This window comes from Betta splendens, chromosome 13 (genome assembly GCF_900634795.4).
Source record: "Betta splendens chromosome 13, fBetSpl5.4, whole genome shotgun sequence".
Lineage (NCBI taxonomy): Eukaryota > Metazoa > Chordata > Actinopteri > Anabantiformes > Osphronemidae > Betta > Betta splendens.
In genome coordinates this window covers 8,067,326-8,303,235 of record NC_040893.2, presented here as the reverse complement: position 1 = coordinate 8,303,235, position 235,910 = coordinate 8,067,326, and the positions used below count along the sequence as shown (strand labels likewise).

The following is a 235,910-nucleotide window of genomic DNA, read 5'->3' as shown; positions in this document are numbered from 1 at the left end:
TACTGCATCCATGTGTTTGTGAGGCGTGAGGACTCCTTTGCCAGCTACTAAACATTTTGAAAACTCTGAGATGTGCTGATATTGGAACATTTCATGTTTCGCTTTACTGAAGGATTTCCTCACTCTGCCAGGTTATGGTGGAATATCTTGTTACGAGTTTTGATGCTATGTTCTATGAAATGCTGTGACAAATCTGTATCAGCCTGAGGGAACGATTGTAATGTTTCACGAAATGAGGCAGAGCAAATGAAAAGCTCAGTAAAAATGACAAAGAACAGGAAATTACTGCAAAGTATTTTTCTCTTTAAGCTTCATTGGAAGCCAAATGGTCACTCTCTGAACTTCTCCTCAGCTTTCATTTAAGAGCTAGCAGGAAATGTGGGGCTTTTAAAGATCACATGCAAATCAATTCATTTTTGTGTTCATTAACAAACCAGGATTAAAAGAACGGACTCCATCAGTGCAGAAGATGTGAAGAAGAAGAAGGAATCTTTTATTTGTCATTATGTCGCTTGTCACAACAAACAACAAATTTGCTCCTGGGGGAGCAGTGGTCTGCCACGCAGGGCGCCCCGGGAGCTAGCCTGATGTGTCTTGGACACACCTGATGCAAGGCAGGGATCGAACCGCTTTCACTTCCAAGGCCGACGCTCTGCCAACTGACCTACCAGGCCTCAGTCCCATAGCATTAACATCAAAACATGTGTAGGCGATATTTATCACACTAAAAGTACCTAGAAGCTGTTTGACACTGCTTCGTGGTGCAAGGTGTGCACACTTTTAAGCTTTTTTCTGGAGCGTACTGAGCTTTGATGAAGTGAAATCCACAAGAGGGCAATATTGTCAGGGGGAATGCCTCATGGCTAACTGTTGGGATGTTGGAGGTTTACTGGCCTGTGCCTGTAGGATGCTCTTATGATGCTTCTGTGTTCATCTGTGTCACCTACAGGCGTGTGGATAATGTACTGTATATTGATATTTGTCGCCATTAATAATATCTAATGCATTGCAGTGGTATTCATTATTGTTAAATATACAGTATGGACCATGATTCTGGATATAATGCTACAGAAAGTGAAATGTTTAGTTTGGAAGGACTTGATTGATCCATTGGTGAACTGTTGTGGATTCTGCTAATCAAAGCACTGCTGCTTGGGGTTCAGTGGCATTTTAAACATGTGGCTAGAGGCAGCCGATATTGATCCGCCAAGCCTGTGGTTTTGTGAAAAACCTGCTCTTCCAGCTGAGTCATACCTGCCCGAAGGTAAATGGATGATTCTTTTCACACAGGTGAAAGGTCATCTCTTGTCTTTATTTCGGTTACTGTATTGCCATATAACACCAAGGACGTTGTCGTATATGTGAAGGCTGGTGGTTGGGTTTCAAGTCAAGTCAGGAAGTGCTGTGTGTGATATATTTAGATTTCTTACTAAATGTGCTAAATGTACAGGAAGACATAAACGTGCTTTAACAGGTCTCAGTTTACACAAACATCACGCAGACCACAACCTCAACCATCTCATGCAAACTCATGCAGTTCTTACACATGGAAATAGAGAAACATAAATCCATCTATCTGATGACTCTTACTGTTGTAGCTCAGCGGAATTTAAATAAAAGTGGTATCTAATTAATGCGCTATGACTATAAGGGTTGTAGGGATAAAGAAGTAAATAAGTTTCAGCTGAGTAAAGATTCATCATCGTATATACTGTACTTTGACAAAGGTCAAGAGTCAAAAAGGTGTTATCATTCAAAACGCACAAATCCAATGTCTGTTTCCTGTTGCCATTAGATTGTGACGGTTCAGATAACAGGCAATAAAGCCTTTCTAACGGCCAATAAACTGGCTCATTGTTAGAAGCCAGCTGAAGCGAGAGGAGAGTTATTAAGGGAGGAAACCGCTCAAAGGTAGGTAATGAGGTGATGGTAAATCAAACACATAATACAGAATACTAATAAAATATTCTATGTTGACTAAAATGTTTGGCCAAAAGCATTCTGCCCACAACATAACTGAGAATTACCACAAGATAGTAAGTCGTTGTGCAGAGAATGTTCATGATGTGTGTGTGTGTGTTTGTGTTTCAACACCTGTGTCCAAAAAAATCCCCTTAAACTGAACCATTTATTTATATTTCTTGCCTGCGGCAATTTCTTCGAGTTATATTTAAAACTGAAATTTCAGCCTAGACTTCAATAGTGCGGCAAAATGCTTTTTAGATGACGCGGAGCAAAGCTGAGAGCAAAAGCTGTAAACAAAAGGTGCAGGTGATTCAACAAGAGTCAATCTCAAATGCCGGCTTTTATAATTAAATCAGAGTACGTACTGTACAGAACAGCGTTCAACAGCTGGAGAGGATGGAATAGCTCTAATTAAGCACCCAAAACACTACAAAGGCTGTGTGGAACTGAAAGCAGGACCACCATGTTTTACGGTCACTATTGGCATTTTGCATGTTTTATTTCAACGATATTTAGTGTGATTAAAAAAAAATACATTATGTCATTAGTTTTTAAATCATCTTGTGTAAGTCATTTCAAAACAGTGATGAAATAAATATCCATATATTTATTAGAATTTAGGACATATATCCATATAGAGTAATAGTAGAGTTCATGCTCCCTCCAGTAGAATGAACCCTGAGAATTTTTGAATACGAGGGAACATCAGTTGGCAGGAAGTCTGTGGCTTCTGACAGGATTCGGGAACTTCCAGAAAAATAAAACAAGAAAAGATAAGTGAGAGACTAAAAGGAAGTGCAAACACTTGAACTCAAGTGTCCCTGAAATTCATTTGAATCTCACAAACATTTTTATTCAGGGCAGGTTTTGTACTTTCCAGATACGATCATCGAAACTAAGCTGCAGTAGGGGCCAAGTGTGTGTGTGTGTTTTTTGTCACTTTGATGTGACAGGCAGATTATCTGTGGTTGAGCCACATATATAGTGGTAGTATTGTAGATACTGGAGAAAGTAGCTGAGTAGGAGACTAACAAGGCACACACACACACACACACACACACACACACACACACACACACACACACACACACACACACACACACACACACACACACACACACACCCTAAAAATAGGTGACATTGACACTGAAGACAGAAAACTGCTTGTGTACAGTATATTTATGGTTTTGCACATCCATAAATGTACTGAACTGTTTATTACTATTACTTCATTTAAAGCATAAATCTAGGATCAGTGCTCTGCTCGGGAATGATACAGAATCTCTGCTACTCCATGTGTCAATGGTTTAAAAAAGGGTTTTGAGTTAGAAACTAAAGTCCTGTTCTCCATCACTTTGACACCTCAAATTGGTTCAAAGCCACATCGATTTCAGGTCACATTTCTTTTAAAGGTGTGTGCAGCTCTGACAGGTTTTCACCCTGACTCCAGCAAATATCCAGCTAACAACTGTCACCACACATTAGCTGCGATACACAGCTTAACCTTTCTCGGTTGGCACGTGGGCGTGAATAGACAGACTAGTTACACAACGGCTTGTATAAACTGTGCCATACAGCGCCAGGTATTCAGTACAACCAGTTGTGTTTCACACTGAAATGAAATAAATAAAGCAGTTGCCTCAGAGGTTAAATACTCTGCTTAGCCAAAAACACATTTTTCTGAAAGGTGTGAGTAGTATATAGAGTCTGTGTAGGAGCTAGGCACAATAACCAGAAACACATTTACGGTATATGAGTCAGCATATTTCAGTATACAATAAATACACAATACAATACTATATTACGAAGACATCAAAAGACAAACAGAAATTACATCTGGAAAAGCATGAGTCAAGACAGTGGGGTTCCCCAAATTAAAGGTTCTTTATTAAATTCCATTTTGAGTGCAGTGTCTGTGTCACTGCTTTCTTTATGATGTCACAAAGAGGCGACTTCCTGTGAAAGTGTCATGATCCCTGGGCCGGCCGTTCCGTCTCTCTCTCACCTCACCATGTTTCTGCCCTCTCTCCCTCAGTAAACTCCCTGCAACCGGGACAATTCCACACACCTGGATCTTCCCCTCTGCCTCCATTCAAATACAGTCCCAGCCCTGCAGTCAGTGCTGGGTCGTAACTGACATCTCCATTACCACCATCATGGACACTGGCTAAGGGACTGGCTTTGCTCATGTTAGTCAAGCATTGCCAGGGTTGTAAGACGTGCAGTGGTGCTTCCCTTTACCTTGCTTTTGTTCAGCCATGCTAACTTCGTTCACGCTCCGCTCTAGCACTTGTTTATGTTTATCGTCACACGCTTGGTTCTTGCTTTTTGTAAATCACACAGTGTTTATTTAAGACGTATAAGGGAGTCGAGTAGCGCTAGCCGCTAAGCATTTGTATGCAAGCTGTTCCTCTTATGCCCAGCTTCTGTTTAGCCTTGTTCGTGCCATGCAAGCCTTTCTTTAGTGGTATTAATTAGTTTAATTAATTAATTTCATCGTTCTCTTTATTGAGTGTTTATTTTTGTGGGAGTGTTTTTGGTTCTTGTGATTTTTCTGGTTTTGTTTAATAAAGTAACTTCAACCTTGACCCCCACTCTTCGTGGCTCTAACTTGGGTCCTAATGGACTTCCATAGACTCGATCCACCATCTTAGATGGTGAATTCTGAGGAAAAGAGGGTTTGAAACTTTCAAACTCGGTGTCTGTCTAGAATCACCTCAAGCCACAAAACTATAGAAAATGGCTAAAAAAGGGATTTACGCATACAATAATCTACTGTACAGAGCATCAAGTAGTCCAAGTAGTCCGGCCGTGTTAAAACTGGACACTTTCCACACATTACAGCTGCAGGACGTGTTTTAAAGGTCAGAACGCGATTCAATAGCTGCAGTTTGACTAGAAGATGACAGCAAACACACGCCGGCAGTAATCCCGCTCAGTGTGACATGTATCGGAGTCGACACACGCCACGGTAGCCCTCAAACCACTGTTTATCCTGCTAATGCTGTTGGCAGGTTACAGCTCATTCTGTCCTCAGCTGGCGCCAGCGCCGACTTGTTGAACAAAACTGAGCAGCAGGCGGCAGCGTTAATTTAGGGTCGATAGCCATCAGCGAAGATAATGATAGGTAAACATTCTCATTTGCCACAGCCGAGCCACACGAGGGCATAACGAGAGGTTATCTGCAAAGATACACAGGCAATTATTTTAAATATGAATATGTGAAATGCCATTAAATGTGTTACTGGACATTTACGGTGTGTTCAAGTTAAAATCCTGCGTTTGTTGGCCAGTTTCTCAGGAGGTGTGACCCCTCACATTGTCGTACATACAGTAGTTTAAAGCTCTAGTAGAGTTAAAATGTGTTTGATGGGGCAAGAAAGAAGAGGCAAACTACAGCTTGTGTCACTGCTGAGCTGATTTAATGATGAGTGCGGCACTGAAGCGTGAAATCACAATAAGCTGCCAGAATGTAGCTTTCCGATAGCTGATTATTTGTAATCACAATTTAACATGTGTTGGGTTTTTTTCTGCCTGTCCCTGCTCTCGTCCTTGATTTATATCATTATCGTCTCATTATTTTCAACAAAACCACTTGGATTTTGAGGTCTAACTGTCTCTTAAGCTCATCTCTTTGGTTTGAGCTTGGAGCTGTTCTCTATTCACTATGCCGTCGGTCTCTCGGCTTCCACTTCACAAACTCTCGACTTGGTGAAGTCAGTCTTCTGTCAGCCTCATCTCCCTCTCAGCTTCCATCTTTAAGTTTGACTTCTGGAGGGCGGGTCATGTATACACAGACACGTGGGAGGTGAAGCTGAGCTGATGTGCTGAGGCGCTGCACTGCTTTGCTCTTCTTACCTCAGTGATAAGCAAAATCAAACATTTAATACAATGTAAGTGCTGGAAAATGGAAACATTCGTCTTCCACAGAAAATACAGCCACACTTATGCAGCATTTACACAACATGCTCATTCCAACGCATACAATCTACACTCACAATACTCTGTTTGTTTTTCCTCTATGTTTGGGCTCCACCAGCACCCAAGGGAAGAGGCTGCCTCATTAACTGCAGAATACACAAGTACAGTATATGTTCACCAGCTCTTCTCACGTTGTCATTATGTCCTCACTTTGGCAGGAAAACACGCTTTTTGGTTATCACTTTGACTCAAGTACACACACACACACACACACACACACACACACACACACACACACACACACACACACACACACACACACACACACACACACACACACACATACACCTTCACTTGACTCAGCCCGTGTCCCACTGCACTGCCTAAAGCAAACACAGCTGGCTGTAAGTTAAATTAGCACAAGGTTGAAACACTTTCATGTAGGAGATTGAACAAAGTGAAAGCTTTGAACGGTGTCTGACTTTCTGCCGCGAGGACATGACTATTACACAGAGCCAGTGGATACCATGGAAACTTAATCTGTTTCTAGACAGGGCGGAATAGTTCAGTGTGTCTACAAGTAGTTCCAAAGTTTGGACCAGCATTAGAATTACCGCGTGAAACACTCGTTACTGCCACAGCAGAGCCTGATATCTGCAGTGATTGCGTTGACGTCTTTGTTATTCACTTATAACCGCACTTCTTCTACGGCGGCGGTGGGTCGTCACTGGCACATGTTTTATTAATTAGAAATCCCCCGATGTCCTTATGGCAAAATAATTATAGGGATTCATAATAAGTTCACAGTTTACACAGACACTGTCAAGCAATTAATACAGCCCTGCAAAAAAGACTCGCAGTAATTTCGCAGACAGTCAATCAGGCAATAGCTGTGACACGCCGATAACAAGGTTCAATAAATGTCTGCTCACAGCTCGCTGCCCGAACGCTGGCTTAGTCACACATCTGCATAAAACGCATGCTAGTGTAATTATTCTTCAGTGTTTACAGGCGGTTATTTCAGATCATAATGCACACGCGCGTCGCAAGCATCAAACATTTAGCGGCTGGAGAAACTAAAAATGGGGGGGGGGGGGGGGTTATCCTTGTCACACAGTCAAACCTCTATTTATGCACTCGTGTTTATTTTTGCAGGTTATCTTTAAAATCCTGCGGCTGAGAGCCTCTTGAATACCTTTGGGTGTTTTTTTTCACAGAGGCGAGACAAACCAATCAAACAGTTAGTTTTCTCTCAGGCTCCTACTAAAAGATCTGTCACACAGGGTTCCTCTGAAATCCAGTAATCCATATCTACTGCCTTGCCCTTTCTGCCACCTTTAACTCCTAAGGTTTTGCCAGGATAGTGGGTTCTGTTGAGAGGCCCGTCATGTATTGAGCCGCCCTCCAATTGATTTGCTTGGAAAACGGCTGGAAAAAAACAGAGGAGCCGATTCCTGAGCTCAAGTGTCAGGACCTCACCGCGCGTTCGACAACAGTGACAGTACAGAGCGGCTTCTACCAGAAAGAAGAGAAAGAAGACGAGGAATTAAGAGCCGAGGGAGGAAAAAGCGGTCCGAGTGTTATTTTGATGCGGCTTTCGCTGATGCTGGAGTCATTTTGTCAGCAGGCGTTCGGAGCGTCTCAAAGGGCAGCGCAGAGGGATGAATTGACTCGGAGTCAGAGAACACGCAGTAGACGAACACACAGCCTCACACGCTGCTGGGAACGGCACCAACCTTTGTCTGTGGAACGTGTGCTGGAGACTGATTTAATCTGGAGCAAATTGAATTAAATATGATGTGGGCTAAAAAACAGGTTTATTCGACTTTCCTGCAGTGATAACTGGACATTCCCCACATCCTCCAAACTGACTGACAGGTAAACATGACCGGCTCCCCTTTCTTCTGCGCTGCTGCTCCTTTTCTCTCCCATTCATCCTTCGGGCGTGGGAGAATCTGCGGGCAATCGCGGCTTTCGCACAGCAAATAAAGGGGAAGGGAACAGGAGCCCTCTCCCCCGAGGGCAAATGACCGGCTGCAGCGCGGGCCAGCGCGGCGCGCAGCGAGGGATCCATTCAGACGCGTGTGCGGCCGCGGAGCGCGCGCGTGCGGGGGGGGGGGGCGCAGCTGATGAGGATTTGAGGGAGCGCGGCGGCGCGGGTCCCTCCGCTCTCTCCCTCCGTCACTCTCACTAAGTGCAGAGTGAGACAACGCCGTCGACCACCGCCGGCTCCTGTGAGATGCAGCAGAAGCGTGTCCCACTTCAGGTGTGATATGTGTGAGTAGGAAGAAAAGTAGTGAAGAGGGAGGCAACGGGGACGCGCAGGAGAAAATACACTCGGCTGCTGAGCTGAGGAGGCGACGGGGGATTCTCCCACTATCTCTGATTTGAAACATTGGCGCAGGTAAGACTTTCTTTGTTCACTGATTCCCTGAGATTTACAGACACACGCACACAAACACAACATTTTTCCACACATTTTTTGTGCTTGGCTGTTTTGCAATATTACACAATTACCCATAATTAAACATCACAATTAAATTTAAGGTCTAATTTGCGTAATTATCTCATTAGAAGTTTTATTTTTAATTCCAGGCTGCTCATTCACAGACGTTAACCGGCTTCATATACCAACACCTGATGGCAAAAAAAAAACTTAAAGAACTTAATTGCAATTACGCACGCTTTGACTGAAGTGAATGCAAATGAGTGTTTGTGTGAGCGTTCGTCAGCCTTGACAGGCAATCAGCGCTCTGGCATGTTTCATATCAGCGTCAGTCGGAGCCGCAAAAAAGCACCGAGGCGCCTGTGAGCAGGCGGCAGCGTCGCACTGATCGCCCCTCACAGCCACTAAAAACACGCGGGGTTCCCACATGTCTGTGCTGCGATGCGCCACAATTTGCTTCGTGCCGCACTTCAGAAACGCACGGCGCACCACAGGTTGTTGTGCGTGCGGCTGCGTCACAACTCCCCGTGCAAAAGCAACGCGACCACCCGGTGCATTTATGCATCGATCGGCGCGCAGACTCACTTTACTCAGTAACTCAATGAAAGGAATGAGTCACAAGAAACCAAATATGATTAATATGGTTGACAGACTGTGTGACAAACGAAACAGCAGTTGCAGACTGACCTCCGACACGGGTGGAACAGTGAATCACGGAGCCGTGAGTGACATGTGACCAAACCCAGCAGCTCATTTCTTTCCTTTCAGATGTTTCCATGCAGCTTATTATAATCTTCTGGGTTAGTCTTTGTGTGTCACTATTTCCTGACTTCAATCCAAAAGCGGGTGTTTTTTTCTATCTGTAATTTTAGGCACGTTCCTGTTGCTGTAGCCGATTCATTACCACAGGCTTTATTTTAGTACCATTCCCCAGGCACTGAACACACCTCTCTGGTTGTGTGTGGCACCTGTGGCACAAACCATCTGTTTGCACGCGGAAGACTGAATGCTGCATGAGCCCATTCTTTGGGAGACTAAGATGATAAACTGCTCCTCGAATTAATTAAGGCCCACAAAGCTGGTCCGGCGAGTAAACAAGCGGGGTGGGCCGTGTCAGGCCGGACACCGGTCCAGTCAGCGCCGGCTGGAACCCACGCAGATGCATCTGAACCTCTTAAACTGCGATGAGGTGTTCCTTAGTGCGACCAATGCTATTAGAGCGGCTTTGACCTCTCTAATTGAAAGGGTCAGCGGGAGATAATAACATTTAGCCAACAGTTGCCCTGCAGACGAGGAACGATGTGAGTGCAGAGGGAAACCTCAGTGTGCTGACGTGAACCCATTGACTGGAGCCTTTTTTCTAACGATGTAATCCACACTGGACAGTGACAGACATGTTGCATTAAAAGTTAAGGAAAGGCCAAACTTTTTTAACTAATGCTAAAAGCATTTTACATCTGGTAATAATGCACATTTCTCATATAAGCCAGACACCACTGAGCTGCTTATTAGAATGGCATATAATAAATCTTGACCTTCTTTGTGTCATGTTTGTCCAACCTTTCCATCTGGCTCCGGCTCTGACTGGAATCCTCAACAGCCTGTGATTGACAGGAAAGCAAGACTTTATTTAAAGCAAATGTTACCACAGTCAGAGAGAGCGCGGGAGTCGATGTAATGAAATATAGCAAGAGACAACGGACACGAGCGGGCGAGAGAAGGCATAATCAGGAGTCGTCCTTCCTCTTTTGCATTTTGAGGGTTCTCAATTCTCATCACGCCTCACAAATTAGCTGCAGGGTCTGGATGCTTTCCACAAAGGCCATGGCAACAGCGTTACTAAGCAAGGGTGGGTTACCTCCGAGCTGTCAAATAAGGTAGGCAGCATGGGACCAGATGGGATCAGAAAATGCATTCCTGCTGCTGATCACACACACGTGCATAACAAATAGGATATTAGCGGCGCGCTGGAGTCTGGCACCGACTGCCTCTGAAGTGGGAAAGTACTGTAACAGTTACTAACAGTTTTTGAGTTGGGCACAGAAAACACGTCCTTCGGCTGATTGCGTTGGATGTCGTACTGGATCACTGGAGTGGATCCATCTGCTAAAGGGTCTTTGCTGATTCTTTCTCTCACACGGTGGTGGAAATGCTCAAGATCGATTCACAGGACCCGCTGTGTGCTGGTGGCTTTCAGAACTTCATTACATGCACTCCAGCTGATCAGGAAGACCCTGAACTGAGGACCGGAATAGGGTCAGAGATTGAAAATGGAAAAATACGATCTGCACTGTGCAAATCTTGAAAATATTTGTTTAAGTCTATGGAAATGAGATAAGTGAAATTTTTTAATAACCAATAAAATGTCGGCCCCATTTAAACTTGAAATATGTTTTACTGAAACTTTGATGAGGTAAATACATTTCTTCAACATTGCTACAATAATACATTGCATTTGTATAGTTTAATGTACCATTTATGTGTCTGAATTAAAGGTCAGGTTAATGAGGAGGTGTCATGATTCATAGCAGCTGAGGCCCAACTCGTTCTGTTTTTATGAATTTCTGTGTCAAGATGACTACTCCGGCTTTCACTTTCACATTTAAGCTTTTCATTTACATGTTACTCTCCACACTCGACAAAACCAGATGGCTCCCTCCTAATGCGGTACCCTACAAACATCTGAATTCATTACCGCCTGTCCTCCTGTGCCGCATATTAACTGGCTCTTGGCCACTGATGGTCCGTTAGCGCGCCACGGCGGCGTAGCCTGAACTGGGAGAAAAATGGCTGGTTGGGCTGAGACCATGTTTGCATGCAAGCGTGCGACACTATGATGCTATGGGGCATTTATGGGGCAGATGCGGGTGGAAACTTTGGTGCTTTCCCTCTTTCACTTAGCGACGTCTGTGCTGTTGGTTTTTTGCTTTTAGAGTAAATTTGAAATAGCACTGTCAATGTTAATGAAAAATGGAAAAAACTGCAAAATCTCTCTGAACAAGACACTAGATAGCTTCCTTTATTACAGCATTACATTCACTATTCTTCAAAAGAGTGGAGTCAGTGTCTAATCAATAAAAATACATCTTTCAATCAATATTTGCTTTCAGCTTCATTTCCAAAGAGACCTTTAAAAATAAATCAGATTGCCCACCTGAATAAATTCTATATGTGGGGAAAAACAGATAACTCATAGATAAAGGTCAGATTCTGTTCTTCAGTGAAAGTGAAGTTGACATTACCACAAAGATTAAAAGACATTAGAAAAGCCTTTGAAGTGCAGACTTAGCGAGAGGCTGGAGTGTTTTCACTGTTAACTGCCAGAGTAAAAAGGCCACACGGTGATGGGGAACAGAGGCATCGAAGCACCTGCATGAGAATGTGGACGGAGCAGCTCTCTGAGCCGGTTTTGGAGCCTGTGTGGATCCCCAGGATCCAGTTTAAGCTGTTCCTCAACTGTTATTGAGTCATATCTGCACAAAATGTGACAGTTTTTACTTATCTTTATTAGCATATACTGGCAGCAGGTCCTACTTTGGATGTCTTGGTTTTTTTAAAGCTTTTATTGCAGAGTAGAACTTCAAGCGGTTAAATGCCGGCAGGATTTAAAACTTCGACCTATTAGGTATCAGTGCAACCTTATCAATTACTCTGCAGCAGGCTCAAAAGAATGAACTCACAGTGAGGCGGCGGAAACCTTTTTCGCTGTAAATCACAAAATGAGAAGTGATGTGTACGGTGGGCTGGAAAAAACAATTCCATCTGAATTACCTTCAAAATCGGTTGTGTCAGCTTGGGTTGTCTGCTCTCTGTTCTAATGTGCGATAAGCTGAAAGCAGCGACTTGAAACAGATAGTTTTACATATTCAAATGAAGCCGTGACAAGATTCACCTGAATAAGATTGAGACTTTATTCTAACTGAATAAGTTAAAGACGTAAATAAACAGCAGCCAGGATTAGTATTGGGAGCTAAGGGCGCCAGTGGAGATAATGTTCCAGCGCGTAGTACATCCAAATCCATCACGGATGAGTCTCTGGATACAACCATAGAACCTTTGGAGTATTTCTCATGAGAGATCATTTATTCTCAATCACAGCTCATTTGTGATTTCACATGACAAACTGCCTGTCGGTGGTGATTTGCCTCTTCACTGAACATTTAAGGAAAATTACTACATACAGATGAGGCCTGCCGCTTTGAAACAAGTTGAAATAAACTTTGCTGAAATGTGAGTCTGTTATGTTCCTGCAGCGATGAGGTGAAGTGGAGGTGTGAGTCACAGTCTAAGCAGGTTTCGGTGCATCTTACTGGCTGATTCACAAACTGCAGTGAGGTATAATATTCTCAATCACGCTCCTTCTTTTTAGATCGGTCTCCTGGATATTATGGATTTCTTTTTGGATAAAGGCTTTGGCGTGACTGGCAACACCAGCCACGAGGCCGGACGAGAGCGACTAGAGGCCATCAAACCCCCGGGGATGAACCACAGCGACCCTCTGGACATGTTCGTGGGCATGGAGCTCCTGCTGCGCTTCAAGCCCCTCTTCATGCCCCTCTACTGCGCCGTGGTGATGGTGGCGGGCGTGGGGAACTCCTTCCTGCTGGCCTGCATCCTGGCCGACAAGAAGCTCCACAACGCCACCAACTTCTTCATCGGCAACTTGGCGGCCGGAGACCTGCTCATGTGCCTGAGCTGCGTTCCCCTGACGGCGTCGTACGCCTTCGACAGCCGCGGCTGGGCCTTCGGGAGGCCGCTGTGCCACCTGGTGCCTCTGCTGCAGTGCGCCACCGTGTTCGCGTCGGTGCTGTCGCTCACCGCCATCGCGGCCGACCGCTACGTTGTTGTGGGTGAGCGACCTCGCTTTCGCCGATCTTATCACGTTTGCCAATGTGTGTGGGAGCGTGAGGGTTGCCCTTGTTCTGTTGCAGCTCACCCGGTGCGGCGGAGGATCTCGGTGTGGGGCTGCGGCGCAGTCACTCTGGGCGTGTGGCTCATATCGCTGGCCCTGGCGGCGCCTCCTTCCTTCTACACGCGCTACTTGGACCTGCGGCCCAGCGGCATCGACCTGGTGGTGTGCGAGGAGTTCTGGCCTAACAGCGGCAACCTGAGGCTGCTCTACTCCTGCTTCATCCTCATAGCCTCCTACATGATCCCGCTGCTGTCGGTCAGCGTGTCCTACTGCGCCATCACCGTGAGCCTGAAGCGCTACTCGGTCCCCGGGGAGCCGTCCGACAGCCAGCAGCGCTGGAGCCAGAGGAGGAAGAAGACCTTCTCTCTGCTGGTGGCCTCGGTGCTGGCCTTTGCCCTGTGCTGGCTGCCGCTGCAGGTAGGAGCGTGTTACCGCATCAACACTTTTCTCCCGGTGTCTGATACCGAATCATAAACTCGAGAGCAGCTCAGTGATGAAAAAAAGGGCACGATTACAAAGAATGCATCATTAACCCGCAGCTCGTTTTCAAGTACCATCCACAATGAGCCATGCAGAAGCCAAACAGATTAGGATTTCATCATTTTTTTAATGGAGGGAAAGGGAACAGTGTTACAAATCTAGGCCCATTTACACAAACGCAGGCGCGGCTCGTATGTAGATGTCAAGATGTGGCAGCGTCATACGTATCTCGCAGCTGATTGACAAATGCATGCAAATTATAGTTGCAGTTGGTTTAACGCGCACGAGCAGGAGTCACATGTGTTGACCAGAACCATCACAACATCTCAGCGCAAGCTAACAATTACGCCACAATAATTAGCAAATGGCACGTTTCACATTCGGTGAACCTGGTGTCTGACACGTTTAATTTGCTGCTAGATCACAGGTTAAATGCAATTACAAGCGCCGCCATGTTCCGTGCAGGTGCTGAACCTGCTGCTGGACTTGGACCCCGACTTTCACTTCGTGGGGAAGCGCTACATAAACATCCTGCAGGTCTGCTGCCATTTGGTGGCCATGAGCTCGGCGTGCTACAACCCCTTCATCTACGCCTCGCTGCACAGCAAGGTGCGCATGCACCTGAAGGGCTACCTCTGCCCCTGCCGCCATCGCCAGAGGGCCATGGTGGAGCGAGCAGCATCCCGGAGCTGATCTCCTACGCCATCGCCAGCCGGAAACACTCCACGTCTCATCTCACATTGACTCTGTGGCTTCTTTACAGCGTCACCAGACAAAACAAGGGAAGGAGACTCAGACCAGACTGTAGTTTTATTTGGTGATGAAGGAAATAAAGCCACCCTCTGGAATGCATGGGTTGTGGATCACTGAGCTGCTGTTGGGTCAGTCGGAGCCTAGACGGACCTTAAAGGCTGAAGGGGCCCGGTTAAACATATAGTACTGTGATTAAACACTCTACCGCTTTAGTGAGGTGCCAAAAATCATCTGAGCTATGGACTCTGAACATCAAGATGAGAATGTGAACTAAAGACATAGAGATTGTTAATAATTGTTCCCTTGGGACTGAATGTCTATGCTTCAAAACCTTCTGCTCTATCAAATGATGTCTGTGTATTTTCCACATTAGAGTATATTTGGTTTATTATGGTGAAGTGCTCTTTGCCTGCTGTGTATAGTGAACATGTAGTGCTAATGCTCTATGATTTGACTCTGTGTATTGTTTGTGTGTGACGGTGCACGGACCGCGTGTGTGGACGCGGGTTGGAAAAGATCAATGTGTGCGAGACCAAACCTGACGCTTATATGACACCTTCGAATCTAGTTTGTGCAATTTAATCAATAGGTGATAAACAAAACCTTAATGCTTCGCCTGCATCTGGAAAGCACGACCGGCACAATGATGGAATTAAAATTCAGTGCATGAAAAATAAAGTCGCCCCTGAGCATCTCTGTGCTGACGCCAACGAGTGTAATTAACAGTTTCTTTGTTTGCCCTTGCCTGGGTGTCAGGTCATGTTTGAACACCGGAGAACTGGCTAATGTGACCGGGACGACACTCACTCACTCAATGGGGTGTGTTTCTGTGCACAGGCGCTCTGAGGCTCCTCTAACGTCGTAAGATGTGATTTCATTTCCTGCACGAGCTGCTATGTGGACCTATAGAAGCTATGGGCACCCATACGGCAGCATATAGTGTATGGTGCAATGGTGCAGTCAACATCTGTAACATCTGTGACGGTAAATAGTGTTGACTGATATATGCAGGTTGACAAACACATGCTGCCATCCAGACATTTCCTTTAGGAAGGTTTGGTTTATTTCATTAGGACGAGGCACAGTTCATGCTACGACAAACAGGAGCGTGACTTCAGGCCCAGTAAAATACACCACCTTCCATTCATCCTCCGTAGTGCTGTTCTCCTTGTTTACTCTATAAACAGCCTCATCCTCTAAACAGCATCGTCACAATCTCACTTCATTTACGTTACCTTATCAATGTGCTGCATGGAACTTCTGTCACTTGCTTAGTCTCTACTAATCTAGTATTACTCTGCCTGAGTCTCATACACCCAGCACTGTTTATTAATTATTGCAGGTTTGTACTTTTTGTGAGGCGATTCATGCCCACACTTCCTGCTCTGTCTCTGTTTACAGTATATAAGGTCTGCTGCATCTGTTTCTTCCTTAAGGCTTTGTTGTTATTCTTCCATATGCAAATTAAGTCATATTCCAAAATATTTAATTCCGTGAAGGGACTGAACTGTGCCTGTCAATACACTATATAGATAAATCTATAAATCAAACACCCTCTTTACCGAGTTGCTAACGAAACATCAAGTCTGAAGACAAATGGCTTTGGGTTATGTGATCCAGATGTGCGTCAGGTGTTGGACAATCTGCCTGTTAAGACCTACACTTTCATTAAAGACTCCCTTCATAACACAGCAGCAGGATACTGTACCGACCGTGCAATATTAATAGGAACGAATCACTGCTGACTGCTCATTATGGAGCTGGACAGAGGAAGTATGTATGTGCGAGGAATTCTTCCTGTTCCTACATAAGTAGTGTAAGACTCAGTAAGAACAGTTTTTCTATATGATACACTCATACACAGATGATGTGTGAACTCTGGCTATGAGTCAGAGCAGCCAATCAATGACACCGTATTGATTTCCCAAGAAGTCTGGCAACAGTCTGAGTTAGCTCATTAAAAGCCGAGTCTACTGAGAATGGATTTATAATAGGGTTGTAATGCCACAGGTTGATGGACGGCTGCGTTCAGGTCATTTCGCTGTGTTTTAACACTTGCATATATGGAAATAAATGTGTGAGGAGCTCATTTACTTTAGGGAAAACCTGTGCTGCTTCCGTGCTAGGATTTATGATCAGGAGGAAGTTGTCGAGTGTAGATTAATCTAGCGGCTTGCTTTCATTTCCTGTTTTGTCCTTCTTCTAACAAACAACTGGTTCTAAACCAGCAATCTCTCGACACTTCGCGGCTTCCTGAATTCTGTTTGTGTGTGACGCTTGACAAGTCATTACTGTACTTAGACCCACTGAGCTTTCCTGGTAACGTCACTCATATGGGAAAAGAAATCATTAAGACGCATGATGTTCCAGTGAGTGTTTCAGCCAGCAGGGAGGGGTCATGAGAATAAACTGCCCATGTTCATCACAATGAGGGAACATGTAACTCAGGGCAACCGTGTGGCTCAGCGACGCCCTTTAAATAGCTCCAGGACAAAGCGGAGGTCCAGCGAACAGATGAATCAGTGATCTCAGACTCAACGGACTCGAACAAATTCAGTGTGTTTTGGATTTCCACAGCTGAGGCTTGTAAACGGAGACAAATCTGCGTAGGACCCCCAATCGCCCCTGGTTTCTACTGGTTACACGTAATAGAAAAGCAGGCAAAAAGCTTGAATTCATTTTAATTTTTTTTAGTTATTCTTCTACATTGACTTGGGTTCATGCAAGGACATGTTATTACCTCAGAATAAACATGGCACAAAGCAATTTAGCTGAAAGACAAAGCATCCACTGCTCCTCCACTCAGTGCAGCTCACCCGAACAAATAAATAAGTCTTTGTCTTTCTTATGTTTTGTATTAGTATTTATTAGGTTTCACAGAAAAAAACAACTTCAAATGTGACCGCGCTCCCTTTATCCCCGGTCCTTTCTTCTCTCACAAACACCTGAACAAACAAAGACGGAGGCCACAGCTGCTGCACACGTTTACCTGTACACTGTAACCACTGTAACTGAGCAACACCTGTTCAAGTCACTTGCTTATTTTTATTTACATTTCACTGGTGTCATGCTAATATATGCTTTGCAGACGCATGCAGTGGAGGCGATACTTTGAGCTATGCCGCGGTCACACAATCACAATCACAGCATCCTTGTATAGATTGGAGGAAAAAAAAAAGACAAGGGCTCTTGAACGCCAGCAATATTAATCCACAAACCAGAAGTGGCTGCAGTGGAGAACTCTTTGGAAAGCAGAACCTGGGACTACCATGCAATTACAGTGATCTGCTAGTCAGTCCTCTCTACTTTGTGCATATTAGGGAGAAAAATAAGAAAAAAGGTTGGAAGTGTCGGACTGTCTTTCCACAGGGAGGTGAGAGGGAGGGTTGATTAGGAAATGTAAATATTCCTATGAGTCAGAACCTCTGGAGATGAACTCATGAGTTACAAAAGTATGCATAATCGTGTATATGTATGCACACACACACACACACACACACACACACACACACACACACACACACACACACACACACACACACACACACACACACACACACACACACACACACACACACACACACAAAGGTGCACTAGTCCGCCCACACACGTCTTACTTTTCATATTAAATTATTATTATTAGGCGCATTTCCTCTATTGTTTGCAGATACAACAGTGCTGTGGGTCATTGTCTTTTGGCCTCTCCTGAAGAATAGCTTCACGTCCTCCTGGACCCCGTTACTGACCATAACGTACAGCACGGGGTCCACCACGCAGTTCAGACTGGACAGCGCCAGCGTGCACGAGAACAACAGGTGCATGCTCTGCTCGAACTGGCAGTAGCCGCCCCGGGGCTCCGTGCTGTCGCTGCGGTAGAAGACCAGCGAGCGCGCCAGCAGCAGCACGTGGTAGGGAGCGAAGCAGACGGAGAAGATCCCGATCACGCCGAAGGACAGCAGGCGCACCTTACGCTTGACCTGGGCCGTCAGGCCGGGGCTCTGGCCCACGGTGGCCAGCACCTTCCAGTAGCTCACCGCCAACACCAGCAGCGGCAGGAAGAAGCCCAGGCCCACGCGGAGCATGTTGAACAGAGCCACGGGCCGCTCCATGGGGTAGGTCTCGTAGCAGCGGTCGCTGTTGTTCACCTCGTCGTGCGCGCCGGTGAGATTATCGTTGAACAACACGATGACGTGCAGCAGCATCACGAGGACGTACACCGCGGCGCACTGCGCCCACGCGTAGCACGACGTGCGGTGGGCCTTGGAGCGGAGCGGCCGCGTGATCACCAGGCACCGGTCCACGGAGATGCAGCACAGCAGGAAGATGCTGATGTACATGTTGGAGTAGTAGAAGAAGCCCACCACGTTGCAGGACCCGCTGCCCAGCTTCCACCGGTGGTTCTGCCAGTAGTAGTTGATCCAGAGCGGCATGGTGAAGATGAAGCACATGTCGGAGACGGACAGGCACAGCAGGAAGATGCCCAGGACGTTTTGCCTGCGGACCTGCTGCCAGATGGGGCCCAGGGTGAGCACGTTGAAGATCAGGCCCAGTACGAAAGTCAGGATGTAGACGTAGGCCAGGAAGTCGCTGGAGCTCTTGTGGATTTCCACGCAGAGTGGAGTGGAGTTTGTGCCGACGGTGCTGTTCATGGTTCCGCGCGTCGCCTGACACCAGTTAGAGAGTCTCCTGCAAGAGCAACAGGAAGAGTTTTACCTCAGCGGCCCCAGACAAGCTGAGTGCGTCTGAAGCTGAGTCCAAAAGAAACAGGCTCCGTCACGTTGACGGATGATGACAGTTTGCATCCCGCCCTCAGCTGCAACGTGTCGGGAACGTCACAAAAGCAATACCTCGCACGATTATTTCATGTTATTGCATATTTGTGATAAATTGCTTCGTGCGACAGGCAGGAGCCCTGCATTTTACAATGAGGGATGCTGAATGCACCTAGTCCACTTATTTGTAGGGTGATTTGTTATTGTGTGGAGGCAAACGGCTCAGTTACTGTCTAATGTATCAGCCGGCAGCAGAGCAGGGATTTAAACGTTTACATGGTAGTAGGTTTGAATTAATCAATTCATTATTTCCCTAATTTGCACTGTACAGACCCGGTCCGTGACAGAGCTGCGGGCCTAAATCCTAGAGATTACTAGAGAGTTCCCTCCTGATCCAAATCTCCCAGCGATGAAATGGCACAGAAAGGCCAAAAAAAAAGAAACACTGCTAAATGTCACCAGAAAATGAGAAATAACATTCACTCACTGTCTGATGTAACTCTGTGAGTCGTTACAGTACGAATCGGGCTGAGCTGCTATGATCGCGTAGAATCACAAGGACCCCGACCGCTTCCTTCATGAAGAAGACGCCCGCTGCTCAGTGAATAAACAAGCCTCAACAACAGCAGCGCGCGCCATCGGCTCCTTGAAATGTTCTTATTGGTTGATGCTATCCCCTCAATATCCTTCACATCTTTCTGTCTATCTGAGATTTCACTGGCAGGAAATTAAACCTTTGTTCAGGACGTCGGAGGCATCTTCGCTGTCGCTTTGCTCCGTCGCTCGGGCTCGTCCTCCGCGTGTTTACGGGCTCAGGAAGCGTCTAATGCCATTAATGTCTGCAGCGAGAGACAGGCCGTCCCATCGAAAACCCAATAATAGAGCAGGCATTTAGAGCGGGGCCGTCTGCAGTGAATGATAATGCGCCTGCGCTGCGTGTGTGCGTGTGTAGAACCTGTGTTACGTGTGTGTGTCGGTGGGGAACTACACTGTGGTGATGGGAACTTTTTCTCAGTAATGCCTTCTGTAGTTGCTGCCGAGTCATTGTTCTGCTTGTGTCACGTAGAGTTTTCCCCCCCTGCGTTGTGTGTAACGCGACTGTGACGAGTTTACAGTACATTCGCTGCTCACTGTCAGCGTGGGCTCCGTCCGGGTTTCCCTCTCGTTTGTGCTTTTCCTGTGAAAGCATTCGGACGCAACCCCGTCCCGAGCTGCAGCGCATCCCGTCTCCTCCGAGCCAATAAAGGGTTTGTCAGCGTTTGAGTGCGGCGCAGACGTGGGGCCTCAAGGGGAGGAATGTGCTGCACTCCTTATCGTTTTGTAATATATCTGATAGTAGCTTTTACTGCTCGCCTCCCTGAGGGTGTGCTCCGCGGGTGTCAGAGTCAAAGCCGAGCGTGTTTTACTCTCCCCCTCCTCCTCCACCGCCGCTCTCGTCAGCCTGTTGCTGTGGCCACGGCTGCATGAACCGCAGCGCGCGTCCAGCCCCGCAGAGAATCGGCGTTTCCGCACAAACTGTGGTGGAACACGGGCTCGTACACGCGCAGCACGTGCCTCTCCCTCGACAACCGTCCGTTTAGAGCAACACAAACAACAAAGAAGCGAGTGGGGCTTTCAAATAAATGACCGCTTTCAAGCCCCCAGACTTCCAACCAGCAGTGTTTCTTGAAGCCTCAGACTCTAGTTTCTTGAGAGCAACCACGGCAGTAATTAGCGGTGACCTCACCTCTTGCAGCAGACGCATTCCGGAGCTGGTGCCGCGGGGTCAGAGGGTGCGGGTCGGAGGAGGCTCGCTTCACTGCCGCCGACAGGCAGCACAGCCACTGCGGTCCCACATGGCTCCCGCCGATGACAATCACTGTAGTATCTCCTTTCCGGGTCCTCTCTGATTCCCCTCTGCTCTGTTTTGAGGCGATTTGCCGATGACAGCCAGGGTTGAACTGTCAGCGAGGAGCGTTGACGAAGTTGAGGGGGGAAGAGTCACATAGCTCACGTACAGCGAGGGAGGTTTCTCTGTGCACACGTGCGAGGAGGAAGTAGGCTTCAGGGGTGGAGGGAGAACATCTCACTGTGGCAGCGCATGCATTTATAGTCTGTGGGCAGACGACCACATTACGTAACTCAGCACCGACTTCTGCATTTAACTTTCTCCGTGAGAATGAGACGCGCTTTGTAGCACATGGGTGTAAATGCCACGGTTCTCCTTCCATTGGAACCCCTTTCAATCACATCATTCTTTCCCAGTCTGAACCCCCGGTGCCGAGTCTGAGAGAGAGTTACACCTACAGAACTATCAGAGGATCAAAAACAGGAAATGCCAAACAAAACGAAAAAATCAACCACATCATCAAAAAGGAGCCTTCTCGCGTCGCTAACCTTGTGCCTCTACGCATGAAGGCAAAGCGAGTGTTACAGTGCGCGTTGTGGTGACTCAGTCGTGATGCATGATGAATGTGGTGACGGGTGTTATTAAATGTTTGCAGGTGCGTATTTTACTTTAGTGAACACTTTGGTTTCAGCCGGTTTGAGGAGAGCGGAAACATTAGTCACTGCAATTTTAAGTATTTGTAAAGTTCCCAGCAGTAAAATATTGTCAGAACCAGTCGTAACTGAAAACTGTGTATATTTCAGCAAACAAACAAGCGTGTGTGGAAGAAGCTGGAAACTCACACAGACACGCTGCTCATAAGATGTGAACATGAAGCCTTACCGCTGAAAGTGATCAGCAGGTGCAGCGAAGCTCGTTTGGTGCCGTGGCTTCCTGGCACCGCACAAGCTGCACTTTCAGCAGTTTGCATGGAGGAAGGTTTGGTGTTTCCCAGCACAGTCTAAAGTCTGAGCCTGATAATGAAATAAACCAATTAATGTTTGACCATGAACACGTCAGTCACCCAATCTGAAAAAAAGAAACTGAAAATAATAAATTTTTATCTATGTTTATTGCATACACGCTCATGTAATTTATACTGTTTCCAGGAGTTAATGGATGACTTTACATGTGATAAATCTCTTGGCACCTGCTTCTCATGTATAAATACTACACCTCTACATTTGTTCACAATTCACAAGAAGATTTGTGCCACCGCAGAACAAGGAAAAGATTTTCTCCTTTAGTGTCATTTTAAAAAAAACAAAAAAACACAAGCGAGACAAACATGAATGATTGAATGATTTTTTTTATGACCCCAACTGTGCAATATGACAAATGTGGAAATAATAACTGTTTAATGTTCAAATGTACTTAGAAGATTTCCCTTAAATAAAAACCAAAGCTTGTGATTAAACATGTCACTAATCGTTATAACCTCTTCGGGATTTTTTTTCCCAGAGTCGGGTCTTGCAGGGACACGTGTGCCTTGTGCGTTTGCATCTGTCTGACAACCGCAATTGCTGAGCAATTTTCTGTAATTTAGCAAATTGTTTTACACAGTTCAGTTGCTCACTTTGGAAATGCATTATGTCTGAGTGCAAGGGCAAGGTCCGCAGCATGCATCGCCTTTTAATGTACTTAATGGCCAAACGGCGGGTCGTTGGTTCTGCAGCCACGACAGCTGAAGAGGAAAAGTGGAATCAAAAACTGCGATCATGTTACACGATTACAGACTAAACGTTCCCAGAACCAATGAAATTCAGTTTTTTTATTACAACAAGTCCAATTAAAATGCTCTTCTGCAATTTGTCCTGTAAATAAAAACTTAACGCAATAATATTACATAGTTCCAATTACAGAATTTATAGGATGAATTTTGGGGCAGGAAAGAACTAAAGTATTGGAGCACAGTAAACATTTAAGTATATTCATATCGGGGGGCTCGTGTTACATCACTCTGTGATGTTAAGGATTCATAAGATCACTGCCTGATAACCTCTGGAGCATATAGCCTATTGAAATTTGGTTAATACCTTCATAAAATCCATTTAACAGAGCACTTCTCAACCACCCCAAGACAAATTGAATTGCTCCTGCTGACTAAATCAATTGAAGCAGTGAGCCTGTGTTTGTCCTCTCGTCCCCGGCAAGAAATGAACACTGGGATGTCTCCGAGGTTTAAATAACACAACACTGGCTACGGGAAGATAATTAGTAACATTAGAGCTGTCTGCTTGGCTTATTTAATAGGACGTAGTTAAAGCAAACATAAGATGAACCTGCTGAGGAGCTACTAAAAGACGCAGTACAAAAACCAACGGACTCATTGGCAGAAATGATGAGATCACAGTATGTGTATGTGTCACAGTATGTGGTGATGAGGATTCAAATTATAGGAGCACTAAAGTAGTCAGATTAATGGATGTTCCTGGTCGCCTGATGCTGCGCCACGCTGCATGGTACAGTTCAGTACTCCGGCCTGTTGGGGGCACCACTGTTTGGGTTTCACCTTTGTGAATCAGAGCGTTTGCATTAGGAGTCTGCATTACTTTGTCACAATATTACCGCATTCAGAGTGGAAAAAAAGTGAGTGAGGAAAAAGTGAGGAGTTTTTATTCCAGTCATGTAATAAATGACTTAGAGTTAACATCAGGGACCTGGAGGCTCTCGTGCTGAGCTGTGAATTAGCAGATTTTGCTCCCAGCAACGATGGAAACTTAAACTTTTTTTTCTCTTATGCAAGTTAGAAGTGAGACCGTTGTCTCGGTATGTGAGTGGGAGTGGTGCAAAGGGGCTGTAATTCAGCCACAGGCTGCCGAGAGATCTACGTCATTTACGGTCGCTAGTTCGTTCAAAAGATAATGCTTTTACAACTCACAGTTCTCTTTTTCATAAGCATTGGATGACTTAAAGAAGTCTTTAGCCAAGCATTGCAAACAGACACAGGTTAAGCAGACAGCGCCTTCATTAGGTTGTGTTGTGTCTGAATTTACATCCTAATTTACCATAATCAAACCTACAAAACACTGCACTGGTAAAAAAAAATGATATAAACTAAGGTTCAAGCACTAATCCACATGCAAGCTCTGAGGAAGAGCTTATTCAACACTGGTAGAAGCATTGCTGCACGGGTCAGAAAAAGATAAATGAAGGTCTTTACCTTCCCAAAGACTCCCTGAACTTTATAGTTATTATCTTGTACTGAGCCTTGAAGTATGGCAAAGGAAATGGGATGCGTATGATGTAGAGTTATGCTGTGGCCATCTTCCAAAAGGATCCTTAGTGATGATGTCAGACTATTCAGACATAAATTATCAGCTCATTCCTGACGCGTGTGGACGCCTAAGGCGACTTGCTGAAAGCAAAATGTAAGTCTGGTAGAGCATGACTAAAGAGGAGACCCAGCTGGATGATATCCAATGCAATGCGAAGGGTCTACAAGAAATTATTGTCTATTTCATTCTGGACTATGTTATTTCATCCGACGCTTTCGAACATTTAAGATATTTCTTACATGTTCTTCTTTCATTTCTGACAGGTAGCTGCTTTTTTGTTGTTTATTACTATAGATACTAAGATACTTATCTCAGTCTTTCTTTGCTTAGTTCCCTGCGCTGAGGTTGGGCCAGTGTCAATGAACATCAAATGCAAACTACGGTACCATATGTAGTTATGGGGTTGAGTCCTAAAAAGGTATATCTAAAATGTAAATGTGTTTGGGGGGTGTAAAAAAGCCATACTGTAGGTCAAAAAGCAACACTTTAAATTTCAATTTAAAACTGAACTGAAATGCGGCATTTCCATGAACTTGTGTCTTTTCATTGTGTATTCTCCCCACTGTGAGCAAAAAGGGGGGAAAAACTAGCTTAAACATTTTGTCATTGACAAATGCTTATATATATTTATTGCATATTTATTGAAACTTTTTCTGTAATATACTCTACTAAGGCATGTCTTTGATGGCGTACTTATTATTATACAATATAATGATTTTCTTTCATCACATTCTATACTATGACACATAATATGAGACTTTTGTCACCACATACTACAGGATGAATAGGGTCCTACAAAACCATTTTCAGAAAATGTGGTTATTTAGAGTTGACTTTTAATTGAAAACCTAAAGCCAGATTCAAAACTATTTGTTACTACAGCTAAAGGCTCAGGGTATTGCTCAGACGAGACCTACAGTGGGTATTTCTGTATATTGCAGCTTTCAGTAGTTATGCTCCTTTTCTGGTCCATTATTGTTATTCACTGTTGATTGCGTAACATTACGTAGAGGCCTGTTGCTTGTGCCGTGGACCATTGTCTCAGAGGTTTGGGACTGTTTGTTGTGTGCTCACTAAATGAAAGGCCTCCTCTGTCACTTAGCAGTGCAAAGACATTAGCCCTGAGAAGGCTACCTGATTGGATAGTGACAAACCCTACCACACTTAAAAGAAACAAGTGTCTCATTTAGCACGATTTGACAATGATAATGCAGTGAGTGGGGAACGAAAGTGCACTTTCACCAGAGTAGCAGACTGAAGTGCGCTCGTCACAGAATGGAACACAATGTACTCTTCGCCTCCATGGCCACAAGGTCTTCTTAAGTGCCACTTACTCTGTGATGTGTATTGTACGTGTGGTAGTCCGCCGCAACACTGTTCACATTATTGTTTTATTTGACATGCATTCCAGTTAGAAATGAGCATTTGCGCATTTGAACCAGCATAGCAAGGGTTTGTGCATATCTGCAGCAAGAGTTTACATATAGTTAAGCGATGCACGTCACAGCAAGGTCATTTTTGATGCAGCGTTTCAAAGTAAATGTCATTGAATCTATTGCTATGTACCATACGCAGTATATCACAGCAGGAGGATCCTGGTCTCCTCCAGGTTCTCCGGATTCCTCCCACAGTCAAAAAACGTACAATTAGGTTGATTGGAGTTCGTAGCTGTGAATGAGTGGGTGGTGCCTATTTTAAAAATATGAAAGGTAAATTGTAGCTTTTGTTAGCTGCTTATTGTAGTCTGTTAAAACCTTCTACAAAGTCCGTGAAGCTTAGCCTTTAAGGTGTATCAGCCGCTAAATGCATGTCTAATGGGCTACATGAATGCAGCGTAAACAGCAATTCAGACAAGCAGTCAATATTATCGACCAGTCAAATGGGATCATGAAGCTCAGCAGTGTCCCCCTCCCATCGGCCATGCTACAGTATGATGCATGACAGAGACTTGCTGTTTCACTGTAACCGGCATTCGCTGCTGCAGGTTTCACAGCATAATCTGCAGCCATCGGACAATACGAAGGTCTAATGAGATTTCTGTTCTCATTGGATTATTCTGGCAATTCATTAAAGTAAACAACTTTGGCGTTGAGCTCCTTGAAAGGGCTCATTCAGTTAAGGTGTTATCTGTCTCGAAAATGTGTGTGCACCGCTGAGGACCAGTTGATTTTTCTGTTGTGTATTAATTGGGAACTTGTCAGTGTTTTGTATTATCCAGTGGGTAAAGAGTACAGTAATCAGCCGGCTCCAGGATTAGTGCCACAGAAACAAGGAGAGCGAGGGAACAATGTGCAGCTACTGCTGCGGCTCAGCAGGGATCAGGTCAGGTGTGTGTACAGCAATGGCATCATACAGTGACTTTATATTATAATGCAATGTGGCAAAATGTTGAGCGATTTCTCCAAGACCACTACCATTTATGAGCATAACCCATATTGGTATGTCTAGTATTTATGGTCCAATATGCACTTTAATGAGAACTGTGTGTAGGTGCGTAGGGGCTGTATACTTTTTATTTTTAAATTACATTCTCCCCTAGTCAGTCATATCTATGTATCTATATTAAGTGTCCCTGAAAATTGGGCATTGGTGGAATAGTCTCCTCTTATTCAGAGCGAGGAAAATAAGTCTGTCAGGCTGCGAGTAGAAAAGTAATTTACTGCCGCAGTGCAAGAGGGCCTCTCCTTTTGTTTGTCTTTGTCTGAGGTTTCCTGGCTTCTGCTGTCGAAATTCTGAAGCACTGTAATTGTGCTTGATTCGCAGTTTGAAGAAGCAAATTGTCCGTGTATGACTGACAAGTATCTGAGTATTGAATGCTCAACACGTATCACGGGCTGCTTGTCTTTTTTGTGTCTGACCGTCGGCACACATCGATTATACAACAAATGAAAATTCCGAGACGGGTAGAATATTGTTGGGCTTGTATTGTCTGTTACAAAGCTAAGATCATCCTCCACACACGTTACACACAGTCTACACACGGTATTTGACAACTATATAAACTTCAGGTTACACAAGTGTCTTATAAACCATCATAAGTATAGTTTATATCATCAAAATAAGGGGTATTTCACAAAGACATGCAACATATTGACACGACAGGTTGTCAACAAATGGACTACATACACTCTTCAGAAACTAATTAAGTAAACAAAGCCGGTCGGTCCATCCTAGGGAGAGGGCGCATCTCACTTAAAACATGTCCATTCACCACTTATCACTGATACAGTAGCATATCGAAATTCTATACAGGCGAATGCGAGGAGAGATTTTTCACCTTATATTAAGAGTAAGGATGGTTTACTGGAGGGAGTTATTTCACCAGATCAATACTTTAAGAGGAAATGTTCATGAGAATGCATTTGTGAATGCAGATGGGTTTGAGGCAGTGCCCACATGGGTAATTACCAGCAGAGAAGGTCTTTTGTCACTCTGGAGATGTGAAAGTGTGAGTGTGATTCCAGGCAGGCCAATTATATGACACAAAAGCAGCACTAACTCTCTAAGATGTGGCTTATTTTTTTTAAAAATAGCCCCCTGAACCGACGCGTTGGCGCGAGACGCCGTTTCCTGCTTCGCTTCTGTGCCGACGTGAGGGAGACGCGCCGTTTCTGCCGCGCCGCTGCCACTTCCAAGTTGGAAGCTTTACTCCAGTTTTGCCTGTAACAAGTCTCCCGCTGGGACGAGAAATAGAATCGGCCGAGCCTCCGTCGCGGAACAATTCGACAAAAGACGAAAGAGCACCAGCAGCAGCGGAGGTAAATGACGAGACGGGGGTTTCGCTGGGAGCTGGGATCGCTGCTGCGAGACCGAGGGCCGGCACCGGTCTTCACAGCCGGACTCCTACGCGAGCTCCAGTCCCCGCTCGCCGCTCGCTCAGAGGATGCTGACCCTCTCGGTGAGGCCCTGCACGTCCGAGTCCTCCGCCCCGCCCTCGTCGTCCGAGCCCGGCGCGGGCGCGGGCGGCACCAGGTGAGCGGGGTAGGGCAGCGTGCGGTCGCGGGCGAACGCCTGCCAGCGGCTGTCGTCGCTCTCGTGGGTGATGTAGCGCTCGCCCAGTTTGGTCTCCAGCTCCCGCAGATCCAGCCACGTCTGGTAGTCCTGAAAAATGAGCCATGGGAACAAACGGGGGGGTGGAATTTCAGTTTCAGGAGTCTTGAAATGAGATCCGAGTTAAAAGGCCTCTAATGTGTTTATAGCGCATCGTCAAGCACTAGCGTGTGTGTTAGTGTGCAATACAGTAAGTGTGTGTGAGACCTCAAATAACCTCGAGCGTCTCTGGCTTCTCACTGAGGTAATTAAGAAATTACAGTTCTGCCTTCTGTGACACTGAAGGTTAATGAATGAGAGAACATTCTTGTAGGAACGACGGCAGCAGCAACAGCAGGAGGTTCAGACCTTCGGAGAAATCCGCTCGCTTTGCTGAACAAATTGTTTTGAAGAAAACATCCAAGCAGTCAGTGAATGGAAAAGCTCATTTGTAGTAGTAACGTTCCAGAACATCATGGCTTATTGAGTAAAGGCTCCTTCTATTTATATCGGCCTTTCTCAGTGGTGGAGCTAAAATAATAGTCGTATTTATTGAAGCTTTTGCAAAAGTCTATATACGAAGGAGAACCATTTGTGTTTTCATATCTGCTTGAAATTAAAGCAAGGATTAAAACATGTTGTTACTATTAAATAGTGCATGTTCTGTACTCTGTGCTCCTGTACCTGTAAGTATGAATGGCTGAGACTCTTGTCCACACTGTAGCGTTTCCTCATCTTAACCTGCAGCAGGTTGTTGATCAAGTCGATTGCTGTAAACACACAAGTGCAAATACAGTGTGTACTCCACACCACAGCCATGGTAGAAATACAGAGTGAGGAACCATGATCGGCTGGATCACTCGTCTTACCATCACCAGAGATCTGCTTCCAGGGGTTGGGGGGGTACATGAACGCCGCGTTGTGGATCTGGTCGTTGATGTCTTCGTCCTCGTTGAAGGGAAACGTCCCGCTCAAGCTCACGTACATGATGACGCCCACGGACCACATGTCCAGCGAGCGGTTGTAGCCCTGGTTCAGAAGCACCTCTGGAGCCAGGTAGGCGGGCGTGCCCACCACGGAGCGGCGGAACGACTTCTCGCCGATGATGCGGGCGAAGCCGAAGTCGCACAACTTCACCTGGGGGAAAGTAAACGAGCAGTGGAATTATGGGGGAGCTGTTGATGTTGTGTGTGTGTGTGTGTGTGCACGTGTGTGCGCGTGCGTACCTGCGGGAAAGGATCGGCCGAGGCGAGCAGCACGTTTTCAGGCTTCAAATCACAGTGAACAATGTTCTTAAAGTGCAGATGCCTCAGAGCTGCGAGAATCTGTGCAAGCACGCGCCAGACACACACACACGCAAACAGGAAACGGGTGAGTCAAACGAAACCGTGAAGCCGCACACACTGTGACGCTCAGACCGGCTGACCACAGGCACCAAGCGGCAATGAGACGTCACTGTCTGTAATAATAGGTTGTTATTGAAGCAATACACACAGCAGTGGTTTCAGCGCTCACACACCTGTGTGATGAGGAACTTGGTGAGCCTCTCGGGCAGCCTGCCCTTCTCGCTGGAGAGGATCATCTCCAGCATGTCCCCGTGCAGCTTCTCCATCACCACGAACACCTTCTCCGGGGTCTCAAACATGCACTCCAGGTTCACGATGCCCAGGTGACGTAGACTCTGGAGCGGGCGAGGAGGAGGAGCAGGAGGTTTGTATTTTAAACCGGCGTAGGGAGGGGGGCGGTGGAGCATTGACAGGGATGGCACGAATATAAAGGGCAGATTACAGCGCGACAGGCGGGAACAGCGTGACGGAGCGAGAGGTGAAAGTGAGAAGAATGAGCGACAGAGGCGGAAAGTGTCAGCAAGCCACGGGGGATGAATGTGAAACACAGCAGGGGAAGAAAAAAAAAAAAAAACAGCGTATGATTAGCCAGTCATTGATGAGAAATGCCAGGAGCCGGGTTTACACTCGTATTGACACAATCAGACGAGGATCACTTTTAAAACGCATTTCACTCCACAACCTGCTGATTGTGGCAGTGCCTCTTTAGCCTGAAAGGCCCAGTGAGCGACTGCAGAGCTGCCGGGGAAGTGAGACGCTGTAGTGCCACTTGTTGACAAGTCGGCCACAAATAACCCGGTCCACAGTCACTCTGTCTCCACCTGCTGGCGCACGCTCTGCTCAAATCAAGCGTCCTCCTGGTTACTGGTTAAATGGGGCACACTGGTGTTTATTACTGTATGTGCAACGGATTAATATTGACTGTTGTGAAATGACATGCTGGTATTTGTGTGATTACTTCATTGTGACTCATCACTGGATACTCTTATCAGGCATCTGATATATGATGCAAGCAGTCGCTCTGCGTCCTGCTGTTAAACTACACAACTCACGCTCATGTTTTCCGGACTGAGAGAAACCCTGCGGATTTTCAAAACCCTGCGGATTTTGGGTGGATTTATTTCCCGTTCCACTGCAGCTACAGAAATCATAGGCTGCTTTGTTCAGGCCTTGAACAATCTGTTTCCATCAGGTAACCCCAGAAAGTGTTAAGCACATTCCAGCCAACTTCTCCCATTCCTTTAGTCGTTGAACGTGCGCAGGTACAAATAAACTCCAGACTTACAAACAAATTGTTCTCAACCAAATGATTGCAGGTTACAGTTCAAATAATTACAGGGTGTCGCGTGTCAACAGCGAACTCTCATTTAGTTGCGGTACACTTGTGGCTACATTAAGTTTGGTCTGATCACGATGTTTTATGTGAAAATGTACAACATGGACGCTTGGGTGGTGTAATTACGGAGGGAGGGGTGTATTTGTTTGGCTGAACAGCACAATCCAGTTTATAACCGAGTGTTCATCAGCGTGTGCTGTGTGTACGGATGACACCCACGGTGTGTTTACCTGCAGTATGGCCACCTCATTCCTCAGCTGACTCTCTTGCTTCGTGGGGAAGCGAAGCTTGTCGATGACCTTGACGGCCACGTCCCTCCCCGTCTTCCTGTGCTTTCCTGGCGACGAGGAGTCAGAAACAGGCGTGTTTGCTAGCTGAACCCCACACGAATGCACACGTCACTGGAGGCCTGCTGTACGTACCTCCATACACCACTCCAAACTGGCCGGAGCCCAGCACCTCGTCAGCAAATATCTGGTACACTGTACCAATATCCTGCAGGAATTGATATGTCATTAAAGCATCATCCACATCAAAGGAATAGAAAATAATGTCTCAGACAGAAAGGTTCCACATACCACATTCTCCTGGATCTGACTGTTGGACACCGATATGCTGATTGAGGCTTGCCCTGAAATAAGTATAACGTATGTAATAGGTTTCAGTCCTCAACATACAGTACACATAGTCAGGTGAAATAATTATTATTAAGTGATAATTGAAATAATTGCTACCTATAACCTTATAACAGGCCAATGCAGCTCAAGCTTTATTGGACCAGATGTTAAATAAGCTCTGTCCACGCTCTGTGACTGGCTCCTCTCCACTTACTGTGAGGCGTGTGACCCTCCGCTGGCGGCGCGTCCTGAAAGATGACTGGCATGAGGGCCTGGCGGACGGCGCTCTCCCACGCCTTGGCCACCTCGCGCCCGATGCCACTGTTGGGCGCCACTTGACTGGGCGACGGAGGGGTTTGTGGTTGGGTCTGGGGGTGGCTGGGGGTCAAAGAGGGGAGGGTGTTGGGGTCCTCCCCCACAAAGTAGCACATGTTTCTTGTGATGAGCTCGAAGCAGTGGGGGTTTGTGCCCGGGGGAACGAGGGTGAAATTGCCAGCGGGACGCACCTCCAGTATCTCAGAGAGGGGGATCTCCTGCAAGCAGGTGGATCCATTATGCAATGAATGAAAACGTGACACACTTCAGACGAACGAATGGCGCGTTCACTCATAGTTACCTTGTAGTATTTGTTGGTGGTGTTGTTCTGGAAAAGGATGATGCACTTACAGTCCAGACGCCAGTAGTGCCTCTTTCTCTGTAGAGGTTCGGTCGGATGGGGTGACAACAAATAAATGGTTGGACATTGAAGGGTGGGGGGGGGGGACAGAAAGAGGGAGGGGGGCATGAATTGGTGGGTAAAGTTCAAGGCGCACTTTAAATTCTGAGGTCACGTCAAGAAGAAGAGAATCACGGCCACGTGAGGAGAATGACGAGCAGCTACAGGATTTAACAGAAAGTGGAGAGAAAGAGAAAAGACACAAAACGAAAGAGAGAAGGAGAGCGTTAGTGCAGATGCAGAGGAAAATGACAAAAAGACTGAGGACTGCAAAGTTGATTCAAGGTCAAATACAGAGATCAGAGCAGGAGGAGGCAGAAAATGGGCTTTTAGCTTGAAGTCAGCACATATCTACTGAGTGCTCTTGTTTTGGGCTTCATGAGACTGAGCCCCATCATCAATCTTCAAGCACACATGCGCACGCACGCACAAAGATGCACAAATAAGAGGAAATGGAAGGAGTAAAGTGCATAAAGGCAGAGACCTAATGACGAAGGCAGAAGCGGTTATGAGAGGACGGAGATAATAAATGTCTCCAAGTAAATTGCATCTAAACACAAGCTTCCTACGATAAATCATGGAAAAGTGAGCAAGTGCGTGCATCTGGAGCAAACTCACTCATGCTGTATCTGTTTTTTTAAATACCACAACAATGACAAAAATACTCCAGACTGGTAAAAAGACCCTGAGAGGAGGTAGAATGAGAGTAACGGTGGTACCAATGTGTCCTTGTTGCTGTAGTGAACCATCCATCCCTCTTTAATGGCCGTGCTGGATCGACGGGTCGTCTGCCTCACCGACTGGACCACCCTCATTAGCGGAATGTTAATGACACTGGGAGGAAGAAATGTGTCTGAGTTCCTGGTGGCCCTATAACATTTAAGGATGTGTTTGTACTGTTTTGTGTGTTTTGCTCTCACCTCTGGTCTCCACTGGTTCCGTCCTGGTTATTGTCAGGGGAAAAGGACCCAGGGATGCTGCAGGCCTCGTCCGAGTCGTCCATCGAAGACTTGTCTGACGTGTCGTACTCTGTGCTATAGTCCATTGGCACTTCAGGGTCTGTACTGGGACTTAACATATCTGAGGCAATCAAGGAGGGAGAGAAGGGGTTAAACACAGAAGAATTTAAGAAATTTAGTTGTTATTGACTAGTTGTTATGACGACTATCAAGACATTATTAGGAAAGAAATTATTTATATATGTTTAAAGCTAATAGGCACCTCAAAGTGCTTCACACAATCCACATGCATTAGCACCCCATCAAAGCTAAATAATACAAAATGAAAAACTGCAAACAAAAGCATGAAGATCAAACACACGGAACAGAATGAGACGATGTAGAAAGGACAGAGGAAAACACGAATAACAAAATGTCCCAGAGAAGCAATGGACTATAATAAAAATGCCATTCTGACTATAAACATGTGTTTAGTTTTGGACACATGTGTAATCAGCTCCTCTGGCAGTTTATTCCATATTTGAGCAGCGCACAAGCCAAAGGCTGCTTCACCATGTTTAGTATCAGCTCTCGGGAACAAGCAGAACCCTCCCGTCGAGTCAGCAGACCTGTTAAGCATCTACTGTGGGACAAAGGTGCTTTGAATAAACGAACGCGGCTCCACATGCATCAGTGCACAGACACTTACCAGAGTTACTTCTGTTGTCTGAGAAGATAAAAACATTAGTGACGGTTAGTGACAGTCTGGTTAGATTAAGTCAAACATAGACAGATGACAAGATAATAAAAAGGATGAAAGCTTCAGTGAGTCAGTGCAGCATTTATGATCTGTTGATGGAACAAAAACTGCCTTTAAAGGACTCTAAGAGCACGCGGACAAAGCTTTCTGTGTCATTTTCCTTCTTTCATGACCACAAATGAAATATTTTGGCCACCGCTTTATGTTCAGCAAACACCAGACGCTGATTCACAGCTACTTAAAAACAGAGACAAGGAGACTGATCGCAATTGGCAGAAGCATGATTGCAGCCGCATACAAGTCCTTGAAGAGCCACTCCTGAGCGAATAGCACCACAGAGCGCGATGACGGGTCACGTGCTGCACCCTGTGCTCGACTGAGACGTAGTAAAAAGACCTAAATTTCATAAGGTCGATGAAGATGGCGGCTCACAGACACCACCTGGACAGGCTGATGGAGCCTGGTTGGAGTCTAGAGGCGTGGGGCAGGGAATATCCCAGAATGCACCAGCCGTGGATGACAAACAGACAAGCGTCGCTAGATGCCAGGTTGGGTTTAATATGCATGCAGGGCTAAGAGGGGAAAATGCATTAATAAGGAGGTGTGTTTATATTCCCCTCACCTCCGATGGTCTCCCCGAGGCAGTCGTTAGGAACCTTGTACGCACAGCGCTTGTGGCAGTTGAATTTGCAGTCTGAGGAGAATAAGAGGCACGGGTCAGGTCACGTGTACGGCGGCCGCAATAAGAATAATATATAATATCAGAATGGAGGCGTTTCCCTCGTTTCACCTTTACACTGCAGGCCCTGCCTGAACAGCCCCCGGAGCAGCCTCTTGCAGTACTGGCACACGGTCGGCCGCGTGTACGAGTGCACGGCGAACGTGTGAGGCACCTTCACCTTGCTCATCAGCATCTTGTCCAGGTGGACCGGTCGGCCCGTGTAGAAGCGCCTGGCATCGCTGGGCGTGCGCGGCTAGCAAAGCGTGAAGGACAAGGACTATTAGTGAAATAGACAGACATAAGCGAAAAACCAAGCATTTCATTATCAACATCTTTAAAACTAAGATTATGTAAATTAATATGTATATGTGTATCACTGTGCACATGGACGCGCCCGTACCATTTGTGTGTGTGAGCGGATGAGAGCGGCATCTTCTGAGCAGGTGGAGGACACCCCCACGCTGTACACCGACTCCGTGGTGGACAGGCGCAGCGACTGGCTGCTGCTCAGGGACGTGGTGGACAGGCGCCGCTTGCGGGCTCCGCTGCAGTTGTTGGGGATGCTGAAGGCACAGCGCTTGTGGTAGTTCAGCCCGCAGCCTGCAGGGGGCGACGCAGATCAGGGAACCAGGGAGCAGAAGCAGCACACTTAGTCCTCGTTATCAGCTCACATCCCAGTGACATTCAAGGACCCCGTCCGCAGTGTCTCGTTCCCATGGTTTTCTTACCATCGCACTTTAGCCCTTGTCTGACCAGACCAAACAGCATCTCCCCGCAGTGATCACAGAAGGCTGGAGCCCGGTAGGAGTGCACGTTGAGCGCATGGGGACGAATCTGGAAATCTTCAAATGTGGCGGCGGCTAAAACAGGAAGCATATGATCATACTGTAGTAACATGCAGAATAGAAGATGAAGGGATGGACACAATGAAAGAAGGATGGAAAAAGTGATGGCAGGTCACATTATGGGAGATTAGATAAAGCCATTGGAAGATAATAAGCAAAATCAGCAGATAAGAACTGATTTTAGAGGTATCATCAGTAATGAATAATGAGTATCACATTACATTACATTGCTATGAAGGCTGTAATGGCTGAGAGGACAGAGACAGTCACTTACCAGACAGCACCACCTCCACCAGGTCTCCCTCCTGAATGTCAACGGTAGATTTAACTAATTGCAGGATGTTGTTGGTGGATCTGTCATGCTTGAAGAGCAAAATCTTGTCATAAATGCCGTAGAAGCCGCACTCCGGGAACTGCAGGGCACAGAGTCAGAATTGAAACGTTGGTTAACAGGGTTGTCATTAACAAGGTCAGTTAAATTACTAACAGGCTTTTCTAGCATTTGCTTAGGTCCGGAACGACAGCATGTTTGTGAAAGAGGAGTCCACGTGTTAGCTGTCAGTCAAACCTAAAGCAAATACTGAATTAGAACCAGTCGGCTGTAACACCAACAAAATAAGGAACTGGATGAAACTCAACAGACGCACTAACTGTTCTGTCAATTTTAAATAAAACGTAAATTAATGGTCACCACATATTTAAATAGCTTAGTTAAAGGACAAAACAGAACTAACAGTTTTGCTGGAAATGATTGTTTATGGTTGCTTTTTTCGAGTGGGTTATATCAGGTAGTTAAGTATAAACCACTATAGTCCACAAAAAAACTCTACAATCCACCAATTACGCAAACTGGTCTGTGTGGAAAGGAAGACAAAGGAGGAACCTGATCAGATCTTCCTATCAGTCATACACTAGCACATACGCAAACACACACACATTGTTCCGCTTACATCAAAGTGGGGCCCCACATAATGCCTTCCCTAGCCCCTTATACCTAACCCTAACCATCACAACTAAAGGCAGATGTCCAACCTTTGCTCTAATCCGAACCAAAACTCAATTCTAACCTTAGCCCTAAAATCACACCTTGACCCTCAAAAAGGCCTTTAAGGCCAAAGGGCCCCACAAGCTGCCTTAGCGCCCCACAATGGTAGAAAAACAAGGATTTTGGGTCCCTCTTTGATTAGGCGCACACACACACACACACACACACACACACACACACACACACACACACACACACACACACACACACACACACACACACACACACACACAAAGGTGTTTCCATGAAGCTGCTCCAGAGATATGAGAAGATATGAGAGATGAGCGTGTCGGTCCGGAGTCAGCAGAGCGAAGGAGGCTGTCATGGGAAAACCCTGATCCCCTGAATAATTAATACAGTCTGCTTTGTTTCAGTGACCACAGCAACACAGGCTGCCACAAGCACACAGAGGCAGAGAATAAGACATTCACTGATCCTGTAAGACGGACCCGATCGGGACCCGGGGGCAGACGTTTGGCTCTGATGGCGCTCTTATTTTTGTTTTCCCATCTGGCTCCAACAACTTACAGGAAATGGAACCCTGGTCTCCACCTTGGACCAACAATAACACAACCCTCTTACCGGCAGACGTGCCCTCGTGACGAGCGGCGACGCGCGCTTATTTCTGCGCCGAAACGTACGTTGTGTCCTCGCAGACACACATCCGCACAGCGTCCCTGCTACGGCCCCAGCACACGCACCACATCCAGGCCTTGAACTGCAGCCAAGCTACACAGTGAGTCCACCACGCCCCAGCAGCGGGCCACTGCTGCTGACCACACAGTCAACAAGAGCGCACAAAAAAAGCACAAAGTGGCTCCCAACAGGAACCCTAACGCAACTGACAGCCACATACCGGTGATATAAAGATAGCAGCAGCAGCTAAATGTACTGCGTCTTTCTGTTTCTGGGAAGACATGTTGGTCTTCAGCGGATTCACATAATAGTGAATCTAAAACAGCTCCCAGACTTACGGTAAAAGCCACGGGTGCTGCGACAGGCGTGGATCATGCACGCATCAGTACCTGGAATGGCCACAAATGAGAGTAACCGCTGTAATTACGAACACCCACAGATCCCAGATCCCAGGACACGCTCGGCTCTGTTTGATTCCAGCCTCTGTGCTGTTAAAGCCTGCTGTCGGCGTCATATTATCCCGCCGCCAGTCTCCAAAACACACACAGGGCTCCGACCGCGACTGCACTCGCCGCGTCTCAGCCGACCGCTGGACTTTACAGCTCCTCGAAGCCGCGCGGCCCTCGGGGAAAACGAGCGTTTTCGCCTCTCTCTCGCTCCCACGGCTGCAGTCGCGAACGTCGGCGGGGGTGAGAAAGGAATATGTGAAACGCTGACTTGAGGCTGCACAATCATTTCTATATGTTTGTGTGCGCGCTGAGGCTGGGGCTGGCATGTGTTTGCACACCGTCTGCAGACAAAGGCCCTGCTGCATTATCGGGCTCCGCGGTTTGCCTGGAGACAGGGCTGTGTCTCTGCTGTAGCCTTTTTCCGCTGGTTTCCAGGGATCAGGTTGCCAAACGTTGCCTATTCCTTCAGGCCGTCGAGCCAATGGAGCCATTATGAGTGCAATCAATTTTAGACTAGTCTTTCTTTAACCCCACTCTGCCCCTGGTTTTCCATAACTCTATTATTTCTATTCAGTGCTTGTTTGTCAGCTTCTCCCTGGTTTTCTTGACCAAAGGACAAACGCATGCATGAAGGACAGTTCTGTCACTCTCTCGCTTCCAAGCTGATATAGTGGTAGAGTTGTTCACTAAGGCCTTACTGTAACTAACCTAGTTTGTTCAGAAGTAATTCTACTGTTCTGGCCATAGAGAGATGGTGTTAATTGATACAAGGCAAGCAACTGCAACCTTCTACTTCCACTAGAAAATAAAGGCGATAATATTAAAGAGGAAATAAATGGTTGATATTTCAAGGTTCCTCGGCTCATTAACTGACGGAAATGCTACAAACTACAGCACCGTGAAGAAACGATAACACAACCACATCTGGGTCCCCAGTCTCATTGGCCGTATCATTACATAGAGAAGCTTATTTCTAGTGTTTTTGTGGTAACTAATAATAACACAAATATGCAACGACGCTAATCGGCTCGCGTCCACCTCTAATTTAAACCGAAGGCGTTCAACCCGTGAAGAGCTGCGTCGACGTTCACCGCAGCCTTCATCACATTTCCCCCCAACGTTGGCCGAACTGACGCGTTCTGTTGCCGTGGGAGCTGCTGCCACGAGCGTCACACCGTCGCCCTCAGCCGTGGTTACGAGCGCACGCTGACATCTGACCTCGCGCTGCGCGTGTACCGAGCTAGCGCGCGCGCGCACGGACCCGTCTGCCCGTGTCGGCGTGATGTCATGGAACCAGGCTTTCTGCGGCGGAAACCGGAGCTGAAAAACATTGTATTCAAACACGCACGCACGCGCTCGCTCGATGCCCGGGAAATGGCTGCCATTTCCTCTCCATTGTAATTCTACTCCGGCGGGTGAGTTCCTCGCCGACCGCCGCTGCCGCGGGTCACGTGACGCAGGTTGCAGCCGGCGAGGCAGTGGTCGACAGGTGTGAGAAGTGCAGCAGGAGCAGATGCACTGGAGGCAGTAAATCCTCCTGTGACGTCATGTCTGTGCAGATTGGTGCAGATTACAGAGGCGTTGAACTAACTTGCAGCTTGTGTTTTCACAGGACATTGGCTCCTTGTACGTTAACCATCGCTGATGTCCAGCCGCTGTCAAACTGATGTCGAGCTGCGCTTCTAAATATAGACCTGCCTTATATAAAGCATGTGTGAAGAACGCAGACGCTTTCATGTCCTGCTGAGAAAGCCACTTGCTTCTGCTTTCATCCTCCCCATCACTTCCCCTCCTGCAGCACAGCATGAGCCACCTTCGACCACCAAGTCACACACACACACACACACACACACACACACACACACACACACACACACACACACACACGCACACACACACACACGCACACACACGCACACACACGCACGTGGGCAACACAGTCTCGCTAATGAGGCAGCTGCACTCGCATTCAGTCAAATCCGCAGTCGTTTGACACCAAGCCTGTATTTTGTTTGACCGGCAGAACCTCCTGGATGTAATCTGCATCAGTGTGAGCTCTTCATTCACTCTCATTCACTCGTGCTTTGTTTTGACTCAGTTGTCACACTTTGAATTAGGAAGCCCTGGATATGAGTTTTATTTCGCCACCTGTTGTCTGACCCATTACAGGCTGTTGCTGGTGGTTTAGCCGTCATCAACACGTTGAACCGTTGTTCCCACATAGAACCAAACTTGCAGCATCAAACTGGTATTAGTAATTGTGTGAGTGAGGTAATCTGCACCCTGAGTCACACTCTTTATATAGAAAGTTTAGTTGCATGTTTTGACAGATTGACAGAATCCCTACTAATAATATAACTAATACAAAGTTATTATCACAGTATCACAATTGGATACTGGAATATTTTTGAAATCTGTAGAATTAAACTCCAGAGAAAGTGACCTACTATAAACTCCACCTGAACCACCGTAAAGACTTTATTGCAGTATGCGTTTTATAATCCAGGGAAAACCAACAGGAGGCCTGAGTCATTTTAGATAAACAGAAGCGGATTCGTGTTTACACAGCCCTGCAGCTCTGCACAAGCATTTAGGGCCCGACGATGACACCCGAAGATCAACAGCGGCGAGCGAGCGCGGACAGAACCCAAGGCTTGTGCACGGGTGACCTTTATAGCCTTACATGGTCTTCTGCTACAGAAGCTGGTTATCACAACAGGAACCTCATGTAGCCATTTTAAAGTCAAGAGGAAACATGCTACATCCCTTCAAACGGCAGACATTGTTTAAACATCCACGTCACGCTGTGCAACAAATCATACGCCCCCGTGTGCACGTTCACCCACGAACGCGTACAGTGCGGCTGCTGAGAAGCCGGACCATCACAGGGTCCTGCACAACTCCTAGATGACGATGATGGGACTGGGACTGCTGTGCAAACTGGTCCATTCACAGAATAACCCAGTTTCCCTTTAAGACACAGGTCCCCGTCGTTAGAAAACAACTCTTTCTATCCTCGTTAACATGTCGGGCACGAGACGCAGAAAGACAAACCCCACCTTTCAGAAAGTGATGAGGTGTTTAATGAGGGGTTGCCCCGGCAACGGCCAAGTAAAGACGTCAATGATCTGCCCTCATTAGCTCCTGACAAGAACTTGGCACCTCACAGGAATTTTTCCTTTTGTGCTGAAAATGTTGGTGCTCAGACGTCAAGCGTTCATTCGATGACATCACAGCTGAGCCTCATCACCTGTAGAGTCCACGCTGCAAGTGAACACGAGCTCTGGCGTGCGATGTGACTGACAGCTCGTGAACAAGGAATAGCCATGACGTCAGCTGGCTGCCGGGCTTGGCAGGAACAAAGAAGCAAAGCATCACCAAAGGAAACAACAAAGAAGTGTGTACACAAGCGAGCGACACCTGAAAAGCGGCGTGACGTAAAGCTGTTCCATCCCCTCGTGATGCCGCTCCACTGAACGTTACCCGCGACCTCATTGTCTCTGAGCGTCACGCTTTATGAATGAGCAGCGCCACGCCTCTCCAAGCTGATTAAAAGCTGCTAACTGTCACAAGGGTTTTATCTGCGGATCAGCGAGAGGTGGCTCACGTAAGACAGACACACACACCGAAGTACAGGATGTGGTTTATCAGTGGGAGGGAGCATATTAGTATGATATCCGCCTTCGTGAAGATGCATTAAGGGATCAAATGTCAAACTTAACTCCCCTCAGAGGAAAACATGGAGGCTGTAGTCCTCACAGTTTTCTAGATCTGCAAGTTACACAGATGGACAAACAGTCTCAGGAGCTACTGGAACAATTTGCAACTGTTGTCGTTTGCAACAGATATGAATTTATACTGATATAGTGGATGTGCTTTTCGTGATTCAGTTTGTGTGCGCAGAGGCAAAATCAGGTTCACATTCCTGACTCACTAGTTTTTACATACCAGAGATGACTGTGTGCAAACCTGAGAGACCAGTGAGGGAGTAGATTCTACACTCTCTCTCACTCTCTCTCTCACACACACACACACACACACACACACACACACACACACACACACACACACACACACACACACACACACACACACACACACACACACACACATACACACTGTGTCTAAACACAAAACAGACCATATCAATGTGCACCCAATAATTTCCTACACACATAACACAACCCACAAATTTCTGGGTTTTTGGGTAAAACACACGTTGTATTCAACCCGTTACCTGCACGCAACAAAGAAGCTTTGTGACAAATGGACAAATGTTCATACTGTAAGAACGAACAGGCCGAAGGCAGAGCAGAGGTCAAGCAAACACAAATGTGTCCATCATAGACCTGAGCAAAAGGAAATACAGAGCATGCTCAGTGGCTTGAGCGTGTTTGTCTATGCGCACGCAGCCAGCGAATGGAAGAAGCTGAGCCTGGAGCAGGAGAGGGGCACAAAGCATCTCATTCTGCTCCGAGCGTGGAGGAGGACGGGGAGGTAACACGAGAGCCGTGACCAGGCATGAGAGCGGGATGCGGGGATAAAGGGAGACACGCACTCTTCTGAAGCAGCCTTTGTTGGTAGCGGCTCCTGTCGCCATTAACCCCCGCCGTTCCCCCTCCTCCCCCTCCCTCCTCCTCCCCCCCGTCCTTCCTTGGCCTGGTTCTGGCCAGGTAAGTTGAGACGAACCTCGGATTCAATCCGCTGTGCGTGCAATGAATTCATTGACTCGTGACAAGCAGAGAGAGAAAACAGGCCTTTACCCGGTGTTCGAGGAAATGTCACGTCTCACACGTCTTTGCGCTGTATTAGCTTTCAGACAATCTAATAATTTCACCTGTGTCATTAAATAATAATAACCTGTTACTCAAAATACAAATTATCAAGTATTATTTGTACAGAGCAGCTGCACAATTTACTAAGAATATCTCCATTATGTCAGACAAGAAAAGAAAGTAAAGTAATGTGTTTAAATAGGCCACTGTTCACAAAACATTACGAGCAAGATTTCATCAACGTCAATCAGTGACTAATAGTTCCATGACTCGTCGAATTCCATAGCTGCTTCTGTGGTGAAGGCATAAGCCGTTTGCTGGTCACATGGTTACTGTGTTGTCCCACCTGTAGCATCACGTCAGCTGCTACAGGTGCTGCCTTCAATACAGGATGTATATTAAAAGAAGAAGAGTTTAGTCAGTTCCCATTCATCCCATCATGTGATGTTTACTGGTCAGTTTTCACTGTGCAGAGGTCCAAACTGCAAGAAGAAGAAGTGGACGGAGCTGCACTCCCTGAAACAAACAACCTGTTTCTAACCATCGGCAACACAAACCAGTTTGGCGTGTTGTTATGTGCAACATGATTAATATATTGTCTATACCAAAATGGGAATTCATGTGGAACCGCGCGGAAGCCCGGACAATGTAACTGCACTGCGTCGCTCGTGAGCGTCACGAGCAGGAAAAAAGTCCTCGATCTGAAGGAATGTTTGAAGCAATTATCAAATGGGAGATAATGAGAGAAAGGCAGATGCTGAGTGGAAGGTCTGGTTACGGCTTTCAGGAAGCTCTCGAGGACGTGAAATGGATCTGTTTATGTGTGCAACATGCCCCGTCTCTCAGCCAACAAGCGCATAAAACATCTAGTCATTCTTCTGCAAACCTTTACACAGGCTCCTCCACAATAACCCTAAAGAACAAGGAAAGTCCCACACACACGCTGAGCACATTCTTCATGCGCCAAGTGCCATGGACACACCGGCGCTAGAAAAGCTGCCTGCTGAGGGCCACAATGGGCCCATTACTGCCCCGTGAGTCATCCCCTCTGCCTTTACGCCCCGCTAGACTCTAATTGGAAGAAAGGGAGCCACAAAACACAGAGGGCTTTACACTGAACACCAGCCATGTGACAAATGTGCTCGCATTTACGGAGCAGGGCTGCTGTCGCTACAACGCTGGAAACAGATTAAAACCATATTACGTCTCTTCTCCATTTCTTTGTATTGGCCGTATGCAGCCATGTGAAGAAAGATCCATTTGAAGATATACTTTTGTTGTACCTTCCCTAATTTGTGTCTGTCATACACTATGTTGTGTTGATAATATACTCTCACAACATTCATGCCTTGTAAGCAGCAGTTAGGTTGATTTACCCACTGAGGGGTGGACTTACGTACTACTATATTTCTTTCCCTCTATCAATGCTAATGGTATTTGCACAAAGTGACTACAGCTATAACAATAATTGCTAATATTTGTTATTCTGACAGAAATCACATCACCAATAAACACGTTAGCGGCCACACCGCACATGTTGCTGATGCTGTGAAGGGGTTTTTGACTTGTGGTCTCCAGGCCTTTAGATGTCGTTGAGCTCTCGAGTGCTTTCTTTTTCATCAACTCCTCTGATTTCTCCTTCATTTGATATGACTCATTGTGTGTTTTCATCTGTGCTGTCGTAGCTTCAGTCAAAATTACCGACTCGGTACCTGATGTTTGCTCCAGAGCTTTGACCTGTTTCAGTCGTCGTATACATGGTGTCCGTCTACCCATGAGCACTGGTCTGCCCTGATCTGACCTCTCTCTGACATAAGAACAAATGCCCCTTAATCGACTGGTACCAACGCTCCGCAGGGCTACATGCTAGCAAATACCACTGAGCTCTGTGGTATCCAATTGGATTACGGCGCAAAATCGTTTTCACCGATGTTAATCGCTGGATTAGTATCAGAAGGTTTCCTTTTCTCAACGCAGGAGAAGGAATGCAGGGGGCTCAGGACCTAAAATGAACCAAGAAACACGTGATCCAAGAAACAGATGAGACGCGTAAACGCTGACGGACGCCATCGGCTTGGTACTGGTTCTGATCAGCCTTGGCACCACATTTGGCACTTCTTCCATAGTAACTGATTATAATGATGAATCTTTTAAATCTTTAAGTTAAAGGTGGCATTACTGCAAATACCCAGAATGCATTGTGATGCCGATAACAATGGCGATTTACTAGAAGCAGCAAATGTGACATTCGAGATTGAAAACGAGCGGACCCAAAACACGCACGAGTCGTGTCACATTACACAGAAACAGCGTGGGTGTGGCGACGTACGATAGGTCAGAGGGAGTAGCTGCTTTAGCGACAGCAATATTCAAAGGTTTCCTTTATCCTTTGTTTGTCTCCCAGAAATATTAAACATAGTCCTGAGCTGGTCATGATCAAGCATCATCAGGTCACACAGTAAATACTGGAAGCGCAGAGAGGCAACGTAAGGATTTGAGAAATGGGCCTTGACAAGCAAAGAGTCCCAGTCAGACTTGCAGGACTTGTATTGCAGAATGTCATGGTAATTTTTGTGTATGTTGTTGTTTCAGCGCCACATTTCAAGCGCTCATTATCACGCCCGTCTTTCTGCCCCCTCCTGTTAAACGTCCCCGGTAGTAACGTGTGCTTTGAATAGTCAAATGCCCCCGCTGAGGCCGAGCCGGTCCAGTAGCGCAGCGCCGACGGCCAGGGGACACCAGGCGCGGCCGCTCATGCAAAGCTGCTCCGCTACCATGCAAATCACGACGGCGGGCGAGAGAGAGGGAGAGAGAGAGAGAGGCAGCCGCAAATATTGTGGAAAGGGAAGCGAGAGAGAACGGTCTCAGCTCGAAGGTTCAATGAAACGAATCCCCTGCGGCCGCTGTGAAGTCGTCAGTGCTGTTGTCCTCATCAGGCGCTGAGGTGTTCATTCACCTGCACGTTCACCCGCCGGCGTCTCCGATTGACCACCGTGCATTCACTGACCAACAATGGCCAGGGGTCGATAAGCAGAGTGTATTTGCCCAGCAGCTCTGACACGTGGGTTACACAGGAGCTTTTAAAAATCTAGCAACTGGACAAAACCCTTCCATATATTTTACAGCACTTGAGTCATTTAGGCCTCACTGAGTCGCCTGCAGCCACACTTTAAACAGAATGACACACGCAGTGAGCCTTTATCTGGGAAGTCATGGATGAAATGTTATAGTACTGACAGTGTGTGTGTGTGTGTGTGCGTGTGTGTGTGTGTGTGTGTGTGTGTGTGTGTGTGTGTGTGTGTGTGTGTGTGTGTGTGTGTGTGTGTGTGTGTGTGTGTGTGTGTGTGTGTGTGCGTGTGTGTGTGTGTAGGGAGTGAGGTAAACAGGAGGTGGTGAGTATTATCCCATTCCCAGGGCCAAACTGCTTCTCCAGGGACAGAGATAAAGAAGGAGCTCCTTCCAAAACGGAGGTGGAAACAATGGCCAGGGCAGCAGGGCGTGTGTGTAACTGCTAATGCATTTGTACAAACGCACAACATCTCTCCACATTCTGGGTGTTTGGTGCAGTGTTCGCTCACTATCCAGCACCCGTCACGCGACAACTATCGATCTTATTTTTTAAAAGGAGCTTGATTCCAAGCAGCTTATCACAGACATGTTCGACAACCCAGTAATGTGAGTATGACAGGGGTCAGCGAGTTGTGGCTCGCATCGCACACTGACACATGCATGCACACGCACAGCGTACTGGAGCACACCCACTGACGTCAACACAAGCCGCTCGCATCCTGTGACGAAACGCGAGTTGAGCTGACACACCTTTTGGAAAACTGGGTGAAGGGGGGGAGTCTCAGGCGTGGACGACACTCCCTTATGTGTTCTGCCTGCTTGTAAAACTGTGACTTTCCAATAATGGAGAAGTGCCCCTGAATGCAGGGACAGGACAGAGGAGGCAGAAGAAGGGAGGAAGGAAGGCTGGATGCAAGGAGGACAAGGAGACGAGATGAGGAGCATTAGATTTAAATAGGTGATAGAGAGGGAAAGAATGAAGAGTAGGAGGTATTTGTTCTTGTAGCAGTGACAGGATACAGACGTCATAACATGTAGGAGGAAAGGAAAGGAAAGGAAAGGAAAGGAAAGGAAAGGAAAGGAAAGGAAAGGAAAGGAAAGGAAAGGAAAGGAAAGGAAAGGAAAGGAAAGGAATAAACATATACTTAAAGATAATAACAGCATAATGCAGAGAACAGTTGGTTCTATCCAACAAAACGGTCCACATTAGTAATTCTTGTTCCATCAGGATGCTGAGGTGGTTTAAGCATCTGGAGGTAAGTGTGATGAGTATCACCAGGTACAGAGCCAGGCTGTTTTCAAAGGTGTGGAAGGGTCATATTTTTGGCCTCAGTGAGAGATAATCAATGGCCGTAGAAGAGTGCTACAGTATACGGCCATTAACGCAGGCTGGTGTTGAAAGCCGAGGCCGAGGGGTGACGAGGGGGGTGGGGGGGTGCTCCTCCGCAGAGAAGTGAATGGAAAAACATGTCAGTGGAACACAAGGAGGGAGCCTGTGAATAAACAGAGCCGGTGACTCACCCTTTCTGGGATGGGAGCAGTGATTATGGGCAGGGGTGCGGGGTACCGAACTGCCTCCACTGCACACAGCAGTGTAGGTATTCATGCATACACAAACAGTCCAACTCATGTGTCGCAGACCAGGACAAGCTGTCTATTGTCCAAAATGTCCCACCTACAGCAGGCCAGGAGCTTTGTGCTTAGGGGATTTGGGGGATTCCTGTGTGTGTGTGTGTGTGTGTGTGTGTGTGTGTGTGTGTGTGTGTGTGTGTGTGTGTGTGTGTGTGTGTGTGTGTGTGTGTGTGTGTGTGTGTGTGTGACATTTTCGTCATAGAAATGAAGGAATTTTAAGACTGTTTAAAAATTGCAAACAATAAACAACACTTAACAAAAACACTTTCATTTTCATATTGAATTAAAAACTATATGCAGATAATATCATATCCCATTTATATATCACATAATATGCCCCTGGGTGTGTGTTTTTACATGCCAGTTAGGCTGGCAGCCAAATTTCCATAGAGCAGCTTTTTAAATGCTACACAATCGCAAATGTTCCAGGAAATACTGGTAGCCATCCACAGCCAGATTACCCACACTGCTAATCTGTCTTCGAGCACAACAGCCTTTGTTTTCTGGCTCCCTGAAACCGCGTTCCCCGTTATGTGCATGAAGCTAATGGGAGATCTGATGGGAGACCTGTAGGATCAGGAGCTCAGTCTTCATAATATGAGAAGAGACACGTTGAAGGAAAGGTTGTTCACCATCAAACAACAACCAGCAGCTACAGTACCTACAGTTGTCTGTTGTTTGTAATTCAGTTGGCATGTTTGTGGTTTTAATCAAATCTCCTCCTTCCTGTAAAACGCACATACGCCACAGAATTGTCTAAACGAGTGCAGGGTGAGTCGATGGGTTTATCAAGCAGCGCTTCACCTGTGTGACTCAACATTAACTGCAGCCGCCTGAGAGTGGAGAGGACCGGCGGCCTTTTATTAAAAGCCCCCCGCAGCCGCCTCAGTGCTCGACGCCAGCAGCAGAGTGAAGATGGAAATGTCAGCAGGGGACCCGGCGGCTGGAAGGCAAAGCGGCCGACAGCAGGAATGAGCTCCTCTCCATGACTAACAGGAAGAGCAGCTGCTGTGATAAGCGTTACTGGAGAAGCCGGTATGACATAAGACGCCTTCAACAGGTTCCGAGTGAATATCGGCACTCGCTGGTCAGCGTGCGGTCGGAGTTTGAAAGGAAGGTCCTGCACATCATCACACAGAGCGTATGACACGGCTGCGACCGCCCCGATCGGACAGTGTCAGTATTTTTAGACCGAGAAAGGAATGTGGAATAAACTTTCAGAAATATAAATACACACTGGGAACTTGTGGTTCTTGTTCCACAGCATATACTTCCTGAGGCCTAAAGATCCGAAAGGTTCTAAAGACCTAAGGAAGGTAAAGTTGTGAACCCTTTGCTGCCTGTGTGCGGATGCATACTGTACATAGTGATGGCAGTTCTCATATAAAAACCCTATTTCCCATAGCACTTATTGCTTCCTGTTAGTGTCCTGCAAAGAGGATGTCACTACTTCTCCCTCCACCCTGTATGTTTAACACACAATTGCTCAAACCTATGTCCATAATTAATGTTGATCCATATTGATGAAGTAAAAAAACCACCATTTTAAATGTTTTTCAGTGTCGTTGGGCAAGTCTGTGGATTCATCTGTGGTCTACTTCAGTCAGACAGATGTAACCGTCTCAGACCTCATGGGAAAAGTAGCAGCAACACAACGAAAAGCACTGAAGCGCTCAGCGAAGACGCTAAAATTGACCTAATCTGTCCCTTTGGTCCTGAAATGCAAAATCTCTGATCTTCTTAGAGGAGAAGTGAAAGAAAGCACACGCTGAGCCAGACCGGTTGCAGGGTGGGCCCGAAGCACAAAGATTACAGGCCGATCCCACCTGATCTGTAACAGGAGCGTCCTCATGACTATTCATCTCAATTCAATTACGACGAGTAGATTAAGGTCCTGGACGCTGGATTATCTGCACACAGTGGACATGTGTTTTCTCTAATGATGCCGAATGAAAGTTAGAATAACACAAGAAATAAAACTGCTGATGTATATTTCCTGTTCAAACCAGTGGTTCGTGTCTAACCCACGTGCCACCAAACACACAAAGGTGAATTTGTTCAGTAATGAATGTGAAGTCCATCAAAGGTCCGCTGTGCTAGATGTGGCAGCGCTCCGCTCCAGCTGTGCCGGGGGGGAAAATGCTAATTGCCGTAATTACACAGGAGCAAATCTGTGACATTTCGTTCACTCTGAGCGGGTCTGTGTCACCGTGTCAGAGCGTAAACAAAGGGAGGACCGACAAGAACGCAGAAGTCAAACCAGTCACCTGACAAGCACTTTTAAAACGGCTTTCCAACAGCAGAAGGCATACGCCCAGTTTTACCTGACATGCCGGCCTCAATACACAAACACACACCGACACACACTTCCTACCTTGGTGTCAACAATAGAGCAGGCGATTTGTTTCACGTAGCCCAGTTCAGCATTCTGGGGCATCAGCACCGATTCCCTGGTCAGTCCGATCTGGATGATGAAGGACACCCCCGGTGGGACGGGGGGCAGTGAAGGCACCGCGGCCCCACCGGAGCCCTGCACCGGTGTCAGGTCCATCACAGAAAAGCCCCCGTGTTCAGCCAGGGAGGCCATAGACAGAGTCCCCTGCTGCATCACAGCCGCGCCCGGGGGCGAGGAGCCCGCGGGGGGGAAGAAGACCTGGGCCATGGCCCCCGAGGGCATGCACGGGCTAGCGTTAGCCATCCAGAGCCGTGTCTGCTGCTGCTGCTGCTGCTGGGCCCAGGCGCTCCGCGGACACGCATACGCAGGAAGGCACGCGCACCCAGCTGCAGTCAGTGGGTCTGAGAAAAGCCAGAGGGGCCCCGCTCATTCAGGAGCTCTGGGTGGAGACGAGGGGGACGCGCGCCCTGAGGAGAGAGTCCCCGGTTCCACCGTGTCCCGCGCCCACCCCCTCCCAGCGGATCAAGGAAGGGGTCCTTATCCAGGAAGCTGCGGCCTTCCCTCCCTTCTGCCGCTCTTGTTGCCCTGTCTCGTCCTCAGGCCGCTATGGTGGAGTCATGACAAGCGTGAGCGCCGTCTGCGCTGGAGGCTCATAAAAGGCAGATCCGCTGAGGGTGAAGAGTGTCCCCCCCCCCCCTCACCGCCCTCCTCCCTGCTGCTCTGCCCCCTCCGCCCTCTTCCCCTCCTCCCGCGGCTCCAGTCCAAAGACGTCGCCGTGCAGGAGAGAAAGTCCACAAAGTTGATTGAGAAACTCCTCGGCCGTGGGAGGGGGAAAAACAACAACAGTGCCAAAGTTTCGCCGTGCGCTTCCTCGGGTTACAAAATGGCCTCCTTCGACAGGAAACTGTGAGAATGAGGGAGAGCTGAGTGGCTGCGCTCCTTTTACGAGTCTTGCCCTGTTTCAGTTTCAGCCCCAGTTCAGTGTTTTCTGTGAAAAAGCAGAGACGGAGCTGCGCGAGGGTGCCTCCCTCTCCCCCTCCCTCCTGCCCTCTCCTCTGTGAGTTTGTCACAGACAAGGAGGAAGTGAAATGACTGACACAACCTGGAGCCAATAGGCTGTCAGGCAGCCCTGCCCTTTGACTTCCTACTCCCAGGTTTCTCCCTCCTCCCTTTCCTCTCTCTCACTCCCTTCCTTGGCCTGGAGTTATTCCTGTTGTTTGCTCTAAAGAGCGGAGGCCAGCACGGATCACCTTACATCGGCCCGAGGGCGGCCCCATGCTGAATAACCGTCCCATCTAATCCCCCGCCACTGCATTTGCCCTGTCCTGCTCCTCTGCGACCATGCATTTCCCGCCACACAGTGCAAAGAGGTGTCGTGCACGGTGCAGAGTTGTTCAGATGATTTCACTTTAAGTGAAACTGGGAACTTTGGTGTCAGGGTACTGAAGCTGCACATAAGAAAACGCAGCGAGATTAGTTACCACAATAAACATCAGAGCAGTGGTTCTGCACTACTAACGGTGCAGATGTGCTGCCATGTTCCATATTTGGTTGTTTAAAAAAGTCCCCAGAAGGCAATGCTGAAACTCTCTAACCACATAAGGTTCCTCAACTACATTTTTTGCAGAACCCTTATGTTGTGATTTACCCGGTGCAGGTAGATTGCATTTGTTGAAACTGAGACAGTGAAGGCCCGTTCCGCTGCAAAGTACATCTGCAGGGATTCTAGTTTCCACCACAAGAGGGCAAGGTTGACTCCACAACCGATACTGATACTTTGATACTGTATATGAATTTGAATTCGCAAGCATTTCACAATGGTATGAATGTGTGATCAAAGAGATCACACGATAAATGTTTTAAAGCCTTAAATAACAAGAAGCTCAATTAAAACATATATTGAAGTACTGTGCAAATTAGTCTAATTCCATTTTGTAATGCTCTACTGTTTACACAGCTGCTGTTTTACCATTAGACATTAGTTTTTTAGATTTACATACATTATGCATGATGATTATAATGTGTATCATACACCCTAATTTAAAAAGAGAGTGAAGAAAATATGAAGACAAAATCAGCTGGAAAATGAACCTGGATTATAATATTTTTGATTAGGGTGTTTAAGTATATTTTGACTGCATACTTTACACACTGAGGACCTACTACTGCTACCGTGTTGAGTCAGGGGCGTAGGAGTGTGCAGGATACAAACAAAGCTCAGCATCTATGTCTCTGCTGCAGCTATTTTCATAATCCTCATTTTTAGCAAACTCTCATACTTCACTGAAGCAAAATTCATACAAATGCCAATAAAAGATCCAAGCCAAAATATTACTTGCCTAAGGGCTAAAAGCATATTAAATACTGAGGAGTTGATGAGCATACCAGTCAGCATTAACAAGGCTTTATGTAATGTTACATAAAGTGGTGTGTCTCTAAAACAGCCTGAAGCCATGTGCACCACAGAAAAAGAAGTATATGAAGGAGGAAATCATCGTGCTTGGATGAATGTACTGAATATCCATTTTCTTAACCGCTTACTCCCTAGTGCGGGGTCACGGGGGTGCTGGAGCCTATCCCAGCTGGCTACGGGCAAGAGGCAGGGTACACCCTGGACGGGTCGCCAGTCCATCGCAGGGCAACACATAGACAGACAACCATTCACTCACACACTCACACCTACGGGCAATGGAGAGAGGCCAATCAACCTAATGCACGTCTTTGGACTGTGGGAGGAAGCCGGAGAACCCGGAGAGAACCCACGCAAACACGGGGAGAACATGCAAACTCCACACAGAAAGGCACGAGGTCCGCCTCCAGGAATCGAACCCAGAACCTTCTTGCTGTGAGGCGACAGTGCTACCCACCGCACCACCGAATATGCAGCATACTCTTTACCCATGTAAGCAAAAATGACAAAACAAAATTCACTGTACAAAATCTTCATTTTTTTTCTTCCTTAATGGCATACAACAGGGGACCCTTAAACAAAAAGAGAAGGTCATTTGATACAAGCTAGAATGCAGTTCAAAAATATATAATAAAACAAAATTAATAAAAAGCAGGTCTCTTATCCCTTGTACTTAGAGGAAATAGTTTGAATACAGCTTAATATGATGTACAAAATATCACACAGTGATAAATTGCTAATAAAAAAATAAAAACACAAAGAATGAGAGTCCTTTATCTTGGCCTCTGACTGGCAACCGACATTTTTTTTGTTCAACATATTTTCTTTTTTTTTCCTCTCGCTTTTTAATGTTTTTTGGTTTTTTTACAAGTTATACATTGCCATTATCAATCACAAGCAAATTCTATGCCTAGCAAGGAAGAATGATTCACTTATGATACTAGAGTATTCTTACATCTTAATAATCATATTCATAGTCAAAGAAATGTGAGAGAAAGAAAACCAGGAAATGAGGGACATTTACAGCACATAATGGCATCTCGAGTCATCATTTACAACCTCTGTTTCTCAGTTGGCTTTTCGTACTGATTTGTCGTTATTGTCAAAAGTCGGGCAGAATGAAAACGACCCTCTTGATTACTCCCGATTGTAGAAGAAAAACATCATCTTGGACCCTGTCTGTTCCCGACCACTCCCAATTAACAGCATCTACTATTAGTTGTTGTGCAAAGTGGCACCAAAAAGTAATTTAATTACAGGGCTTCATGCACAGCAGCAGAAAAATGGCTGTAAAACACACACAGTGGAATATCTTACCAGACAACCCTGTTTGAGAAAACTGTGAATGTTTCCAGTGATTGGGAGAGGAGTGTTCACCTCTGGGCTACTTGGAACACTGCTGACCTCTAGTGTGACCCTGTAAACATGCGTTGCAAACGTTTCTGCATTTTTCATTTCCAAATGTTGCTGGAATTTTAGTGGACTTTGTCTGTTTTGTGCTGCTGAGCATCTGATGCACATGAAAAAAGGATCTTTAGGTTTTCCGGAAATTGAACTCTCAGGGACTGCGAGAGGCCACGGAGACAATCTAAAGTCTGATCTGCGGACACGTTTCCGTAATACACAGTAATACAATGACCATGAGTTCTGTACAAAGCCAGCAGTATTCATTCCCCTCCGCTAAGATATTACAACAGTGAGCATTTATTTTGAAATCTGGCCACAAAAAATGATTCATTAAAAAAGTCACTCACATTTATAGCCCAATGAGTGAGAAGGTATCACACACACACACACACACACACACACACACAGGTCCCTGATTCTGACTCAAGACTGACGAGGTCTTTCATAGCACCGTGATTAAACTAGTGCAGATACGTACACACGCACACACTCTTCTGTACAGTATAAAGCACCAAACGACACAATCTGTGTCATTTGTTGACTGGCCTCACACCCCTGCAGTCTGTAGTGTTGACTCATACCCCCATGATATCTGCACTCAGCTCTTTAGAGAGGTGCGAGAGCACAGAGAACAGTATGAGGAGTCAGGTTCAAACTGTACAACTGTACAGGTGACTGTGGAAGTATGGTAATTTATGTGGTACAGCAAAATCACAGCTAGTCTCACACACACACACACACACACACACACACACACACACACACACACACACACACACACACACACACACACACACACACACACACACACACACACACACACAAACACACACGAAGTAGAGGCAGAATCATGGAGGTGTTGTGATAACGAGACAAACAATCAGAGGTGGTGTTTTGGTGATAACGTTGAAATTAAAGCTATTTGTTTAACACTGGCTAGCAACCGTCTACTGCCGTCTCACATCACATGTGCACAACATGTCACAAAGCACACTATCTCTACCCCTGGAGTCTTTGGAATGTAATTCACTGGTTCCCAGTGCAGAGGTCGGTCAGGTGTTCTCTACCAACATCGGGTACATTTTCTTTTTAAAGTCACGTCTACATGGATGTTAGTTAAAAGGTAAAATGAGGTGGTGTGTGTGTGTTGTGTAACTGTTTGATGGATCTCTATTAAAATGTGCAGTGTGTCAGCAGTTCAAGGTCACACACACACACACACACACACACACACACACACACACACACACACACACACACACACACACACACACACACACACACACACACACACACACACACACACACACACACACACACACACACGCAGTGCAGTGCTTTGTAATAACCGTTGGCAGACTAAAAACAAAAAGCACAAAAGAGAATTGTAGTGTAAAAAAGTGTTAATCCAAACGTGATTATTTGAAAACAGAGCAGCCAAGTTATAAAAAAAGCAGTGATTAGTATTACAAGAAGTCACTGAGGCATTGGAGGACGGTGAGGGTCTGAGGGGAGGCGACATCCTGGGGGGTGCAGGACAAGAGTTTGTGTGTGTGTGTGTGTGTGTGTGTGTGTGTGTGTGTGTGTGTGTGTGTGTGAGAGAGAGAGAGAGGGGGAGAGGGGTGAGTTCTGTAGTCTTCGGTCTCTTTTGGCCCATTTGTAGTTGAGGACTCTAAGAACAGAAAAAAAACACAGAGTTAGAGATTGGGGTTTACATGTTAGGATATATGCAACTGCTTGGGGCTTTAATCTGAGCTAAGAGTCGCACCAAGCAATTAAAGCAAACACCCTTCTTTCCCCCGTCCCCTCACCAGAATGATGATAGTGATGTCAGACAAAGATCTTGGCAAGTGCATCGGCGCCAGCGCTGGCGATGAAGGGCTGGGAAGAGTGGAAGGCCACGTCATGAATGGCCTCGTCGTGCTTCTTCCTGTGGGCCGTGATCTCCTGCACGCACGTCCTGTTGTCCAGCATCCACAGGCGCACTGAGCAGTCGTGGCCTGCAGGGGGCAGAAGGGGAGAGACAGGGTCACTGGAGAGCACTGCTTCACGCAAGCTGAGCTTACTGTACAGCCTACAAATGCTGCAGGGATTGTGTGTATAAGTCATGGTTTTCATTTAAAGACATGTGTCCCATAACATAAATTACTTGCAGTAAAATATCTCTTACTGACTGTAAGAGTGCATGGTACTCACTGCCAGAGATGAGGTAAGTGCCTTTAGGATCTGTAGTAAGACAGGTGACTGCATCCAGGTGAGCCACCATCGAGTGGACCACCTTACCTGTAAAACAAAACAAAGCTCATTTAGTATGATGATCCATTGATCTAATTGGATCCCCTAAAAACCAAACAGACAACCAGTGTAAATAAAACTCCTCCTGTGGATACCTGTCTTGTTGTCTAGGAAGCGGATGGTGCGGTTCTCATGTGCAGTGATGGAGACGGGCTCAGAGGGATGACTGACCACACGGTTGATCAGCTCACTGCCTGCAAATGAAGACAAACCACAAATTCTTTATCTGATACAATTATTAATCCTAATATAGCTCTCAACAGGTGTTACTGCTCGTCAGAATGATGACATACCATCCTTGGTCTGCGTCTCTAGAGCAGTGAGGCTCTGCTCTGTGTTGAGGTCGTAGAGAAGGGTCTCACCACTGTCGAATGACACCACCACCTGGTTTGGGTCGGTGGCCACGAAGGCCACAGAGGTGGGTGTTCCGTGTTCTGGGGGGACAGGAGATGATGAAGTTCTAGGACACAGACGTGAAGAGATGCAGGAACAAAGCTGACATTCAAACAGAAGCCCACCTCTCTCCTTATTGAAGACAGACAGACACGGCGCTGAGTTCTGAGGGTCCCAGATGCGAACGGTGCCGTCGGCTGAGCACGAGGCGAGACGATGGTGAACTGAGGAGTAGGTGAGACCCCACACGCTGTCTTCGTGTCCTGCAAGCACACTGCTCTCGATGCCGGGATCTGCATGGACAAACACAGATAAACACCACAGACAATAGAACACAGAACCGTGCTGTTATTATGGTCTTCAGCTGAGAGTAAACTAACCATAGTTATCGTAAGGGTCCACGTTGAGGTCTGGCATCTTCCAGCACCTGACGGTTCCATCCAAACCACCACTGTAGCATGATTCTCCATCGTCGTTCATGGTCAGTGACAGAACAGCTCCACTGGACAAAAAACAAAGAGGGTCCTCTTTGACTGCACTGTGTCTGAGTTTGACACACAGTGTCAAGTTTTATTCGTACATGTCGACTCACCTGTGTGCTCTAAACGTATAGATGGGCTCAACATCTAAAGCTGCGTTTCTGTGGAGGGACACGGCCTTTTAAAATCGGTTTTGCACTTTCGTTTAGTTTCATTTGACATATGAACATTATCTGTTCTGCTGCTGCTATGAATGAAACCTTACTTTTTAGAGTGCATGGTCTTGCTGAGGTTCCACAGTTTTAGTGTTCCGTCCTCAGAGGCTGTGAGCAGCACCACTTGGCTGGGGTGAAAGGTCAAAGCGCGGATGGCGTCGAAGTGGCTGCGTAGTGTGAAACGAGGGTTCCATGTCTTCTTGAACTCCTCTCTGTTATCCTGCATCTGACAGGACACATGTTTCAAAATCAGCGAACACGTGTAGATTGTATAGTATAATAATGTATAATAAGTCAGTAATGTGTCATTACATCCATAGAGAGATCATTGTCATTGGCAACTGTAAGATCAGCCAGTTCACCCAGGTTCATATCTCCTCCTCCAACAGCATCCATAATGAAAACATCAGAGGAGAATCCCAGGGCGCCGCCTGCAGGACGGAGGTGGAACAACACAAAACTTACTGCTGCACTAACAAAACATATCTGCACATCAACAATAATTCCTAGATCAAACAAATTTTATTTATCCTGTTTCTTTACTCCATCACTGTGCAGCGCAGGTACACAAGATTAAAATTTAAACAAATTTTGGTAGGTGGGGGAAGCTTACCTTCACCTGAGCGAGCCTGTCCTGATACAGAGGGGGACGGGGTAGGTTTAGGGGGGAAGTCCGACATCATGCCTTGTAACTTGTTCCTGCGGTTCTCTGAACCCGGCAAGAGCAGAGACACAAAACATCCAGTCACGTAGAGAGGTAGAAGAGCGGACGGAGGGGCCGATGCACGGACAGATGAGAAACAGGTGGAGGTTGACAGAGGCAAAAATGTAACTTTAAATCCATCATACACTCAAAAGTATTTTATAAAACTGTGGTTTTGGAAGGATGACACAGTAAAAGCACAGTGGAAATGTGGCGCCAAGAATGAAATGTGGGCGTGCCGAAAGAGAAGGCAGCATGCGTGATAACCTCTGAAACGACCACAGGGGAAAAAAAACAGCAACAAAGATGACAGCTACATAGCTATAAACGCTCACAGACAGCATGTGAAACAGGACAGAGAGACATGTGGTTGGGAAAAGAGGTTCGGTTTATTGACAAGCAAAGGTTCTAGACACAATGAGAAGTAAAAGATAAAAAGGTGAGCAAGGAGGAGAGGAAGTAGGGGGAAAATAAGACAGATACACTGGTGGCAGTGATTCTGGCAATGCTGGTGCTAATGATGTTGCTATAGCAACAGCGTACCTAACTCCCGTCCGTCCCCCGAGATCCGAGCCTCTCCCGCCCCCTCCCCATCCTCCCCAGATCCCAGGAAGTCAAATTCGCCGAGCGCGTCTTCCGAGTCGTCTTCGTCTTCCTCGTCCTCCGGGTCCAAATCTGTGGTCATAGGTTCCGAACCCATCTGGACAGAAGAACAGAGGCAAGAAGGCACTTAGCATCTCTTAAGGTATCAGTGTGGTTATATACTTTATATACTAGTCAGTCTAGTCTTTGAGCACACCTTTACGCGTGACTTTTTGCTCTTGCGCGGTCCAACGATGCCATCAGTGGCCATGCCTTGGAAGTCATCTTCCTCGTCGCTGTCTTCATCATCATCTTCACAGCCATGCAGGAAGGGGATCTTGTCCAGGACCGAGCCACCCAATCGTTCCTTAGAGCTTTCCTTGCTGGCGTTCCTGCATTACCGTATTACATGGGGATAGACAGGATTACCTCAATTTTATTTAATAATACTATAAAATAAGTGAAACATCTGAGTTAGAAATGGAGCATGAGTCTTTTATTTCTTACTATGAAGCTCTAATGACAGTTTCTTCTAGGTCATCAAAACTGTCATGCTTAACACAAAAATATCATCCACAATATCATCCAAAACATCCACTTTCATACCGTTTGATGCATATGATGAAGTACTTCCATTCTTTCTGTCACACTGGGTATGTACAGCAGGGAGAACGGCTCACCTTTTGATTTGTTCCTCAATCTGTCTGACCAACATAGACTCGCCAGCTGACCGAGGTTCGGCCTCTGGGCAGGTTTCACTGGGAGGAGGTCCATTGGACTCGGGGCTGCTTCGGCCCAGCAGGGAGCGAACGCGTTTGGACCGCATGTCTAGGATGGTGTCTGAGTAACCCACTTCTTCGAGATATCTAAAAAGAACATCGCAAAATCACAAGTGTGATTCACAGCTAGGGACAGTTTAGTGGCATGGTTTAAAAAAATAAATAAAAAATGAGATGATGGAGGGGCCTTACTTGCGTAGTAGCTGACGTCCCTCCTTCCAGGACATCTGATTGGCTGGCTCAGAGTCTGACTCAGCTGGCCCATTGGGAACTACAGAAAATAGATGTGTCAATAGTGATGCAACAGCACGGCATACAGAAAAAAAGGAAGCAGAAGCTATGAGTTTAGCAACAGCTAATGGAGTGATTTTAAATGACAGGGTGAACATACGAATGTCTGCCTCAGTCTCTGGTTTCTTGTCTCCAGGACTCTGATCATTTCCTGCCTTCAGCTTCTGGTGCTTAGCCCTGGAACCACATAAGAAAAAAAGTGTTAGTGTTAATAAACCTTTGATTAAACGGGGCAAAGACAAAAAGCTCTGTCTCACCTCTCCTGTTTGAGGGCATACTCCAGCATTTTGATCCGCCTCACCAGATCCTGTTTCATGTTCTCCTGCCCTTTCCTCTCACCTTGTAGGAATGCCACCTGAGCCTGTATCACACACACAAACACAGGATGTTGAGGAGGAGTAAACAGCAGCCACATGCACATACATACATAAAAAACATGGGAAAATTATTTAATGCATTTAAAATGAATTCAATTCAACTAAAGCAGTGAGAATAAGAAACTTGATATCTGATCTCAGACGGTGATGGAAAAACCAGGGTTTTATGTGGTGAACACAGCAAACATGAGTTCAGAAAAGCCAGAGCCGTAAGTAGAGGGCTGTGGTCGTAGGGATCCTATTTCTGACTTCATTGCGCAACTGAAGACGAGGACAGAGAAGAGACACTTTTTCTATATTCGTATACCTGTTTTCCAGACACATCCTTCCTGTGTGTGTGTGTGTGTGTGTGTGTGTGTGTGTGTGTGTGTGTGTGTGTGTGTGTGTGTGTGTGTGTGTGTGTGTGTGTGTGTGTGTCACATCCTCCCTCATTTCCTTCCTCCATTTCCTTTCCGGATAAAATTTGTGCTTTGAGGACACATATTTGCTGCTCATTCATGGCACTTCATAAACAATTCAAAGAATTTAAAAGGGGTGCGTGATGATGAAAGAGTGTCGACACTGACGACCATCATTCTGCAGCATCTTCCTTTGGTGAAGACATTATATGGGAGAACTGCTGGTTAGTTTTGATGCCCTCTATTGGCTGGAGTAGCAAACTCCTCACATGTCAGGAAAAAGAAATCAAAAACTAAACTGAACAGAAAGGGCCTGACCCTGTTTCTGCTCTCAGGACTACATGCAGGTGATGGAGGTGTATGCACACTGGCTTTCCAGTGTCTCTCTCCTTTCTCCTCGTGTGCCAAGTAGAGCTGAAGCGTTAATGCTGCTCGTTTCACAGTCCACTTCTCCCCTGCACGTTCCTGTCTGTGTCCACGAGTCTGCTCCCACACGCGTGCACGGCTCTGTGAAACTAGAACAGCCTAAAAACACCATCTCATGGGGCAGGAACTGTATACTTGAGAGAGCAGTCAATCACCCAGGAAAGCGCACACATCCAGAAATACACAGTCACGTAACCAGCCAGCAGGGCCAGCGGAACACGGGATAATCTGCCAAGCAAACCTCACCACCGCTGCTCCTGCCGCTGAGTAATCCTGATTACGGAAATGTGATTTGATATGCCTGTTTGAGAATGCTGGCGATAACGTCCAGAGCTTGCACGTTCACACTGCAGGTATCACCTGAGAGGCTTCATGTAGTTACTTAATGCTAAACGTTGCAGGAGGAGCAGCAGGGTCTACACAGAAAGCACAATAACTTGTTTATGTATGAAGCCTTGGATTCATCCAAGACGCTAGAAAGAGCAGAGAAGCATGTAAATAAGATCTCATTTATCGTGGTTATGTGGTTGATGGAGGCGAATTGGTTGAGCATTCCCAGCCGCAGTCAAGTAGTAATTGTAAATTCATAAGGCAGAAATGCCTAATGTCTAAAGCTCATGTCAAAATGCAACAACAAAAAAAATTTCCAGTTCATGCTGAAATACAGGAAAGTGCAACTGGACAGTTCTGAGTGTGGCAGAGCCCAGGAACAGTCCAGTTCTCATAGGATGGGCTCGTGCTTAACAGAAACCTTGGCATGGTGAGTGTCAGTGAGTAATGAGTGGCTTTTTATTGGATAGTGTAAAAAGTGGTGCAATATACATCCTTATTCTTCCTTTGAACGTGTGCACACCCTTCACAGGTAGGGCACACACTTCTACTCCCACTCACACAGACACAGACAAGCTACAACCTGCTCACAAGCAGATAGGCATCGCACCCCTGTGCTCCGGCATCATGCCGCTCTCCCACAAGAACAAGTTCCTGCTAGCGCCCAGGACCTCGAATCCCCGACACAGCGGTCGGATAGCAACACATATGATCAGGACTATGCTCAAGGTCAAAACGCTTTGGGAGCACGCATGATGTAGAAAGCGCGAGCATACCAACATGAAATCATCATCCTCCTAACAGCGAACAGCGGCAGGGGCAGCCAGGCCCGGTGCTTTTACTGGGTAGCTTCATCGTCAAAGGGGAAAAAGCGCAGAAAGTCCGCAGGTTTATCAAGTTAATGTTACAAGACAAAAAGTGAAAGAGGCTGCGTGCGAGCTGCAGATCAGCAACCGTTAGGTGCTGCAAACTGCAAAGCATAATGGGATGTGAGGTCCCCAAAACGATCATTATAGATATACTAACAAAAAAGTATGCACTGGGTTTAAATCAGATTACTGCATCAGGCTAAGACGATTAATTAAGGAGACAGAGGTGCACATTCGTATTGTTTCCAGCTTCCACTGGCTGCTGTTAATCTGCCCTTTGCCTGGTTCAGCCTGGGACATGCTTGTTTTTACTTGTGTGCGGGACCAAGGCCAAAGTCTGAGACAAGGCTGTCCATTCACTGGAAACCCAAGGTGTTCGTCAAGTGCTGGCCCTTCAAAATTAAAGCCAAACAAGATGAGATGATCACTACAACACTGTACTTGTAAGGGAAGTAAACTGCACATAAAATAGAAGTCCTCTTCAGAAGAAGCAAAGCCAACGCTGGAAGTCAGTGAGTTTGCTGGATGTCATTGAGGCCAGTAAATTCTAACAGTGCGGCTACCTTTTGTGTATTAAGCTAACAAATGAACAAAGCCTAAAGTACAAAGGCATATTGTTGTGAGCAGACCTGCTGTGCCATCTCAGCTCTCCTTCCTGTGGGTTGGTTTTCCTTCCATATGGTCCACCGCGCTGACCTTTCCACCATTTGTCAGCGCTTGGAGAGCAGACATATTCGGCCTATTCTATCAGTGGAGCTGCAGAACGGGGTCAAGGGCAGCTTTCCTCCTTCCACTGGCCACCCTCCATCTTCTCATCCCTTCATCCCCATGAGCCAACAAGTAGAGCAACTTTTCTGGGACAGTGTGGTTTCACGGTGTGTGTATATTAGAGTGTGGTACTTAGTCAGACAATGACACCCTAAATAGCTGGGCCTGCTGCCCAACTGTGATTGGAAGATACTTAACAGTCATTAGAAAGACAGAATAATGCTGTGTCATGATTGTGTTTAAATAAGGAGAGAAAACATTCCAGGAAAAAAATTGAATTAAATGAAATGAGCAGTTACAGAAAAACAGAGGTAAAAGACTGTCTGTAACCAGATTACACAAGTGTGCGTGCGCAGAAGGCTCCACTAATATTGCACTACATATGGATGTCACGTGTGTCATGGCTGAGAGCACACTGCTATTAATTAGAGATGTGTCCACAGGGGCCTTTTAGGCCACCCTCAACAGGAAGTGATGTCATCTGGGTCACCGTAATCCAACCCACAACCACTAACACTGCTAATGCAAGAAATATCTGACCATGGGACTTATGCAACAGGGGCAGATAGAATAAATACAGCCACTACATAGACTGTTTGGCTTCTACCACAAGCAAAGTGGTAGAGGTTTGTTCAGACACAGAGCACACAGTGGTGTGATCTGATACATTACACACCGGGAAAAGCTTCTTATCCGTCTAAAAACCACCGCCACCTGTCCCGAAGCCGTGCTGGGACGTCCCACCTGGCCCCGAGCGGGGAGGCCTCCCATTCCCGGACTGTCACTGGAGATGCGGCGCCACAGGTGGCCCATTCACACAGACAACACACTCGAAGTCGGCGCATGTGCTCCGGTCTCACTGGCATGTGCTGTTCTACAAACACAGACACGCACGCGGCCGATTTGGAAGGCGATAGTGTTAATCGCTGTTGAATCGCGGTGGTGCTTTTCCTGACGCGTTACGATTCGTTATAAGCCCTGCGTACTCCATTAAAAACGCTAGATAGCATGCAGAGTTGGAGTGCGAGCAGACATTACTATGGATACGTGTAAAGCATGCCGCCAACTGTGCAGCACATGGTTCGGGGGCACGTTTACCGGCATGTTAGGAGTCCGCTGGCAACAAAAGCCAGGGGCCTGTGGCCGGTGGGTGTTAAAATGAAAGCTAGGTCAATTTTCCAGCCTAACACTTTAATGGGCCTCTGTGTCCCTCAGCACAGGACACGGCACTAATTGTACCAGAGTGTGTGCAGCAAATAGATACGTGCAAACAAAGTTCAGGACCGATCTCTAATAGCGCCGTGGAAATGCCAGCGCTACGCTCCTGCTTTCAATCCCCTCTTTGGCCACACATGCCCACGAAGGCACGGAGCGCGGCACTCTTGTTATTGTTCATCCATATTTTATCGTGGTTCTATTTATAACTGCGTAGGTTTGACTCGGGGGCAAAGTGACAGAAGCGAGGAGCTGACATGTTATTTTCTGCGGTTCTGTGGCGCTCGTGACCTCCGGAAGAAAGTTAAATTCAAATTAAAAGCAAACCGTGGCTCCAGGAGGAAGGCCACATATGGGTTTAGGAACGAAAAAGGCCAACAGTTCGTTCATTCTAAACTCACCCGAAGAAAACATGTTGGTGTGTGTGTATATGTGTTTTTGCAAACTTCTTCATTCCTGGAACAATTTGATGAGTAAGCACAATTTTGCTCTCACAGCACAATCTCTGTTTGCTGCCGTTGGCCTCTGAATACATGGGGGCAACAGGGGACTCGAGCTTTGCTAAAGGGCATTTCTATGGCACCGACTCACACATTCACACCATTACACAAACCTTACCCTAAAACCTCTGACCTAAAGCCAGACAGCACATTATTGGTTGTGTTTGTTTTTTGTGGCAATTTTTTCCGTGTTTGTAATTTAATGCTATATTTATTTATCAAAGCACTAGTTTATTAGGAGACAGGACGGTGCATGACTAACACTGACATCACATACTTATCTGTTTATCAAGCTTTAATTTCAAAACTCTGATTTCCTCTCAATGCACCATTGAGACCTCACTACAAATAAAGATGTCAAGATGTAGCACACTATCTTCAAGGTGTCTGGTATGCGAATAAAGAAAACGTATATTCTATGTTTTCAGTTGGTTTCTAAAGGGAACTGCCATCACCTTCCAATCACATCACAGTCACACATCACTAGATCCGTCCACGTAATCGCATTGTCTGTTTAAAATCTGTTTCCATGTAAATAACAAAACACAGCTTGGCTGAAAAGAGGAGCGCTGTCTTATCTTTGATGTGGACCTGCATTAATATCAGGTGAGCAGCCACACCTTCACTCTGTTTACCCATCTCTTTTATTTGCAGTATAACTTGCTTGGGTTTGTTAGTTAAAGCAGTTGGACCTCTACTGTCTGAGTTGGTGCTAAATATCTTTGTGGAGTGAGCTATATGAGGATTTAAAGGCCAACGGGCAGAGGTTAAAGCTTTCTGGAAATGCTTTTAATTTCATGTGTAATCCCACTTGTGTCTGATGGGCTTTTTTCACCATCAGCTGGAGATCAGAGGGTTTGTCCGTGTGTGTTTACTATCCAGTAATAACACGTCCTGCTCAGTACAATGAGCCCGTTAGCCCGTTAGCATTGTGGCATCCTCAAACCGACTGCTCGTAGGGCATGTGTGCTGTCACAAAGCTCTAGCTGTGTCACTTCTGGCCTTCTTTTGTGTTCACGCTGCAAACCGGAGCTTAACGACAAACAATGTTACCCTGAGTTCGTCTCTCTCAGCCTCCCAGCGGTATTTCTCGGCCTGGAAGCGTCCCCACTCAAACTGGATGAAGTGCAGGATCCCGGGAAGCGTCATGCCCGAGTCCCCATCCTGCGGCTCCCGAGGCAGCGACGAGCCCGACATGGCTCCCGCGGCAGCCGCTGCCGTCGCCGCCGCCGCCGCTGCCGCCGCCGCCATCGCCCCGGTCGCCGCAGCTGATGTCGCCTGGCTCGGTGCTGCTTTGGGCCCGTTTGGGTTGCGCCCCGCTCCGCCGCCGCCGCCGGAGTTCGGGCTTGTTCCTCCACCGGATCTGTCCGCCTCCATTTTAACCGTTCAACCTTTCGCCAGGATAAAAAGCTGGAAATGGGTGAACAGGAATAACACAAAAGTATCTGGTGCCCTTCTTCCAGCCTAGCCGCACTCCACTAGTGGATACCCTCCTTTCTTCCTTCTCTCACACGCACAGAGCAAACCACTATTTAGTTGGTAAAAGTACATTTCCGGTTCTATCCCTTCAACGTAAACCGAGGCAAGCCACACATTTAAGCACGGTGGCCTGTTTATTTACCTATAAATTCAAAAGAATGAATAACCTATTAATTCTAATCAAATCTTTAATATGTTTAATCTTACTACAAATACTGTTGAAAAACATGTATGTCCTAAAAGGCTTACAAACATTATGTAGGATACTTTTATTTTGTAAACGCCGGATGTGCTTTCAGCTCCTTGTCTTTGCCGTTGTAAGTGTCCGTGTGTGACAAATAAAGGACTGCGTTCCTCACAACACAACGAACGGGTCGCGAGAGTAAAGCATTTCCTGCCATTTTACGAGCGCTGGCTTTTAAGTTGCGTAAAGATAGCCAAAAGTAATGACAGCCCCGTTTCCGGTTTGAGTTTTCATTAACATAAATTTCCGCAGCACAGATATACCGTGATTTTTGATTGCCATGTGCTGTTTACCGAGTGGCTGCTTTGTTCACTTGCAGAACTCTGATGATCTATTTAACAGCAATGAACCATAAAATAAAATACAGAAATCTAAAAAAAATAAATGCCTAGTTTTTCCGTCCCAAAATCACAATCGCAATGTGTGTGGCTCTGAAAAAGCAGTTAAATAGTAGCTTAAGTATAATGTTGAGCCGACAGTTTTAGACAAATAAAAATCCACCTTTATTGTGGAGGGTATCAGCCGGAAGTGTTCCCGAAGGACCTGGTGGTCATGGACGACCGGAATGATGGCACTCGTACGCTAAGATTTCCCTATCGAGCTTATGTTATGCTACATAGTAACATTCCAATTCTCTAAATTGTAGTTTTCCTGTTCCATCTTATGAATTCAAACACAACCGCACATCTGTTGCCTCACGATGAAGGCTGGTCTGTTTGTGTGCCGCTGGCCACCTAGCCGGCTGTGCCGCTGCTAGCAGAGCTGCAGCTCAAAACCAAATGTGGATGCAACAAGCTCACTGGACTTAACGTTGCTACACTGTAAAGCGCCCGACAACATGACACGTGCACGATCCTGGACTGCGAGTTGTTAAGAGGAAAATCCATCCAAACTAAGGTGAGTTGCGATTGATGTCACCAGCCTGCTTTTATTGATTGTTAATGCAGTTAGCTATCAACGATCAAATTGTACTATGCAAATAAGATATGAATGTAGAAGCTTCTGGACATGAAATCATTAATCAATCATCAGCGTTGTTTTTGTTTCTTTCATTCACAGCCTGTCTTCTACTGCCAATCCTCTACTCTTACACTAATGGGAACCTAGCTTTCTTTTTTGAACCTCAATTTCTCCCCCTGGTAGAGCAGTAAAGTAATCAGCTGCCATGCGTATCAGTTTCTGTCAGGGCCTGTTAACTGGTGCCATCATCCTCAATCTCCTTATACTCTACTACGTGTCCCGAGCCCAGCAGCAAATGATGGACAAGAGGAAGGAGCTTGGCAGAGGCACAAGGAAGGTTGCCTCACCAGGTTCCAGTCTGGGAGGAGGACTCGGGTTATTCATAGGAGCCGGAGGCGAGACTGGAGTGGCTGGAGTGGAGGGACACGGTCGAAGCCCGCGTGTGACTGTTGTTCTTCGAGAGTTCGAGGACTTTGAGAACTACGTGGGGGATGTGGCTACTTCCTTCCTCCACCAAAGACCCGAGCTCCCTTTCTTGGCTGTGGCCGACGCGCTGCCGTACCCTCCCCTGGTGCTCCCAGAGGGTGCTCGGCTCCTGGTGCTCACCCCCAGCCCCGAGCAGCCGCCGCAAGCCCACAGGCCGGAGTTCCACGTCCAGACAGAGTTTGTGCTCCTGGTGCCTGATGGGGCGGAGCTGGAGCAACCTCGGGCTGTCGAGAGGCTGATCCGAGAGTTGGAAGGAGAGGGCGGGGGGCCCGTCAGGCTGGTAGCTGCACCCATGCTGACCCGATCGGCCGTGCAGTGCCTTCACCTGCGGGTGAACCTCAGAGAGTGGACGGCCACATACTCACCGGCCGCATCTGGGAGCAGCGGGAGCGTGTGCACGGCTCTACAAGGAGATGCAGTCGTCCTAATCCGTACCGAGGACCTTTTCAACCTCTCTGTCCCTTTGGGACGGCCACTCTTCTCCTCGCTCTTTGTCCAGACAGCTTTGAGGGGCTGGAAGGTCAAGCTGCTGGAGAGCCCCTGCTTCTCCGCGACCCACCGTCCCCTCTTCAGCTCCGCACACAACCAGTGGAAGGCCGACACCCGGCTGAAGGAGGCCACGGGGAAGCTCATGAAGAGCTTTGGTCTGAAGCGTCTGCTGCTTCCTGATGGCAAGGATCAGTGGTACGGCTGCAGCAAAGAGACGCCGCGCTGCTTTGGCACTGTGCAGGACGACACACCGGACTACCTTTATTTAGACCGATGGACGCCTCCCTGCTGTTTGCGAGCACTCAGGGAAACAACCAAGTATGTCGTTAACATCCTGGAAAGTTCAGGCGTACGCTACTGGCTAGAGGGCGGCACCCTGCTGGGCGCCGTCCGCCACCAGGACATCATCCCGTGGGATTATGATGTGGACCTGGGCATTTACTTAGAAGATGTACTCAACTGTGATCAGCTGAAGAACTTGGACTCAGGTTCCCTGGTCGACGCCAACGGCTACGTATGGGAGCGGGCGGTGGAGGGAGACTTCTACAGAGTCCAGTACAGCGAGGCCAACCACCTGCACGTCGACCTGTGGCCGTTCTATCCGCGGAACGGCGTCATGACCAAAGACACGTGGACGGAGCACAAGCAAGACGTGGAGTTCCCAGAGCACTTCCTGCAGCCGCTGGTGCCCATGCCCTTTGCTGGCATCACCGCCTACGGGCCCAACAATCACAGAGCCTTCCTGGAGCTTAAATTTGGGGAAGGGGTGATTGAGAACCCCCAGTACCCGAACCCTGCTAAGAAGAGGCTGGACAGAAGCAGATTGTGAACCGTATGTGGAAGAACCGATTTGGTTCCAAAGTGGCTGAATTTGCTGTTACTACAGTGTACCAGAAGAATACAGTAAATGTATTATCTTCCAGTAATCAGTGCTCAGATGTAGCCGCTGGTACACTGTATTTCACAGTACTGCACTAGTAGCCAGGTTTACTGACTCTGTTCGTGATGTACAGTGCACCATCATTGTGACTGTTGTTTAAATTATATTGACGTTAGTGTCTTTGTGAAAGCTACAGTGTGGATCATTTTAAACAGGTTTAGGTTTTGTTAAGTGTGGTTCTGCACTGCCCTCAGTTTTGCACATTTAATGAATGAATGTTACGTAACGTGCGGACTAGCTATAGAGGGTGAAGTGAGGCGAGCTCTGCTCCATTATTACCGGACTGAATTTGGAAGTGCATAACAACCCTCGACCTCGTGTTACTGCTGAGCACTCGTGCCAAATAAAGAAATGTCAGTTGGCCAGATAAACATCACAAGGCGTCGCACACCAGCACTTGTGTTGTTACTCGTGTATTTATGTATAAAGCGTCACTGCATTTCATGCTGGTGAAGCAAATAAAAGCTTTTCTGTGAGCTTTTTGTTCTCTGGTGCTATAGCTTTTGTGAGGTGTAGTGTTTGCGTTTGAACACTAGGTTGCAGTGCACACAAGAGTAACGTATTGTCTCCGGTCATAATGCAAATCTGGCCGAATCTGGCATTCATTTTTACTTTTTTAATCAAACGTTTGATTGAAGTTGTCGCTGTCAAAAAAAGCAATAATTCTACTGATGTTTGTTACTGGCAAACATGGTGGCAAAAAATTAAAGCTCCAGGTATAAAACTAGCAAAAAGTAGACCTTTAAGTTAACAATTAAGAAATTCTAACCTTGTAAAGGTTAATTATAAAGCTGCTGTATTAGATTAAATTGGACTATACAGGTGTACCTAATAAAGTGGCCTGTGTCCAGTTATGCAGGCCTGTGAGGTGGAAGAAGAGTGAATCAATAACCTCAAAGCTCAGTTTTCTTTTCTGTCACAGTCTGGTTGCGATTTCTGAATTCTAGTCAAGCAAAGAGGAATTTGTTACAACTAAAATAGTTGTAACAAATAAGTTACTGCAAATACTGTATCCTTGTGTTTACATTCCTTGTTGATTATGGAAAACGTGACTCATGTGGTAATTACATTATACCACTGGGAGGGTATGTGCAGTTATTTTTGGATGCAGTACCATAAAAACCTGCCTCACAACAGTGAGACATCTAGACTTAGGTAATATGTTTGTAAGTTCAAATATTTGTAATATAAAAAAAGCAATTAATTTACAAAACTTAGTTTATTGTTACATGTGCCACTCTGCATAAAGGCTGCATGGATCCCACAGACGCCTCTGCACGTTCTCCAAAGACTACAAAGGGTCAATTCAAACTCGTGAGTATTCTTTGAAACATAGGCCCGTTACAACGCAGTCATTCCATATACTATGTGCATACTCAGTCACTCACTGAGCGAGAAACATGGTTAATAATCTCATGAAGGAATGACAACAACCTTGTACCAAAAAAAGCAACTAAGAACAAGAGGTCCGAGGCCACGAGTAGCACCCAGGTAGAGACTGCACTAGATAACGTGAAAAAGCATCATACAAATGCAGCTGATGCAGAAAACAGACTAACCTGGGAAAAGAAACACGTTTGTATAAATTAGTGGGGTTGGATGTGATGAAAGAGCCTGCTCTGTGGTTAAAGCAGATTAGCTCATCCCGTTACTGCCACATCATGTTCTCCAACATCACGTCCTGAACTTTACTGAATGCAGAGTACATTTGAGAGAAGCGTCAGATGGAAGCACCTTACTCACAAAAAACCTTCTTTGGATTTTGAGAGCTTGAGAAATAAATATATACATAACTAATCAACCATCAACAGGGTCTCAAGGAGGTTCGAACAACTTCATGTTTATGGTCAGATCTGTTCAATTTGAGGTCCGCCTCCTGCAGGTTTAACAGTCCACTACTGCTTTTCTAGTAGCTTTGTAGTACAGGGAATTTTTTACAGTTTTTTTCCCACAATAATAAAAAAAATGTCCGCAACACACACATGCACACTGTGCTTCAAAACCATTTGTGCTTTAAAATGCTGGGACCTACAAAAAGAAACAGCAGTAATAAAATATTGGCTAGAACAATAATGATTTTTTTTTAAAAAAAAGCATACATCCCTGGAAATGTCTATAAGTGTCGTCTGGAGTCTCCTTCCCGTTTGCTGGATGGGTGTGTGATTTTTGGTCTCGGAGTGTTGTGGAGCAGCTGGAGGAGAGTCTTCAAGCTAAAGGTGAACCTGAGATTGTGTCGACCTGCTACAGCACTAAATGTCCACGTGAAGGGGCAAAGAGGCCCCCGGCCTTATGGCGCCGTGGACAGGGTTTCATTTGGTGTGCCTGTGGGAACATACATGAAGGAGCAGCTTTTCCAACAGCAGCCACTTCAAGGAGTCATTAAAATCAGACTGTAAAAGATGTCGGCCACCTGAAAAAGTTTCTGCAGTTTTAGCAAAAGCAAATTTGCATGTTACAATGTATTATTGTTTGTATAATGTAAGTAAAATCTATAGATTATGGTCAGTGTATAGAAGTAGTGATTCATATACAAAAGGCATAATTAAAATATACCGTTAAATGAAACTGGCCATAAAGACATGCAGTAAAACTCTTTAAAGCTAATTATTGATTGTCTGGGTTTTTTCAGATCTCACTTCTCAGAAGATTTTAACCAAACCAATCATCTGATCCTGGAAATCTCGGAATTGGATTGTTCCACATTTCCCTACATACAAGGTCCTGTTTGACTCTATTCATGTAACTTCCATTCCTCCATCATTAACACACGCAACAGTTAGAAGTCATTTCTCAGTTTGAACTCGTCCACTGTGTCTCGCAGGGGGACTCGCTGGTCTGGCCTCTAAACACCTCAGTGGACACAAACGTTGGTCACATACTAAACTCCTGACTTTAGAATTTAAAGTCGTGCAAAGTTAGCCTCCAGACAGCAGCCAGACTAACACGGGACAACGTCCCTCAAAAGAAAAGAAAAGTCTTTGCATAATTCGGAGTTTGAATTTCTCCTATAACGTTTTAGGTTTCCCCGGCGAAAGGTGTGGAGGACAGTTTTTATGTTCGTGTCCAGTCTCTCTCCAAACACCTTTTGTTTCAGGGCTAGAAAAAAAAAAGAAAAAAAAAAAAAAAAAGAACAGAAGGCTTCGAACCCCAGTGTTCATCTGGAGTGGAGTGAGTCCAAGGGCTCGGCGCCGTGAGCTGCCTCACATGACCGACTCCTTTTCACTGGACGGCGCCGCCTTGGTGCCGTTGCCGCCTCGCCTCTCGATGAGCGGCGAGTGCTCGGGCGCGGCGGCCGGCGCCTCCCCCTCCGCCCGGATCTCGCTCAGCTCTGCCCCCTCCTCCTTCTTGGCCTGGCGGTCCACGAGGTGCTGCAGGAGCCCGGCGCCGAAGGCGTCGCCCTCCACGTTCAGCACCGTGCAGGTACGATCGCTGCGGTGGAAACGAGACGGGAACTTAGCGGGCGAAAACACGGGGGGTGTACGAGGAGCACGCGGAGGCCGGGTACTCACACAAGCCAGTCCACGGCCAAGATGAGGGAAATGTCTTTGGTCTGAAGCCCGACGGCCTCCAGGATGATCGCGAGGGTCAGCACCCCGCCAGCAGGGATGCCCGCCGCGCCCACACTGGACGCTGTGGCCGTCACACTGACAGAGAGAGGGAAGGCGGCGCAGTTAGACACGGCGAGAGCAACTACTTCCTGATCCGCGAGCCAACCACAGCCCGTCTTTCCAGCCACGTGACCGCGGGCCACTTACAGGATGGTGACGACTTGGACGAAGTCCAGCGAGACCTTGTTGAGCTGAGCGATGAAGACGGCGGCCACGCACTGGAAGAGCGCCGCCCCGTCCATGTTGACCGTGGCGCCGATGGGCAGGATGAAGCGGCTGATGTGCTTGGACACGCCGTTGTTCTCCTCCACGCACTTCATCATCAGGGGCAGCGTGGCGGAGCTGGGGAGGGAGGCGGACACGGAGACGGTGAAGCAGCGGCGCCGCCTGTCTGTGAAGGCGTCAGGGGAGAGTGAGCACGGTTGTTACCTGGAGCTGGTCCCAAACGCGGTCGCCAGAGCTGTGAAGATGCCCCAGAGGAAGGTGTATGGGTTCTTCCTGGTGATGATGAAGTAGATGCCGGGCAGCACTAGCAGGCCGTGGATGGCGTGTCCGATGATGCAGCAGGCGATGTATTTGCCCAGGCTGGCGAACAACGTGCCCACGTCCTCCATCTCCACGATCTTGCCGGCGACGAGGAACATGATACCGAGAGGAGCGTACCTGGGCACAGGAAGGGCCAAATATGGGCTTAGCGCTCAGCGCCGACGTGTGCAGAGAGCAAGAACGAAAACGCGCAAGTGGCCCGTACCACATGATCCAGGAGACCAGAACCATGGTGGCCTCGTTGAAGGAGTTGAAGAACTTGATGAGGATCTCGCCCTCCTCCCCCAGCTTGCGCAAAGCCACGCCGAACACAATGGCGAACACCACCAGGCCCAGGATGTTCATGCCGTCCTGGTCGGTTCCAAACGGCACCTGGAGACGCGCACGCGTGCAAATGAGACACACAATCCACAGTCACAGGTCACTGGTCAGATGCACGGTACTAGTGTTCAGGCGGTGCCAACCTTCTCCACAGTGATGTTGGGGTTTCCATCAGTTCCATTTCTGGTCATCATTTTGTAGCTGGTGGCATACTGGACGAGAAGGAGCGGGTCCCCAGTTTAGCAGCTTATAAATAATCAGTTGTAAATGATGTAGAATTGGGGTCAAACACTCACCGACTGAAAGGCAGCAGACACCAGGTTGGAGGGGAAGATGTTCCTGGGGAGAGGAGACAGTTTATTACACGTCTAGGACAAAGCAAGTGAAGGAGACCTCAGCATAATTAGTGGGAGGAAGCACATGATGGAGACCTCGGGATCACAATAAAAAAGTAGCGCCACAGATCGGTACCAGATGCTGGTTCAGACAGAATCACAAGGTTTTGATCATGTAGGCACAGTTTCCCCCATTAATGCGTTTTCACACAATACCCTCACTTACAACGGATAGCATTCACTCACACTCAGGTGTATCTGCATATTAAATCTCCCTAGAACCCATGAAACGCATGTGCCTCTGATTCTGGATTTAGACTAATAGGGCATTAACTTCTTGAGCTCTTTCCAGCCATTCACTGGATTTCCGTGAGCGTGGCGCGTCAGGATTAGGCGTCATGTGACCGCGTGACGGGACGGCGTGCGGCCGCCGGATCAGTTATGGCTTAGCTACGACAGAAAGACAAAAAGCCCGCGGGGCCTTTCGGTCAACGCTTGAACTATTTGCATATTCAAACACATCCACACACGCGATCGTCTTTAAAAGTGTAGTTCAGCAGTATTCTGGGCTGCGGAGTCGTTGATTTAGCAGCTACGCGTGACGTCTGTTCGGTCAGACAGCATCACGGAGGCTGACAACGTCGTTTGACGCTACACGGCGCAGGTCCGGTGTCGGTTGAGTCGTATGTTACAGGAACCACTTCCTGTTTTTTTTTTATTTATGCCAGCTCGCTGCTGACACAGGTGTGTCACGCCGGCACCCACTTTTTATTTACGACGGCAGGAAAAGGACGAGAATGCTTTGAATGCAGCACCCAGCCAGGCGGGTGCGTTCCTTTTATGACGAGCAGCTGATTGTTTGGGGACAACACCCCTCGAGTTCCACCTAGTGTGTGACATCAGGGCAGTCCTGAAGCGCCTACGTGGATTTGTTTCCTACGCAAGCATAGTTCCGCCTGAGTTACAGGCCACTCATACTAATTAAAGAGCTACTGAAATGTAACAGGACAGGTTTGCGTGTGTGTGTTTCATACAACGTGCTTGTGTGGTAAAACATGTGCAGCCTTAGGCTTTAAAACAAGGAGCGTCCAAAAAGCTACAATACAGATTTAAACTTTCTAGGGACAGTTCACAATATTCAGACAATTATGAGCTAAAAATTAAAAAAAATCCACTGTCTACTCTGCTCCGCAGTCCCCCAGAAGGTAAACACTGTAACTGGTCAATAAATCTACACATGTGAATGGTTTAAAGAGGGAAAGCAAACAAAGGGCAGCAGATAAGAAATGTCAACAAGGATGTTTGACTCCGGTCAGAGTCAAACCTACAGGATGATGTGTGCTTTTAGGCTGACAAGGGTGCGTTTGATGACCAGTTCCTTTTACGCTTTGAGGAGCAGCTCTGTTCTGCCGTAACGAGATGCTGCCTTCAGGTCCATCATTCGACGACAAACTGGACAGGAACCAAAGTCACTGTTCTGTCTGAGGTCACTTTGTTAACAGACTACCGTGTTGCAACCGCGCATGGTTAAGCCAGGCCACACTGTTAATGTGTGAAGGAGTGGATCTGGCCTGCTGTGCGTTTAAATCTGCCTCTGGGCCCCATGACATGTGGCCAGCGGTCACGCTGTGAAAGGAAGGAAGGAGGTACTGTACTTTAAGTACAGGCGTCCGTAATTCATTCACCGGGTTCAGCACTGAACGCTGAGAACACTGAAACAACCCGAACCAAAACTGAGCACCTCAAATGTCTCCTACATCGAACCGAATGATAAGGTGTGAGAATCTTTTGCGTCTCACAACCCATGACGACCAAATCATCCTATATTTAGCTTTGGCACAATTACATTTGTAAAAAATTGTTGGGGTTTTTTTTGCCACAAGAGGGAACAAAGACGGAGTCAGACCACTCATAATTTCTTGGTTTTCTTGTGCAAACATGGCCATTAAAGCTGATTCTGATTTGGTTCGGTCACAACAAAGCAGAAAGCCTCGTAATTGGCTCGACACGGAAATAAAGCGCGTAAAGCATCTTTTTTTAGACCGAGGGGCAGTTCCTACGAGCAGGAAGCGTCCGAGCGGTGCGCCGGTGGGAAACGGGGGGGACGCGACACGAAACTCCACGTGTTGCGCGTGGGGGGTGGTGAAACTGAAGCATCAGGCGCACTGGGTTCCGCGACAGTGGCCGCTGCGCCCCAGGTGGTGCCGGCGCGCAAACAAAGCGCAGATGATGCAACTGCTTCTAGTCGTTACACCGCGGTAACGTCGGCCCAGCGGGCGGCCACGTGCGCGTTTCTATGAGCGCGACCTTACGCGTACGCGTTTCAGTCTCCTTTGCGTAACTAAAAACAAATTCAACAGACTAAACGCGCTACTGAGTGTTTGACTCGGCGCTCCACCGTTGCGACACTAGATACTTAATTCACTGTATTATTCTATACGGAAGCCACACACTCTGTCTCTCTATACATTACAACCACACAACTTTGAATCACAATGTTGTGCGCAGCAGGTGACGTGGCCCACGCGGCTCCACTCACCTGATCAAGTCTAAAAAGGAGTCTATGACTTCTTTGGAGGCGGGCACGCTATCATCCTCCGGACCCTGGTTCCCCGCTTGGATCTCCACCGAGCCGGGTTTTATGATGAATGCCATCACGACCCCGATGGACGAGGCGATCAGAGTGGTGACCAGGAAGAAGAGCATGGCCCAGCCGCCGAGCTTGCCCAGGGCTTTGGGGTCGATGCTGGCCGCCCCGGACACCAGGCTGCACACCACCAGGGGGATGATGATCATCTTCAGCAGCCGGATGAGCAGCTCGCCGGGGAAGCCGATGTAAATGACCTGGGTCCTGGTCAGCGCCACGTTGCGCACGCCGAGTCCGATGAAGACGCCGACGATGACGCCGGCCACGGTGAGGATCACCAGGAGGTTGGCTCTCACGATCCTCTTCACCTTCTCCGGCAGGGACTCGCTGCTCCCCGGGCCGTTCAGCCCGGCGGCCCGGGAGTCAGAGAGGTGCGCGTCGCCGTTGGACGCCTTTCCCCGCTCCATGTCTATCTTCTCAGCCATCGCGCGCTTTAAAGGTTACCTTGAAATTAACCGTAAACGATAAATGCTTGTATTAGTATTTAAGGCTGCTCTTAGTGCTATGGAAGTTCCTACAGATATCCCGAGTCCAAACTACCGGCTTAACCCCAGCACGCGACGGTTCCCCTGCTCGACTTATCTGCGCGCCCAGGCGCCCCGCCCGCACCGTGACGCGCGCCAGAGGGCGTGTTTAAATGGGAAATGCCTGGTCACCGTCGCTCATCTCATCCGTTTAAAATGTTTGATGTCAATAATTCGTTACTGCGTTGGAAAATTGGCTAGAGTGTGAAAAAGCAAAGCTTGTCGTTTCTAAAACAAAATAAGCTACTCTACATAAGAGTATTTAGTGGTATTTAGGAATTGCTTTCACAGCAAGGGTCCTTTTGGTGTGTGAGCTGGATATTTTATTCCAAAACACACGTTAGCTGGTTGAAATCAAAGACGAACTTTATATTAATATTCGGCAGCCTCAGCAGCAGTAGCTGACTTTCACACCTATTTTCTCTTAAGTGACATAAAAGAACTGAGCAGAACATCTGGAATATTATTTGTTGTGGCCCCAACGCAGTCATTTGTTCAGACCACCAGACCCTAATATTAAACCTGTGGGTTCAACAATTTCAACTCATGAAGTGTACCGTAAACAACCACACATACTGTATATTCAGACAGCACACACACTTGAGGATTACTACTGAAATTCTTGACTGCTGTTGCACCATGCACTGAAAAATGCGACTGCAGGAAATTTCATTATGAGCACTGATTATGAAATAAGGAAGCTGTAGAAAGTAGAACAACTAGAAAATCTGCGTTAGTGTAAATTTAACATGAGAAGGTCTCCACAGTTTCATTTTTATTTACACATTTAACCAGACGATTGTAGTTTTAACTGTAATATGACGTAGTCCAAATAATGCAGTCCTACTGGAAGATCTGCCACCACTAATCCTTTGCTACTACTCCCTTCCTATTAGCGTCACACGTGCACCGGCTTGCTTTAGCTGAGGAGTTAACAGTCTATACAGCTGTGCAGGCTGCCACTGGACTTTGATGGGACCTCCCTCCACTCGGTTTATTTGCTCTCCTCTCTAGTACCACTTCAACAAGGAATATCGTTATTGTTACAGTTAAAACATCAAAGAGTAAAGTGTCCCTGTAAAAAGTCCCTGGGGAGGGACACCTGCCGTGTGTGTGTGTGTGTGTGTGTGTGTGTGTGTGTGTGTGTGTGTGTGTGTGTGTGTGTGTGTGTGTGTGTGTGTGTGCGTGTGTCTACATATACACATGTCAGGTGTCCTTTTCCTGTATAAAAATGGAGATTGTGAAGTAAAGTGAGGTTAAAAAAATACAGTCAGAGATGCACAATGTTCAGGAGACATTAAATCCCCGGCAACAGTTTTTGGCAGGACATGGGTCGAACTGTAACAGTAGACGGTCTTTCATTATCTGCGGTACTGAAGCCCATTCTGGCATCCTAAAATGTAGATGCAGGGGTCACAGGCAGCCTGGGGTTAGCTTACAGTCCAACAACAATCCAAGCACTTTTTAAACTGCATCCCACTGGTAGAAATCGGTGGGAAACACACCTTTAGCACCAATAAAGGCCCACGGGACCAGGACCCGGGCCGGTAGGAAGCTGTCCTCTGTGAGCTGGGTTTGTTATCTCAGTCCTGTTCTTTGTTCCCTCTGACGGGGTGAATGATTGGAGGAGTTGCTGTGATTCAGTGAAACAGCGCGTTACTCTGTGAGAAAACACAAGTTCAATGGTGAATCCCGCCGCTGCGAGGGAGTGAAGAGAGTCATTCCAGACTAGGCCCCGTCTAAGAAAACAGGCAGCGCACACGGTGAACAGGCCGCGAGGACGAGCGTTTGCTCAAACCACAGCTGCACATAGCTTCTGGTGCGTTCATGCTCTCATTTGTGTTGCATCACAGCTTGAACAGGTTGAGACACGGGGAAAGTGGGACGCAGCGGAGAGAACGCGCCTGATAAACAAAATGCAGCTTTCTCAGGTATCGTGAGAACAGATGAGAGACAGGGAGACGGACAATGAAGAAGGTGGAAGCGTGGAAACAGAAAGGAAACTCAACACCACACCGTCATGTGCCAAACCAGAACAAGAGGCCTCTCAGTGACTGCAAGCTGTGTTTGCTCCGCTAGGGCACCTAATAAGACTCGGGCAGGGAATCAAGGCATAAGAATGACCGTGCAAAAGCTGCAAAAGAAGAAAAGTGCTGAGTCATTATGAAAACGCAGACCGGGTAGTCCTTCGGGAAGAGTGGAGGCAGTTCACGATTCCTTGGCAGCAAATTCTGCGATTACATTTTTGAACGCGGGTGTTGACGGATCAGGTGAAAACGGCGACCCACAAAAAATACACAAGCGCGTCGTAGCTCCATTCCCACAGACGTTTTCTATGAAGTCTCGACTTCTTTTGCTAAAGAACTGCATGCATTTAATAAGACAATAAGAATAAAGAGATTAAATGTAATGAGAAAAAGAGTCCCAAGCATAGATGAAGCAGGATATTGTCTCGGCCCTAAATCCCACACCCACAAACCCAACCCGACCTGGAGCTTTATTTAGCGATGAGTCTTTGCTGCATTGGGACAGTCAGATTTGAATTATATACAACATTAAACCTGCTAAATCTAAATGATATCACTGCCATAACGTTTATCATGTCATGTTGGGCCCGTTAGTGACTTTATTACGTGGCATTTCCCACAGCTTATCTGGATCCGGGGCCACTGTGCTCCCTGTAGCTCAGCAGTGAGAGCAGTGAGACCCCTAAAGCCCGTCTGATCTCAGCTTGTGTCACCAGGAGGGGCCTCTCGGACCCACTCACGCGTTTACACTGTGTAATCACACTGGCATTCTCTGCCCACATCCATCCTCGCTCTGTCGCAGCCTGTCTTTGATTAAATATAAAACTGGCATCTACTGTAGTAGAGCAGGGCTGTAATTTGATCTCTGGTCAAAGTGTAAAGCCTTGAACCTCACATGACCTTTGCTACAACATGCGATCAAAATCTTGACCTTAAGTGAAACGTCTGAAGCCAAAAGGAACAATCGTTATCATAGTAGTTGTTATATGAATAGTCATTATCACCTTAGAGCATCATAGTATGCAATCTGTAGCCAAAAGTATTCTTACTTGATCCACTCCTGTCCTCAAGCTTTAAATGACTGAATAGTGTTATGTATCTGAGGTTGTAAAGGCTTTATACATGCAGTTGAAGTCTATATGCTGCAAAACAATGTTGCACTGTTTTCACCCTCATAAACAAAGTTATGTGCAAAGCCTCACACTGCCGCACACATTTTTCTCCTCCTCCCGGCTTCACACACACGATCCTGGACCTGGAGTTAATAATTCACACACTGTGTACATCAGCACGAGGGATCCATTTAAGAGAAATGTGTTCAAACTGCGCCACGTGTTGGGAAGCCCACGTTCTACCTTCAGATGCTGAACCCTGCGCAGCGCCGTTTCACGTTTGCATGTGGTTGATGCTGACGGTGAAATGCTGACAGGACGATTTACCCCTATGAATAATGTAGTTTCATTATCTTTAGCTTTAATAATAAAGTAAGGAGGTTCCAGCAGCCAGCAGTGGAAGTATCTGCTACCTGTCATCGTCTAGCCCAGTGAAACACACCCTGTCAAAGACACACGTCAATGTTCCCGCAGTGCTTGTGATAGAAAAGAATACTTAAAAAATACCAAACACTTCACATGAATGCATTTAATTACCACATTGTGTGAAACTGAGCCTGTGTCACTGTTCGTATTTGAAGAATGGGTCCACGTTAGGCTGACGTCACTCACTGCTTTATTACACAGTGAAGTTTTATAAGAGGAGATTTAGATTCGTATACTTTCCATATTCTGAATACTATAAAAATCCAAATATAATCCTGTTTGCGTCTCCTCATACAGCAGGACTAAAGGTGTAATGCAAGGGTGTGACGCTTAGCATTCCTCACACAAAACGGCCTCAGGGACACAAACAATGCATCCATCCCAGGTCGGGTATTGTCACTGTACTTCGCCAGACCACGGAAAACATTCTTCTGAAAGTGAAGCGGACAGAGGAAAAAACAGATGCAGTCCAAGGTTTGCTGAATCACTTCTTCCAGCGCTTTTACTGCATGCATCCATCCAATGTCCCCAATATATATATATATATATATGTATATAATATTATATATATATATATATATATATATATATATAATATATATATAATTTATCTATATATCTCTATATATATATATCTATATATATATATATATATCTATTATATATTAGTATATTTTTTTGTCTAGTAGCTGCAGTAGCAGTAGTAGAGGCGCTACAGGACTAAGGGAGGTCAGAGAGGGCTGTGATAATGTCAAAGAGCAGCTAGATGCTGAGGACAGGGAACGTGTCGACTAAAAACACACAGAACACAATCTTCCCGCAGGTCATCTGTGGAGAACATTCAATCCCAAGCAGTTCAAACTAGCCAGAGCGAGCGAGGGCTGTGATTTGCTGAGACCACCACACCCTTCTCACCACGTCCACCCCCCCTCCCGGCTCCTTTACCCCCGTCCTGCTTTGGAAGTCACACGATACTGCATGGCACCGAGGAGCTCAGAATCTCCTCTTTTCACCGGCCCACACGCTCGCTCGCTCGTCTGCTCTCGTTCTCCTTTTCTGCCTCCTACTCTCTTGCCTCTCACTCGGTTTCTTTGTGTTAATGGGTGACTGTGTGTTATGTCATTTGCCCTTGTCCTGCTACTTTGAAGCCTGACTTGTCAACAGTCTCGTAAAACACGTGTTTGCTCCTCCAGTCCCAACTAGAATGTCCTGCAGCTACTTTATAAACACTTATAATTAGTATGCTTTATTTAGATTGTGCTGCATGGAGACCCCTAAGCTTGTGCTTAATATACTAAAAGCTGCACCTAAGGCACGAGTTAATTGGCTTAGTTCAAGTGATCATAATTTGTAGTACATTGCACCAAATAAGGTCAGTATCTGAATTACACTTGAAGCCACAGCTTTTCTCACTAAGTGTGTACATGCTGCAGGTTGTTAGGAGCCCAGTTTAGTCCTTTTAATCGACAGTGTGCAGTTTACAGAAGTCTATTCTCTGCAAAAAGTATCATCCACAAGACAAGAAATCTGAAACGGCTTCCCCTGGTGAAGACGGGTATTTCAAATAAGGTACAGTTCTACTGTTTTGCTCTGAGCTGTGAAAACACTGAAAACACTGGACGAGACCAGTGTGTCTCCCACTTAGCGTCAGGTTTAACGTATGCGCATGCAGTTGTCTATGTATATTTATAGTTTATGAGAGTTACATGTTCACTGTATGCTATGTGCCTGTTTGCATATTCTACCAGTGCTCTTACTCTGCAAGCCAGTCCTGTACTGAGTAGAGGTCACTTTGATGCGCAGCATATTTACACAAGGTTTCAACATTGGAGGTGTGAACTGTATTGTTTACAGTTTTTATCAAATAGTTTGGTTTGGCTCAAAACCTTTATATGACCCTGACAACAACATTGTTTCATTGTGCAACAAATAGAAATATATAAATGCATGTAAAGATGTAGCTACAGCTGCAGCTACTGAACTATATGTCAATAGCCTCACATACTTTGTGTCTTCCTACTTGTTGTACAGTACTTTGCAGAACAGCTTTTAGCTGAAAAGTGATTTTTGAACTGAAAAGGTTTGAACTGTAGCATTAGAGCAGGTACCTGGAGATTTAGTGAAGAACTGACAGCTTCAAGCTGAGGATGTTCAGCTTTGTCAACACGCGGGGTCTTAAAATCCGGTGGGAAGGCATGAAAACAGGACCTTGATATAAAAATACACTCCTACCAAGTATTCCAACTGATTTAAGAGTACAAACAACTGTGCATTGACCTTGTCCCTCATCAGTCCTGGAAAGTCATCGTCGTCGAATCGTCACTCAGTCTTCCACTTCCTAAGTTAGTACTATTTTAGCACAAGATCAACTTCCTGCAAAAACAAGAAGTAACCACAACGGTGGCTGAAGTTTCGCACCTCTCAATCAAATACCTGACAAATGTCCTTTTATAGCATCAATTACAGGTGTAGCCAACGTAGGCCTTAAATTCACATCTGTCTTTCCTTTTTTCAAAATTTTTAAAATTTGTTCTACTGTGTTTTCTGTGTTGTGTTTTACTGATTGTGGTTTCCTCATCTCGTTTTAAATAGCCATCTTGACGCAAAGCACGTTTCCTCTGGGATTATTTACATTTTTTATGGAACTACAGCGTCATTATGAGAGTCATTATCGAATACTTTTGCCAAAGATGCTCGATATAATTAGTGGAAATAAAAAATACTGTGAACACGCGTGAGAAATGATTGAATGTAGCGTGAGAGCCTCACAAAATGGCTAAATGTGCGTGTCACGCTCAGTGCGTGAGCGGCGGCTCTGTTTATTTTGCTCAAGAGAAGGAGGATTAATGAATTTCAGGAACACTGCACTCAATGAAGTAGGTAGCACAGTGTGCTCACTACCACGAGTGCTCTCGTTTGTGTGAGACGGCCACGGCGGGACGCCATGTTTTAGCACCGTTATAGGTAAATACCTGCTTCGGTGAGGACTTGTTCAAGGAGGCCGTGCAACTGCATTATGCGCCTTTCACCAGGAGGTCTTTGGTTCATCTGTGTTTGTGTTTTTGTGTTAGGATCCATTGTGCATAAACCCTAGTGAACCATTCCATGAGCAAGTCAAGTCAGCCATTAAGTCCATGCCCACGTATACAGTACTTCTCTCCTACATTTAGTTTGATTCATGTAACCTCCCTCCCTAAAACTAAAGATGAACTGATAAAGGCTCAAGACTGAATCATCTTGGAATTCACCATATTGCAAAATTTCAAACATGAGCCATGTGTCTGTAACCTCTCCATATATAAAATGGAACAAAGTCTACAATGAAAAGGAGAAAATTATATCAACAAAATATATCAAAATGCTGCAATAATTCCACTATATGTTACTCAGGCCCCAGTAGAACATGACAGTATCTCATTATTAACTTGTTTAAACTCATTCTTGATTATTGCCTTCATACAGTAATTCCTGATCTTTTCCACTCATATTGTTTTCATGAATATGAAACTCTTTTTTAGTTGTTTTATATTAATAACTAATGGCTACAAACACATCTGCTATAATGTAAACTTGCTACCTGTTATTAAAGGATTCTGTCCAAAATGAAAACGTGGTTGGAGGTTGTTATGCTCACAGGCTGCACAAACAGATGTCATTTTCTTAGCATTACAATGAAAGCTTATTTTAGCTTGGGTGGTGACCAAACAAAATGAAAACATAACCTTTTAATCTCTACCCTTTCAATATCCACAAACATCAGTGTTCATCCTCCCTGTGCGTTTCCCTCCCTCTGATGCCACTACCTCAGAGTGAGTCCACATGGAGGTCTAATCCCCTTAGTGGAGCAGATCAGTCCTGTTGGTCTTACCTGCAGTAGTAGCATAGATGAACTGCAGCAGCATGGCAATTACATACACTGCTGCTGCTCCCGGTGACAGTTTTCTAGCATCACCCAACAAATGTGCCTGATCTGAAAAGGTGATTCCAACACCATCCCGGCCTTCAGATTTAGGCTTTAGGTCGTCGACATGTTCCTCGGCCCAGTGTTGTATTGACCCGATCCTCCTTGTTGGCTCTTCTAAGCCTGTCTTACTCCTATGATCCAGGCCTGTAATAGGAACCTCAATATAAGCTGATGCATCAATGCCGCAGTGGGTGCTTCTTGTGGCCAACACGCATAGATACGCATCCAAACTACTGCCCCAGTTTCCTTTTACACCAAGCATCAATGTAGATCCACTGAAAAGGCAAGAAACTGACTGACAATTCGGAGAAGGGTAGAAACTACATCCAGGAATCAGTTATCCCTCCAGCTATAGTACACAAATAGATAAACATTTCATTAACTGACACTAGCTCTCAAAGGCATCTCAAACAAACTAAGCGACTGAGTTCCTCTATCTGTTGTGGACACCTGCTGTGACCTGATCTTACAGGTTATAGCCTGTTCAGCTCTTTTACCCACTTTGATGTTAACCGATTTGGTTTGGGTTTGTTGGGTTCACTGTATTGCCTGGCTTTCAGAAGTTGGTGCATGTGCAACATAAATATGTCCCCCACCCGCTTTTTCATAAAGCAGACCTGAAAGAATCTTGCCCAAGGTGCTTACACAGACGGGGGCCGGCAGAGGCGAAGCTTGTGGGGCCCGAGGGAGGAGCAGGCGGGGGTCAGACGAAGGGGTCAGACGGTCTAAGCCCCCCGTTGTGTTGAAGATGCCCCTGGGATAGGTGCTCAGACACACCCCACCCCGTGAGAACAGCCCCGCTGCACGGCTCCCCTGAGACGCAGAGACACGCTCCCATCAGTGAATAACTACTGTACACCCAGCATTCTGCACACACACACAGTTTAATATAAGCGGTGGTGCGGGTAAAACATTTCTCTAGTCAGCGCTTATTTGTGTCACATGGACATTAACTATTCAAACAGAAACACATTTACTGCACATGTAAATACAATCTTGGTGGTTTGCAAATATACTGTGTGACCTCCAAACATGCACATATGAACAGAGACAGTTTATTGATTTAACTGGAACGTACTTAGTTCAACATATACATTACAGGAAATTCATCACTATGGCAACTATAGTTGTGATTCAATAGAGGATGTTAAAGTCAATACAAATGTTCTGAAAAAAAATCCTGTTATAATATAAATTTATCACATACATACAATCCCATATTACAGTACAATATTTATACGTGTCCTCTTATTCTGATGTAAGCCTTCCTTTGTATGTTGAATGGAAACCATAATTTTTTTAATTATGTGTTTTCACTTGTTTCAGGCCAAAAGAACACAGAGTTCTTCATGCCAAAGAAAGTCCAGAGGAAAATACAGTGTCACCTACGGTGACGGTACAAGGACAGCTCAAAACGAAACAAAAATAAGAAAATAGAGACTAATGTTTAATGACCGCACATAGAAACCCGAACACAGCACACATGCAGAAATCGTCTGTTACACAGAGTGAAACCTACTACAACCTGTGTCTGACCAGTGATCAAATTAGTAGTCTGATATTAAATTTGTAATCTTATTATCTAAAATTATGAACTAAGGACTAAATGCAATTTTGAAGAGACTTTGGTTTGCCTGTGACACACTGTCTGCCATCGTGCATCCTTAACAAACAATCTCCTTTCTATAGTACTAGCTACTAAATAATCATGGCAACTAAAGACTAAAGAAATAGATAGAAACAAATAAAATAGCTACAATTTGCATATTTATGTTCGTACCTAAAACTACAATACAAGAACCCTTGCTGGACTACAGCCAGCTCTACATCTGCTGTGTCTGCTCTGCACCACACTCATATAAAGGTGAGCTGTAACGCAGCTTTCTGTTGGAGCAATTATAATATAGACTTATAAAAACACAACGTATTCTTCACAGAAATTAGCATCTGTTTCCTTTGGCTTTAAGTAAATGGAGATCAGAGGAGGCTCTGGAAACACTGAGAGTTCATTTTTATTTTGCAGACATATGAATCTGGAGTCTGTGATTGAAGGTGTGTCATCCTTGTGTCTTTTAAACAGCTCTGTCCAGGCCTCAACTGCAAGAACACATCCTGCCTGTGGTCAAAACATTTGCTTGGTCAAGAAGATGGAGAGTGAATCATCAATGTGTCAAAACGAAACAATGTTCCTTGGCGCGTTGGTCCCTAATACTAATGCAAATAGGGAGATTGTTCCATATTTTCTTTTTTCCTTGCAAAGGTCACTGATGTGTAAAAGTGGAACCTAAATGATTGGTGGGTGTTCTGGAATAAGAACAAACTCACACTATGCTGGTGTGCGCAGGTTAATGGCAGCCTGATTAGTCTTCAGGCGTAGATGAACTGATGAAACATTGCAGCTTTGGTTTGCACAAAGACACCATCAAAGAGAAGTTGAAGCCAGACATCAAATTTCCTGAGGTCACGTTTATGACTCCGTATGAGTGCATGGGTTGTTGTAACACTGTATTACAGAAAACATCAGAATGACACTAAGAACATGACTAAAGTGAAGCTGTTCCTCAAGGAATCACCCAACACTCAGTTCAACTGTGTTCACTAATAAGTCTCTCTTATATACAGTGCCAGTCCATTATTCCTTACTTTATCACAAAAAGAAATCTGAATTCTGCTTCTGTAGCAACCCAGAGTAACCTGAGTAACTTTATGACATCTTTATGTTATAAAGCTGAGATGGCACCATTAACATTGGACAACACACAACAGGTGCCCTTTTGCAAGCAGCAAACAGTGTTTTTGTGCTCTTCTCATAGTAATTCTAACCCACCCTCAAATCTATGCCCAGTACTGTACACTGTATGTCCCCAGTAGTTGATTGTTGATTTTGATTTTAAATTCAGGTTCACACTTGCAACAAGCCGAAATTCATTTCTTCCTGGTTGTTTTCTATTCTTTCAAGCTGCAAGTAAATGCCAAGAGCAAGGAGGAGGAGCAAGACCTGAAAAACAGCATGTTGCGCAACACATAAATGTGTCCTTGACTTCCACATGTGCAAACATGGAAGGTGCTGTATGCTGCTGAATATAACATTCCTGATAATCCTAAAAAATGAAAGGAGTAATGCAGTATTACTGACAAAAAAACCTTTAAAACTTCTAATTTCAGATCCAGAGAAAACTGTCCAAATATATAAACTACAGCTCATCACAGTCCAGTCTGACCACATAGAACAGCAAAGATGAACTCAGCAGAGAAAGAGGGACGTGGCAGATACAACGAGCTACGCATGACTTAGAAACTCTCTGAACTGGCCATTGCTCGTGACTTTGCCATTGAGCTGAAGGGTCTTTAATGAACACAATGTTCCCAAAACAAAATCTGGAAATCTTATACATCCATTAAACGGACAGTTATTATGCTGCCTCACTGTGGAGAATACATTGCTCCTTCATCCAACATTTCCAGTGTATCTATCCGTATGAGCAGAGTCGTGTGCTCTAGCCAGTAGGAGACCTGAATCCAGGTGAAGTCAGTGTGTGTAGGTGTGTAAACATAAAAGATCTGAATAAAGACAACAAGAAAGAATAATATAACATAAAACACAAATAGTGAGCTGATTCTAACAAGAGCATTTCACTGCTGACCTCTGCTGGTGACACACGACACTACAGCAAATATTAGACAAACTGTCATGACCGATACAAACCACAAGGTGGAGAAAGATAACTGCAACAACAAAATATTTATCATGAACTTGTTTAACCCTCTGCTGCCACATAGGCTGATGTGCATGTAAAAAGAAGAAGTAATGTGAGACAGTAGCTCGACACTGATCCACAGAAAGATTGTAGTGCACCGGTATGGCTGGTTTATGCATCATGTTTGTAAATACAATAATAATGTATGTCTGCGTCAGCATCACTGTGTTCAGAGGGGCCCATTGACGGGCTACTGGTAGTGATTATATCAATGCAGTGTCACAAGGGTGATGTCTGGAAAAGGTCAGGTTAATATGAACGTTTCTTGTTTCCATAATGTTTGTGCTCCCATGTTTGTACCTGTCTGAGGCTAACAGAGCAGAGTAAAATCTGGACTTATGTTACTCAGCACACCATGTACAAGGGGGTTCTAACAGTGTGGTGATGTTGTTTCAGTGGGAACATAAACACAATATATTAATATCACATCTTTTAGCAGCTAACATAACTCACAGAGCAAAGGTCAGGACCTGCTCTCTCTTACCCCATTTTGGAGTTTTTCCGCCCCTAGTGGCTAAATGTGTCATTGCAGTTTTGATGTGCTCCGTCTTGAGGACTTTTTTTTCCTTGAGAATTTCTGTAGAGCCACAGACTAAGAATGTGCTTATTGATCTAATTACTTACACTATTACATTTAAACCCAGGACATTTACATTGAGTCATAGTGGAAAGTTGATCTTTTTTGTGCTGATAGAACAGTCAAACAGAAGTAAACTGCTACGTGTCTTTGCTGTACAAAATACCTGTCAATCAGACATGGACTCAATCACTGAACACGCACATTTAGCTGCAGAGAGACAGGGAACGATGGCTCCTCCTGCCTGCTCTGCATCACGAACGGTGAGGGTTTAGTTTACGCTGCCTTGGAATTCTTTACTCATGTTACAGTAGAATTTAAAAAAGCTCTTGATGTTTTCTAACCCTTTATTTTTGCCCCTCTCTCATCCAGACAGGCGAGAAAAACTTTTCCTGAATAAATCAATTACAAATTATAAGTGTACAAAACAGACAGCTTTTAATTAAATACTCCAATTAAAAAAGGCAAACAATTTCTATTTGTTCTCATTTTAGTTTCTATTGCATTTGAATCACCATATTATCCACAGCATAAAGGCATTAATCTGCATGTTTAGTCATGTTTACGGTTTCTTTTCCGTTCACACATGGCATTCCAAACAATAAAGTGCTTTTTAAAGAGAGACACAGTATCCCCCTTTAACCAACCTAGCATACAGTGAGACAACACCTGCAGACAGTGGCCTGTGTCACAGTCATGGGCAACATTTACACATTCAAACAGGTGCGTTTCACCCTGAAGTGTACACACACACACACACACACATACACACATCTCTGCTGTGCTTTCTATTAGAATGGTACAACGCAAACAGGTTGAGTGTGGCTTTAATTCTGCTATGTAATGTTTAGTGTCGTCGCACGTCTTTTGAGGGTGTACGATTTTAATCGAGCTCATTCTTTCATGTTGTAATACTGTTGTCCTTTGAGTTAACGGCAGATAAGGGCCAAGCTGAGCCCCACACACACACACACACACACACACACACACACACACACACACCTCTCAAATTCATCAATTCCTATTTTGTCCCCATCGCTGGATAAGTGTGAGCCATGTCCAGCAAACAGACAGGAGTGGAGAAAACCTGTGCACACTGGCTTTTGACTCTAGCTATACAAAGTACTATGCACTTGTTATGTGTTGTCGGTGCATCCCTGAACTATGGCACTTGGAAGCAGTGTTGCCATGATGGGTAGCGTTCACTGGGCCTAATACACAGCCTCCTCTCCTCTCCTCTGGGGACATGTACACACTTGTCCACCTATGACATGAGGGAACCACGCCACAGACAGGGGTAAGCAGGACTTCTAGGGATAACCCCACCGATTCATCCTCCTTGAATTCATTACCCCACAGTCTCTAGACTTATTCATCATTTACACTCCTTGTGTGTGAATTCTAATTACAACAGCAGAGTTTAAACAAAAGAAAATCTCAACACATAACACCACCACTGATTACTAAACAGGCAAAAACTGCCATGTAATAAAATTAGAAAGTCTGTTTTTCTCTTCCCACTTCGTGGTGATTCTGGGAGACCGTGGAAGATCTTCTGCTCCTCCGTCACCTCTGCCGCACAATCCAGGCCGGGCTCGGTCCGTGCCATATCTTTCATCAGCAGCCAGATCACATAGCAGGAAAACATTACATCACAGCCCGTGACGTCAATGTGACGGCCGACAATGCGCCACTGGCGTGAAGCCGCGGCGATGACTGACATTTTGACCGCGTCTCCTTTTATGATGGCAAAGTCCATTAGCGGTTCAGGAAGGCACATAATACGTTCAGAGTGCTCTCCGGCAATTAGGCGACATTTATGTCCTGCCGTTTTGAGTGACAGGCACTTGAACACCTTTCTGTCCCGTTGCTATAGGCACAAGCGACAGAGAAAAGAGAAGATTAGTCGCATACAATATGAGCTTGCAAAAATAGAAGCAGGTTTGATTCAGCACATAAACAAGTTAGGAAAGAAATTTAAGCCTCACCCAGCCTGTATTTCTCCTTAGCCTCTGCTCTCTCTTTTGCATCAAAGTACCAGACTGTGATGGCATAGCTGTAAGACACAAGAAGCAACTCTGTAAGTGCTGCTGAAGAAAAAAAACACACACATCACACACATGCAAAGGTTACAAACACATTCTTATAAAACAGGTTCAAACACTGGACTGGTCAGGTTGGAGAGCGCTCCAGGCAGCAGAGGGTTAATATCCACAGCTTCTAGTCTCTCCTGTGGGGCTGTGTTGTTTATTCCTGTCTCTTATGTCGGTGCCTTTCCAGCACGAGTCTTGCAATTGAACCTTCCTCCCCTCTCCCTCCCAGCAGCCCCCTCAGGAAACACATACTTCCTGCCTCCCCCCCTTTGACCACCACCCCCCGCGGTCGGGAGGAGTGAATTTCTATGTGACATGTGTCCAGAACAAATGTAGATTTTTAATGAGTCTTGTGCAAGTAATTACCAATTAAGAGTCTGTCCATTCCACGTGAGCATCCTAGTTCCTCTACATAATTTCATTTGCAAAGGTGAGGCTAAACTCAGCATTTGTCTCTATTTGACCTGCGAGGCTCATTTAAATAAACTACATTTAAACTACACTTGTTTACTTGTTTACTACTTGTTTATTTAGTGTCCATTTATTACCAGTTTTTATATTATATTATTATTATGAGCCTTTTGCTATGAAAACAGGATGGATATACAAGTGGCAGCATTCAATGTGACATAATCACATCACAACTTTACATGAATTTGCATAGGTGTATTTGGAGCGTGAGCTTCACAAACCGAGTGGCGTAGGCTGGCTTCACTTCGTGTGGGTTTCTGCGGTCGGACCAGAAGATGAGCAGTCTGTCAAACAGTGGTTCGATATTGGCCACCACGTTTTTGCCTTCAGGGTAGATCTGCAGCAATCCTCCTTGCTTCTACGTGAACACACAATACAGTCCCTCGCTTGCATAATGCTGCTTATATCAGTGCAATATGGCTTTTTACAAGAAAGGATCACTGACAGGAAATAATCCTCGCGATAAGTTTCCAGGATTGTATTGATCCATGTATTTATCTCTAATACTGAGTGTAAGATTACCTCAACATCCCAGTTCTTGTTAAGATAGTAGATGCACGTTATGCAGCGTCCATCACTGTTGGGGTTGTCAACATGGCGGACGTATCCTGCTCCGTTACCCGGGTAACAGGCAACCATGGCCTAAAAACAGAAGGAATGGCATCATTAATTCACGTCCACCTTAGACCAGACCTGCAACTCTACACAAGAATATGCAAAAGACTTCATGACTGCTCTCCCTGGGGCCTTTTCTCAATACTCAGCATACATTCCTGCATCTTATTTGTGAAGAGCATATAGACATTAGAATGGAAAAGAGCACTTGAATGTGTCAGAGTTCAGCTGTCGTTCTCAGCTAGCCAACAATCTGCACACAGACTGTCCAGGTTCAAACAATGGTCTGGTGCTGGTATTTCCCCTGCTTGACGTCTTGGAGGCTGCAAAGGAGCCGGGAGTCCGAGGGAACCAGCGAGGGAACTCCGCAGTCGGCGCCAAGGCATGTGACTGATGAGCCTCCACAGGCACAAAGGCAACCTTCACCAGGACGAACGCGAGCCGGGTACAAGGCGCCACCACTCCGAACTGCAGGGCCGTGCTCATGTTTCAGACTGAACCGCTTCCACACCGTCTCCGCCGGGACGGATCTCAGTCGGAGCAGAGTAGACGTCTACAGCTCATTCACTTTGTGCCCAGCGTGAGTCTATGTTGGCAGAAAGAGATCCGAGCGCCGATAGTCGGCACCGAGCAGAGCAATAAGTTCTCCGCTATCTCTCCGGGTCGACTGCAGAGGAAGATGCTGTCACTGTCTTGACTTATGATGTTCAGCATGTAAAGCAAGTTACGAGATTGGATCCGGCTCGGGGGCACTATCGTTTATGACTAACGGGTTCTGCGCCGCTGAAGTATCGATTTTACTCGCCTGACGCTATCGTTTAAGCTCCTCAACTACTACAGTGGGACAACCTGAGCCCAGAGGAAGCGTTCACGTAGATTTCCAAGAGGAACGCATCTGTCCCTGTCCCCGTGTCGCCTGGGGAACCAAAGTGAACGTGACAGTATGGTGGGTAGCAGGGCTCCGGTCAGGGAGCTCGCCGCCCCCCTCCTCCTGGAACTTCCCACCTCATTCACAGCCAAGTGAGTTTGGTTGTATAGTCAGCTCATTACTGGCCGCCACAGTCGGAGCCCATTAACCTCCAAACACTGCAACTGACAGCCAAGTGTCCTGGGGTCAGCCTGAACATATCAGCGTACACAGAAACACATCTGCTTGTGCATCAGTCATCATTAATGTAAATATATAGGTTCTAAACATGAGGGTGCTTATTTGTGTGGGGGTATTTAAAAAGGAGCCAGGTTCCTCCTGAAAAAAATCAAAACGAGCACTTAGTTAGTATGAACTAGTCCAGACACATACACAATGTCTAAACAGGACTGGCGTGTAATCCAGGAGGACACATTACTAGTATCCTCGGTTTTGGGTCTCACACACCCGAAAAATCCCACTGCACGACACACGGCGCCGCGATCGCATCTGTCATCACTGCTGAGATCTAGAACACAGTGGGCTGAAGTCTAATTGGCAGCAGCCGCCCGTCTGCGACGTCACCAGCATCACGGCGGCGCTGCGTACTGTACATACCCGGCCGTCAAGGTAATGCTCAGACAGGCAGAACAAGCTATTCTGGACAGGGACAAAATACAGTGAGCTCCAACGCTCGCACACGTATGCTGATAAGACGGATGGTGGCGCAGCAAGGGGAGAGATAAGGAGAGAGAGAGAGAGAGAGAGAGAGAGAGAGAGAGCGAGCAAGGAGGACATGCATGTACTGATTACAGGCTGGGGGCTCCTGGGTCCATAAAGTGGCCGACGTGGCCCGATATCACAGTGTTGATTGCTCTTTGATGAATTAATGTTTAATGTAATTGCTGTGTCACCCTCCACATTTATCTGTGCTGCCCTTCCTGGTTTACGTCACCGCCCGTTGCTCGGCCGAAATCACTTCAGGGTTGCTGATTTTACACACTGGCTAATGATTCACCGCGACACCGACAACAACACAGGAGCGGGTCGAACGTACGCGGGGCATTGATCTGTGTGTGACAGGGTCCATAAGGCTGGAAGGTATCAGCATCAAGCGAAGCCGGACAAAAACGACGCAAACGGGCCCGTAAACCTGATCAAATATGTTATTACAGGATTTATATTTCAGGGGTGTTTTCATGTAAACAGCAAAGGGCGGAAAAGCAGCTCGGCTGTTATGAGTCAACCCTGCTGTGCACCCGGTGACCTTCACTGAGTCACCGCCGAATATTAGGGTGGAGCGACTAGACAGCCTGCGTGTGTGTGCCTTTCAGTGGGTGTGAGCACATCCGACGGAGCCGAGGACTCGCGTTTTCACTAACGGACGCTGGTTTAAGAAAGCCGACCTGCGCTTCAGAGGTTAATAAAACATAAAGGCGCCCGTGAGGCGTTCCATGAATATTTCAGACCACGCAGAGACGTGCATCCACGTACAACAGCACAACACAATGGACATAAACATTACATCTACGGACATATGTGGTGGAATGATGCTACTCTGGTTATTTGCACTGCTGCGCTCTGAGGGGCGTTTGAGGACACGCCGCTGCAGCATCCTCCTCGCGCCCAGGCTTCCGCGGCGCCGCCATTCCCGCCGTCTTTCCACGCTAACCACCCGGCCCCTCGCTCCCCACCCCCCCCCACGTCATGGATCTCATTCCCCATTCTTGCCGAGCGGGCTCCTCCTCTCCCAGCGTCGCATGGACGGAGCCCCTTTTGTTTTTGCTAACCTGATTATCCGTCGTACTGTACTGTACGTCGTCCGTACGAGCCGGACCCACGACACGAACGCTTCACCCACAGCTGGGGAAGCGTCGGTTTGGGCACTGCTAGCGCCTCTCCTCCGCGCACAATGCGCAGCTCCTTGCCTGTATGGGCCCGTTACCAGGGTAACGGCTGTGTAACATTTTGCCCAAGTGGCAAACAAGGGGGTTGATAAGGCGTGGGAGGAGAGGGAGGGGAGTGCAGGACAGGGGGAAGGAGAGGGGCACCGGAATATTAAAGAACGACATGAAGGAGGTGTTTGATTTCAGGCAGTAACGGTGGTTGGACAAAGAGAAACGAGATGAGAAGGATGTTATGACGTGACTTAAAAACTCCTCCCAGGTTTGATTTCCTACCGCTACATCGTGGACGCTCCGTCGCCTCGTCCGTCACCGTGTGGTCTCCTCCACAGGAACACCCAGACAGGACATTTTGTACAGTACAGGACTAAACCGAGCGAGGGAACAGAGTGTCCTTCACTCCAACACTTTCAGCGACCGTCTAAAACAATGCAAACATGTGTCCTATACATTTCGTGTATGACTAGACAGTGTAATCCCACAGCAACCAGAATCAACTGGGAAACTACTGCTGTGCTCGTCTTCCCCTAAGCCGTTGCCTGACCTCACGCAAACGCCTCTTAAAATGGCAGGGGATGAATTGGGATGGCGGCGCTGACGTGTTATTGATTTTACCAATTACGTCCACTTCATTTACTTGGAGAAGCCGCAGCTCGGCGGTGTCAGGCGATAAGGAGGGTTCCGTGTCTTTTACCTCAAAATGTAAGTAGATAGCATTAAAAAAAGGCTAAAGACGATTAGAAGAAACACAAACAGGCGGAAAGAAAGACGGCCTTTAGCCAGAACCTTTCCTATAGCTTTGCTGATAAACCAAAGGCCCCCAGAAGTGAATTAGGGCCCGTCTGCTTGCAGGGAGCAGCTTTCCCTGATTTCCCCTGGAGAGAGGTTATGTTGCATCTACTTTTCAGATCAGATAAGACATTGTATTCATCAGGAATAAGCCTGGATTTATTTCCCCACATGAGACACAGTTTAACCTGCGCAGCGCAGCCGGACTGACCTTTTTTTGAGAAGCCTAACAATGGTGTTACTTCGCTCCTGCACCGCCGACATCTGCCTTCAGTAGCGTTTCACTAAGCCACGACTCTGCATAGTCTAAACCTTGCATAAACAAGCAGGCGCTGCCAAATCAGAACATGTTGGGAAATAGCCTAGACTGGCACGTAATGGTTAACTCACGGCTGACATGAAGAAAAAAAATGGAAATGCTAAATGGAGGAAAACTCAATGACAAATGTGTTACAGATTAGCAACTAACACAGAGAGAGGTTTGGGGATTTGCTGTGTCTGAATTCTGTTTTTGCAGTCTGGGAAACGTGGAAAATGTTCAAGTGTTCATTGTTCAGGATGTAGAATGAACCAGTGTGCGTACCCAACACCAGACTTCAAGCAGAAACGCTCAAGAAACATGTCCTGAATCAGATAACCCAGGAATGTGTCATTACGGAGAGTAAGAGGGGAGAGGAGGGTGGTGGTGGTACTGGATCCAAAACACCGCTAGGATGAAAAAGGACTCAAACTCGAACAGACGTTTACTGTTCAGAACACTCTTCTACGAAGAGCGGTGGCAAATGAGAATAGAACCTGAATGGCGCTCATGAGCTATCAGACGACATGTCTGTAGGGGTGAGAGTGCGATACCGACGTTCACCTTCAAAGGCTGAGGCTCTGCGATGGCAGAGCAGATGCAGGGCCTGAGCTTATTTTCGTTTGCTGGCCGTGATGGAGGCGCGGCAGGAGCAGGCGGGCAACAGAATCCTGCATCCCGCCTCATCAGGGCCACGCGCTGCATTGTGTCTCCTGCATGTTCTTCACGAAATGCCCCTCTGGCTGAGCTCAACCCACCCCCGCTGCGCCTCTCACCTTGGTGCGTCCGTTGATGACGCAGTCCCCCAGTTGCCCCTTGGCGGCGCTGTGCATGACGGTCTCGTCGATGTGCGCCATCAGCTCCCGGATGCTCTCGCACCCGGGCTCGCGTCCCTCCACCCAGGCGATCTGGTCGCCTCGGATGCTCCGGGAGGGGATGTTCTTCTGGCTCACCAGCTGACCACCCCGGAACTTCCCGCTGTGGTTGAGCACATTCACCTCTTCGAGCACCCGGTCGCCCAGCCGAGGACCTAGGAAGTTGTCCTTCACGCAGATGCCGTAGTACTTCATGCAGGGGATGATGTACTGCTGGGCTATGCGCTCCGCTGACCAGTCGGGCGCCGCGGCGGGCGCTGGGGCCGGCATGCAGTGAGCCTCAACAGGGGAGGCCTGGCTGGGGGCGGCCGGGGCCGCCTTGCGGCCTATGTGCTGGTTAGTGTGAGGGGCGGCGGGGGCCGCGGGAGTCTGGGGGCTGACGCCGTGGGCGTGGTTGATTGTCATGTGGCCGTGGGAGCTGCTGCCGGTGCAGTTGACAGCGTTGGCCGTGAGCGGCGCGACGGCTCTGGCCGCTCTGCAGGGCTCTGGGGATTTGTGAGCGCCACTTCCATCTGGCAGCTTTCGCCGTTTGAAGTCGGCGTCCCCCGAAGTGAAAGCGGGATCCGCAGGGCCCCCTAAATCCGGTGGGACCGCTACCACGCCGTTAAGAGTCTCTGAGCCCAGGTCCCGGTTCTCACCACCCCTTCGTTTTTGTTGCTGGACCTGCCTGGCCTTTAGGTCGCCGTTGACCCTCCTCATCATCAAAGGGCACTTCTCATGAGCCGTCCGCTCCCCGTTTTCCACCAGACAGGCTCTGCTGGTGAGGGAGTACCCGGGACTCCCGTTGGGCACCGCGACCCCCTTCATCTGCGCCGGGTAACCGTTCGGAGTGTGGCTCCCCTCCACGGCGGCGCACGGCGCCGCCCCCCCGCCCGTCTTGGACTGCTTCGTCGGCGTCGTGATCGCCGGCGCGTCGGTCTGAGAAGCCAGGCCGGCCAGCAGCTCCGCCGCCGTCGGACTCCGAACGGGCGGCGACGACGAGCAGAAACCGTTAAGCCCCATGTCCGCCCGGTACGAGCGGTGAGCGTCCGCCGCCACGCGCGCGACCTGCTGGCCGCTCGCCCTCCGCTCCGGCGAGGCTGAAACTGCGACGGATCCGCGTGGGTTTAAAAGGTCCGCGTGTCCCAGGCGCTCCATTTCATGTCGTGTGCTGGATGCGCACGTAGCTCACGTCCGCGCCTCATTTTCTTGCGGAGCCGCTGCCTTCTGTAATCGAGAGGAGCCCCGCGGAAGTTTCATGTCCAAGTCCTCTGGCGGCTTTGATTTCACCCATCAGTCGTGTTTAAGCCTCTGACGCCGCGTGTTTGTGTCCCGTCGTCCTATGAGCATGTCGGGGCGTGTTTAATATCTGTGGGCAGAAAATGATACACTTTAGGCCTATTAATAGTCGGCTACGGGTCTCTGGTCACACTGAGCCCGAGTTCGTGTGGCCTGTGAGCGGTTTAACAGTGGAGCCGACGTCTCCATTAACTGGGCTCCGCGGAAACTGGTTTAAAATGACTGCAGCCTATAAACACGGGATAATTTAGTGTCACAGCGCCGGATTTAAGCGCACGTCATCAGTGCCCGCATCATTAACCGCTGCTGAGTTTTAAAAGCATGTCGATGCGAAACAATGAAGCAAGCAAAAAAATATATCACTTTTACCCAGTTATTTGCGCTAGAAACTCCTAAAAATAAGACACCGGACACATTTCTGTTCATCCACTAGTTTCTACAGTTGTTTTTTTTTGCTTCCGGCGGCCCTGAATTACTGTTTAAATACTACACATATTCCGACCTTATCAGCTATCGATTACCAACTTAACCACCTTCTGCCGATTTAGACATTCCAGTCATCGGCCACTGCGGCGCGTCGGCTCAGATAAAACACGGCCACGGTTTGACTCGCAACGCACAATGTGGTGGAAATGGGCGAGAGAAGCGTATTCCGGCGCCCCGCTTACCTACGGCAGCCTACAGCGATGCAAATCCTCGGCGAGCGTACGTGACGGGCTGAATGTACGCATGCTATTTCCGGGATTGTCTCGGCCGTGCGCTCGCGCCGTCCGAACGTTCGTGCCGGTTCTAGAAGGCGTCCGGGGGGCACGCGGGGCGACGCCGACCGGCGCCGTTGGGCCACGTTCACCCGCACACCGGGGACGGCGGGCGCGGGATGCTCGGAGCCGCACTGGACCCGCGTCAAACGCCGAACACGGTGTGGTGCGTTCGGGCGGAGTGCGGCCCCCGTTTGTGCCCGTCTCCCCTCCTCCCCCTCCCCCTCCCACTGCGCGCTTTCTCCACACTCCCCTCGTCTTTCAGATGCAAACAGGCCATGTGACTGCTCGCTACTACGGCGGAGACCTTCGGCTGCAGAACAGAAACCGCCCATGAGGTTCTGGATAATAAAGCGGATCCGCTAAAAAAAGCATTTACCGGAATGGAGCCTATGTATTAATGAGCGCTACCGCACAGTGATGCGTCAACGCGCTGGTTGGACAGTAAAATTATATTTTTTGTTCGCTACTTTTGCTTTTTGCATTGCATTTATCTTTATGTTTTTGTGTTTTAAATTGATACTAAAGCTGTGAAATGTATGTGGTTGAGTAAAAACCGCGTTTTTAGTTAACAATGAATCGTTTTTACTTTCCTTTCTGAGACGTAGTGGATTAGAAGAACACATTTGCATACAATGGGACTAATGTGCCACTTACTCTAATGTTGTACTTTAGCACCGTACACAGCGTAAGAGGAGCATGGACAGAGCCCTGTCTCAGGATTTGAATACACCTAAACACAAACACAGAAGAACACTTACAGTCAAATTGATTAAAGGAGCCGCCATCAAAGCCTCAGTCTTTGCAAACACAAAGGGGTCACGACTCATCATTTTGTGACTATTCTCAGTCAATTAGACAATTTAGGTGTTATGACATCTACTTCCTGGATTCCTAGACTCTGGAGAAAGTCAGAAACCCACATCGAATGGTTGCTACCCTCCAAATAAAACCCACGAGGTTAACACAACCAGTGCGGATGGAAACACTGCCAACTTCTCTGAGACCAAACTTGTTACAGTTGGACTGAAAGGCAGCGGAGGCATCTTCTGTTTTCAAGTCAACGTTTCAGCTCGTCTTTGGGAAAACAGACGTTGGCTTTTCTGTGCCAAAGCTGAGAAAGACCATCGCGGCTGTTGCCACCTAAAGGTGCAAAATCCATCATCTGTGATGGTATGGGGGTGCGTCACTGCCCACAGCATGGCTGACTCGCATATGTGTGAAGGCACCATCCAAACAGAGGCTCATCTTAGGCTTCTAGACAGACGAGTGCTGCCAATAGGCCAACGTGTACATACATTTAGGGCCTCAGTCTGCGGCTTTATCTCTGACTGGCAATCGATAGCGTCTCGTGAAGACGCCCGAGGATGGAAAGGCATGAAAAGGTTTAAGTGAATCAAAAAGCCTGTAAATTCAATGTTCTAATGACTGATATTGAAATGAACATCAGCCCAGTAGAGGCAGTCTAGCAAAGCACAGCTGGCTGTGACCCAGTGAATTCTGTCATGTTCCCCTGTCTCTGACACCATGATTGTAATGTGTATGTTACAGGACCTGTTGTGTTGTTTATAGCAGTGAGTGTTTGCTGTGTCCTGTTCTGAGGGACATGTAACGGCCATGAGCACTAAGCCTTTGCTTACGTTTGTCACATTACTGGCCAGGACAGGGGTTGGGTTGCTCCTAGCTGCCTCGCCCTGAGGGATTAGGGACAGAGTGTATTGACACAACCCCTGCAGCCTCATGCGCTGAGGTTTTTCACTTGTCGCCACAAGACGCCTGCAGCCGTATGGGATGGAGCCGGGCGAGCAGGTTTGGAGGAAGACGGGGTTAAATGGGTGTTCAGGCTTGGGATCGGTTTGAGTTTCTACACACGCCTGCGGAGCACAGCCAACGCTCCCCAGTCAGAGAGCAGCATAGGATTTAGATTTAGCTGTACCTCTGAGGGCGGCATTTGTGACCTCATAATGACCCCATAAGGGTGCATAGACGTGATTGCGTTTTTTAATTTACAAAAAATCTAAAATAGAAAACAAATACTTGTCACAGTTGCATGAATTTCCACAGAGCAGCTTATAAAGTGATTTCAGATACGGTACATTCCAAGGTCTGACGGGGGATTGCGTCAGCCAGGGTGCCGCTGGTTTCAGCGATGGATCCGGATCTCTGCAGACTATCACTGGCCCACTACTGAGCCCGTCACGCTCAGGGAAGTTACAGGAGCCACAGCCTTACTTAATTCCAGATTCGTTCACGCCCGTCCAGTGGCTCAGTACGAGTGTTGGTCCACACCAGTTCCAGCTGAAGGTCATTCTGGACTTTAATTTAAAGTCCTCCTACATTTTTAGGTTATATTAATGATAATTTTGTGTTCCAAGCTGGATCAAACAGTATGTACTTGTAGTAGTAGGCTGTGTTCTGTCTGTACCTCAGTGTGGTTCAGTGTGTCTGTGTCTGTGACCCACAATGAACGCTCAACCCTGGTTCACCTTTAATCAGTCACTGGCAGCAGCGCAACGTTCTGGTTTTGAGCGGACTCTTCTCCAGATTTACTCAGTGAGTGTTTATGTTATCGCTTAAAAAACACAGTGAATCAGATACATGAAAACCAAACCGATCCGTAAGTTTCAGCAAAATAAACAAAATCAAGCAGATGAACTCAATCGCTGACTTCATTTACTTGTGTTGGAAGAACACACTGTGTTTGTGGACGCAGGGTTTCAAGCGGCACTTTGACTGGTATTTCTGTGGAAAGGAGAAATTCTGCCGTACAGTGTGTGGGCAGTGCATCGTGGTTCTGGTGATCATCTAGTCATGTGTTATCGTTAAAGATGCAGTCACGAGGCTGCTGTGCCAGCGATGGGGTCAGTCTGACATCAGGCCATTCAGGACGCACAACCTTTATATCCTGATGCTGCTGATGTGGGGCTTTCCCCAGTTAACAAGGTAGAATCAGGAAGTTTTGCAAGACTCTGAGGACCCAGCACAGTCGAGCAAAGGTTCTCGCTGAAATAAATAAAAGGTGGCGTCCTTGAGAGTGTAGATACACAAGAGCCCCTCAAGGCCCCACCAAGCAGCCAAGCAGTGATATATCACAGTGGGAATGATGCCATTGTTTTTACAGCAGTTGGGAAGAAACCACGATTGGTTGCCAGGCTTTGATGTGCGTTCCCACAGTGCCCGAGGTGCAATTCAAACACGCGAAACGCGCATTGTCTGGAAAAGGACTTAACTTTCACTGGATCGCAGTAGAGAAAGGCGGGAATAAAGGCATGTGCGTGCAAACCGTTAACCTTCGGCAGGTTCCTCGACACCAGCGCCGGAGCAGGAGAAAACACGCGGCCCCCGAAATGAATCAAACGGAAGGTTGCGCCATAATAAAAGGAAAAAACAAGCGCCGGCGTTCACACACCTGCAACATTAAGTAACACCAGCAGCCCTTCGTCCTGTATCCTGTAGCTTTAGCACCGTATCGTATTTCCTGTCCGAGGATTAAAAATAATTTGACACAATAACACAATTTAGTTGAGAGCAACACTGCAGTGCATCCATGGCAACGTTGGAGTCGACAGACAGGAGCTGACGCACGTGTCAAAACAGTCATTTTTCCCCAAAGCCAGTCAATAATTTGGCTTTTGACTGGTTACCTCCTGCCTCGAACCCTTGTTTGTCCCAGGGACTGAAAAACAGTGCAGTCTTTGCCAAGGTCACGGCTCTGGGTGCAGCTGGCTGAAATCCCCCAGACTGTGTAACACAGATGAGTGCAGCTCTGCACGTATACTTCTCTCTGGCCCTCTCTCTCTCTCTCTCTCTCTCTCTCTCTTTCTCTCTCTCTCTCTCTCTCTCTCTCTCTCTCTCTCTCTCTCTCTCTCTCTCTCTCTCTCACTCTCTTTCCTCTTTTCTGTTGACACTACATAATTCGAGCAGGGCGGACAACAAAGAGTCAACATATATCTGAGGATTATAAGACGCCCGTTGATCCTGCACAACATTACGAACACATGGAGCTTCGTATGTTTGGCTTGTGTCTGCTGGCGAGAGCAAAATGCCCAGCTCTGCTGGATGCACGCGGATGATAAAGGTTATGCCAGTCAGATGACAGCCTTAAAAATAGACGGCGGGACTTCAGTGTCGTAGGCAATTTGTATTTTCTTTGTTGGACAGGAAGTGAAGAGAGAGCGAGGGAGAGAGAGAGCGAGAGATTTGGTTGAAGAAAAAAAAGAACTGCGGAGTGAGTAAAAGCAAAGAGAGGACAGCAGTTGGGCTTAAAGGGAGTAGTCTTTCTAAACTGGTTGATTTGGGAGATTTAAATGTAAAAGATCTCAGAGGTTGGTTTAATTTGTTGTACTCTTTTCCATCCATCCATTATTTATCGCAGCTGTTACTGTGTGAGAGGTGGAGGCCACCCTGGACACGTCAGCAGTCTATGCACAGGGTACAAAAAAGAAAAGGATTAAAAAAAATGTACTGTGAAAAAAGAAAAGTGGGGAGAGGCGAACGTGAGCGCTGGGACAGAAAGTGATGGGGGCCAGTGATGTGATTAAGGCGGGGGAATCTGAGGCTCAACTGTGCTGCTGGCCTGCCTTAAAATAGCAGCGGCAGGTCTCCGTCAGGAGTTAAAATCATCATCTCTACCGTTCTGTCCACGCAGCACGCCCGTGACCCTGGAGACCTCCTGCTTTAGTGGAGATGGAGATCAGATCAACTCTATGGTCCTCTTATGATAAAAGCGAGCGATTTGAAAAGTTTCAGTAAATCCGTTGTGCACCTCCAACTAGACATATAACTATATATATAACTATATATATAACTATATATATATATATATATATATATATATATATATATATATATATATATATATATATATATATATATATATATATATAAATATATATATAACTATATATATAACTATATATATATATATAGTTATATATATAGTTATATATAGTTATATATAGTTATATATATATAGGAGAGTGATTCTAAAAAGTGATCTGATCTTTACCAAAGTCACACAAACACAATACTTGTGATCTGGCGACTGCTGTTAACGGCTCTCCTGGGTCAGTCCACGGCATCTGTGCTGAGCCTGGGCTCGGACCAAAAGACTGATTTAGTTTCTCGGGAGATTTGTGGCAGATCTCCTTTGATGTTTGGGGCCATTGTCCTGCTGCATCAGCCTGTTTCATTCAACCTACATAAAATTCAGGTTCAGAGGCAGCAAATGAGACCAACTCATGAGGCTCCTCCGCTGTAACCCACTGTTCATGTTCATGTTTTCATCTTGGTTCAGAGCTGTTGTGCAAGTTCCATCCCGTTTGGGTTTACTGCTGTGAGAGGTGGCTCAACCTGTTACTTAATGCTGACGCTGCAACTCTGTTATGAATGAAAGATATGAAAGATCATGACTGCTGGTGTCACTGTGATTGTTGACCTTTGTGGGTATTCTTAATGCACTGTTTGAGTAGAAGATTTATGAAAACTAGCAATCATTTGTTCATAAATTTACACATGACTGTTCTAAACTAAGTGTAGGTTTGTGCAGGTGTTCGTTTCTATGTATATACCCAAACTCCAGTCTAGTCTCCTATTGTGTTGGGGAAAGTAGCGTGAGAGTGACTAGAGGTCAGCTGCACATCACATCAAAGATTTGGCTGTTGGTAAAAGACCAAAATGTCGACGCACACACCCACACACACAAATACACACCACCATCTGAGACCTCCGAGCAGCTCGCTGTGCTCCTTACACCGAACAATCAGGCATGACAGGCGTAGTCTGGGTCCCAGCAGGACGAGAAAGACAAAAGAGTCTCAGGAAGAGGCCGTCCACTCATCCTCAGTGAGAACACGCTGGAGCACAGACCTGGCTCTGGTGTTAACACAGGATCATGTGTGGAGGACAAATGGAGAGGGAGAAAATGTAGGTTTACCTAAATTTATCAGTCCAGCAGAAAAGGACTAAAATATAAATTACCGTAGCATCACACGGTTCATTCATCTGCAACACAGCTGCATGAATGTTGACACTTTCATATTCAAGATCATGACAGGAATCATCTGTCCTGTTGAAACAATGCTGCTGCTTTCATACGCCAAAGACAAATGCACTGTTGCCCTGAAAGGACCTGGGGCCCTCACACTGCTCTCCTTTTATACTTTACACTTAACACTTCAACAACATAGTTTCTATTTTTCCACTACTGAATTTAATAATAAATTATTTTTAAGAATAATATATATTTATATATATATAATCTCGGTTTTATGATATTATAATCTTTGTTACTTTAGTTTAAATTAATTTCTTAATCTTCTGACACCATCATGTGGCGAAAATGTGCAATTGCAGTCTATTGTTACGTTTCTTAGACACAAATTGTTCCTAACAATGTCTTTAAAACAATGCTTATGTAAAATGCTCATGTACATAACAATGCCTTTAAAATAGACGCCTGATGATTAACGAATAACATTACTATTTTAAAATAAATGTAAGTAAATATCAGTCCCGACAGTGACGCTGTCTGCCGCATGGGGGCGCTGCTTTCATCCTCCCCTATGCGGAAGTCTCCTTCCGGCCGTCGTTGACTGTGTGAGAGGTCAGCGAGGGGTCGTGTTGTGCTTCTGTCTCGCTGGTGTTCGGCTAAGCGCTCCTACTATGCCATGGCCTCCCTCAGCTTCTACATGAGGAGGCAGGTGCCGCGGGCCGTGTGCCACTTCGTCCGGGCCGTGAAGCTGCTCCGGCCTCCCGCCGCCGGAGCCCCGCTGCGGCGGCTGCACGGCTCGTCCCGGCTGCGGCAGGGCGAGAAGGGACCGTGGGGGAAGAGCCGGGGGCCGGAGCCGCAGCAGCAGCTCACCGACCTGGACAGGGCGGACGCTCTGGTAACCGCCTCCTACGGGCGTCTGCTAATCTGTTTAGTCTCTAGCTTTAACGAGGCGTTTTATGAGGTTAAATACTGGGAGGGACACTCGGTAATGTATTAAAAGCGACTAATAGTCTGTCCTCTTTGTTGCAGATGCTCAGAAAGTCCCACGAAACAGGTACGTCTCATCTGGACATTTGTATAGGCTTTAAAGTCTTCATTAGAAGCTTCCTGTCTGGTGCAAATCATTCTACATACGCTCATATATTAAAGTGCTGCTGCAGGAAGAGAATGTGCTAAGCAGCAAATGCATGTGAGGGATTTCTTTCAGAAGTTATTGATGCCTTCACATTGTCTGGTTATGTCTGAACACACACACACACACACACACACACACACACACACACACACACACACACACACACTGACTACCTGCAGTCACATTCACCTTCCTTTGCAGGGTTCCTCTCCTGGTTCAGGAACGGGCTGCTCGCCACCGGGATCGGAGTCATCGCGTTTGTCCAGAGTGAAATGGGACGAGAAGCAGGATACGGTAACACGTGTCTTAACATATTTTCCACACAGCGAAACTGCAAACACACTGTGTGACTCCAGACTCCGCACACAGATTTGACTATTTTGCATTATTTCAACTTTGAGAAATGTTTTCTTTAGTTTAAACTTTAAAATCAATAATTTCCACAAGGTTTTTGCAGTTGACTAAAATTATCATGAGTAAAAACAAGGCTAAAATCCTTGAAGTTACAGTTGGTGTATGCTTTAATGTTAACATTTCATAAACAGACCTTCACTGAATCATTAACTGTAGTCAGTTTAAGTAGACATAAAGTAGTGATGAGACCAGAAATCAAAGCTTGGCCACGGTTTTAAGACAAGACCTTAACATATTCATAGAATAAAAGCATGTCTACCTGTTAATAACATATATTCTCAATGACAAATCGTGGGCAGAGACTGTATATTCTGTCATAAAATGATTTTTTTAGACCTTAAAATATTACACTTCATGTCAACAAATATGGGAATGAGTAGATTCAACTTGCCTCCCTCCCAGATTTAATTACAGTAGGAAAATTAATTGGATCCCTGCAATAATACCATGTCAATCTGTTTTTCCTCAGCCTTCTTTATCCTGGGAGGTGCATGTGTGTCATTTGGCGGCGCCTCGTACATTGGCAGCCTGTTCGCCCTGCGGCGGCTGATGCTGCTGTCGGTGCCAGCCTTGCTGCTCCAAGGCGCCGCGGTGGGCAGCGTCGCCCTCTTCTGGCTCTGTGCGGTATCCCTGTACATCGGCCGCCTGGAGGTGGAAATAATCCACGAGGAGGACGAGGCGGAGGACGAGGAAGAGTGCCGGGAATGCCGGGAGAGGCGCGAGCTCCGGGGCTACCGCGGCCCCCGGGACAATGAGGACAGTGACGGCAAAGGATCGAACAAGTAGATGGCAAGCGGAGGAGGACGCCTGTGATTCAGAGTTTACCCTTGTTGGTATGTGTGTGTATGCCAGCAGCCTACATGCTCAGATGCAGGCTAAGTGTGAGTTTATATACTGTTCTATTGTTCATTATTATGGTGATGTAAAGATGCTGTACAGGAAAATACAGACTATCAGGCCTTTTGTAAAACGCCAGGAACTGCTGGGGAATAAATCCGACCTTCATCATATTTCCATTAATCAGCAAAGTCAAAGCTGCTTGACATGTCATCAGACAGAAAACTGCGTTGTTCTAAAATATGACCCAATACAGTGAGAGCATCACATATCACAGGTTTACTTCAAAGCACTTTGCATCATTGGATTTTGCAGCCAACTGTCTCCCCACCTCGTTCAGGATCTGTGATCGACTACTTGAAGTTGTCATTAAAGAAATAAAAGAAGCTGGCTGTGATGTGCTGTAGGATCTAGAGGAGGACGCACTTGCACGCATCAGGTGTGTCTCCCTTTTTATTGTGATGAACGAGGGCTTGGAATCATTCTCACTGAGGTTTAAGTTTCTCTGTGCGTTTGTGTTTTTGTTATAGACACTCGTTGAAACAAAGAATATTTTTACAGCTTTTCCTGTCACTATACACTGATTGACCGCTTTAATAGGTACACGTGCAATGAAATGCAACCCTGATCCTTTTGATAATAGTTTTTGTTTATCTGATTAAACGATCAGAAGGTTTATAGAATGTTTTGTAGTTGAGGTCATAGCATTATATTAGCTTTTGTCTTATGTACATACATAACCCTGATTGCATAAGATTGAACAGATGTACCTAATAAAGTGGCCAGTGACTGTATTTAGCTTAGTCTCGTTTATATGTACTGTACGTCTTCACAGCATAAACCATTTGACCTTTGAGGTCACTGTAACTGCTGCTTTTAAGAGTGTGAAAAGCACTGATGTGTTATGGGGTTGGTGTGTGGGAATGGGGTTCGGCATTGTTTACTGTTTGCACCACTTGGAATGCGCCCCGCTCTACATACGGGAATAAAGCGAGAAGACGTTTGTGCTGAAACGCCGCGTGCTTTGTTTTGACTTTTAAATAGTGTAGTAGTGTCTTCGAGCTAGGGAGCACAGTTCATGACCTCGTGTATCAGTAGCTCCTCTACACAAGAAGAGATCCAAAGTTTTCTCAGGGACCTTTTCTTTGATTTATTTCCTACTGAAGCGTAGCTGTCATGTTTCCTTAGTGTTGTTGTTTACGTTATAGTGCATATAAATCATAAATAGACCAATCAGCCACCAGAGAGATACTGTAGAATCTGATTAAAGAACATTTGAATCAATTAAATGATGTTTTTGACCCTGTTGGGGACCTGGAGACATAAAGAAACACAACGTTTACTTGACCTTTAATATAAAGGAATTCAACCTCGGTTCGATTGCGGCATAACATGTTGTTTTTGGCTTATGCAAACAAGGCCCAGTGTAATGTGTAAATACTGTCAGACTCAGTAGTTCCTCCTCTTACGGTGGGAGTCCAAAAACGTAGAAAGTGCCCACACTCGCCGGCTGTACATGAGTAATTTTTATAATGAGCTGTTCGTCTGCGAACGTGGAGGAATGTGTGTGTGTGTGTGTGTGTGTGTGTGTGTGTGTGTGTGTGTGTGTGTGTGTGTGTGTGTGTGTGTGTGTGTGTGTGTGTGTGTGTGTGTGTGTGTGGTGGGGGGGGGGGCATTGTCCGTGATAAGCATCAGTGACTGGGTTAGGGCGAGGGTCTGTGCTATCTCCCAGCCATCGACACACAGTCTTGCTGTGACACTCACCCCAGAATCTCCCCCTGTCTTTTCCTCGCCTCCTCTCTCCTTCCCTCTCTCTCTCCTCCCCTCCGTCGCTCCGCGGGCCGCCTCGGGGGCCGCGGTGTTTCACATGCAGGGCGTGTCCGGGCGGCGGCTGCTGCAGTGTGACCGGCACCCTCGCCGCCTCCCCCCGAGCCCCTCTCCTCTCTCCCTCAGATCCTCCTCTACCCTTTCGCCCTCAAGTCCTTTCTTTCTGGACTCCTCCTCACGTTCGCGTCTCCTCCCCTCCTCGCTCCGCGGCTTCATTTGACTGCACAGGTCTGTTTGGCATGCAGGAGGCTCCTGAGGCCTGGCGCGTCTAAAGGGCAGGGCGCCCAGAGGCAGGAGACGCGCCCTCCCTGACAAACACCATCCACCCCAGACCCCTCGCAGCCAGAGAAAGTACGGCAGCGGCCGCCGCTCCAAGTCCAGGTCTGGCCTCATACATGTCAAACCCGCGCACCCTTAGCCCCCAAAGTGGGAGACGCAACCTCTGCTTATTTTGAGCCCTGATTCCGAGATTGCTGATCTGCTCTGAGGTGTTAAATGCCACGCGTACGGATCAGAGGACGTGCTTTTGGAGGCGCGCGAGGTGCGGACTGGCCTTCTGCTGCCTGAGAGCAGAGCGAGGGGGTTGTTGGGAAACGGTGACAAGGATGAAAATAGTGGAAGCAGTGAAGGAGGAAGAGAGGAGGGAGAGAGCGGAGGAGGTATAGCGAGCCCAGGTCAGGTGGAACCTGTCTCCTTGTCTCCCTCCATCTCTCACTCTATTATTCCCACCCATATTTTCACTCTTTCAAGTGCATTTACATGTGCTAAGGTATTTCCCCCGGGAGCGCGACTCCAATTCAGGGGGTAAGATAAGGCATCAAAGTCAGTGACAGAGAGGGCGTGCGGGTGACTCCCTGACAGGCTGAGTGGGAGACAGTCGGGAGAGCGGCCGGGACTCGTGCACGTCGGCACCGGCGGCGCGCGACGCCTTCACCTGTGAAAAAGCGGCGCCTTCGCCCGGCTTTCGACGGACGCTGGCGAGAGGAAGCACAGACGCTAGAGATGGGATCAGAGGCGGCTTCACGGCGCAGACGCCCGCTCATACAGTACATACGCTTTTGCACGTACAATGGCATTTTCTCCCCAACAACGGCTCTTGTTTAGTATGCGCTTCCTTTGGTCTTGAGGAGGAATGATCCTCACTCTAATGAACTGGGGCCTGCCACTTGAATGTAAAACAGGATTTAACCCGTCTTCAATGTCAGAGCCCCTCCCTGGGGCTGCTTCAGACAACACACACACAGAGGCATACACGCACACACACACACACACACAGACGCACGCACACACACGCATGCACACACACACACACACAGACACACTCGCACCCACACACTAACACAGTGATGCGCTCTTGCATATAGTGTCTCATAAGTGAGACACGCTCCGTGTGCTCTCTCTGTGCTGTTTCGGTGATTTCAGACGAAATTATTTTTAAGTCTTTGCATTTTAAAGCGTTTTATCTTTATTCTTACGCGTGTGTTGCTTAAATACGCCTTTGCATCACACACAGTAATGGGCTGAATACAGATGTTTGTTTAATGCCTAAAATATGGATTTTGTGCTTGGACTGATATTAGGATTAATAACTATAATACATAAAAAATTGACTGTGAAACAAACTTAAAATTATTATTCTAAAATGTGTATCTAATCTTAATGTGAATCAACCTTAATAAACTATACAAACAGAATTATTCTATTTCAGATGAAGGCAAGAAAGAAACAACAAAACCTTGAGTTGTGCTCCTCTACTGGAATATTTTATTGTTAGCGTCTGCATCACTGTATTTCTTTTTACATTTCTTCATTTTATTTTCATGAGTGGGTCGAGTATTCACAAAGATGGGAGGACGACATTAGATTCACAGTGATGGGCGAAGGGTTAGATATTTACTTCAACCAAAAAACAAACAGACAATCACACACAAGCGTTGGGAACAAGCACTCAGTCACACATCAGCTCAGTTAACGCGCGTTCGCAGATGCTCCAGGTACGTTCTGCGTCGCCGTCCGACATTAAAATGCCCTTATTTTCTGTCAGACATCAGAGAATTTCATAAACCGAGCCATCGCGTCAGACAGTTGAACATGATCTCGGTGTTGGAGTGAAAAAAAAATAATTTAGATGTTTGAAATGGTGTTTAATTACTGTTGAACATTTTAAAAAGTTCTATTTCATAATGTGCACTGATGCCAACAGAGAGGGTCACTTTTCAAAACCTTAATTACATTTTGGAAATTCTCAACAGCTTGAGTAGCTTTTATATTGTTTGTGACTCACTTGAGTCCAAATGATTTTTGAACAGCAATTAAAAAATGTTATTTAATTTAAACACACTTTTTAATTATTCAGTATGAAGCAGCTTTTCATGTTTAACACATCATTTCCAGTGGACTGAACTAAAGCCAGCATCAGAACAGCTCTGGTGATTTTTATTGACCCGTGCCGGTCGTGTATTAGCGACCACACGTGGTCTGTTTGCCCACCTCCCAGCATGCACCTCTCCTCCCTCCTCTCCGCTGCCCGGCGGTCAGGACGTGATATTAGACCGGCGCTCTGGCTCTCTTCTCTGTTTTAACAGGCTCACATGAAGTGCTTTGAGTTCGCAGCAGAACACATTTCAGTTAAGTGCTCGGGGAAAACATGTAGATTTGAATGATGAAGCGGCACCTTGGCCGCCCAGCAACTGCCCCACGTCCCAAAACACATTCCCAGATGTTCCTCTTTTGAGGGGAAACCTTGAAGAACCAGTAAAACACTTTTTTTGTCCTGCGTGTGTCCACAGAAAAATAATCTGTTTTGCAACATTTTCATAAATTTTTCACAGCAACCTTACTTTTGTTTTTGTCTGGTTAAAAAAAGAAAAACGAAAACACAAGGATATGGCTTTCATACAAACACAATCTCAGCATCGTACCAAATATACTATATAATACAAATGATTTTTCTATAATCAACAGAAATGTCTGCATTGCATTTTCTTCCCTTATATATACTGGAATGTCTAGGACGACTTTATTCATATTTTGTCCCAACAGTGTGCTTTAGGTATGGCTGACTGATGAATACTTGGAGTTTTTTAAATAATTATTATTTTGAATATTCATACAAAAACACCAGAGGTCTGTTTCCATCTATTTTAAAGGAACCTCTATAATCAAACTCTCTCCTGCATTTCAGTATAAGAGAGGACTGATTTTGTGTAATACTGCAATAATAAAAATGTATATTTCAAAGTCATTTTCATTCCCACAGACAAGTGTCCATCTCTTCCCACTGGCGTCGGGGTTAATCGGGTTAATTGGTGCGACAGTGAGGAGGGTGTGAACTGAGGGTCTTCATGGTTTTGTCTCTATATACAATATGGCTTCTCTGAGTGGAAGAGACACAGAAATCAACACAGTCATCTGGAGAAAGACGCGGAGCAGAGTTCATTATTGTTGTAGAGATGGAAAGTCTGAAGGGACGCCCAGTCAAAAGTTCCCGTGTCCTGTTTTCTCCGAGAGTCACTGTCACAATAATTCCCTGTGGCGGCGGCGTGTCACATACTTTAAATCGCAGTTATTCAGCTCATTGTCCAATTAGTAAAGTCCTTAGAGGTTTAATGTCCTGCCACTTGTGTCTTCACTGCCCTTTTCAACGTCTCTCTTCCCGCTCTGTCGCTCCGCCCCGTCCTTCATGTTTTCTCCTGCTGGTCTCAGTCCTCCTCGGAGCCGGCGGCCCCCCTCAGTCCGTTCATACAGAAGGGCAGGCCGGAGGTGAAGGGGCTGTCGGACGGGGAGAAGCCGCTGAAGGGCGGCAGGCCGGCGAGCCGCTGCAGGTGGGGGAAGAAGGCCGGCGGCGCTGCCTTGTGGTGGTCCGAGCGCAGCTGCAGGCCGTCGCCGTGGCCGGCGCCGTGGTGGTGGGAGGGGGGCAGCTCCGGCGGAGCGTAGCGGATGGTGCTGGGGGCGTAGAGGCTCTGAGGGCCCTGCGGGCCGAGGGCGAGGGGGTGGAAGAGGACCCGCCCCGCCGCTCCGCCTGCCGCCAGTCTCTGGAGCAGCTCGAAGTCGGGGCCGCCGCCACCGCCGCCGCCGCCGCCGCCGCCGCCTCTGCTGACCACCGCTCTGTCCTCGCGCGGCAGGGGGGAGGACACGGACATGGCGGGGGACAGAGCGGGGGACGGGGGGGTGAACAGGCCCTTCGGTGGGGCTTCGCTGCTGGAGGAGGAGTCGGGGACGGGGGTGGTGGGGCTGTCGCCGTTGAGGCTGCTGGAGGGGGTGTGTGCGTGGGAGGGCGGCGGCGGGTTGCTGTGCGAGCTGGGGGTCTGCGTGTGAGACCCCCAGCGCCCCCCAGCGCCCAGGGCCTCGTGCTCAGTCTTGATGCCGGGGCTTCCAGGCAGCGGAGACGGGGTCACAACGCTCTTCAGCTGCTGGATCACGGCGCGCCCGTTGTGCGTCCGCGCCCCCATCTCCCCCCGGGTGGGGGTGTCGCCCCCCCTGCTCTGCGTCCCCCCTCCCGCGCTCTCCTCCTGCTTCAGCCTGTCACTGTCTCCCTGGTCCCACTCCGTCTCGTCCTCCTCCTCCGCCTCGCTTTCGCTCGCCATGTCCGAGGAGGCCGACACGCTCTCCTCCGCGTGGCGGAGCTCCTGGAGCCGGCGGCGGGTTTCGGGAGGGGCGCCGTCGGGGTCGGACCTCAGCAGCCGCTTCCTCCTGTCGTCCGATTGGACGGCGGTGGCCGTGAACTTTGCCCTGCCTTTATTGTCGGGGTCACTCTTCCCTCCCGAGCTCTTTACTGGCTGGGAGCCTGAGGAGACAGGAGACGAGTGTGGTAAGGAGACGCCAAGCAGCATCACAGGGGCATCATGGGAGAAGCGTGGCGTGTGCACAGCCTACCTCGGGCCTGTGGGGAGCTCTCTGTGGGAGGGGAGCTGACGCGGAGTCGCTCCGCTCTGACGCTCTCAGGAAGCTGCAGGAGATCCAGCGGAGTGTCGGGCAACTCCGTCCGACTGGGTGCAGAGACGCGGATGCATTTAAAAAGCGGAGCAGGAAGAGGTGGAGGTACACACAGATGATCATCTACCACTTAAAGCCACTTACAGCTTGTAAAAAAACACTCGTACTGTGTTAATTTGAGTGAATACTTAGAGATGGAAACAACATATAATCAGACTAATGACAACCTCCAATAGCCAAACTGCCTTACACCCTTCTAACCTCCACCCAATTGTCCAAACAACAGCCCCTATCACACACACACACACACACACACACACACACACACACACACACACACACACACACACACACACACACACACACACACACACACACACACACACACACACACACAGCCCACCTATACACAGTTACGCTCAGACAAGGAGGAGGCTGTTGGAGAAGTTAATGAGCTCTTGTAATTACAGCACTAATTAACTAAAACACCATTCAGCCCCAAAAATTCTGACATCCATTTGTTGTAATTACATAGCTTCAGTCCAATTAGCATTGAAATTCAGCCTACTCCTCTTGTTTTTGTCTGACTGCTCTGTCGTCGAGCCTGTAAGTCTATTTGCATCGGGTCCGGGTGAACGTGTGATACAAGAGGGAAAAAACAATGCTCTGTAGTAAACGAAGCCTCGAACAAAAGTCACACCGTATCTGGAAAGTAAGAGCACATTTAAATCTTCACACAACACAAAGGCTCACGGTCCTAAGGTCGTGTCGGCTGATTCAATGGCTCGGTGCCGTAGGTGAGTTTTAACAAATGCACAATACAAGTATCTTATCAACAGGATTATCGGGTCGGATTATCTCCACTCTCCTTTCAGGGAATTTACAGAATCGCTTCGTAAAAAATCTGAAATATACAAACATGAAACTACCACTTCTTTTAATAAACTCTGATAAAGTACTCTACTTTGATGTCACTATTTTGGATGGAGAGAAACTTTTCCCATAATTCCTGTTCTGTTCCTTCAAAGGCTCCCTGATCACAGCATGGGGCCTGCATGGTGTGCACTACATCTATAGAACACCGACACTGAGGTGGGGGTGGTGGTGGTGTGTGTGTGTGTGTGTGTGGGGGGGGGGGGGGGGGGGGGGGGGGGGGGGGTGGCTGTACCTGAGGACGTAGTTGACCCAGATGACGTTGCGCTCATGGGGGGCTTTGTGGTTGATGGAGACCGTGGCGGTGGACTGGATCCACAGGTACCCTCCTCTCCTCTGGAGCCAGCGGTAGTAGCCGGTCACCACCTGGCCTTTCCTCAGCACTGGGGGGGGTCAACATAAAGCAAGGAACAGACAGACAGGACGCTGTTAATGGCTGGGCAGTTCAGGATGACGGCAGCAGAGGGCGTCTGTCACAACCTCCTCTCTACACAGGCTCCTTAAAGCCGGATGTCACTCACGGTCCTCGTGGCTTTGCCGAATATTTTCCAGGTCTTCTACATGAACAAAGTGGTAGCAGGTGTGTCCCACCACCTCTGCTGGGGTCAGATCCATGTACTCTGAAATCCTGCAAAGCAAAGCACACGGCATTTTACCTCCAACCAGAGGCGACGCGTCTGCCGGCTCCGGCTCCGCCTCGGCGCTCGACCCCACCTGTTCTCACAGTACGTGACCTGGAGGTCCATGTTGACCCGGAACACGAACATGTGGCTCTCCATCCGGACCTCGTTGAGCGTGGACGGCGGGAGCGTGTGCGCCAGCGCCACCAGGCCCATGGGCCGGCGCACGGAGCGCGCGGAGCCCGGCACCAGCGCGGGGCGGCAGCGGATCCGCCCGGTGACGTGGATCACCTGGCGAAGCCAGAACAGAACAGCATCCATCCATATATATTTAATGTAAACACTGGTCAGAAGTGAATGCAGCAGCAGCAGTAAAGTGTCTTTTATGTGCATCCGTCCAGTGTGAAATAAGGTCAGAGCCATAAAACACGCTGAAAACAACCAATCTGACAAACGACAACGCTCCGCTTGTCATTTTAACGTCCCGGGAAGCAGCAGGTGAACGGGAGCGGGCGCATCAATCAGGCCGCGCGTCGTACCTTGTATCCAGACGACTTGACGTGGAGGCCTCGCTTGGTGAGCGTGGACTTCATGCGGATGAAGAAGCCGCGGTCGGGGGGCTCGTCAGCGGGGGAGTGGGGGCTGGACGGAGCTGCTCAAAACAAGGGAGGAGAGGGAGGGGGGTGAGCGTGCGGCCTTTACTGAGACTCTGGGTCCATGTGGCGAAAACGGGCCGGGGCCGCACCGGGTTCGGGGGTTCCGGCCAGCGAGGAGGCCGACGCCGAGCTGGACGCGCTCTCGGGGGCCACGTGGCAGCCGGCCTCCGCCCTCAGGTGCGGCCGGATGCCCAGGCGCTCGGCCATCTCCACGTGGTCCGCCGGGTGGATGTAGTCGAAGACGCTGCTGCCGGTGAGCTCCACCTGGAGGGAGGCAGAACCGGGTCACGCGCGCGGCGCGCGTGTGTGTGTGGGGAAATCAATACGTTATGACAGGAAAATGAAATCGCTGCTCTGGGTTACAACTCAACAAGGAGTGTGGAGGTTGTACCGCACCCCCACCCCCCACACGCTCGCATACATATATTTAAGGCCAGTCTCCCAGGACCAAGTGACTACAGTATTACACAAATAAAACCAGGGGAGATAAAAATCAATTGTATTTGCTGATTAAAAACAGGTGAAGTCTAAGTATCTTCAAAGGTCACATTACTATTCTTCCTGTTCCTGCTGCTTCATTCACTTCCAGTCTATCCCAGCAGGCATAAAGAGCCTACAACAGCTCACACGGCGCTATATGATCCTATCATCATAATGCATCACGGTCGCATCTCTAATCATTTAAAGGCAATAATGGCGCTCCTCTTGCATGGCATCCATAAAAGCAGCACAATTGGAGCAGGTGTGATTCCATCTGAAGCCGTATAAATGACTGTGTGTCAGGGAGAGAAACAGAAAACGGGAAGGCTCACACATGTACACACACACACACACACACACACACACACACACACACACACACACACACACACACACACACACACACACACACAGCTCCCATTACATCTGCGTGTGTGTGTGTGTGTGTGTGTGTGTGTGTGTGTGTGTGTGTGTGTGTGTGTGTGTGTGTGTGTGTGTGTGTGTGTGGTGTGCCAATACTATTCCATCTGATAAAGCCGTGGCTGCAGCAGCCTCACACCCTTGTCTGTAGGACACAGCCATTTATTACCGGATTAGAGCCATTTACTGCGGGCTTTATGGGAGCTTCAGCAGGCCCTCAAGGACATCACAGCCGGAGAGAAGGAAGAACAGGGAGACGGGGAAGCAGGGAACGGAGAGGGATGGGGATGGAGGAAAGCCCCACTGAGCGAGGGAGGACAGGAGAAGTGACAGAGGCTCTGAGGCTCGTGGGGGATGCCCGTTCTTTGGAAACGTGCCACCTGTAATAAATGGCTACATCGCTGAATACTTGATTTGAGAAGCACCATATGGCCCAATTTCCTGTTTCGCTAAAGAACGTGTCACCGCCAAGCATGGAAATACCTGCTACCCACATATTTACATAGCAATATGTATTTTTCCTCACCATTATTAGATCGATGTGTCTGACTTGTCATCAAATGAGATATCTTGATTTCAAATTTTAAAATTTAATTGCCAGTGGACTGAATTTCAAATTTTTATTAAAGGCTTCATCATGAATTGTAATACAGTTTTTCTCAGTCGCTTTAGTACAATTCTCAGATCAGAATTGAAGTTTGCAAATATGTGTGTGCATTTCTCAAAACAATTTGTACAAACAGCAAAACACTGTGGATTTCTTGCAAAAGCCGGTAACTTGCTTAAAATCTTTAGTTCATCTCTCAAAACTAAATGTTTATGTCATTGAACGTGTCAGTGGCGTCAGAATATCAAGTCCTTGTGTCATTGTCACAAGGACAAGCCAGTCAAATTACTTAGTCATGTTGTCAATATTACTGTGTACTTTGGAGGGAGGTTCTGACATAAACTATGGCTACAGTTTTTTACTACAGTTAATTACTGTAAATTGTAAGTTACACTTTTTTGTTTGATTGCAAGAGACTGGACAATGGCAGCCAGGAGGGTCATTTGTTTATGTGGCTGGTGATCATAAACTTTCCATTCCAATGGCTGATGATATTGGAGTGATGAAAACTGACATTGTCCCAAACTATCAAATACTTTGGCAGGTGATCTCCACTCTGACCCCTCTCTTCTTCAGGGATGAGATCTCTGTAGAGAGTTTCTAGAAAGGTGATGAGATGCTCTGTGTTGTATGGACCAATTATGGGAATATGTGTAAGCACACCATTGTCAGACATAGTGTTGTGCTCCAGCCATATATATATACTTGCCAGTTGATGATTATTGAGATGCACCTTTGTTAGAGAAAGTCAAGTCACCTGAGAGCAATTTACCAAATCAGGACAGATTTAGAAAAAAAACATATAATAGGGATGTATAGAAATATGTTTGTCACATTATGACAACTTGGTCAACCATTTTGCAGTTAATGACTTATACGATGAAGTACTGACTAGATGTTTTGAGGAGTAAGACTATTGCACAGTAAACTATATAATACATTTTGATCAACATCATCCATCATTTTCTAAGCCGCTTATTCCCATATGCGGGGTCGCGGGGGTGCTGGAGCCTAAGCCAGCTGGCTATGGGCGAGAGGCAGGGTACATCCTGGACGGGTCGCCAGTCTATTGCAGGGCATTTTGATCAACATGACATAAACAATTGATAATGTAGCAAAGAGCAGGGAGTTGTACTTAATCATTTGAATGGATGTACCAAAGCATTTGCAACTTGTTCAAAGTAGTGAGAAACTGCTTATATGATGTGCACACGTGACATCATGATGTGAAGATTGAACAAATAGTTTTGAGAATTTCATTCTGATCTGAGAATTGTACTAAAGCGACTGAGAAAAACTGTAATAAACATACACAAATGTGTAATTATACTTGGAACAATATCTGAAGATCAGGTTACTTTCATGAGCTGTGATTTGTAATACACTGTACATTTACACATCAAAAATGGGATGTTGATAGTCTTCTACAGTCTTCAGTCTTTGGTCGCTGAAAGTCTTTTTCAGTTTCAGTGAATCACCCTGAGCTGAAAATGTTATGGCTGCAACGGTGGTGGACAGCTAAACAATGAGTTAAACCTATCAATCCTCCTGACCCAGCTGTGAACAGCTGCAGAGTCAGGTAATGCCTCCTCTGGGATTCATCACTTTGTGCAACTACTGACACAGTACAGTTGTTATATGAGCTGTAATTGATGGATGGATGGATGGATGGATGGATGGATGGATGGATGGATGGATGGATGGATGGATGGATAGATAGATAGATAGATAGATAGATAGATCGATAGATGCTCGATCGCTCGCTCTAGCTATCTCGCGTCGCTCGCTCGCTCGCTCGCTCGCGCTAGATCGCTCGCTGCTCGCTGCTAGCTCGCTCGCTCGATCCTAGCTCGCTCGCTCGCTCGCTCGCTCGCTCGCTCGCTGCTCGATCGCTCGCTAGCCTCGCTCGCTCGCATCGCTCCTAGCTCGCTCGCTCGCTCGCTCGCTCCTCTAAATTAATCTATAATGTCTCTATAATATCCTCCTTTATTACTGATTACATGGAGATGCGTCTGACAGTCGGCTGCCTGTATGTTATGAATAGTGATTGTTGTGCGAAGGCAGGCTTGTCCTTTTTAAACACTGGACACGGCACCTGAAAGCAACACAGTCCCCTGGCCCTGCGATATTGGAAAACAAGGCAGAGAGACAAACAGGTCCTTTTGGGCTTTACCGGGCTTAAGACCTATCCGAATAATATCACTCCATCACAGGCAGGAGGGAGGGATTGAAAAAAGATCAGACAGAAATGAGAAGATGAGAACGAGACGGAGCGATTGAGAGGATGAGTCAGGCTCGCACATAAAAACAGGTATGGAACGTGGCGCGGGGGGAGACGTGAGGAGAACCAAGATCATTCAAATCTCTCCCCGAGCGCGAGTGAGTGCGCGCGCGCGAGCGCGCGGCGTGCCTCCGTTTCCCCCGCGTATGTGACCAGACTGTCTGTTTCGCCGTCTCCGCGTGTCATTGCGTGTCATTGTTTGCGCGAGCGGTTGTCTGTCTGTGCATCTGTATGCGCGGGGACGAGTGGGGGGGGGGGGGGGCGTGCGCGCAGACGTGCACGCGCGCACGTATGGCGGTGTGGTGGGGACGCGGGAGGGGGAGGAGGGGGGAGGAGGAGGGCAGTGAGCAGGGGAAGGAGAGACATGATATAAATAATAGCAGGGGGCTTTAATATGTATGAGGCATCCGGGCAGTGGTCCACAACACACTCTCAACCCTCAGCCCTCACTGACTGATGGGAGAGGAGGGGGGGAGGCGGCGAGGGGGGGAGTGGGGGCTGCATACTAACCATTCCCAGATCAATTCTCTCCTCCCTCAATCTACCATCCTTCCTCCCTTCTCTTTACTCCATTTGTCCCGCGTCTTTCTCCTCCCTGCCCGAACCCTTGCTTCTCTCCTCCCTCCAATTCTTCATCTTCTCCTGCCTTTTGTTTCTTCTCCCCCCTCTCCACTTCATCCACAACCCCCCCCCTGCTTGCTACACGGCCTCCCCAGGTTCATTCTCATGCCTCCAGCCTGGAGTCCTGGTGAGAGGAGAAATGATACCTGGAGGTACCAGGGGAGTGGGCGGCGGGCTGTGCCCTTGGTCAAGGTGCTTGACCTGGGCTAAGCCGGCTCAAATACCCCCCTGTCAGGGGAGCGGCCCAGGGTGTAAGCCAGGGCAGAGGGGTCAGATGGGGGGGGGGGGGGCGGTCCGCGGGGGCAACATGCCCTCTAAAACAAACCACCAGTTACACTTTCTCACTCAGAACATCCCTTGTTTGTCTGTCCTTCCCCTCTCTCTCTCCCCCGCGTCCGCCCCCCTCCCCCCCGAGGAAGTATGTGGAAGTGTTTTTGTCCTCTGCCTCCCACCTCCTTCCTTCTCTCTCATCACTTGTGTCCATAAACACGCTATATAACCCCCCCCCCCGTCTCTGGGTCTCAACATAAACCCCCCTCCATCGCGGCCCGCGCCCGTCGTTTCTGGAAGGTAAACGCGGCGCTGTATGTTCAAGGTTTTGCACGTAATCTCCGATCATAAATAATTTCATTAGAATGCTGATGCCTTAGTCCCTGTTTGAGTAGATGTGATGGGTTAGGCCATCTGCTCAGCTGATAAGAACAGCTCTGTTTTATTAGCATCTCCACCAAAGCCGCGGCTGCCTTGTTTACCTGGGCGATCCCAGGGCGAATTTCATTCCTACTGCACATTTAAACTCTATTTACACACACACTCTGTCTCCTCTTTACCACAGTCGCTCCTAATTGTCTGTCTGCTTCTCTCTGTTCTTTCCTGCCGTCCGCTCGTCATTTCTTTGTTTGTCCCAACATGAGGCAGAGACTCATAAATATGGACTGCTTGGCCTCAGGTTGGATCAACGCCTCCGTCTGGATGAGTCTGTACGTGGGCCCCGCTCTGCGAGTGGAGTGATCCCGCCCCATCGCGACCCCACAGTTAAGCTGGATTACACTGCTGCATTAAGGGGTCGCGGCGCGGCCTCGGAGCCGCAGGACGAACGGAGGCTCAGGTGAAACTGCACCGACTTCTGTTTCCTTCAATTTTAAAAAAACTCTGGCTGAACTTCATTATTGTCCACATCTAGAAACATATGACATCACTGTTCACTGGAGGCATCAAACACTGTTTTTTAGTATGGTGTTTCAGCCTGTGCTATTCATGTCTATGGCAGCACTCTTGTTGAACTCTACGAACAAATTCAACCTCTCAACTTTACACAGAGTGATTTTCTGGTGTGGTTTTGTCAGGAGGGACGTATAAACGGCCTAATTAGTGCCCTGACCAATGACCTTTGTCGTTGTTCACATGATGTGCTTGTTGTGCTAAGACAGCTTATTGAAAAATACAAACTTTCTTCCAATGTCGCCGAGGGCAGACCCTCAATCACAGCAAATTTCCACATTAAAAAACAATTCTGTTATTTTCTCCCTCTCTCTCTCTTGTTCTGTACCAATTCTTCTTACTTCGAAGCATCTCTCTCTTATCACACCTCTCCTCCTTTCCTCCCCCTCTCTTTCTCTCCCCGGCTGTCTCTATCTATCTTCCCATCCCCCTTGGTGTTTTTCCCCCTCCCTACAATCAATGTGGCTTTTAAGATGCCTATCGATTTGTTCCCCTAGACAGGCCCAGCGCGCTGGGGCGACACTTTGATTGCTGGGCCAGTAATTACTGTTATTATTTATGCATCTGGGCAAAATGGCAGGACTTAACATTCACAGTACAAGAGGCCACAGGCAATCAACAGAGGTGAGCACCTGGAGAGAGAGGGAGCGGTAGAGAGAGGTACAGAGAGAGAGAGAGAGGCATCGCCCCCACGAGAGCTGTACTCCAGAGATGAGCGCAAAGAGTGTAGTCAAAGATATTCAGACACACACACACACACACACACACACACACACACACACACACACACACACACACACACACACACACACATACACTCTCTCTCTCTCTGGGGAGAGGATATGAAAGCGTAAGCAGAAGATAGGCACATGTGTGCAAATTCACTTGTATACAAAGGATTATTCTAGTGTGTGTCTGTGTGTGAGAGAACGAGACACACAGAGATGAGGTTGTCTTACCTGTGAGAGTCCCAAGTAGATAGAGACTGTCTCTGAGATGTAGAGGAAGCGTCCCTCCTGACTGACCACGAACACAAAGCCATCGAGAGACTGTGCACGTAAGAGCATGCGCACACACACACACACACACACACACACACACACACACACACACACACACACACACACACACACACACACACACACACACACGCATACGTAAAACAGCAAACAGAAACAAGGCAGACAAATTAGAGCAATTAGTGTGTATCGAACAAATTACAATGAGCTAGAGAACAAACAACCCGTCACCCCTCGGCCTCCTCTCTTCTCTCAATTCACAAGTGTAGTCACTCACACGCGCACACATGCACGCACACACACACACACAAACACGAATGTGAACCGACATGAAACAACTCCCACAGATGCAGCATGCAGCAGCACACAACAGCTGTAAACAAGACCTGCATTACTAAACACACAGAAAGCAGCACGGAGACAAAATGTCACACACACACAAGCACAAAATGTACATAAACAACAGGAGTGAAGAAAGAAACGGAGCTTATCAGCCAGAGCTGCTTCAATCAAACGTAATAACCTCAGTATAACCAAAGTTTGTCTCTGTATTTTCGGCCACACACACACACACACACACACACACACACGCACACACACACACACACGGACACGGGTACAGACACAGACACAGACAGAACCAGAGCCATTACAGCCGGCAGTGATTGTAATGAGAAGTGAAAGGTATACAGCCAGCCCATTAGAGAGCACTGCTTCAGAGAATAATATTAATCGTCATAACAAGCGTCCAGGAGTGAGCTGACACAGCCGCAGCCTCGCACACGCACACACACACCGGGGCCACTTTGCCCTAGAAGAATGATTGCTATTTTGGCGGCCCGGTGCTTAAAGTGGCAGTAGTAATTTATGCAACTGACACATCCAGTATGCAAATGTGCGGCCGGGGTGTGGGGCGTTGTGTGTCACGGCGAGGAGAAACCAGCCGCCTGAATGTCGGAGAACTAAAGTGCAATTATCAGGCTATTACGGAGGGAGGACGGCTGGGAGGGGAGAATCATACAGTTTTTCTGGAGCGTTAATTTGATTTCTATCAGTGGCGTTCCCTAAGCCTCCTTTTCTCTTTAAAATGCCGGAGGAGCGCAGACATATGTAACGTTGCTTTGTTTTACCACAACCTCCTCACTTCTGAATTCCCCACCTGTATTCCCTCTCCTTTCTCTCCCAACCTGTTCCCACTCCTGCCTGTTTCCTCTCTAATCCCTCCAACTTATTCTTTATCCCGCTCTGCTCCGGTTCCTCTCCATTTTTTTTCCTCCTCCCGGCCCAAAGCACAACCTGCCCCCCCCCCCTTCACGCTTCCTGCAAATCGTTGCCCGTGCATCCTGCACTCCGTCATCCCTGAAGCCCTCCTGCCCCACAATCCCCCTCAGGCTCTTTTCATCTGCCTGTGCAAAGAGGAGGCTTTCTTTGGCAGTCGACGGTATCGTCCGAGCATCTGAGCTCCGTGATGTGTGTGCTTCTCCATCTGTGTGCATGTGTTATGGAAATGTAAATCTGAGCGACGGGGCGAGGGGGGGGGGGGGGGGGGGGGGGACTCAATGTGGGCCCCAAAACACTGTGGCACAATGCAGCCACACGAGGCTAATGTGACAGTCTGTCAACAGAACAACTTGATCAAACTTGTGACGAAACCGAACTTTCCCTGCATTAACTCCGACGCCGAGCTGTCCAACGTGATCCGTGCACAGCTCTAGATCTGATATGAAACACACAAACAGACACAGGTGACACGGAGGGAGGGATGTGGGGGTGGGGGGGTGAAGCCGAGGTTGTTACATTACCTGCAGGAGGTGAGCCCCTAAGTGCTGCTCAAACATGTCAGTAGCCAGAGAATGAGACGACCGTCGCACTGCGAACGGGAAGGAGACAAACACACGTTAGGCACAGACCGACGTCAGCATTGAAGCTGACCATCAGTAACAGTGAGTCATCAGTCGGTTTCACAGCAGGCGTCCACATTTTTAGGAAACTGTAAAGGAGGAGTAAACGCTTTCTTGTGGGAGCAGTTCATTTGTATGAGCCTTAGAAATGGAAGATTCTCTGTCGAACCTGAGCATTTGTGTGTCAGCAAAGGGCAAAGGTCAAGATCTCTTTAGGCCACAAGCAGCAGTGATTCAATTTGTCTGACTTGTATTACAGTTCATAAAACCCTCACATTCCTTTGCTTCTCAGAGAACTTCTTACAGTATTGCCACTATATTTACAATGTCCACAAGCAAAAATGCCACTTTGGCTTTTTGGAGTGTTTCAAGCTAAAAGGCTTTGAAGTTTGTTTTTAATTGTAATTGGATGTTTAATGTTCATCCTGGAGGCTCAGAAAACATCTCACAAAGAGTAAAAATAAACTAATATTCTGACTTGGCTTTAATATGAGCTTCTTGTTACAAAATAAAGCTTTTTCAAAATAACTGTAGACAGATAATGTTATAATAACGCTGCAAGCTCAATTTCCCATAGGTTTTTATTAACACTGTCCTATTTTCCTATAGCACGTGAAGGTGAAGGTGATGATATTGCTCATATATGGTCACTATATTGAGAACAGTGACATTTCCCATGTTTTATTACCTTTTTAAAAACATTTGTTAAATTTTCTGCTACTTTATATGTATTTTTGTAGTAGTAATAGCGTTTCTGGTTACAGCTAAGGCCTGTGTCAAGCGACGCTGCTTAAAGCAGTCCCAAGCCCATGTGGGTATATTCATCATTCAGCGTGACGGTTTCCCGTGTAATGCCTGGAGGGCTGGAAGGCGATTCTTGCCTCTGCCAACACTGAGTCTTAGGCCAGTGCTCGTCTCGGTCATGATACCCTCAACCTGCCGCAAATTAACTCGCTGAGTTTGGAATCATATAAAGCTGTGATATTTTATTTTCACATTTTTTGAGAGTGTTGCGGGACGGAAACATTTTTTTTTTCTCTGAAGTCCTTTGGTCAATCTAATAAAAGTTCAAGAGAACTGACAAATATATAAAAGAGGTTTGTATTAATCAAAAAAGGGAACATCTACTTTTTTCCAGGAGCCTGAAACTGATGCATGATGGGACATCATTTGTGTTTTAAATTATTAGATCAAATAAACAAGTTAAATAAAGCACAAATAAATTCACAAATATCTCAATGCTACATTCATACATGTAAAGTGAACAATTACAGTAAAGCATAAATTTATAAAACTCAAGTTTGAGTAAAAAATAAATTGAAAGGATGACCTATAATTTAGATTGCTGTAAGAATCAGGGCAGTAATGTTATTAGAGTTATTCTACCTCCAGCTATGACGTGTTAGTAGACACATTGGTCTGAGGGCCTTTTGTAAACAAGCATCTCTGTGACGTCTGCACTGAATTGAAAAGTGACACCTGAACCAATCATGTCTGATAAACAGAAGCATCAGCTGAGACCGTGCTGCGTCTGGAACACCTGAGCGTAAGGAGGAGAGCTGCGCGATGCAGCCAGACACTCAAACAAACACACACGCTCGCAGTGTCTGCATCGCCACTCCTAATGCATCCCAAACACAAGCTATCAGAGCTGCTTCAGTGCCAAAGTGGTGCTGTTTACCAAGGCAATTACAATATAAATAGAGTTGGAGGTGGTTCGGTAGGGGAGGGGGGGCGAGAGGAGCAGAGAGGGTACGGAGGGAAAATGAGAAAACACTAAGGGAGGCGAGAGTGATCGCTTTCTCTAAAGGAAATGTGGGCACAAGGGGCCGCGGTGACGTGGAAGATTAATTTAGCAATCAGCTGTATTTACTGTTTTATGTCAAGAAAAGTATGTGACGGTGTTTGTGTGAGCGTGCGCACCTGCAGGTGTGTAATTGGGAAAGTGGGGACCATATGTAGGACCTAATCTCACTCCAACAGGCCTGCCTTTGAACACAATGTGCCCTATCCAGCAGAGACAAACTATTTGTGTGTGTGTGTGTGTGTGTGTGTGTGTGTGTGTGTGTGTGTGTGTGTGTGTGTGTGTGTGTGTGTGTGTGTGTGTACAGGAGAGCATGAATGTGCAAGCGTGACTTTAAGGATCATCAAATCTGTGTGTGTGTGTGTGTGTGTGTGTGTATGTGTGTGTGTGTGTGTGTGTGTGTGTGTGTGTGTGTGTGTGTGTGTGTGTGTGTGTGTGTGTGTGTGTGTGTGTGTGTGTGTGTGTGTGTGTATGTGTGTGTGTGTGTGTGTGTGTGTGTGTGTGTGTGTGTCGCTGCAAGGCTGAGGGAAATCAATACACGTTATGACAGGAAAATGAAAGCACTGCTCTGGGTTACAACTGAACACAGAGGGAGGGCCGGACACACACACACGTGCACACACACACACACACACACATATATAAGTATATATATGTACAATCACACATATATCACCCAGTTGCCTGCGTGTGATGTGGGGTTGGTGAATAGAAGAGGGAGGCATTCCATTAGAGCTATAGACACGCAAACGCACGCGCACACACACGCTTTAGGAATACACACAGCAATGAACCCTCATGCACAGACTACACAGTGGCGACATGCCCCCCGATTAAATAACACAAATGCCCACGCAAGCACACACCAGTGACACCCACACCCGCACACACACATAAATACAGAGTTGCCGGACAAAGCCACTGTGGCATTGTGAGATTGGGGTCCCTCTGTGTGACAGAGTGTGAATATAAATAAGGCAAGTCCATTCAGGCTCTGAAAGGGGGTCTGGTGCTTGGACCCTTCAGCCCAGCCAGTCGCTGGTGGAGGGGGGATGGGGAGCCCGCCCCACCCGCTCCCTGCCTGTCAGGTTCCCTCATGGGGCTGCGAGGAAGCCGGAGCACTGGGGGAGCCTAGAGGAAGCGACCTCCGTGTTGGTCATACGAGAATGAATCCAAACGGATAAACACACACACGGAGGGCGCGGGTTTGTTGGCGCCGCGGCGCTGAAAAGACGCATGAGCCAACGCACCCCATCACAGCTCCCCGGAGGAGCGGAGGTGACGGTGGGCGATCGGTAGCAATGAGTGGTGTCAGCGGGGCTGAATGTGACATGAGGCCGGGAGGGCTGACGGATGAGTCTACACACACACACACACACACACACACACACACACACACACACACACACACACACACACCAATACACAGAGGGCCATTTATTAAGGACTGCCAGGGTACAATAGGGCAGCCAGGAAACCGAAGCACCAGACCTGGTGTGTGTGTGTGTGTGTGTGTGTGTGTGTGTGTGTGTGTGTGTGTGTGTGTGTGTGTGTGTGTGTGTGTGTGTGTGTGTGTGTGTGTGTGTGTGTGTACATGCAACTGGGTGCACATGTGAAAAGAGGGTCTCACAGTGGTGTTGGTATCTCACCCTGAGAACAAAGATCCTTCTGTAGTGGTGCGATGAACCCCTGTGTGTGTGTGTGCGTATGCGTCTAGAGTGTTAGTGGTCAGATACCATAAACACTCCAGCTACTCTCTTAACACTTTTATCAATCATCTCCATTTGATACAGTGAATATTTCATTAATTCTTCCAAAGCCAGTCTAATCAGTGGAATAACACACACACACACACACACACACACACACACACACACACACACACACACACACACACACACACACACACACACACACACACACACACACACACATGTGCAGTTACCTGCAGCTAGGAGGACGTTCTGATTCTGGAGGTCTGGTTGAAATCATTCACGCTGACCTGCTGCATCTTACACTACAGAACATTTGTCCTCTCAGCTTTGACCTGGAGAAAAGGATTTCTGGCCAGTTCTTTGTTTTGGTGCGGGGACATGCTGCCCTTTGTTGTTTTTGGCCGATTCAAATGCAGACTTGTTTACAGCCCGTCTGATTGGCCTGATGACTCATTCCTCATTGTGCCTGTCGGACGTTTCTACCTCCGAGCTTTTACTTTGGTGAATAAAACGACGCAATCAGAGACACAAGAGGCAAAACCAGAAGAAGAGCAAAGTCCCAGTTAATATATGGGGGGTGGTCTGTGTCCTGGTGCAGACCCGCGTCTGGACCTGCGATCTTTGATCGCTCTGTCCTGTCACACTCGCATTTCATTAGCTTCCCAGGCCTCCGCGGCTGCAAGGTTTAATTTCATTGTGGGAATAGGAGACAGAATGGGACGGGGCGCGATCGGACACGTTAATTATAGTCTGACTCGCAGGTCAATCCTCGGGGTCTCCCCAGCGCTCCATGAGAAGAAAGGATAGAAATTTCATTTGAATGATTTTCATTATACCTTTGTCTAATACATAATTTAGTCTCAGTTAAGTCCATGAGCAACAGTTACACACTCAGGCCTGGACACACAAACATCCCTCTGTCCACACACTCTTTCTTCCAACCAACGTGGGGCTTTTTTAACCACGTTAGCACGTAACCATGGGAACCGAAGCGATACCAGACGCAGTGAACCCCTAGTTCCAGCTCTCCAGCTTCCTCTCTCTGTCTTCTTCGTCTTTGTGAAGTTTGGCTCCACCACAGTAGAGTTACCCTTTCAAAACAAGAGCCCCAGCACCTGCCAAGTTGTTTATGGCCGTCCCGGTGCAACGCTCCGGCCGCTCGACAGACAGAGAAAGAGAGAGTGACCCTAATCGCTGCGTCCTTCGCTGGCACAATTACCCGCTCACTGTGACATCCATCCCTCTCTCCTTCCCTCTATCTCCGTTCTATCGCTCTGTCTCTTCTCCCTCGCTCCGTTTGCGGTCGAACATAATTTGAGTGCAATTAACTTCCCTTAAAAGCCCCGGCTGCTTTAAACGCTGTGAATTAGACAGGAGGCAGGAAGAGCGCGAAGAGGTGGGGGAGACCGAGGCAATGAAAGAAAAGAGAGAGAGAGAGAGAGAGAGAGAGAGAGAGAGCTTTGGAGGCAGAATGAAAGTCAATGTCACCAACGGTGGGGGGAGAGGTGTGTTTGACCTCACTAACAGAGACAGTAAAACACTTCAGCTGGCCCTGTTGCTGGCACTGACTTGTCATTGTACTGCACCTTGGAGAAGACAGAGGGATTCTCCAGCTGCTGGGACGCACCTGGTGCAGACGGGTCCACAACTGTTGAAACGCGATATGCAATATTTTACATGTGGCAGTTTTATATGGATGTCCTGCATCATCTAACTGCATCATTCGATTGAGTTATGCATTATGATGAGGTCTTAGCGATTATAAAGAATATGGGACAAACCATGGATAAACTGTAATATGTTCCTCTCATTCACAAACTAGGAGATCACAGGCAGTGATTTTTTTTTACTTATTTTAAATGTCATAATATTTGGATGTAAAAGCAGAGTGTAAAATGAAATGATTTAACATGATTTAACACTGCCTAAAGGGTCTCAGCTAGTCGGGCTAAACTGTGACACGTTGCAGGCATCAACCTGTTTGAGTGTCTTCTTGTTGGTGATGCTGCTCCTTCCAGATGTAAATATAAAAAGAACAGTGTTACCGAAACCCACTGACCTGACAGTGACGGCACGAAAACGAGGCTCTGCTCAAAATTAACTTTAATTATCGCTAAATGGGACGTGAATAAAACACAGGAGTAGACAGAGCGAATCTGTGCCCCAAAGCTAAACTTACTTACTGTAATATAGAGGTTTACAAATGACCTCAAAGGGTCTAGCCCCCTTTTTCATGTGCGGTGCGGAGGTAGACGGGCTCCCGCACCCTGGAAGAGAACCAGCATCATGGCTTGTACTTTTCCTCCCTTCAGCCTTTTCCTTTTCGTTGGCTCCTTCCTTCCATAATTTGTCTTTCTCCTCCCGCCCGTCTCCTGCTCTCTCAATCTCTCTCTCTCTCTCTCTCTCTCTCTCTCTCTCTCTCTCTCTCTCTCTCTCTCTCTCTCTCCCCCCTTCTCTCTGTGAAGGTCATGCAATTGATTTTCCTCTGTCTATTCATTTTTCAAGACTAGCTTTGAAACGTGGGAAGCAGACAAAAGCCACACCGGCCCCTCCCCTTTGCTCCATCCCTCTCCTCCACCCTCCACCTCCTTCCCCTCTCCGCTGGCTCTCACCCATCCGAAAACCCTCGGACAACGGGGAGTGTGGAGGAATGCAAACCTCCCCCACTCTCCTCCCGTCTTTCCCCGTGCTCCTTTCCTCCTCGCGCTCCCTCTTTATTCCTTCTCCATTTGTCCCTTCCCCTCCTCGCCGTCCTCCTCTCCCTTTCAGCTGGATCTCTGACCACATTCCACTAACGGAATTAAAGTCATGCATCACACTTAAAACCCTGCCAATGCATTGTGGGTAGACTTGTTCAAACTGATGTCCAAATTAGCATCGCATTTTCAGCCTTGGCCCCACAGACTGTGACCTGCTTGTAAAAATTTCGAAACATTTAATAAAATACTCAAGATCTGGATCCAGGTGTAGTCGGAGAGGTTTTTATCGCAGCTTCATCCGTAAGTGGTTCGTGCTGCGATTGATGATCTGGTTGCTGTTTTGCGGCAGAGCCCTATATACAATATTTACAGTTATGGTGCACATTTGCACAGGAGGCACCTCTTGTTGTACAGAGGCCCACACGCGCCCTCGTCTACCTGCTTTTCCCAACGCTTCATGGACGATTAGGTAATAATGGAGAAAAGAGAAAATACACAAGCTTGAGATTAAGACTCAAAATGGCTCCATTATACAATGTGGGAAGCAAGTGAAGAGTTGCTACTAAACTAGTAGTTATCATCATCGGCAGCAATCAAACCTCAGCAGCGTCTAAAGTGTGACTGAACAGAGCAGGAGTCAACAAATGGAAAATATACATTCCATTAGTCACAATTTGCTTTAAAATAGTAGAATTTAATAATTCTAGTTCTAGAGTAATACACATTTTAATAATTGTCACAATAACTAGCTAAAGTTCAGCCAGTTTATCAAACACCTCAAGGAATATATTTAAAACAGTCTATGAAAAAGTTGACAGCATGGGCAAATTTTCGTATTCACAAAACCAGTGGGATGCTGCAGTTCCAGTAATGTACCAGTAAGTACCAGCGTGATGCACTTCAGTGAAGTCCTGTCATTTTTGTGGAGATCCCTGTTTTCACAGCATGAGGACTGAGCCCCCACCCCACTCCCCACCCCCAGCATCACAACTGCCCTGCCTCCAGTATCCATCATCGCAGGTTGTTTTTACGTCAGCGCCGAAAGTCAGGCCGAGCGCCCGCAGAATAATCCGATCAACATATTTTCCTGTTTAAACCATCGCATGTCGTCGGGAACGCGCCAAACACACACGACGCTTCATGCTCGCATTTCCTCACATTAACAACGTGAACAAACACACACACACACACCCTAATTGTACTGTAGCTGCTTCGTTTCCCCTCAGTAATAGTAGCAATTAGACAGGCTGTATAATTACACTGTCCTTGTTATATAGTTAATTTCTGTAATTACAAATCGCACCAATAGTTTCCTCCCTCTTTGTGTTGCCTCTCTCTGTCTCGCTCACACCAACAGAACAACCCCCCCCCCCCCCCCCCCCCCCCCCCCCCGTTCGCTCTCACCTATAGAAAGCATGTGTGCAATTGCTGTACGTGTGTGTGTGTGTGTACATGTACGTCGGCAGGCGTGTGAATGAGTCCGTGCCTGACTGGATAACGGGATTTTTGCTTCGCGGCTTGGAGTGTCTCTGCAGGCGAGAATCCTGTTGGCAGATCGGATCGCCGCGAGGAGAATGTGACGCGAAACCGGGATTTTTGCAGTTTGTGTTCACGTCGCACATCAGCATATTTGTCTCCGCTCCGCAATTTGCAATTGCTGCAGATGCAACTGCAGGAATGATGAGCAGAGGAATGATATAATCGAATCTGCCACAATTTTAAACACTAAGCCATGAAAAGGTCTTATAAAAGGTTTTATATTTGGAATATTTTACTTTTATGTAAATTTAATTACTTGACATGCAAGTCTAAAGCCTAAATGCCGTTTCCAGTCTTATCCAAGCTGCCAGGAATTTGAGTGTGGTGGGAAAATGACAGAATGAATCTTTTCTCGGGTTAAAATGAATCAGATTTAAGTACAGCTAATCTAAAGCTTATTGGAATCAGCCCAGAGAATGTGCAGAATGTCAACTCCCCTAGTTTGTTAAAACCTCAGATATTCTCAGAGGAAGCGCAGAGGACGCGACCTCTGTGTCCGTGCTGCTGCTCGTAGTCCTGTTTCCTGCTAACTTTGCTGCTGTGTGTCTGTAAAGGTGGCGGCCCGACTGAGCAAAGTCAACACCAAGCTGCTGTTTGATGCTTGTGTACCCGGGGAGGCACAGATTCATGTGCCTGCTTTATTGGAGATGAGGGGAAATAACACAGAACCAGAGTTTCTGCCGTGTTCAGTATTCACAGGCTGATTTAACAACAAACCTGCTCGACCACGTTCTGTAAATGATAGACCTCACAGCTAACATGAAAACACACAGGTCGAACTTGTGCCGAACCTCCTGTTCCCCTGTGCTCACCTTTGCTGCAGTTGCTGTCTCCCTCCAGCAGGGGGCTCCAGGGTGGGTCGCCCTGGCTGGCAAAGGTGCGCATGTGCAGGTAGCTGATGGTCAGCCGGATCACCGAGGCCTTGTCCAGCTGGCTGGTGATGGCGCCGGGCAGCGGCAGCATCTTGGCCAGCTCGAAGAACTCAAAGTTCTCCTTTCCCCTCCGGGAGCGGGCCGCATTGCGAGACTTCTCTTTACGTAGGTTCTGGAGACTGAGGGGGTGTTTAGGTGGAGGGAAACAAAAAAAGGAGGGGGGGGTGTTAAAGGGTGAAGATCTTATTTAAAAAGGATAATCAGATGCATGGAGGAGAGCACATGAAGTCTGATTCAGCGCCACGATGTGACGGGCGGCACGTAACGAGCACTCACTGACTGACCACCTGTTGATTGATTCATGCTTTGTATAAATGACCTGAGTATCAATCCAGAAAAGCCATTTCATAAATAGATATAATAGTAATGGCTCCTGCAATTCAAGTGAAACAATCTCCCTTGTGACCTATCTCTCGCAGTCTGGCCTTGTAATTACAGACAAACTCCCTCCTTCTATCAGGCAGAGCAGAGTTCTAATAATGCCATTAGCTTCAAAATCCATATGTGAATACACACACTAAGTCTCGCTACCTATCCCCCCCCTCCAACTCCGAGTCCTCAGCCTCTCTCCCCTCGCTCTCATCTGGTCCCAGGCTGGTGAGCTGAAGCCATGATTGAGGGATCAATAGGCGAGGGAGGGGCGGAGTGACAGAGGGGGGGCCGGGGCTCAGGTAGCCTGTCTCTCTGATTGGGTATTGACTCTTCTCAATGGGGCCTGAGTGGTGGAATTATGTTGTCACAGCCACTTCACAATTTGTGTCGGTGCTGCGCTGGAATAAAGCGCGCCCGTGTCTGTGTGTGTGTGTGTGTGTGTGTGTGTGTGTGTGTGTGTGTGTGTGTGTGTGTGTGTGTGTGTGTGTGTGTGCGTGCGCGCGCTCGTGCGTGCGTGCGTGTGTGTGTGAGTGGAAATAAGACCTGGAGGAGAAAGGAGAACGAGCCGTTCTCCCTCGTGTCTGTGTTGTTGATTCTCATCTCAAGACAGACCACCAGTAGCGTGTGTGTGTGTGTGTGTGTGTGTGTGTGTGTGTGTGTGTTTGAAAGAAGCAAAACAAGAGAAAACAAAGACAGAAGCTGCATATAGCATCTATACATTTGTTTACGTCTTAATCGGCTGACGAAGCTGTTATTCGTCTCCATGCTGTGAGTCCACTGTGTTCGTGCGTGTGTTCATGTGTGTTTGTTGTGAACTCCAGCCGCCAGCCTCTGTAATGTCTCATTATTATACTGCCTCGACCCCAGCCACCGAGAACAATCAATACGCGTGCATTGATTCTGCTTAGTTTTTATATCCGCTTCTAAATGACTGCCCATTAATAATTCCAGCCAAATTTACTTAATCTCCCACTAAGGGGAGGGGATTCACAGCTCTGACAGGATCGGCAGGTGGGGAACAATACAGGTTTTATGTAGCAGCGAGGACAAGTGCTCCGGATGTGTTCCATTGACGGGGAGTTCTTCAGGCTGCCAGCGTGTGCGAGGCTGTTAAAGCATGGATTTCACCTTGCAGAGATTAATTCATGGGCACGAACACAGGCTTATACAGTATACGGCCGTGTGTGTGTGTGGGGGGGGGGGGGGGGTCTCACCAGGGCAGGGTGGGAGGCTTGGCCAGGAGTCCTTGTAGGAAGTCCCACTCCACACTCACGCACTTCCCCTCGCTGACGAACGGCATGGTCGCCATCCTTCTCACCAACCGCGCGCCGCCGCCGCCGCTTAACGAAGGCTCTGATTGGCTGAGGCTGTGACACAGTCAGACCTGGACGTCCACGGGAGAGAAGTGAGAAAAGAGTCAGTGAGTCCCGTCAGGTTGAGTCCTCCCCCGACGCTGGGAAGTTAGTTTCAACACCTTTTAGTGTGAGTCTTTCATGTTTTAATTAGTAAATCTGTTTCTATAACAACTTTACTACTAACTTTTCAAGCCCGGACTGCTTCTCTTTTCAAAAAAGAAAAAAAAGGTGACATGTTTTTCATTTGCAGTTTCCATTCAGCCCCTTTTCATATGACTGAACATTATTTGCATCAAAATGCTTGGATGTAAACTCCATTTCTTACTTCATCTATCTGAAAAATGGTCTTACTGCAAAAAAAAAAGAAAAGAAAATGCTTGTAGAGGCTGGAAGTGTGAAGAAAGACGAAGGGAAACGATGTGTGTGAGAGGGAGCAATTAGGTACAGTGGATCTACTTCCCCCCATAAAGGTCAGGGTGTGTTCCCGAGGTAATGGACATAAGACAAAACACTGAGCCTCCTCTGAAGCCACAATTAAGATAAAAGTCACACATCCCAAAATGTCTCCTCTCATTCGGCTTCAAACTTGTCTGCAGCTACAGTTTAAAGCAAATATCTCCGAAGATGAAACGCATTCTGTCCTCTGCCAATTCTCCCACATCCTTTGCTGCCTTCTGCCTGGTCTCCACCATCCTCCACCACCAGCATCACAACTTGCCAATATTCTTCGCTGTCCTCAAACAGAGCTGCACTCCTCCACACACACGCACGCACACACACACACACACAAACACACACACACACACACACACACACACACACACACACACACACACACACACACACACACACACACGCACGCACCCTCTGTACTGTGTTGACATTTAAAGGGCTAGCGTGGCCCCGAGCTCCGCGGTGTCATGCCCTTGGGCCGGAGATGCCCTCTCCCTCTCTCTCCCTCGGCCTCTCGCGCTCCACCTCGCTCTTCCTCTGGCCCGGCTGGGTCAGCACTATCGAGTCGACGGAGCTTTTGCCGGCGCGGTGGAAAGACGGAGCGCGCCGCGTTTGAGCGGGGCTGCGCTGACCTCGGCTAAGCGGGGTCAGCCGAAGCCGGGCAGGTTTAGCAGATATCATTTCACAAATTTGACCTACGACGGCCAACATTAAATTCATGCATGGAAACTTTTTGGACTAGTTTCAAAGGCAGCTCAGTGAGCGGCCGCGGGACGATCCACGCACCTTCAGCAGTTTATTTTCTTCTATAGAGAGCAACAACAAAGCAGAAGATTGTTCTTTTAGAAGCTGCAAAGAACTTCATTTAACATGTGTTTGTGTGATTAAAAGGACATTGATCGGTCGGGTCCCTTCAGAGCGGAGGTGTCCTAACAGCAAAAGCTCCCTGCCCTCACGACTCACCCTCTGACATCAGAGCTGTCAATAGGTTCCTGCTCATAGACCAGAGCGCTTCAGTGATGTAGTCTGAAGTCAGGCCATTTCCAGGCTTAGGCATTTTTTAGTGCATTTCTTTATTGTGAATTATTTAAGCGTGATGAACGATAGAGGATCCAACAGTTTCTGGCAGGATTTTTCAAAATCTGATGACCTCTGAGTTCATCAGGGCAACCTTCACACACATAGGAGGAAGAAGACGACTCCAAGGCCCTTCCAGGACGAGCCCTCGCGGTCCTGGGGTCCGATCCACCAAATGTGAACATCAACAGCAGCCGGGCCTGCAGTCGGGTCGAGCAATGAAACCTGATGGATGCTTTAAGAGATCACAGTCTCATCTGAACACAACCTTTGTCTTCCGTGTGAGTTTTAACAATTAACAGTCATTATACGGTACAAGAGTTGATCGCTGATGTAACAGGAAGCCTGTGAAGCCCTTATGGACGTTGGTGTGTGTGACGTCAGTCGTGATCAGATCAGAATATTTAGCCAGAAGCTTTAAGGCTCCATTCGCTTATAGGAAAGCTGCATCTCTCCCCTCCGGTCTCCATCCTGCCACGCTGACAGTCCTCCTTTCAGAAACCCTGGTGAAGAGCAGACAGGGTCGAGCCGAGGGCAGCGCACCTCTGTCTAACAACTTCACCTTTGTCACCTTCTCTATCTCACCTGGATAAATGCACCACATGCCAAATTAGGCTGTGTACAGAGAGATCAAAAGGAGACGCGGGCGGGGGGCTATTTCCTCTCAACTTTTCACCAGCGCGGGAACACGTGCCCTCTTCCTTCCTATACCTGTATGTTTATCTCCTAATTGACCCTATCTGTGCTTATCTAATCTCCATTTCCATCTTTTTGTCTGGATCTATCTCTCCATCTCGCTCCCTCTATCTGGCCAGACACAGGGGCGTAATGGACAGGGGCCTCCACAGTAATTATTCAATCAGCCTCATAACCTTGTCTCAGGTTGAGCGGCCCATTAATGCACTCATCCAAGCGGGGGCCCGCCACTTTGACTGCTAATGCTGCGGCTAGCTAGCAGCGCGAGCTCGCTGAAAGTCAGCGGCGTCAAGGGGACGGAGGGCCGGGTCGACGCGTGCACAAAACGGCGAAGCGAGCCCACACCTGGAGCGCGACCTGCGCAAGCAAGTGTGCGTGGGATCACAATGCGCTGCACATGATAAACGGCCGGCCCGCGTGGCGCCGCGCTCGCCTGGCACGGGCTCAGCGGCAACAGGGAGGGCACTGCAGCGAGCGAGCGCTCACAGCCGGTGTTTGCTGTGCGTTGCTCTCTGGCTGCTCACTTGGCTCCCGCTCTGTTTATTTTCAGCAGGGACGTTTAATTAGGGCTCCAGCTGTCAGAGGTTCGTTAGCATGCCCCTCCTCCGCCCGAGCCGCTCCTCCCCATAGGGAGTCGGGGGCATCAGGCAAATGAACACATTTAAGTCAAGCAGCACGCAGGCAGACAATAGCCCCGCTGCCGCGCCACCGCCTCCCCGAGGTAGACGCCTGCTTGTTTTATGCCTTATCTCCCCGCCCCCCCGGGCCCAATTCAGATTCCGGCCAAGACTGCGAATGTGGAGGCAGAGGCGATGTCACGGCCCACAGGAGACAGCACGGACGCGGCGATCATGCAAAGGTGAAGAGCAGGAAGGCCGGCGAAAACAGCAGCAGCCTCAGCGTGGAGCCAAGTCCTCCTCGCGTTAGAGCAGGAAAAACAGCGTCCTTCCTCGCAGGTTCACGCTGGCATCGGGGTCTCCTCGGCCCGTTCCCTGAACGCACGCCGCTCACACGATCCGTGTCTTTAAGCAGCCGGGTCCTGGTTTGGAATCTGAGTCCCGCTCCCTCCTCTTACGCACGAAACGCACCGAAGTGACCGTTCGGAAGATGAGAGATTTTGATCCAACCTGCATATGATCAGTGGGGGGGGGGTCACTCACATAAAGCCTGATTAGCGGCTGTTTTCAGACAGCTCCGCCGCCTTCTTCACCCCCCGCCCGTCTTTAATTATCGCCAACTCTAGGTGAACGCGGAGCACACGTACAGCAGCGATGTAAGATATGATGTGAATAATATTTGATCAAATCGCAAACGTTCAATATCATATAAAATGTAAAAAAAAAAAAACATGGTTAGAAATAACACGGACAGAATATTTGATGTAGCTAGTTTTCTATCTTGCCTTTCATGTTGTTGAGTAGTTGTAAATGAGTGTCTGGAGCGTCCGGGGAGATGAAGTTTGGTATTCTGGTTGGAGGGCTGAAAACTACTTATCATGCATTACGGTCCTGGTTGGACCTCAGGATTTGGAAGTCAAAACACTTTTTAATGTACAATTTTTCAGTCGCTGATCAATCGACAGCTGCTGGACATGAAGATCTCTCCCCCCTCCTCCCTCGGTATTCCATATTCCGACTCGCTCTGCATTCCGCTGCCATATCGGAGCGCCGGCTGCGGTTGACCTTGACAACTCTGGATCATTCCCAACTCAAGGTTCTCACCAAGTCTCCTGGGCCCTGGCGTCACCCCACCCCTCCCACCGCCCCCTTCGCCTCTCCCATCATCCTCACCCCCCCGTTCCCTCTCACAAACCCCCTATTTGGTCCTCCCTGGCCCTGCTTGGGTCATTAATTATCTAATGGAATCAATACGGCGTTAGATTGGACCAGAGTGACCCAACCCGCCCTCAGGTATCTCTGTGATGATGAGGAGCAAGAGGAGGGTTCACGAAGGGTGTGAAGGAATGATGGTAACAGCCGGCGTGAGCGAACGAGCGTGGACGGTCCCTAAACTAGAAGAATAAGGAATAAAGAGATCAGCAATAAATAAATGATTAGAGGGGGAGAGGGATGGACGGTGAGCGGATGGGGATGTGGAAAGCGTAAGCGGAGGCGGAGGGAGGCAAATTAGACACTAAGAGAGGGAGAGAAGTGATGGACGGATGAAGGCAGATAAAAAAGGAGAGAGAAAGAGATTTGTTAATGTTCACCCTTGGTAATCAATACCTTTCTCTTTCTCCTCTTTTATTACAGAGGGCTTTGGTGCGCGCGCTTTGATGTCCACTCCTCGCGGGCGTGGAGCTTCGCAGAATTCAATCCGTGCCTGTCATAATTACCATCTATCTCAGGCCGAGTATACACAAAAGAAACGCTCCGCTTCACCTGTATTAAAAATGAAGGGAGAAGCGCCGGCGCACAGAATCCCCCGTATTTACAGTGTTTGCTGTAAAAATGATGTGTTCTCCAGCATCGCTCGCTCGTGGTCCTTCGCATAGTAAACTACATATATTTGTCTCTCGTCATTGAAAGTCGTAAAAAAGATATAGCAGGACAACAAATATAATATATTGAGAAAAAGAAAAATGTACTTTATGACATACATGTAAACTGGTGAGGACTAAAATTATTCATTTTCTTAATAATCGACTATTTAAGCACAAAGATCAGAACACAACACACAAATAGGTTTACATATTTTACAATTATTATAATTTCAAATAATCTGTCCTATATCATTTAACCCTCTGTCAGATATGCAGTGAAACACACTACTGAAGTAATAAAAGTCATTTATTGCTTAAGGAGACACAGAAGCAGCAGAGCAAATAAAAGGTATAAATATGAAGACGGTGCATCTAAAAGCCGATCACTTTGAGAATGACATCAATAAAAAGAAATTCATTAAAGTAAAAAGCTCAGTCCATCATGGAGTTAACGGTCCCTGACCCTCCTGATATCCACCGTGCGCTCGAAAGGGAAACCCCGGGTCCATAAAACAGCACGTGTCAGAGTAATAGCTGCCATCTATCCTGGGGTTAAACACCCAAACCTCAGCGTCAGGCGCCACAACAGGAAGGTGAGAGGTCTCGTTCCAAGCCCTTTCACAACACAACCGGACATTTGTATTTTTGAGATGTCCGCAGAATTGTCAAATTCGACAAGACAAACGCGAAGCGGCAGGAGGGAGACAGAAAGTTCTCCCTGCGACCGCGGACGAGTCGGATAAGTGGATGCAGCCTCTCCATAAGGCGGGAGATGGTAAATCCACTCCCGCAGGCTGAGACCACATCAGCTCTGACCTCCAAATAACCACAGGCCAAAGAAGAGCACACGGGGTCACTCACTCCCCCCAACGCACGCACGCACACACACACACACACACACACACACACACACACACACACACACACACACACACACACACACACACACACACACACACACACACACACACGCTCATTGTGCTCACCAGCACGGAGAAGTCCACATGCTAATGCAGCTACATCAATTAACATGGTGCAAATGTCAGAGTTCAGAGCACTTTCAAACTCTTGATAAGAGTTGCACAAGTTGTGTAGGTGTCTCTCAGCACACTAGGAAACCCAGAATACCCACCGGCCTCGCGCTATTCCCACACAGGGCCCTGAGCTCCACACTTTGCTTGAATACTTCTAGAAGCATTGTTAATTTATGTACCACCAGCTTTATGCTATGGAGCAAATTGGAGGAGCAGAATAAAGAGAAAAGGACCTGAGTTAGTGACAGTGAGGAGGACTAGGGATGTTCAGATCGGGCCTGATCTGAGACTCGGCCCACGCGGGCCTATGGATCGCGAGCGGACGCGCACGCACGGCGCTGGATCCCTTCAGGCCCGTGTGTGAATGACAGCGGGGGTTATGTAAGGAGCCACAGCGGGGCCCGAGTGGACAGTCCGACCGGAGATCAGGTCAGCAGAGTGTGACACTAAACACATCTCCCTGACACCGCGCTGACACCCTCTGTCACAGACCCACACACTGTCTGTCAGCGCTCCTCACACACACGCACACGCGTGCACGCGGCAGGAGCATGAAGTGTGTGAGGGGCTGTCTGTCAACATGCCACACACTGACCACCTTAGTGTTAGTGTAAGAAAGCAACAGAGAGGGGGAAATATCAAGAGAGGAAGAGGAAAGGAGGCGGGAGGGAGAGGTGAGACGTCTGTCTACCTGACAACATGACAATGAATCACACAGAATGACTGCGGCATGCTGTCTGTCAACAGAGACAAGTCCAAACGCAAAACCTGTGAACGAAGCAAAATAAGAAACTTCTTACTTTGGCTTTTTGTCTCTGCTCAAAGCAGCAGTTACGGCAAACGAACGATGGCAGCAGCGTTTGAAGTGGACACCGGCACAAAGTCAGGTTCTGTCACACACGCGCCTGACGGCATAAAGTGTCGCTCCCAAATCCAAAGAGGAAGAAAAACGGCATCTGGGTTTGATAAAAAAACGAGCTGGAGGCAGGTCACGACCAGCGAGTCCCACAACCTTTGGAGAAGCTGCCATAAACTGCCATGCAGACAGTAACGTAGGAGCCGTCATTATATACTCTGCATCAAAATCAAGCAAGAGATTTTAAAAAAAGCAAGCAGGCTGTTAAAAGCTAAAAATGTGAGTAGGGACAGTGTAAAAGTATATTTTGACTCCTCACCCTGACACCTGAAAGAGTGATTCTGCTCTGCAGGTAGTTATTTGGCTGAAATTTATGGGAAGCACCTGGTGCTTCAGCAGCTGTGTGTGTGTGTGTGTGTGTGTGTGTGTGTGTGTGTGTGTGTGTGTGTGTGTGTGTGTGTGTGTGTGTGTGTGTGTGTGTGTGTGTGTGTGTGTGTGTTCATGTTGTGCTCCGAACACTGAACAATTTACTGCCACGCGACAGGAAGCGTAGTGAGTTTGGACTGATGTTCAGTGAGATAACGCAAAATTAACTCTCAACATGAATCATCCACACGTGGGGATTTTAACAGTAAAGAATAGAAAAAAAAAACATACACAAAGTGCCAACACACGTGCTCACACATTTTTTTTTGTTCCACTATTGTGAGTTTCTGAGTTTTACTTCCTCCAAACACAATAACTGAGGATTATGAAAAAATAAAGTCAAAAAGCTGGAATGGCTGCGTGACGGTTTGATGTTGTTATTTACTTTACAGCAGCGGCGAACGCCGTGCGTTGGTCACAGTCATTCTGCCAATTTGGACCACCTGCTGCAATCCCCCCGAAGGCAGCGAGCGCCACCGAGCCAGTAAACTGTGACCAATTCTGCCTCTGCAGGTGGAAGCGGCCGCGCGGACGCTCGCCGCCCGCCTCAGTATCTCAAACTCCAGCACGCGGCATTTATCAGAAAGTGGTGGGCAATAATTAATGAAGTCGTTCGGCGGAGAAACATAAACACAGCGTAATTGTTTGGCCTTATCTGAAAAGCGAAAGATTGGAAAATGTGTAGTCAGGTAAACTAAATGGATGGAATGAACAAAGCAGGTTTGTGTAAAAGAAAAGGCAATAATGGTGCCTTGGAGGGAGAGCAAACATTTGGTGTAATTATCTAATTAAATGAAACACATCAATATTCATTTAGGAGGAATTATAAATCCACATGTTTATGCAACATATGCACATTTATCTGTGTATTTGCTGTATAATGAAAAGCTGCTGTCACAGCTGTTGATGCAGTTATTTAGGGAAAAAATGGTGCTGAACATATTTTTTATTCTAAATTACACAGAACAAAGTTCTCGCCGCTGCAAACGCCGCGTGATGATATTTCATTTCAAGAAAAGAAAAACACACTATAATGTGAATATATGGGACTAATGTAATAAAGCAGCAACAGATGATCAGATTAACGGCTAGCGATTTAGACTGACAGCAAACATCGGATACAAGGTGACGAGTTAAAGTGTGTGTGTCCAGTGTGTGTGTGTGTGTGTCTGGCGTGTGTGTGTGTCCGGCGTGTGTGTGTGTGTGTGAGTGAGGAGATGAAGTAAGTGAGAGAGTTGGTGCGTGGACACTCATGCATGTGCACGACCGCAAGTTACTTGATCCGTCATCTACTCACCTGACGGGCATCTCCAGAGCTCAGTCTGCTGCGGATCTGATCCACTTTCGCTCCCTCTTCTTCTTCTTCTTCTTCTTCTTCTTCTTCTTCTCCTTCTTCTTTTTCTTCTTCTCCTCTCCCGTGCCCCTGATCTGCCCTGGCCGTGCCCCCCGCCACTACCGCCAGCACCACCTCCTCCTCCTCCACCTCCACCACCTTCAGCTTAAGCCCAGCAAACAAACAGAGCGTGTGCGAGCCAAGGGGGCTGGGACGGGAGCAGCATCAATCCCCTCACTTTCACAAAAGCCGTGGCCGCGCAGCCGGACGCATCGTGGGCTCCCGTTGCCTGAGTGTGTGTGAAAAGCGAGAGCGTGCGTGCGTGTGTGTGTGTGTGTGTGTGTGTGAGTGAGTGTGTGTGTGTGCAGCTAGCTGATGTAGCTCTCCTTGGCTCTCAGACTCACTTCACTAACACTCTGCTCTGCTGCTTCTTGGAGATGGACTCGGATTAGGACACAGCCAATGTGAGAACCTCTCTCTCCCTCCTTCTCCCTCTCTCTCTCTCTCTCTCTCTCTCTCTCTCTCTCTCTCTCTCTCTTTCTCTCTCTCCCTCTCCAGCCGGCATGCTCCCTCCCACCCCGCTCCCTCATTCACTCTCCTCGCTGAGCTTCTTTCTTTTCATTTCCTCTTGGGAAAGCCGTGCACACCAGTTGTCTCTGGCTTCAGCTGCTCCCTCTCTCTCCCTCTCTCTCTCTCTCTCTCTCCGTCACTAGTAAATATAAAAGGCATGCTTGTACAGCCCCTCGCCTCAGTCTCTCTCCGGCTCTCCCTCCCTACCTCGCTGTGTCTCATGCTTTCGTTTACCCCCACCTCCCTGTGCTCCCCTCACTTTCTTTCTCACTGTCAAAGCTGCCTTTCAAATGCTGATTAGCAGCCGGAGTAAAAGACAGAGCGACGGAGCGGGCGAGCGAGAGGGAGAGAGAACGACTGAAACAAGTGGGAGATTCCATCACATCCAAATGCATTGTAAACTGTGACTCCGTCCCGTGCAAACACACACACTATAATTTTTTTCCCACTCATTGCATTGACTTACATTCAGTCCTGGAGGCTTTTCCCCACCTCCCAACTTTTACCATTAATGTGCTGTTTTACCTTGGAGGCGAGAGCCCTCGAACCAAACGCCACTCCCTAAAAACAAACCTCCTCCTGATCTGATGCACAGCTCATATTGTTTGTCAGCCAGCCTCACAAAAATAATTTATATGAACGTTTTCTGGATCTGCTCACGGCTCAGGGATTAATTTAGTCATCCATAAAAAATATGGCAATTACAGTGTTTCCATCTTAATGAAGCAACTTTGGCAAAACAGCTTCTTGCTTAAGGTTAAACAGAAAGTCTGGTCATGGTTAAGAGAAGCTAATGTTGGGGAAACAGATACAAGCCGTGAGGCAGCCAGCCATTCATCTAGAAACTTGTTTACACCTGCTGCAGATCATAACAGCATGGCACCACATCCTCATCAGGTAAATGCTGCCATGGGTCGTTAATAACTAATGTTATCGCACCATTTTATTATTGCACCGCCTCATTTGTGAAGTCCCGCGAGCTGCAGCCCGTAGCCCACAATGACGGGGCTTATTCATTCACACGAGGCAAAACTTCGGACGAACCTGTTGAGTCGGGCTCAGGTCCCGACTGAGGCTTCACTTAGAGATCCAGGTCGCGATTAAATGAAACCTCCAAACGCATTTAACGGTTTGCTGCCGACCTACTGCCACTGGAGGAGTTTATACTGGGATCCCCAGTACTGGATCCCAGTGTGTGTGTGTGTGTGTGTGTGTGTGTGTGTGTGTGTGTGTGTGTGTGTGTGTGTGTGTGTGTGTGTGTGTGTGTGTGTGTGTGTGTGTGTGTGTGTGAACATGTGCTGAGATGCACACAAACAAAAACAAAGGCAGGCGGCGTCTGCACTCACATGTGAACACGCAGGCATGCTAGTGTATACGTGAACAAATAATCGCACTCAAAGAGTCACTCAAGTACTCTCTCTCTCTCTCTCTCTCTCTCTCTCTCGCCCACCGACGCCCCCCCCCCCTCCTCCGTTCGTTCCCCTTGCCCTCAAAAACACTACTCAGAATATTGATACATCACCCCCTCCTCCCCTTTTCTCTCTCTCTCTCTCTCCCTCCATCACTCACTTTCTCTACTGAATACTGATAGGCTGTCTACTCCGTGGTCTGAGTTTCAAATCTCTCCCACCCTCCCGCTCCCCCCATCGCCGCGAAAGAGAAAGAAGAAAAAAAAACAGCAACATAAAAGAGGAAATAGCAGAAGTTAATGCACTGAGGTAGACATAAATTCACTTAAGGACCATTTCAGATTATGTCAAGCTAAAAATGGGCTTAACATTGTGCAAAGGAGGGGGCGGGAGGTGACAGGGGAGGGGGGGGCGGGTGAGGAAAAGTGTTCCTTTTGGTTGGCTGTCTGGCCAGCGGAAACTGGCAGAGCGGCTCGCAGCACCGTGGTGAACGGGTGGCGGGCAACAAAAGGGAGAGAGACGTGTGAAAAGTTCAGGCAAATGAAGACGCATTCAGTGTTTTTGTCCGGCTCCCACCCTCCCGCCTTATTGTTGGGCATGTCAGCCATGGGGGGGGGGGGGGGGGTGAATGAGGTCGTCAAAGAGTTCCCCCTCCACTTCTCACACACACACACACACACACACACACACACACACACACACACACACACACACACACTGGGTTGAAACAGCTGAGAGCAGGAGTGACAATAAGAAAAACAGCACAGATAGAAAATGTCCTGTTTTCCCGCATGCATGGGGGAGTGTGAAGGCCTCTCAGGGCGTTTGTGTGTTTAAGTGTAGATGTGTGTCTGCGAGAAAGAGAGAGAGAGAGAGAGAGAGAGAGAGAGAGAGAGAGAGAGAGTCTCTTTGGAGGAGGCTTTCTGTCTGCATTAAAAGTGCACCGCGTCTGAGACACTGGGAGAGGCAGTGTGTGATTTCGTCCTCCAAGTCTTCCCCAGGCGTCCTTGAAGGAGACTTGCAGGGAATATCTGACTCCGTGTGTCTGCGCGTGTCACTGTGTGTTTTCGCCCTCACAGGCTCGGTTTAGTACCGGAGGCGCGCCCCGTGGAGCGGCATTACAGGTGTTCCCCTCACAAATCAGGGTGTGAGGGAACGAAACACAACCCGAGGCGGGAGAGCGGACCTGCACCGATGAATGGGAAATGTAATTAAATCAAGTGGGGGTGGGAGAAAAAGCCTTAGTCAGTGCGTTCCCGGACCGGCGACACCGTCGCTCCCGTGTCTGACCTTGTTTCTCCACCTGTCTACACGCGCTATCAGCCGCGCTCACGTCGGCGTGGCGACAGGAAGCGGGCGGCGCCGAGAGAAGGGCACCGCCCGGAGTTCACGCAAAAGGGAGATCACACGTTTTAAATTTAGTCTGAACTCCTAGGTCCACGTCTGCGACGGCGCCTCTGAGCTGCAGCGGAACTACTTTGCGCTTGCGTTGGAAGTAAACAGCGGCTGAGTCTTTACAGCTGAAACACGCAGGTGGTGTGTCGGGAATGAGAATGAAGCCGCCGCCGCCGCCGCCGCTGTCGCTGAAAAGCTTCCAGAAATAAACCTGGCTACAGACGTATACATATTAAAATCTGATTTTGAGTCTGGATGTGTAGGCCGAGCAAAGAACAACAACAACCTGCTTTTTTAGCTAATATTTCCATGAATGCGGCGAATGCTGGATGAAGTGTTCACGTTCTCCTTCATGTATATTTAATCAGCCAATACAAACCTTTTTTATTTTGTCAATATTGGTTTTTGATCTTTAGCAATTGGAGTATTTTCCCCGAGGCAAGTCTTATGTTGAAACCAAGACTAAACGAAAACGACACTCCAGCTGCATCATGGGAAATGTAGGCTCCTGCGTAGGGCAAAAAGAAACACGTGTGTTTAAGAGGAAGGGGTTTGTGGTGTTCCTCGCGGTGCCGTTTAAAACCATACACACGTGTTCTCCCGCGGATGATAAGTAGGAAAGGTTGTTTAAAGATAGCCGCCACCGAGCAGATAATATTCCAAATCTATCAGACAATAATTCTTTGAAGGCGTGTGGCCATTAAGAAACCATTTTGCCTTTTGTTGCCTGTGCTCCTCCATATTTCATTGAGATGCATATCTGCCTTTCACACTGTCTGCCTGCTCCGCTATTCTCTATTCAACGGTGACCCATTGCTCCCTGCCATACAATCCTTCACCTTCCTGGGCTTAAAAGTAATTACCACTTTAATTTGCTGTCCGCCTTTGTGCATGCCTGAGTGTATCTGTAACTGGCTGGAGCTCTGGGTGTGTGTGTTTGAGGGGGGGGGGCATATGTATGAAGAGCATAGTACTAAAACAATGAGTTGCTAATTAATGGATAGAAAATGGATCGACGACCCTTTTGCTAATTAATTAATTGTTAAACTGTCTTATCAACAGTATTTATACAGTAACTGGTTCGTGACCAGGCCGCATTGTGTGTTGTGTTGTGTTTGGTGTGTGTGTTTGTGTGTTTGTAATGGCTACCCTCCCATTGGCCCAATTACTCCAGAACCAAACCCCCTCTGCTTCGCTGCTTCCCCTCTAAAATCCCTCACCCCTCTCACCTCCTGGTCCCGGCGGTGGACCCCCAGGACCCCGCAGCCTTCCAGCCCCGCCCCTCGGGCCCGGCCCGGCCCGGCCAGATTGTCCATCACAACACACTCGACCTCTCGCAGGAGCGCCGCCGCCGCCACCCTTGTACTTCCTGCTCCGCTCGCCGGCGAGTCCATTCAATTCATGGGTCCATCACGCCCACTTTGTTCCTGTCCGCTATCATCGCGTCTGTCTGCTCCTCCACTTACCCCTTTAACTCCCCCTCCTGCCCCCTTCCTCCCATATCTCCCCTCTCCTTGCTCCTCTGTTTTCCCCCCTCTGCCCTCCGTGGTCCCAGGTGAGCTGACGACACAAGGAGAGCAGGAACGCTCTGCGAATATTAATGGTTTGATCTGAATATTAATAAACCATGCATCTTAATGATCTCTAAAAAAAAAAAAAACACAAAGAGCCACAGTGATGCGCTGCACTGCTGGGATACACACACGCACGGAGGCCTGCGCGAGCGTGCACGTGCACGTGCACACGCGTCCGTACTACCCGTCCTGCTCTGTGTAGATTAGTTAAAACAGGGCCTTATCCTCCACCTGCTGTTTAAATGCTGAGCGTCACGTTCAAGACAAATGTGTTGTCCTTTTTTTTTCCTCTCAGCAAATGAAGACACCTCTGGTTTCCCACGTCCTTCTCCTCTATCTCCTCCTGTTGCTCTCTTCATTTTCTTTTTATCTCCTTCTTCTCGTTCAGTTCAGGCAGCAACACACGCACACACACCTCACAGTTGCCCCGTATCACCCCCCCCCCCCCTCGCCACTATCTCACCCTCTCTCACTCTATCACTTTCTCACTAGATTACCCCATCTCTCCCTCTCCCAGCATCACCTACTCGATATTCCAGCCTTGTTCTCCTGCAGTCTCCAGCACAACTTTCTGACCCACTTCCTCTCTCCTCCCTGGCCCCCTGATCAAAGCCTGCAGGACGGCATCGCCTTGGGCAGTGGAGAGGGAGAGCGCGAGATGGCGGGATGAAGGGATCCGAGTCGAGAGAAGAGAGGAAGAGACAGATAGGGAAGGGATAGAGCGCCACGAGAGAGGGGGAACAGAGAGATCACAAGGACGGGAAGAGGAGCCAGGTGCCCTCTCAGCCCAAGGACAAAAGCTCTTCCTGGCGGATCACACGCACGCAAACGCGCGCCGGCTTCCTGTCAGCGCCGTCATTCACGCCCGCGTACGTCGCGCGTGACGGGCCCGTTGACGTTAATGTGGCGCGAGGAAAAAAACATCAAAATACACCCCCCCCCCCCCCCCCCCCGAAACAGTTCAACTTTAAAAGTGACGGCCATTAAAATTCAGCAGGATGTTTAATAAATTACACTTTCAGATTGCATGTTGTCCCATCTTGTTATTCTGTTTTGCATGCAGGCGTGGCACAGGTGAGCGCACTGACAATGTGTATCTGTATCCCAGCGGCTGTCAGTCAACGCCAGCGTTTAAATCCCAAAAAAGGCGTTTTGAGCGGGGAAAAAAAGTGCTTTACAACTAGAAAACATTACAAAAGTGATTTGTTGTATTACATGAAGTTTTACATGACGACCAAAATGGAGAGTGGAGCCTCAAGGCGACGCACCGGGCTGTGGGTTTGTATGGTCTATTCATCCCAGTGGCCGTGTTGGTCGGGCAGCCGGGGCGGGTGGAGAGGATGGAGGAACACCAGCCCATTTGTACCCAGAGCGAGGTGGTGTGTACTTTAACATTCCCCGCGCATCCCGACAAAGAGCACTAATTATAAATAAATTAGGGACACGACACGGTGTGCCACAGGGGGACCAGCCAGAGCAGTCACAGAATAGAGAGACTGATAGAGAGAGGAGAGGGTGCGTAAAAGAAAGCGAGCGGCAGGAGGGAAGGAGACGAGAAGACAGAGAGGAGCAGACGGGAGAGATTTGGCAATGACATAGAGGAGCAAGTAGGAGAAGAAAGTAGATAAGAAAACAGAGGAATGGAGCACGGGGAGGCCTGGGGATGAACGGGGCGGGGGAGGGCGGGGGAGGGACGGGGGAGAGCGCGTCTACCAGGCCCCCGTCCTCAAAATGCAGCGTGAACATACATCTGCCGCTACGAAACTGACAAGATCCTCAGCAGATGACGGAGGCAGTGTAATACGTTTGAGCCGAGATAGAGGGAGGTGGCAGGGAAATTAACCAGCGGCGTGAAACACAGGGAGGGAGGAAGCCAGGCAGTCGGAGACGAACCCGCGACGGAGCAGAAAAAAAGCGGGATCCGGCTCCGCGCCTGTCGGAAACGGGCTCCGGTTATTTAGGACGTAAATAATACAAATCTGATTAAATGCACACTACACAATAATCATAAGGTGCCGATATCTGTCCTACACACACTAGTAGTCAACACTCCCCACCTGTCACTCAACATTATCTAAGATGACTTGTCAAGTGTGTGTCAAGAGACGTGTGTGTGTGTGTGTGTGTGTGTGTGTGTGTGTGTGTGTGTGTGTGTGTACACACATGCATGAGAGAGAGAGAACAGAGATCCGTTCCTGCCTCTTTGCGCCGCCGTCTGCCTCACACCTGCGCGTGTGTGTGTTGCTCGCGAGCACGCGGGCACAGAACCTTGCCGCTATCTAAATGGATCACACTTCAGAGCGTGCCACCGTTTCTCAGGAGCCGCCATCCCCGCGCCGACAGACCAGCGCACGGGCAGGGAGACAGCCCGGGGGGGGGGGGGGGGGGGGTGGAGCCGACTCGCTCCACTCAAGGTTACGTCCTGTCTGAAGTTGAGAACTGATGACTGTCACCGCGGCGGGTGAAATGTGGCGGAGTCCGGGAGGAAAAATGACCATTGTCTCTACTGGCGTGAACGCGTGAACGTGTGAAATGACGGAGGGAGGACTCGCCGCGGCCCGGCGGACGTTTATCACCGCCGAACCACCGCTTTGTGTCGGCGGCTCAGAGCCGGGGGTCAGAGGTCAGCCGGCCGCGACACAGACGCGGGAAGGTCGGGCCGCGCGACCCGCGCTTGGCCCCCGACACCGCCGTTGCCGTGGCAACGGCGCTGCAGACAAACACGATGTCGGCGGACGGCGAGAGGCCACAGAACAACGCGGCGCTCGCTCGCGGGAGGGAAAAGAAGACGTTTACTGCGCCCGATGCGCCGAAAACAACACAGATAATTCGAAAGAGCCTCATTATCAAAGTCTGCTCTCGCGCGCGTGTAGTTCTAAACTTTCTGCGCGGCGGAGAGTTAAAGAAGAAGAAAGGTAAAGACGGGAGGGAAGACAAGAGGGGAGCAGCTTGTTGCATTAGCATTCCACCAGCAGAGAGGCTGTCTGTTTGCCTCTGGCAGCAGCCGAGAGAGGGGGACACTCTCTGCATCCTCACACGGCTCGTCTATCTCTCGCTCTGTCACTGTCTATCTCTCGCTCTGTCTGTCTCTGCCCGTCTCTCTCTCTCCCCCTCGCTTCGCCCCGGCTCTGTCTGTTACACTCCTCCCGCCGCTCTGCCACTGCCTGTCAGTGTTTTTCCCCGCTCTGGACCATTTTCCTCTGCAGTCGTCTCGTATCTCCCTATCACTCCATCTGAGGCTGTCATCTTTCACTTTATCTTTCCCTCCGCTAATTTCTATTTCGCCCGCTTCCTCTTCACATTGTTGTTTTTTTTTTTTCTCTTCCCATTCAGAACCTCGTCTATGCCCCAGTTCTCCCTTTAGACGACACGCTGAAGGCTGGAAACCAACTGGAGCCAGGAGGGAAACGGAGCATTTTGCATGTTCTGTAAATGGACATGACAGATTTATTTCTCAGTAAAGATAAACCCAGTGAATGCACGCGTCCATATTAATACAAGCATTCTGCGCTCGCACCGACGGTTCACTTCTGTTGTAATCACCCTGTTGGATCAGTCCATTAAAATAGTAAATGTCACACTCAGAACGTGGCTTAGTCTGAACTCCGGGTTTAAAATGACAATTTCATCACTCCGGCGTGAATACAGTCACGCAGGGTGGTCTTACAGGAAGCCCATCACCCACCCTTTGTTGCCACGGCGATTCCAATAAACAACAACAAATGCTGAGCAATCCGTTTAGTAGTGCAATGTTCATTTTTAATAATTCATTGCATGTATTAAAGTTTGCATTTTGCATCAATTATTTAACGTGTTTCCTGATGTAAACGGATAGATGAAGAGGAGAAGCGCGTGCGGCCGGATCCTAACGTTTCATTTCATCTTTTTTAACGCTGGTGGTGCAATTTGAAATGAAACCATTGACCTCTGAACTTGTGCATTCACTTGCCTTACGTTTGCCACGTGGACAAAGTCACTACATCGTTTTGGTCAGAACTGGATTTGAAATTACTGTAGGTTTGAGCTCCGACCTTCAGCAGTTTGTCTGGAGCTCGGACGTCATCAGACGTCAGGGCAGCATTTACAAACATACAGAGAACAAAGCTATATTTTGAGCAGTTGGTGGATTATTTTTAATGGTGACCAACCCAGTCACTCACCTGACCTGTATTTTTTATCTGTTGAACGGAAGCAGAAGGACTCAATTCATTTTGTGGGAACTCATTGTTCCCACAAAATGAATGAATGATAGTTGCTTACTGTAATAAAGTTAAAAACCAGAGCAAGGGACTCGCTCACCGACTGGAAGTGAATTCACTCACAGCTTCTTTCTAGAACAGAAGTCACAAATAAAAAATACAGTGCCGAGCCAGAACAACAAACAGGCGTCATTGTCCTGCTGCTTGCAGACTGAGCTGTTTGTACAGGTGTAGGCACCCATTTGACTTGAAGTGTCGAGAGACCCAAAGTGCTTTTTTCCACTTGTCAGGATCCCGCCTGCTCCCTCTGCCATGAAAGAGGCCAAACATTCAGAGAATTCAACTTTTGTCAGCGTTTTGCGGCGGCGCGTGCGAGAGCGGCACAGCTCGGAGTGACGGCGACGATCCAGACGGAACGCAGTCACCGTGTCACCGGAACAAGTACTTTGCCATTATACGCCCGTGATTGCGCCGCTTTATCAAATTTAATTAGCCCAGAGAGCCCGAGTCTCCACGTACAGTAGCTGCGGGTAAGTAAATCACGCGCTCTTTAGGAGCCGAGCTAAAGCCCGGGCAGCGCCGCGCCGCAGCCACCGAGACAAAATGCATTCAAACAAATTAATAGTCCATTAAATAAAAGCAAAACTCTGGCAGCTAATAGTGGCTTAAAAGCATATTAGCATTGGAGCGGCGCACGCAGCGGTCTCGCAGGAGGAGGTTTTACCAGGAGGAGGCTCAGAGAGCAGTTAGCCGACGACTTCCTCGCCTTTCATACATGCGGCGTCTGGTGCAGGTCTTTATTCCCACACTGCGGTGAGTAATGAGCCGACTTAACCCCGGCGTGATCACTTCTTTCTGTTTCTTTCTTTCTCCGCTTCCGCAGCGTTGTCACCCAAACTCATCCTTCTCATTTAAAAGGTAGTGTATCTCCCTTGTCTCAATTAATCTCCCTCCCTCCCTCTGTTTGCCCTTCCACTCCTCCTTTCCCCGCATCCCTCCATCCATCTTGTACACCCCCTTTACCCCCCCCCCCCCCCCCCCCCCCCCCCCCCCCCCCTCAGGCCTGGCCACCACTCTGGTTTTCCCAAAGTCATCTGCAATCAGACATCTTCAATGGATTAATTACACTGTCCTTACACAGCGTGATTGAGCATCTAACATCTACACCCCACCTCCTTACCCCCTTGCCCCCTCCTCACCTCCACCCACTTACACCCACTTTACCCTCAGCTCCGGGCCCCACCCCAACCTGCCGTTCTCCAAAATGACCACAGCCGTTATCCTCTTCTTTGCTGCCCATGCAGCGCTGCTAATTGGACATTGATTAGCAGGGCACCTCTCCACGATCTCTCCTGAATATTGGGATCACGCTAATTGAAGAATTAACTTTAGTGAGACTTCCTGGAAGAGAGAAGCGGGAGAAAGGCAAAGGCGAACAAAATGCTTCGGCTTAAAGGGCTGCGTCTACAAAATGGGAGGATTCAAAAATGTTACAGCGATGGCCAACGGCTGATTCGGACTCACATTCCTTTTATTTTTACCCAAGCGTAATAAAGAGAAGGAGAAATTAAACTGCTCCAGAGGTGTACAGATCACCCACAAATACACACAGTCACTGTGCTAGTCCTCCCTCCAACACACCTCGCATCAATCAAGCATCCCAGACCATAACCCCAAAAGCAGAGCGCTGCTTTGAGTCATTCCAAAATCATGATGGATGACAACTTCCCAAAGCAATCCTTCTGCGTGCCAGCATCATTTAACCACAGCCATCAACCCGGCCCAGCCAATGCGGCTCCTCTGCCCCCCCGGCCTCGCGGTGCCGGACCCCGCCTTTGAAACACCTTCGAAATCCTTCTGAGGCAGCGTATGAAGGCTGCCGCAGAAGGATGAGCTTCGCCCGCGTTTTTGATCACAAATCTGTATTGTTACCCTCCCACCAGCCTTTGCTGAAGACGAGGGGAGACAAGACCGGGGAGGTTAAGCTGACCTCAAGCTCACGCTTTGGAGCCTCACCCTGGAGCGTGAGATGACAAAACATTTAGCCCGAACTCACTTGCAGCTCACTGACAGCCCGAAACAAAAGAACAGCCTCGGAGGAATATAAAATCATTGAATGAATGTCAATTAATTTCACAGGACGGAGTTGAATTGATTAGAATATAAAACAATCTTTCTTGAAAGCAAAAGGGAATTGATGTCCAAGGTCTTCAAACAAGCGGAGTGGGAAGACAGAAAAACGACACAATGAAAGAAAGACGGCTGATTTGGCGTGCGCGCGTGCGCGCGCAGACGCCCGGGTGCGCGTGTGAGCGCGAGCGTGGCCGCGTGTGCGCAGCCGCCGCGCTGCACGCTCGGCTGACGGGGTGTGTGTAAAGTAATTAACATGATAGCCTCCCTCTCAGCCTGATAGCCCGTTCCCTGCAGCGAGGTCGTACAACAGACACCTGAGCTGCATCTCAGACGCAACCCTGGAACGCATCCCTAATGCGAACACGCACACACGTGTTCCACCCGCACGCGCCCGGTAGCGGCTAATAGCGAGAGCTGGCGGCGATCAGGAGCGTCTGGGCACGCGCAGAGCTGTCAGCGAGCACGAGGCGTCAGAGCTGACACGCTGTTTATTCAGATTAAACCGACGCTTATTAATTCACCTCGAGAATCAGAGAGACACGAGGCGATGGTGGACGAAATAGAAACAACTGGAGAAACATTCATTTTTTAAATTATTATTACAAGCCCAAGAAAGTTGGGACAACAAAAACTAGAATCTTTATTGTTCCCAGCAAGGATGAGAGGAAGAAATGCTTTTCACTAAACGACTAAACGCCACCAAGTTCCAAAGGTCGAAGGACAGTGGAAACAGAGTCCATGTCTCAGCTTTAGCAGCTTTCAGCACAGACCATGCAGACTCTATTCAGTCATGCACAGGTGCATGCTGGGAGTTGAAAAGTTTTTCTGACCCAGTACTCAAACATGAGGATGTGATTTATTGTTTGTGACTGAATTTCATGTCACAGACTGATGCCAGGTCCACACGTCTGACCATTTTGTGGTTCAAACATAATGACTTTGCACATTTAATGTCTGCAAAAGACACCAATAAAATATGTTTGTAGTTTTCAAAACTATAAAAAACAAATTCCTAATTTATTACCTTATTACCTGTTAATAAATTCCTTATTCTAGATCTAAACATTTATCTATATAAGTCACGTGTCATTTTATATAGCTACATGTCATTTATATAGTTATTATAAAGTTAATAATTTTACTATTTCAATCATAGATGTAATTGTTTAGCTGTTGTCCCTGAGTGGGTTAACAAATGCACATTCACACACATGAGGACAGTCTGTTTTGTGAAGGGACATTCAAAGCTTCAGCTGCTGCATCTTCTTAATGGTGGAATGATAAAACAATGTTATGACTGTATGCAGTAAATGCTTTATGTGCTTTATGAAGTCCATATAGTTTGTGATGTGATGACAAGGGGAAATCACACTCTATTGTCATAAAGTGTTACAGATTTCATCCCGGCACAAACAACCGCACGGAAAATAACCTCAGCGGTGGAGGTGACGAGACGTGACAAGAGACGGCTGCAGTCCAGCACAACGCTCCAACTATCCTCCCCTTTTATTCCCGTACAATCTATTCTCTCCCTCGTCTTCATCCCCCATAACCCCGAGACCTTCGCTCTGCTCCTCTAATCCTAAAACTGTGGCTGGGTTCAGACGCCCAGACATCCCCCTTCAGACCCACACAGTCCCTCATTTGCTAGAGGATTAGAGCAGGGGCACCAAGGTCAAAGTAAAGCCACCACCAGAGACCCTAAAAGGGAAGAAATCCACAGACAGGAGGCCTCAATGCCGAGGGTTCACGGGGAAAAACACACACCCATTAGATGTGTGTGAACCCGGCACGCACGACGCCGCTTTAACGAATACACAAATGGAGGAGCGCAACGCGATTATGCATTCACGTACTGTAGGTGTGCGGAGGAAGCACCCGCATCTCCAGACACCGACTCAAACACACACACACACACACACACACACACACACACACACACACACACACACACACACACACACACACACACACACACACACAAACACACACACACACACACACACACATTTGCATGAGCATGTGCGGAGCTAAATAACTTGACCTTAGCTCCCCGACTTAAAAAGTACAAACACATATTTGTGCGACTCAAAGGGGTCAAAGAGGATCAGAGAGAGCGGGAGGCGGCGCAGAAACCGCTGCAGCTCGACTGCACGTGAACGTGGACCACGCCTTCGACGGGAGTCTGGGCGAGCGCGGGAGAAGGGGGAGAGTTAGCAAGAGGAGAAAAGTGATTGTCAGGCGGAGAAGAAGCATCACTGTGAAACTTCTGAGGAAGGCCCTGCTCTGGGTTTTAAACGCTCTCCTCCCTCTATCACTCCCTCTCTCTTCCCACTTTTCTCTCATCCCTTTCATGAATTAAAAGCACGGCCGGTCTGTGGGGAGAAGCATAGTTAATTCCGATCAGATCTCCTCCTCCTCCTCCCCCCTCGCCCTCCCGCCCCCACCTTCCTCCTCTCCTCCCTGGGCGATGGTTGCCGTGCAGTCTGACAGACGGAGATGGGATCTGACAGTAAACAGGCGTGCGGATGCCCGGCGCGTGATTGACACGTAGGCAGGTCGGCGGGGGCCCGCCCCCCTCCTAATCCTGCCCTGTCAGCTCTAATTGGGGAGGTGGGGCTCTATGTCACCAAGGTGACTGATTGACAGGACCCCAGCTTTGCATAGATATGAGGAAAAGGTGGGGAGGTTCACGCATGGCATAACACTGTTAACACTACCATACTGCTAATAGAGATATGTGTGCGTGTGCATGTGTGTGTGTGTGTGTGTGTAGCCATCCATCGTACACGTTCACACTCACCGAGGCCCAGGTGATCACGCTCCAGAACATGGCTGAGAACACAAATAAACCCAGAACAATGGCCGTGAACAAAATCGACATGCAAACAAGATGTCTGTACACAGAGTGCGGATCCACACACACACACACACACACACACACACACACACACACACACACACACACACACACACACACACACACACACACACACACGAGCGCGATGTCTCGACAGGCCGCGATGAAGAGCAGAGGTTGTAAGCGAGGCAGGTGCAGGAACCCGGAGGTCTGGGCCGCGTGGAGGCCGAGGAGCAGCAGGCCAGACACTGGGACATTAGCTAGACTTCAGCAGGTGGGGAGAGAACGTACCTGTAATGTCCAAGTACTGAGCATTTATGAGCGTAGATGTGTAGAGGCGATGCTTAAGTAAGACAATGGTTCCCAGCAGGGAGTCAGAACCCAATAAAAGGTCCCCGCTACAATAAACAGCACAGGAAAGATGATTTAAAAGCAACGAGGCTGCGCTTTTAATGAAGCTTGAAGCGTCTCTGTGATGTGTAAGGTTGTTGAATGGGAGTGAGTTACACTATGAGTCCACGCCACGCGACTTATCGCACATCGTCTCAGCATCCAGCTGGTTTAAAGGAGGGCAGCTGGCTGTAATGAACGAACTGCTACGACTGTGATGTAAGGTGGGACGTTAGCGATGAGGGGTCACGAGCGGAAGAATTATTAGTTGTGAGAAATCAGAAGTTGTGCTAATCATGCGTTCAGCCGTCGCGCATCTGTGCTGAGCTGTGACTTCACTTCAGCGCTGCTGTGTGTGTGAGGCGTTGCATGAATGTGTGTGAATTTGTATGTTCATGCGAGCGCGTGCCTGTTTGTGTGTGTGTGTGTGTTTTGATTGACAGCTGCCACTGACCTGTGCCAGTCAGAGTGCCATGCTGCGGGGCGGTAGGGTCGATCGCAACGGAGACGACCTTCGCCCTCATCTGCATCCTGCCTTCATTAGCGGAGTCAGGCAAGGAGAATAACAACCCAATAAATTAATAAAGAGACCGAGGGAGAGGGGGCGAGACGGAGGGGAAGGAGCGAGAGAGAGAACAAGAAGAGAGCAAGGGGGAGGCGAGGGGAGGATGGGGGGAGAGGGAGAAGGAAGGCAGGAAATAAGGAAGGAAAGGAGGGAAGGAGGGAAGGAGGGAAGGGGTGGGCGAGAGGAAAGAGCGACGCAGTGAACTATAGAAGGCTGGAGATGGAGGTTGTGCAGTCAACTCAGGTAGATGAAAGCTAATGAATGACAATAGAGGCTAAAGAAGACGGGCAGAGGGAGTAAAAGGCGCATAAGTAATGAATTTATCACGCGCAGCCGAGGACCTAACGTGAGCGGCATTAGCACGTGACGGTGGCGCTCAACCGCGAGTTATGCTAATTTGTATATTTCCACCCCAAAAAAGCACAGGAAACGGATGTCGCCAAGAGAATCTCTGGGGCCGATGCAGAACCGTGGCTCCGAGCCGCGTGCACAGCGAGTATTGATACGCTACCATCTGCACCGGCTGTTAAATGCCGGTACAGAGAGAGAGAGAGAGGCCGTGGCCGGTCCGCGGACGGCGCCAAGTGCTCCCAGCTCATGGCCGCCATTGTAGTGGATACACAGGTTCACGCTGCGCCCGAAACTCCCACACTCGCGCCGGGACGCGCACGCGCATGCGCGCGGCGTGGCGCGGTAAATAAATTATGAACGAGCGCGTTACGCGGGATAGACTGTTGCTCGGGAGCCTCCCCGGAGGACGCCGGGAAGGCTGCTTTCTCATCTGCCAGCAGAGTTGTACAGCACACCACCACCTCCCATTACTCCATCTACATCAGCGTGATGGATGGAAATGCGTCGCACCCTTAAGAGATCCGCGCCTCAGATTTCTTAGACAGCAGCGATTTCCAGCAATGAAGCCCCGGTTTTGGTTTTCCTGCGCCCGCACCCCGTCAGATGAGCTCTTGGGCTTTTACATACACTGGCCCCGTCTTAAGCAACGCGTTTCTGCCCGTTTGGAAACCGCTACTGCAGATATTGCTTTTTTTTTTACAAACAAATATTCTCATCAGCCCGATCGCAGTCGGGTGTAACTGAATTTGGTGAAGCAACGCCGGCGCTGTAACCACAACCAATGCATGGCATCGCATCAGCAGCCATCTGTCGGGAGAACGCAGGTAACGTGCGCGCGCGTCCCTGTTTGCTCTGGGAAGCGCTGGCTGCTCGGGGTCGAAGAGCGTGAGCGCCGAGGAGCGCGTCCTGCTGTGCTGGGGAGGAAATTCTCAGGGCAATCGATGCGGAGGATTAGGGCCGGCTTTGGGGCTCAGAGGCCTGGATCTGAGCAGTATTCTCGCAGGGGGCCCCTGGGAGAGCTAGAGAGGAGAGCGGAGGGGGGAGGGAGGGAGGAGGGCCGGGGGGAGGAGAGCAGAGAGGCTAACCTGGAAGTGTCAGGGGGCCGGGAGCGCGCCGGGCAGGCCGGGAACGGGAGCGACCCGGGTCCCGGTCGACCCGGAAACGCGGCCGCCCACACCCCCACGCACGCGCACACGCACCAGCGAGGCTGATTGGGTCGTTTTGTAGCGCACAGAGGAGGGAGGAGAAGATTTCATGTAGCCGGCGAGAGAAAACAGATTGACAAACACAGATGAAGCCGCTTATTTTGTCTCTTTACACCCGGTCTTTCAATTTTCCTCCAGGCTGCGTCGGTAGTTGTGTTCTAACTTGATGAGCGGCGCGCACAACAAAAGGCTGCCTCCGTCTGCGCGTCTGCCTCTGATGCTCGTGATTGGTCAGCCCGTTCGCCAGCTCCCTGCTCTCCCTCGGGTGCGCACGCGGTCGGATCCATGATTCATTTTGCGATGAGGAAGAAAAAAAAATGGAGATAGTGTATGTGAGAGAAGAAACAGCCAAGACCACTGGGAAATTATACGGTGGAGCGGTGTGGTGGATCTGGAATTAAACGGCATAATTAATCAAGCAAAAAAACAAGCACGTTGCTCATACATTTATTATTTGCATTTTTTTCCACTTCAGGAGATGTAATCAGCAGATATATGTTAGGGCGTCTAATCCGTGTCACGGGGACCCGGAGGCCGAGAGCGGAGTTCGCCCACTGACCCTGGGAGCATCAAGTGGGATCAGTGGCGCTGCCGTCGTTTGTTCTGCTCTCCGCCTGTCACCTCTTTGCGGCGTCCGCTGCCTGCACGCGCGCCGCGTCGTTCTCTCCCCGTCCTTTAAATTAGGGTCTATGCAAAAATTGGGTTCACAACTCGGCTCTCTGCAGAGACGCTTTTGCATTATGCACCGCGTGAGCTTGACCCCCGTCGAAAACAGATACTCTGACAAAGTCACTGCTTAAATATTACACAAGCCCGGTCCCCTGAAGTAAATGAACTGAGTATAAATAAATATATATCAATTATATATAAATATATAATAAAGTCTTGTTTTGTTCTTGATAAATTATCGTGTCACCTATTCGACCTGGAGTTGTTTGTGACAGGTTTGTTATTTTACCTTGGAGCTCGTCCTTGTTCTCATTTTACCGATATGTTGCTTTTAAATAAGCCAGTGTTACATCCAAAGCTTAAAACAAAAACAAAAGCACGAGAAATGTCACGTGCCAATCAGTGCGGCCAACTTGTATCACGTGACCACAAGGAACCACGTGGCTCAGGCCTCTTTTTACAGGAGAAGAAAGAATTACACATTGAATTTGATAAATGATTAGTTTGTGGGTGTTTTTTGTTGTATGTGCTTGTATGTATTTTCACCCCCTTTTCATTCATCGCTTTGTGCTGCTGCAATATCAACATTTCCTCCTATTGATTAATAAAGTTTAAAGTCCTCTTATTTTGTCTTGTCGCCTGATAAAGCGGCATAAAAGCACAACCATGTTCTCATACCTCAGCGCTGCCGTCATATGCATTGTTGTTATTGCCGGAAGATTGATGCGATCTTTTCACAGGTTGCCCATAAATCATGAATTTGTTCGCATGCACAAATCCATTTCTACTACATAAATACTAGTCTTCTTGCGCCCGTTATTAAAACACATGCGCCGAACACTTAGAAACGTTGCCTATCACTTTCCCAGCTGGTCAATATCTGCAGCTGCAGCGCCGTCATCAATCGAGGTATCAATATGGAAATAGCATTGTGACCCAGACATTAATCAATGGGCTCCTCGGGGAGGAGAGAGATGCAGGGGCCCCCACAACCATCAATGAGAAGGATCGGCCCGCGGTCAGGCTCGGACACTCCGTATTGATAGGAGCATTTCCACCTGTAGCGGCCGCAGCGGAGACTCGGGCCGCATCTGAATTCAATAGCCGCCGCCGCCGCCGCAGCTGCGAGCTCCAAGCCCAGAAAGACACGGTTGAGCGGAGATACTGTACGTGCCTCGACTCATCATAAGACCAGCCTCTCTTCCTCCATATACGTCCCCTTCCTCCTCCTCCCAGACTGTGCCCCATGCATCGCACACGCACCGCATCGCGCCTTCATCAGCGAGCAGCAATGACTTTAAATTAACTTCTTTGTCTTTATTCCGCCGGCCTCCTTTTACCGAGCGCGCGCCTCCTCCCACCACTCGCGCGGTCTCTGGAGTTTAGTCAAACCTGTTTCCTCCTCCTACTTCAAACTGCTGGAGTGGAAGTGCGGCTCAACTTCAGTGAGACGCGTCTTCAGATGCGCTCGTCTCATCGTGAGCTCGGGATTAAAGCGTCGTCTCATCGCTGACATCCAAATCGTGACCGGGCGAGCTGCGCGCGGCGGAGAGCGCGGCGGGCGGGCTGCGGTGGGGCAACGCCGCCCCCTAGTGGCGCACGCGTGTACGCGCAAGGAAGAGCGGCCGGATGCCGGAGGAGGCCGCGCAGAACGCACGAAAAGACAAGTTTAAGACTGTAAAGTTTTAAGTTAAGTCAAGAGAATTCCCCTAAATACTTGTGGGGGATCGTGGCATACTCCTGACAAGTGGTTTGATCCTCACACCGGCCAATGTTGACAATCCCAATATTTGACTTCCAATCAAATCCCACATTATTCTCTCCCTCGTGGCTCTTCCTAAAGGTTAGAGTTCAAGGGTCATGTGTCCTGTGTGCACATGGGTCTGCCCTTTTCATTCCCAATCAGCAGCAGGCTGTTTTTTTTTCTCTTCCTGTGCCAGAGTGGAGCGATGCACCACAAAGGTCATGGACATGGATTTCCTTTGGTTTGACTCAATGAAAAGGTCAGATGAGGGCACCCTGAAATGGCAGCGAGGCCTTCACATCGCCCTCGCAGGGACCGGAGCGCTTGCATCACCCTGAACTGGTGCAGCTTGAGCCCTTCTTGGGCCGCTCTCACAGGAACCACGAGGGTCCCGTGGGCCGCCGCGACCCCATCCCGTCCTCCTGCGGCCGCATGGCACAGGGGTCCGGGCAGAAAGAACAGGGCGACGACACGTGGTCCGATAACCTCTACATGCCAAATAAACGTTTATAGAACAATGTGGAAGAAATGAACCAACACAAGTAAAATCAGCTGTTATGATACTGTGACTGGATTCATATTCTGATGAATGCAAATTTGATTACTTTTTATCTCACCGTGTCAACTATTGGTTCTCTACTTGGGGTTGTCTGTGAACAGCACAAAAATAAATAGGCTTCATTTCACGAATTTATTCAAAGTTATTCAGAAATTAAAAATTTGAAGAAAGAAAATAAAAAGCAGTCATGCAGCCTTGGAGGATGTTGCACACGTCTTAGCAACTGTTACTGGTCAAAGAATTCCTACCGTGACGTCTGCGGACTATCTCTTTCAGCTTAGAGGATCTTAAGTTAGAGTCACTCACATGTAACAAACAGAAGAAAAGCAGGAGATTTACAAGATTTGATTTATTAACTATCATACAGTTGACATAAGGCCTTGCTGTATACACCATTCCCATTAAAACAAATTACCATACTCAACAAATGACAGTTTTTTTGTTTGATGTTATCTTTTCAGTTTACAGTACTTCATTCATTCATTTTTATTTTTTTAACTGTTTTCTTTCCTCCCATAATTTCTTAATATTTTTTTTATCATCTCTTAAATAGTGAGAGTGGTGGAGCCCTCTTCCTTCATGGGGAAGAAATCATGCACTATATTGGGCTGGTCTCTCAATCGTTCACAAAGAAATTGTTAAAAAAAAGGCTTTGTGTTTTTATTAATTTTTAAAATAAAACATAAAAGAATTGTTTTCTATCACCACTGACTAAAGGGCAAAGTGTTAGACCCCTAACATACCAATAAACAACCATTTGAATATAGTTTTGCTTGTTTCTCATTTTAACTTAACAGACATCTGTCACCAAAAAAAAAAAACCCTAAAAGAAATAAAACAGAGAAAAGCAACACAGCCACATTTTTATCACTGAACCAAAGTCACATTTTATTTGAATTATTCTAAACTGTCACTTTGTTTCAAAACTCCCCCTCAGACTCTTTGTTCCATAGTCTTTGGCTGCCTCACAGTCAGTTCAGTATTAACACATTGATATACAGAGGCAACACCACTGGCCACAGCATTCACGCACCAGTACCAGTGGTCACCCCCCCCATTCTCCCAAATAATGATCACATTCACCCGGTTGCTGTCCGCCTTCCCTCCCTCTCGCCCCATCTCTAGGATCAGTGCGTCTGTGTAATCTGGACGAGCTAACAGGGTTACACAGCGGGTAATGACCGCAAGGAGATCTGCATTCCTCTCCTTCACGTTTGCTGGGATCACGCTGGTGTCTGGCCATCTGCCAAGCACAGCACGCTAGCATGTTAGCTCGGATGAAGCCCGACACGCAGTCGTCATTCTTCCATCCCTCTCTCTCACGCACACACACACTAGGTAAATAGGTAGCGTAGGCTGATAAAAGCTCCTTTAAGAGCTCAGTGACTTGTTAAAAGGGATTTTCTTTCCTGTTGGGCAGAGAAGGCCGTGTGGGGAGACGTGCAGAGATGCAATTCAGTGTCAAACAGAAGGAGTGACCTTGGTGTGCATCTGCTTAACATGAACACACACACACACACACACAATAATATAATATATATAATGTGTGTGTGTGTGTGTGTGTGTGTGTGTAGTGTGCACGTACAAGCTCGCTCAATCGGGGCTCAGCAATTCAACTCGAGCCCCATCCTGCTGGTTTCTACGGTAACAGCAGACTGTGCGAGGAATCCTGTGATGCTCCATTCCAGTCATGCAGTCGGATGAATGGACTGTCTGTTCTGTCTGCTGTCTCACCCAGACCCAACTGTCTCTCTTGGCCAGGGCAGGACTATGGGATGTGGTGGCAAAACAGTGACGGTGGTGGGAATTTGGTGCAGTGGTTTTGCAAATTATATTTCGAGTCCACAGAGTTTGCGTTCAAGCCGACTTCCCATTTGAAGCGCAGCATGCTTCTGTCTGGAGCAGAGGTTACCAATTACTCTCACCAACAAAGGCCTCCTACCTGTCAAGACTTTGCTTCTACCCTGTATTGCTACATTGTGCACCCGCCTTTCAAGGAATGATTGCCTTCATTCAAATGTGGCATTGTGGAAAGTGGTGTGCACTCGTTTTGCTGAGGGCTGAGGGCTTTAGCATCCACAGGGGAGTGGAAAATAACAAAACGCTATTTCATTCACTGCCTCATCTGCAGTCACATGGCGTCTGGATCCATATCATCTAAAGTGATTTGTACCCAATTTAAAACAGCTGCTGCTCATTTATTTACACTCTTACACAGCTCATGAGTTTATTTCTTGACATACAATGAAGATGAATCTTGACATCTGCACATAAAAGAATCGGATGCTACAAAAACCACAGCAGGAAAACGGTGCTACGCCCATGCAGTAGTGGAAGTAATATCTATTTTGTCCTCTAGATGTCAGTGGTGCGCTCCCAGAGACAGAAAGGGACAGAGTGTGTGTGTGTGTGTGTGTGTGTGTGTGTACTGACAAACGGCAGCTGTCAGGGTAGCGTCAATTTAAAATGTGCCTTCAAAGTGCTCAGAAAAGTGCTTTTTGAACAAGGTCCTTACAATGACAACCACAGCCCCGACTCACTTGTAAAATCACCACAGTGTTAAAGAAGCAACATGACAGGTGGAGGTCCAACACTGAAATTATTCCCACTATCTGCTCGAGAGAGAAAAATTTAAGTACAGCAAAACACAACGTGGACACAGGTGCATACAGCCACTCAGTCAGACAGACACAAGACCACTTATTGACAGTTAGGCTCAGTTTCCTCAGGAGGAGAATGGAATAAAAACAGATTGGGGGGGCAGAGGGAATGTGGATGCAGAATCAAGATTTAGGCCATTAAAATCCACTTTGTAAACATGACAGGGTTAAAGATCTAACTGAGAGAGAGAGAGAGAGAGAGAGAGCGAGCGAGCAAACAGAGGAGCAGGAGACGCTTTCCCAGAATGCCGAGGGTGTGAGAGCACTAATAATCCTTTGCTGCATGGCAGATCCGGTCGGTTGAGATTCCCCCCCCGTGTGGCATACTGCCTTGACTGAAACTGATTTTGTCTGTTTGTGTGGGGCTGTGTGAGGGGTTGACAGACTGGAATGTGCAAGTCGCAGAGGACAGAACATCCTGTCGGGTGAGGAGCAACATGTGTTTCTCACCGACGTCCTCTCTGTACAGTGGTGAAGCGAGCGAACAAACAAACGTATGCTCGGGACTCCTCGCCCCGATTGGCCGCAGCCACGGCCACCGGGCAGGTACAGCAGGCGGGCCGCTTTGGAAAAGAAATAAACAAACAAAAAACAAAACGCGTGGGCCACCAAACTTTCCAGCACAGTTGAGGGATTGAGGAGGATGGTTGTCGGAGGCACACTGGCCACTGGGTGTCTGTGTCGAGTGTGTGTTTGGTGACGCAACACCAACAGAACACAGTGCACATTCCTTGTTTATTCTGTGTCCCTCCCTGAGTCCCTTTAACAATTACTGGCAATGTCTCTCTCTTCATTAGTGTGGTTGTGTAGATTCTCTATAAGGCAAGGAGGGCAAGTCTAGGTGAAGTGAGACTGAGAGACAGACGAGCGATGTGGCATAGAGGGGGAAAGATCACATGGCCAGTTCAGAGCTCCCCTTTCAGTCCAGTTGTCTAACAGCTACGGAGGCTCACGTGCCCTTCTTCTCCCAAACCTGTAGGTTTCTCTCTGTACATACTGCATCTTACTCAATCTCTTCCCATTTCTATGTCTACTTTCTGTTCTCATTTCAACTGATCTTGTTCAGTTTCTTCCCAAACTTCAAATCTCTTCTCCAAAACCCTTAAATCTCTTCAAATCCCACCATCATATTTTAGTTTTCTTCTTTTTCCCTTGATCCCTGGTTCACAGCGTATGTTGTTCCGCAGGAGGGTGATGGGGGTGCATGGAAGGCGGCAGCAAGATCGGGGACTGGGGTGTAGCAGGCGGGGAGTGGGGTGGGGACTGATGATGATGGTGGTGGTGGTGGTGGTGGTGTTGGTGATGGTGGATGGGCGGGCCGTAGTGTGGAATGACAGGAGGTGTGGCAGGGAGGATGTAGGGAGCCGGGGACGGAGCCGGTGAGGATGAGTAGCCTCCAGCCATGCAGGAGTAGGCTGAGGACCCTCCCCCGAAAGACAGCGTGGAGGTGGGGGACCCAGGGAGGCCGTCGGCCAGGGGCTGGTTGTAGAAGAAGTATGCGCACTGGTGGATGAAGCTCTCGATGATTGTCTGGTAGGTGCGGGTGGCAGTCAGGGCGTCCATGGTGGTGAAGTCTGGTCTCATGAGAGTGGGCCAGAAGCAGATGGACAGATTCTCGCTCGTCATCAAGTTCAGCTTGTTGTTCTGGCTCACTCTGCAAAACAAAAACAGTTACATGAACAGCTGCCAAAGTTCCCCGGTTAAGTCTGAAAAGGGATGCAGCAAATGATCTGCTGCCGACCTGATGATGTCCCCTTCTTTGCTGGATCGAGCTGAGACTATTATGCAAATACATTATCATATCGTTGTGTGGGTGTTAATGCTGAGGTGGACATGGGCCAGCAGAAGACGCAGCTCACTGCGTGTTTTGATCCTGTGTTGATGAAGGCCAGCACGCCCCCATGCTGACCCCCATTATCCTTAACATAAATCCCACCAGGCACTATTTATCTAGTGGCTGATCTGTGTAAGCAGGTATCAATACATAAACTAACTTTTTCTGTTGTTTTCCACATAGTAAAAAAAAAAAAAAAAGATCACGACTCAACCAAAGTAGAACACCTGTCAGTGCGCTGGCTTTGGTTACTGCTCACTTAAATAGGTGTCCAGTGTTATAGAAGAAGTCATTAGAGACTGTGTCTGACCCCGTCACTCACTTGTTTAAGTGGCTGATGACATATTTGAAGACCTCGTAATTTTCCTTGGGGAAGCGGCGCAGAATGTCCTTCATTGTCTGGAAGCGCTGCTCCCTGTCGTTGATCTCTGAGCGGTGCCAAACAGACGAGAGTTTAGAAGAGGGAAGAAAAGGGTAGGGGTGTGTGAGGAAAACATCCCAGGGGAGAAACGGTTGTGAGTAAAGAAAGATGAAGAGGACCGAGGATGAGAAAAATCAGGCTTTGAAGAGCACAGCGATGTCAGCTGGGTTCAGCCTTGAACCAAACGCTGCAGGATACAGTGACTCCATCCTACAACTGTACGTGGTCCACAAATCCCACTGACATAAAGACACGAGGACCCAGTAATACACAATCTGACAAAGACCACACACACACACACACACACACACACACACACACACACACACACACACACACACACACACACACACACACACACACACACACACACACACACACACACACACACACACACACAGGGCGTGTTCAGCCTAATGGCAGAGAGGAGTGAGTCAGTGGAGCTGACGTCACCCACTAACACAGTCCATCCTGTGTGTATGTGAACGAGGCAGAGAGCAGCAGTGAGAACAGCAGATGTTCTCCTTCACATCACAAACATGATTTACAATCACAGAATCGGAGTTTCTATTCCCACAATGAGGTCAGCGTGGATCAAAAACAGATTTGAGGTGGAATGACTTCACACAGCTCCAGTTCCTCCCGCTGCACATCCATCATCAGTAATCAAAAGTTAACTAACACAGAACAGCTTATTTAGTGCAATGTCACCATGACAATATCCACCCACCTATTTTTTTTTAATCTCCTTTTCTCCAGCTCTCAGTTTCGTAAAAAGAAAAAAAGTCAAGGCCCATTTGCTACTTTTTCCTCAAAAGCTTTTGTGTCTCAGACTCCACCTCGATTTTCTTTCTCAGTCTCTCTACTATCCGTCACAAACTGCAGGAGCTTTATCAGGCCTCCATCACGGCTGAAGGGGCTGTTAAAGACATACAGGTGCATGCATGTGTACACACACACACACACACACACACACACACACACACACACACACACACACACACACACACACACACACACACACACACACACACACACACACACACACACCTTCGTGAGTGACAGCAGTCGTGCAGCCCAGGGGTAAATCTCTCTGAGATATGCCTTAAATCTCCATTCCGACAAATTACAGGACACAACACAGAAAAGGCGAGGCAGTGGAGAGGGCAGAAGTGCCTCCGTTTATCTAATATATGACGTCATCCAGGGCCCTGTTATCCACAGTGCTCCTGCATCCCTCCATCATGTGCAATCATCTACACATCCTCCTCCCCCGAAGCCTTGAAATATTCTTTCGTCCACTCCTTTCTCCTCCCTTCCCCGGCTCCACACTGAGAGGCAAATCCAATTCTCCCCATGGATGGATTTGGATTGGAAGAGTTTTACTTGTTAGGTTCAAAAAAAGTTACAATGAAGGGAAAAGGATTTTAGGCAAAATCCATTACACCCTGGGGCTTAGTCAAGAACTCCCCCGACATCCCTGTGCTCCAATTTCCCCTGAGATCACAGCGCCAGAACTTACTGAAGGCGTCCACCAGGTCTCCCTGCATGCCGTAGGGAACCAGAGGCTCGGGTAGTTCAGAGAAGAAGGCCTTCATGGCTCCTGCCACTGTGTTCATGGTGAAGTCCTTCTCTACTAGATCCAGGCCGTGATCTGTACAAAAAAATAAATAAAAAGATATTTGGGGTTTATTGTAGTATCACACTCTACATGTTTGACTATATGGACAACATAAACAGATTTGTAATGTTAGTTTGACCACTGGCTGAGAAAATTATAATTACCAAATTCACTTAATTCACTTGGCTTAACAGATCAGTGAATAGAAGGGAAGAGGTTTCATGGAAACAATGACTTCCAAAACGATTTGGTACATTGTGATTTAAGTACTTCAATTTTTGGGCTTTAAATTCTATAATTTAACGTTGTCTTCATATTACAAGTCATTGTGTTTGACTGTAAAATCAAATATAACTACACAATCCAAACAAATAAATTATTCATGATGATGTGCTGATGCTCCACTGAATTACTGTGGTTTAAATGCTTTATATACTTTAAGGTAGATGTGAGCAGACACAGTTAAGCCGCAAAAAAAAATAACACACTCCAGACGTGTGTCTGCGTGTGTGTGTGTGTGTGCCTGAGAGAGAAGGAGCAAGAGGCTTAATTAAAAAAAAAAAAAAAAAAAAATTCTGATAACTTTTTACCTTACAAAAAGGTGCATGTGTTAAAAAATAATAAAAGAACTGGAGACGTCTTGAACAGAGTGAGTTCAGGTCCCATCCAGAGAGTTTCCAAAGTGCTGTGTTTGAAGTAATAAAGTGCCATCTCCAGTGTGTCTATGAGACACCTGCGCCGTACCTTCACCTGTAATTGTCTCGCCACGTTGGCCTGAGGCTCAGAATGATTCAACACGAGACTTCAACTCTGATTACTCCAGTTGAATATAACCTGCACCAGGCGTGGACGCACAAGTACAGGCCCAAGCATACGCAGGTCGTCCTGCTCTGCCATCCATCTCGACAGCAACATGCTTCATTACCCAAACCAATCTGGAGATAATTACCTGCCCACGCCAGACAGACACGCGTACGGACACCCACACTGAAAGCACACGCGTGATCATTCACACAGGAGCAGGAAGGCGATCCAGGAGACAACTCTACAGCCTAAGAGGAAGTGAAGGCCAATTCCCTCTATAAAATAATGACCCCTGGTTAAATGAAAGCGATCAAGGCTTGTTATAGACAAAAGCACACAGACGTAGATGTATCGTGGCCTTTTTCTAAACCCATGTAGGACCAAGTCCTGTACCAGGACACTGACAAACCTTGTTCAAACTGTCGTTGCATGCTCTCCATCTCCGCCTTGTTCCCACTGACCCTGTAGATGCCTTCTGTGCTCAAGCCTTGTAGAGAGAGAGAGAGGGAAGAAAAAGAACGTTATCAGGTCGGTGTTTTACTCATGTCGGTAATGTGCAACAGCTATTTATAGTTGTTGGCCAATCACCTTCAAGAACCCTGTGAAATTTCATTATGTGGTGTATAGAATATAAAAAGCAAAGCTAGTGCAGGTTGCCCTCATGGCCTATGTCCCCTTCGCTGTAAACAAACAATTAGCACGACTTATTAAAGCCATAAAACACTGGTGCAGGCCAGCTAGGAGCACTATGCTGTACTGTGACAAGCAGAGGCTACCACAGTGCCACATGCTTTAACAGAACTGAGGAGGCCATGAGATGGTGCTCCTCTAAAGTCATTCATGCAAATTTATTTACAAAGCATTTATGGCCTTCAGTGACAGAGTAAATGCAGCAGTGCTCAAGTTTACATTCTTGCCCAGTGACGCCGGCATGTAACATCTGGTAAAAGCAGGTGTAAAACCGGTGCCAAGGTTTGATCCAACGCAAAGGGGAACCACAGTTCACCACTAAGCAAAGGTCGGTCTGACAGTTCAAAAGCTCCAAAGAGCAAAACACAACGACGGCACGTTTGAATGTGAGAGGTTACCCGACTAAAGCACTGCATTCATCACAATGCAAAACAAAAGTGAAAATAAACAGGGATTATCCATACAGTTTTACAGTTTCCTCTTCCTCTGGCTTGACTATGGCTGTAAGTACAGCGGATGCCTTTTAGTGTGTTTAGTTTGTTTAACACAGCCAAATTAATTATCCTTGTTGGATTGTATTATTCGTTGATGACTATTATATATTGTATTTTAACAACTACCGAAAATGATCCACATTGAAACTTTGAATTGAAAGAAGGTTTATTTTTTCATCACAATAGTCCAGACATGACCCAAACTCTTTACTCAGGTGCCCAAAAATCTAACCAGCGTCATCAAATGATGATATAAATACAAGAACACATTTTCAGTTTACCTCAGCCCAACCATCCATTTTAACACCTTTTTGCTTATACTTGCATGCTTACCATTCAAAATATTTGAATGAATTGTATTCCCACCCTCCCCTTTTTGAAAAGAATTTTCATTTTAATCTAACTGAGCTTATATTTCCTGCCTTGTGGTGTAATTATTCTTATGGAGGGGATGAAGGAAAAAAAAAAACCTGTATTTTTCTACTACACATCCTTAAAAATTAAGCAGCAGAAAATACCTTTGTTCACAGTTCAAGGCGAGACATGCTTTCATCAGCCTGACATCAGTTCTTATTTAGCATAGCAAATCAGTAGTATGTGACTATTCTCTGCCCTTGAAGGTAATTTGCTGTAAATGTACCACTTTGGTCTTGTAATACAGAAACGCATTCATTTACTCAACCAAGACAAAGCAGAATGAATAGCTGTGGTGTATAAAGCCTGCTTGCTAGTTTATTTCATTAATATATTTATATTTTGTTTGGAAGATAAACATTCACTTTCCACACTTGAAATTCTCTCTTGGTTCACACTTTGTTGCCAATTCAGGGAGACAAAGAGCAATCCAGAGGGAGTGAGGGAGATAGGGAGTGGCAGAAAAAGAGGGCAAGATAGAGAGAGGCAGGGAGGAAATGAGAGAGCTTTCAGTCAAGGCATACAGCATCGATCTCCTCCTCCTACCAATCAATTATCCACAAAAGCTTTTCTAGCCAGACACTAGCAAAACAGGGATGGGAGGAGAGATAGGGAGAGGAGTGTAGTGTAGCGGTGGTGTGGGGAGAAAGTAGGAGATAGGGACAGAATAAGACAAGCACCGAAGGATGAGGAAAGATAGTGTGAGGCTGCGCGGGAGGACCACGGGTCAAACTGATGAGCGAGAGAAGAAAACGAGATTAAGATAAGGAGAGGTATGAAGAAGGGTGGGAAATAGGCTTAGGAGAATAAAACATAAACAACAAGGTTACAGGTGAATGTGAAAGAGTGAAGAGGAGCAAATAAGGTGGGTGGATGAAGAAAAGTGCCAAGAACAGACTAAAGCATCCTCTTCCACTGGGGACACGCGAATGCCCAGCACTTCCTGGGTCAATGTAAATACTAGCACTTCCTCTGGCAAGCAAATGTTGGATCTGTAGCACTGAAGCCCTTAACCTTTACTTACCTCCTTTGCTTTAATTCATACAGTACTACATGCATATTACAATGAATCATTCACTGCGCTGAAAATACACAAATAAAAACAGTGAGCAAAAAAAAAAAAATCTGACTTTACAACTTCCAACAGTATTAAAGTGACCAAAAACACACTTGTGAACTTGCAATCGCACGCACAGGAAACGCTCCTGCAGCATGTTACTATCTGACTACTGCACTTTAGCTGATCCTGCACCAGCCCAGACTCCAGCATCTCTGTGGGTTCAGCAGCCCAGAGGCTGATTTCATAGTTCACCATGGAGACAGGCAGTTGCTGGGTCCTGCCCTTTGCGTCGCTATGGAGGCTCCTAAGGCCAGCAGATATGCCTGCACATGCTAACGCGCATTCATCACCTCGGCACCCACGAGCAGAGCACACTGCAGCTACCGGCGCTGAGAGACAGCCAGAGCGTTGGGGAGATAACGGCGCTCACGGTGGATTGATCTTATAGCACTGCTTTGCTACAAACCAGGAGTGTATGAAAGAAAAGAAACACATACAAAACACCACATGGGCTCTTATTATTCGCAAGGACAAAGAGGGGGACCAAATGGAAGAAGCAACAATAAATGAAGTCGTTGGAGTAGAAAAATATAAAAAAAGAATGACAGACATTCTATTCTTTACCAAAATATTCCAAAGAAAAGAACATTGAGAAAACCTGACTGATATTTCACTGGCTTGCCTTGGTCTGAAAGCCAAAGGGGGTTTCGTATCGCCACAGTGACCACTGTCAGAAGCTTTTTCAGATATATGACCACAGATTATAACAGGGTTTACACTGACATTTGGAGAGATAAGAACAAAGGCAGGAATGCTGGTAGCTGTGAGCAACTTCATTTGAGGCAGAAGGGAAAAGGGAAGGATGTAGGTCAAAGCTGCAGGTCACTCATTATCAGCTCAGGCTGTAGTGACAAACGTTGTCAGCACTGTATGGTCATATCCTGTGTCATTACTGCCCCAGATTGTAGACACAGATAGAGGGTAAATCCAGTCTGACGCACTGATACTAAATCGCAGTGTAAGTTTCCTTTCATAGTAACTACTCTTCTTGTCATTGTGCAGCAATGTTATGTTTACATACTTTTCGTGCACAAATACTCTAATTGGATGTGACCGTGAGAATAGCATGGGGCTAAGGGTCCAAACATTAACTGGCAACCCTCTGGCCAAAACCCACCCAGACAGACACAAACAGTACATTGGTAAGTGAAAAGCAAAAAGCAGAGGAGAGGAAGACAACAGAGTGATAAAGGTAATGACAGAACATAGGCAGGAATTGAAATATAGGTTAGGAAGAAGAGGAAACGAATCAAATCTGACAGGTGAAGATAGTCAGAGAGACAGAGCAGGAAAGATGAGTGGAACAGCAGAAACAAGGACACGGAAAGAGGAGAGAGGAAACTGGGGATTAGGAGGAATAGTGCAGTAAAAAGGTAGTGAGTGAGGATAAGGCGTAGAAAACACCTCTGCACACGCCCTCATGTGTTTGTATGTAAATACGCGCACAACCGGTTTTTCCCTTTCCTTTATTCCAAAAGTAACTCTCAAACAGGATAAAGTGAAATCGACTGCGATGCCTTGTTATCTAGAGCTTTGCCCCCGCGCTCCTGCTCTGGGGAAGGTGGTGGATGTTTTGTAAGGCCACAGTAATCCACCGGTACAGCGTCTTTAATCGGGACAGAGATTACAGTGGAACGCATTGACGCTTCTGTAAGCACACGGCGATGTTTTAACAAACCCGGTGACTCAAATCGAACTCAAGTTATCAAGGTAATGAAAGAGAAAAGTCCCATTGAACTGCTGTATAAACAGTATCTTACAACTACATGCCTGTATAAGAGCCATGAATTACACAAAACAGTTACATGATCCGTGGCCATTTTGGTTATAAATAAGTGAACGCCCTTCACCCTGAAAGTACCTATAGAGAAGAGAGTTTAACAGAGAGGAGTCACTGAAAAGCACAAACACAGATTGGCCGTCTGCCATTTAAAGAGGACAATAGAAATCTACTTTTAGGAGAGGTCGACAGTAGGCGATAGGAGGACGACAGACAACCAGCACACGCACAAACACAGAGAAGGAATGAGAGACGCCCGTGTCTGTGACATCAGCAGCCTGATGTAAAGTCACCCAGCATCTGCACTCATTATGGCGTACATGCTTACCTGTCGTCTCGATGAACCGGATGCACTTCTCAATGAAGACCGGGATTGGCCTGTCAGGACTGACCACGTTGACCAGTGGCAGGCCAAAGTAGTTGCTCTCAATTGGTTTTGAAATGGAATGTCTTGGTTTGGCTCGTTGTTTCTAGGGGAAAAAAAAAGACAACGGAAAGTTTGATTGGACTTGGTCACACCCAAAGAACTATATATTTACAATTATTTAGAGCTGACCTATCAGCGCTGCACATGACAGATCAGAGGCGAGGTTATGGAGACGAATGGATTCAGATGGACAAGCTCCTTATTTAAAAGCTAGTGTTTCCAGCGTCATTGTCTATTATCACATACACAGGTGTACAGGGGCCCACACCCACATTTTTGCAGATTTTAAACACACATTCCTGTCGGCCTGTTCTGTGCATGAGGGAGACATACATCAGCTTCCACATAGCTCGTCCCTCCTTTTCTCTCTTTCGACTCCAGTGCGGCTCTCCGATAATCAAACTCTCTTATCCGTGGTTTAATTACGTTCTAACTCTTGTTTTTCTGCCATTAAGAGACCTTCGATACACTGCTGCGGCATTCTCCGCCTGCCTGTGTGTGGCAGGGGGGCATCAGCAGTAATTGTGCTGCACTTTAATGGTGTTCAGTTGGAATGTTTCGAAGGCCCATGAGGCCTGGATATCTAGTAAGTCTGTCAGCCCCCTGAGGCTCTGCCCTGCCAGGCTGGGGGGTGGGAGGGGAGGGGAGGGGAGAGGAGGGGAGGCTGGCTGGACGCACACACTGTGGGCACAACACAGCCCTGACAGACACACACAGGAAGGAAGCATTGGAGTACTCATTAGAAAGAAAGAGTCCGGTGTGCCCTCTGCTCCCGCTATCGATTCCATATATACACACACACACGCTCATAGCTACGCTGAAAGGAAGAATGAGGGAAGCACTAATTAATACTGAGCAGATCAACAAGAGCTCACCTGGAAATCTAAGAGGTTTTTCAACTTCCAACTTTACAGTGCCAAGCCACTGTGTTCTGAGTGCTTAAGTTTCTATCTAAGAACCTGACCTGCGGTTATCTCACAAATCATTAGCAGAAGTCTCTTTCTACAGAATTAAACTGGAAAACAAAGGTCGTAAATTTTACTTCTATTAAGTCTGACTTCAGTTTTGGCATTAAAAACGCCAGTGGCCTCTAAAAAAACGGCACCGTCACTAATTCTCCTGTCACCTCAGCGCTTGAAGTGATAAGGAAAAAATGTCGAGAGACGCCTCAGCCACACTGCCTGTCTCGCTGGCAGAGTGTGCGCTGCGTTCAATAATGCTGATGAAGGACCTGCGCCGACACACATCCAGGTCTAAAACTGCAGACCCAGCAAGTCACTCACTGTTGCCCACTTGCTCGCTATTATAACCCCACATGAACAGAAACTTCTTCCCGTCGCTCACAGCTACCGGCTCCAGCGCCGCGCCGCTTACGCAGCCGTTCCTGCACCTGTGGCGTTTCAGCCGAAGCTCTGGCCGGAGAAATTCTTCCATGTATTTGCATGTGCAAAACGCCCACAAGACATTCGGCCGATTTAAAGCAGCAGCAAAAATAGATTGTGATGTTACGAGACATTGACGTCCGTGGTTGCACTGAGCCGTGCCGTCATACCTCCGTGTCAGCTTGATTTTTAGCTCCAAGTAGCAGCTCGTAATGCATTTGTCTCATCACGCTGACTGTGTAGTGTATCTGTGGCCTCTCACAGTTTAACAGGCCGTATTAATGCGCCCCCCTCTCATTTTCTGTTTCACCGTTTTCTCCCCCTGCAGTTTCGCCTTCTGGCCACTCCTTTCAGTTGCTGACTGAGACAGGATATGTTACCAGCACCAAGAAGACAAAACAGACCTCTACCACATAAGACAAACAAAACACATCCTTGTACTAACATACAGACACCATGGTGAGTGTTTACATATGCTGCACGCAGTAGGACACTGAAATACAAAGCTGCAATCCAAAAAAAAAAAGGAGGATTCCATCAACAGCTCTCGTTTCTTTGTGGCTCGGTTTTGTTTTCTTTCTGTGTTGTGTTTTCTCCTCTTTTTATTCCCCTCCGTCTTGCATGAGAACACTTGACTGAAACTAGGTGATTGAGGTATTTGAAGCATTCCTCTTGCTGGATGAGGTGGTTTGGACACAAAAAAAAAAGCTGCAGTAGACGGAGGGGGAAATGTGTCTGGATCCTCGCTGAGGGAGGGCAGGCCGGACAGACAGCGGGTGGAAGCCTGAAAGTCAGCACCCTAAGGCGAACTAGTACTTTAACTGCATAAAGCCCAAACATTTACCCTGAAACAGCTGAGAAAAAAAAAACAACTTCGTTCATAGGAAAGTCATTCATAGGAACAGCTGGTTCTATACCAACCCAGCGTCCCCACAACAATCTCCCCAACATGACCAAATAACTCAATAACACGCCACCCTGCGGGCATTTCAGGCAGCGTCACATTGAAAATGGGCTCTTATCTTTGGGACAACTGCTTAGAAAAAAAACACGTGATGGAACATGATCTCTATGTTACAACCACAATTAAGCCATAACAGTCTGTAATGTGGATATCCAGATCCCAAACCTGCTGTAGGGCACAAGTTAGAGGCACTAATTAGAGTAATGAGGACGACACTGATCTAAACACTTGGGTTCTTGGGGGGATCGTTTTGAAATAAGTAGCTTCCACACATATGTCGTGTGATACTTTATTGATTCCCCCCCAGGGTTCTCTCCTGCCCCCTGTGGTCTGGGGCAGAGTCAGTAACAGAGTTCTTCCACCGCACCGGTAGTCAATTTGACCTACACCTCGCTGCCACCTGTTTCAGTGAAATACAGCAGTTAGCTTCATTTAGTTAAATAGGAGCAAAGCAAGATGACAGTCAGGCACTCACACAGGTACTTGGACATCACAGCCGAGTGTGTGAAAACATTAATCATCCCCTTCCCCACTGACAGCTACGGTAATTATCACAGACACGAAGCATAACATACACAGCTGTAACTCCTACTCAGCTGGTGCTTCTCAACTGCGCCATGTGCAGACAAGAACACCACGCCGTAGTGATAAGCCCCGCAACACCTCAGAGACAGGCTCAGAAATGATCAGGTGAGTGGATAGAGGTTAAAAAAGAAACGCGTGACAAATGTGATGCAAGCATTTATAAAAATAAAGAGGAAAAACAAGCAAAAAAAATGGAAGGGGGGGAGGGGGGGGGCATAATAATAGACTATTGCATGATCATAAGGATCTGAGATTACATCAGGAGGAGATTACCATACTGCATGTGTAGCTAAAACAAGTAAATAATAAAACTGAAGGTTGATGTTCAAAAAAAAAAAAGAAATCTAGATTTTATGTCCCTTTGCCTGTCATTTTCTGCACAGCAGAGATGTTTACAAAGAATTTTCAAAGCTATCACATTAATTTTAATTTCTATCCAAGTACTGTACGATGGATGTTTAGGCTTTCAAAATACTACTGAAATAAATGTCAAACATTATCATGTTAGTTCTCAGATAATGGGAAACCTGATGCAACCCAGCAGACATCAACATCTACACCAACAGATAAAACAGCACAGTGTATACTGTGACTGTGTCCGTGATCTTAACAAGTTTCTGCCCTATAGTAAAGAAGTTTGATGACTAGAATTTGTCCCTTTTCCTCTGATGATCTAGCTAGTTTAGAGAAGCCCCACAGAGCAGTCAAACAAAAAGAATGCAGCAGGCCTTTCTTATTTTAAAGCATTAGCTTCATTATATCATGTTTTCCGTGAGTTGCACAAAATAAAAGATCAAATTAACTTATTAGGTTTCATAACCCCACATTTGGCATAAACACAATTATCCAGCAAAGCAACCAGGTGCTAAAGATATAAAATATCATCTCTAACAATAATTTACTCTTTCTTGGCAAAACAGTCATCACGGTATATCTAGTTTTAGTTATGACATAGGGTACAGTGAAAAACATTGTAATGTTTTCTATTACATAACATCGTAGAAGCATTTGCCTAAATTTGTGACTACTATTTGTTCAGACAGAGATAAACTAACACTAACCTTTGTGTTTCTGCGCAGGCTCTTAAGGATGTTTCTTCTTTTAGGGTCCTCGCCCTCCTCGATAGAGTTGTCCTTCTGACCTCCTCCATCATCTTGGCTCGCCTTGGGTGGACCCCCCATCTCATCATCACTACCTATAGAGAAGCTTGTCCTGAAACTGCTGAACTTGCCGAGCCGTTTGGACCTGTCCCTGTAGAGTTTAGGCTTTGCCCCAATGGCAGACAGCTTTCTCCTGCGCTCCAGTGAGCTACTATCAGCCTCGCTGTCGGATCCATTCCCTCCAGTGCTGCCATTGGAGTGACCTTTGTTTGCATTCCTGATGGTGATGATCTTGCCCTGTGTGCTGTCATGGGGAACAGAGTAAATGTTTTCCTCCTCTGTGGGTCGAGGTTTGCTCACAGCATCCATGGGCTCTGCGTAGTCTGAGGGGTCGTAGCCGCCATCACTACCTGGAGCCCAGGTGACAGCTTGGGGCACTGGTCGATTAAGGTTAACCTTGCGCACAGGCTTGGGCTTCACTTGTGGAGGGACCTTGTTATTCAACTTGCTTTCAAAGGTGCTAAGCTCAGAAATAACAGAGAAATTGTCACTCGAATCCAGATCAGGCAACTTGAAGTTTGCTAACTGAGAAGCAAAACTACTGTCCTCCCTCAGGGTGGGATAAGGTGGTGATGGGTCAATATCGTCCTCTGAGTCCATAAGAATGTTAACTGGACTAGGGGAGCCACAGCGAGGGCTGGTACTTTCAGTGGTACATCCTTCAGCTACATGATCATACATGTGTGTGGCCTCAACAATGGTGCGCTTCTCTACAACTTCTTTAAGGAAGGATTGAAAAAGATCTATCTTATGAAGGCCCCCGACAACACCTCCATGTCCACAGATGACTGTGTTAAACCTGGCATCTATTTCATGGGCCAGCTCCTCTCCTTGACTGACCTGTTCCTTAGCTGAGTCAGAGTCTGACAGTTCCATCTGGTTTTCACCTACTGCTAGCAACTGGACAGGTATAATGTCTTGGACCTCACACAGGAAAGCACATAATGTCTCCATAGAGGCCTTGCGGCGAGCAGAGTAAACTGCAATGTAGCCATGGACAAGCCTGGTTTTGCGGAGGGAGAACGAAGAGTGGAACGAGAGCAATGACAGTTCAATATTCTGCCTCTGTCCTCCTATGCTGAGATCCAGCAGAACAGAGGTGCCACTGCTGAGATTAGAAGCAGGACGACAATGCTGGGGTAACAGAAATGGAGCAAGGAGTTGGTCTAGGTCGTATGTATCTCCACACATCAGGCACATCACTATCCTCAGATCTGCTTCTGGCACTGACTGTGTCTGAGAGTCTCTGAAGGCAGAGATTGGAGGGGGTAGAGGAGGGGAGCTGCTCCCTATGCTTCTCCGTGATTCTAAGAGACCTTTCAGCATTTGATTGATCTGCTTCTCACTGACATTACGTGCATAGCCCATACCTGGAGAGGCAGGGTCTAGGTAAGTGCACTGTAACTTCCCAGCCACCTGCTGCCCTTGCTGAATGAGAGTCTGAGCTGTCTCTCCCCCAATATCTCCAATGGATCCTACCCCCCGCTTGGTAACCAGAAGTAAAGACAGCGGAAGTTGGGCAAAGCTGTTCTCCCTGTCCCTTCTACTAATAGTTGACTCTCTGAGCTTCTCTATACTCTCAACAACATATGAGAGGGATTCCTTTGAGTTGTACAAGCACAGGCAACCATGGGGTGTAAAGGTTGGTGTGTGAAAGGAATTAACTGGCAGGCGTACGTTCCCCTCTATGGGACGAAGGGTTAACTCGTACATCTTTCCATCTAACACGTACCGGTCATCACTGGTGCACAGGGCCCTTATCTCATTTGCCATCTCTCTTGCAAGCCCATCTTTGCCAAGAATGACAAGATTTATTCGTTCAGCCCTCCCTCCATCCAGTCTGGAACTTTCTGATGCGTAGCGGGTAGGAAATCTGGACGCCAGAATCTGTTCTATCTTACTGTCCACACAGTGGGGGCTGTTAGGACAGGTGTCCTTTGTAGGGTGGTAAACAAAGTGGATATGTTTCAATACCAGGGCATCCCTTTCTGCCTGCAGTTTTTGCAGGGCTTTAAACCTCTGCTCCTCACCCAACACCTCCTGAATGGCTCCCATTTTCTCTTTACTTGGCTTTGCATCTACTTCCAGCTCATAAAAAAGCTCAGAGTATTCCAGAAGAAGTTCCTGAAAGTCCTCTTTGGCTCGATCAATGATTTCCTTCTGGTGTTTGTTGTAGATATCTAGATATTCAGCCTCATCCAACCACTGGTAAAAGTCTTCGTTCATGATGAAGCTTCGGGCTTCCTCCCAGGGTTTCCCTGGTGTGATGAAAGGAGAGACACTTAGCTTCTCCTTGAACTCCCATCTCATCTCACTTCGTTTACGCTCATTCCTTAGCTGCTCCAGGTGGGTTTCATAGATCGTTTCAGCTGCTGGGGTCTCTAGTAGATCCTGGGGGATTCGATCATCCTCCATATTGTCAATGTGTGACGTGGTCTCCCAGGGGGTGTCATCTAGCACTACGAACCACTGGGAGAAGTCTCTCTTCGTCTCCAGGACTTTCTGAACTCCAGACCAGCTTAGGTGGTCTATCTCATCTAACTCTGGCAATAGCACAGACAGGGACTGTGGCAGAGCAGTTAGATAGGCCTTCCGACGTTTCTCTATGTGCTCTTGTTTAAGTCTATGCACATGCTGCTGGAAGAGCTTCTTGGCTTTAGCTGTGCTCTCAAGGAAAACATAATCCTTATATTGAGGCGCAGTCTGCATGTGGCGACTAACAGTGGGCCATATCTCATTATGGTTCTTCACAATTTGAGTGATTAGCCACTCATACCGGTCCTTGGCTGAGGCAATCTGTTGACTTTGCTGTTTCAGTGCCTCGAAGTAAGGAATAATTTTAGGCTTTCCCCTACTTTTGTCTATTAGTTGAACTAGAGTAAGAAAAGATAGGTCAACATTGATATTTGAGCGTGCTGATGTTTCTACCACCTGTAGATTTTTCTTGGCTAGGGCAAATGTGTGCGAGTCTTTAATATAACGCTCAACTCCTTCATCGCATTTGGTGAGAACCAGTACCACGGGCTTCTTTGTTTTAGCTAGCTGGTTGTACAGGTTGGTAACAAACTTCATCTGGTCCTCAAAGCTACGGTTCATGCCCCTGCTAACATCCACACAGAGTAAGAAGCCATCCACCACAAGCTTGCCTTCAGGCATCTGTTTCTGCTCAAAGTCCTGCTCCAGCCCTAGCTGATCAGTGCAAAAGTACATCAGCTTCTCAGCCGAAGCTAGCTTGGTGGAAGCAGCCCTTTTAATGTAAGGTTGGAGTGCCGTACTTCGATGTGGCTGGAAGGTCTGATCGTCAATAAACTCTGTCTGCTCCACCACATTCATACGGCTTTCTGGGCCTTCTTCCATTGTCCGTGTAGCCTCTCCCCAGAAAAGAAAGTGGTCATTGTTTACCACACGGCCACCAAAGTCACTGGTGCTAAGAACAGATGTGTGGTCTAGGTAGAAGTCATCTGCGCTTGGCCGAACAAAGCGATTACACAGACAGGACTTTCCCACTCCACACTGGCCTTTCTCCTTCTCCGTGCCGGACAGCCCAACCACAACCAGGTTGTAGGTGGGTGTCCGGGCATCTTGCTTTTTGGCCATCATCATCGTTGGCAGAGGCTCATCCTGCCATGCTGGCCTTTAGCTCTGTGGAGAGGAGGCGGCTGCCACAGAAGGAAGGTTTCCATGCAAGACGAGCTCACCAGGCTGAGGTCAATCCCTGCAGGAGAGAAAGACATAAAGAAAGATGAGAAATGTAGTTAATCCTGAGAAGGCATCAACTGACAAGCTTTATTATTAGAGAATTATTGTGCCTCAAATCTAAATTCCTACTGTGTGCTGTTAATAATGTTTAATCTGTGATCCAATTCCTCTGCTGAAGGTTTCCTGAAAAGATTGAGGTCAGTGGCAAAGCTGCTGGAATGCTGCATATTACTTAACCCAGCTGTAGCTTACTAAAAGGCAATTTTCCCCATTTAACTCATTTATTTTTTATACTGCCAGGACTGCACTACTAACAGCGATGGCATACACATTTAATTTCCATATTCCCATAAGATGTGTGTTTCGGCTTATTATCTGACATCCAACAGTATAGCTGGCTGTGCCACTGCCAGCAGCGTGACTGCATTACATGGGGTTTTCACAGCTTTCACAAAAAAGGCACACATTAACATGCCCGTGCACACATGCACCAACACACGCTTATGGAAGCAGCACACTACGCTTCCTGCACCCCAAATGAAAGACACACGAGAAGATGAAAGCACATAAGTGTTCCAAAGCTAAAGTTACTAATTGGCCAACTAGGGAAAGCCATCTGCATTTTAAAAGGCTGCACTGCCTGTTGGCTGACTTGTCTATCAAAAACATGTTTTCTTGTGTTTTTCACCAAACAGCACGCTGCAAATGCATGACAGTTGGCCACAGTAACATCGCCAATGTCCCAAAGTATTTACCTACAGTAGCTGTAACAAATTAACACCAGGGCACATATAAATACATACTCTATATAAAAGCTTTGTTGACTGGCCAGTTTCAAAAAAGCCAATTTCATCATTATTTCAGACAAAAGATTAATAAAAAATGTTAAGTGCTGTAAGACAGGCAGCATAAAACATGGTGGTACGAAGATATCCTCTCTGTGTCATAACTGAGGTGTTAATGTATCAAAACTAATAGTAATCCTGAATATCTTATTTGACAGAGAGAATAGAAGCTGACAGAGCCTTTACTGCTGCTGAACCGGGGTTTGTCCAACAACAGCCAACTGTGGATGCGGAAAGATGAACTTCAAGTTCAACATCACTGCACCAGAGGGGCAGACATTGAATAGGCAAGGGTACGAGACACTAACAACGCTGTAGACTCACTAAATACAAATCAACATCCCACCAACCTTGTGTGGACACTACACTAACAATATGAATTCCAAAATTTATCCTGAGTGCTACTAATCAAAGTTCAAAGCCAGACGCTGAATTAACATTACAAGGGAAAGACAGGTACACAACCCAGTGCTAGTAAAAAGAGGAATAAATATCAAAAAGAATGGCTTGTGTTTTAATATTTATAGAGGAAATATATGAAAAATATATCAAGGCACCTAGACAGGCAGTGCAATGTGCAGTCAACTCCGCTAGCGTTGCTGGCCCATATATTCAAAGGAATCATGCCTAATTCAAAGCTTGTGTATAGGTAGAACAAGTATCATTGCGGCACAGAAAAACTGTGGTATAGTACCTGTAAGGCTGGACTCAGCAGGTTAAAGGCAAACACGTGGTCTAAGCAAGTCACATTCACATTAAAGACCAAAAAGTCTCTCAACTGCAATCAACAGCACAAAAACACGACCTGCTGCCCTTGGATATGGTCCCTTGGCTAAACAGAACACGCATCTAGTAAGTTCAGAGAGACAAACATCCAGAGCTGCAAGTCCAATTAATTAAATGTAAAGGCCAGCACTAACCAATAAGCGTTCCGTGATACACTATTGCAAAAACATGACATGTGTGGGTGAGATGTCATTTAAACAGGAGGAAATAAAAGTGATTAGAAGGAAGTGCTGCCATTAGAGAGGTTGTTGTGAAATAGCATGTCTAGGCCAAGTCAAATTAGATGCCCACAAACACGTTAAATGAACAGGCAAGTCTGAAAACCCAGGAGCAGAAACGCATTACTGTACATGTGCTATACACAAAGGTCCCCAACGCTGCATCAGTCTCGCTGAACCCACCTGCCATTTTTTTAATAAATGTTCCTATACATGCACATTTCAGCACAATGCCAGTTGGAAGCACACACATAAGTGTGACAAGAAAGTCAGGGCACTTTTGCAGGAGCCTCAAAGGGTCTCTCCCAGTGCGAAAAGCAGGCAATTCAGAATTGAGTTCCTAGTGATGCGAGGATGCAGTGATTCAGGTCAGAGCCGTACAGACAATGGAGCATAATAAAATGCCTCACGAGACTGACTGGTGTGCCTGGGACCAAGCTGACAGTAACACAGAATATATGTGACATTACAACTGCACAGGTCAGCTTGTTTCAACAGCCTGTCTTAGTGCAGCATTTCAAGAGTGGCAAGAGTGTTTTAGCTGCAATAAAGCCAAAGGCACACTCTGTAGCTAAGGAGCAGCCCAGCACAAAGCAATACTAGGCTATTCTTCCTTACTGAACTGTGTTCGTTCAGCCATATTCTTAGGATTGCTGGTGTGAAGAGCTTGTGGTCTTTTTACAGCATCCAAAATAACAACAACCCCATTCTGTATTACATGCACACCAATGCAATATTTAGGCAGTTAACAGTGCCATTAACGTGCCTTGCGTATGTAGTCATTTGAGAAATACATTTTGTTTCATTGCAGACCTATAAAGACATAACTGCCAGTGTTCTGCTGGCCCAGTGGAGCAGTGCAGTTACACAGCAGTCGGGCTGCCAGTCTCAACCAAAGGCGTGGTGTCTGATGCACTTATCAGCCACTTCTATGTTCTAAAAACACGGGACTGTTCAGGGCTGAGGCCTAGGTGGGCTAAGGCTGCCGCTGACCCCAAAAACGTGAGGGTAAACAAAAAGGGGAGGCGATGCACGAAGAAGTGAATGACACAGAGGAAGGTGACAGGGGGTGGGAAGTTAGAACTGGGGTAGAGAATAGGAGTATAGCAAAGAATGGGCAGAAAGCGAAGGCGAGAGAGGTCAGTAGCCTGGGTCATGTGAACTGCACACTGGAATCTCCTCAGGGAGGAGGGACGGGGCCTGGTGAGGCCTGGAGAAGTGAGGGGTCAGGGTCTGACTCGTCACACCACTCTGTCCCCTCTCTAATCAACACAAATATCGCATCTCAATTTCCCCGTTGCTCATTCTCAACTTTTTTTTTGTCGAACCGCTGGTTTAAACCGGTTTAATGTGAGAAACTCGTCTCGAGCGAACCTTGAACGATACGACGGATCTCTAGGGTACTCGAGCGTAGCCTGAAGCTGATGCTAAGGTGCCAGGGCGTGAAGTTCATCATAACACTTGCTAAAGTGTGCAGAAGGGACAAGTCTGCGTTCACCGTCTGTGGGGGGAGAGCACGGAGCGTTCGTGGGGTGAGTGCATTCTCTTCATGAAACAGTAGAGAAAGAATTACCAAAGGAGCATCACCCAAAACCTTCAGTTACTATTATATATCACAATTTGTGTTGCGGTGATGGCATTATTTTGTATTATAGCATTCTGGAGATGGTGTTTGCTTTTTCTAATTATAGATCTTCACTGTTCCTTAGTGGCTGCCGCAGGATTTAAATTAACAGCTATTCAGTGAAGACGCTTGCTTACACTGTTTATCAGCAAGCCTTCTGGTTGTACAGTGTTCTACCCCCTGGAAGGCTGGGAGCTGACAGAAACAAAGGTCATGAAAAAGTCATAAAGAAGTGTGATGGTGGTGATGAGAGATAGAGGAGGAAAATTATACTTTAATACTATTTTTACTTAGGCCAATTTTAAAAAAAATGATTGTTCACTTATTCTTCTTTTCTCTGTATTTTTATACTACTACTACTGTTTTGCATGCCCTCAGCAACAAAAAAAATCATCATCATCTTCATATATATTTCCAGTGCCCTTTCGTCCAAGTTTCCTTATCATATTCTCTATCCATAGTCTCTCACACACCCTCCTTCCGTCCTCTATGGTGACTTGTTGCCCATTAGTAAGAAACTAAAAAGGTGTGGGCAGCTGGACGCAATTTTTACACTGACACCACTTCCTGTTCAGTCCTTGTTGTCTCCTTTGGCAGATTTAACCACACATATGTAGAGAATAAACGTGGGAGGGAGTGATGAATTCATTTTGCTTCACATTAAATGATCTGTGGTGCAGTGTATCCAGTGTAAATGCTACAACAGAGGTTATTTGTCTTGTTGGCAAATGCAGTACATCCATCTATCACTTAGCAAGCAGGAAGCAAACACCTTCATATTTCCACCTTCACTATAGGTAAACAAGCATCGCAGCTGACTGCTGCTAATGTACTTTACAAGGGTTGAGGCACATGAATGTATGCATGCTCGTCAATACTGTAACAGGAGGAACCAGTTAAAGCAGCCAGCTGATTTAAAAGTTGCGAGTCTTGATCCAGAAGTTATTGTCAGTTAGAGTGTTCAAACTTCAGCTAGTTGTAAACGGTGTTGTCTGTTCATCAGCATCATCGAGGACAGGACCACATCAACACACAAAGCAATGCAGATAATAAATCCCTCAAGAGCTGCTTGATTCCATTCCACATTTACATCCAGTAAATGACTGGCAATCCGATATACTCCAATAAGGCAATGAATTTGTTTTTGAAGTATTATAGCCCTCCCCTCCACCTGCACTGCAGGGCCAGTTTTAATAGACCCCCTGAGGCGAGAGGCAGACAAATAGATAGAGGGAGGAAGGATGCAGGATAAGAGCAAAGAAGGACACGAAGGATAAAAACCACAAACACTCGACAACACTCGACAAATCAAAGATAAGTCCAAAAGGAAGAAGGCAGGAAAGTCCACATCCACCGTCTGATTGGAGATTTAAAGCCATCACTGGTTCACGTCAGAGAATTTGTAACTACTTCTGCCTTTGACAGATAAACAGTACAAGGGGCCCATTTATGTAAGCTACATACAGTAGATGCAACATGGCAAGAGCCTATATGCTCAACAACACCTCATCCAAAAAACCCTTTTGATTTAAAGGAGGTCTAATTCTAATTAGTTAATGTGTCCTGCTGGTTGACGACAATATTACCCTGATTATTGCTTCAATGCAAGATTTTTCAAATCGCTTAATTTTTTTTCCTAGGGTATCGCTGCATTTTGAAGGTGGAGACCAGCTGGCATAGCTAATGAGGATCAGAAATTATACACCAATAAACAAACCAAACATTTTAATGAGTGATTAGAGAAGAAAAAGAAATGTTCAAGTGGGGGGAGAAATTATGTTAAAAGAATGGACAGCCTATTTAAATAGTAGAAGGGGGCAGAAAACAAGTGTGTCACTGTGGTTTCACCTCCTCAGCTGCACCAGGAGGCCTCGCTGATAGCGCAGCTAAATATAATGTGTTGCAAACACAGACTATGACAGCTATATAATCTAATTACTACCATGGGAACCTGCACAGATACTGCACACGTGCGAGTTCCCCTCCGTGTGGATCCCTTCCTCAGTGAGAAGGTCACGTCTACCCTGGCTGAGTGAGAGGCAGTGTTATTACAGCCGATTCTTAGCTGCCTTCAACTACGACCTGCGACCTTCACATGAGCTTTTTGCGACAAGTTTAAAAAAAAAAAATCACCTCACTTTCTCTTCGAAGATGCTACTAGAGCTTACAAATAATTTGAGCAATCATTCGATCAGTCGACTGAAAACAAATTTGCAACAGCAGGTTAACTGAAACGTTCCTTTTATTTCTTAGCAAAATGTGACAAACAGCAGGGGTTTTAACAAGCAAACCCTGAAATCTGTGCACTATAAAGACACAAGGTGCGACATTGTATTTATTTCAGTATTTCACTTTTTCTTCTCACTTTTACTTCACAATTTCATGCAGCTACGACCTACAGAAAATATAATAAACTCTGTCAGCTCTATCTCCTATGTAGAACCACAGAGAATAGCCAGTCAAGTCCCACCTGAGCAGGCAGCAGGTACCAGTAAAGTACAGAACCTCTTTTTATGCTCTGCACATTCCCTGTTCAACAGCTTAAACAACATAATGCAAAAACAACTGTTGCTTTCCATGCAAGGTCAGACAGACAAGCCATGTTTTCTACTGGTACAAAAGCTGATCTGTGGGCTCTTCCCCTCCCTCCTACCTCACTCTTCCAGGCATGAACTGCCTTACTTGTTGCTTTCCCTGCCTTTGGCCCTTGTCTAATGCTCCCAATATTCTACTCTCTCTCCGCCTTAGCATTCCTGCTTCCCCTCCCAGCTGTCTGCTCCTGCAGCACTACCCCACCTTAAGGCCCAGCCTCTATCGGAGTACAACACTGTCTGCTGGTGGTATTAGCATACATCTGATCCCTGCTTCCCTGCTGCAAGGCTTGTCAGCATCAGGACAAGTGTAAACACACATTCAGACATTCAATACAGCTGCTGTGTGCTCCCAGTCAAACATGGTGCAACAGCACAAATAGCTACAACACAGACTGACATAGATGATACGTAAATGTGTCCAAAGACATCAGGGGAGGATATTAAACGCAGGCTAAATATGGCAGATTCCTACATTATCCTTAGGAAGACGCGGACACAGTGTAATTAGGTTGACAGTGACGGTATGTGTGTGCCTCAATCTGTTATTAACAAGTGGATATAAAGGTAAAAAACATTGTTCTAATGATCAGAAGTTTCTTCCCTTTATTTCCTGATTAACTAGAGGAGAGAACTCTGGACTCAGACTTGTGGGTGGAAGACGTTGCCATAAAACAATTCAGTTCTACATTTCAATAACTCGACTCAGTGACTCACAATTTTTCAAAGCCGTAATCCACTCCACAAGTGGCGAAAGCCATCTTCATAAAACACTGTGATTTGTGAGTGACAGATCAACTGCTGACATTACCTTCAATCTAACTGTCATTATTAACCCATTTCCAGTGGAGCACTCTTCCTTTGCTAGAGTGGCTGCCTAATAGATGTGCTGGATGTGTTTTCCAGATGGTGAGCGAGTCAGGAAAGCTGTGCTCACTCGCGGAGCGACGCTGCCGCCACCAGGGTCTCTCTCTTTATCAACTGCTGCAAAGATTTTGACCATTAGACAAAACCCACGGCACAGACTTGATTGCGACAATTACATGATTGGAGCCACACAGCTTTTAGTGTTTTGCCTCACCGTGAGGGGAAGTCTCCACTGTGCAGCATACAGCGCGCGCTGCGTTCACCTGTGCCTTCTGCAGTGTGGTGCAGGTGGTGGAAGGAGGCCAGTACAAAATGGCTGCGGCTGGGAGGCTTGACTTCAGAACAAGTTGCCAAATGCCATACAGCAATTTTCAAAAGTGATTCTATATCTGTAATTATTATTTACAAAATACGTACAATTGCACATCATAGATAGACGGATTACAATATCTACAAGGCATAGAGCAAGGACTATACATAATGGTCTCAAATTCAACCAGCCCAGCTGACCTCATTCTGATCAGCCTCAAAAAACCCTTTAACATGAGGATAATGTCGCTAAACTCTTTCCAGATGGACCCGTAACCTCCAGGCTTTGTATATAATCAGGTGCTATGATCGCTGCAGGGAAATCTGGCATCGCCCAGAGATCAGCCAAGTTGTTACCAAGTGACAGATGGTCTTCACGTACACAAAAAGTCACCCAGCACCTACACCATATGTTTGAGCGCAGACATGTCATGTTCACATCTCACGTGCCCAGAAGTTTAGATAACTACATTTTAAGAAGCCCTGATCCTCTGCCGAATGTTCAGTGAAGCAACAGAGCGCTTGGAAACGTGGGTGGATTTAGTATAACAGCAGCTACAGGACATCGCTGCCTAACTTTACGTGCATTATTACATGTTGTCTGCTCTTATTTTCTCTAGTAGGGAGTTTAGATGCAGCCGTGTCCCTGTAGCATCATCACACTGCCAGGAGCACGAGAAGACAAACTAGTCAATAGGTGCCACTTCCACTTGCATCTCAAGTCAATCCTGTTCAGTGGAGGTCTAATAAAGCAGCTAGCAGTAATAAAGGCAGGACCTGGACAATGCACTGCCAACAGCTTTTGACAGGCTCTTCGATAGTTAAAGGCACAAACCAGACAACAGCCACAGACAGAACATGTCTATATTGGCTTTGTTTGTGTAATTGTTTTTCAAATCGACTTTGATCCTTTCTTTACCCACAAACTGATTGACTGAGGTACTAATGGCAGTGTGAAATGTCTTGTTGTAATAAAATGCATTTGGAAACTACAAATGGATTTCGAAGGCTTGCCTTGTTTGTATGAACCACAGTAAAATTGTTCTTTTCATTTAGAGGAGCTCAAAAGAAAAATAAACTGTTTCTTTTGGGCTGTTTTTCCCCGGTAAATGCAACCTTTCAAGAACTTGTGTGTCTAATAGTACTATAAACAAAAGACAAGAAGATTGGATGTGGACGTACACCGAAGGGCAGGAGTGTCTGGAGTCATAAACGAGGCCATGAAAAATATTATGAGAGAACAAGAAGGGTTCCCAGCCAAGTGGGGAGTGAGGAGCAGTAAGAGACAGAGAGTTAGTGTTGGGGGAGGTGAGGGAGGTTCTGGTAAGTACTCAGGGACTGCGGTTGGCTAATGGCACACAGACAGAGCTACTCCTCGACCGCTCATCTGCATTTTTGTTGCCATCGCCCTAAAAGCGAAAGAAACAAGTCGCACCACCTGCAATCACAGCAGCTTCCTGGGACAGAAGGGGATGCTACTAAGGTTAGGGAGGGACAAGAGCAAAGTACCCCCCCAACCCTAGATTACACAGCCAGGCAGCTACAAGAATGGATGGAGGACACGATGTAAAAACCATGAAGGAACCCCAAAACGAAGAGGAGGCCCGCTGCCAAAGACGAGTGAGTCACTGCAAAGGGAGGGGGGGGGAAAGCTAATGATACAATTGAAAACACCTGAACCTGCCACAGTGTCAATTAAAGATAATGACTTTTTACTGGTTGCCACAGTAACCAAGTGTTGGCACAAAGGCAGATGGCTGCAGACACGTTCCCTCTCCTCCCTCCTCTTTCTCTGTTGTTTAAAATTTGTTTCTTAGAGCTTCGCCCCCCCCTCCTCCTCTCTCTCTCTGCACTCCAAAGTGCAATTCATGCAGTGGCAACACAAAGCCAAACAAATAAACCATTTTCATGCTTCAATGGATAAATAAACTAAAATATAGTCTGTTCTTGGCCCTTCTGTTATAAGAAAAGAACCAGACTGCGGTGCAGAAAAGAATGGATGCAAAAGAAAAGTGGTGAGTGGCGGAACCAGTTTCAAGTCGCTTGTTCTTGTGGTGTAGCTTCACCAGCAGTCTCATAGCATGGGCGCGAGCAGCACCTCTTCTGCTTCTTCTGCAGTCTGACACAAAGAAGCGGAGAAAGCTCTGGGGCCACTAGCCCTGAGGTTGCAGGGGTTACGCTTAGTCATCCATTTTAAATCAGTCCTGACAGACACTAGAGAGCCATTATAGCTCAAGACCTACCTACAGTTGCAGTACTGTTAGGGCCCAAGGCTGAGCTCTGCTCACTTCACCGCTCAGTGGGGCCTGGAATGCAGTGTTTCAGTGGAAGCTTCCTCATTGTTGCAAGTGCATTCTGTAACCATTACCTTTGCATGTACTGCACAACCACACCTTAAAACATCTTGTTGTCTTATTGGATATACACACGGTAATTTTGTGGACACTACAGTAGGGGTTTAATCTAAAGACTTACAATAGGCTCATTATAAAAGTCACAATATGACTCTTTTATACTAACATCAGAGTATAGCACCTGTTGGTTCCTGCTTTATTAGTCAACAAATAAGTTATGGTGTTAACTTCTCATAGTTCTTGTAATGACGACATAACTGGACTAATGGTAATAATTTCATACAGGCCTATAGTTCATCGCCAACAGTGTAACTAAATGATTTATGGGGAGTCAGTCTAGGCTTAAGTCTACCTTTAGTCTAGTCTTTGCCCCTCGCCAAAGACCTTTGTCTGTGCCGAGAGTGGCAGCTGGAGGCCACCAGCAGTCACGCGAGTAATCTGGACTACAGATCTGCATGTTTTAAGACAGGCTGTAGACCAGCTTAGCACACCAGAGGAGGAGACTTAAAGTACTCTGAGCAATGCGTGCTATTGTTACAGCCTCATATATGACAGAGCACAAGGCCAGAAGTAGCCATTTAGGGGGAATAAAAAAAAAAATCAATGTTGACCTCTATAGAGCTCAGCCTCCTCTTCATTTCTAAAAGTTACATTCGTACTATATTGTTTATTATTCTTCAGACTAGTTTCTAGCCCTGCCTGCACTGCTCCCACATAAGGCCTAGAGGAAGAAAATGTCTCAGCAGGCAGGGGGTGAGAATTAGACCATTCTCTCTGCTGAAACAGGAAAGGAACCAGGTTGGGTTTTACAGCAGTTGTCCTGGCCCTAATCCAAGAGTTAACCCGTTCCTTCCTATCTGACACACAAACACACGATGAAATTCCATGGCAACACTCTCTCCACCTAACCCTCATTTCTTTCTCTGCCACAGAGGCCTTATGTGTCAGGCTTGTTGTATAAGCCCACTGGCCTGTCATGTTGGCAATAAGGATCAAAACTCCTGCAGAAGGAAAAACACAGAGGTGCGTTGCATCATGCTGTGCTTTTCCTTTCCGGTTTCTCTTCTCCGGGTAAAAATACAAACGTTAACATTTTCTCATAGACAGGAACATATTTGGTTTTACTATGAAACTTATTTATACCAGTAGTTTTTTGTTGTTGCAGCATTTGCACTTAACGCTACAGCGCTTCGTTTAGTGCTGACGTCATCTTAGATAAAACCCACCTCACAAAGACACACACATGCCCACACCCGGCTAAGCATACCATCTTTAAGCCTTTCTAATCCTTGATCTCAGACAAAGGAGGAGGGCACGCAAACACCGTCTCACACGCCCCACCTGCCCCCACCCCCCGAAGATGCAAGTCTGTCCATCGGCGAGCGCAGGCTAAGGTCATTACTGTGATTGTTGTGTGAAGGTAAAAAGGGATTAGTTTGCCAGTGTCCACTCAGCACACATCAGGGGACTTATGGCTCTCTCTGTCTTTATCGCCCTCTCGTACAATCTCTCCAGCTCACTTTGTTTCATTTACTTCCACTCGTGTCTCCATGGGGATTTGAGCAGAGAGAAAGGGTAAGAAGAGGGAGAGAGGATGGGATGGATAGAAGGAGGTGTAAGACAGTCAACAAGTTTTTTTTTTTATATTAAGCAATAAAAGGAAGTGTGTGTGTGTGTGTGTGTGTGTGTGTGTGTGTGTGTGTGTGTGTGTGTGTGTGTGTGTGTGTGTGTGTGTGTGTGTGTGTGTGTGTGTGTGAGAGACCTCCGTTTGCAAAACATCACAGGCACAGTGACCAAATGACCTTGAGTGGGTTCATTCATAAAGGCAGCCTACATCACAGAGCGGCACAACCAAACATCTAAAAAGGTGATAAAATCTAGTGGGGAAGGGAGAGGGAAAAAAACAGCGGAAAAAGAGGAATAAACAAATTAAGCCAGATAAAGCCGGGTTCCTATTGCACTCTGGAGACTGGCTGCCATGACGGGCAAAGAGGAAGAGCGAGCTTTGGAAAGCACTTGAAAGTGAAAGAGTGGTCACGCTGAGTCACAAACTGAAACCTGCCATTACAGACATCCACAGATCGCACAATGAACAGTTCATTGCATTTAGGAAAATGTTTTCTGCACCACTTCTACATATTATGTTTCTGGCATCATATAACCTTTAAAGTCCTTCAGCAGCAGCCTGCTCCTGGCTCTGATCCCACAGTCCTCTCTGATGTTTAGGTTTTCAAGTGAGGCTCTTGCCACAGTAGAAACAACCTCTGGTACAAGCTAATTCAAACTCCTGGCACCACTGTAGAAGTATGATAATGAATGAGCAGAAATAAAGGAGACGAATGTAAAGACAAACGACGCGGCGATGAACACCAAGGCCAATTTCAACACGGTCCAACGCTGTCCAGGTTGGTAAATATTGCCCAGTTAAAATAAATCAACTATTCTCTTCCTGCTGCCTATTAAAGCCTATCCCTTCATCTCCCCATTAAAACGGACTGTCAGGCTGTCTGTTTGCTGGGCTGCTTTACACAATGACATGTTTACCTCTAGTCAGATCCCCATTTAGATTCCCAAAGAAGCAGAGGGAAGTCGTTCGTGTTTGTGTCAGGGTGTCCAACCATACTTTAAAGCATTTGCTGTAAATTTTGTGTCGCTAAAAGCTTTTGAAAATAAAGTGCAGAGTGAGTTTGCTCAGTCTAATTCCTGCCTTGCACAGAACAATATCACAAAAAAAGCTAAACTAAACCAGGTTTTTACCTTAAGGGTTGAAGTAAAATGAATAGTACAATTTAAGAGCATCTTCTCATACATGAACAGGCTGTGTACTGTGTACTGATACCTTAAAAGTGCTCCAAGCTACTGTGCAGTGGGCAGGAGTCTCGCACCGCTGCATGCGATTGTAACTATATAGTGACATTAGCACCAAACCACTACAGCCACACAGAGTGAAGCCTCACCGACCAGTTCAATTTCTCGCCGACTCTGTTAGACATGAGAACACCGCGCACCAACACAGCTTCAGTGCAGCGCTGCCAATCAGGAAGCCATAGAAAATGTTGTCTGTGGCAGAAAACTGTCTTTGTTCCTTCTTGTTGTGACAACATCACTTCGCTGCAGAGACAAAGCAAACATATGATTAGCTGAGATAAAGCTTCCACATATTTAACTGGCTATTGTCCAACAAAGACAACAAACACACTCTGTCAAACAAACAACAATCCAGTTGTAGATGCTACTGTGCAATTACACAGATTATATTTATATTTAACATTAAGGGTTTTTGTGTCTGGAGAACATGTAAAAATAGATGGTGGAACTATACATATCACTACACAGTAGAAAAGCTCCTCTTGTAATCAAGAGGTCACATCTGTCATCATCAACATTTATTCAAAATAGGGCGACAACACCTCCAGACAGCAACACATAGGCCATTTTTAGGATGCAAGAGGCAAATGTATTGTTTCCACACCCAGTGAACACAAATCACAAGCTTATTCAGCCATGTAAAGCACAGAAGGTGGCATAAATACCCCGCAACTGTCCACATACAAGTGTGTGTGTAGTGTGCACATTATCCTTGTCTCCTGGGACAGATCTCAATGGGACCAATATCCATATATATACACACTACTGTAGCAAGGAAGAAAGGCCTCCACGCTGAGCTTTGGGATGCACACAATCTGTAAACCGTAGTCAGTCTAGTGGAAGGCAAATTTATGCACACACACGTGAGTGCTTCTGTAGGCAAATTATTCAACTTCTGCTTTGACAGCGTTTTCTCAAAGCCCACTACTCACTCGCCGACACAGGAGACACCCTCTGTTACCCACTGCAAGGCAGAGGCACACGCTGGTTCACATAATTACCCATGCAAATGAAGGGCATCGGCGTCCGCGCCGCCCGACGGCGTGCGCGGCACCGTCAGCCGTCCACATGTTGCAGGCGAGCACGCGGAGGAGAATTCCCGCGGCTTACAAACATCACTCAAACGCCGGCTTTGTTAACACCTTGTTCGCGCACGCATGCGGTTTGTGAATGTCTTAACGCCCTCTAGCATAATAATTGTTTCAGGTTACATTAAGACAAAAACCCACCCACCCACGCTCGCTCGCTCGCTCTCCGCAGACGCGCTAAACACGCAGCGCCTGCAGTACAATACGAGAACATGCAGCATAAGGACAGCACAAAGGCAGCTGAACCTGACTGGTGACAACACTCCCATTCATCACCATGCCCCTGGAGACTCCACAACTCCTCACAGTGACAGTAGTCAGCAGAGCACACACACGCACAGACACAGGAACACGCGCACACAGATGTGTTACAAAGAATACAACAGCCCATGTTAGCATCACCAGCAGCCAAACAGGGTTGCTTGTGTGTGCATGCGCCTGTATCCACATATATTATTCATCTGCATGCGAGCACATGAATGAAGCGTCTCTGGAAGGAGAGATAAGGGGCTTCTTTATTTCAGTCTTTCGCTCGTGTGTCAATGAATGTGTGCGCCTGTGTGTTCTTCCAATGTCTATTAAAAAGAGCATTTGTTAAAGGGATTATTGGAAATATAACGATAGCAAGAGATCAAGCAAGAGGGGTTTTGTGGGACAAGGGAAAATTAAAGGCGGCGGGAAAAAAGGGATCAGCTGTCAGACAGTGGAATAAGAGAAAGAAAAAAGAGGAAGGCAATCAAACAGGAAGTGAGGCTGGGAGATGGCAAAGAGGGAACTCAAAGGGGCTTATCCTTGTCATATTTTCATTTTACTGTACAGCCTTGAATTCACCAAGAGAGATTTACAAAATGCATGCACGTACTGTACAAGACAACGCTGCAGATCTGCCTTCCCGTTCAAGTCCACAATGCTCAGGATTCATCCACCCCATCAGCTCTAACAAGCCAACACTGTCAACACTCACAGTGGGCTTTATTCCATCCACGACGCAGTCTGTTTCCACAAAATCAAATATACACTCTGGCATGGGCATACAAAATTACACACATACTCTGACATAAAAAAAGACCTCTCAGGAAGAAAGGCCCGAAGAGCACAAAAATCGTTCTTTTTTTCATACTAAAATGACAGAAATAACACACATTTGTCTGGGCTCCCTCTTCATCCTCCATCTGGACACGCTCGGATAAACACGGAGTCTAGTCATCACACAGACAACGGAGGGTGGGATAGCCAGGTTAGGAGAGCAGGTGAGGATTTGTGTTTGAAGCCGTGACATTACTGAGGATGCTGCAAAGCATTCTGGGCCAGGCTTATAATTTTATGTATATCTGACTCACAATCCTCACGGTTTCATCTAATAGGGCCGTACTCTAATAATGCTGAATGATTAATTTATTACTTTCATAACTAACAGCTACATAACAAGCTCTTTGAAGAAGAGCGTGGGCTTTTTACTGGTCCTTTGAACTAATCAGTTAAAAACCACACCATGTTAGCAGCATTGTGTGTCAAAAAGGCAGCACCTGAAGACAGCAAGGGGAACAGTCGTCCTCAAAGAGATCAGTTCATTCAAAGTGATTATGCAGGAGCATGACAAAGGTTCAGCTTATAATTGGGGGGGGTGCTCAGCTCTCCATTAAGATCACTGTACGTTATTCTTCAGCGACCACACCCATACCTACAGGACATGCGGTGTGACTATACAGTAAGAGCATTCAATGGAACTTCTAAAAGAACTCCATGCTCTCATAGGATTACAAAAGACCAGTACTCAGTGTATGTTTGAGTACACGCCGGAAAAAAAAGAAACCACTACACAGACCAGCGTCCACATTTACAAGAAAAGCTATTAAATCCCACCATGCACTTATTAAAGTGGTGCAGTGCAGCGATTCAAGGTTTTGTCCTGTCTTTTGTATAAACATGTCTCCAGCACAACATCTAAAGACTGTTATCTTATGAGAAGAAACAAAAGTGGATTACTAACCGTATGCATGCACAGGAGCACACTTCAAAAGGCAGATAGACACACATACGCGCACAAACACCCACAATGGAAAGTCGGTCAATGAATAAGAAGGGGCAGGCAGACTACCAGGTGCTATGTTGGTGAAAGATATGGCTCCTGTCCACCTCAGCATTTCTAAACACTCGGTTATCTCCCCTCTCCACAGGCGGAGAGGTCATTTCTTTTCTCTTTTCTCCTCTGCACCACCATCCTGTGCTCTCCTCGTTCCAGCTTTCCCCTTCTCTAGCTTTTTCTCCCATTTCATTTATCTGCTCTTCACCTCCCCTTTTATATGCTTCCCACTTTAGCTGTTTTTCCCCCTCCTTCAGCGTTTCCCTGCTCTTTACTCCACCCTTCTCCTTTCCATTCCTTCCTTCCTCCTCTGCGCCTCGTCTCCGGTACTCTCGCTGGAACAGCCCATTCAGCAACAAAACAAAGCTGCCTACAGCATCACATACTGGCTAATCAAGCACGACCAGAACGCAGCGGCCCTGGGATCCACTCAATACCACCACGATACAGGGCAGCAGTGGGCCCAGGCAGGAGGAAGTAGGAGAGGGATTTGTCACGTACATTAAGGACGACAAGCCGACGCAGGACATAAAAGAGGCAGAGGAAATAAATTAATACAGGGCAATATTACCTAGGATTCTCAACTGATAAAGCTAAAAGTAATTTCCTCTCCAAAGGTTCAGGCAGTGTTTACATTTGCCTCATCTAAATGAATGTAAATATACGAGCACACGCAAGGCGAACAAAAGAGAATGAAGTTGACAGTAGAGAAGTGTGCGAGCGCCAGGTAGATGAAGTGGAAGGAAGGGCTTAAGGAGAGCATGAGGAAGGAGCAGAAACGTAATGAAGTGAGGAGAATTGTCTGACAGCCCATCAACAGTGAGCCAGCGCATTGGTGATGATGATGATGAAACTCTACAATGGTCAGCTGCAATCTCCTGGTGGACAGATGACAACTGCTTAAGAGCTAGCGCGCCGCTGCCCCTCCTTTAGAATGAAAACAGCGCCGCTCAGCTCGGGTGAACGCTCCCGTTCGTGACAAAAGGAGCAGGTCCTGCAAGATACGACGATAGGACAGACATGTAAACAGTGGCAACATGTGGGTGCATCAAGACATACAGTAGGACATTGTGTGCTGTAAAATGGAGAAAAAAAGTCAGCTGAGGTTGAACATGCATACGCACAGCTCTACCCCATGAAGGAAGGAATTGGGTGAAAGAAGTGTGTTGGTGCCATGAGAAGCACAGCCTCATTTGACTGCGAGACGGAAAGAGGAGGTTTAGGAGCCAGGAAAGGGAATGCGCTGAAAGACAGCAGACGCTTCCAAGTAACTTGTCATAGCACCACATCCTGTCAGTTCTCTATGCAGCTTCAACATTTTAAATCTTGATTATACCGTCCAATTAGTGTCCAGACTCAGAAAGCCCTCGTTAGATTGCTTCTGTTTTCTGTGCCGCGCTGTTGAAGTCCATCAGAGCGGCGAGCTCAGACATGAAGGACTCGTTTTCACACCTATTGACTGAAATAATGAGCAAGCAGAATAACATAAACCTCCTCAGTCACTTCTAACACAGTATTTGACTTTAGTATTAGTAACGTATGGATGTTTTTTTGTATGTGCTGACCCTCCGTACTTACTACATATCGCACTCTTGCTCCCAGTTTGCAGTTTGAATAAATAATAAGTGCTAAACTGCCTTATCGCTTCCTTGAGGAAACTGGCCTGCAAAGATACACCAAAATATGTCCCTACATTCTTATCATCAGCAGTAGGAATTCAGACACTGAGACCATACAGTCCACATGTGTTCTCTAATGTTGGTATACTGAATAATGTCTGGGGTTCCAAATGTTCACACACACTTGACGTGCTCGTGCCAAAAAAAGATTACTCTAAGGAAAACAATTATGAACGGAATTGAGCTGATAATATATTCTGAGGTCTTTCTGGCAAAGGATTGAATGTTGTAATGCAGGCAGGACAGTATCTTTGGGCGTGATACAAGGCATTAATGCTACACAGAGAAAAGAGTGGGATGTTGAGGAGGAAGACAGACGGCAGAGACCGTTGCAAGGATGTGAGGGTAGGCAGCTGAAAAAGAGCGCAGTGATGAGACAGAGAGGCGAAAGTGGTGGTGTGAAGGAGAGGAGAGTGTGATGGCAGGATGGGATTTGAGTCTTTTAACTTCATTAGTTCCGCCTCAGTCTGGGGTCTGTAGATTATGTCTAATTAAGCAGCTTAACATGGCTTAAAAAGCACCACACAGAACGCACAAGAGCCTTATCTGTCAACCTGCTCAAATGATTCTCCGCTTCCTCTTTTCTTCCTGTGGCAGACTAACATAAATTCCCTTTGCATGGCCTTTATGTTGGGGAGATTAGAGGCTCTGACATCGGCGTGAGCTGGATAGCTAGCAGCCGCGGCGGCGATAGCCGTGTGGGCTGAGAGCATGTGCGGCGAGCCGTCAGGAGGCAGAGGGGCAGACAGATGCAGGGGGGAGTCAAATAAAGGAGGGCGGGGCTCCCAAACACGAGTCCTGTCATTCTATTAGCAGCCGTAATTAGGTCATATACTGTAGTCTGCTCATTATCAGGGAGTTTAAGACCTCACCATGCAGGCAGCAGGTAGGAGGCAGGACAGGTGAGCAGGATAAATATGACCCAAGTGCACAACATGTTTGTTTTCTGGCTATGCAGTTCAGATCCTATCCTGGTATCTTTTCACATAACTTGATAAAACCCTCATCTTTGCTTAAAAAAAAAACACCTCAATAATCTAGTTGGAATACTGATAGAAATCAGGCTGCTGTTACAAAAACAGCATACATGTTCTAGTTATGTAGTATGAATTCAATAAATAACATAAGCGACAAATTCACACAAAGATTATTATAAAAAGACTGTTACGTGGAAATGAAATGCTAAAACTGCAGCTGCTGTGTATCAGATTAGAACCCAGAATCCCTGTGTAGTGTAAAACAAACAGGTTTCTCAAAATGTAAACGTCAAACGTAATCAATCTTGGTGTACGACTTAAAACAGGAATCCAGCTGTACGAAAAGTGTTAGAGCAACAAAAGACACTGTATATTTCCAGAGGGTTGGGTTGATCACAGTGAAACACTCCCTTCTTTCTCAGTATCTGTCTCACTCCTTAATCTTTGTTTCTGCCATGACTAAGTTATGTTGTGTGAGACAGGTATGCAAAACCTAAACTGTATGCAAAAACCGAGTCACACACACACACACACACACACACAACAGCGAACACAATCTGCCAGGTAGGAAGGCAGGAAGTCATTTAGACTGGGTAAAGCAAAATGGCCGTGTTCAAAACTAGTCATGTTAACATGCACAAAACACACCAGCAGAGACTCAAGCACATCACAAGGTGTTTATATGACAAACTGAAAAAGGCGAGAAAAGTAGAAGGCTACAGCTACAGAGGAGAGGAGAGCAAGGTAGCGATAAAGAGATAAAGTCAGCCTGACTGATGTACTGAAGAGAAAGAGGGTGCAGGACCTGGAATGGAGGGAGAGCTGAAGAGACAGCTGCTATCTGATAGAAGGGATTTGCCCTTCCCTGGAACAGTAATTTACTAAAGCCATTCTACAGAGGTCCATCAGTGGCGATCTGCTGGCAGATTAGATGACAAAACCTCATCCCTCGCTTTCCCTCCAGCCAATCAGTGGCAAGCAGCGAGCGCAGGGCAGAGGACGAGGGGAGGGGCAAAGTTCCCCGCCGCTGCCCGCTGAGTTTAGGGAGACCACATACACAAACAGTCACACGCTCGTGCTGAACACATACAGGAGATTGGATTGGAGTCGCGGCCATTACTGTTGCCTTTTCCCACCCTCAGGATAAAGCAGCTAACCCTGTTTTAGCTGGGGATTTGTCATTTATAATCAGTTTTCTGCTCTTGTTTCCTCTACGCGGGCTTGTCCTTTTTGCATTTCGTATCCTGCCCTGAAGGCCCTCAAAGAATTCCTCTATTATACATGTCCAGTCCTTGCCCTCCTTTCCTCCCTCTGTCTGCCTGCCTCCTCCCTGCATCTGTCCACAAGCACTGCAGAGGCCGTGCAAGCAGTGGGAACTGTTTACCGTGGTCCATCATCACAGGGTGGGTCTCTAAGCATCACTCCATATACTTTGAGTTCTTCTAAGTGTTCAGGACATGATGTACAATCTTTAAACCCAAAATGCACTCAAACATCACTAAAAGACTTTTGAAATATTGCTGGATTGTAATGTATTGTCCAAAATACCAGCCACATATGCTGTGAGCCTAACTATTGACAGCCTTCCTCTGACACGTGAAAAAAACAAAAGCTCAACCACAGTGAGCCGTTCCTTCCCTCTCACAGCCATCACAGTTTCCTGGCTTTTCTTTAGAGCTGCTCCCCAACCTCACAAGATCCCCAAGTCCCAAAAGGACGGAGCTGACATCACCCACCCATGTCTTCTGTCAACTGTAGCCCGTGCAGGCCCAGGAGGGAAAAAAAAGAGCCAAGCAGGGAAATAGGACAGGTCAAGGCGATAGATGCAAGCTCTGCTCTGTGGTCATACCAGCTGCAAATTAATCCTTTCAGAATAAAATGTGCTACGGCCAAACAGAGACCAGAGGCAGGGAAAGGGTATATTTACACAGTTGTGAAGCTGAACCTCAAAAATCGTGGAAGACTGTCTCAATAACATGAGTAGAGCATGTTGTAATGCTGGAGTTTGTTCAAGTGTGCTAAGGTTTAATACCCTGAGTTGTAGTTCAAGAGCAAGTGAGACTTCATTCAACGTAAACAGCAACAAACAGCAAGTGCTCAAGAACTACAACAGCAAGAACAATCCAGCATGTTTGGATCAACGCTTACACTTCAATCTTAATGATGTGTCTGATAAACTATTCAATCGTCTTTTATTTCTTCTCTATTGTTTTTTTATGAAGTACTGCTATAAAATTACTGTCTTTGACATGTGCACACGCACACACGCAGCAGGTGGTAGAAATACGGGAACATAAAACTAGCTATAATGATAGTTTTTGTTTAAATTCTGACAGGCGCATGACGCAACGCAATTGCCAATTACTGCTTTCGCAGAGATTCTGAATGTTCATTGCCAGGATAACAATAACTGTGGAAAACAATTCCATCACAAAGAATGTAGCCTCTACGAGCCCGTCAGTCGAGGCACTGGGCGCCACTAGCTCATGCTGCAGCTCTGAGGCTGATGGTAAAATGCGTCGCTCAAAGAATGTGAGTCGTTTAGATTATGAAGATTAATGTCCATTGTAAAAAAACAAAAACAAAAAACAGTTGCAGTAGAGAACTAAATATTTCCAAAGCTCTACCAAAATAAAAATGAGAGCTGTTAATGCATGTATTCATGTTGTTTAAACATTTCACCTTTACGGCATTACTTTAAAGATAAACGCTTACATACAGTTCCTGATGGTCTCAAGACACATCACAATCCATGTACCTCCATGTTAAAACATGGTACATAACTGCATTAGCATTGTTTAAAAGTACATTACTCTGTGAGGTCCGTATTTCATTGTTATCATCATAATCTTCCACATTCAAAGACATTTACACGTGTCCAAGTCCAGCTGATTTCTAAATCCTAGCGCACTGTGATGCCTCACTCCTGCTGGGATGCTGACAGCGCTGTCAGCCAAACCGTCACACACAAGACGACCGGAGAGGAGATTGTACCTGCATCTGGTTCTAGAGTTCTTTTTGCCTACTTCAGTGAAAGACGGTAACTGGGGAGGGGGAAGAAATGGTCAACAGACATAAGCCGTGCTGCCTCATGTTGTCAGGTGTTGAGTAGCGCCCAGCACTCAGCTGCTGCTATCACAGGTCTGTGGTTTGGTCATTCGGTTACACATTTACAGCTGCCACACTGCTGCTGTACAAAAACACAGCTACAGCAATTTCACTGACAAAAGAGGAGAAAGTCAAAGTAAAGATTGCCCTAAATTTTGGAAGCATCTGGATTGGGAAGAGATATTGGCAATGTATTAAAACCCCATATGTGGCTGTTTGATTGAATTACTTACAATTACAACATATTAAACACTCCAGACTGAAAATGTGTTGGTTTGACTGTAGGCTTATAGACAGTCACTAACGATGAACAAAGCTTTCAGCCTCAGTTTACAAGCTTCGGAATACTTCGCATCTTTATGCAACTACATGTTGCATAAAGATGCGGTTCTATCCATTGTGGCAGTAAAAAAATGCCACATTGGAGAGAACCAGGCCGAAGATTTCACTATTATCAGCACACACACATTTATTGTCTAATAAAGTCCTTGTGAATAATGTATTTTAAATGTGATGCCAGGAATGCAGCCAAACATTCCAATAACTTCCATTAAGATCTAAGCAGAGAACAATTCCAGCAACAACACAGTGATATTACTGAGCATATTGTGGCTTGAATGAAACACACCATTTACTGCAGCCATTGCAGGAAGAATATACCCTTAGTTATCTTGACTGATTAGTAGTTAATTATCTGGCTTTTTGGAGTAACTGCATGACTGAAAACAACAGAGCGGAAGAACTAACAGTGAGTAACTTCAGACTAGTACCAGGAAATGTTGTCGCCTTTGTCAGCATCCAATTCAGATTAACAACTCAACTTCAAAGCTACTGAACAATATGGTAATGGTTTAATTCTGCAATTTTCAGAAGTCCCCATACAGACACTAAAACCAATAATGGACTGGGTCTACACACAGGTGGCATCAGTCTCCAACCTGGATTACTTTATTCACATCACATCAACACATCAGCCAGACTGACAACGAAGATATGCTAAATATTTTCCCAGAAGCTCTGAATGGCCTTAATAATTTAAAGAGTAAATTAAAGAGTAAATCTTGCTCATCTGCAGCAGGCACACTTACTAGAGGAGACCGCTATACAAAGCAAGGGTAACACATTTCACAAACAAGCAATTGAACGGAAGAAATATGTCCTTCAGTGGAGGTGTGTTTGTGCCTTTTAGTCCGTTTTGGGAACAGCAAAGGCCTGTTTCACAGGAAATGAAAAATTCAGGTTGGAGACTGATGTCACTGACTGTTGCTTTAGTTCAATTTGTTGTTATTGTCAGTTGTTAAAAAAATAAAATAAAAATACTAATTTACAAACTGCCCTCTGTTATTTTCATTAAAATTAAAACTATGGTTCCTGTCGATGTCTAAGAACACAGATACTGGAACTAACATAATGACCAACATCGAATAACTTAGAAGAATCAGAAGGACGTTAAATACATTTAAAAGTCCAAACAAAATAGTGTACCGGGGATAAAAAAAAGCTTCCAGCTGTCGTTCCTACCTGTCTCATTTGCCTTCTGGCAGTCACAAGGATTTGAGCCATAACAGGACCGGCTCGTCCTGACCTGACAAACTGCATTCCCAACGACCTTTTCCCTCATTGGGTAAAAAGGTCTGCATTCTCTTCTCTCCGACAACTGTGACTAATAAGAGCTGCGCTGTAGTTAGGCTGTCCTCCCTGAACAACCTTCGAACCAAAAACAGCTTCTAGAAATGTTTACATTCTTCACCCATGTTTCCCTTACTTTTATCTTCACTTAGTACATACATGGAAGTCAGCAGAGCAACAAAGGAAAAGCTAGGACATGTGCAGACTGAGCTTTGCCATTTGTAGCAAATTACACCGACTGTTGAAACATTACAAATATTACTACCAATAGAAAAGTCAGTAATAACTTGAAGCAGTCTTCATTCTTATGAATGGCAACTTCAACAGGCTGGCATTTTACCTAATGACGCATAATGTCACACTCCCGCTATAACAGGCATAGTGTGACCTTGACTACACTTGCAGTTTATTCCTTCTGAAGCAAAGTAATGAGATGTGTAGCTCATTTAGAGAAAGGAATGTTACAAAATGGTGGATCCTCAGGAGCACTCCAACAGGAAATGAACCCTGACATAAGAGCTATGAACCTTGGGGCCCCTACTGCATCCTGGGAAATGACGACACGGAGTGGCATTGAAAGGAGAAATGACCCAGGTCACCCAACTCGGTGCATAATACTTTTGAATACTTCTAAAATGGTAAAGTAAATATATTTCAATACAGCAGCCTTTTCTAATTGGCTCTAGATTTGAGATGATTCATCACTAGTGCAAATAAATGTGCTGTTTGCCCAACAACATTAACAATCCGAGTAACAAGGTCAAAACCAGGCCATCACAGAGACTGGCAGAAAAAGCGGTCTGTCCTTTCAGCATACAGATGGACTAACTAGCACTACAGTAGACACAGCCAACAACAGAGGCAAAAAGAAGCAGAGAGCAGAGACAAAGAGAGAGCCCAAGAAGTAATAGGAAAGACAGTGCCACTATTCTGAGATATCATACAATATGGCCCAGGCTGCTTTGGGTGTGGTTCCTCTATCAGTGAAATCTTTCCTTTTGGTGCCCATCTGTATTTTATGGCTGTTTTCCAAGCAGTGAGACAGTAGTATGGACATCATTAGAAAAGTGGTGGCTGGATGACAGGCGGTGGCGCTGCGATTGATATCGGCAGATCCAACCATCCGCAGGCTGAACTGTGCTTACTCATCAGCCCTGGGCTTGCATGAGCCCTCGCTTGGTCTAGAAAATGGGGCTGGGCCAGATAAGGGATGTGGAGGTGTCAGGGGCTTGCTGCCTGTGATAACAAATGGCTATGAACAGTCGCCTTATCTTCTCACCTTAAAGAGGATATGATGTCTACTGTCACACAGCTGCCTAACGGCCAGGACCACTCAGACAGTTATGTTATGAGGAGGTGACGAGAGGTCAGCTGGTGCTGGTCACAGAGGGTAGCATACATACTTTAGCAGGCCACGTCGGTGCCCTTGTGGCTGAAACCAACAGTGAGAGCCTTCCAATGTGTAATGTGAAAACTTTCACAGCTGACTCGCATACAGCAGGAATACTAAACATTAATGGCAAGGTAATTATTTGCAAATGTTAAAATGCCTGGGGCAAATTCCAAGTTAAGAATACCTAATCTGTAAAAATGTCCCCTGTCCCAGGTTTTCGTGAGCGCGATGCATGCGTAGGAGAGAGACTGGTTCAGCACACGTTCACCGGGGAGATGCCGAAGGCCACCACAGTGGTAGTCATGCCCCTGAAGTGGCATCTGAGACAAACGTCTAGTGACAAGGTGGTGCCCTTCCTGTGTCCTTCGCACAGCTGACAATAACAATGCCTTGTGCAGAAAAACTAAGGGATGGAGAGAGAGCCACAGGAACTAAGGAAAAGGGAAACAAATATTTTATGTCAATGAAAACAACGAGATTGAAAAAGAAAAAAGAACAACAAAATCAATAGTAAAGAAGTAAGGTTCTGGTTGTGTGGGTTTGTAGGTCCCCTTCCATCTCCTTGTTAGTCAGTCATTAAACCTGCCAAAGTTCATTACAACAGATTTCAGCATGTACACCTTTCCGCCTCCCACTTTCCAACTTTTGCTGCCCTCTGGTACTATAGACGTACAAAGACACTCAAAGTCAAAACACCAGACAGCAGCAACATGAAAGAGACATCACGACATAGACAACACAGCCTAAACATTAAGTTCTAGCTGTGTAAACAACCATGAGCACAATGCAAGTTAAGTTGTTGTCATCGTTTGATAGTTGGATATGGTGCTGGTCCAACTCCTGAGAAACATAGGCCTCTGTCACATACACACAAGCAGCCCTCAAATGGACATTACCCCAAAAAAGTATCAAAACCTGTTTGCATTCCCTAATGCCCCGAGCACAATATAATCAACGTCCTTACTCGCTGTGGCCAATATACTCAAGAGGAAAACGCCACACAATATACTCCCTCTGACATCAAACGTATTAGGGACAAGGAAACTCGCTGGAGCGGGTTCGTGTCATGTTCTTGTCCATTCACACCCCACCCTTTAATGTCCTCATACATTCAGGATTCCAGTGCTAGTGTGAAGAGGGCTGCTGACGGCTTACAGTTGTGCAGAGACCACATCTGAGTGCGACACAGATTGCAGCCAAGTAGACCAAGAAAAATCATTCCTAGAAACAGCATCTTATTCTGGTTAATGGGTAAAAATGAAACTCAAAGCTTCGTTCAATTACAATGTGTACATAACAATTTAACCAGGGGAGAGGAGCTAAGGTGTTACAGTTTAAGCTGTGATGGTTTAACATGATTCACAGAAAGCAACACTCAGACACACTTATAGTAACTTGTTCTTGAAGAAGTGGTTTCCAATTTAAATGATGCATGACTTCAGTACTATTTGTATGACACGGTTGAAAGCTTGGATCATGCACAATCTTAAATCCACTACTCCACCTCTGCTATTGAATGGGCAAGGATCAACGTGCATAGAGTGTTTAGTGCCAGCACTGCTTCCTACTGAACCAACAAGTTGTATCAGAATACACACATCCCTGGTTGCAGCTTTGAATTGAAACGTGTCCCACCCTACAACGCTTAATGTTTCTGAAAAACACTCATGGACTGTTGATAAAGTTCAGAGAAAGCACAATAATTGGTGAAAGCATGACAAATACCACCTGTGGACGGAAAGCAATGTACCTGGCAGTAATTACTTAAAGATGACTAGACTTGCAAATAGGTTTTTAGTTTGTGACCAGTGTCCAAACAAGCTACTGCTTATTATTCTAATTAAAGAGTTGAATAAAACAAGCCCCATTGTTGCCCTGACTCTGACTCCCTTCACCTTTGACCCTCCGCTGACCTCTTTCCTCCACCCTATCTCCATCTCCTGGCCTGCCACTTACCCCCACACAACCCAGCATCGTAGGTGGACTTCCTAGAGGAAGCTCAGGGGCGCCACTGGGGAGAATCTCCAGAGAGCCAAACAATGACATGCAGGGACTTCTCCTGACTCCAGCCCAATTTAGGCAATGAAGCCTGGAGCCCAGTGAATGACATGTGGGTAGGTCAGCATGGCAGGTTAGGACAAAAATGAAAACTAAGAGCTGGGTTAGTGCGTGTGTCTGCAGACAGCAAACATGCTAAGTTATTCATTAATCCTTGCGAAGGTGGATTTCAGGGACAGACTCACTCAAACACATGTTAACAGAGTGGACTATGTATTCATGCATAACCAATGTGCCTTTTCAGGCTAGTCCTCAGTTTAGGGATAAGCACCGTGCTGGCATTTGCTGTACATGGTACAAATGTCGTCTGCGCAATAACAGCAACCTACTGAACCCATGAACAGTGGGCTAATTTCACTGGCAGTGACTCAATCATAACATCTTATCTACAGACATGCTGACTCATGGAATTTTGTTGGGGCCAATAGCCAAGCAGCAGGGTTACTAATGGCTGTCATTGATTGGTTGATCCCTGAGCGCAGAGCTGAAAGGGCACATACCAGGATCACAGCCTGAAGCACAAACTGCCAGCAGTAGAGCTCAAGTCTTGCTTTACTCATTCCTGTTGGCTTTTCTTCCCTCTCCAACTGACTACCTACTTTGTTGTCACTCTCACTGCTGATGCGTCCCGTCCCTCCCTTCATGTTCCCTCTCTACAGCCTCTTCCAAATTACTGTTGCCCATTACCCTTGTGCCTCTGTTGTGTAATTGTATCGAGAAGAGCAAAGCGGGGCCAGTCACGTCCAGAGGTCACCATTCCTCTGTGGCTCACATCCTGGTCCTTTATCACCATGGCCACTGCATTACATGAAGAAATATGAAGCCTAGTTAAAATTATCTTAACAGAGCCCTACAGTCGCCATTCAAACCATTAGTCATAGCTAAAGCCGTTACTTTTCACAAGCATCAGCCATAATGCATTTGTATTGGAAAAGCAATACTATAAAATCATGCGATTAGGACATAGAGCAAACAAACTTTGTTACTGATTGATTTTATTGAGAACATTTTCAAAGTTCTTGGGCAAACCATTTGTTCTACAAAAGGCTTATGCACGGTAACACAGACCAATGTCTTTTATCACTCAGTTCCCTCACACATGCATTAGGCACAGCCAACACTGCTGATCAGAGGTCAGCTCCCTCATACATAATTCGGTCATTCAGGACACAGAGTTAAACTGGACCCAAGACAGAATGGGGGGCATGCTACAGAGGCCTTTATATCAAACTGTCCCCATCTGCAAATCTGTAATGAGAAAGGAAGCTGAAACAGCGGGGAGAGAAGAGAACCTCAGTTCAACCGAGGCAGGCACACTTTCTAATGGAAATTCAGATACAATCATCCCAGAATGCACTTCTCTCTGCCTAATAATCGGCCACTAGAACAAGGCAGCCATTGAGAGGAGAGTGACTGTAATCTGGTCCACCAAACTCCAAAGCTGCCCGCTATAATTAGCTCCATTCTCCATCAAACACAGGCTTACACCGACTCACAAGCAAACCTCTCTCGTAATATATGAGAGCAAAGAGATTTAGCGAACGGCCCATTTTCAGATGAGTGGGGAGATTTCCCATCTTTGACATTCAGAGTCGCTCTGAGTCGACAGGTATGTTGGCTGTGAAGTCGGCAAATGAGCAGGTGAAAGGCCATCACTCCATTTAGTGGCACAGTGGTTTGTAAAACTAAAAGCCCGGATTGACATGGAGATAATACATAGCGGCATTAGATGCCAGACACACACATTTCTGTATTAAAATAACCTGAGCTCCAGTCATAGCTGGGCTTACTGGTTACTGGCTTACAGTAGTTTCCAATTACCTTTCTCACTTCATTACAGGTTCTGCGTTGTAAAGTTAAGCGAGAGTTCATGCTAAGTGCAGTAGTTACTGCCACCGTTGTTTCTTATAGTTATCCTTATAACATAAGACAGAATATCTCCTTCAGGCTCCCTCACAAAAAAGACACGTCTGCATCTCTGGCCTACATCCTGACGAGAAAACCCTGCGCTGCTCAAATCCCAGCGACACGTTCTAGCCAAGGAGCTCACAACAACACAATCCGCGGCCGAGAGGTAGGCAGATGGGCAGGGTTGGTGGGTACGCTGGTAGCTGATAGCCTGCTGCCTGGGCAAATGGCATGGCTATTATTGGAAGAAGAGGCTTCCTGAAGAGATGTGACTGCACTGCAAAGGGCCCAATCATGAAGAAAACAGGAGTGCTGACAGCTGCTAACGCATTTACCTGAGAGCAAAGGGACTGGTTTACAGAGGAAGTCTGTGCATTTTTGTCTACTTCCTTCTCAGGATGGTCCATCTAATAAGGTTGATTAGCATCAAAGTGGGAGAAAGTTGTAAAAAGGCGTGTGCCAGAAAACAGTTTGGGGTGAACGTATTCACGGCGTGCGAAATCCACAATGCAACAGCCTCCGCTTTCAAATACACTTCATGTTTAGAAGTTTCTTCTTTTATAGCAGTGGCGCAGCAACACAGAGCAGCTTTCTCTATGTCGCAGCCGTACACCACAAACCTTCACAGACATTCACCCACTTATCTCACCCTCTGAAGTCTTTCACAGTCAATTTGAAATCAATATTCCAGAGGCCGGTTGAAAGATCACTGCTGAAACGAGAGCGCTGGAGTCTGGAGGAAGTACTCTGACAGACAAAGAGAGTGGCTGGCAGGCCGATGACCAATTTGAAGCAGCTAGTGGTGATACACAGGTAACTAACAATGGCACAAAAACACATAATCATTACTGATACATTTTTGCAATTAGGCTGTCTTTTATCATCACCGCATAACAGGGTGGACATGCGCAACATGCAAATCACCCCACGTGATACATTTAATTGCAGGTATGAAAGATTCCCGGATGTAGATTTGACGTGTGTCAGGTACAGCCCTTTGCAAAAGGGAAGTATGGTGATATTGACCAACTGTAGGAACACTGAAGCTCTGCCGTGTAGCTGGCACATGTGCAAAGTTCATGAGGATGTTAAGATTACAAAAGGAAAATCATCCGCTTTTGAAAAGGTGGATGAAGTCAGAGATAAATCGTCAAAATAAACGCAGTTATTCCTCCATCGTTTCAGAAGGATATTATCAGCACGAGGCAAAACACGCAGACAGAGCATGAAACAGTTGCTGGACAGTGCCACAGTCCAACACAAACATCCTATTTCCCCCTGTGCCAATTGCAAACTCCGTACGCCCCACGCGCACAAGGGAGGACCTCCAGCCCGGAGCAGAGCGACGCATACCAGGTGTTGTTGTGCAAACAATTTTAATGTTTGGACAAGGTCCGTTTTTACGACCCCCTTTCTCCAAAGTCAACATCCCCATTAAACGGAACGCTGCCGTCGCCTCGCGCGCACCGCGGCGGCGTTTCGGCTTTTAAATCCGCCAGCGCGTGCGCTAGAACCAGAATAACCATTATTATCGCCGCTGCACACTTCGGATCACAGCAGCCCTCGGGGGAGCGCTGACTCCCAGCGTCTTATTATTCGCAGCATTTCACGTCAAACCAAGCCGCACCGCCGGGAGGTAAACGCCTTAAAAGCACACACTTTCAACGGGATTTAATCCCCGCGGTCCGCTCGCGACCGTCATGTGGCGCGAAGCCATGAGTGCCGTCCACCTACCGCGGCATTCCTCCGCCGTCCGCTCCTTCCTGCGACCCGCCGCCGGTGAAAGACTTTGGAAAATCGGACAAAAACACTCCCCACCGAGCGCTAGCGTCGACTCTTCTGCGCTGTTTCAAAGCTAACTCGCCGCCCGTCCATCGCTCAGGCGCTCGGAAGTTTCCACACGCACATTTCTGCTCGTCCGCGTCTCCCTCACAGTGGAAGAGGGGACGGAAAAAACAAGTTCAATTCTCGACAGGGGGAAAAAAAAGAACAAAATGCTGCTGAAACTCCGGGCTGCTCGCCGCGGCTGGAGCCGAGGGCAGAGCCAAAAGGAGGGGGAGGCGTCGCTCAGTGCTGTTTCGCAGGCTCTTTTTCCCCTTCTCGCTTCGCCACCACGTTGTTTTGACCAATTATTATGTCCTTTGTTGTGTCAAAAATAAAAGGAGTCCGCGCGCAGTCGCTTTCTCGGGCTCTGCCTTCGGCCGGCGAGGGGCGGTCGGCAGAGTCCGGCAGCTCGTCCGGAGCCGTGTGCTGCTTTCCAACGTTAAGCCACTTACAGGCTAAATGTGTGACGCTGTGTATAAGTCTATTTTTTCAGCTTCCCAATAATGGCGGACCTTCTCCCGAATCCGGCATCTCCCCTCCTATTCAGAGAGAGAGAGAGAGAGAGGGAGGGAGGGAGGGAGGGAGAGAGAGAGAGAGAGAGGGAGGTTCGACCAGCGGTTCACGGACACAATTGCAACACACTGATACTTCCTAAACAATAAAGATGTATTAAAAAAAAAAATCACTCATTACATTTTACAGAGCTAAAGAATAAGGTTAGACCCTTAAATAACATTAGACATCGGTGTATAATTATTAGCAAACAGCAGAAACAAAATAAGTAAAACATTACATTTCAGAATTTCATTAATCCTACTTTAAACAAAACATATTTTTTTGTACTTTACTACAAATAGAACCATGTTTTATTTTTCTACCTTTTTAAACTTAAGTAGAACTGAGGAATGATTTTTCAAACCTCATTTCTAATTTCACACTCATATTTTACATTATTATTATATTCACAAATGTACCCAAGCTAGAAAGTCTGCCAGACTTGCAGTGGGTAAAGAATTCTTTATGTAAATGTAAAATGTAATAGTTATTTTCTGCCACCAGTTGTTTTTTTTTTTTTTGAATACTTGTAGTTGACAGCTTTTAGCATCATATGCATTCAAAGCATCTACTCAACATACTGAATATGATGCATTATTGTTTAGTTCACAGTTTACTGGTTGATCTTTTCTATATGGCAGAAGAAACGAGTCATTAATGCCAACAGCCACCTACGCAGACACAATTACTGAAAAGCAGACGCTTCTCTTTTTTGTGGCGTATGAAAGAATTTGCTTATCTATGTATAGTAAAGTACAACAACAACGAAGGAGGGGAAAGAGGAGATAAAGATAGAAGTGGGGGAGTAAAACCAGCTGCTACAAGCACTTTATCCAAGCACAACACATTTATATAAATGAATCTTTCCTGTGTATATGATCAGACTTAACCTCAAACAGTTACTAATGTAAATATTGCTTTCATCAACATAACAATATGGCCAGAGCAGTACAGTAAGATGCAATTAATACTTTAAGTACTGCACATATTCTCGCTAATGCATGTGTATATCATCATATATGAGGCCATACAGTTTTTAGGGGTTTATGTGTAGGCTCATGTTAAAATGGCCACAGAAACACACATAGTCCAAGTAATTAACATTAAAATGACTTTCTTCTTGCATTGTCTTACACGCCACCTCCTAACACAACCCCGTTGTCCCCGTTCAAAAACAAACATTAGTCATCACTTAACAGGGGTTAATGTTCTGTGGCTACATCACGTGTAACAGATTTGTTGTGTGCTCCCTGAGGACTTCCACCTCAAACTTTATCGAGCAGCAGAAGAAAAATATTTAAATACCTTTCCTGAGAAAATCAATGATCTCAAAGGTTAGTCCTAATTAGACATGCTGTAAACTGAGTCATTCACTTGGTGAAAGAACGGCTGTGAAGCTGCCTAACTTTAGATTATTTGTGCCACAAATGATAAACCACTGGCATTTAATGTACCCTATGTAATATTTCCACTTAGTAGGTGAAATGTCTGCAAGACAACTGCATTTACTAACAGCTCAAACAGATGTTTAGTGTCTTACAGTGCGGCTTCATCCTGGTATTCTCCACTCAATTCTCTGAATTTCCTAGAACATACAAATCCAAACGGGCACTCTGTGTTGTACAAAAGCAAAGACTTCATAGAATTGTGAAATCCAATCTATTGTTTTTTAAATGGAATTAGACATTTTAGAGTACCGGTATATAAATAGGCCTGAAACACCACATCCTGGAAATAATACAGACATTATGTGAGAAGGTTGTCCTCGTCATATTCTATCATCATTGCAATTAAATCAAAACAGGAAAACATAAAATATAACACTTTGTATGTATTTTGGTTAAAATCATAAGGCATCAGTTTGTTATATGTGCTATGACAGGTTAAAATGTGACCCACCATTGAGTACGCTGTTGGGCAGGGATCAAGGTGCACTGCCCTCCGTTTAAATAAGTTCACAAGCTTCTGTCCAATCACATTAGCTGCTGTGTTCTCAGCAATATTTGCATGACCCCAATCACACAGAGTAAGATTAACAGGGGTCAAAGTTTCTGTTGAATATGCTGCCTCTGTTTTACATCTCTTCCCCCGACACTTTTTGTCAACATAAGACAGACTACCAAAAAACTAAATTTTGTTTATTTTTGATTTTGACAAGTGTGACAGTTTCTGATATCTAGTTTTTCTGTTTTAGTTTTTTCTCTTTTTTAAACTTCTATGGAACTATCAGTTTGACTATGTGACTGCAAATAGTACATTATATGGAAGACAAATACATTTTTCGTTTACTTTGTTTTGGTTTTCCTTTCCATTTTCGTTCTTTTCCTCATCCCACCTCAATCCTGTCTGTATTTTCAGCTGAAATATTTTTGGGTCCCAAGGGTGAGCACATTCCTCTACTCTCAGTTGTGCAATCCCTGACAATCACAGCTCCCCCATCCCCCCTGTGACTCCCTAAACACCCAGAATGCTCGGGGAAGAAAGCTGTCCAAGCTGTCTGGGCAGTGTTCAGCTTTAGCCACCCCAACCAAACTAATAAACAAACCCTGAGCCCTGACTTTGGAGAAACAGGTACAAATAACGTAACCTCGAGAGGTCATAAATGGTGCAAATATAAACAGTATTGCCACTTGTTCTTTCAGCATGAACATCTACTGTAGTATGCAGCAAATGGGACAGGCTTATGTGAAACCACCTTTTGACAGATTAAACGTTCATAGAATAAGAATCTCGATCACGCAGACACAGCTTCAACGGCAATTTTGCTAGTCATGTGACGCAAAGCCAGACGCACAGCTGCTGGAGGACTTTGGGTCTTGTAGTGCTCTATTGTCTTTAAAGGTTTGGGAACAGGACGCAAGACACTACATTTCCCACAATGCAATGCGACTCGGTGCAGCGTTGCGTTTCCTGTTAGCTGGACGAAGATAGCGGACGAGCGGTCGACAAAATTACTGATGTATTATTGTAAAATCGTTGTATAATTGTTAAGGAACGCGCTTCTCTGAGGACTCTAAAGGTCGATATATTGGACACGAAATGGTAAACATGTCACTAATGAAGTCTGGTTTGTTTTCTATTACCGAATTAACACCAGCGCTAGCGTAGTAGCATTTTGAGAGTTTGCTAGATAACGCTAAGCTCACCATTCTGTCAGTAGTAGTAGTAATGTCTATTACTAATGGCAAATGAGTGTGCATATGAAAACTTTTTCACAACTACAATGTATTCTTAACTAGCACACGTGGATGTGGTTTAGGACTTTTCCATGGAGTTGCACAACTATACTGTCAAAATGAATGGGTGCGGTTTTGCTAATGATAGCTATCTAAAGCTAAAAAGGCCAATATCTAGGTACATATGCGTGATTTTACGTTACTGTACTAATCCACGAGTGGCTGTTACGATGTTAATCAGTCAGATTGATCCATATTAGGAAATTACCTAGTAGATTGCGTTTCAGTCAACAAAATAACCAGCGTAGACACACATACAGGTAAAAGTATTGTAGTCGAGATAATTGTCAGATTATTTTGTCAACAGTCTACAGATTTGAGCTGTACTTAAAGTAAAGCTTTTGTTTGGTGACTATTAAGACCATTTAATACTATAAAAAGCACATGAGGGAATAAAAGTATAGAAGAGAATTCCCAATAAGGAAGACCCGAGTGTGCTTGGATACATTTCATAACTAGTGGAATATTTCACTAGATGGTTAATGTTATAATGTCATTCTGTGTTTGCTTTACTGATTCTATTGCACAGATTCGCTTCATCCTCATTCAGAACCGAGCAGGAAAGACCAGATTGGCCAAGTGGTACATGCAGTTTGATGATGATGAAAAGCAGAAGTTGATTGAGGAAGTCCATGCTGTGGTAACTGTCAGGGATGCCAAGCACACCAACTTTGTGGAGGTATGTGATCAGTCAATGTTTACGCGTTTTTTTTTTCCTGGGTGGTTCAGAACTTGTGCCCTAATTAGAACTTTTTTCTAAATACTATTAGAAACCACAATTTTTAAATGTTCTCAAATTATTTGAAAGACGTTTGTGAGATATTCTAGAAATGATTCAATTAGTGAAACAATTGTTTCATCTTGATTGAATGTTTTTATTTTTCCAGTTAAAACACACACATTATTATAGTATTACATCTAAAAGCCAGGCAGCTTAAGTCCATTGTTTTCACAATATAAGACAGTTGATTTCTTCTCTTTGTTCTCACAGTTCCGAAACTTCAAGATCATTTACCGGCGTTATGCAGGTCTATACTTCTGCATTTGTGTGGACGTGACTGATAACAACTTGGCATACCTCGAGGGAATCCACAATTTTGTGGAGGTGAGTGCAGCACAACACATGATATTATAGTCCTAGCAAGTGAACTATGACGATTTAGTTCTCATGGTCTGATTGTTTTCAGGAATGTCTGCTAATGATTGTTTTCATATATTTCCATTCTCAACTCAACAAATATTTCTTGTGGGAAATATGCAGCCATCAGATGACATTCAGTGGAAATTGATTATTATTCTATACATACAGTAGGATTTACAACAATACAACTTTTTACAACTAATTAATACATAGCTCAATTTCCACAGCAGATTTCAGAATCTAAATCAACTTATAATGATGCAAAGTTTTGTTTTCAACCTAATGTATACTGAGCAAACACAATACTAATATGACTTTGGTGATTTTAATGTAGTGTTGGACAGAGGTCTATAGGGAAATAATAATAGAGTACTATCATAATTTACAGGTTCTGACAGGGACAGAGCACGCAATGAATTATAGCTTCCTGTGTATGTATTCCACAGTTGTCAGAGTGCTGAACAGTAGTAACGATCAAAGTCACTATTTCACACTTGTGACAGTTCATTTATAACTGCAAAAGCCAAAACACACTTTAATACATTTTCATGGTCACATTCATTTCACATTCTTCTCTACAGGCTACATTATTATTGACTTTAGTCTGTTAGATAATACTCGGAAATACGCCTTCAGCTGTGAAAAAGCACATTGATCACTAATCACAAACTGACTGTGACAGCAGTTGACTGCACAGACAACAAACTAGAGATTAGCAGGTTGTAGGTGATGTTGCGTAGTTAAAACACATTTTGAGAGATCTATTCAGCAGTTAAAAAGGAATGTGATTGTTATAGTATAATAGTATCTGTCTATGACAAAGGCAAGTGAATGTAGCTGAGTGAAGTGTTTAAGCCTAAATAATTTATAGTATATTATTATTGCATTGTAACAGGTATATCAATCAAATGGAGGAAGTTGGGTAATGGGAGACTTTAATATGCCTGTCATGGTTTATAGGAACCCTAATATTCAGCAGAAATATCACCTTTCTGACAGCTTCAACTATAGTAGTTTCAAAACTAGTAGATCTGCTGTATTAGAGTGAATTAGACTCTGTGGCCAGTGGGTGTCTCAAATAGATTAAATCTGTGGTGGTAATTTCATAAGACAGACAGGTCTAGTGTAGTTTGTACATTTTGACAGTAGTATAACTAATTAATACTTAATCTGAACCATTACATACTGTTTGGAGGAATTAAGCAATTTAAAGTTCTTCCACATTAATTGCTGTTTCACATTATATTCAGTTGCACATTAACTCACATGCTACTGAAATTGTGAAATGAAAGTGCAATCTGTTGTTTGCTTTTACTAAGGCCAACAGTAGACCGCTTTCTCTCCAGAGCTCAGGAGTGAAGGTCATTGGATGTAATGTTTGACTATTAAAGAATGTCTGTGCGTGCTTTCTGAAGTGATTAACACAGCCTTAAGCATGAGCCATGTGCCAGTAAAAGTTAAGGAAAAATAACCAAATGAAATCAATACAGCAGATGTTTTTCGTCTTAGAGTATTAATTTTCTCTACTCGTGAAGCAGGACCAATAGGGTTTCATGGCGCTCGTATGAACATTCACTTATGCAAATTCCTAACAAGGGGTCAGTAATTCCTGCCACTGTAAATAATGAAACCATACCGGTGCATAAAATTATCTCTTGTTGAAACAAGATGAGACGAGAGCCACCAACGTTTAATTTGGCCTATTTTAGATGAATGTGCTGCTATTAGAAATCAGCTTATTACATGCTTGTTAAGTGGCTTCTGTTGCTACTTCATCAGGTTATTTCTGCACTGCTGCATCACATTAAGACATCCAATTATATTTTCATTATACTTTCATATACTTGTGTGTCTCCTCAAAGTAGACTTCCATGCCTGGCTGCTATCTGATAGAAGTGGGATTTTTCTAACCGTTCGTCTTTTCTCTGCAAGGTGCTGAATGAGTATTTTCACAACGTGTGTGAATTGGACCTTGTGTTCAACTTCTACAAGGTGAGGACACTCAAATTATTTTGTCCTTGAAAGATTTGATTTTGAAATGAGTCTAGAAGCACCTTGATCAGACGGAAGATGCCATAGAGCACAAAAGTTGCTTTCTTCCCTAATGCAGTACCATGGCAACGTAAATCATTTTCACAACTAGAGCAAAAAAGTGAGAGTCATGGAACTGAGGGGTGGACATATATTTTTCACAGGAAAAAATGCTAAGCAACAGACATCTGAACTCTCTCCCTACCAGCCACTGCTGCTAGTGTTCCAGCTAATTAGCTGAGGTGACTGAACATCCACCCACATGCTTTAACTTTTAACGCAGCGCCACCCACGCACTACACCTTGTTATAACCAGGGACTGACAAATAAGAGAAATCAACATTTTTATGGGCAATTTGAGGCGCCTAAAAACGACATGGCTGCTGCTTAAGAGCCAAGTCAGTTTCACAGGGCTATTGCTTTCAGGGGGTTGTGATTTATTTCATTTAGCTTAGCTTATGTGAATGTAATGTTAGTGACTCAGCATCTAGCTCGTCTAGCTGCTAATTTAACATTTTAGGTGACCACCTACTGGATGATGGCTTAAGGGACGGTATGTTCAGCAGCTTGGTGTTTTTCTGTCTAATAACGTGCCTGCCTCTATATTTTCAGGTGTACACGGTGGTGGATGAGATGTTCCTTGCAGGAGAAATCAGGGAAACAAGCCAAACAAAGGTCCTGAAGCAGCTACTGATGCTCCAGTCACTCGAGTAGTACAGCCACACTCTTCCTTCCTGCTCACTCATCTGCTGTCCTGGCACTTATACCATCCTGCTCCTTGTTCCTGTCATTCTGAAGAGGACCCCATATGCATTTCCAATTCTTACAGAGCTGCAGATGGGGAGGTTTTAGAAATAAACAATATTGTTTACATATGGCTATATAATAGAAAAGAGTAATTATGCTTACTTTGTCTATGTAATTACAATATTCTGTACAACAACTAAAAAGGCAGGACATTTCAACATGTTGACATTTCAGATGTTGTCTGACCTTTTATATGTGTTCCCTTACCACAAAGCCAGAGGCTGGAGTAATGATTTCCTCCAATGTAGTAACTATTGAGTCTTTATCTTTATACATGAATTTATCAACTCACTGCTGTCCCCTCCCCTCATTAACTTCTACATCCATTTAATAGCACTAAGCTTACTAACAAGCACCATGTATAAAGAGAGACCACCTAGAAACAATCCACATGCATTGAACTCAGCAGCTTCGCGGGCATCTCTGTAGAGCTGCACATGGAAAGACCTCGCAAGCACTGTGCTATAACTAATGGCTACTTTGCATCTGGATCACAATACAAGCAACTACAGTACAACTAGAAGGTCCTACAGAACAATTGACCCAGCACTGCAAGTTCACAGTTGAATGGAGTGCACTTAGAATGAGTGTGATTCTGACGCCGTGTTATGACGACCTGCGCTGCGTCAGGCATCCTCACAGCGGATGGTGGTAAACAGTGAGGGCTGTTCTAGCTCAGATAGCTGCTGCCATCATTACCCGGGATCATTTGATGCACCTCGTTACACTAAATGTGCTTGTTGGTCACGCAACCCATTAAGCACTGTACGCAGACAAAGACATGGAAGTGCAAGGTGTATTTTACATAAAGCAGTACTGTGAAGTTTGCAGTGTACGGTCCTTATAGTGTGTGTCACATGAGCTAAGTGTTGTGAAATTCACAAACATTCCAGTAAAAGTGGTTCTAGCTCACAGTAGGTTTTCATTAGGATTCTCAAATGACTGCATAAAATAAATCTGCTTATACATTCTTCTAATCTTCTAACTTTGAAAAAAGGCCTATTTTATTCATGTATCTCCTTGCTGGTGTCATAAATGTCAGTTTTAAACATATCTGCTCATAAAGGTGGATTCAAATGTTTTTATTTTTATTAGGTATCAGTGAAGTATCCCTCCCATTCTTCTGTGTTTTTTAAAGGAAGGTGTGTTTGTTTGTATTACTCTCCAGATACCCACATTAGTGTCCTATTATATGTAAATAATAAAGTAAACAGATGACGTGATACATGAAGTGTTTCTGTCGACTACTCCATGAAAAACATGACTTGCTAGTGTTTTACCACCATCTAGTGGTGGAACATCTGCCCTTCCACAGTAAATTATGCATTTTAGTTATGAGGTCACTGTGACAGCCTGTCTAGAATCAATAAATCAGTCAATATATCCACTTCAGCTACATTAAACCACTCTAACCATTCCAGCATCGACCCAGGGGCATAAATCCAGACAATTGGACACAGAGGGCATTTACTCTTCATCATACAAGTGCTTTGATATCCTAACCTCCCTGACTGCGCTTGTGAAAGATGACTTGAGTGGAGAAAGGGACATGAGACAAACGAGTCATGTGCACGGGCTCCATTGTTCAATTTCAGGGTTTGTTACATCAGGCTATAAACCTGATGTGGAGTAACACGTTTGCTCATCTTTGCACTCACAGAATAAGAGGGTGGAGAAAGTGACATTTACTCATGTGTGTTACAAGCGCAGCCTAACAGAAGTCTACAGCAGAGACAAGACAGACGTTGACACTAGGAGACAGTAAAACCTGTGAACTGGAAAAAAAAGTTTACTGGGAATTGCATAATCATTACAGTCAATGAGAAACACTCACCTCAGCTGACAATAGACAAATCTTATTTACAGCACTTTACCGGAGATGTACAGTGGTGCTTAGTTTAATTATCGAACATTAACAATAAACAACTGAGCTTCACTGCATTAATCACATAACTGAATCCAGACCGGAGGTGAGAAAATAACATGTATAATATGGCTATTCTGATTAGTGCTCTTTATGAACTGTACAATAAATACATCGACTCTGGTTCGGTTTCAATGGCCTGATAACTGAATGAAAATCTGCAAATATGAGATCAGAATATACGATGAGAGTTGTTGCTGATGTCCTCTGACGGCTCAGGAAGTCGACATCCTTTCATCCACACCACCACCATAGCAGCGAGCAATAAACAAATCAAACCTCAGGTTTTGCCTGGTGACAGCAGTACCAGAGAGCGAGTCAACTCTCTGCTGCTATTTAGTAAGAAATGATAACCTCTACAATTAAAATCTTTATTACAGTTCAAGTAAAATAAAATGTACATTTTTATAGTTACAGAATATAAACAAAAGGTTTTAATTTCAAAAGTAAAAGTGCACTTGCAGAAGGAGACCATCACCCAATGCCGGTTCTTCACCATCGGTCTCTTCATTTCTTATACTATCATGTTTGCACTACTCTGTCTCTCACGTCAGTGTGCCGGCTCAATCATCTGGGAGGACATATGCTAACATGAGAAATAAGTTTGTGTTGATCTCCCCTTAGCTGGGTTGGTATGACCTGCTGTCAGTGGTTCAGACAGAAGCAGTGCCTTTGACTCAACAGCAGGGCAGGAAGTTTAAGGGACCGCGACCTCATTCTCCTACAGCGGCACCACAAACCTTGCAGTCAGAAGAACGTGGAAAGAGGAAACCATGGTTCGGTGGAAATTCCCTGCTTCTGGCAATGCAGGGTCTGTTCTAGGGAGAAAACATCTGGGCTGGCCTGCAAACCTAGTGACTAAACGCTGCAGCAGAGCAGAGCATGCTACTGAAGGCTAAAACCACAGTTCTGACATGTATCTGTGCTCTTACAAGCTTGCGTGATTACACAATGTCAAGCCTCTGAGGAACTGGGTGGGTGGCCTGAAAAGTTCCCAAACATAGCACTGAGGCAAAAGCAACTGTGGTTTCCTGTGACGTCCCTTCTACAGTATGTGCATGTGTAGTAGCGGGAATCAAAGGCAGGTCATGAAAAAGCCCAGCATCAGCAAATAAAAACGGTTAGATGACCATTTGCTGTTTTGCATGTTTCACTGTGATGAGATTCTGAACCCGATCATAGAAATTTACAACCTTTATAGTTGGAAAGAAAAAACCCAAAAACTGTATTTTGTGCTTTTAACTTGGCCCACAGGCTTGTCTATACTTTTTGTGTGCAGCAGAATTCCAACAGACTCCATGTAAAGCACACTGACCTGGCCTCTAGATTTGGGTCTTGGCTAAATTGAATAATAATAAATCCACTAATTGCTGGCAGCCAGATGTTTTACTGAACAACAACTGCACAAACCTTTGTAAAGACAACATCTGGTTAAAACATCTATACGCAAATTCCAAATCAAAATAAGTGCATGTTAACGTAATGTTACTTAGAAGAGGCTGTTTCGCACTTGTCACTCTTAGTGACAGGATGTTCTGGAAACTAACTCAAATGAATGATCATACAAACTCATTAGGGGCTTTGGTGAATGGTGAAACTTAAAAGCACTGACGAAACTAATGATAATCATATGTAGGTTAAACAATCAATACGAGTAAAACAGTTGAACAACATTAATCTACAAACAATGATGTGCAAACACAGAAAGCATGATGTCAAATAAAACCAAAAAGAAACAGCGCAGAGTTAAAACAGCAGTGGGGCAGCCCGTACACACAACCCTAGACTTGTCCTTGTCTGGTAAATTTGGTATCCCAGTATGTGCACGCTTAGGGGTTTCCCCATCCAGACAGAGGCAAAGCTGATTCCCTTGTGTAAGGAGAGGCTATGACCACAGATCAGGGGTCAGGGGTAGCTGTGATCTCCATTACCAGGCTTCCAGGTGATCCAAGGTGTGTGGGACTGCAGAGAGAAGGGCCCCACACACCACAAAGCACCTGGAGCTAAAGGTCAACAGAAACATTGAGGTGATCAGAGACATGTTCTTATTAGTGTTGTCACAATGCTAAAACATTACAACATGAGACGATGACACTGACCTGTATGGGACGTCCCGCCTGTTTGGCCTGTGGGCTGGATGACGGTGGCCCCCTGACCCCTAGCAATTGCACTGCTGCTTATTCTGTGTGTTGGTGCCTCTCGGCTGCCGCAGCTGCCTCAATGAAGCATCTCCATACTGGATACCTGAGCCCATCCTCTCTGGATCTAATTCACCTATAGGACAAACATCAAGTTGGACAAGTGTCAACGGTGCAGAACAAAGGCAGATGGTGAGAGCTTTGTGCACTCCAGCATGACACATGGTGTGACACGAGTCTAACACAAGCGAAGCCTACCTGAATCAATCTTGTTGAGGATGGAGCGAGCGCACTTCAGGAAACCTTCCTCAACATTCTCCCCCGTCAGAGCGCTGGTCTCTAGAAACATCAGCTCTGCAGTGTGCAGAAAAATTACCGATAAATGGGCAAATAGGAGACAGATTCCAAGATGAAAGGTTTACCTTCACATACCGTTCTCCTGCGCGAAGCGCGACGCCTCGAGGAAAGTCACCTCTCTGTCTGCATCCAGGTCTTTCTTGTTGCCACACAGAATAATAACAATGTTGGGGCTTGCCAGCGTCCGTGCATCTGTCAGCCAGTTGGTCAGAGCATTGTATGTCTCACGGCTGTAAGAAAAATTCACATGTGGTTGGACATAATAGCTATTTTATACACAAACACAGATGCAGTAGCTACATGGACACACCTTTTTTTAAATAACTGTACAAACTGTGTGTGTAAACAGGACTGTGTGCATGTCTATTTTAACTCTTAGAGCACTGCTGTAAATGAAGTGAATGAGGGGTGGAGTTTGGACATAGTTGTACAAGGTTCCAAGGAAACAGCTTGGGTTGAAACCACCAGTAACCGAGGCTGTGGTAACATGAACCCAATGAGGTGAGCAAATGTGTGTGGGTCAGCAAAGACAGCTGCTTCCTCCAGAGACCAAGGACCTAGGGATGATGTAACTGCCCTTCCACACACTGAAGGGACCCAGAAGAGCTGCCGTGATGGGCTTCACATACTCCCTCTCCTTCTTCCAATCCATTTCCTGTTCGTTTTCCTGACTTTTTAACCTGTGTGGACTGATCAGTGTCCCCACTCACTCACCTTATCCCTCTCATGCTTCTGACTGCTCTGATCTGCCAGAAGGTGTCACAAGCTCTCGCTCCAGCTCTGCCTCCCCACCACATGAATGCCATACAGTTCCACTCCATCTCTTTGTATTACGGCACTTAATTTCTCATCATCTGACAAGGCTTCTACTAAAGCTTCTTAAATGCATGTCTGTGATTGGGTAACAATATATCCTGCACGGCTTAGAAAACATGTCAATGGAGAGTAAAAGTTTTCTAAATAAATACAAAATTAAAAACTACTTTAACTTAAGACCACTTTCAATTTCAAGCTGAGCCAAATCTCGTTATAAAATACTACTACTTTGAACATAAAATTGACCACAAAAGTGAATCTTTTCTTGGTAACAATCACTGAACAACGAAAGAAATGACAGGTGTTTCCTGCACTGGTTTGTAACCGTTTGTGTATATCTAAAACCATGAAAAACATATTTGAATATTCCGTCAGTCATACAAAACCAATTGATTTACCTAGTGATGTCATAGACAAGCAGAGCTCCAGCTGCTCCTCTGTAGTAGCTGCGTGTAACTGAACTGAGGAGAGAGCACAGAGGTCGTGTGTCAAAACAATATGCTCCTGAGTATTGATTCAATTTACCTTATGATGGTGAATAAGAAACCAGATTATCATCAGTCAGGCATTCAGGGTAACCACACTGTAAGACAACTCAGTTATACCCAGAGAAGGAAATATTACCGGAAACGCTCCTGCCCAGCAGTGTCCCAGATCTGTAGTTTGACCGTTTTTCCTCCAACGTTGACCACTCGGGAACCAAACTCCACGCCGATGGTGTGATTGGAGTCCTGTTTAACTGCAACAGCAAAACAGAGAGAAGGCAAGGTTGTTAACAGCACAGAAGAATGAACAACTTCTGCACAGTTCTGTAACTTTCAATGGAATCAATAAGTTGTCATTATGGCAACAGTACTACTGTGATCTCAGTTTAATAGGTTTGTTCTGCTATTATCTGTGATCTAGAAAAGAAAATGGCTAGTATTCACATAGAGGGAGTCTGGATCAGATTAGGGCTTTCACACTGCCCTCCCTTTTCCCCTTTCTCTCATCACTGACAGTGCAAGGCCCGACACATGAACTAATCCAGTCATGTTTGTGCCTGAGATTGTGCCCTTTTTACAACACACAAGAGATAAAGTGTAAAGAAAGAAAGAATCTCATTTTCACCCTGTGACTTTCTTGTGGTTTTACAATCCAATTTGTTTCTTTTATGGTTAGTTCCACCCAGTATTCTTTTTTTATTATGCAGACTACTTAATAAACAAACAGGTTTCTCACTTTTACTGTTTTCAAAATAAAGCTAAATGTTTTATATAAAAAGGTTTTAGATGACTAAAACTTTACACCAAAAGGATTTATTTGATGTGTGTAATAAAAAAGCTCATTACACAAAAGGGAACTAAATACTTGAAAGTGTTCATTTCTGTGTGTCTGTGTAATAATTGTCTGTAATAAAAGGAAAAACTTACACTTGTTCTCAATGAACTGGTGGAGGAGGCAGGACTTCCCAGTCCCAGCACTGCCAATAACCAGGAACTTAAAGAGGAAGTCTGAAAGCAAAAGACAGGAAGTAGAGATCGATGAATCATTGAGGCATTCATGATTCATACAAAGGGGATCTGTAGATTTGCTATTAATTCCATTAGGCTACTACTTTTACAGCTTCCAATAAGCCTAAATTAGCCTACTAATCACAAAGCGTTGAATCTAATCAGTGTAATGCGCCACTCATAATTCTAATTTAGTATGCTTGTTTGTCAGAGTGAAGAAGCACCAGCACCCACCTTCAGAGCAAAGCCAAAGCTTTAGCATTATTAAACATGGCTTAGCATGACTAATTGTGCAGGGATTGCATTTCCATAGCCAGCTGGTAATACAGATGTTGTTGTGTTGCAGACAATGCTGCTGTGGGCCCATGAACAACCCGACCCAGGCGTATAATCCAAAACAACTAGGGCCTGACATGAGAGGCCATCTGCAGTAAAGTCAGCCTTTGTGAACTGTGACCAAAAGCTAATGGAGGGAGCTTTTACATATGTAAGCTGTGCTACAGCTCTGTATATGGAACAATATGATGGCTGAGGAGATGAAAAAAGCCAGAGACTGCTAAGTGATTCTGTATTAGTGACTAACGCACAAAGAACTACTAAAAGATTAAAAGGAAACTGAGAGTTAGTGTGTGTCTGCTTTAGCTAGATTTGAGGCTGATTAGCGAGTGTGTCCAGCCAGGCGCATGTCCTGCAAATATTCAGCTCAGCACAAGGAAAACAGAAACCATAACAGAAATAAAGCGGAGTGATCTTTAGTCCCTGCATGACATTTAATCTGCACTACAGCTCCTGCTGCCACCTCCATAAGACATGTGTACACCAACTCCACCAAGGTGCAGATTTGTTTGTTGAAGCGGGCATATTCTTCGAGCAACACAAGTTAGAGGTCAAATTCATGCACAAAACACCAGGTGCCTAATGGCGTTAAGAGATTCTGGTGACAAGAGTGAGCCCTACATCTCAGACACACACCGTCAATGGCAGTGACAGCACAAGTGGCAGAGTCAAAGAGGAGCAGCGCGGCTTCAGAAGCCTCAGCCTCTCAGCGTCTTCCCAGACGTCACATACTCCCATGAGAGATCTGCATACAACCATCAAGCTGTCGATATGTCACGGCGATGGGGAGAGAGAGCAATGCAGCGCTGCCCTCTCAGAAGCAGCGTTTTAGCCTCTTTACACATCAATATTAAATAACCTCTGAGGAAGCAGACTGAAATGTTATCTGCCCTCACTTACACTGTGACAACACTTAACACACTTAGTTCAAAATCTACCTACAGGTACATTTATGCCTTGTGTGCGCATTGGCTTAAAAGCATGTTGTAGTTGAAGGGCACTGGAGAAAGTACATCATTACTGTAATAAAACACTAACGTAAACCATGTTCAACATGGCCAAAACAATGGAGAATAGCAACTGCCTTTCAATCACAGCATGAACATATAACTCGATCGAATAGAGAAAGATCTGAAATTAATTCCATATTATATGTGCTGCAACCTAAACCACCCAGTAGATCAATGACAATAACACCACACAAATGCTGAAGTAGTGTCATATGAAGCTTGATATTCTATATTGTATATTGAAGAAGACATTCTATTATATAATTAAAAAAAAAAAATCACACACAATCATGAAGTTGTAGTGAAGGAAATATAACTTTGAATCTACTAGGATTCTATTTAACCTACATGGTTACAGTTTAACCATATCTTGCCTGTATTCAATATGGCTGCAGTTATGTTTAATTATTTATATGGTCTCATATTTCCCACTGTCCAAAGTGACACATTCAAACACTCATGTCTTTGCTTGAACTACAACATTTGAAGGCATTTACCATATGGCTGCATGTTAATATTCTGCCAGCCGACCAATCAATAATTTGTCTGTTTCTCGCCGCTCTGGTTCACACTTTCTATCAGCTCCACTCCTGGCTCTTCAGGGCTAGAGACAGCATACAACGGTGAGATGGGAATCGATAAAAGGCTATTACAGCTAACATTAGTGCCGGCGCTTTTACATAAATACTGCCTAGTGGGATAAAGTTTCATAAGTGGAATGAGAAAGACAGGGTGCGAGTGGAGACAGATGGAGGCTGCGTATGAGTGAGTGAGTGAGTGAGTGAGTGAGAGAGAGAGAGAGAAGAGAAAGAGAGAGAGAGAGCAACAGGAGAAGATGATAGTGTGCCATTTCCAATCAACCCAGTCTACAGTGTCAGACCTATGGAGCTACATGTCGTGGCGTCATGTTAAATGGATTTCTTCAATGCTGGGGGCAGACCCGCACGTCAGTATCCATCAGTACTAGTGTGTAATGTTGGTGAGTGTCCGTGTAACCTAACTGCATTAAAGGACGGCACCTTATAGAGACAGCATTTAACTGGTGCTACTCTACAGGTAACTGTGGGTGGACCTGCCACAACTCTTTCACTTCCTCATTTGGGCCTCGCAGCTACTAGCTTCCTCTTAAGTAAACACACTTAGGACTGAATGCAGCATTCCCGCAGCTTGCAAGGTCACCCACACAGCCTTAATTTAAAAGTTCCAGGTTCCCCCGACGTCTGTAAACGCACCTTTCGTGTAATAAAATATGAAACCGTTTCTGTTGCTTTGAGTCTGAAGTCTGCGCAACTCCTTCCAGGAAATAAGTCACTGTTTACTCACGCTGCTGATCGTGCAAATCACGTCCTCCACCCCACTTAGTCCGAATCAAATACCACCTTATGTTAGTGACGGCTGCTAACGCGCGCAGACACAATGAGGACTCGGGTTAGCCAGGAGCTAACCTAAAGGAACCACTAGCGACCCTACGCTAGCTGCTAGCTTCGTCCCCAACAGTCCGCCTATCGCAGCACACCAGCGCGTACGGGACGGCTAGCAGGCGTCAATTTAGCCTGTCGCCCCGCAACAAACGTACCGTACGTCTCAGACATGTTGCCCCTCGTTGTGCGGTGGACTCAGCGGGGTCTTTACACCGTTCTCTCGGTACCGTGACAGCCCTGTGCTCGCCGGGTTTCGCACCTCTGCAGGGTGTTTATCTGTGACGCTAGAGGTTTCGCTGATCCCTTCCTAGCTTCCTACGCTCCGACCACAGCCAAACACCGCAGCTGCGCACTACGTCATTAGCTCGTCTACTGAGGCGTTCACGGGATGTTGGCGATGCTGCATTTTGCAGTTATGTTAATGTCAGAGACAATACAGCGGCTGGAAATCATTTGGTTTTTTTTTGGGATTAACATAAATTTAACGAATTATGGGTGGGGCACGTCATAGGGCATTATTATACACTTGATGTATTAATGTTATTATACACTTGATATATTAATGCCCATGTATGCTAAACAAAATACAACGTTACAGTTATTATTATTATATTCTATTATATTAGTTAAATCCACTTAAAGTTCTTAGCTTTATTCAAGACAGATCACTAGGGAGCAGCATTATAATCATTGTGTCTGCTTGAAACTGCACGAGTGGCAAGGACAGTTTATATGAAATAAAAAATACCAAATAGTTATAGGTAGATAGGTATAGGCTGCTCTGCAGCACCTACCTAAGCTCATTTTAATATGTATACGTAAAAGTCTATCGTGTTTAGAGATCAAAGACAGCGGATTTATTGATTGTGGAGATGGTGGAAGCCTGAGGCAAAGCTTTGCCTCGTCCGTCATTTGTAGCACAACACATTATAGGGGCCAGTTTTTGGGACTCTTTTTGGAAAAGTGGCCAATTTCTTTGGTGGTGAGGAGGAGGGCAGGCTTGTTTCTAAGGTGAAAGTGAGGATGAGGTGGTGTATTGACTGTATTTGGCCACTAGATGGAGACACCTCACTGGCAGAGATGACCGAAATTCTGGTACAGACTTTCATCAAACCCTCGGCATTTTTTCATTCATTTTATTTGAACCCACTTGGTTCGCTTGATTCCACCAGTGAGTCAAAGTGTAGTTTGAAGAGCTTGGTGTTTGTGTGTGGGACTGATAGATAGTTAGATATGTGTTTATAGAAACTGTGCACTGTTCACTGCAGAGGGCGAATAGAGTAAAATCACAGGTGAGATGAGAGAGTGTTAGACTGAAGATATACATACACAGCTGCAGGTGAATTGAGGTTTTGCATTGTCCTAAAAATTTTGTTTTCAGGTTAAAAAAACATTAATAAATTTGTGATGACTGGGAGTCAAACTGAGGCCCGCAGCTTGAAGGGCAGCTCACTAAACCACTATCACTGTGGTTTGGTCTGGACTGACTGTGATGCACTGACTTTGGTCAGTGTGGGACCATAGGTGTGTAGCTTTTTACACAGACTTTCCGCAGAGTCATTCGTTTTAACCTCATACATTCAGTTTTTTAAATTTATTTTCTGTTCTTTTACAAACTGTGGTGTAACAGAAACCCTGCTGTGTATCACACTGTCTGGAAGACTTCGAGGTATTTAATTATGGAGATGTACACATTTGAGAAAATACAACAGATTTTTAGATTTGTGTTAATCATACTGTTAACTTTGGAAAATTAAAAATGACCCAGAAATAGTAAATCTTGAAAAATCCTGGGCTGTTAAAATATATACAAGGATTTTACTGAATATATAAACATGCTTTACAAAAAAGCAAAACAATTACAGTAGCTGTAAGATATTGAAGTCATTATATTTATATATATATTTTTTAGTTGAGTCACTGCCTTCCTCACTTCCTCGAGTGGTTTGCCACAATCTCTTGGAGGCCGACCAATAGTCCTCCTCCATGGCCTGAGGCCCTGAGTGGGAAGACTCCTCTGACGTAGTGTTCAGCCAGAGGTTCCCAACAGACCCTCACAGGCCCATTGAATTTTTCCAGCTTCCTCCTCTGCCAGTGGATTCAACAATCACCAGGTGGCGATAACTTACCAATGATAAGAGGTGTGTTCTAGGAGATCTGCTGTCCTCTCCTGAAATGCACCACCAGCTCCTTAGCAGTGGTGGGTGTAAGGAGAGAAAAGCCAGGGACTCATCACACAGCCCTGAGGTGATCTCATGCTCAGTGCGGTGCTTTGAGAAACGCTGTCCAGTCTTTAACATGTGTGGTCTGTAAGTCAGGAAGCTCAGGACCCAGGAGCAGAAGGAGTGACCCAGTTCCCTGAGCTTTATGATGAGTCGTGAAGAGACTGCAGTATTAAAGGCTGAGCTGTAGTTTATAAACAGAAGTCTAGCATAATTCCCTTTTCCAACATCCAAATGTGTGAGTATGGTATGAAGGACATGGGCAGTGGCATCATCTGTGCCTCTGATACGGGAAGCAAATTGTAGAGGAATTTAGGTAATGAAGCACAGATTAGATCTTTACCAGTTTCTTAACGCACTTCATCATTTGAACTCTGATAAGCTCTTAATGGGCAATGTGGATATGACTTGAATGAATGGGGAATAATTCAAAGAATATATTAATTACAAAACAGCTTTTCTTTCTAAATAATACAAAAAATGCAAAAAAAGACATAAATCCCAAAACGAGTGAGGCTTTAAGAAGCAGAATCAATAATCAATGATCAAAATACAAGCCCTGCTTAGGCAAAAGGCAACATTTGTCCACTAGTTTTTACAAAGTATCCCAGCAGGGAAAATCTGGGGATTTCACAGCAGCTGGGCCAAAGGAACAAAGCACAACAAGCCACCTGCGACTCAGCGAGTGAGAGTGATATGCTCTTGCATCAGCAGGATGTGTGTGTATCCTTGCGGCCCCACAACTTTAAAGGCCTTTTTGAGGGTCAAGATGTGGTTTTAGGGCTGAGGTCAGAATTAAGGTTTGGTTCAGATTAGAGGTCTGCCTTTATTTGGGATGGTTAGTGGTGTTAGGGTAAGGGGCTAGGGAAGGCATTATGTCAATGCTGGGGGCCCACTTTTATAGCACCGCAAGGCTGTGTGTGTGTGTGTGTGTGTGTGTGTGTGTGTGTGTGTGCGTGTGCGTGTGCGTGTGCACGTGCGTGCGTGCGTGCGTGTGTGTTACAGCACCCAGTAAGTGATCTAGACATTAACCAGAGAAAAAATGTGGTAATGGTGACATCAAATGCAACCAGACTAATATTTGCTGGTCAGTTTGTCAGTAGAACAGTTCAGTGTTTAGGAAACTGTTACACAGGAACAGTGAATGGTTGAACTGATCTTTTCCACAGTGTCATATAATAAGACAACACAGTTGTGCTGTGGACCAGATTATAACAAGACAGTCCATGACAGAACCGCCGATCACCACTGCTGCTGTGGTAAAGAACGGTTTGACGACAGAAATCAAAGCTGTTGTTACACAAACGAACATCTTTGTGAGTTGTCACAATGTCGTCAGTTTAAACAGTAACATTAACATTAGTTACAGTAGCAACGTGTTCAGACTAAGGTAGAAGTGAGTTAAACTCCCATCCTGATCTTTTCCGCAGAAAGACTCCGTCTGGAGTGTTTTCCCAGAGGCAACACACTCCTCAGTTGCCACCACCTGTTGAAGCTGGAACTATCTGGTAAGAGCTGGAGGCCCCCCACTCCTTCCAGTGCTGTCCCACAGCCTGCCTCCTCAGTCAGGAGAAGAATAGGGAAGGACGAGCAGTCTGGCATGACATTGGAGCCTCTCTAGTTATACTGTAGCTGACCATGTCCTTGTCCACGGTGATGATGACGGAGGCTGTGGATCTCCATCATCAGGACCTTCAGGGAAGGAGCCCGGCTGGTGTCACGTTGGAGTGCAGACACTATGGCTCGCTAACATGACTGCAGAGCAGCCTCGCTGCGTTGGTGGTTGGGTTAATGTGAGTGGTTTACAAACCACTTAAGGCTTTCTAACATCTAACTCGGCATGGCGGTGGAACCTCCCCTCCTTCATGCCATGGAAGAAGCTGCCCACACATACAGTATCTGTAGATGGATGCTAGGGGTTGGATTTCCACTTCCCTCTTCCCTGACCGTTTGTCCATTTTGACTCCTTCTTCTGACTAGCTTTTGCCTATGTTGAAATTTACCATTACCATCAATTTCCGTTCTTCTGGGCTCTTTGACAATTTGCATTATTCTCCTTTCGAACTTGTCACAGATCCTGCTTAGTTTTTTGTAGTTCTAGTTCCGGTTTTATTTTGTTAACTTCCTGCCATCATCCTGCCCTTTTGCACTCATTCCTGCTTCACTCGCGGTCATGTGATTCACCAGCTGCAATCAGTTAGTCATTACCTCTGTACGGAAAAGGAAAACTTCACCAATTTTTTGTGGCTTGACCCAAACGATGTTAGGTAATATTTAAGAATTAAGAGACAATCAGATTCCTACATATTTTATATGCAGAGGAATGATCATTTAGTCCTCTGAAACATCTCTTTTTTTTTCACTTTTTGCCATGTGCTCACACACTACAACCAGTGCTTCCTGTTTCTTTCTGAACCTGCCCCAGCAACGGCCGGGTTGAGAGGGGGGCGGAGCTAAACCACAGGTAGTTCCAATCACTGCAGCTCAGGTGATTCGTCAGACTGCAATGCATTCTGGGTGCTGTAAGATATGACCGTTTTCAACCACAACACATATCACTTCCGTTTTCCCTGTTTTCTCTGGACATAGACCATCAATGTTAAATGTTGTTGCATATTTCTGATGATAAAATGTAAAATATTTACAACACAGCTTTTTAGCAGTGAAGTATCACTTTAAGCTCCAGTATTCACCTAGTCAAACTGCCAGATTGTCTGTCAGAAGTTCCCACGTCAGCATTCCAGCGCTCCTGTTTTGTAAGTCTTGCCTGTGAAATGAACCTTGCGCCTCTCTTGACTCTTGGCCTTGCCTGATTCCTGTAACTTGTCGCCTGTATCAGCCTCATCATGTTTTCGACCTACGCCTGCCTTTGAGTGCTGTTTGTTTGTGCTGTTTGTGCCTGAGCCAGTTAAACTCCACAAACCGACATCTGTTCTGTGCTGTGCTTTTGTGTCCATCGCCTTGCCCGTTCTGACACATACAGGTCAATGTCTGTCTGTAGTGACCAATATATTGCACGTTGTGAGCTCAGCAAACAACAATATAAAAAATACCTGCATTTCTAGAGAATGACTCAAAATGTATGCTTTTAATCCTTTACTGGTTTGGATTACGGATCTTTTTAATGTAAACAAAGAGGTAGAATGAGAGAAGGTGACGCCGGCCTGGAGCGGTGAGAGTTCAAAGCAAGAGGCCTAAATAGGTATAAACTTACAGTCCCAGTCATTATGTAGCGCGTAGGAGTGAGAAGTCCTTTTGTTGTTTCTCCTTTTGAGTTAGGAGCAGGCGTCCTGT

General features: G+C 46.5%; 12 protein-coding genes and 1 long non-coding RNA gene across 19 annotated transcripts; 5 read left to right on the top strand and 8 right to left on the bottom strand.

The window, feature by feature from the left end:
* The first annotated feature begins 7,447 nt into the window (after positions 1-7,447).
* On the top strand, positions 7,448-14,923 carry si:dkey-202l22.3 (7 transmembrane receptor domain-containing protein). 2 transcript variants are annotated; one of them, XM_029172162.3, is made up of 4 exons: positions 7,453-8,290; positions 12,702-13,182; positions 13,264-13,661; positions 14,190-14,923. In XM_029172162.3, exons 2-4 carry the CDS (start codon positions 12,720-12,722, stop codon positions 14,415-14,417), a joined length of 1,089 nt encoding a protein of 362 aa, XP_029027995.1. In that variant the 5' UTR covers positions 7,453-8,290; positions 12,702-12,719; the 3' UTR covers positions 14,418-14,923. The 2 variants fall into 2 exon arrangements, with proteins under 2 accessions (XP_040929485.1, XP_029027995.1); XM_041073551.2 differs by having other exon boundaries at positions 7,448-8,290; positions 12,702-13,661.
* A 3,047-nt stretch (positions 14,924-17,970) lies between these two features.
* On the bottom strand, positions 17,971-21,729 carry gpr184 (G protein-coupled receptor 184). 2 transcript variants are annotated; one of them, XM_029172163.3, is made up of 2 exons: positions 20,976-21,729; positions 17,971-19,163 (listed from the first exon to the last, which is right to left on the bottom strand). In XM_029172163.3, exon 2 carries the CDS (start codon positions 19,124-19,126, stop codon positions 18,098-18,100), a length of 1,029 nt encoding a protein of 342 aa, XP_029027996.1. In that variant the 5' UTR covers positions 19,127-19,163; positions 20,976-21,729; the 3' UTR covers positions 17,971-18,097. The 2 variants fall into 2 exon arrangements, with proteins under 2 accessions (XP_029027996.1, XP_029027998.1); XM_029172165.3 differs by lacking the exon at positions 20,976-21,729 and adding an exon at positions 19,737-20,969.
* A 5,571-nt stretch (positions 21,730-27,300) lies between these two features.
* Positions 27,301-50,395, bottom strand: prkd2 (protein kinase D2). 4 transcript variants are annotated; one of them, XM_029171576.2, is made up of 19 exons: positions 49,682-50,394; positions 35,976-36,114; positions 35,585-35,716; positions 35,257-35,456; positions 34,926-35,109; positions 34,758-34,829; positions 34,085-34,102; positions 33,358-33,517; positions 33,157-33,271; positions 32,339-32,416; positions 31,937-32,255; positions 31,684-31,736; positions 31,528-31,600; positions 31,336-31,442; positions 29,943-30,104; positions 29,650-29,748; positions 29,293-29,560; positions 29,108-29,193; positions 27,301-28,495 (listed from the first exon to the last, which is right to left on the bottom strand). In XM_029171576.2, exons 1-19 carry the CDS (start codon positions 50,003-50,005, stop codon positions 28,271-28,273), a joined length of 2,814 nt encoding a protein of 937 aa, XP_029027409.1. In that variant the 5' UTR covers positions 50,006-50,394; the 3' UTR covers positions 27,301-28,270. The 4 variants fall into 4 exon arrangements, with proteins under 4 accessions (XP_029027409.1, XP_029027407.1, XP_055369968.1 ...); XM_029171574.3 differs by having other exon boundaries at positions 29,108-29,560; positions 49,682-50,395; XM_055513993.1 differs by lacking the exon at positions 34,085-34,102.
* Positions 50,396-52,628: 2,233 nt separating this feature from the next.
* On the bottom strand, positions 52,629-65,675 carry strn4 (striatin, calmodulin binding protein 4). Its single transcript, XM_029171828.3, has 18 exons — positions 65,193-65,675; positions 59,514-59,617; positions 59,357-59,433; positions 59,158-59,236; positions 58,867-59,052; positions 58,404-58,578; positions 58,148-58,304; positions 57,515-57,610; positions 57,214-57,332; positions 56,952-57,127; positions 56,800-56,847; positions 56,588-56,709; positions 56,333-56,500; positions 56,108-56,248; positions 55,910-56,008; positions 55,716-55,802; positions 55,331-55,519; positions 52,629-55,191 (listed from the first exon to the last, which is right to left on the bottom strand). The coding sequence occupies exons 1-17, from the start codon at positions 65,514-65,516 to the stop codon at positions 55,350-55,352; spliced, it is 2,328 nt and encodes a 775-aa protein (XP_029027661.1). The 5' UTR covers positions 65,517-65,675; the 3' UTR covers positions 52,629-55,191; positions 55,331-55,349.
* A 692-nt stretch (positions 65,676-66,367) lies between these two features.
* fkrp (fukutin related protein) lies at positions 66,368-69,213 on the top strand. Its single transcript, XM_029170597.3, has 2 exons — positions 66,368-66,759; positions 66,922-69,213. The coding sequence occupies exon 2, from the start codon at positions 67,028-67,030 to the stop codon at positions 68,624-68,626; it is 1,599 nt and encodes a 532-aa protein (XP_029026430.1). The 5' UTR covers positions 66,368-66,759; positions 66,922-67,027; the 3' UTR covers positions 68,627-69,213.
* Positions 69,214-69,937: 724 nt separating this feature from the next.
* Positions 69,938-76,760, bottom strand: slc1a5 (solute carrier family 1 member 5). The gene is made up of 8 exons (XM_029170596.3): positions 76,087-76,760; positions 73,509-73,551; positions 73,356-73,424; positions 73,097-73,263; positions 72,775-73,008; positions 72,493-72,687; positions 72,247-72,381; positions 69,938-72,166 (listed from the first exon to the last, which is right to left on the bottom strand). Exons 1-8 carry the CDS (start codon positions 76,617-76,619, stop codon positions 71,938-71,940), a joined length of 1,605 nt encoding a protein of 534 aa, XP_029026429.1. The 5' UTR covers positions 76,620-76,760; the 3' UTR covers positions 69,938-71,937.
* Positions 76,761-89,000: 12,240 nt separating this feature from the next.
* Positions 89,001-98,790, bottom strand: egln2 (egl-9 family hypoxia-inducible factor 2). Its single transcript, XM_029170594.3, has 6 exons — positions 98,481-98,790; positions 96,436-97,882; positions 91,669-91,788; positions 91,368-91,504; positions 90,571-90,638; positions 89,001-90,452 (listed from the first exon to the last, which is right to left on the bottom strand). Exons 2-6 carry the CDS (start codon positions 97,669-97,671, stop codon positions 90,400-90,402), a joined length of 1,614 nt encoding a protein of 537 aa, XP_029026427.1. The 5' UTR covers positions 97,672-97,882; positions 98,481-98,790; the 3' UTR covers positions 89,001-90,399.
* Positions 98,791-105,142: 6,352 nt separating this feature from the next.
* Positions 105,143-107,961, top strand: tmem160 (transmembrane protein 160). Its single transcript, XM_029170598.3, has 4 exons — positions 105,143-105,457; positions 105,592-105,616; positions 105,899-105,991; positions 106,581-107,961. Exons 1-4 carry the CDS (start codon positions 105,239-105,241, stop codon positions 106,895-106,897), a joined length of 654 nt encoding a protein of 217 aa, XP_029026431.1. The 5' UTR covers positions 105,143-105,238; the 3' UTR covers positions 106,898-107,961.
* Positions 107,962-110,511: 2,550 nt separating this feature from the next.
* On the bottom strand, positions 110,512-143,765 carry npas1 (neuronal PAS domain protein 1). Of its 2 annotated transcripts, none has more exons than XM_029171809.3 (12): positions 143,207-143,765; positions 134,745-134,914; positions 133,039-133,277; positions 124,371-124,438; positions 122,509-122,598; positions 116,009-116,183; positions 115,803-115,915; positions 115,358-115,554; positions 115,165-115,271; positions 114,879-115,026; positions 113,651-113,763; positions 110,512-113,561 (listed from the first exon to the last, which is right to left on the bottom strand). In XM_029171809.3, exons 2-12 carry the CDS (start codon positions 134,837-134,839, stop codon positions 112,477-112,479), a joined length of 2,430 nt encoding a protein of 809 aa, XP_029027642.1. In that variant the 5' UTR covers positions 134,840-134,914; positions 143,207-143,765; the 3' UTR covers positions 110,512-112,476. The 2 variants fall into 2 exon arrangements, with proteins under 2 accessions (XP_029027642.1, XP_055369851.1); XM_055513876.1 differs by lacking the exon at positions 143,207-143,765 and adding an exon at positions 141,319-141,340.
* Positions 143,766-150,588: 6,823 nt separating this feature from the next.
* Positions 150,589-151,667, top strand: LOC129605009 (uncharacterized). Its single transcript, XR_008696469.1, has 2 exons — positions 150,589-151,105; positions 151,524-151,667. It is a non-coding gene; the product is annotated as an uncharacterized LOC129605009 (long non-coding RNA).
* Positions 151,668-163,195: 11,528 nt separating this feature from the next.
* On the bottom strand, positions 163,196-213,669 carry arhgap35a (Rho GTPase activating protein 35a). The gene is made up of 7 exons (XM_029170600.3): positions 213,040-213,669; positions 179,123-182,936; positions 175,032-175,173; positions 170,615-170,692; positions 169,303-169,434; positions 167,682-167,787; positions 163,196-167,179 (listed from the first exon to the last, which is right to left on the bottom strand). The coding sequence occupies exons 2-7, from the start codon at positions 182,822-182,824 to the stop codon at positions 166,690-166,692; spliced, it is 4,650 nt and encodes a 1,549-aa protein (XP_029026433.1). The 5' UTR covers positions 182,825-182,936; positions 213,040-213,669; the 3' UTR covers positions 163,196-166,689.
* Positions 213,670-216,557: 2,888 nt separating this feature from the next.
* ap2s1 (adaptor related protein complex 2 subunit sigma 1) lies at positions 216,558-222,124 on the top strand. The gene is made up of 5 exons (XM_029171388.3): positions 216,558-216,726; positions 217,450-217,599; positions 217,912-218,025; positions 219,994-220,053; positions 220,705-222,124. The coding sequence occupies exons 1-5, from the start codon at positions 216,724-216,726 to the stop codon at positions 220,804-220,806; spliced, it is 429 nt and encodes a 142-aa protein (XP_029027221.1). The 5' UTR covers positions 216,558-216,723; the 3' UTR covers positions 220,807-222,124.
* A 546-nt stretch (positions 222,125-222,670) lies between these two features.
* rab4b (RAB4B, member RAS oncogene family) lies at positions 222,671-230,757 on the bottom strand. The gene is made up of 8 exons (XM_029171386.3): positions 230,550-230,757; positions 227,547-227,627; positions 226,759-226,873; positions 226,533-226,595; positions 225,394-225,548; positions 225,220-225,315; positions 224,923-225,097; positions 222,671-224,826 (listed from the first exon to the last, which is right to left on the bottom strand). Exons 1-7 carry the CDS (start codon positions 230,563-230,565, stop codon positions 224,982-224,984), a joined length of 642 nt encoding a protein of 213 aa, XP_029027219.1. The 5' UTR covers positions 230,566-230,757; the 3' UTR covers positions 222,671-224,826; positions 224,923-224,981.
* Between the last annotated feature and the right edge of the window lie 5,153 nt (positions 230,758-235,910).

What these genes read in the sequence shown, in the direction of transcription:
- si:dkey-202l22.3 (XM_041073551.2), top strand. Translation starts at nt 12,720, where the DNA reads ATGGATTTCTTTTTGGATAAAGGCTTTGGCGTGACTGGCAACACCAGC. An exon ending in TGTGCTGGCTGCCGCTGCAG is followed by an intron (nt 13,662 to 14,189) that starts GTAGGAGCGTGT and finishes TGTTCCGTGCAG; the next exon opens with GTGCTGAACCTGCTGCTGGA.
- gpr184 (XM_029172163.3), bottom strand. Translation starts at nt 19,126, where the DNA reads ATGAACAGCACCGTCGGCACAAACTCCACTCCACTCTGCGTGGAAATC.
- prkd2 (XM_029171574.3), bottom strand. Translation starts at nt 50,005, where the DNA reads ATGGCTAACGCTAGCCCGTGCATGCCCTCGGGGGCCATGGCCCAGGTC. An exon ending in GGTGGAGGTGGTGCTGTCTG is followed by an intron (nt 35,717 to 35,975) that starts GTAAGTGACTGT and finishes TTCCTGTTTTAG; the next exon opens with CCGCCGCCACATTTGAAGAT. An exon ending in GGAGGGTCACACGCCTCACA is followed by an intron (nt 31,737 to 31,936) that starts GTAAGTGGAGAG and finishes TACTTATTTCAG; the next exon opens with GGCAAGCCTCAATCAGCATA.
- strn4 (XM_029171828.3), bottom strand. Translation starts at nt 65,516, where the DNA reads ATGGAGGCGGACAGATCCGGTGGAGGAACAAGCCCGAACTCCGGCGGC. An exon ending in TATACGTTTAGAGCACACAG is followed by an intron (nt 56,710 to 56,799) that starts GTGAGTCGACAT and finishes TTTTTTGTCCAG; the next exon opens with TGGAGCTGTTCTGTCACTGA. An exon ending in GGACCCTTACGATAACTATG is followed by an intron (nt 56,501 to 56,587) that starts GTTAGTTTACTC and finishes TTGTCCATGCAG; the next exon opens with ATCCCGGCATCGAGAGCAGT.
- fkrp (XM_029170597.3), top strand. Translation starts at nt 67,028, where the DNA reads ATGCGTATCAGTTTCTGTCAGGGCCTGTTAACTGGTGCCATCATCCTC.
- slc1a5 (XM_029170596.3), bottom strand. Translation starts at nt 76,619, where the DNA reads ATGGCTGAGAAGATAGACATGGAGCGGGGAAAGGCGTCCAACGGCGAC. An exon ending in CCAACATCACTGTGGAGAAG is followed by an intron (nt 73,264 to 73,355) that starts GTTGGCACCGCC and finishes GCGCGTCTCCAG; the next exon opens with GTGCCGTTTGGAACCGACCA. An exon ending in GCGTTTGGGACCAGCTCCAG is followed by an intron (nt 72,688 to 72,774) that starts GTAACAACCGTG and finishes CTCCCTCCCCAG; the next exon opens with CTCCGCCACGCTGCCCCTGA.
- egln2 (XM_029170594.3), bottom strand. Translation starts at nt 97,671, where the DNA reads ATGGAGCGCCTGGGACACGCGGACCTTTTAAACCCACGCGGATCCGTC. An exon ending in AAGCCAGCCTACGCCACTCG is followed by an intron (nt 90,639 to 91,367) that starts GTTTGTGAAGCT and finishes TGTGTCTTACAG; the next exon opens with CTATGCCATCACAGTCTGGT. An exon ending in TAAGGAGAAATACAGGCTGG is followed by an intron (nt 90,453 to 90,570) that starts GTGAGGCTTAAA and finishes TTGTGCCTATAG; the next exon opens with CAACGGGACAGAAAGGTGTT.
- tmem160 (XM_029170598.3), top strand. Translation starts at nt 105,239, where the DNA reads ATGGCCTCCCTCAGCTTCTACATGAGGAGGCAGGTGCCGCGGGCCGTG. An exon ending in TGGACAGGGCGGACGCTCTG is followed by an intron (nt 105,458 to 105,591) that starts GTAACCGCCTCC and finishes TCTTTGTTGCAG; the next exon opens with ATGCTCAGAAAGTCCCACGA. An exon ending in CAGAAAGTCCCACGAAACAG is followed by an intron (nt 105,617 to 105,898) that starts GTACGTCTCATC and finishes CTTCCTTTGCAG; the next exon opens with GGTTCCTCTCCTGGTTCAGG.
- npas1 (XM_029171809.3), bottom strand. Translation starts at nt 134,839, where the DNA reads ATGGCGACCATGCCGTTCGTCAGCGAGGGGAAGTGCGTGAGTGTGGAG. An exon ending in TCAAGTCGTCTGGATACAAG is followed by an intron (nt 115,555 to 115,802) that starts GTACGACGCGCG and finishes TGGCTTCGCCAG; the next exon opens with GTGATCCACGTCACCGGGCG. An exon ending in GTCACGTACTGTGAGAACAG is followed by an intron (nt 115,272 to 115,357) that starts GTGGGGTCGAGC and finishes TTTGCTTTGCAG; the next exon opens with GATTTCAGAGTACATGGATC.
- arhgap35a (XM_029170600.3), bottom strand. Translation starts at nt 182,824, where the DNA reads ATGATGATGGCCAAAAAGCAAGATGCCCGGACACCCACCTACAACCTG. An exon ending in AGACCTGGTGGACGCCTTCA is followed by an intron (nt 167,788 to 169,302) that starts GTAAGTTCTGGC and finishes GGCACCGCTCAG; the next exon opens with AGATCAACGACAGGGAGCAG. An exon ending in GTCATCAGCCACTTAAACAA is followed by an intron (nt 167,180 to 167,681) that starts GTGAGTGACGGG and finishes TTTGTTTTGCAG; the next exon opens with AGTGAGCCAGAACAACAAGC.
- ap2s1 (XM_029171388.3), top strand. An exon ending in GAATCCACAATTTTGTGGAG is followed by an intron (nt 218,026 to 219,993) that starts GTGAGTGCAGCA and finishes TTTCTCTGCAAG; the next exon opens with GTGCTGAATGAGTATTTTCA. An exon ending in TTGTGTTCAACTTCTACAAG is followed by an intron (nt 220,054 to 220,704) that starts GTGAGGACACTC and finishes CTATATTTTCAG; the next exon opens with GTGTACACGGTGGTGGATGA.
- rab4b (XM_029171386.3), bottom strand. An exon ending in CTTGTCTATGACATCACTAG is followed by an intron (nt 225,549 to 226,532) that starts GTAAATCAATTG and finishes TTTTTCTTACAG; the next exon opens with CCGTGAGACATACAATGCTC. An exon ending in GCGCTTCGCGCAGGAGAACG is followed by an intron (nt 225,316 to 225,393) that starts GTATGTGAAGGT and finishes TGCACACTGCAG; the next exon opens with AGCTGATGTTTCTAGAGACC.